Genomic DNA, 288,358 nt, shown 5'->3' on the forward strand with positions numbered 1-288,358 from the left:
GATATTGAGGGAGCCTTGAGGTCAGCATGGGCTTTGATACACTGGTAAGTGCCTCACGCCCCTCTGCTAGAGGGAAGGGAAATGACTCCTTTGGGCAGATGGGAATGTGTTTCACAAATTCCTGAGGAACACTGGCTTTTATCTAACCTCTAACCCCCAGAAATTAGCCTATGGTCCAGCTTGATCCATAGCTGTATATATGGACTGCGTGTGAGACTTAACGGTTTCATGTAGCTCAGGCTGGCCTTTAATTCTATTGTAGCCAAAGCCAACATTGAACTTCTGATCCTCCTGCTTCCACCTCCTAAGTGCTAGTATTATAATATGCTCCACCACATCTGGTTTATGTGGTGGATGGATTCAGGGCTCTATTTGTTGGGGCAAGCACTCCACCAAATACCCTCCAGGCCCAAACGTATCATTATTGTTAGTTTTGATGTCAGATCCCATTCTACAACATAGGCTGGCTTAACCTCGCTAAACTGTCCAGGAGGCAATTCTCTTGTCTGGGCTTCCCAAATGCTGAGATTACAGATGTGTACCGCCACACGTGGTTCTAAATCATTCAACTACATGTAGAATGATGAGATAATTAACGAGACAGTTATGGAGCCAAAACCTGTTAACCAATTCAAGAGTGAGAAATTAAAAATACAAGTCATTGGTGACCTTGAGTAGGTGTAAGGCTAAAGTTTGGAAGAGAATGTTTAAGTATGTGAAAAGCCACGGCAGTGCCAGTCCATAGGAAACTCTAGTTCCTCAGGCTCCAAAAGGCAGTCCAAAGACTTCCACCTGGACGACAGGAGGATTTCCGGCAGTTAAACAGAATTCTTCAGAAACTTATGAAACTGGTTCCCATCTTCCAAATGGAGTCATTTCTGACAGAAGGGACACATGACTGTCTCTGGTGTCTGTTAGCATAGCAAAGTTCGTGCTGGTCCCAGGCCCCTTCAGGATCACAAGCAGGTGTTACACATTTCACAGTCCATGCTAACCTGTAAGTCCCCTCACCTCCTCCCCTACCCTAAACTCCTTCCAGCTCATGGCTTCCCTCCCCTGCAGTTACTCATTCTCCTTATAACATTGCTATTCTCGCAATACTCTCTCCTCTCTCTCTCTCTCTCTCTCTCTCTCCCTCCCTCCCTCCCTCCCCCCACCTCTCTCTGCTCTGCTCCTGCTTCTTTTGCTATGTTTTCTCTATTCTCTATGCCCTGATATTCTCCCCTTTCTCACAGACACCTCTGGCTGTGTCCGATCTGCTGAACATGTTCAGTCTAATTTTATTTTCTCAGCTCTGAACTCTTCCAATGCCTCTAGTTGTTCTCCCTCCCTCTCAACCTCTCTTCCTCCTTCCTCCCCTCTCAATCTTTCTCCACCCTCTCTCATATTTATTATAAAATCCTCCCTCTTAACCATACCGTGGAGTTATCATATGTTATACAGGTAGAATAGTGAATTTCTGTTTCTTTTTGTTTTTGTTTTTCTCTACAGGATTTCTTCATGTAGCTCTGCTTGGCTTCAAACTCATAGAGATCCATCTTCTTCTGCCTCCTCAGTGCTGAGATTAAGGTGTGTGGTACCACCACCTTGCTCATGATACTGAAATTTTAGATGAATGCTTTTCTTTAAACTTGTTTACAATTACATATAAAGGAAAACGAGAGGCCTAGAGTCGTTTCTGTTGTCAGAGTCATTGTGATAGCAAAGGAGGCAAACAGATCTACCTTTTGAACTAAAAGAAAAAAGATTAAATTACCCCAAACCTCATCAGCTCCATCTAGTAACTCAGTGATACCACCTGAAAAATCAATAGTAAGAGAAATCTACATCTTTCCAGACAAATGGACATGAGAATCTTGCTTCTGGCATTTTCGCAGAGAAAGTTACTCAAAGTTTCATGTACGAGTCCTTATTTGTCAAATGAGGAGAGCAGGTAGAGCTACGTCAATGTTTTGTCTTACTTTGTTTAATTTTATGCTTACTTTGCATTAATTAGGGTACCTAGCTGCTCCTCTATTCTTGTTGATTTGGTTTGAAATGTTGTTCAAACCCTGGAACAGAATCCCTTTCTCCTACCTCGGTACTTTCAGGGAATTAAACCTAGGGCCCAAGGCTCGATAGATAAACACTCTACCAACTCTACCACCAAGAGAACTAACTAAATCTCTAGTGCTGTCCTCTCCCCTGCCCACTTTAGCTACTTATTTTGGGTTGTTAACCTAGCCTTTAATGACTAAGCCATTTCTCCATCCTTTACTTAAGTAAATTATATATATATATATATATATATATATATATATATATATATGCTGTCTGCATGTATGTCTGTGAAACACATGTGTGCCTGATGTTCACAAATGTAGAATCCACTGGAACTGGAGGTACAGACAACTGCAAACCACCCTATGGGTACTGGGAATCAAATTCAGCACTTCTGAAAAGACCTCATCTTTACTCTTTATTTTTGAGACAGAATCTCATTATAGATTTAAGTTATGGTCTTCCTGCCTCAGCCTCCCGAGGCTGAGATTTGAAACCTATACCACAAAGGTATGGCTGGAGCAGACTTCTTGAATGTGTGGTTGTGACCTTGAATTTTCTCCTAAAGAGACCGTAACAAGCACGTCACATACCACTTCACAAACTTGGAGAAGCAGAGCACCTGTCCACCACCAGTGCCCTTAAGTGATTCCTTCACGGAAGGTGAACACAAATGAGAGAACAAACAAGCAACACTGAACCCATGTTTTTTTTTTCTCCATCCCTTCAATCTTGAGGACTAAATGTCACATACAAAGAACCAAATGTTTCACCAGTATCAAGACCCTGATCCCCAGTCCAAGCGAAAGACAAAGGAGTTCTAATACTAGCAATAAGATCTGTTTATAAATTCATTTCATTAACACGTATTGAACCACCTGAGATATATGCATCCTACTGAGTCCAGTGTCCCAAAAAGTCAGCCCCCAAAAAGTAACCTCCCCAAAAGGAAGGAACTGCTGATTTGTTTTTTGAGGCTTCTACTTAGATTCCCTGTGTCAAGTGTAACAAAAGCTTCATAGAGGAGATTCCCCTTCTGTGTGTCCTGCCTTCTGAAACTTCCAGCAGAAATTGTCCATCCCCACAGGGAAAGTGATGGTAAGGTAATTATTACACAACACTGGACCGTCAGTCGAATTGAGCTGTTCTCCATCTCCTGGAACTGATGTTCCAGCCTCAGGATGACTCACTGAATGTCTCTTGAGAGTCGCTCCTCCTGTCCCACCTAGCTGTGGTCTTCCAGCCCCACCCAGCTTTGCGCCCACTCTCTGAGTTTCCCATCTCCCAAGTGTTTGTCACACTGAGTTGCAGCACCCGGATCCACTTTCACTCTCTTGAATGGCTTTGTGGGGATTACTCATGTTGCAGGCTACTGTGAAATCTGTCTGTCATGTTTTTGTCTGAGCTGTCACATGTTATAGTACGTCTCCTTGAAATTCTGGATTCTAAGAGATGTGGAGTTGCATGATCACAAAGCTTTAAGATTATATTAGAAAACAGAGTCAAGACAGTGAAGTATCTATTGGAAGCAAGGGGCCTTAGTATAACAGAAAAAGCCACAATATTATGGAGAAGCTGCACAAGCTTTGAAAAAAACTAGAAAGTGAACAAGAGATAATCATTTTAAAACCTGGGGCTGAAGAGAGGGTTTAGCGGTTAGCAGTACGTGCTGCTTTTCCCGTGGACAAGAGTCTGATGACCAGCATCAAATCAAGCAGCTCATAACCTCCTGAAATTCTAGCTCCAGAGCATCTAATGCCCTCTTCTGACTTCCTTGTATTATAGTGGGAAAGATGGACAATGAGAAATGAGGGACCACTGAAAAGATACAAAGACAGATGGGTAGGAGCATGAAGAAGATAGGGATCAAATGTCACAGCTGAAGGGTATTAAAATGGTTAGGATCAAGAGCTTTGGAGTCAGACAGGTCTGAGTTAAAAAAATATTCACTATTTTATGATCTGAGGATCACAGCAGGAACCCTGCAAGACCAGTCTGCGCTACATGGTTGCTTAGGTCAGCGTCGACTATAGATTGATATCTATTCTAACAAAAGTAAACCACGAGGTAGGTAGAGAGATGGTTCAGTGATTAGGAGTATTCGCTGCTCCTGCCTACCTCGTGGTATGTCTGCAGGCCAGAAGAGGGCACCAGACCTCATTACAGATGGTTGTAAGCCACCATGTGGTTGCCAGGAATTGAACTCAGGACCTTTGGAAGAGTAGGCAATGCTCTTAACCACTGAGCCATCTCTCCAGCCCCCAAGCCTTTCATTCTTTTGCATAATATAAATCTAATCTTTATAAACACTGGGAATTTATGACTTCTGTGTTGGAATATTTTAGAAGGACCTTCAATTAAATTTCTTTAAACAAGGTGGATTTTGTAGTAACTTATATAGCATGTAAGTCTCACATAGACTACCGCTGCCCTCCTCCCTTTTTTTCGCATGGCCATGGCTGTTCTCTGGTTGTTCTCTGCCATCCAGTGTACAAGAAAGGAGAAAAAGAGGAGACTGGGCAGGCAATGTCTTGTTAGGAAACAGATGGTAAGTTTGCAAATCATTCCTATTGGTATTTCATCAAAGTAAATACAGCTATGAGGTCACACCTACCTGAACGGGAAACTGGGGTGTAATCTCTAGAGGTACAGCTAGAAAAGATGGATCTCCAAAACAAATTTGGAAACACTGAGCTAATGGTTAGACTTTTGATCAAGCATCCAGGAAAATACACATGCTTGTATGTATGTGCATACATGCGCGTGCACACACAATCCTTTCTAGTGTGTGTTGATGCCTTGAGCAGATTAGACAGAAGAGTCCCAAGCTGTGGATCTCTATTCCATCTGAGAGGGACGAGTTATTTCACCTCAAGGAGACACTGATCACACGCAGACCGTGGCAGTGAAGAACAAGTGAGCATCTGTAGTCCCCCCTGGCATGCTTCACTTTTTCCTGGGCTGCTGCTAGAAGAAAGAGCATCCAAGTTGTGGAAAGGTGGAGGGAAGCCATAAGGCACAGACAGGCTGGCTGCAGGACAAGGTGACAGCTAGCAGCAGGGCTGGCGACATGAGAGTGAACAGAAGAGCAGCTTAGGAGACAATCAGGCACAGAGAAGACACCCTGAGCGTTCTCGGAAGGTGTCACTGTGCTCCTTTGTGCCAGTATCAAGTGTAGAAAATGATGCTCAGGAGGGTTCTCGTGTGGAAAGCAGCCCTTGGGAAAGGGCCACGATGCAGCATCATATACGTCCTCTCCATTGTTCTTGACTCCCGTCTTCCCTGCGTTCCACATCAAAAACCAATTCCGGAATAACTTGTATTCCAGTTAAGTGAGATTGAAATGAACAGTAGCAAAATGCTTTTAATGAGGAATGAAATCTCAAAGGGAAAACTTATAAAGAATCAGGACAATTGCTGTGTAAGAAAGACGTATAAGTGTGCCAAAGCTTGCAGAATATAACAAGAGTTGATGGATAAACATGTTTCTCTACTCCAAGAGTGAACTTAACCCAGAGAGCCTCAATATCCAATAAAATTAGCTGAATCAAAGGTAAATAGAGCTAGGTAAATATAATCTTGGCATTTAATAGTTTTTCACCTTTGACACATATGAAAAATTTCATTGGTAATAATAATACATTAATGGATATGTTTAAAGTTATAGTTTACACTGGTTATGAATATGTGTGTATACGTGTTTTCTTTGTCAGTTTGGGAAGCTTAGAACTTGAGCTTAAGAACAAGTATATATTATTCAATTAATTTTAAAATATCATTTGCTGGGGCTAGAGAGATAGCTCTATGAGTAAGAACATATGTCTATGCCATATAAACATAAGCTCAATGGGTAAAAATGTTTGTCATATAAACATAAGAACTCAAGTTCAAATTGCCAGAGGCCCTCTCCCCTTCCCAAAGCTGGGCTTGATCATTTATAAGCCGGTAGCCCTGGTTCTGTAAGTACCAGAAACAGAAGAATCTTTGGGGTTTGTTGGCCTACAGTTAAGCACCAGGTTCAGTGGGAGACCTGTCTAAAGGGAATAAGGCAGAGGAACTGAGCAGAACACGTGATGTCTTTCTCTAGCCTTCTTGTGTGTGCACAGACACAAAAACCACACACCGCTAAAATGTGATTTATCATCACTACCAGATTCATATAAAGGAGGATGATATACAGAGAGTTTAAAAGGCACAAATCAGAGCATAATCGAGATCTTAATCTTGACTTCGGAAAGTATAAGAAGCAAAATATTTCAGTTCAATTCCACCCAACAGGAGCTTTTATGTATAAAATATGAATTTATTAATGATTTAAAGTAGGAAGCTTGTTTGGTAGCTTATCTCCAGAGGAGAAATTTACCATAAATACAGAACAAGATTTTGAGTTTGAGGAACACGATCTATCCAGGACCTAGAAGGTTTCCGGAAATCTTCCCCTTGTAGTAGCTTCGTTCATTTACATCAATTTTTGTCTGAAGAACTTTCTTTAGAACATGAGCAAAAATTCACACATCACAGATCTCTCTTGGCATAAAGACTTGTAATCTCTGTATTCGAACTCCAAGTCTCCATGAGGAGGAAACACTGATCCTACACAGTTCAATCCCCCCCCCCACTCAGCCATTTCAGCTGTGATTGATGCAGCCAGCCTATCTAACGGGACTCATGCTGTGCACTGTGAGGTGGTGCCAGTGGGAGAGCCCCAAGAGTTGGGCAGACAGCCTCTCTATTGTCTTCACATAGTCACCTGAGAAATAGGCATATGTAAGTATGAAGGATTAAAATATAATACAGTTACTCCATACTGAAGGGATGGGTTTACTCAAGGGTGGGATATAACAGAAACAAGATGGAACTTGAACGCCAAGTCCTGGGTTCTGAGGATGGTCACACATCCCTCATTCATCATTTTATCTTCTTATGTATAAAATGTAGCACCTGCTAAATATACAATACATGGCAGAATTCGGACAAGAACAGTATGCTTCACCAAACATGTTTTGTACACGCCATCTTGGTGAAGCATTACATTGTATGTTGGCAGTAGAATTAAGATATATTCTTAAGAAAGTCCATGTCTGTCGGTGTTAAAATACAGCACATCTATTGACTATAATCCTAGATGTGACTTGAGTTGTTGGCATGAACAAGTTTTTAGAAGGTGTTGAGGCATAGATGAGAACTTAGGGGAGATCTGAACAAGAACTTTTCGTATGAAAGTGGGGTAAAACTTCCAGCTGAACAGGAAGGCTGGTGGTTTATATTTACTGTGGCAGGGAAACTACACTGGGAACATAAAAGACATCTTCTAAACACTGCGGGTTTCAAATAAAAGGGCCATGGTAAATACCAATACAGTTTCCAGTTTATGTTTGTTTATCTGTTTATTTATTTTTGAGCCAGAGTCCAACTGTGATGTTCAGTCTGGTCTCCAATGCCTACGCTTGTGATCCTCTTTCTTTGGCTTCCCAGGACATGGGACTACAGGCAGATGAAGACATACTTAATTTGTGCCAGATTCTCAGTAGTGTTTTTAATGCAAGCTTTTTCATGGCACTGAAACCTGAAAATCCACACTGTGGGTATTTTACCTTAAGGTGAACTGACAGCATATTTTCTGTGCCCCACAAAAATAGGAATTCAAAAAGGAAGAAGATGATGCTACATTATTGGAATAAGGTCATGATCTTTTCATCCCAAGCTTACATTACAAATATATCCAAAGCAACTTTTCTGGTTTTAACTGGCAAGAAAAGAAGAAATGGTACAAGCCTGGGCATTTCAGAATTGCTGCTTTGCACTCTAGTCAAAGGCTTCCAAAGTGATTTACCATCTCGGAACAGTTTGTCCACTTCACTTAGAAATTAGAAATGTGTTTTGGCCAATAAATCTAACTTTATTTTGTAGTAGTCATTTTTCTTAATGGGAGTGTTTTCCAGATGTTGCCTAAGTCTAGTCGTCTGGGCCCCCGGCCAACAAATGAGGAAAGCTTGATTTCATAGGTTGTCACTGTTGATTTTGCTTAACCTTTGGACTAATTGGTTCATCCCAATCCATTTGCACCGGTATATAAGACTTCCAGCAACAGTGGAGAAATTCATCTCTCCTTTTTCAGGTAAGTGTCAAGGTTAACCTGCTTTTTGTAGTGTTAAGTATGTCTTCACTAAATGTGTTTGAAAAGGGACAGTAGTTAGACAGTTTAGAAAAGAACCGTAACTATGCGAGGTACTTGTTGGAAGCCTATGAATTTATATTGAATTAAGTGGAAGTTGGAAGATCTATTGCTCTTGTTAATCTCAATTTTATTGAAGCTGGTCATTTTATCTCCAGGACATGATTTAAGCCTTGCGCTGTAAGTACAGACGACTCCTCCAACAGAGTTATAAAATAAGTCTATTTTTCTGCTATTATTCTGGGGTGTTATAGTGGTTAGTAATTTAATTGAGTTGTCTTGTTCTGTGTCATATTAAACAAGATGATCAACTACTTTCTTAGGAATTCAAGCTGATTTCTCAGAAGTTCTGTTTTAAGGATGGAGTGGATTATTATTGACTTATGTTTGGAAAGTTTCTGGATGCTGTGCACGCCGCACACATTATGCAGTAGTGAGATGAAAGAGCAGGTTTCTGACGCTTTTCTTTTTATTTCAGGCAAGGGTGTCGCATTGGAGACCTGCCATGGGGTGGAAAATACTTCCCATCTGCTTGTCGCTGCTGCTCCCTGCCTTCTTGATTCATCAAGTTTCATCTCAAGGTAACATCACCATCACAAAATGCTTCTGTCCAGCCATTGTTGCTAAGCCCCCAGTGGGGCTTTGTGACAACAGCAAGAAAATATATTCAGAAACATATATATTTGCTTGAGTCGAACAATTTGCAACCCTAAAGTTGAAACACACACAGTGTATTTGTGTGTTTTGGAATTCTCACCTCTTCCTCTGGCACTGTAAGAGCTTTGAGGGAGTTCTAAATTTTGATAGAATAGCATCCTTATTCTGTTTATTCAGGTTTCCTCCAAAATTAAAGAAAAATCAGACAATTATGTAGCAAAACCATGCCAGAGCTACAAAAGACCATCAAAAGAAATAAAAATATAACATTTAAATAACATTTGCTGGCATGTTGACAGATTTAACCAATCTTTCACACCAAATGAATCATTATAAATAACTTACTTTATCATCATGTCAGCATAGATAGCATATTATAAGGTACATTTACAGTGTTTCTAGTGGAATTTTATGAGCCTTAAATACTCTCTTCCTTTCAAGGGCAATCCACCCCATCATGGGCTTGTACAGAGCTGAGTGCTATTTCTTATAACATTGTTCAGTTCTTCAGAGTCTGTCCTAGGCAAATAGTAGGTTATTCCTATAGAAGCCCTTGGTGTACACTCAGCATAGTCATAGTCCAGAGTCCACTGCATGAGACTAAAGCTGTTTAGCCATAACAATATGTAACTTCAGCTTTTCCCTTCAACATATACAGCATGAGAGAAGAAAATCAATATCCATGATTATTACAGTGAAGTTTTATTTTTAAAATAGACCTTTCTAGTGAAATGTCTAACATTTTTCATTGAGTCTGAACACGAGAGATGACTGCTTGCTTGCTCAGGCATGTTTTCAGAGTCACCCAGATAAGACAAGGAGGACAAACCCCGAAATCAAACCTAAATGCTGAGTGAGGAGTGGTGGCCACACTCCCTGTCTCAGGCCCTTCAGTTTCCTCATTTGGTATTAAGACTCAACACTGGGTGCCTCCTAAGCCATCCCTTTTCTTTCTGAAACAATGCTTATCTATTGAAAGTTCTTTTTAAATAAATAAACTTGTAAGTATAATTATAATCAGTGGAACAGGGAGATGATGGCTTGGTGGCAAACTGTCTGATGCACAACATGAGAACGGAACTTCAGATCCTCAGCACCTGCGTGGAAAGCTAGGCACAGCAGTAGGCGTCTGCAACCCTAGCTCTGGGAGTCAAGACAGGCTGACCCTGGAACTCACTAGCCAAGCAGACTAGCCCCGCAAGCTCCAGGCTCAATGAGAGATCCTAGCCAAGAAAATAAGGCGGAAAGTGATGGAGAAAGTCTGGCATCAACCTCTGGCCTCCACATGTGCACACACACATGCATGTACCACACACCACTCATGCGCGCACACACACACACACACACACACACACACACACGGTTTAAATAAATAGCAATTAACATGAGGCTATAATAGACCATCTATAAAAAATAAGTGCATTTGTTCTAGAAATCTAAGTGTATAAAAATAATCTTTTGATGTTGTTTTGTCTGCTTTTCTTGCCTTCTCAACCTCTTCTCATTCTTTTCCCTTTATATATAATATATGTATTTATATACATACACTATATATGCATTTTTGTGTGTATTGTGCACATATGTATGTAAGCAACCATTCTATAAGTTATCCTACTCTTTATTGTTTCTTATATATATGTGTATTAAGACTTAACTTTCCTGGATTCTCTTGAGATTTTTTTTTTTCAGTGTATTTCGATATCCCCCTACAGATTAGGACATTCCAGAAGTGGATTCCTTTGTTACATTCATGCTGTTATCTCCTGGGGAGGATTTCACAGTGTTATCTCTCAAATGGTGCTTAGAAATATTTGAAGCTAATTATTCCATCCCATCACAAACACTCAGTTCATGACCTTTATACCCACACCCAGATCTTATTTCGTTCTTGCTTATTCCTGTTGACAGAGAGCACTTGGAAGAGTCTGCGCTCGCCTGTTCTAGGCTCACCACTGAGAGTGAGAGGCAGTGCAATTAGTGGAGAAGGCTCATGCTTCAAATTCACATATATGAGTGTGAGCTTGAAATGGACTATCTGTTTAGGATGACTATATAATTGATTATCCCAAATCAGGGCATTTATAAAAGTAAAGGGTTTATGCAAATAAGGGATATATATTAGTATATATATTATATACACACATATATTTGCATACACATGTAGTAACTAGCTGTGCGTCACTGGGCAAGTTATTAAAATTTGTCTTTTTTGGATTTCTCTGTGTAGCCCTGGCTGTCCTAGGACTCGCTGTAGACCAGGCTGGCCTTGAACTCACAGAGATTTCCCTGCCTCTGTCTCCCAAGTGCTGAGATTAAAAGCGTGCACCACCACCTATGTCAGTCACCCTTTTTTATTTTAGACAGGGCTACTTTCTTGGAAACATTTTCCTAAGCTTTGGATAGAATGTATGGCTCGGTTTCTGCCATAGAGCTGCTCAAAAAATGGCCACCGATCTCTGGGAGTTCGAGGCCAGCCTGGTCTACAAGAGCTAGTTCTGGGACAGGCACCAAAGCTACAGAGAAACCCTGTCTTGAAAAACAAAACAAACAAACAAACAAACAAAAATGGCCACCAGTAATCATAATAGAAGCATTCTGCAGCTGTAATGGCCACCTTCCCCCCAGGATTATTGCTCCTCGTGGAAGTATTACTTAGCTTCCATGGTACATTTATCACCCCAGTCTCGTGACAAATAAAATGATATGACTAAGGCCACACAAAGGCTCACCCTGGTATCAGCTAGGCCCATCACTGAGCACGATTCCCAGCATTGACCAGTGGGTAAGGCTCTCCCTCTTGGATGACTTTGTCCTCCTGAGTAGACCTCCCCTTTTCTAAGTGGTTTGGCCGTGTTTACCCTAGTATTGTGTACTTTTAGACTTGCCAAGCTGTGCAGGGAGATGTGGGGAAGGGTATTCTAGAGATGCCACCTGCAACTGTGATTTTAACTGCCAACACTACATGGAGTGCTGCCCTGATTTCAAGAGAGTCTGCACTACAGGTACGTTCTGAGAGCTGGGCGTCGTCTGTCAAGCCCGTTGTTTGTTCCTTTACCTGCTTTGGCACCCTCTGCAACTCTGTTCCTCCTCCCTCCACCTCTGTTCAAGTGCCTGTTCCTTCACTTGCATAAACGTTTAAGTGCACCGTACCTAAGGATGGTCCCAAAGCTTCTGATTTCTGGGGTTGGGTCATGGACAGAAGCCTGGGCACTTGTCACTTGCACATATGTATCAATTGCTTGCATGTAAAATGTCTTAATTGGGCCTTAATAGTGTGACTTGGTAGGCATCGAGTAAAAAGGAAGGCATACTTCTTCGCCAACAGTTGACTTTTGATGGCTTAGAGATTGAGCCTTTCAGATAGTCTCAGGAAAGGACCAGTAGGCATAGAATACTTACATATGCTATTTGAACTTTGGGTATTAAATGTGTTTTTAAAGAGGATATTTTAAAGATCAAACAAATAGCAGGGTTAACTAATGAATTTCAAAGCCCAAAAGTTCTGAATCATGAGTTACCACATGTTTCAATTGAACACTAGTTGGGTGATTTCTTATAATAGATGCAGACCAATTTAATATTCAGTTTATAAAAACTATAAAGTTTATGAAAGTTAATATGTGCATTAAAATTTGCATGTGGCAATGGTATTGATAGTGCTGTAAGGCTGAGCGTTGGGTGAAGTAGTTCAAGCAGGCCTTGGTTAAATCATCGTACCTTCCACCGAGTTTTCTCAGAACAGCAGGCCATGCGTCACAGTCTACACCGTGGCATTAACTGAAACCTTTCAGTCTTATTCTCTGCCCAGTTTTTCATCTCAAGAGTGTCTGCATTGTAAGCAATTTGGGGCCTGAACAGTGGCCTGCTCAACTAGTTTCCTGGGCTATATTGTTATAAGATGGAGAGATTCAATGACTACAAATCTATTACAAAGACTTGTAGGTGTGAGGAGAGGATGAAGGACCTCGTAAGAAGGGCAGTCTGCTCTAACGATAGCTCCCAGTTTTCTATTGTGTCTACACACGTACAGGACTCAGGCAGCATCAGGATGTCTCCTGCTAGTTTACAAGGGAAAGAACGATGCCCCAACTTGTCAGATTTCTTCCCTGACTTAGGCTGTCTCTATTTGGACATCATCCTTTTAAGTTCAATTTTTAAGACTAGATGATGTGCGCACTCTGAACTCCAAATAAGAGACATAGAAGTGCACCCTTGGGACTCAGGTCAGTTGTCGGAAGAGAAATGCTACAAGATGCGTCAGTGTGGCTTTGTGACTAATAATCCACGTTGCCTGTTTTGCTCTGGGCAGAGCTCTCCTGCAAAGGCCGCTGCTTCGAGTCCTTCCAGCGAGGGAGGGAGTGTGACTGCGACTCCCAGTGTAAAGAGTTTGGCAAGTGCTGTGACGATTATGCGAGTTTCTGTGAAGAAGGTAAGGACCATGGCGCCAGCCAGTGCTGCTCAGCATAGCCTGCCTAGGACACACGTTGGCCTCAGTGGTGTCTAACACACATCTAAGGTCTTGATTTTTACTAATGTATAAGTTGCTTCCTAATAGTTTGGTTTTACAAAGACAAAGAAAAGCACCGTCCGCCAGGAACCTCGCAATGACCTCTAGTTCACCAGCAAGGGGGATGTGGGCTAAGTGGACAGGCTTTCATCTCCTAAGATGCGTCTTTCCCACTTTAAATCTTGTCCCCACCTAAAGGATCGCCTGCACAGAACCAGTTGTCCTTAGAGCTTTTTGTGCTGCGAGCCTAAATGTACTGGGTATATGTTTTTAAAGGCAGAACGCTTCCAGTTTCTTGTATAAACAACTCGTTGCTAAATCTACGTCAAATCTGCTAAAAAAGTTGGTACCTCAATTAATTATTTGTGCCTGCCCATCCCTACAGTCCTCTCAGTGGTCTTTACACAAAGCTGGTGCAGGACAAATTCAATAAAAAGGGACGGTCTCACTTGAAAACCTTCTCTGGCCATCAAACCTGAAGGACTCCTCTCAGAGCATAACAGCAGCCCATCCTTATTTCTCTTACAAGATAAAATAATAGAACACTTTCTTCTCCAATATTTGTTCTTAACCATTCTTTGTCAAAATGTGAGTATCAGTGGAGGTAAAATTGAGATAAGCATTGCTTGCATTAGATCATATTTTTCTTTGGCTGTGCCTCTTCTATGTTTAGAATGGCGGTAACTCAATCAGAGTTGAGGGCTGTTTCTTAAGTCTTCAATATTTTTACAGGAAGTATTCTAAAAGCACTGGAGACACCACCCTTATTTCAAAACCCCCGAGGTCAGCAATCCCGCAGCTTTCAGAAGGCAGCGGGATGGGGATATAGATATCTACTCACCACTTTGATAATTATTTTGGCTAAGAGACAAGCCAAAACCAAACAAAGAAAACAAACCAACACCCTACCTCCCCAATACACCAAGCAGTTGTTTTCGCAGAGGATGGGTAGGGAGATTGAGTGAAGACACGGACAGATCATTTGAACTGCACATAGGACTCTGTGCTTCCGAAGTAGATCTGAGGTTAGGCAGGAAGAGGAAAGAATGGAGGCAACGCACAGAAAGTCCATTCACAGACTTCAGGAAGCCAGTCAGGCTCCCAGCTGAAAATGCAAGGCCCACCCAGAGCTTCGGAACCTCACTAAAGCAGGATGGAAACTGCGAGGTCGCTTCAGGGTTGCCATAGACACGGGTTATTGGGGTCTACCGAAAAACTGCAACATTTTGAGAGCTGACAGGAGTCATATCAGCCCGGTTGCCTCCCACCATGGGTAGAGAAGCTGGAAAGGTTGTTATCTGTTTTGGCCACGCTCACTAACTAGTACCCGCCAGAACTATTTCTCAATTTGGCATCTTGCTAGGGGGGAGGAGAAAGAGGGCGAGGTACAGTGCCCAGTTCCTGGAAGCCAGAAGAGGAGCTCTGAGGAGACGGTGGGAATAGCGGTGGATGGAACTCTTGTCTTCCCCTCTGAGGAGGTGGTGGGAATAGCAGGTGGATGGAATTCTTGTCTTCCCAATCTCCACGGCTGTTTCTTCTCTCTATCCCTCTCTTTCCTTCTGATCCCCAGTATTGCCCCATGCCCCCCTTTTTAGATGTTAAGGAGTGGGAGGAGGGAGTAAAAGGCAAAGGAGACACACACCAAACCATTAGTGTGTGTTAGCTTGGGAAGGGCAACTCATTTGTGGAAAAGTGTAACGTGGAGGTATGAAATCTTCAAAATATACCTGCACAACGTTTATAATAAAACCCAGGGCAAACTGGCCCTATTTGACTTAAATGCATATGAAAACAGGAAAGATATACTAGAGTTGACATGATTTTTCCCATTATCCATGTGCATTATTACTTCTGTAATTGTGGGATGACGGCAAGGTGGGCGAAACTCATAGAATGACAACTTGTTTTAGGTGGTCATTTCTCTTCAGCAACGCTGCATACACATTTCACCTCACAGATGGGAAAATGTTCCATAGTCTGGCCTATATTCCAAAGCCAAAAAGGTAGACACCCGGAGAAGCGTACGACCAGCTTTTAGGATGGTGACTCCTGAGACTGCTTTCTAGCATAATTTCCCACGGTTTGAGAATCCTATTTTATAGCAATGTGTCCTCAGAATTACTGGAGTTCTTTGTGCTGGGCTACAGCTGTTCTGTCCTGACATTTAGCAGCGTACCCTCCTGAAGCCACATGCATCCGTGCTTTTCAGTTAGCACTGCTGAGGAGTCTAAACTGATGTTAACCGACCTGTCTTGCTTGGCTCAGTGCATAATCCCACATCACCACCTCCAAAGACTGCACCTCCGCCTCCAGGAGCATCTCCCATCATCAAATCAACCACCAAACGCTCACCCAAATCACCAAAAAAGAAGACTAAGAAAGTTGTAGAATCAGAGGAAATAACAGAAGGTAGGAAGATGACAGACATCACTACAGGACATTTCTGAACTGAAATACCTGTAGGTGGACTATTCATATGAATAGCCTCAGAGGGTGACCTTTTGAGCCATGGAGGGCTCATGGTTTTTTGTTTACTTACTTGATTTATACTAAAATTTCAGCTAAAATATAAACCGTTGGATATTTTTAGCCCTTGGATATTTTTAGCATGGGTGGTCTTTATCAGAAGAGGCAAATCTCACTGTAAAAAATGAAAACATTTTTTCTGTATATTTTTTATAGAATTAGATTGTCTAACTTTTAGTAGGTGTGGGAAAATAGGGAGAAAGTTACATTGTTAGTATATGCAATCAGTTCCGGTGACTTGCTTTTGATTGACAACTTTACAAGCGAGTAGTTGCATTACCCATAAAATGACAGCAGACTACAACTCTCGAAGGCCAGTTAGCAGCATTTCTTGTTGTGGATGGACCGGCAGTTCTTTTTTGCTTTGTTCTAAATCACAGTTGGTGTGATCAAATTTTTTATTTGATTTATAGAACATTCTGTTTCTGAAAATCAAGAGTCCTCCTCCTCCTCCTCTTCTTCCTCTTCAACTATTCGGAAAATCAAGTCTTCCAAAAATTCAGCTAATAGAGAATTACAGAAGAACCCAAAAGGTTTGAGCATTGATAAAGATCAAAGACTCTATCAATGCCATGCTAAACAATTATTTTTAAAAAGTCATGTGTGTTGATAGAATGGTTTGAGATCTTGCTATCTGGGGAGTGTGTAACTATGGAAACACTCAGTTTAGAAAGTAGGAAATGAAGACACCTTACAGAGACTCAGTGGTATGCAGTTAAGCCAGCCTGTTCAGCCAGGAATCCGAAGATGCTGGAGTAGTGACTGGATGCAGAGTCTGGTAGTAGTGACAACAGTTTGTTGCAGTCTGTTAGAATTCCTGTCTAGCTGATCACCGTGTTTTTCTATTCTACCTCTAGCTTTTGTTTTCTCTTCTATGGTTTTCTTTAACAAAAACTCAGTGTTTCCCCAACATTAGTCCTTGACATTCTCCTAAACTCCAGGGAAAGGCAAGATTATCATTCCTGCTATATAGATCTTTGTTATTTTTCTAACTTTTAAAGTCGTGAGTCTCACTTCTCTCTGCAAGTTAAATAGGCTATTATTTCCAGGGAAGGGATTCCACTTGATCTTTATATTTCCTGAAATTCTAAAATATATTCTTTCTTATATAGTAAGTACTGGAATTTTGAGGAACATCTCCCTGGGTGGCCACAGTTTCTTATAACCTTCCTTATACCCTAATAGCCAGATAGTCTCACTTCAATTCCTTCAAAGAATCCTGCTCACAATGGAAGTGCAATACAAGTTTGCTAAACAGAGTTTGTATCAGTGAAATGCATTTTGCTTAGCTCCCCTAAGGGGCAGCTGCTGTGGGGAATCTTAAGTACAGTCTATTGCCCTGGCACCCTAATTGTCTACATCTTCTGGGACTACCGAGCTCAGGTGTGCATTTGAAAAGAATCAGTCAACAGCCCTACGCTCGGCAACTAGGTTCATCAGAAACCTTTGGGAAGATTGGAGCCAAATCCTCAGTCAGCAGTAGAGGCCTTTGTAGGAGTTAGTGCAAAGAAGCTACAAGAGTTTGCACTCAAGTTTCCAGGAAGAAGGGACAACATTGAACACTATGGAATGAGAGTGGGTGGCATGGTGGACCAAGTGAGGTAAGGAAATGAACACAGACATGGATTTATGCCACTGATCACTTTGCTGGCTGCAATGGCTGCAAGCTGCTACTGTCTTCCATGTATTTATATTTAGGGCTTCATTTGTGGTTTCATCTGTTTGCCACATTTACTCAATAAGTCTCCAAAGATAGAAAATTTACCATACATTAACAGACGCATTAAAGGTTAGCAATTTGCCTACTGACACGTACCTAGTCAATGATCTAGAAAGAGAAAAAGTATTCAAAATAACAACTTTTATTTTCTTCTCTAGAGAAAGATAACAAGAAACCTCCCCCTAAAAAGGAACCTAATCCAGAACCTCCAGTCGTAGATGAAGCTGGAAGTGGACAGGATAATGGTGAACCCAAGCTCACCCCAGCTCCTGACAGTCCTACCACTCCGTCTCCCAAGACTACAGCAGCAAAACCTGCAAGTCCCAAACCCAGTCTTGCTCCTAATTCAGAGACATCCAAAGAAGCATCTTCAACTTCCAACAAAGAGACAGTAGTGGAAACGAAGGAGACTACTGCAACAAATAAACAGACTTCCGCCAGCAAAAAAGAGAAAACTACTTCAGCGAAAGAAATACGGAGTGCAGAGAATAAAGATGTTGCACCCACATCTCCTACACCTACCACCTCCAAGAACCCAGCTCCCACAACCACCAAGGAGCCAGTACCCACTACTACAAAGGAACCAGCTCCCACTACCACCAAGAAGCCAGTACCCACTACTACAAAGGAACCAGCTCCCACTACCACCAAGATGCCTGTAACTACAACCAAGGAACCTACTCCTACCACTCCCCAAAAGCCTGAACCCACCCCCAAGGAACCGGCGTCCACGACCCCTAAGGAGCCTGAGCCCACAACCCCGAAGGAGCCTGAACCCACGATCCCCAAGGAACTGGCTCCCACGACCCCTAAGGAGCCCGAACCCAAGACCCCCAAGGAACAGGCTCCCACGACCACTAAAAAGCCCGAGCCCACGACCCCCAAGGAACCAGCTCCCACGACTCCTAAGGAGCCTGAGCCCACCACCCCCAAGGAGCCAGCTCCCACCACCCCCAAGGAGCCTGAACCCACGACCCCTAAGGAGCCTGAACCCACGACCCCCAAGGAACCAGCTCCCACCACCCCTAAGGAATCGGCACCCACAACCCCTAAGGAGCCTGAACCCACCACCCCCAAGGAACCAGCACCCACGACCCCTAAGGAGCCTGAACCCACCACCCCTAAGGAACCAGCACCCATAACCCCTAAGGAGCCTGAACCCACCACCCCCAAGGAACCAGCACCCACGACCCCTAAAGAGCCCGAACCCACTTCCCCCAAGGAACCAGTACCCACGACCCCTAAAGAGCCTGAACCCACAGTCCCCAAGGAACCAGCTCCCACGGTCCCTAAGGAGCCTGAACCCACAACCCCCAAGAAACCAGCTTCCACGACCCCCAAGGAGCCTGAGCCCACCACCCCCAAGGAACCAGCTCCTACCACTTCTAAAGAGCCTGCACCCACAACTCCCAAGACTCCTGCTGAAGTAACTCCTGAGTTTCCTGAAGCACCCACACCAAAGGCTCTTGAAGACAGTCCTAAGGAACCCACTGTGTCACCAACTAAGACTCCCGAGGTAAGCAAACCTGAAATGACTACAGCAGCTAAAGAGAAGGCAACAGAAAAAGACCCACCCAAAACTACAACTGTTGCCCCTAAGAAGACAACAATTAAACCAGAAGAGACTACTGAGTCAGAAGCAAGCGCCAGCACACAAGGAAAACCTACAACTCAAGACACCACATCATCCCAAATTACCACTCTGAAAACAACAACTCTCGCACCCAAAGTAACTGCTCCAGCTGAAGAGACTCCGGACAAACCTGAAGAAACAACCCCTGCATCAGAAGATCCTGACGCTCCTAAGACAACTCTGAAACCCCAGAAACCAACCAAAGCACCCAAGAAGCCCAGCTCTACCAAAAAGCCAAGCAAAGCACCTAAGAAGCCCGCCTCTACCAAAAAGCCAAAGACAAAAAAAGAGAAAAAACCAAAAACGACACCATCTCCTCTGAAGACGACTTCGGCAGTGCCTGAATTGAACACCTCTCCTTTAGAAGTCGTGCTGCCAACCACGGCTAGCCCTGAGCAAACTCCAGACTTAGAAACAGCTGAAGTAGATCCAGACCATCAAGATGCGGACCAAGGCGAAGAAGAAAAACCTCTCATGATTCCCAGGCTTCCTGTGCTCTCCCCCATCCTGATTCCAGGCACTGATCACTTGGCCGGTGCACTCAACCATGGCATTAGCACCAATCCCATGCTCTCAGGTACTAAGAATCAGTTACTTTCCTGTTGTTGAGATCCATGGTCTGGAACTCTAACTGGGGATCTTATCAAGTTTGATGACAGCTTCCTACAGGTGTGCAGGGGAAGAACAAGCACAGTACACTTAGTCTGCAGGACACTGAGTGGTAATTAGCGTCAGAAACGTAGTGTTGGTGAAGTCTGGACAGGTCTGTTGTAAGCGGAAATGGGGTGTAGAATGTCAAAATAATTTAGTTAGCTAGGACTTTATCCTTCAGAGAGCATAATGCAAAGAAGAAAAAAAAAACCATTTCATTTTCTATCTCAACCCCAGGGAAGTAACTGAAAACAGTTCAAATGTGCAATAAATAGCTCATGTACATGAAGACCAGGACAACCCGGCCTCTTATACCTCACTATTATTGTTATGTAATACTCCTGAATCATGCTAGGGAAGAGGAATTACGGAACCATATCACTTCCTTTTCACCTTACTAGATTTTAGAAGGGCAAACAGGAAACAGAATCCTGTTAAGGATTTGAAAACAACCAACTGCGTTTCCCATCTGTTCTATATTAACTTTTCCCGATTTGTTTTAGATGAGACCAATTTGTGCAATGGTAAGCCAGTGGATGGACTGACAACTCTGCGCAATGGGACGTTAGTTGCATTTCGAGGTGAGCTATCAGTACATGAATGTGTTTCCTCTTGTTCTGTACTGGCATTCCTGAACACAAAGTCAGCAGTGAGCTAATCTGAGTTGTGCTTTTAAATGGAAACTGACTCATGATCCTACACTAAATGAGAATATTGGATGGGTTAATTTAGACACAAATACAAAAATACTAGAATTGTATACTCAAGGTTTGTGTGATAGGATTTCAAAGTGTTGATTTCAAACTAAAAGGAATGACAGAGATTTGCATTCCGTGACCTATTTTCTTAGAAGAGTATGCCTCCATTGTGAGGTAAGAAAAGCTGTACTTTTTGTTGGAGAGTAACAGCAAATTAAGTAGATTTTAGCCCTCTTAGAACACAGGTTAAGTATGAACAAAAACAAACCATACATAGTAAATGTTTAAGAGATTTTAGTAGTCATTAAGTTATACTCTAATTCTAGAAAGTAAAAACACTGAAACCCAGAGAGCTATTCGTCACAAAGGCAAAAAGATCTTTTCTAGAGAAAGTAGGCAAATGAGCGGGTGCGATGGCTCAGTGGATGAAGGTACCCACTGTCAAGGCTGATGATCGGTACTGACCTCTGGGACCTACATGGTGGGAGGAGATCACAAGTTGTTTTGTGATCTCCACATACACCCACAAGTGTCCCTACATACAAAGAAACCAACCTAACCCAAATCAAATGAAAATCAAGGTGGGTGCAGGAGTACGCTAATTCCAGCGCACAGGAGCTGGAGGAAGGTAGAATCTCTGAGTTTAAGTCAGCCTGGTGTGCACAGATGGTCTCAAAACCCTCCAAATTAACTATCTGAATAAATTTTCTCTTTTTCACTTGGCTCTACTTCCAGGCACTTAACATGTTGGATTTATTTTTTCTTTATAATCACATACTTTACTGTTGAGACGTATTTTAGTGTTCAGACTATAGGCTGACATGTCTCTTTAATTTTTAGGTCATTATTTCTGGATGCTAAATCCATTCAGACCACCATCCCCCCCACGCCTGATTACAGAAGTCTGGGGTATTCCTTCCCCTATTGACACTGTTTTCACTAGATGCAACTGCGAAGGGAAAACTTTCTTCTTTAAGGTAACAGAAATATTGCTTGGAAAAAAAGATGCAGTTGCACCTTGTCCTAACTCATCTTAACCTTCAATTTGGAAACAATGAATCTCTCAAAAGTAATTTCATACTATTTATCATCTGCTTATTCAAATTCAACCAAGTTAGTGTGCTCCCCTATACTGAAATCAGAATGAATTCCAGAACCATGCCTACAAATCCTTTGACATCATCTTCTCTTTTTAACAACCAGGATTCTCAGTACTGGCGCTTCACTAATGATGTACAAGATGCGGGGTATCCTAAACAAATCGTCAAAGGCTTCGGAGGACTAACAGGGAAGATAGTGGCAGCTCTTTCAATTGCCAGGCACAAGGACAGGCCTGAATCCGTGTACTTTTTCAAGAGAGGTCTGTATCACACGGCTGGCAACGTGACACTGCTTTTTAAAAACTGATGCTGGTATTTTATTGCTAAAAATAAGAATTTAGGTCTCCTGCAATGTGAAACATAGAACATCTTGGTCTGACAAAAAGAATGCTATCATTGACTGTGTGAGGTCATGTGTTGGATTCATTTGTTCTTCAAGTCTTAGTAATTGCTGTATTTCAAGAATATTTTTCAATTAACTATTCAATTAACAATAGCCATTATTAAAAATCTCTCTCTATATATTTATGAGAATAACCAAAAAATGTAAAGGCAATCCTAAGCCATTCCTTTGTTTTTGTTTGCTATGTAACTTTCCCAATGTAACAGGTGGCAATGTTCAGCAGTACACCTATAAACACGAGCCTGCGAGGAAGTGCACTGGACGAAGGCCTGCTATCAACTACTCAGTGTATGGGCAGGCAGCGCAGGTCAGGAGGCGCCGCTTTGAGCGTGCTGTTGGACCTTTCCAGACACACACCGTCAGAGTCCATTACTCGCTGCCCATGAGAGTTGTTTATCAAGACAAGGGTAATGTTTTCATCATATCAAGAATTCTGATCACGATGGAGATTATTGGTCAAAAAGTACTAACAATTTAAACTTACTGATGTAAAACAAACCCCTTTGCCTTACTGAGTAATAACCAAAGATTAATTCTTTGTTTTTCCTTTGTGGGTAAAGGAAGTAGTTTATTCAAGCACCGTATACAAATCTCTAACCCTCAAGACAGTCCTAACAGTGAAGTGCTAATGCCATAGCAGAGAGCCAATTCAGAACCTGGGCTCATGCAGCGATAAGGCTGTAAACTATCTCACACACCTTATTAACAATTCTGTCTGCAGGTTTCCTCCATAACGAAGTCAAAGTGAGCACGATGTGGAGAGGGTTTCCAAACGTTGTTACCTCAGCAATAACACTGCCTAACATTAGAAAACCCGACGGCTATGATTACTATGCCTTTTCTAAAGGTAAGCAGGATGCGGACAGTTTCGGGAACTTCCCAAGTGGAGACGGCAAGTGTACAGTCGTGACTGTAAGGAAGAAACTCCACGTCAGTGCTCACTCACTGTGAGGGGAGAGACAGCGGCACGAACTTCCTCTAACAGACAGCAGCGCACAGCTAAGAGCTGAGGAGAAACCTGGCACAGAGAAACAGTACTTGTTTCTATCACCAGCAGTACTGAGGATTCTACATAGCAATACAGTCTAGAGGTGTAGAAGACAGTCATGGAGCGGAGTTTTATTAACTAAAGTATTTTAACTAGGACACTTATCTTTCAAAAGATGAGTAATTAAATTATTCCACCCATGATTCCATAATATGAATGTCTAAAAAGTGTATTTTAAAAATGATAAAAGTCAAATGAATCATCTTTTAAATCTTTTAAATTAATTGGTTCTTTAAATACTTCTTCTATAAAGGAGCATTGACCCTAATAGTACTGAAGGGTGCTGAAAGATCACTCCATCACACACCAGAAAATTAGTGAAATCACTTTTGATACTGAAATGATACTGCTTTGAATATAATAATCAACATAAACAAGTGTTTTACCTTCTTTTTAATTAAAAAGATGATTTCTCTTTCCCATTTAGATCAATACTATAACATCGATGTGCCAACTAGAACAGCAAGAGCAATTACTACTCGTTCTGGGCAGACTCTCTCCAAAGTCTGGTACAACTGTCCTTAGATTGATGGGCAAAGAAGAGTCACCAAAATGAAATGAAGAAAACAATGATCAATTTTGACATTGAAATACATTTTATTAATAAAGAATGTTGAAATGAGCATACCTATTTATACAAAACACTTCTCATCTTGACAATCATTATATTAAAACAGATTTGCCAATCTTATTCACAGGTGTCAATAGTTTACAGGTCACTTAATTAATATTCCCTCTATTTATTCCTCCTCTTCCTCCCACTGCATGGCTTACACCTGGAGAAGGAAATAATAAAAGGCAATCACTCATGGTCAACAGAAATACCTAAGATATTATAAATATTAAAAGGTATTCCCCATGTTGATTAACAGTTATTATAAATGGGTCACTAGTACTGATGTAAATGCAGACTAACGAGTTACATTAGAAAACATGGAAATACTAAAATCTTGTATTTCTTTACTAGCTACAACAGCCACAAAACTTTCATTGCACAAAAAGCACTTCACAACATAAGAACACAGGTAGAGCTAGCACAATGAATACACAGCATGATAACACTTTAGATTTTCCAAATCTTTCTTTGGATCCAATAAAATAAGATACCAATTGTATGTAAAAAACACATTCATTTTGTACCTATGACAAATAAACTGCTTTAAAGAAGCTCTCTGGTTGTTAAGCATCACATTATAACACGTAATTATGAATCAATCCTTACAATTTACATAAGAAACTTGTCGCACATGTTATTATCCCACACATCAACTAATCTGTATGTTGGAACTCACCTCTCTGTCTGTTAAATTGACGACCACGAACGCCTTGTCTCAATGTTGTCTGAAGTCTTACTCTTCTGAAAGGCTTCGGCTGACTGCTGCTAGTATCTAAAGAAAGCATTAAGATACAATTTTAACAACAAAGCTGCTACAATTAATTACTAATCAGTACACAAATTCAGATGTGCCCATTGTTTTCAATATTCAAGTTTGCTTCTTCAGAGGGAAGGAAACTAAAGAATCACACAAACACACACAAAAACTGATACAATTAAAAAGTAAAAACAAGGCTATTGGTGGTGGCGCATGCCTTTAGTCCCAGTACTTGGGAGGCAGAGGCAGCTGGATCTCTGTTAAGTTTGAGGCCAGCCTGGTCTACAAGAGCTAGTTCCAGGGTAGGCACCAAGGTTACAGAGAAACCCTGTCTCAAAACAAACAAACAAACAAACGAAACCAGAAACAAACAGTAAAACCAAAACAAAACCAAAACACAATATCAAAACAATCTACTTTGAGAAAAAAAAACATAAGAGTTTATTTGTTCAACCACTCAACTAACTCAGGAGGTTATTTAAGACAACTTTCTGGTATACATAGGATGCCAGGGGCAGGCGAATATTATGGTAACAAAGAATCAGATTCCAGAGAAGCCAAAAATATCCTATCATCTCTGACTTGTAGTTCTGTCTACATTAAATCATTAGCAAATCAAATCATTCGTAAATCCTGTCAGCTCAAATTTAAACAAACTCACCCGAACCACACAGCTATATCTTGTTCATGTCACATACTCTGCATTTCAACAGCTTCCAAATTTGGCTGTTTCTGCTCATTACTAAATTTTAGTCTCTTTATACACCATGGCCAAACTGCCTACAGCATCATATCATTAATCTATGTGAAGAATTCCAACTGTGTTCCATCTCTACAAGACTCAAAACAATGATGAAGATCTACTTGCTTTTCCTTCAGCACAACCTTCCCAGTCTCAGTCCTCTGCTCCAGCCATGATGACCTCCTTGCTGAATTTGAACGTCTCTCAGAGGAAAACTTGCATCCTGGCTTACAGCTTATTAGCTACATGACCTTGTGAAGTAATTTAACTTTCCTCTGCTTTAGTCTTCATACCTAAAATACGGGAATGGACCCTACCAAACTGGCTTGTTGTGAGAACCAAATAATACGTGTAAAAGGCTTGACAATAGCCTGACACACAGTTAATACTCAAAAGATGCCTATTTATATAGAAAGCCCACAGAAGTATCTTTTATTATAAGAAAGACATAATCTTTCCAAAGTTAAATTTAAGAACTTGAAGAGAACTCTTTAAATTAGTAAGTTTCAAGCATGGTTTTGAAGTAAATGCCTCCAAGCCTCCAGTTCACAGCTGCTCTGGCACAAATAGGAGAGCTAGGGAAACACTCCTTTGATTCCTTCCCAATACAACCACCCCTCCAATTCAAGAGCACCTTTAGACAGGTGAATAAGTCACAGGATCTGAGAAAAAAACAGAACAGTAAAAAAAACCACAGTTAGGAGACGCAAACACCTTTCAGGACCTGTGCTGACACCGTTTATCTGGATGAAATGTAAGTAAACTACTCTTCTGGTGGGGATCTACCATCTTCGTGCTTCTATTAACATCAGAACATCCGAATATCGCAGTAATAAGCTCCTTTTAATGATAAAAATTAAGGAATGTGTTTTACAAGTCAGGAGTGTGGACATGAAAGCTGTGTCTCTGGTAAGCATCTCTGCAGACAAGGGGGATAAATGCAGGCTGCATGTGCACAGTCCTTACCCACAGAAGAGCTGGACGGAGGGTCCTGGCTGGTTGAGGGGAGATCGGACTCATCAGATGCCTGCACAGGCTCCTCTTCCTGTTGGCTATCAATTTCTAGGCCTGCCTCTGAACTAATACTAAGAAAATAAATGTTGATTAGAAAACGTAAAATGGAATCTAGAAAGTAACCCAAATGTTCCAGAGTTCTAGTTTTAAGTAAAAATTAGACACTGATAAAGATTGTCATTTTTTTTTTTTAATAAAGAAAGCAGAGCAGGGGTTGGGAGTGAGGACTCCAGTTGTCTTCGTTTTACCTCCTTTCTTACTAGGATGTCCTGCAATTTTGCTTTTTGTTTTCCCACTGATTCAGCAGCCCTTCTTCACCATTTGACAAAAATGTTTACATTCTTGACACTCACAGGGAATATATTAGACTTTGATAAACTCTCAAACAAAAGGCAAAAGTTATTCACAATGGCCTCAACTAGTAACAGCAGATCAGTAAGTCACCATGAGTAACAAGTTATGGGTATGAGAGTACCTGATTCAGTGGCTATATTTTCTCTTTCTCCCTTTAAGAAGCACATGATGGTAGCTAGTAAAAACCTGATTCTGGTCTAATCTTTCCTCCTTTATCACCTGAAAACATCTGTACAGTTGCTGGTAACAACTTACCCAAGAGGTTGTAAGATGGGGAGGTATAAACAGCACGGGGTGGAAGTTAAGGTTTCAAGTCTCACCCGAGCTGGCTACGAGTAGAACAGTCTAAGCAAATTACTGTTAACATGCTCTGAACTTAATTTCTATGATGGAAAGTGATACATTTTAGTAATACGGTGTAGGACAAATATAAAGTGACCCGAAAACATGTAGAGAATTAGTAGCAGCTAGTATTCTCAGTGGGACTTACTGCCCTCGAAAAGTACCAATGTTAAAGAATACAAACACACCTGCTCTTTACCTTATAGTACCCAGTAGACCTGGCTTATGAAACATCGTCAAAGAGTCCTTGAGCTCTAAGCAGAAAACCCATGTTCTACCAGCAATGTTTCTGACCATTAAACAATAAATTTTCCATTTTATAAGAATTAGATTCCAGTTTGAAACTTAACTCTCCATGGGCTCCTTTTAGCAAATTATTTGTTTCCTTAGAATGAAAAAAACTTTTCAATAATGCTTTTTAAAATTGTCTCTCATAGTAACCCTAAATTCTGAAGCTGCTTTGATTTTGAACACAAGGCAGCTTTTTCAAACATAGGCTTTGGCTTAGCCACAGAGTAGGGCAACACTGAGAACACACTCTGATGTATTTGCTTGCTCAAGAGAACAATTATTGACAACATACAAAAATTACACAACAAATCATACCCTTCAGACTCTGCCTCCACAAACACTTCATCTCCATCATCACCAGCGGCTGTTTCGTTTGTCGTGGATAAAGTGCCCGTGGATGTTGTCACCATTGGAACAGACTGAGAGGCATGCTCTGAAGCATCAGACATGGTACTCTCAGTAAACACAGTCACTTAAAAAGAAAGAAAATAAATACATTTACCTTTGTGGTTCATTAATTATAAGCCAGAATAGGTCCAATGTCCCCATTTGTCTGGCACCAACCTGGGGCTGCTACTTGGAGAGGTGTAGTGGGAACACTGCGGCCACCAGACTCTTCCTCATGAGCCAGAAAGAGGGGTGTTTCATACATTCCCAAACCTAGAGACAATTGTGAGCATCAGTGAATGACTAAAAAAACACAAAGAAAAGAATTAGCACAAAGTGAACATTTTTAAGCTCATAATTTAGTTGCTCCATAAAGGAAAAAAAAAAAATCAAGCTCAATATATACTCTATACTTCTTTTAAACGCAAGCAATTAGCAAAAATGTCTTTTTTATTCTTATTTGAATATATTAATTGTACACACACAAAAAGTGGTTTTGTTAACAGTTTAAAACAAGCTAATTTTATGGTGTATCCAACTATCAACAAGTACTCTGTTGAAATCCATTCCTCACATAACTGCTAAGGTTTTTACTTCTTTGTAATTCAGCAATCCCTTTCTTAAGCAGAGGATGACAAGGATGGCTATCTTGAATTTTATTTTCTATAGAAATAGCATTTATCCTGATGCCACCGTTCTGCAGCACCCTGTGAGCAGCACCCTAGAGTCACAGTCTCCACCTGCGAGAGGGAACCTTGTTTATAAGCAGTTCCGCCCACCTTGGTGGCATTCTGCTTTCTAGGCAAAAATATGCCTGTTGTACTGTATCGCCTTTCAGATGCACCCCAGGAATGAGACTCTTTTTAAGAAATGCAGTCTGTTTCTGTGGCTCTGGAAAGTGCTGGGGGGAGAAAAAACATCCCTGCCTACTCATCATGTCCGAGGGATCGACAGAACAGCTTTTCTCCTTCCTGGATTAGGCTGAATAAGCAGCAATGTATCTTTACTGTGTTCAAAATAAATACATCGTATCAGTTTCTCTACTGCTAGTGAAACTTAATTAAACATCCCCATGGTTTCAAAGCGAGTTAGCAGTAGGTATTAGCCTTCTCTACTCACTTGCAACATGTCAGTTTTCCAGAAGCAGGCCGAACTTCACTAGTGGACTAAATGGTAATTAATTCCACAAACAGTATAATTCAAATGCAGGTATCATCAACTCTACTTAATTTTGGGGTCATTTTATTTTATATCTCATGCTTTATTTTTAAAACAAAGGTTAATAAGGATAGTTTAATTAGCCATATACTTAATTAGGTATGCCACAACTCAAGTGTAAACAAAATTACAGTACACTCCTAAATTTAGAACAGCTGGTAATTCTTAGAATATTTATTGGATCACCATATCCTTGAAGATACATGGGGTTTGAATGAGAATGGCTCCCAGAGGCTCATGTCTGAATGCGCGGTCCCTAGTTAGCTGAGCTGTCTGAGAATGATTAGGAGGTGTAGTCTTGATGGAGGAGGAACGGCCTTGTGAGGAGGTGTGTCACTGAGGGGGCCTCTGAGATTTCAAAAGCCCATTCCAAGCCCAGTGTTTCTCTCTCCCTGCTTGCAGACCAGGATGTAAAGCTTTCAGTTTTCCAGCACCATGCTCCCTGCCATGATGATAATGAACAAATCCTCTGAAACTATAAGCCCTCAATTAAGTCCTTCTTTTTATAAGTGTCTTGGTCATGGTGTTTCATTATAGCAACAGAACAGTAATGAAGATAATATACAAATACAAAAACCGTCTTTAGGCTAAAGGAACTACAATTGTGCTCATGAGATTTGAAAAGACAATGCCACACTGGTGGCTCTATAAATTAGGACAGGGATAATATTATAGCAAGTTAAAGGAACTCACAGCATACTAACTTCTACCAATACATACAGTTAAGAAATCTCAGGCTTTTTTGGCAATTATACCTCCTTGAGAAGCAAGTTGGCCAAGATCAGAGTGACTGGAACTTGTCTGTGGCATGTCTTCAGGTGGCCCAAACCGGAATCTAGGAACACCGGCAACCTGTGGGGAACTAAGTGGACAAAAACTAGTTTAATGGGAAATTTAATGCTGCCTGTTTAAACCATGAAAGGAAAAAGAAAAAAAAAATCAATAAGCAGGGAATGAAAATGATATCAATAAAGGGTTTCTTCCAACAATATCGTCACTGAATTTAGCAATATAAATAATTTGTGAGCCGGGCGGTGGTGGCGCACGCCTTTAATCCCAGCAGAGGCAGGCGGATCTCTGTGAGTTCGAGACCAGCCTGGTCTAAAGAGCTAGTTCCAGGACAGGCTCCAAAGCCACAGAGAAACCCTGTCTCGAAAAACCAAAAATAAATAAATAAACAAACAAACAAAAAATAAATAAATAAATAATTTGTGATTTAATTTTTAGCTTCTTTGAACTATGCTGATTTTTTTTTTGAACTTGTCTGAAACACATGGAACAAGAAGCAAACAGTTTTTTTTTTTAGCTTCAGTTTTCACTGTTTTGTAGTATAAGTTACTTCCTGGCCTATTGTACACAAAATCTAGCTCTAAGATTTAGAAAGGCCCTAGCATTACATGACTAGGTTACTTTCTCCCTGTATCCTAACAATATCATCTATCCCATTGCCTATTCAAAACACAAAACCCAGTCTCATTTCTTTCCCACTCTTTTTTTTAGCTACCCATAATTATACATGTTTATGGATTATACCTCTGTAATTATGAGTTAAATTTTAATTTTACTCAAAAGCATACTTTTAGCAAAAATCTTTCCTTCAGGTTAGTTTTCAAATCTATCTCTATACAGCTGCTCTAACAATAATTTTTAAAAGATTTAACCACCAGTGCTCTTAACCACTGAGCCATCTTTCTAGTCCTGCTCTAAGAATGTTGAGAACTCCTATACTATGCTTCTAATTTTCAGCCTGTTTATTTGGCCCCAAATCTCAAAAGGCTGACTGCTATTTAAACTCCAAATTTCTTTCTTCAAAAGGCTCACACTGGAACTGGTGCATAAATTGAGCACTAGGGTGTGTGGCGTGGAATGTATTAAGGTCTCACAGGCAACAATACCATCTATCCTTATACCTATAAGGTTTCAATAATGCGCAAAAATGCTAATTATTAGAAACTATAAGGTTCAATTAATGTCCTCCCTTATTAATTTTTGGATTACTTCATTTGTATTAACAAACATCACTCACCCTGTCACTGTCCTAGACAGACAGGTGACAGCTGGTTACTCATACCCTAAACTTTTACAATACACCTCCACCAGCACTACACAGCATTTACTGTGTGTCAGGGAGATTCTAAACCTGTAAGCACAAACTGAAGTATCAGAAGAAGGGACAGCAAAGAATCTCCTCTTGTGAGGAAGCCCTAAAGGGAGGTTTTAAACACAGCATTCTGAAGTAGAAACCACATGATTTTTGTTGTTGTTTGAGTCAGGGTTTCTTTGCGTAGCTTTGGCGCCTGTCCTGGAACTAGCTGTGTAGACCAGGGTGTCCTCGAACTCAGAGATCTGCCTGCCTCTGCCTCCTAAATGCTGGGATTAAAGGCATGCGCCACCACCTGGCTCAAAGACCACACTCTTACGCACTGTCATGCTCTCTTACTAGAAGATGTATTTTATTCACCCTATATAAACTTCCTCACGATCCTCCTACTCCATGTGCAGACTAGCGGACAGTAGGGTAGGACTCTACAAATAGCATATCCAAAAAAACCAATCAATTTATGAGGTAAACAGAAAGCAGATGATGAGTCACCAACATCCCCATTTCATCAACTTACTGAATAGCTTCAGCAAAGCCATCAGTGCGATGCGGCACCACAAGAGTTGGGGTACTCGGAACTGTTCTGTCTTCATCATCAAAAAAGTGTTGTTGCTGAAACAAAGACAGAATGCAGGACTTAATGGGCCTAACCATGTACATGTGGATTAATGCAAACATGATGACTAGATACTAACCATACCACCTATTCCTGGAGTCAGTTGAAGTCCACGTCCTACAGACTGCCTCCGGGTCATCTGAATTCTCTGTGTTAGAGAAGGAATCACATTTGTTTTAAAGAATTAGGCAATAAAAAACAAAAACAAAACAAAGACATAGTTTATTAATCTGGCAATGAAGTAACTATAGAAGACTTATAATTAAACAAGACATTTCTAAGTTGTTACTATTTATCTATTACAAATATCAGTGACACATTTTAAATTATATTAACAAAGATATGAAATAAAAGGCACGCCAGCATTTAATTTGCACACACACTTAGCCCCTATCTTCTTGAATACGTATTAACAAGTGATGTTTTTCCATCAAAGCTTATACAGCAACTGGCTTATTACTCCACAGCTAGACAATCTTGAATTGACAGACTGAATGCTTTGTGACAATCACAAATGATCCCTTTAGGCTTTGTATTTTCAAATATGAGGTAATTTTCACTACTTTTTCTTTTTTTGAGACAGGATTTTTCAGTATAGCCCTGATGGTCCCGCAATTGGCTTTGTAGACCAGGCTTACCTTGAGCTCAGAGATCTGCCTTCCTCTGCCTCCTGAGTGTGGATTAAAGTCATACACCTGATTTCCACTACACTTTTTTCTACAAAGTTTTTTTTTTTAAAATAAAGATTTATTATTTATTTGTATACAGTGTTCTGCCTGTATGTATACCTGCATGCCAGAAGAGGGCACCAGATCTCATTATGAATGGTTATGAGTCACCATGTGGTTGCTGGGAATTAAATTCAGGACCTTTGGAAGAGCAGGCAGAGCTCTTAACCACTGAACCATCTCTCCAGTTCCTCCACTACTCTTATTTATATGTAATTTACATAGCCTGATTTATAATATAATAGTTCTCACTATATTCCCCATGTCAGGAGTAAACCCAGGCTCACTTGATGGAACCTTTGTGTATTTATTCCCTGCTGAGCTTCTAAGATATGGCCAAACCTATTCCATGTTCAATATAACAGGATTATCAATCAACTAAGTGGAAATATTTAATTATAAATGTGAAAAAAGGTGGAACACTAATTAAAAAAAAAATCTGTGCACCACACACACTTACATGTTTTAGCAAGCCATGTTTCCAAATGTCAATTCATTTGTGAATGTAAACTGTTACATTTTAAAGAAAGTAGTGATTAGTTCTATGTTACAGCATGCCAAAGCATTAAAAGTACATGTAACATCTGGAAGGAGGGAATGAAGGAAGAAAGGACAGACGGAATCTGTCTAATGGAAAAGACCATTTCAAAAGGCGCCATTTTTGCCAGATGGTACTGGTGCATGCCTTTGTGAGTTTGAGACCAGCTTGGTCTACGAGAGCTAGTTCCAGACAAGCCCCAAAGCTACAGAGAAACCCTGTCTCAAAAAACCAAAAGTGCCTTTTTTTAGAAGTTGTTTTCTGTCAATACCTGAACTGGTGGCCCCAACTCCTGAGGTGGAGCATGTATAGTCAGGCGTGGGGGAAGAGGATGTGGTGGGCGTCTTGGTGACTGGGGTGCTCGCGGGGTCTGCCTCTCAGATGCCGACGTGGGCTGCTGCTCCCGAGCAGCCTCCTGAGAGAAAGAGGACTCTGCTGCACTTGTGCTTCCCTCACCTACGGAAGAAAGAGCTCTGCTTAGAAACCAGGCTTAATCTGTCCTTTGCTGTTCTTGAAGGATTTGAGACAGAGTCTCCAGAGTCCGGACTGACTTCAAACTTGCTATGTAGGAGGCTGGCCATTAACTCCTGGTCTCCCTTCCTTCACGTGCTGGGATTATAGACATGTACCTCTATGCCTCACTCAGGGTCAGTAACAGAGCAAACAACACCCAAGTAAGTACACTCTCCTCAAAATTCAAAGATGGACTTAAGCACTATCCCAATATATGACAACGCAAATACTTACTAAATTTTGGCTTATGCTGTTTTTTTCTTAATGTTTAAGTGTGCATATGTATGTTTGTGTATGTTCGTGTACGTGCTTATGGAAGCTAGAAGAGAACACTGGATCCTTTGAGAATGAGTTACAGGTGGCTCTATGCCACCTAATATGGGGACCAAACTCATGTCCACCGGAAGAGCAGTATGTACACTTAACCACAGGATCATTTCTCCAGTCCAATATTATTCTTTTTTTAAAATTTTTTAATCCCCTCCCAATATTATTCTTAATAAGTGTACACATTACTTAACTCTTTCTAGAGAAACAGCATGTCAGCTAAGGAAAAGCCTCACCTAGTGTGGTGTGCTTATACTTTGTTTCTCCTGAACTGCAAATTTCAACTGTTACTCACTCAGGTGTCTAGATCTTCTGATGTCTCCCACTATGGAAAGCAGGATACCAGAGAATTAATAGTTTATATCTAATCTAGAATCAGAACCTTGTCTTGACATTTGGCATCTATGAGGTATTTAAATCATTTCACGTTTTTGTGATTCAGATTATTAACTCAAACTTAGTTTATTTTAAGAATTCAGGACAAGTAAAGACAGTCACAAGAGTAGTAACTTAAGAGAAATTATTTTTATTCTGTATGTGTGAGTTTTTTTGCCCGCATGTATGTCTGTTCACCACATGCTCTCCTGGTGTCCATGGAGGCTGGAGAGAGTGGCTAGAGCTGCTGTGAGCCTCCACGTGAGTGCTGAGATCTGAATTTCCTGTCTCTTCAAGGGCAGTGAGTGCTCTTAATCACTGAGCCATTTCTCCAGGCCCATAAATAACCTGAAATGGGTCAAATTCAACTATACCCTTAATTTTACTCAGACTACTAGACTTAATTTTCCTTGATTACAAAAAGAGCTCCTCCTTACAAAAGAAGTTTTATGGAACATATATGTGGGAAAAATGGCTAAGAATATCTCTTCCTAAAAAAAGTTAATTTTTTCTTAGTGATAATAATTAAACACATGCATCTACACACACACGGCCCTGTGCTACATCAGAGATTTCAGGATGTCTGACTCTTATGGGCATACAGTAATGTCATAAATAATGACATCTAATAGGACACGTCATGAGGGCAGAAACTTGGTAGAAATTATTACCAGAAACAACCTATTAAAAACCAATGATCTTACCACTGTTTTGAGAGTCAGCAGCTCTCTGATTGCTTTCAGCTCCGCCCATACTCTCTTCTGTTTCTGTGCCTGGGTCAGTCCCATCACCACCCTAAGAACAAAATGTAATGACTGAAGCAAATCAAATGAACAGCTTAAAAAGAAAGCCACACCAAATGATTACAAGCAAACAAACCAGAGGAAAACCAAACCAAGCAAGCCAAACAAACAGAACTCCAACGGTATAAAGACTTTTATTATCCTGGTGACACAGGCTTTTCTCTATCACAGGAAAACAGCAAGCCTTCTAAGCACAGCTTTTAAGGAAACAGTCACAACTCTAACCAGTTACCTCAGCATCATCAGCTTCATATCCATCATTACCATCTGCACTACCAGTTCCTTCATTACTATCTTCACCCTCATCTCCCATCCCCGTGTCATCTTCATCATCATCCTCATCATCCTCATCTTCTTCATAATCCTAGAAGAAAAAGCCCAAGTGTGAATAAAGTGTAGGCCTACTCATTTTCCACATCTGAATATCTACTTTAAATGACTTATCATTGATTAGGATATAGAAGTGCTTCAAGAGTTGTATGGGTTTAGCTTCACAGTAAGGAAGAAAAAAACTAAAACAGTTTACAGAATTAATTAAATAGTAATCAACTTTGAATGCTGTTTCCATGAGATTGGCTATAGCAAGAGTCTACCAAGTGTCAAATGGTTCACTTTATTTATATGCAAACAAGAGTAGAATTAAAGAATAAAATCAAACTATAATAATTTTAAAAACATGCTTTATTAACAAACAAGACTAAAGTAAGAAAACCACCAATACAGAACTCAATTTCAATGGGAAAAAATACCAAATTCTACCTACGACTCACCTCATATGGGTGACGACCTACTTACTTTGGAAATGGGTACGGGGTACCAAGAGGAAAAACAAAGCAACTACCAACTCCTATTTTTTTCCTTTTTATCTCCAGAAACAGTATGTGTCATTAGACCCACAGTCATTAATTTACTAAGACTGAAGATGAAATTTGAAACAAATTCTAAATGGCACAGCAACTGTTTACAAACAAACAAGCTGCGGAGGCCATACCTTTCTATAATCCCAGCACTCAGGAGACAAGCAGGAGAATTTTGGGGAGTTCCTAGCAGGTCTGGGCTATACACCAAAATCCTACCTCCAGAAAGTAACAAAATAATTCCCTTAAACAAGGTAAACAAAACAATTAAAAATGGATTATCCATCGCTGGCTCTGTGATTTTTTTTTAATACACATCACACTTCTGAATTAACCAATATAAATGGAAAACCTGATAACCAACTGAAACAGACTGGGAATGAGAACTCACAAGCTGATGTATTAGAAGCACCAAAGACTTGAAGCCCTGTGACTGACCCAGCACAGACGGAAGAAGATATAGAGCTCAAGGCCCAGGCGCACAATGCACTGGGGGAGTTTAAAGAATGAGAGCAGAAGGAAGTTGATAAACACTGAAGCTTTTCCATACTAAACTCACTTCATGTTCTCCATCATTTTCTTCATCATCATCTTCATCATCACTGTCAATTACAATTACATCATCTCCTTTGCCTTGACCATCCTGGGAAGAAGTAGTTTGCTGATCTGACTGAAGTGGTCCAAGATCGATTTGCAGAGATTGTGACGTTTCTTCACTGTCTTCCATAGGTGTATAATCTCCTTGGGTGACTCCCTTTAAAAGTTAGAAAGGTGTTTTAGCCAAACTAGAAATAATCTAGGTACACACTGAATAAAATATTTCTGTTTTTTTAAAAACAGCAGCAGCAGCAGCAGCAACAACAACAATGAAACAAAAAAACCAACTTTTACCCCAACCACACTGATTATTCCTTGAAACACTGAAATACACATAGAAATTGACTATCCCAACCTGAAGTTTTCTGAGCTCTGGCATAACATTTGAAAGAAGTGGGGTTAAAGTGGGAGAGAGTTAGGAAACAGGCATATATAGTAATAAATAAGTATACCCCCCCCCCCAAAACGGGACTCAGGTTGTATTTAGGTATTTATACATGCATGCCTCCATACATACATCCATATGTATAATAATGGAAACTGGGGAAGCGGAGGCTATCAATTTGAGAGTAGAGGAGGCACATGGAAGGAGTTAGAGGGAAGAGACTTGGGAGGGGCTAAAGAAAGGAAAGGAATGGGGCAAGTAAATGCAATTATATTTTAATTAAAATGAAAACTGAAAAATAATTATAGACGGTTATACCTATTAGTCTCAATGTTACTAAGATCAGCACAGAACAAAGTTCTGCACTCTAAAGAGCATCCTCTAGAAACGAGCAGGACAACAACTGAGGAGGCTGGGGAGGGTTCTGCTCAGTAAGTCAGTCAAGGCACCCAAAGTGCTTAGCACAGGAATTCCTTCTAAGAATTACAGATGCACTCTACACATGAAGAAACGACAGGACAGTGGTCCAAAGTGAGACTCTCAGCTGGTCTCTAGACGATTACTCCAAAGTCTGTTTGAAATGCCGTGGAACTAAGTAAGTATTTTGGGTAAGGGACACTCAGTATATGCTAGATACTAAAACAATTTTTTGCTTAATTATTTTCCACATTTTGTTCCCTATCAAAATAAACTTGTGTTAACAAAAATTTGTGACATTAAAAATGTACCCTTTGGCTTAAGCGCTCACCAAAAATCTATTTTTCATATACGCCAATAGCATCTACAACTAAAGAAATTCATGAAAAATTACATATACCATATTAGGGAAAAACTGAGTAAGTTGTAGTGTAATTAAGTGTTCCCAAAGTGACTTGCTTATGTAAGAAAAAGCAGTATTTAAGAAGTTAATGGTACATTTGAGTCATAACAATTTGACATTTTTAAGAAACAGCTTCATAGAAGATCTGAGGTTGATTTAACCAAGGATGGTAATAAAAGAGAAACTCACACTTCATGTCATGTTTCTAGTTTCATTAAATGTGACAGTCCAAAATACATGAGATGCCATTTACAGTATTCTACAGTACATATAACATGGACTTGCTTTTACATTTGTAAATCAGAGAAAAATGGCAAAATTAACTTAAAACATTAATGTTTCACAGTAACATGAACCTGAAAGTTTATTCAGAGAGAAAGTACTCTTGCAAGCTTAACAGAACAGGAGGGAACTACAGCGTGGGTTCAATTCCCAAGTCCAAAGTTGTATGAACCTGGCTCTACAACTTACCTTGGCATTATGTTAGCTAATAATCATAAATTTGTTTGTATACATAACACTATAGTAACAGCTAAAAGATTATTCTGTGTTAATATTAATGACATGGACACTCCTCTTGAATATGAGAGAGTTTAGACACCCTACAGTCCTTAAAATGTATTAATTTTCTCATGTAGAGCAATTAAGAGTTAAAAACACACTCAGGCACACAGCTTCTAACAGGTGGAGCTAGGCAGAACCTAGTGATAGAGTTTATTGGAAATAATACCTTGCCTGGAAAAATCTTTACTTCTATGAACAGAAACATTCTTAAATGTTACTTTGTGCAAAGCATACTTACAGAAACAAAACAATAAAAAAACGGTACTGTTTCTAGCGGTTCTAGCATATCTCATTAAAAACAGAAAACTAGTTTTACTGGACTTGGTGGCACTTCTTTAGTCCCAACACTCGGGAGCCAATGGCAGGCAGATCTCTGAGTTTGAGGCCAGCCAAGTCTGCAGAGCTAGTTCCAGGACAGCTGGAGAGCTAGAGAAAGCCTGTCTCCAACAATAACAAAAAACACAAACAAAAATAAAGACCAGTTTTGAAGTACAAGTTGCAAGATAAGGCAACATGTGCCTGTAATTCCAGCACTAGGAGGGCTGAGGACTGTCTGAGTTTGAGGCTAGCCATAGTGAAAGCCTGCCTCAAAAAACAGAACAAATTTAAAAATCCAAAGAGTTTCAGAAGGTCAAAGTCAACTTTATTAATTTAAGTATGTTTTTACTCACTTCTCCAACAGAATCTTGAGAATCCTGATTATAAACTTGAGTTTCTACCTCTCCGTCAGTACTCTCTTCTGCAATAACTTCTTCCTAAATCATAATAGATGATTTTTTATTGTATCAGTAAGCTAGATCAATTGTCACCCATTCAACCAGTTTTTCTATAAAAAGTTAAATCTACAATCTTATGAAGTCATGCCAGAAATGTCATTTATATAAAAATATACTCAAAACAACATACTTCTTTAAGAGCATTAATACTTACAAGTAACAATCAGTACTGTTAATGTTTGGCATACAACTTAAATTCATCACAGTCTATCACTGAAAAGAAACATAATTTTGGCTAAACTTAATCTTAGAAAAACATGGCAAGTAAGAGTGCAGAATGTCAATGAGTAAACTTCTTCATAAAAACAGAATTCAATTTCTTTCTGATTTTTGTTAAAATGGGAAGAAATTCATGAAAAGATATATATGCAAAGACTATAAAACAACTGGCAATGGCAAAATACCTTAGTTGTCAGTAAAAACTTCACAGACAATGCATTATGACCCCAAAAGTCATTGATTAGGACTGACAGCTAACCCTCAGCTCCACTGGTGCAATGATGATACACAGAAAGAATGTCACAGACCTCAGTTCCCACTGGCGTGACTGTCTTCAGCTTCTTTGGGAGAGGCATTTCCACTGTGTCATCAGAGACCTGGTCTGCTGTTTCTATGGTGCTGTCCTCCTCCTCCTCCCGAGTGCGTTTTGGCAAGGAGGAACTTGGGGTTGCTGAAACTTTCAGATTATACAATTTAAACCTCAAATCAGAGCATGGCAACTTCATTTAGACAAAAATAACATTAGAAATAGTCCTAAAATTATCAAACTTGTGTAACACATCCGATTCACTGTGTGACTGTACTGATAATTAACTGCTGTTTACAAGGCTTACACAAGTTCTACCAAACCCAGAACTCATTAAAAGATTATACCATGTGTAAAATGAACAACTTCAGTTTTCAGGATTCATGTTAAGTTACGTATAATATGTTGGCTAATTGTTTTTATCACTAAACACAGCCCAAAAAATCTGGGAGATAAGAAAAACTTTTACATAATGACAAAAACTAACTGAACTGTAACAGTAAATATGAATGTTAAAAGTATTTCTTAGATATAATACATATTGTGACTATTTTCTAATAATTTAAATTATTACAATAGATGTAACAAGTTTTTAACTAAATCAAATGCATATTTGAAAATGTTCTTGTTTCTATTGGTCCAATGATTAAAACCACATAAAAATTCTGCTTTCTTCACAATAACACTAGATAGAAAACAAACAGTTATAGAAAATAATCAAGGCATGTGTTGTGTCTAAGTACATAGATCTATTCCAGCTTCATTTTTAAAATGAATCATACCAGTCTGGAAGATGGCTTAGCAGTTAAGAACCCAAACACTCACATGGGAGCTCACAAGTGTCTGTCACTCCAGGTCAGGGGGATAAGATGCCCCCCCTTTGACCTTTGTGGACATCAGGCACACAGAACATACACAGACAAAAAACAAACAAACAAACCCCTAAACAAAACAAAAACCCAAAACCAAAAAGACAAACCCCCCAAAAACAAAAACATAAAAAAAAAAAAGTTAAAACTAAATCTTACCAGTGCCAAATACAGCTGTGGAGGTAGACGGCCGCTCGACTGGTGAACTTTGTACCACCTCAACTATGTTTGGCGACAACTCTTGATTTGCAGGCTCAATCTGAGGGTGACTCTGTTGAGTGGGTTGCACAAAAGCTGTAGCCTGTGTTTGCTGCTGTACAGTTAAGATGGGCTGAGAAATGGAGGGCTGAACATTAGGACTAGTAGAACGAACAGATCCACTTGCACTTCCAAATACTGGAACATGTTCCACTGGCCCTTCTGACTGCATAGCTGAAAAAACAATTATAATATTTAGTAAGTAAGCCTTCTACCCTTAACAAAGCTGAGTCATTATCTTACCCTATTCTTTTGTATACATTGTACTCTCTACTTTTTGTATATGTCTTAACCACTTACTGCGTAAAAATATTGTGGGAAAAAGTATTTTGTACTGTACTGCCCATGAGACTAACACAGTAGCATGTAATAATTGATGGCGAAATTAAATGTATATTTGAAACTTTTCTTGTATCTGTTGATCCAATAAAAGTATACCCAGATGACATTAATATTAAGAAGATAAAAATGGTCAGTAAGTTTAAGCATCACTTTGTTCTTAAATGATATCATGATACCAGCATGAAGACTGGGGATAGGAAAAGAGCTGAATGGTACAGTACTTGTACAACATGTGTAAGGGCTTGGGTTTGATCCTAAGCATCACATGAAAAACCAAACAAAACAAGGTTCCTATCTCTAAAAAGGCAAAGTTTAATTGGAATCTATTGTTTACTGGAAGGAACTAAATGGATACACTCTTTATTTTCGGAGTGTTTATTTACATCGTATACTGTTTGGGCACATGGTCCCACTCTAGAACTTTGGTTTGGTCTTGAACTCAAGATGTCTGCCTTCCTCTATTTCTGAATGGTGATATTTCCAGGTATTTGGAAAAATTGACTCAATTCTAACATGTCAAGGCAGCTTAGATTTTGCAAATCTTTTATTGAACATCTAATTTTGGACCAAGGAATGAGATTAAACAATAAAAAAAACTGTCTACTTTGAGACTCTCAATCTAGTAGATTAAAAAATCATGTGTAAAATCAAATCAAAGACAATAATTTAATTATTATAACTGCAATGGGAACAGAGTGGAGAGAGCATCTAAAGGGCAGGTAATTTTAGCAAGAGTGACACTTGGTCTGAAATGCAATTCTAGACTATGGTTTTTCAGAGTGAGTTTCTTAGCCTTAAGAAGGGAACATCTAGTTCCAGAAAGCCAAGTAAGTATCTATAGGAATATATTTTCCCTCTTTGCCAGCTTAAAAACAAAGCAAAGCAGAAGAGTGGAAAGAAATTTACTGGATTTATAATAAGTATCTTGGGCAGCCATGATGGCACATTATTGTAATCCCAGCTACTTGAGATGATGAGGTAAAAGGATCATGAGTTGGAGACCAGACTGTACTCAAAAATAAACAAACAATAGGTCTGATAATCAAGCACAAATATCCTGGAAAGTATAAACTTCAAACAAAACTACTTTTATTATGACGTCTGACTCAATATTTATATGCTTCATTTATCCTTACAGCTACTCTTATGCTCTCAAAAAAAAAAAAAAAAATCAACGCAAGAAGCCAATCCCCATCAGATGTGTCATTTCACTCACCTTCCTGTGATTCCACCTGTGTGGTGGGCATTACGGTTGCGGTTGGGGTAGTGGTTGGGTTTGTGACAGTTGCAGGAGTAACCATTGGGCGGATACTTGCCCTGGGTGTTGACTTATTCCCAGCCATAGCTGCTGCTGTCACTTTACTTGGAGTAGAAACAACAGGAGTTGGCTTGATATTGGCTGTTGGTGGGTCTGATGTGCTGGCACTTAATGGGGAAAAAAAATATACAAGAATGTCACAAAACTCAGGTAGAAGATCCCTTATAAAATACACACACACACACACACACACACACACACACACACACAGACACTATATATGTATATATTCTGTAAAGTCAAGGCACAAACTTTACAATGAGTGTTCAGTAGGTATTACCTTAACACAGTTCAAATCTTACTATTCTTCTGAACGTTGTTTTGAATAAACTTGATAGGTTTAAAATTAGTAGTTTAAAGATTGAATATTGTTTTCTATTTGTCAGCCATAAAATCTGAAAACTTTCAGTAAAAAGGTTTTGAATTTAAGTTTTAAAAGTTATAGAGACTATTTCACAGTAGTATAAGCTGGCAATAAACAACAACAACAAAACCAAATGTTGAGTTACTGACTCTAAGTCTCAGCCTAGATCTTGCCTGGGTAAATGTCTATATACCACGTTGTGTGCCTGGTGTCCAGAGGCTAGAAGTATTGGAGCCCCTGGAACTAGAGTTCTGGGTGGTTGTGAGATGATACGCAAGTCTGGATCCTCTCAAAGAGCAGCCAGTGCTCTACACCGCTGAGCCATCCACCTCTCCAGCCCCAGCCTAGACTTTTATGCTTTTCACGAGACATCACAGGCAGTGAGTAGGAGCTTATAAGCCAGCAGCAGACTAAGCCGCAAGGTGATTCTGGTCACTGCAGCTCTACACTCAGGAATGAAAGTAATGAAAACAAGAGTTGACAAGAACATGACAACTGCTTCTGCACTTGGAAGACAGACTACAGAAGAAGTAAGACTCACATTCCTCTTTCACCGGAAGCTGGAGTAGTTTTCAGTGTGATCTGTCTCTGCTGTTCTGGAGGCTGTAAGAAAAAAAAAAGAATTGACATCTGTGCTTCCTGTACCCTCAAATTCACCGAACAAAGATACCAGACTCACTATTATCAACTGACTGTATACAGTGCTTTTAGTCCAGATTCCCTCTAACAAAGACTCCTGAATAACCAGTACTTCCAAATAAAATTTTAAGAAGTGGCTTGTCATGCATGCAGAACTAGGTGGTCACCTTATTAGTGGGTTCCTGAGGTTCATCTCTCTGCTCAAGGTGTCTCTCTTGATGCTCTCTGAGCTCTCTTTCTAAGCGACTAATCCGACCTTCATACTGGGACTTAAGAGCAGTCATTCGGACATCCAGTTCATCCTTCTGTTGATCTAAAGCTCCATTCCTCTGTTTAAGCTCTTCATTTTCTTTAGTTAACTGATCTTTTACACCTAAAATAAGCACATAATTATAATTAATTATCAGAAACTTTACGCATTTACACCGCGTGTAGTTAGTATTAGAATCTGTATTATACTATGTATTAATTTTGATACAACTTATTTCAATGAGCAAACTTTTAAACATATCCATGTTTATTATTAATATAGACTTATTTCACAATAATTAGGTAAATTATCCTAAAACATCAAAAAAATGTAGATTAATATAAATTAACTTTAGCAAGTTTACTTATATATATTATTTATTATTAGAAATTATAAAGTATTCACATCACAGTCTATAGTATACATAAAAAAACAGATAGTGAAGCCACGTGTAGTGGAGCACACCTTTAATCCCAGCATGAGGGAGGCAGAGGCAGGCAGATCCCTGTGTGTTTGAGGCCGGCCTGGTCTACAGAGCAAGTTCTAGAACAGCTCTTACACAAAGGCTGTTACACAAAGAAACCCTGTCTCAAGACCTAAAAAGATCATTAAGTTTTTTATGAAGTTGCTGTGAAATAATCTTAGATACTGTCTTGGAAAAAAAAAAGGAGCAGTACTCCAAGCTAATTACTGCTTCATATACACAATAAACATATCATATACACAATAAACATATCATATACACAATAAACATATCGTTTGAAAATTAAATTTCTGCTGCTGGAAAGATGGTTCAGTTAAGAGCATTGGCTGTTCTTGTAGGAAAGCTATGTTTGTTCCCAACACCTACTGGTAGCTTACAACCAAACTCCAGTACCAGTATATCTAACACCTCCTTTGGCCTCTGTGGGTACAAGACACACAGGCGGTACACACGTGCATGCACACAAGCAAACAACTATACATATAAATTAAAAACTTAGTCTTAAAAAGTTAAAGTTAAGTAAATCTAATAAATTTACAATATTGGCTTCCCTTTTACATTTAATCTTACGCCTGTCCTGAATGGGTTTAGTGTGCAATTCAAATCGTAGCATATACATGAAATTACCAGCTAAGTGTGCAATTTTTGATTTTGCTGCTACAATTGCCTTCCTTGTCTTTTCATCCTTTTCAGTTATTTGCTGTCGGAGCTGCTCCTCCTGTGTAGTTCTATCCTGAAGGTCCTGACGAAGGCGCGACAGTTCAGATTGAAGTTGCACAGTTTGTTCCTGGAGATTTCTTGCTTCTGTTTCTTTTTCAGATAATGTCTTTTCAAGGAAAAAGAAATATCATGTAACTCAATCACATCAGTACATACGAGGTATGTACCTTATAAAGTACCAGGACACTTCTAAAGGTCCCACATGGGAAGGAGCAGCGGTGTTTAAGCATATTATTAAGGCTTACGGAGAGAATTAGGAACACTGGCATTCCACTGCCTCCACAATCATACCTTCTGCAGATTCTCTACTTGACCCTCGAGTGACTTTGTCTTTGTTTCGGATTGGCAGAGGTTATCTTTGAGCTCCTGCATTTCCTGGATGGAGATGTGCTGCTCCTGATGGTCTCCAGAGGACTGCGTGGAAGTCTCCATGGCCTAAGATGATGAGTAGTAAGAAAGCATTGCCACTTAGTGATTCTGCTGCTATAAGTTTAAAGAGACAATCCCAACTGTACAAGATAACTTATAAGAGCACTCAAAGGTGAGTTTCTACAGAGCAATTTTAATGTTCAAAACGAGAAAATTTGTTATGGTCCTTCCATAGGTAAATGTTAGAGACGATGACCTGTAGACAGACTTCAGGTATCCAACATAGCCCCCTGATGATGAGTCAAATGGAAAAGAGCAACACAGACACAAGAGCATGGGCAAATGATGCACTTTCTTTGGAAACTTATCTTCCACATCAAGAAAAGCACACTAAAGTGCTAACAAATAGAAAAAAGAATTAAAACCTTTTAAACAACTTGTTTAAAATAATATAAAACCATATTAGTTGTAAAAACTATCACTTTGTTCATTCATAACTTAACAATGAGCTACTATGATGGTTAATTTTGGACTATTGACTTGATTATGATACCAAACACCTAAGACTTTGATGTGTCCACCTTTGGGTGAATCTGTAAGGGTTTTTTTTCCAGAAAGAATTAACTGTAGGGGGAAGACACAGCCTGTTCTATGGTTGCCACTCTGGATTAAATAGAAAAGGAAAAAGGAGGAAAGCCATGTGAGCAGGAACTCACTCCCCCTTCTCTGCTTCATGCAGCAGGCAGCACTTTCCAGTCATAGTCATGCCTCCTAGCAGTGGTGGACTGCATTCCCTAAATATGACACTACAGGGTAACAAGAACGAGAAAAGGTAACTACCACGGTTCTAAAATCAGTTTTGCAAAGAAATAGTACCAGACATATGAAAAATAAGGCTGGATATGGTAGTGCATGCTTTTAATCCCAGCACTTGGGAGGCAGCAGCAGGTGGATCTCTGGGAGTTAGAAGCCAGCCTGGTCTATAAAGAGTTACAAGAGCTACATGGAAGAGATTCTGTCAACAAACAAACAAAACAACAAAAATCACTCAGCACCTATAATTTTGTTTGTTTTCACTTTATAATGTACTTTATAATGATCGCCATATTATGTAACTAATCTTTCGGCCAGGTGTGGTAGTGAACACCTGGAACTCCGATACTCAAGGAGCAGTGACAGGAGGTTCAGTAGTTCTAGGCTAGCTTGGGATACAAAGTGAGAAGGTAAATAATAAATGTATCACTGTAAGCTTCTATGAGATTAGACTCTAAAACACTGTAACTGTCAGGGGGAGGGAGGGAATCACATTTACTCAAAATACCTTTTCCTGCTGCGCTTTAAGTTCTTCATACTGAGTCTTGTACCTGCGTCCAATTTTCTTGACTTGAGTGATTGTTTTGACTTTTTCCTGTATATCAATTATTTTGGCATCTAAATCTTTCTGAATGTTTTCCTTTTCATTTCGTACTTTGTTTAAATCTTCCTTCAGACTCTGGATTAAGTTTTGGTTGTTAGTCAACGATGCATTTGATCTTTGAAAAAAATAGCAGGAGAAGAGAATTCTTAGATGAACTAAATATATAAAATGTTTTGTAAATTTTAAAGGATTTCAACTTAAAAGTTTCTACTATACTGCTTTAATAATAGCTTTCTAATTAAAAACTACCCTCACTTCAAAGATAATTACTTCATGAATGTAGCCCTTTAAGAGACCTTATTTCACAGGTCTAATACCTGTTTTGAAGTTAAGACACTACACTAAGTAGTCAAGTAACATGATTTCAACGTCATCAAGTGATGCCACGAGGCTTCACTAGAGCTGCGTGACTGAGGACTCTATAGGCCAGATGTTATCCAAGCTTCCTGCAAGGTTGGTCTTAAAGCCTACACAATTTTTGTCACATGTTCTTCTCGATACACATTTGGCAATGCTCTAAGTAGTTGCCCTCCTGTATATGATGTCAGAAGTTGAACTTTCTAATAAGAGCAGCAGCTAATACTAACTCTCTATAAGTATACAATCAAGTTTTCTAAATTTTTGTTTTCTTAAAGAAATACTATCTCTTATATTAAACATGAATATTGGTTGGAATAAAGAAAACATAAAAAATTGAAATAAACTTGAATTTTCACTAGATCCAGTTGTAGTGGTAGACACTTGTAATTCCGGCTCACGCTGGGTTATACACGAAAAATGCCTCCATTACATATATTTTAAAACTTGTATTACTAATACCTTGCAATTTCAGCCTTAAGTCTTCCAACTTCTTCATTTAGCTGCTGAATTCTCTTAGTATGAATTTCCTTTTCAGAAAGAAGCTTTCGATATTCTTCTGTATCTGGATCTTTCTGCTGATTTACCAGATGCTATAATAACAGACATGCATAATTTGCTTTGTCAGGTTTTACAAACAAAAAGTGCTATAATAAAATGGCGAAATATCTAATTATCTCCATTAACCACATCACATACAGAGTAATCAAGTACCAAACAGTCAGTTCAAAGCTTTAGTTAGGACAGCAAAATCTAGACAAGACAGAAGGGTAAGAAAACATTGAATGTTATTAACTGTTCATCATTTTTTCAGAGCTGTAAATGAATGTCAATGAGTCTTAAATGTTTCTTTTTTCTTTTAACATTTTCATTCTTTTACTGTGTATGCACGCGTGTGTATGTACATGCAATGACACACATGTGGAAGCCAGAAGTCAACTTATGAAAGTTACTTCTCGCCATCTGCCACATAGGTTCTGAGGATCAAATTCAGGTCTTTAGGCCTTATAGTAATTAATTCACCACCTCACTGGCCTATCTATAAAAGCTTTTAATATTATATACCTAATTTCACTAAAGTAATATTTATGAAGAAAAACATGTTTTATAGTCTAAACATTCTAAATGTAACTTATCCCACTAACCATGAAAGTCAGGCAAACCTAACAAAAATGATCCTAGGTCTGGTTAGCTCAACTTCCTTTCATGACTTTTCTCATTGTCTGTCTGGTAAGAGCAAAATGAGGAATAGTGCTCTGAAATTATAAAACATTCTTTCTGTATTACTAAATGTTTACTATTCTACACCATATTCTGGGTACCAGAGAAACTGCAGTTACTATTTAATTTTTGTCACCAGATTGATGTTTTAATATTCACATTTTGCAAATGAGGAAAACTATAGTCCAGAGTGGTTAAGTGGTTAAGTCACAAGCCACATAACAAGGATTTGCAAGGCTGACTTCTCACTGAACATAATATACTGTATGGTCTGATTCTCAAAGGTCTACTGAACAAGTTTTTTACATGTGCCTCAATAAAATATACATGTATGTTCACAATAAAGTATCTTAGAAATAAAGTTAAAGCTTGGCTACTTAAGACTGACAAGAGATTAAATAATGAGCAAAGCATAAGTGAATTTTTAAAGACGTGAGCCCTAATATGCCACGTACTTGCGTGTATTAGGTTTCTAATAAATACAATTTTCACCAGTATTTTTACATCTCTAAATTTTACTGTATTATGTAAAATCATTTCTATGACAGTAAATGACTAACTGTACTTACCTGGTTCCGAGCCTTCCAACGCTTGATATCCTCTTCTAGGAGCTTCTTCTCTGCCTGCAGCATACCGCTTTTCTCACTTAGCTCAGCGTTGGCTTCTTGTAAAGGCAAAATATCTAGCTCCAGTTTCCTCACCTGAAAATAGCTCCAAGTTAGTCTTTTTTTTTTTTAAATAACCAATGTTAATTCATTTATATTAAAAATAATAATAATAGCTTCTGCTCTTGACTGGGAAGACAAACCTTCGCTTGCATTTGTTGCAGGTTCTGTTCAAGCCTTTCCTTTTCTTCTCTTAGCATCTTATTGGTCTCCATGACTACATTCATGGTTTCAGTTTTCTTCATCAATTCTTCATGTTGAGCCATTGTTTTTGCAGTTACCTAAAACAGACACACAGGTCAACAACCACATCCAAAGAGCCATCTTTTTCCTACCAGTTCCAATTCTTCCCAAATAACCAAGTACAGAGGATTTCAATTTCAACCTTAACCAAATCTTTAAAAGCATGCAGGTTTACTTTTCTAAGACACGCGTTAATTTCAAACCAGTTTAAATGAATGTAATAGATTTACAGACAGACTACAACGACATTGCAAACGCTGCCAACAGAGAAGCACAGGAAAAACACTGCTTTATCTTTCTGCATTTTTCTTGTACTTTGGTATGAGCTCTTAAGTAATGTTATTTAGATTTTGGCTTTCCCCCTTCTCCTCTGTTGCTCAGAAGTCTCTAATCATTTGGTTATTTTATTCTAGTAGCTTTCAACAATGTGAAGTGTTTTCTTCCACTGCATGTAATCTGTAAAGGTTATTATTTTATGGTTGGACATATTCATGTGTTTGTGTAGGTGCACTTAGAGGAGAGAGGCTGACTTACGTCTTCCTCCACTATTCTCTACTTTATGGTTAGAAACAAGGTCTCTCACTGAACCTGCATCTCATCTAGGCTGGCCAGCCAATGAACTCCAGAATCCACCTGTCTCTGCCTCCACCTTAGCACTTGGGTTTTGGTCATGCTTGTGTATTACTTTTGACATAATGTGTGTTAACTTCTTGTTTCTTCTTACTATATCTCAGAGTTGGCTTTCCCTGTGAACATGTTCACAAGCTGAGCTTTCAGTGAATGCTCACTAGCACAGAAAACAGAGAAGGCTTAGATTAAACAAATCTTAATAGATAACCCATCTACTCTTTCTTCTCAGGGTTAAACTCCTTGAAACAAAGGATCTAATATTTCCATGGTAGGACAGCAATTAAATCTGAATTGTATTTTCAAGTCAGATGCAATTCTTTTTCTTTCAACTTCTGCTAGAGACTTAAGTCTTATAAATCTAATTACCCATTTTCCCCTAGTCAATGGGTTCTTCTTAGAAGCCATGTTAACTACTTACATGGGTTTTGTTTTTTATTTCCCCAGGAAAGAGCATGGAACAGTTAGTTTCTTTCCTTCTAGATATGGGGTGCATTAGTAGATCTCCTCGCAATGAGCAAACTCAGCAGTAAGGTGCTGGGAGGTATCATGAGTTAAAACGGAGAGCTTGCTCCTACCAGACATCTGACTGCAACACTTTCTTTCCCATTCTCTGGTTCTTACTTTTTCAGTTTTTCTTTTTCTTATTTGCTGAAAAAAATATCCTATAGTAGTTTCAATCTATACTAGAAGGACTCTCAAGGTATTGATACATAGCAGCTGCAATAGAATAGAAAGTTGGAATTTACACACCATACACTATAGTTTAAAGGCTTTGTGCACATCATCTCAGTCCTTATAGTTGTCGCTTACATGTTACAGATAAGGCGACAAAGTCCAGGGAAGCTGAGCAATGAACAGCACACAGCTAATCCTATGGAAGTGGTCAGACAGCGGGCACACAGCCTCTAACTACCACACACTAGGCATAACAAATGAGTACATGTTAAATGAATTTGCAAGGTTAAGCCAAATGCTGACATTGAATTAAATTTCTGCAACATGGTGGAAATAAAAAAATGAGCTTATTTCAAGCTTAGCCCATGTACATACCTGCACCTTCTCCCTTTCTGCATTCAAGCTATCCTGAAGTTCTTGCAACTCCCGTTCTAAAAGTTCAACTCTTTGTCGATAGCGCAGACTCTCAACCTGAGCCACCTCAAACTTAGTTTCAGCAATTTCTTTTTCTCGCCGTATAAACCTATAAGAATACAAATATTAAAATTTTAGACTGCTAAATATTTAGTATTGTAAAACCTGGGCAATTCTTAAGATGACAAAAAGCATTCACTTTAATAGTTATTTTCATATTTCAAAGATAGATTAGTTTTTAGTTATGGGGCTAGACAGGAGCATTAGAAAAAATATTATTCTGGGCCTGCAAAATAGCTCAGAAAGTAAAAGCACTTATGCTAATCTCAGAACTCTGGAACTCTACGAAGGAGAAGACCAGCTCAGAAAAGTAACTCTCTATTTCAACATGAATACCGTGTGGTGAAAGCATGCATACAAACAAATGTACAATCAATAATATGACAAAACCAAAATACACTGTTGTTAGGTTATGCACAATGGCACACATTTGTAATCATTTCCAACACTTGAGAGGAAGAAGGAGCTGGGGTTAGCGAGACAAAGAATATCTCTTTAAAATGACATGAGACATCTAACTGTCCTTTCTTCTATTTTTTCTTTGCTTTTGGTTTTTCAAGACAGTCTTAGCTGTCCTACAACTCACTCTGTAGACCAGGCGGGCCCCAAACTCACAGAGATCCCCCTGCCTCTGCCTCCTGAGTGTTGGGATTAAGGGAATATACCACCACCACCCTAGGGACCACTAGGCTACTTGGCCAATTAAGGCAGAATGACTTTTACAATGTTGCATTTATTGTCTTACTATGGAACCACATTAAGAATGTACTTGACTTACCTAAGAATTTCTAAAATCTGTTCTTGAGATTTTCCTTCTTCATTGAGAGAGACATTTAATGGTGCTTGCCCAACCTCCTTCATAGAGGCAACCACCTTATTACTTAATTTTTCGATTTGATCATGAAGTAGTCTGTTTTGTTTCTCTAGATCTTCACAGCGAGACACACTCTTAGAAACTTCATCCTACAAGCCAAGAGTCCATGACTATGGTTTCCCAAGTGTATAGAAAAACAAAAGCCAAAAAACCAAAAATCAACAGAAACTTTCATTTCTCCCAAGCATTCCACTGTAATCTGCAACAGTACCTTCACTACTCTCTCTCGTTCTTCCCAAGATGCTTTACATGCCAACAGCTGTGATTCTGCTTTCTGAGCTGTTTCTTCCAAATGCTGACGGACTGATGCCATTTTTGAAACTTGTTCCTTGGCAGCTTGCAGAGCTTCAACGTCAGCAGCATGTAGCATCAATTCCCTCTCATACTTATTCTGCGCTTCCACGGCTATTTTAGCCTGTAATTAACAATCCCCCATCAACACAGATTAAAATCCACCAAGTTAAAACTTTCACACACAGTATTTTTCTGTGTATGCACACTTGTGAAAGCCAGAGGACTTGGTTGTCCTGCTCTACAACTCTCCTCCACCTTAGCTCTCCCAGGCGGGGTCTTTCACTGCACCGTCTGCTGGTCAGCATTCCTCCACCTCCCGCAGCACTGGGATTTCATGTGTCTGGCATTTTACATAGAAGCTGGAATCCAAACAGAGGCTGAAGCTCACTGCTCAGAAGCGTTAGGAGAACACTCACTTGTTCCTGACAGTCACGCCTGGCTTGCTGTTCATTACTTAAAGCCGTGCTTGCTCGTTGCAGAGCTTCTTGTACTTCATTCTGAACACTAGACAGTGTCTTCTTCAATTCAGATAACTAAACAAACGAGAGCAAGTCAGAGTTAACAACAAACTTGGAAATACTTAAGAAAAATGTCCAACTATCCAATTAAATAAATTGAACACAGCTATAATCTGACATACTCTAGTTTTTACTAATCCATATTACTGCTCTGCCTACCAGTATAAAAAATCTGCGGCAGAGCTTCTTAAAAGGTAGCACTGATAAGCAACTGTAAAGTCTAAAATTTTCAAAAGGAAGTTTATCCAGATACACAGAACAGGAATATAAAATTAAAATTGATGGGTATGCATTCAACCAATTTTCTACTGAAATAAGCCAAAGTATAATTTATGCACTAGTAAAGAGAATTCAAACTTTTAGGCAAGAAAGTTACTATAGATCCTAGTGAACTCACTTGCTGCTCCATGCTTTCGATGGCTTTTCTTTTGTCATCCTGAAGCTCTTGTTTCTCCTTCTCTACTTCCATCAACTTTTTCTCCAACTGATTCTGAAACTCTGCTGATTCTTTTAAACGAACTTCAATGTTTTTATGTACTTCCTCAGTCACCTTCATCATATAAGCAGTAAGAAACAAAAGGGATTAAAAATCATTTGTAATTTTTTTCAACCTAACTGGAACCAAACTAAAGTTATAATTTGTTTTACACTAACAGAACCCGTAAAATGCCAATTAGCTAAGCAGATATGCCATATAAATTTAGAAGCATAACTTCTCTTTCAACCTATTCTTTTTAGTATTGAAATCCAAATCTCTTATTTTCCTGTCCAGCTTCATATACATTTGCCCAAATCTACTTGGTCTCTCATTAAAAGATATTGTTCTTACACAGTGATATCCATTGTTGCCAATTACAAAAGAACTTTCTAAAATGGTGACCTTATTGTTATAGCCTCCACAGCAATAAAGCCTCAATCTACTACATTAACCTTTGAAGAAAAATTTCTAACTATGACACATTACGAACCAATGATCCTACCTAAGCTCACAGACATAATTTAACGTATTTACCTGAAGACTCTCTCTGAGCCTCTCAAGCCTCTCTTTGATGCTTGACACCTATTTCCTGCCTTTGAGTATTTACATGCCTCTCTACTCACAGGTGCCCACCTGTCACCTGTCATGAGATTACCCACATGCCTCTACTCACAGGTGCCCACCTGTCACCTGAAGCATGTACACGCAGCAGGCAACTTATATTCATTCTCCTCCATGTCTGATCTGTACCTATTCCTTGCTTTCTAAGTTTTGTGGGTTTTTATTATATTAGAACCAAGTACTTTCTAGCAGTAAGAAGAATAATGCCAGTTTAATCCACACCATGCTGCTTTACACATAGTAAGTTCTTAATTTAACACAATATACATACCTGCTTCTCCTTGTTGAGAGAATCCTCCAGACTAGTCACCATTGCCCGATACTGCTCCACATTGCTAGCACTGGTCTTGAGTCTCTCCTTCAAGTCATTGACCTGCTCTTCAGCCTGCCTTAGCTGACTCATAAGATCATCGACATCATCTTTGTCACTCGGCTGACCTGGAAGATATAAAAAGCTCTAATAAAATACATATTTTCAATTAATGCTTTAAGTGGAATTATGTATTGATGGCTACTATCAAGAGTACATGAAATCAGGATTAAGGCTAAAATTATCTATAAAGTGTGTTTGAATCCGAGTTAAATATCATAATAAAAATTAAGCAAGGCATAGTAGCAAATGCCTGTAATACTAGCACACAGTAGGTATATCGCTGATTCATGGTCAGCATGATCTATATAGTTAAGTTCTAGGCCACCCAGAGCCAAGACAGCCAGGGTCTAAAAAAGGAAGGAAAAGCTAAAAGTATTCTATTATCTCACTGATTCCAAAAATTCAAATGACTGAAGTCTCATCACAAAAATTAAAAATATTTGAGATTATCAAACAAGATCTTAATTTATTCCAATTTTTGTTTTGTCTAAAATACATAGACAAGAAAACTGCAGGTTGAAAATAATGCTGTTATAAAAATATCAGTAAGGAGGCAGTGTACCTGTTCTAATGGAAGCTCACCAAATCCAGCTGGACCGGGTCTGAATGAGCATGTGATCAAACCGGTCTCTCTGATTGTGGTTGACAATGGGGGCTGACTGAGAAGCCATTGATAAAGGCACTGGGACTTGTTTTTATGGCATGTTCTGGCTTTTTGGGACGCTAGCCTATATGGATGCACAGCTCCCTAGGCCTGGATGTTGGGGGGAGGGCCTTGGACTTCCCACAGGGCAGGATTCCCAGCCCTCTCTCAAGCAGGGCAGGAGAGGGAGGAGGGGGTGTGGGGGAGTGGGAGGGAATTGTTTGGAGGGAAGCAAGTGTAAATAACTGAATGGAAAAATAAAAATTAAAAAAATATCAGTAAGAAGGGATTATTAGATAGTAATATATCTCTTAAACAAGTACCAGACATCTGTATCTAAATATGTAGGTATTATACACCAGCAACTACGTTTTCCTACTATTTATCAAACTATATAGACTGTATGAAAACAAAAGTTTTAAATTTGAAACAGCAGATCTGTGCATGACAGCAGAATCTAATGAAATATTTGAGGACACTAACAAACACAAATTAGGAATTCTTTGACAGTACCTTATCATAGAGTTAGTAAAAACCCCTGCAGTGGTTTAAATGAAACTAACACGCCCCTCCTAAGCTCATATACTTAAATGCATGGTTCCCAGTTGGTGGACTACTGAGAGGGATTAAAGATGTGGCCTTGTTAGAGAAAATGTGTCATTGGGGGTGGGATTTGAGAGCTTTCAAAAGCCAACGCCAGGCCCATGGCCCCTCTCTCTAATCACAGATCTGGAGATCAGGATGTAGAACTTTCAGGGACTGACTGTTCCTAGCATCAGGACTTTCTGCCTGCCACCAAGATGAAAATGAACTGACCCTCTGGAAATGTAAGCATTTCTCTAAATGCTTCCTTTTGAAAGAGTTTTCCTTGGTCATGGTGCTTCTTCATGGCAGTAACAACCCTAATTAAGACAAGCGCATATTTAAAAAATAAAATTTAAGTATCAATAAACGGTTTTAGTGTTGGAGAGAATTTGTTTTATATATGTAATGTTCTCGGTTTGAGTCACAGAAAAATATACCACTCCATACCCAGAGCCAGCAGCTTCAAAGGCTGGAACTCAAAACATATCTTAGCCTGGTGTCAAACAACTATTTGAATTCCCAAGTCTTCTAAAATAATTATAAGCCCCAAACTGAGCTTTTCTATTTGGAAAGTAAAATGTGTTTCTTCAGCCTTCATTAGTGTACACAAAGAGGGGATTTATTTACAAGACAAGGCATAAGCTTACAGAAGCTTCCTTTGTCCTTAGTACTATACCAAGCTCCTCTCTTTACCTTTACCAGTTCTCTGTGAGGACTGAGAAGCAAGCTGGACTTCCATATTGCTAAGGTGCTGTTTCAGTGTAGCATTTTCCTTTTGAGCATTTTTTAACAGTTCTTTTGTGTTCAGGTGAAGATTTATCTCTGTATCTAGCTGTCTCTTCGTATCTAACAGTTGAACCTGTAAGAAACAAATGCATTAACAGTATAAAGATGATCTGTAAGTTCCTATGTATCTAGAGGTTAAAAGAAATTTCCTAAGGATCCTTAGAACCCCTACTCAGTAGCAAGTGTAGACTCCCTGAAATTCTTTAAAGAGACAAAGCTCATGTTACTGTCATGATTTCTAGTGTAAGAAGAATAGCCTAGCTTACTGAAATAGACTCTGTAATTTATCACAAGAAAGAAAATGATGAGACTTTGGCAGTCTAATTGAGAACATAGAACTTGAAAGTTTCTGGAGATCAAAACACATCTCTAGTTCATGCTACAGAGTAGCAGAGATAAACTGTGCAGAGAAAGAGACCCCTGCAGCAGAGGGCAACTCTTCAATGTCCAGAACACTGGAGATGTGCATGTTTGTGAAATTATCACAAGTCAGAATGAAGAGGGCCTAATACTGAAAGTTAAGAGTAGCCAAATGGGGAAAAAAAAAATATCCATTGCACCAGAGCTAGTACTTTACAAAGGGCTTGCATTAGTGGTGAGGAATAACTAAATCTAAACCAAGCACCACTCTGGATCTACGTAATACATCATGAAAAGCAACACTGGGAAGAAACAACTATTTTTAACTTTACTGCCTTTCAGAATAGAGCTCAGGAAAACTCCAAACAAAACATTCAGTATCTAATTCCTACGGTCAGAAATTCCCAGGACTATTGCTGTCAAAAACGTTTATCACAAGCTAGTGTGGGTCATGAAACAATTACAGCTTATGGCGATTGATAATTCAGATGTCAACCCTCCAGAAAAATTATTCTCAGATGGAGCGACCCTGCCAGGTAGGGCCTAAGGGTCACTGATTCTAAAATCTCTTCTCCTTACAGGAACCTTGAAGTAATATAAAGATTATAAGAGCTGATTGGTAAAAAGTATATTTCTATGGTGTATGATAAGGTACTGAGCCACTGCCATGGTAAACAAGGTTCCAAGAGTTATAGACTGTAATCACATTAGGGAACGGGAGTGGGTAGCATAGTGCCGAGTGACAAACTTTGAGACATAGGTCTATTATCAGCAGACTGGCAAGTGAAGAATTGGCATGCTTTTCTTAAGGTGCTCTGTGTAGCAACCTTAGCTGGGTATCTGCGACTATGACCTTGTGCATAGCTGTAAAGTTTTAAACTTATGATCTATTCACAAAAAGCGTTTAGTCTAGTTTGAACTTGCTGTGAGGTGAAAGTGAGCTAATTGGGTGCTATTAGTCTGAGAAAAAGGAGCAAGCAGGCTATTAAGTGTTTATAGTCGTTGGGGGACAAATATATCTAGCTATGAAGCATGCCCTAGTATATTTTCTATATCAAAACTATATAAGCCGGGCGGTGGTGGCGCACGCCTTTAATCCCAGCACTTGGGAGGCAGAGGCAGGCGGATCTCTGTGAGTTCGAGACCAGCCTGGTCTACAAGAACTAGTTCCAGGACAGGCTCCAAAACCACAGAGAAACCCTGTCTCGAAAAACCAAAAACCAACCAACCAACCAAACAAAAAAAAAACCTATATAGCTAAATCAAGTCATCTTCCTGACTACCCACAGATATATGTACCCATAAGACTGAGATGTAATCATGAGATTACATGTACATATCACATGAAAATGTATCACATCTGTTATGCACAGATATCATAGCCGCTATTGTTCAAGCTGTTATTGTTCAAGTTACAGATGAAAACAATACTTTTCAGAGCCAGTGCCCCTGAGGCCCTGCCTGGCAGGGTTCCTCAATCTAAGAATAATTTCTCTGGTGGGCTGACATCTGAATTAACAATTGCTATAAGCTATATAAGCATAATGGCCCACAACAATTCGTTATAAAGGCTCTTGACATTCCTGACAAAATGCTCTCGATTGTCCATCCTAAGTAAGACAGTTAAGATCCTATAGCTGATGACGCCACTCATTTTAGCTGCAGGACAGAGAAATCAACCTTAAGCTGATCAGGAAACTGTTTACCTGGAGGACAGCTTACACTGTACACCAGATGGTGCTATGTGGGCTGGTGAGAAGGACATTAATGTTCTTTCTTACCCAGTACTAGACATGTTGTAACACTAACCTTTGGCAAGAAGTGCCCATCAGTGCAACAATGGCATGATGGTTATGGGGTAATAAAACTGCTTTTGGATGTTCTACAGGAGAAATTCCATTCCTGGCACTGTAAGGCTGGTCAAAAGCCCTGGGGACTGGGAACTTTTTGTTGTTGTTTAATTAAATGGTCATGTTTATATTTATACCCATTGCTTTGTGCTACTTTCAACTTTGGTCAGAGAAGCTTATTTTTTGCAGTGCACAGTGAGTAATGCAGACCCTTGAGTGTTCAGCTTTGGACAGGTCATCTATACCAACTTTCCACCATCCAAGGCTCAGAGAACATCTTGGACACCGACCAACAGGTGATGGTAGGCAAACTGTGAAATGCTGACTCTGGTCACGACATGGCTATTGCATACATTACCTTCAAACATGAGGTTACCTACGTACACAATATGTACCCAAGTCAAGCCAGGCAAATGCAGCAAAGATGAGATGAGGAAGGGGTTACTGGCAGCTGATAACTGCTAAAGGAGGGACAACCATTCTCCTTTGGGGATGTGGCTACAGGTATGTTGCAGAAATGGGCTTATGGGGACCACTAATGAAGTAGGGATTATTAATAACAATTTAAGAAAACGAGGACAGGAAGTTGGGAGGGAGATGATATGGGGAAAACAGTAGAGTTGGAAGGAGGACGTGAACAGTTACGATTATATGTATTACATAAATGTAATAAGATTTCAAAGAATAAAAATTACTAGGAATACTTAAGAGTCTGTAAGAACTTTTATAAAATCATGTTTCAACTTAAATAATGTTTTTGCACATAACAGTACCTAAAAACTACACACCCAGAAGCTGATACTCACATCGAGATTCCTGGTAAGTGTATGTCTTTGTTCCACCTCATTCTCCAACTTCTTCTTCAGGTGGGAGATCTCGTGCTCCAGTTTTTCTATCTGGCTACTCAGCCTTTGTTTGGTCTCTGTCTCAGATCGCTCTAGTATTCCCTGAGGTGAAAAGAAGTGAAGATGCTTATCAAATAAAGAAATAAAGTAAAACAAACAACAGTAGAGGATATACAGAATTATGAGATTATAGTTCATGTTGGAAGTTAGAATTGAAAAGATTTTCTTTGTAGATTTCCAAAGAAGTATTGTCAACTTCTCATATTAAAATATTCATTTATTTAATGGTGTGGGAGTAGAGGCAAGAAACACTACAGTAGTGATATATATAGTAAGTAGTTGTAAGGCTCTGACATGCCAATTACATTGTTTCAATCAATTCTCCTTCTGAATTTTCTTTAAAAAATTCCTTTTATCACACCTCCAATTTAAATGATCATAATAATGGATGGAAAAAAGAACCTAAATTTTCTATTTAGGAAATTTAAGAAAGTATAAATAATACTACTACTTCAGGTGTTTTTCATTTGGTTACCTGGATTGTTTGTAGATTAGTCAGCAATAAGTTCTGTCCTCTCTGTTCTGCTAATAAAGACTCTCTTTGCTGAGACAGACGGACTTCTGACAATTTAAGCATTTCCTTTTCCTTCTTCAAATTTTCTGCTCTTACCTAAAATGAATACAAGAGAAAAAAAAAACGTTGGGAAATATTGTGTCAAATGTAATATACTTACAAAATTAAAATCAACTTTTCTTTACTATGTATTTCTTAATGTACGTTGGACTACATCTCTTGATCAAGGAAATATAATTTCCAGTTTCATGTATAAAATATAAACAAAAATGATTGGGAATATCAACAAACCAAAGGAAAATGTTTATGACTTAACACTAATAGTAGCAATTCCTTTGCTCTAACAAGTTATTCTTTAAAAATAGTATAATGCTTGCTAGAGACAGCTAAATGGCTAAGAGCATTTGTTGCTCACCAAGATGGCTCAGCACCCACACCAACTGCTCACAGCCCTCTCTAAATCCAGCAGAGGGGATCCAACACTTCTGGTCTCCTCAATCACTTGCATTTACATGCATATATCCACATACAGATAGATACACATCTACACATAATTTAAAAAAAAATAACAAAAATAAAATGATGCAAAACCCCACACCCAAAACACCAGAACAAATATTTATGTGTGTAACTATGTCATTATCAAATTAACATAATTTAAGTTCTGTAATCCAAATTCATTTCCAAGGACTTCTTTCCTAGCAATAACTAATCTAGTCAGAATTCCTTCCTTCCTGAAAGAGTGCATTCTGTCTCAAGAGAGATGTAAGAGTGACTTGAAATTCAGTATTTTCAAAGTATTTGGACTTAGTCCTGAGTAATATTAACTGCCAATCATAAAACTTAAAACTATCAGTTTGAAAAAAAAGTTCCTATTTCCTATCATGAAGTGGAGCAAGATCTATTAAAGTGCAATGTAGCAGGCAAATTCAAATAGTGACTACAAGTCCCACTAATTATTTCAAGAGGCAAATTACTTATTAGGTTCTTGAACACATTTCTCCTAACAGAGATGACAAATAGCACCTAGCTTATGAAGTAAAAACCAAAAACTGATGGTATGTTACTTTTATCAAAATCCAATTTTATATTTATCTGGGAGTATTACTTTTTTTAATGTTCAACTAAAATTTTATATGAAGTGTTGTATAGATATAGATAGACTATTCGGAAAATATGTATTGTAGCCCACACAATGCAGTGCCATCAAATGTCACTAATAATACAAGCCAGTTAGGGGTGGGTACTAGTCTCACTTCTGCAACAGCAAGCTTCTCATTGGCTCCTCTCAAGTCTTGTGTCATTGTGTTGATGATCTGTTCCTGCTTCTGAGTTGTTGCAGTGAGTTTCTGATTTCTCTCCTGTAGAGATGTTATTTCTCGGCGATATCCTTCAACATTATCTTGCAGCATTTCATAACTGGTAAAAAAGACAAATAATTCTTAGGTCTTTGAATTGTGTAATAACGTCGAACCTCCCATACTCCCCTCACTTAGAGGTTAAAATTGCAGTTGTAAATAAGGCAGTATTTCATACTGAATAACTTATTAAAAGTCGTACTGAAGCTGGGCGGTGGTGGCGCAAGCCTTTAATCCCAGCACTTGGGAGGCAGAGGCAGGTGGATCTCTGTGAGTTCGAGACCAGCCTGGTCTATAAGAGCTAGTTCCAGGACAGGCTCCAAAACCACAGAGAAACCCTGTCTCGAAAAACCAAAGTCGGACTGAAAACAATGTCAGTGTAATTTGAATACATAACCACAATGAAGGAAAAGCTCCAAAAATGACAGCCATTGTGGCACACACTCATAATACTAGCTAGCATTGGACTGCCTCAAGTTTGAGACTAACTTGGTTACTGATTGATTACAGGTTACCCGGGCTATACAGTGTGAGAGGCACACACTCACAATACCAGCACTGGGAGGCCAAGGCGGGACGATGACCAGCTTGAAGCCAGCATGGTTCACTGACTGAGTATTATGCTACCTAGGGCTATACAGTGAGACTCTGTCTCAAAAAGTTCACAATCTTCACCTCCCCCAGAAAGAGCTCCAGAAACAATATGAGGAATGGAAACCAGCAGCACTCATTACATGAACCTCAACTTACTAAATTCACTCCTGGTCTTACCCAGGAGAATTTGCAGTCAATGCTAATGAATGAAGTATGATATGACAGTGTCTTAAACTGAGCCATGTTCCATAGAAAGGTAACACTATTGTACATTAATTCTGGAACCTGACTGATATGTATAATGAAATGTCTATTAATTCTCAAAGAAAAGAAAATTTACCGTTTAGAAGCAAAATCTAGCTGAGTAGAAATTTTGGTGTTTTGGGAGCGCAGGTCTGTGACTTGCTCCTGAAGTTTTTCTAGCTGCTCATTCTGAAATTTTTCACTGTCTATTTTTTCTTTTTTATAGTTCTCAAAGATTTCCTGCAACTAAATATGGTAGATCATTAGGGGATGATATTATTTTCCTTAAAAACTCAGTTTGAAACTAACCTTTGACCTTAACCAGGTATCACAGCCCCTACCTGTTTCAGGGCAGCCCTGGCTTCTATGGCATCTGTGGATTCAATGACAGGTACTGGAGCTGGAGTAGAAACAGTCGGTGCTGTACTCGAACGTTTTGGAGTTGATAGAAGAGAAATATCATCTAAACTTGAAGCTTCAGAAAAATAGAAAAGACCAATAAAATGTTTAGCTTGCATTCATAATCAATTTTAAGATTTATTTGCAAAAGCATCATCACTAAGTCAAGAAGTGAAAAGCAATTACTGGAGTTTTCAGAGAATAACACTATTAAAAACTATTAAAGATTGATGGCTCAGTGGGAAAAGCTGCCTGATGACCTGTGTCTGATCCCTGGAACCCATACACTGTGAGGAGAAAACCAATTCCCACTAATTATTTTGACCTCACACACACAGTAGCCTTTATGTGTGAGTGCATGTGCGCATGCCTGCGCACACCCACCACAGATCACTCCTGGTTTTGTATTGTTATTTAATTACAAATTAAAATAAAACAAGAAAAAAAAAACCCTGCATCTCACTAATTCTAGGAAATATATTTTCAACAGTATTCATCGATTTCTTATTTCTTAGCATTATGTCAAAATGACACTTAAAAATTGGTGACCTTATAATCAATCACACAAGTAGATGAAATCAATCTATTAGAATAGCTATTGTCTTTGTTACAGAACCTATTCACCAGTATATTTCTAAAATATTTTCCTGAAATAATAATAAAGCCTACCTTGTAATGGAATGGCCATTCCTGTTGTTTGTGACAATAAAATTCGATACATGTCACGCTGACGAACTATGGAATCAACAAGCTGCATTTGATGCTGTCGTGACTCACGGAGCTGTTCCAGTTCAGTGAGAGAGCTCTCAAGTTTGTGTTGAAGCTCAGCAATTCTGCAGAAAATGGATACTCATGGTTCCATGTTCAGAGGTGAGTACAGTTTCTATTATATATCATCTAGATACTTTCTACTTTCACATTTACTATTTTCCTATCCTTTCCCTTTTCTTCTGCCGATAATCACTTTTCACAGTTCCTACTGTATAGGACCTATCTATCAACAGCATCAGAAAAAGCTTTGTCAATATTAAACCAACTTAAACTTCAATGTTCTTGCTTTTAAGTCCATTCTTCCTTAACACATTATATATCTTTATAAAAGTTCAGTACGCTACTTGAGTAAAGCCCACATACCTTTTCCACGAAGACTTGTTTCTCAAAACTTCACTATTGATAGGCTTTTACCTATTTTAGCACTACTCACATTAAACTGAAGTCTACCTCCCTATTAAAAATAATTTCACAGTACTTAGCATTATTTTCCTAAGTCACTATATCCTCAGTATCCAATGAGTATTGCTCAGCATACTGACGTGCTTGCTGCTTACTTAGAGGAAGTTGTCTCTTGTTCTTCTCTTTCCCGTGTTTCCCCAAGTTCTCGAAGAGCAAATAACAGACGCTGGTTCTGCTGCTGAAGCTCTTCGATATTCCTATAAGATACTAAATGCTGCGATATTACTTCAGATGAACTACTTATGTCTGCAGAGCTGACTTCCTCATCACGAATTACGTGATTGCCCCGCGCTTCTTCAAGTTCCATCAGGAGAACTCTAATCTACAAATGAAAATTTAATGTTATAAAATAGTTACTATTATAAGCTTAGGTTCAGAAACATCTAAAAGAAATGAAAAATTTCAAATGATAGCATTATTTATAAAAAGATTGAAAAAATTTTAAACAAAAAAGCAACTAATGCTAACATATATCTTAAGAAAAATCAAAATTTGTCACTTTAGATTTTAAAAATCTAAGAAAATTTCAAACGAAAGTTATTTATAATGTAAAGAAAACTTACTAAAAAGTAGAAAATTATAATTCCAGAAACCTGGTTATTCTAAAACAAAATTATGAGTAACTATTTTGTGTTTATTTTATAGGGTAAGGTAAAGAGAGCAGACAAGGTAATATGCATCTGACATCCCAGTACTCAGTACTTAGATGAGGAAGGACTGATGGTTAGAGTTCAACTTGAAGTATCAGCAAACAAACAAAACAGAATAATGAGTAATGCAGAGTATATTTCTGTTTATTGTTTTGGTTTGGTTTTGAGACAAAGTTTCTCTGGATAACAGTTCTGGCTCTCCTGGAACTCACAGAGATCCATCTGCCTCTGTCTCCCAAGTGCTGGGATTAAAGGTGCGCGCCATCACCACCTGGCCCAGTATAATTAAATTTAGCAAAACACACACTTACATGTTCAGACATGCACTGATACATGGATGGCATGAAACAAGCAAGCACCAGCTTGCTAACGCAGCCTGGGAAGATGGGAGATGGAAAACAACAAAGGAAAATTCCTCCTATTTCAACAGTTTGTGGACTCATTGTAAATGTCACAATTTGAAAATTAATTGAACAGCTCTAAGACAACAATGACAAGACTATACTACACCTGCTAGAACACTCTGACTAATCGAGTAGAATACCTTACACCTTTCTCAGGTTTGCCTTAGATACTAGGACACAGCCTCAAGCACTACAGAGCAGTCAGTATTACAAAGAAACCTGGAAAACATACAAAATATTCTAACCTGTTGTGAAAGATCTTTGATTTGAACTTCCATTCTCTGATTGTCCCTTTCGAGTACTGATGAATGTTTGTTGGCTTTATCAGTTTCCTCCTGCAATCGCTGGATCTCCTTTAAAATGTAAAAATAAGTGGAAAGTCAGGATCACCTTCAAGGATTTGTGTGTGTGTGTGTGTAAGACCACCAAACGTTTTGTTCCCTTATCAAGTTTACTGTCAAGTAGAACGTTGCAAATAGTATCACATTCAGTATACTACTAAATGACTCCCAAATCTTCATGACCAGAAGATCAACAGTAGTAATCATGGTTAGACTGATCAACTTGAAAATGTCAAAATTAAATATGCTGGGCAAGACACAGAAGACCTGGTTAAAAGCATCAGCAGCACATTTACAAAGAAATAGCAACTACACAGTGGCCACGGGGACGGTGCACAGGGCTCTGCGGTTGCACATCACAGCATCAGAGGTTTAGAAGCCACAAGAACAAAACCAGATGGATTTAAATATCTGTTGTATCTCCATATTTAGGCTCATATCGTTATTTTCACATAATTTAAAATATAATCCTGGTGGTCCATGCACCTTTAAGAAGTTATGAATAAGTTAACTGCAAGAGGAAAAGAAAGTGACAAAAAAAGGACACAAACACTCATGAAAGACAGCATTCCTAAACCTACCAAGTCCAAAACAAGAGGCATTAAGTACACCATAGATGCAGTTAGGTTACACTTAGAATCTCACAAAAAAAGCACTGAAGATTTACACTAGAGAACACATGATACATTTGGACAGAACATTCCAGTTATGAAAATATACAAAAATGACCTTTAACCCCTTCTGTTATTATTATGAAAGTGAAGAAACAAATTGTTTTCTAAAGGGAAAGCTGCTATTCTAATTGTTAAGTGTTTCTGCCCTTTAATTACCCCCCACTTCAGACGCCAGAAAAACTTAAAAGATCTAATTGGTCCTAAGAAACCTCTTTGAAAACAGCACTAGCAAGTAATTTGTCAGACTGCCAACAGTCCCTTGGGACTTCATGAGCTACGTCTGCATTTTCCTGGTTTCTAAATTATAACAGAAGAAAAGATTTAATTCTGAATTAAGCGCACAATTTACTCCTATTTTCCAAGAAGAAAATAAATTAAGTTAATAATAGCAGAATAAATTCATTTATCTACATTTTCTCAATAAAGTTCTTGCACAAATCTTAAAGACTTCTCTCTGTAATAAGTATTTAGAGAATAAACTAGCTTCAATCATTAAGTAAAACATAACCTTCAATAGCAAAGAGTATTCATGAACTTCTAGGAACTCTTAACATGGCATAGGAACTATTATAAAATAATGCACAGTAAGAGGCTAAATTTGAAAAGGATATAAAAAAATCTGTGCCCTAATGTCAAACATAATAGCCATTTCTGGACAGGCTATCAAAACCATCTAAGAAAAAATGGTTACGTTAAATTTGCAAAGTTCTATTGCTCTATTAAAACATTTGAAGACTGGTCCATGAAGGTTTACCTCTCAACTGCCTTAAAATATGCAGAAGGCTCTTACAATTGAGCTGAGTGAAAGGGACACTGTCACGGTGGGGGTGTAATGCAAAGAAAGCTTCAAGCTTTGCGGGCACAAAGACCTCTAGGAAAAACTACGCAGTAAAAGATGTTCTGTTAGCAGCTGTACATAGCTCAAGTTCAAAAATGGAACCAACCTTCATAGCTTGTTCAAGCTTTGCAGATAAACTCGCCACAGCTTTCTGCGCACGCTCATACTCTTCACGCTGGCGTTTCAAAATCGGTGCTTTGGCTTCCACTTCTTTTACTATCTCATCCAGGTACTTATTGATTCTTTTATTTTCTAGTTTCTCCAAAAGCAATTGATCCTGAGTTTCCACATAAGCATTGTATAACTGAAAGCAGAACAGGTGGTCATTTCACTTGGCTGAAGGGTGACAATAGCAGTATAGTATAGTCTACGGAGGCTCACAGCAAACATCCCTCACCAGTTACAAAACACAAGTATTTGTTACATGCCACATATAAAGAACTAAACATAGTTTAAAAATTCATTTGTTTAGACTTATTTCTTACTTTTAATTATATGTATATGCGTGTATGGGGGGCAAGGAGAGCTATGTGCCTAAGGGTGAAGGGGCGTGAGGAGGTCAGAAGATGGTAGGTCCCCTGGAACTGAGGCAGGCTGCTGTGAACTGACTGACATGGGTACTGGGAATTGCACTTGGGTCTTCTGCAACAGTAGTAGGCACTTTTAACTACTGAGGCACCTCTTTAGCCCCCAACATCCCAGTTTATTTTTGAAACATTATTGTATGAGTGTGCGTGATGCATCTATGTGTGCAGATCATGCTATAGTGTGTATGTGGAAGTCGAATGACAACTTTGTGAGCTACTTCTCTCACCACAGATTTTGAGGACAGAACCAAGTTTCATATAACTGACCAAAGAATACCTCTTAAGAAACATCTGCTTTCTGATATCTGTGAGTTCAAGGCCCACTGACAAGCACCATAGCCACACAAAGAAACTCTTGTCTCAAAAACAAAAAAAAACAAAACAAACAAACAAACAAAAGATCTACTAGTCACCAGATAAAATTTAAGAATAAAGTGGGGTGAGTGAGATAAGCATCATCAGAGACATCTGAGTACTTCTGTAATAATGAAACAAAATCTACTATAGTTCTTACCTCAGTTAATTTCATGCCAGGTTTTACAATTTTAGCTACAGCTGCTGCAGTGGGAGACATGGCTGCAAGCTCTTCTTCAGACAATATAGCCCCTGTGCAAACAGAGAAAATTTTTTCCCTTTTTGAAAAATAAAACTCACTAATGAATATTTAAAGTGAAAGATAAATGACATTAAATATAACACAAATATGAAGACCACAGGATTATAATTAACTGTTGTAGGAATTAATCAGATGTGATCAAATGGCACTTTTATCTGATTATGCTGAAGACATATGGTGTTATTTTTCAGATAATCACTTAAGTTTTCTATATTTCAGCATGAAAAAGAAATGCTGTCATTTTAATTTAAGCTGCCATGTTCAGATAGGTTCTAGCAGCTCAAGGAATTAACCAGTATGTGTTAGTCATACCTTTACGTTTGGTGGCAGAAAGCAGGTCATTTGCATTCTCTAACTCCTTTTCCAATTTCCCTATTTTCTCAAGCATTTCTTTTTCCATTTGATCTTTAGATTCTTCAGCTTGAAGAAGATGCTCTTGTATTGTTTTGTTGGCTAAACACATTTTTAAAGAGAGAATACTGAAATACATCATTAAAAATCTTGCAGTTTACTAACCATAACAGTAAGAATCGTTCCCTCTGGAGACAACATTAAATTATAAAGAAACCACACTTGATGGGTATTATCCATTGGAAGTCCTAGATCTCCTTATCAGCCTTGAAATGCTTTAATCTGACAGGTCTGGTCTCTTTTCAACACCTCTTACCAATGAAAACACAAGAGACTTTGAAAATGAATGGCAGAAAAAGGGGTACTAGACACATCTTTGGAAACAATTTTGGCCTTTAGTTCAAAACATAAGAAATGAATAGAAATGATAACTAATGATAAAGACAAAGATCATAAACACTGTCGGCTTTCCATTTCCCTGAATTCCATATTATAGATTTAACTGTGGCTTAAAAATAACCAGAAAAAAAAAACCCGTACCTGTACTGAATATGTAGACTATTTTGTCACCATCTGGTAAACAATGAAGCAGAACTACTTACATTGTATTAGGTATTGTGATGTGTGTAGATTACAAGCAAGTACTATACCACTTTAAGTAAGAGAACTGAATATCCTTAAGTATCCTGGATGGGTCCTAGCACCAATTCTTGAGATACAAGTTTATATACATGTGGTTAAAATTATCTTTCATTGGGAGTTTTTTTCAGGTTTGACATAATTTAAATGTGAAACTTTATAGTTTTTGCTAGTTTGAAATTTTAATAAGGAATCTATGAATCTAAAAGCCTACCACCTAAATAAAGGTGCATGTAATTTGAATGGGCAATCACTTAAGATTATCTGAGGTTTATCATTTGGTGAACTAGAATCTCTAAGAGCACATAAGAATTTATATCCACTATGGGGTCTCTGTCTCTGTCTCTCTCTCTCTCTGTCACACACACACACACACACACACACACACACACACACACACACACAGTGAAGAAAACGCTCAAGGTTTAATAACTGACAACTTGAAAAGGAAGGCAAACTTACAGAGTAAGACGAGTACCCAAACTGTTCTAAGATGAAAGAGGAAAACAAGCCACCATCTTATCATCTCTATTTTAAAATATACTATTTACTTTAAAATAAATCTTCTGAACCTACGTTTTTTTATTCCATACCAAATTTTGTCCCTAATAAAGCCTTACTTTTAAATTAAACCAACTAAACAGAAATGTACTTTTTACCTGCAAATGAAATCATCTTATCATAGCCTAAATCGTACCTTCTCCGGCTTCTTTCAGAAGTTTGTGCAGCTCATCCACGGCCCGAGTCAGCTCAGTGCTCTTTGCCTCTGAGTCATCGGCAGCACTCTAGAAGTTAATCATAAAGTCACCACCAGCCAAGTATCAACACCAGAATGCTGATGTGTATGGTGGAGTACTTACCTTGTACAGATTAGAGAGCTTTATGTGAGCATTTAACTCATTATGGAATTTCTCCTCCATACTGGCCTGCTGTTCTTTGGCCTAAAAAAAGAAAATAAAAACCCAAACGTATCAAATCTGCACATTATAAGGTACAGCTTGAACTATTTAGATATTTATGAAACATCAAGATAGAAAGTCCATTTTGTAAATATAACAATTGAAACAGATTTCTGATAGTAAGCATTTGAAGACATTCTGGTTGTTTTAAGGTTCCTGGAGAAAGATGAAACCATGCCATTAGTGGTAGTCACAGAAGATAATCTTATTACTCAGGAACTGAGGAGGATTATGAATTTGAAGTCACTTTGAACTATAAATGGGGGTCCAGATTATCCTGGAAAACATAGTAAGATCTTATCCAAAAATATTTGACAATATTTTATCAAACATCACCAGCATACATGTTTTAATATTTTTGTAAATGAAACTTATTACAGGGATTGGTATGTAGCGCCATTGGCGGTGTCCAAGAATCCAGGAATAATCTACCAGAAAGATTGGGTGAATCCCGACTAGAGTGCTGATTCCCAGCACTGTATAAAAGCAGATGCGACAGGAGTGCACCTGTAATCCAAAAACTAAATCCAGGTGGTGCCGCCTTAATTCCAGTATTTGGGAAGCAAAGGTGGAGAGGTCTCTGTGAGTTCAAGGACAGCCTGGTCTACAGGGCAAATTCCAGGACAGGCTCCAAAGAAACTCTGTCTCCAAAAAAACAAAACAAAGCCCAAGACTCTCCTGGGTTACATAGCCTAGGCTTCATGGTGACTCTGAAATCAAACTAAATCAAACCACAACAAAATAAAAAATCAAAACAGAAAGTATTTTCATGCTGTCATACGTACCTCTTTTAATTTTGTCAACAAATCCTCCACATGTTTTTGAAGATGTTCATTTGATGTTTTTAAGCTATTCATTTGTTCTTCCAGTCTCAAAACCTAAAAACAGATGGGGGAAGGTGTCATAACAACTAAGATCAATTTAATATGAAATCTGCACTATCAAAAGCAAAATAAACCCCCCCCCCAAAAGGTAATTTATAAGTATGCATGACTAAGAAAGTAAGATCTTATTTCTGTCATCTGCCCATAATGTGGTAAAATTCCTTTAGTACACACTCCAGTCTCCATGGTGTTCCTGCTCAAGCCCATCCGCCAAGCAACCATAAACTTTATGAGCCCAGCGCAAGCTGAAGTCTACCTACAAGTCTCTAAAAGAACACCGAGGGGCCAGGGAAAGGCCTTGAGTAGATCATCCTGCCCTTCTACCCTTTGCTATTTTACAACTGAAGGACAACACTCTAGCTTCACACAGGAAATACCACTGAGTGCACTTCATCCCCAGGAGAAAGATCATCTCTAGTTCAGACAGTGGATATAACTAAAGACTGATTACTTTTGAAGAAATCCTCTGAAAAGATTCTCATAAAAGTACAAGGTTCAGATAATTTTAAGATCAGGCTACTGGATTTAGTGAAAGACGCCAATATGACCCATCAACTCATGATGGCAGTCAGTCCTTTCATGATGACCTGGACACTGTATCTCTTGGCAACCATCCAGCAAAAGACTCTTGAACCTTGTTGGAGATTCACACCAAACTTTAACCACCTACACTGTGAAAACTGCAGGTCTTCTCTCCAGAGTTCCGGAACTGTATACCCACTCTATGCCCTTAATGGAAATCTCACCAGGAGTAATGCTCCTCAGAAGTAACAACACGTTTGGCTTCAGAGATTATGCAACAAGACTTCTTTGCCACAAATTTGTTCTTCTTCCTCTTTTACACAGGCTACACCTCTGCTCACCCATAAGATTTCATAATTGAAATCATCTTCAGGAGACGTAGTAGAACACTGGACATTCTATACTAAATATAAATCCTATGTGATCTTAGAGATACTCTAGTCAACCTAATGACAAACCTTAGATAATCCAACTGATTACCCATTCATTCAAATCATACACCTGGATCCTTATGTAGGTTTTAGCTGCTTGGGATTCACAGATATGTTCCTTTGCTAAAATTTCAAATTAGCAAAAACTATAAACAAAGTTTCACAGAAAAATTATTCCAAAGACCAAAGAAAATCCAAGCAAAAAATAATTTTAACCATATGTAGATAAACTTATAACCCTAATTCTATCGTCATTAGCATACAACCACACAATCATTTATTATTAGAGCACAGGGTGGATACTAATAAAGTTTCCATAGTAATAACTCCTAATGCGCTGGGCAGTGGTGGCTCACGCCTTTAATCCCAGCACTCGGGAGGCAGAGGCAGGCAGATCTCTGTAAGTTTGAAGCCAGCCTGGTCTACAAGAGCTAGTTCCAGGACAGGCTCCAAAGCTACAGAGAAACCCTGTCTCAAAAATCAAAAACAAAAAACAAAACAAAACAAAAATAACTCTGAATGCATCAGCATTCCACAGGGAATTGTCTGATTTGGGTCCTGAGGATTTTTTTATTTTATTTTATTTTTTAAGGGCTGGAATTAAAGGTGTGCGTCACCACTGCCTGCTGAGGATGTATTTTTAATCTAAGGAGGATTAATTAACAATCATCACCCACATTCAAGTAACTCAATGTCTCAATGACTGGAAAGGAAGGTTAATGCTACCACTGTTGCTCTAATCACAAACTGGACATAGTTAGAGGAGTTTGCCAGCAGGCATACATGCTTTTAAATGGTCTTTGTCAAAGAATACTTCACTTGCCATAATTATAAGTGAAGCTACAATAAGAAATCTTTTGAACATTAACTACTGCACCTGAGTCTACTACAAAGCTTAGTATTGACCCGAAAACCTTTCCCAAATTTCTTATGAAAGTTGTTTTAGATGATGAACGTGAACTCTGTGAACTACAGTGAGGAGAGTGCTTAACAACAGCACCTGCCACCCAAGTGCAATACGGGAAGAAATGAACAGTGAGAGCATGGAGCCTCTTCTTACAGGTCAGTCTCTACTTGATGCTCATTTCTTTATTTGACTTGGCACGAAACATATTTTAGTCTCTTGGAATTACTTTCATGATAGGAATCACAGTAATCTCTCTATGTTTGTGTGTAGCCATTCAGTGCACCAAATGTCTCACTTCAGTAAGATTAACAAGAAAACAGACATTCAACTGAACCTACATCACTATAGTAACCAAGTGGGGCAAAGGCTCTAGGGTGACATGACTGACTAAAGAGGAAAACTGCCAAATTACAGAAACAGGAGTTCATTAGTCTGATGCTGTCTTTGTGTTTTACTTCCACTGTCATGCAATGCAAACTAGCCTAGTTTATTGTAAGTCAAAGACCTTAAAATAGAGTAAAGAAGAAAAGGAATTGATGGAATAACTTGTTTGAATATGATTCACAAGAAATTAGGGCTACTTCATAATATCTCTGGAAAGAAAGGTATAACATTAGAAAATAGGTGTTATAAAATGGTATTAAATCCCGGGAATTCTTTATTTCCCTAGTTTAAGGTGAGTTCTGCTGTTCACATTTAGTACAAGTTTTGTAACTAACCATGCAGGACACCGTCACTTAATGAATTTACAAATGCCACGCATGCCCAATATAAAGAAATTGTACTACTCACCTCTTCTTTCTTGTTTTCAAGATTACATTTAAGTTCCAGAATTTCATTTCCTTTTTCTCTTCCTAAAGCCAATAGCTCATCAGTTTTGGTTTTCAACTCTGTATTGAGCCATGAATTCTGATTGAGTAGCAACTCCTTTTCTTGTTCTAAGCGTTTTTCTCGATACTAAAAAAATTTTTTTTTAAAGAAACATTAAGTATAACTATTAAAAGAAAAACCTTTCATTTGTAGCTCAGGGACACATGAATTTCATTTCAGAATATAGATTATTAAGAGAACAAAAATTACAGTAACAAATAGATCCTTAGCATATGAATCTGCATTCATTGGGAATCAATTATTACTTGCCTTCACAGCCACATCAGAAGCTTGAAGTTCATCCAACTTTAGCTGAAGTTCACCCTTTGTTGTATTGCTTTCCTTAAGCTTTTCACTTAAACGTTTAACGTCCTCTAGAAAGGATGACAGTGAGCATTTAAGAATAACGACTAGTTAATACTCGCATGAACGAAGATCAAAATATATTACTAGAATTATAAACCTACAAACTAAGTGATTCTAAATTCCCCTATTTTAGCTTGGTTTTGTTATAGTTAATTACAAACTAAATTTCTATTCAAAACATTTGGATTTTATTGTTTATGTGTGTGTGTGTGTGTACTGTGTGTTATATGAATCTGCTAGAACTGGAGTTACAGGTTATTGATTCGGGAACCAAATACCAGTGTATTACACAGCAGAAAATGTTCTTAACTACTGAGTCAGTTTTCTAATCCATAAATGTAATTGCAAGCACCAGGTAGAATCAAAGTTTGTACACCCACCCAAGTGAATTAATTAAATGGTTACTTAACTGTATAAATACTACAATTAACTTTAACTTTCTAGCTAGATTCCTAAAGAGGTAAAAGTTTTAAAGATAACCATTTAAAAAGCAGACTTATAAAAAATCTACAAAAATGCATATTTAATACTTCTTGTTCTTTAATAACCATGTTTTCATGAAAATAATTTATTTAATCATTGCAAATGCCAGCAGTTAGATAATCAACACAATTAACAAATACTCTGAAGTCATTCTCTGATTGGAAAGTAGGTACCAAACTGAGTATTACCTCAGTATCACAATACAGGTAGATGAGCAGTTTTTTCTTACTTATAGAAATTAAAAAAAGCAGTCCAAGGGAAAGTATAATTCACTGTTTAAAATTCATTTTTGAGTTTTAAATAATTATTTTGAGTTTTAAATATATAAAACATAGCATGTTGATACATTTTATATTCCTATATCCTAAATTGGTTTTTTTTCTATTTTAGAAATTCTTTGACAGTTTCATACAAGTCGAATGAATTTAGTAGTTTTGTTCACTATTTCCCCTATCTCCTTCCTTTCCTGCTGATGGACTTCTTCACCAGAAGTCCATTTCTATCCTGTCATCTCTCCAGCCTGGCCATGGCTTCTTGACATGGTCCATCGAGTTTAATTATAGTACCTGAAACTCATGCATGACCTCACTGTAGATACGGTTACCTGTACAACACTTGCAGGAGATTGGTGCCTATTAACACTTCATCACAGAAGGGACTGGGGCCCATGAGGCTTCATCCCCTCCCCTTTCTGAAGTACTGGCAGTTAATGGTTGCTGAAGGAGGGGGTTTTCTGCAGTGGCACAGTCACTGGCAAGCTCCCCATGTTCCAGCTTGTTTGAAAACACTAGCTTTCTTTTAGGTTCTAAGATAGTGTTTATGGATAATAAAGGTATCTACATAAAATGAATGGAAGTTCAGCATTTATAACTCTAAAATCAAACAGTTTTCAACTTGGTATTATAAATAGCATTGTAGGAACCAGGCATGGTGGCATATGCTTGTAATCCTAGGACTTGGGAGAATAAATCTGAAGTCAGCTTTATTATGAAGTGAAGAAGGTCTGGGAAGTTTAACATGACTAAATAAATAAATAGTATTGTACTACAGAGTTGTACATGTAAAACTTAGCTCAAATTACAACTACACTCAGTTTTCATGGTAAACTTCCCAGCCATTTAAAACTCTTGATTTATGTATTTAAAGACAGGTCTCTCTCTCTCTATGTAGTCCTGGTAGTTCTGCAATTCACTCTGCAAACTGAGCTAGGCTGGCTGAGCTCAAACTCAGATCTGCCTGCCTCTGCATCCTGAGTGCTAGAATTTAAAGGCAGGTGATATGATGTCAGGCCAATTTTTTGATAATGACTCAAAGATAAGAAAATGGAAAAAACAACAGAATTATTACACTGAACTCTTCCACACTAAAGGAAAATAACCAAGAAATATCAGCAACAGAAGTAACTCCTTGCACCACCAGTAACAAAGAATACAGTTAAAGGCACAAACATTTCTTCATACCTGTTAAATATTCAACTTCCTGAGATAGTCTCTCATTGGTTCTGATTAGGTCTCTTTTTTCAGCTTCTAATTCTTCCTTTGTTCTTGTAAACTGGCTCTATCATATCAAGAAACAGCATGTTTCAAGAACATCAGTTGAAAAATCAAAACAAGTGCTTGAATCATCATTTCGATTCACATTAGCAGTTACTTAAAATGTTTTCTTTCCTACAACTTAGGTACCAACAAGTTAAGAAACACTCATAACCCCAACACGTCTATGTATATTTCTGACTTTTGAAATAATTTTTCCTAGGCTTATGAATGTGTCATTCATCAAATGGAAGTAACTTAATTACTTATATAGTTTTTATATTTAGGTATTTAATAGACTTCTAAACTGTCTTCAAAAATAAATGGTGGAAACTATCACTGCACTTGTACTTTAGTCCAAATTATTTCTCAAGGGAGGTCAATGATCACTTAGACGCTTTTAGAGTTATACACAACAATAGCAATCACTTACCCAGCGTATTCAAACAGGAGGAGGGGTGAAAAGTATGCCAACACTTACATAAAACATAATCATCTTTAACCTGCACTTTTCTGTTACTACAAACATTTTGTACTCTCATTCATTTATTTAACATACTTCCTTTGCATGTTTTCTCTTTAACAATATCCCTATCATCTGAAAGTAGTCATATTAAAAACAGACTTAATGGCTTATTTGCAACTTTCATATAGAGAACGTTAAACTTTAAATGGAAACAAATTACATTTTGCTATAAGTTGAGAAACAATTCACCATTTACACATATTTGCTTTGTCTCTATTTCCCTTTAACATTTTAAAAACAGATTTATTTATTTAGAAAGAGACCCTGACTCAAAATGATGAATGCTCCCCTCCCCCCAAAAAAACAAGGGCCAGAGTGGTAGGTGGCTCACAAAATACAGGTGCCTACTGTAAATCCTTGATTGCTCTCTACTTTATCCATTGAGGCAATGCCTCAATAGAAACCAAGAGAATGTATACTGTTTTATCAGTCTAGTTCAGGGGATCAATTACTCCTTCCTGCCCTGAAATTATAAAACAGCAGCCACAGCCACCCAACATTTATGTGGGTGCTAGGGATTCAAACTCTGGTCTTAACTGTAGTAAAACATGCTGAATGCTGGGCTACGGTTGCCAGTCAAAAGATAACACACCAAATATCAATTTAGAGAAATTGTATGAACATTTCTACATACATATATGCTGGCAGCTTCTATCTAATACATAAAAACAGATCAGAAAACCTTTAAATATCATAATTGCAATCAGCTTCATTATGGACAGCGTTTTACCTGAATGCCTAGATTACGATCTTGAGCAGTTTCAAGTTCTTTGTTTTTCTCAGTTAACACTTTTACTTGGTTATCTAGAGAGAAGGAATGTAATGCACACAGATGTGTTAACTTCAATTTGGAATTTTTACCCAACAGCCATCATTATACATTTTCAAAATGAAGAATTGGAGTCCATAAAGATTGATCTATAACCACATTCCAAATTTGTGAATACACTCTGTTCTTACTGTATTCCAGATCAAAAGTTTAAATATGCTTCAATCAAACTTAATAATTCTACTCCCAATCTGTAGAAAATTTCTTTCATGAAAACATCTAAAGCCAGGTGTACTGGTACACACTTATAATCTTAGCATTTGGGAGGCAGTGGTAGGAGGATAGCTCCAAGTTCAAAGCCAGTGTAGCCTACAAGGTGAGACAACCTTACCTCAAAGAGGAAACAAGCAGCGAACGCTACATTATGGAGAGTAATTTACAAAGATTTATCTTTATGTGTGTGCCAGAGTTAAGTGGATGCCATGTGTGTGCATGTGCCCAAGAAGGGGAGAGGTTATCATGTACCCTGGGGCTAGAATTTTAGAAGGTTATGGGCGCTGGGAACTGAACAGTTAAGTGTTCTTAATCACTTGAACCATCTCCCCATTTAACATTGTTCTTTTAAAACTGTATCCTTAGAAAAAGGAAAACAAAAAACTGTTTCTAAATTTTCTATTTTGTTTTATTTAATACCTTCCAGATGTAAACATGTGTAATTGTATACACACTTTAAATACAGTTGTCCACACCAAGAAAGAACTCATCTCTATGTTCATCCCTGCCTTTCTAAGCACTTCATAAAAGAAGCTGAAATCAGTCATTTTCCTAAAACCCTTCAGTACCATTTTTTTTGGGCAGGCTTTATTATGCTTTGTTGATGAAAAGTAACATGTGGGGGCTGGAGAGATGGCTCAGTGGTTAAGAGCACTGGTTGCTCTTCCAAAGGTCCTGAGTTCAATTCCCAGCAACCACATGGTGGCTCACAACCATCTGTAATGGGGTCTGGTGCCCTCTTCTGGCCTGCAGGCATGCATGCAGACAGAATATTGTATATTCTACATAATATACAATATTGTACATAATATACAATATTGTACATAATATACAATATTGTACATAATAAATATTTTAAAAAAGTAACGTGTGCATGCGTGTGCACACAAGTGTGTGTTTGTAACGCACATCTTTAAGTGTTAGTTTATCAAAAGTTGCTGAAGAAGTCAAAAACCAAACTGCCAGAGAAAACTCGAAATCTATTTAATCACTTGATTATAAGATTCTTGTGTTCTTTGTCTATGAAGTCAAATCAAATCAAACTATATTTAAAGGCCTTTATAAGGCTTTTCCTCAAGTTTTCTTCTGTCATAAGCAAAGTACACACTGCAGCATCCTCTATAGACTCTAAGATCACTCTCAATAACTAGGCATCACAAGAGAAATATGATGGGACTTGCAGTTTGGAATGTTCTAACAGTACACAATGCAGCATCCTCTATAACCTGTAACTAAGGTCACTCTCAATAACTCAGCACTGCAGAAGAAATACATTGGAAGTAGTAGTTATAAATGTTGTAACAGTATAATGAAATCAAGATTTGAATTTTCAACAGGAAAGCAAATCACTATTTTAACCTTTAGGTATATATTTTAGCTACTTCAAACACTATCAAAAGTACCTCTGATGCAAAACTATGGAAATAGACACACATGTGGTAATTTTCATCCTTTTAAAAAAGACTGCATGATAGTGTGTGTGGTGAAACCACTTTTAATATCAAAGTCAGAATTAGAAATCAGCGCTCTTGGCTGGAACAACCTATGTCTGTCAGGTCTATGAATACAAACTGCAATGCCTACAGAGCATTTTCTCATATTGTTAGCCAACGCCCACAAAGAACGTGTTAGTTTTAGGGAGAGAAGGAGAAGGAGCTAGAAAGATACAGAGTTGAAAGTCTTCAGTACTCCTCGGGTATGAAGCAAAGCTGCAGCTCTCTCAGAGACAGTAGTAGGTCTTCATAAGATTCTTTGTGAGGGAGTACTGGGAGAGGTGTGAGCTCAAGGTCTCTTATCATCAAATTATTCTAAAAACACTTGTGTTTGCGGTCTGGATGGAGGCAGATGTTTGGAAGGTCCCACGGACATTTAGAATGAGGAGAATAATACAGGACTTACGAGATGTGGCAGTGGTCAGTCTGCCTTTGGAAGTCAGGGGAGCTGGGTGTGTCTTTACCTTGTTTGTAACCCTGTTTTGGGCTTTGCTGCCGGCAAAACCTGTTTCCAGGTGGGGCAGGCTCCCTGCCTATGTGATGCTATACAAACTGAACATCCAAGAACAGTTATAAAGATATAATTTAATACTTACTTAACTTCTCAAGCTCCAGTCGCAAGTTCTGACACTCACGGGTTTCATTCACAAGCCTCTCCTGACTCTGGGACAACCTCTTCTCTATCTCAAAGTACTGTTGTTCTACAAAAGACAAGTCCAAACACTAAGAGTAAGGTCAAGCACACATGCCGCCCAAAGCAGTAGTTTTAATACCACCACTATTTGTTTCTTAGAATACTGATGGCAAAACTTAAGATGCAACATGGGAAAAATCTAACCTCAATAAGTAAATTTAGCACTGAAAAGGACTTTCCCAAAATTTTCAACTGGCATATAACAAAAGACAATAATGCCTAAAAGGAGATTCATAAATTAATTTCTTTGAAGCGGGCAACAATGTTGTATCCTGATATTTTCTCCAGACCTCCAGAGACTGCTAAGCATTTAAAAATAAGTACTTATTAAGTTGAATTTTTTAATTAAAAACTGAAGTTTTAAAAGGTTTCATGCAACATAATTAAAATACCACTTGATAAAATTTCAGTAAAAATAAACCTGCAGACTTCCCACAATATGAAATTGTGTTTACTTCGTCTCAGTATTGGAACATATAAACCACTCAATATTTACTGTGTAAATTAATAAACAATACAGTGTATTATGTAAATCATTTATATTCGCCAATTATCTGTATAATTTCAATTAGCAACTTTGCCTGATAACTACATGTGAAAATTAATTCAGATGAAAATTTCTACCAAAATACAATAGCAACTTCCTATATTAACGGTGAACCAAAACACGTGACAAGAAAAATCCTATTTTATTATGAGTAATTATTATTACCTTTAAATCAAGGCTCTTCAAATCACAATTCACAACTTTCTAAATCGAAAATCCACAACTTATATGAAAGCGACTACAAGGATGTATAAATAGATCTGTATATATTTTCTATCAATCTCCATCTTTCTGAGGTAAACACAATATATATACAACTCATTTAGTGCAATTTCACTGCTTTTTCTAGGGATGTCTTTGGCATCCAAATTCCCTTTTGTGACTATCTACTTCTTTATGGGACCACAGGGTGATACATACACTAAGAACAAGGCATTGAAGAGGTGAAGTTGGCAATGGTCTATAAATCCAGGCGTGTAGAAAATAGGAATTACTGTCATTTTAAGAACAACAAAACAAAATCAGATTAGGGTTGCATAGACCTAGAGATATTGGGTAAATTGTCCAAAATTCTCCCCAGTCTGTCTTTGAGCCCAAGTTAAGAGTTCCTACAAAAGACGAGAAGGTGGATTTAGATCTGGGAGGAGGGATCGCTCCTTTGCGTTCTTCTTTCTTTTTTCTTTTTAACTAGAGCGAGGAGAAAAGAGGAGGCCTACATTGCATATGGAGCCTGCGTGATGCTACCTGCACACCTCGCAGAGTGCAAGCGGGTAAAGAGTAAGGTCGAGCCACAGCTCCGACACCAGAGCTCTAAGAGCTCAGCACTTACCGCTCTCCACCTTAAATCTCTCATGCCGCCCCTTCAGGCCGTCGATCTCGGACTGCTGATCAGCCAGGAACTTCTCAAGTTTGTTCTGGGTCGACTTAGGCAGCTTGTTCAGCTCCGAGCGCTCCAGCACTTGCTGCAGCACCGCCGCCATGTCGGCAGCAGGGGCCGAAGGAGAAACGAAGGAGCAAGGCGAAGCGCGGAAGCCCGGAGTCTGAGCCCCGCCGTCTCCAGCCTCGCTCGCCGCCTCCCTCGCGCCTGCCCTCCGGAGACTCCCGCGGCGGGACCCTGGGAAATAGAGTCCCGCGTTAGACGCAGCACGGGCCGCACAGCCGCGCCCTCGCTGCGCACGCAGACGCCGGAAGCTAGGCACGCTGGGAATGCGAGTTCACAGCGGGCTTCCGACCCGGCCTTTGCTTTCACTGGCTCCCAGACTCAAGGGCTCCAAGGGAGATGTAGTATTTCTCTCCCTCGCTTCGGGGAGCTCAGTCCCGCGCCTCCCGTTCCGCTTCCTTCTTTCTCCCCGCCCCCGGCTCTCCTCGTTCGGCTGTGGCGAGTGTCCGCGCGGTGGCGCTACAGACGTGCTCAGCCACCCTCATCCTTCCCCGAGGAGCAAGGCGACCTTACCGTCAAAACCCCGGGATGCCATAGGTACTCCTCGGTGGCCGCTTCTAGAAACCGGGGCACTAGAGGGTCACGGCAAGGCAGATCCACAGGCTCCGGGCCACCACCACGCTCTCTGGGGTGCCCCGGAGGGGGCGGGGTGCAGACCACGCTCGCTTTGGGGTAGAAGAGCGCGGATATGGGTGCGAGCGGTCTGCGTCATCAAGCTGCGCCCGCCGCTACCCTAGTTTGGAAAGGGAAGTGGCGCGTCTGCAGTCGCTCTCTGATGAGTTCATTGGCTGTAGAAGCGGGACGTGGTGGCATCTGACCCTTGAAGGCAGCTACTTGTACTCTCACCCGAATTCTCTTGCTGGCAGAAGGTTCGAGGGATTTGTTGGCCACGTGTGCACATTCTGAGAACAAGTGAGTCGGCCTACGAATGTGTGTGCACTGGGGCACCAACAACTTCCTCTTCAAGGGGCGAAAGGAAAGGCTATGTGGATATGTATAATAGCCATAATGTAGGAAACATATGGACAGCCACTCTGGTGCACATCGACGGCCAGTTCTGCGGAGTTTAGCTACTGACAAACCTCGTACAAACCTGCTTTTGGGGGTTGCAGGCACTAATCAGTGCGAATTTAAGTTGTACTCCAGCTAATATTTTAGACAAAAAGAAATCAGGAAGAGTTTGAATGTAGTTTATGTATTAAGATGACATTGCAGAAAAAATGTGTGATGTTGGTATTTTTATACGAAAATGTTTTAAAACAACTGCCACACTCTCTTCTTGCCACAATAACAGAAACGTATTTGTTTCCAGGTCATGTTTCAGCACTTTGAGTATATACTTTGTTTCATACCTGGTTACATTTCTAGAAGAATTTATTGACTCTTGATTGAAAATAGGGCCTAGCACATGTCTGTGATCTCAGCAGCCTGGAGTAAGAGGCCGGAGAGTGTTAATTCCCGTGCCGCCTGGGTAGTCAGACCCTGTTTCAATGATGGGGGTGGGAGGGACTAAGTTAGTACGGATATTATATTAGTTTTCATTCACAAACTGACGGAGCGAACAGGAGCTCTCCTTTGCAGTGATTTAATTGAAGGACAGTATGCGTTGTTGGTGTGAGCAAAACAGAGTGTCAGACCCTGACTCCTGCCTTTCCCACGCGCCAGTTTTGTCATTTGGAGGAGTTATTTAACATTTTCTTCTTTTGATTTCTTTATGTATAAAGTGGAGACCACTATAATAATACTTGGCCTGGCGGGGTTATGTATTAAGTGTCAGTGCCGGTAAAATACTTAGAATAATGGAAGCTGTATAGATAGCTGCCATTGCTGCATTACTTTCTACTTAAGTGGCTATTCAGTGAATCTCTCTACCTCTTAGTGAAGTAATCAGAAATTCATCGTTCATATTCTAGAAATTCCAGCCTCCAGAGGCTGAGGCAGATCTGAAGCAGGAGTTGAGGAGGCCAGCCAAGGTTATAAAGTGAGTTCCAAGTCAATCGGATCGAAATAGTGAAACCCTGCCTTAAAAGAAGCACAGAAAGCCTCTGGAGTCTGTCCTTTTTTAATTTATTATTATGATTTTTATTTGGTATGCATATCTGTGTGAGTATGCTACACATGTGCAGACTCCAGAGGAAGGACTCAGATTTCCTGGAGCTGGAGCTATGGGCATTTGTGCTCCACTGGACTTGGGTACTAGGAGCTGAACTCGGGCCCTCTGGAAAAGCAGCAAGCAGTGAGCCATCTCTTCAGCCCCCAGGGAGTTGTTTCTTACAGCACTGTCCTCAGAATTCCAAAGGTTCATTTCAATTGTATAAAAAAGATTATTTAGAAAATAATCACTACAAGACATAGGGCAATTGTCAGGATTGTACTTTTGTTTTTTTTTTTGCTTTATTACCCATCTGCCCATGCTAAAACTCAAAAATTAATTTTTTTCCCCAAAATACAAACTTTATTTCTTTTATTTTAGGCTACTGAATTGGCTGCCAATAATGGGAAGAACCTACATTGTAGAAGAGAGTGTTGGCCAATATATTTCAAGCATCAGTCTCCAGGGAAAATCTTTTGTCTCTGGTCTTTTGATAGGACAGGTATGTATGTGTCTGTTACTCTGCATATTGATGAAAATAAATTACTCATTAATTAAAATTAAGTACGGCATTTAATAGTAAATTCAAGGTTGTATATGGAAGGAACTGAAGAAGGTAGCCCAAAATGGATCTTTGAGATAGTATTTGAAAGGAGGAAACCTGGCTGGTGTTTGAATAAGTATGATCATATTCCCTTTGGAACACTGAAAGTAACTTATAATTTCCAAATGGCACAATTTAACTCTTCACTGACCAGATTATTCACATTTTGCTTATATTTATTTGTGTTTTGGACTGGATACATAGCTCAGTTGGTACTTGCCCAACATACATAAATAAGGTCCCGGGTTTCAGCCCCAGTGTTCCTGGTGGTTGTCAGCACGGTCAAAGTCAGGATCGGTTCTTTCTAGGTTCTTGGCCTCTTATCCAAATAATTGAAAATAAAGACTCACCGATTTGCAAATGTGGCAAGGTAACTTCATAAGGAACAAAGTGGAAGTCCAGATTCACTGCAGGCCACATGAGTGAGCGTACTTAAGTGTCCGAAATACTATTTGTGGCTTAGTTTTATGGGGTTCAAAAGAAGGAGATGCTGGCTTCTAAGAATATAGTTTGATTGATTGTCTATTTTAATTGCTAGGTTACATACATAATAATAATAACATACTTAATTTCCCTAATATACATGCCCCCTCACCATAATTAAAACCTGATTTAATTAAATTTAAATTAATTCATAGGCATACGATTTTTTTTTTCCATAAGAGTTCACTTGACAGGCAGTTTGTTTAACTGCACATGCACCTAAAATCATTTTAGGCTGATCAGACATTTTCTCTTACCAGATATGTTGGGAATACACTTGTATACTGAAACTGTCTAATGAGATTACTACCAAGGACAGGGAGGTCTGTACTGTTCCTTGGAGATGGAAGAAGTGTGTCCCAGAACAGGTAGAGCCTTGGGGTGAGGCTACTAGCAGAGAGGTGTTTGTACATGGTTCCTACAGGTGAAGGAACCAGGCTACCAAGTATAAGAGGGGCAGGTGAGCGATTACTCAAATGACATAGGGTCCCAGGCCAAATCTCCCTCACTCAGCACCTCTTAAACAGGCCATTTGACTATGAAACCCAAACTAACCTTGAACTTACCAGTCTCACTATACACAGGAACCACTATATCCAGCTCCATACTGCCGTTATTTCTTCATTTGTGGCATTCTTTCTCTTCCTTTGATTTCAGAGCTCACTTTTGTTCTCTTCTGTCTTCTCAAGCTTGCCTTTTTCCTACTCTAAATCACAGTTTCTCTTTCTTTTCAAAGTTCAACATCTTATGAAAGAAGCAATGCCTCTGTGTCAGGCTTGGAAGGTGGAGGCTGAAGGATCAGTCTTGGCTACATAGTGAGTTTGAGGCCAGCCTGGGCTGCGTAAAACCCAATTCCAAAACAAAATGAGAAAAGGGGTGGGGCATAGCATACTTAGAAAGATACAGATAGATATTTTTACATTTTATTTTGTGATTTTTTTCAGTGTGTGTGTGCATATACGCACATGCTTACGTGAGTGCGGATGCCTGAGGGACCCAGAGGGGTTGGAGTCCCTCAAGCTGGAGTTATAGGCTGTTGCAAATCACCAGATGTGGTTGCTGGGAACTCAGTCTGGTCTTCTGCAAGAGAATACTCATTCTGACCACTGAGCCATCTCTCCAGCCCTAAGAGACATGTCTTAACCATGCCATAATACTTATATCATGGTGATGCTAATGATCTCTACGGAGTTTTAGGTCATATTTGGAGATAATATGCCACTTCAGCTCCATAATGAGCCTTATTAGCTCACTTAGGAACCATGCTGCAGTGAAGCTGAGATCTCTTCTAGTCCTTAAATTTATTTTTAGATTTTTCTCTTTTGGTTACCATTTAAATACTGTTAAAAATGAAGAACCTGGAGTTTGGAACCCTTTGAATTTTGTTTCAAATCCCCTCTGTTGTTCTCTTGATACATCTATGTCAATTTATTTATTTACTTTGAACTATGAACTTTTATATCTGTTAAACATCCAATCCATTGAAATTACAGAGACAATAGATAAAATAATTGGAGTAGTGACTAAGCATATTACATTTTAATTATGTCAGTTCATTTACATGTTCAGCAACAACAAAGATGCCCTTGAACTTGTGGTTCTCCCCCACTTCCTGAGTGTGCTGGATTGCGTGTGTATGCCATCATCCTGGTTTATCTGGCACTGGTAATTGATACTAGGCCCTTCTGCATGCCAGGCAGTCACTGTCCCAACTGAGCTACATCCACAGTTCCGAAATCATCTATAGTAATGTATAGGAATCCACCCTATTACTTATATTGAGGATCTTCAAGTAAATAATAAGTTGCTATTACATACATTAAAGATTAACAGCATATGAGAGATATATTGCACTAGTATAGCTTCCATAATAATATGAGTATTAACAGTTTAAATTTCTGAAATACTGTTTAATTTTTGCATTAGATATCTAGTTCTTCAATCAGATATAACTATAATAAGCTTTTACAATTTGTTTTTAAAGTGTTCTTCACAAAAGGATTATGTGATTCTTGCCACTAGAACACCACCCAAAGAGGAACACAATGAGAATCTCAAGCATCCCAAAGCTAAGTTGGATACCTTGGATGAAGAATGGGCCACAGAACATGCCAGCCAGGTAAAATTGTCTCACCACATAGATGTTTGTATTCAATTGAGTAACAAGAGAAACAAATACTTCCTGGGTTGCTAGACTGGATTTTACAGTATTCTTTCTTAAATGCATGCCAATAGTTGCATTCAAAACAATTTTACAGGAGGCTTTAAACATTATGACTCTTTAGACCTTTGTTAATCGAACAAGTCAAAGAACACATTCAATAAGGCAGAAGAGTGTGAGTGTGGGTGAGAGACACAAAGACACAATACTAGGAAAATAGCAAGCAGTTGGGCAATTGAGTATAGCTGAAACACAGTGCGTGTAAGAAAATGTAATTAAATACAAGGCTTGTTTATGGGTGGCTTTGGAATACAATTCAAAAAAGTATATTTGGTAAACAAAAGTCCAGTGGTATGGATAGGGAGAGTCATGGTCCTTTTTAAAGGATGTGGCCTTAAAAATGTATGTGGCCACCAGTAGATCAATCAGGCTCCACTGGATGGCCCCACATCTGTGAGTATATGAGTAGCTCAAGTTGGACTCATGGGGTTATTAAAAAAAAGAAAAGACACGAAGTTGAAAGGAAAAGCATAGGATGTGGGCTGGATCTTGGAAGAGTGGTGATAAATATGATCAAAGTACATTGTGTAAAATCTCATAGTACTAATAAAAGTATTATATTGAAAAATCCTTTATACCCCCGTATTTTAAAAGAGGTAAAGTGACTTATTTGCCAGTAATTTATAAGATAACATTAGTATTGGCACAGTATTGGTGGAATGTAGAACCTGGAGACAGAAGAGAAACTAGAGCAAAAGCAGTAGTCCAGCCCAGTGAAGGTCTGAGCCCAAACAAGGTTCTGAGCTTTGCAAGGGTACGAGTTGTTTCTTGTGTTTATGGCTGTAATCTAAGAGCTTGCAGCATTTCCATGGTTAATAATATGAGTTGTAAAATACTAGATAAAATAATGCATGGATAAATTGGCTTAACCTTCATTACAACTTCAAAGAAAGAGCTAGACTCATGACCATTAAGTGACCAAGTGGATTGAGAATAAAGAAATTTAGAAGAGAAAATGCCAGAGATGGCTGAGATTTTGACCTTGAGCGTTTGTGAGGACAATTTTACTATTATGAGAGAAGGAAATAGCTTTAGGGTTGTTGAAAAAGCAATAAATATGCTAATTCACTTAAAATATTTCTTGAATGAGTTGTGGTATAGTTGTGGTATATAAAAATTAATGAAGATGATTAGGGTAAGATAAAAGTTGAATTATTATATTTCTTTTTCAATTTATAAGCCTCTAAGATAAATAAATGTGTTTATATTTGTGTTAGAAGAGTAGTATAAACAATTCTAAGAAGTAAGATTTTTAAAGAAGGTATTACTTTAGTTCTATTATAATTCTATTATATGTGTTACTTTAATTCTATATATAAATGACTTGCAATTCTATATTTGGTTTTGATTTTTTTATAATTTTTTTCTTTCATGTGTTTGTAGTGTGCATGCATGCTGTGGCTGTGTGTGCATATGTGTATAATAGTGGGGGCTTGAGGCTTGTATCAGTAACTTTTCTCAATCACTCTGCCACGTTAGTCTGTGAGTCAGAGTCTCAGTCAAGCTTGGAGCCCACTAATACAGCTTGTCTTGCTGGCCAGGTTACTCTAGGAAATCCCTTGTCTTCACTCTCAGAGGATGGAATTGCATCATACCCAGCATTTACATGGGGTCTTGGGATTTGAACGCTATCGTTTTGCTTGTGCAGCAAGTGCTTTAACCACTGAGCTACCCCCATTTTCCCTATCAAGTTTTCTGTGTTCTATATAATTTATATACAAATACATATGGAGAGAATATGCGTGAATTTATAATAGTAAATTACTATTTTTACTTCTAGAGTTAACTGTATAATTTTTAAAACCGCATGGGTTCCCCATGATAAATATGAAAACTTCATCACATTTGTCATCCTGATTAAATCAGATTTATGAATCAGAGGGAATCATGAGTTGAAATAATACAGATGTAGTAGAAATGATGCTTTAATATCTAATTTTCTAACCTTTAACTTTGTGATTGTTTGCTTATACCATAGTCTATGAAAGCTAGCAAAAGCAATCTTGTAGCTGGGAACTTGGCTGGCAGAGAAAAGCACATGCAGTTTTAAAAACTAGCCCCATCAAGTGAAGGGAAGATACAAACAGAGGGCAGATCAGCCGGCGTGGTTCTCAGGGGTATGGTTCTCAGGGAAGCTGGGTGTACAGCGAAGACAGCAGTGCTCTCGAGAGTAGAACAGTCAGTTTAGGCTTAGGAAACAGCCTGAGGAAAGGATAGGAGTTAGAAAGCCAATGTGTGGTCAATGGGAAGTAGTTTTGACCGATGCTTGACTATTTCAGAGAAACTAGATCAGCTGTGTCTCTGAACATCAGATGGGCCAGATTCTGGAAAGATTAAAATGGAAGTCTACGGTAAAATATTTATTTTGTAGATAGTCGGAAGACCATTGAAAAAAATTCACTTTACAAGTCTTAGGAGAAAAGGTCTGTCTATATGTTGATGCACCTAAACAGGTTATTAAAGTGACTTAAGATACAAAGTTGAGGGGGCTCTGGGAAGGGTTATGTATATAGTAACACTCTAGTTTTTCAGTGGCCTCTACCTAGAGTCTATATGGCTAATTGGTCCTGGATAAATATTTGCTGATTTAATGTTTACCATATCAATTAGAAAAGACTGGCATGCTTATGATAGCTGATACTGTATTTTTATATTTAGGTATCCAGAATGCTCCCTGGAGGACTTGTGGTTCTTGGAATATTTATTATTACAACTTTAGAACTATCAGATGATTTTCAAAATGCCCTGCGCAGAGTAAGTCCAGTGTAACATACACTCTTAATGAGATAAAAGTTACATATTATTTAATCATATGCATGTATATTGATCTTGAGCATGCATGTATTAGTGTTCCATTAATTCTTTATGCTGCAATTTGTGGAAATGGCATTTTCTATTCGTTTATTTGCAGATCTTGTGTGTAATGAATCTAAATATTTTTCCAATCAAAGCTATATATTTTAAAATATTTTTTAAGGTTTGTTTATTAAACATGTGTATATGGTGGTGGTGGTGGTGGGGTCATGCACCCACCTTGCTGAACTTGTGGAGGTCAGAGAACAATGACAACTTTGTAGACTCAGTTCTTCTTTCCGTCCGTCTTTTCATGGCTCCCAGGGCTTGAATTCAGGCTGTCAGGCTTCCACATCAAATGCCTTTACCTGCTGAGCCATCTAATTGGCCCTCAAAATAATTTTTCAAAAGATGATATCTTAATGTTATACAACAAGTTAAAATGGTTTAACTGGTTTTCTTGTGTAATAGCAGTTTTCTTATAGACCCCCGACTTAGGAGGAAGCGATTGTAGCAGTATCAAGTTATGCTAGTCAGATCTTTTGAAGTTCTGAGGCTAATATATAAATATTAATCATATGTTTATTCTTTATTCCTGGAAGGGGTGCATATCCTGCTTCTCATATTTTTTGTTTAGGTAGTGTAATCAATCCAAAACTAAATGTAAAAGTCCCAAGCTGTTTTCTCTTAAACTCAAACCTAAAGTAGTCTTCAGGAAGCTTTCATATCTTTACATATGTAGTTTCATGAGCGTATCTCACCTTGCAAGCAAGAGGAACCTTATACCATTCAGAAGAACAAAACTGGTAGCTGGGGGCAATTTAAAAAACAATCTATAAGCACTGTAGACACCTCCATTGTTGTAACCTCCACTTCAGACAGTTCACATGGGTGATATGTTGTGCATAGGAAAAGAGAATATATTCCTCCAGGCATGTCTTCCAGTCTTTTTCACTGATGCTCATCATTTTTGACAATTTGGAATACATTTTGAATCTCTGTGCATGTGCTAGTTAGTTTTCACTCTGAACCTAGAATCACCAGGGAAGCGGTCTTAATGAGGAGTCCTCAGGACCAGACTGGCCCGTGAGCATGTCTGTGGGAGATTATCTGGATTGCTGTGTAAAGCCTCAGCCCATTGTGGACGGCACGGTTCCCTAGGAGGGTTTCCTGTGTGTGTTCTCTGTGCTCTCTTCACAGACAGCCTTGCCTATACAATGAGACACAATTTCAATCTCAGATTGAAAATAAACATCGGAAAGAAATGGTGTCTCAAGAGATACTACAAGAAATAATTTTGTAAAATGTGTTGTTTATTGCCAATAATTTTGGTCATTATATCATATTGTATTTTGTGGAGTAGTTTCTTTTGATATTGTCAGGAAGGGCAAGTACCTTCTGACCAGTTGTTTCCAGCTTATAGGTGATAAGAATTAGGTGACAAATTAGATCTCTCTACACATTGTTGGAAGAAAGCTTAGAGCCACATTCATGACCCTCTAAACTAATCCCAAATCCAAGTTTTATAGTTAACATTTCTGATACAAATTTCTGTCACTGTTCTGATTTTTTTCTCCTATTTTTTTACTGCTTTTATTTTTTTTTTGTGAAGTTTAAATAAGAAATGCTAACCAGGCAACATGTTTCATTTTTATGGTTAGAAAAATCACTTACAACAAAAAATAAAGCTTATGTTCTATATTTTATATAAATGCTAGTTGCCTAAAATTTATTTATCATGTCCAGTTAATTATTAATTATAGGGAATTATGTTTTTTCTTAAAACTCAATTTTTATGTGAGTCCTTTTGTGAAATCACAAATGGTTAGTGTATCATGATATAGTCCATGAAATTCTGAAGATTAGGAATTGTCATTGCCTTTTTCCACATTTTTCATTTTGTGATGAATTCATGTATATTTCTCTGTCTTTCAGCTAATATTTTCTGTGGAAAAATCTATGAGTAGAAAAAGACTATGGAATGTCACAGAGGAAGAGGTCTCAGAACGAGTGATACTTCACATATGTTCTTCTACAAAAAAGTATCTTTTATTTGGGTGTTTATGGTTAATGTCTATGGCTAGCCCACACCACCCACATGCACACTACAGTGGCCATGCTTTTTCCTCCTCTCCCTGATATGCCATGCAAATCACAGCCTACAGTTCTTTCCTTAAACGTTTGTTTAAATTATCCTTTTGGGAAAAGACTATTAAATTTGTAAAGAACACATTGTTATGATTAGGGCTGCCAGTAATAATGTTAATAATAATAATAATGGCTACTGGTCCTGTGCTGAATTATAGAGTTTGATAGAGAGAAAGGACTTAGGATTCTGAATATTTTTGCCAGCTTATACCATGTATATTTTTGTACTGTAGGTTCCTTTCAGAGATAAATTTAGGCATATAATGTTTTTGCTATGTTAGTATAATTTTAGCCCGACACTGGTGGTGTATGCCTTTAATCCCAGCACTCAGAAGGTCCAGGCAGGTGGATCTCTGTGAGTTGAAGGCCAGCCTGGTTAGTCTATAGAGCAAGTTCCAGGACTGACTCAAGAGAAACCTTGTCATGAAAAGCAAAACCAAACCAAACCAAACAAATATAATTTTCATCTTTGATTTTTATAGTTAAAATGTGCAATTTGAAGTATCCATAATTGAGCTGGACAGTGTAGAAATTCTTAAGCCTTTGCCATGGACAAGTGACCTCCTTAGACTCTTCCTCTATCACTCCCCAGGATAGATGGTCACTAAAGAAGAGACACAATCCAAGAACCCACTAAATGAAGACTTGGAAAAGGCAAGATTAAAAATAGACTTTTCCTGTGGAAGATGTTTAACATATTTGTCACTTGCCTGGGAAGTATCACAACCCAGTCAATGTTCCTGGGCTGGATCCCATCTGAAATAGCAATCCTTTATGCTGGCTGTGTAGAGTTTGTGTGAATGAGAACTCATAGGCGCTTCCTTGCCATTTATTATGATTAGCAATATTTGCAAACAGATGGGAATTTGTGTTTGTTTGCTTTTTTAAGTACCAGGCATACTACAGTCAGCAATTCATACATATACATAATATATATAATAAACATTCAAACATTTATATAAGTGCATAGCTATATATGTGTGTAGCATGAATAATAAAGACCCAGAGTTAAAGCTGAAGATCAGAGAAGCAGAGCAGCCAGCCACTATGGAGACCTTTTACCTCTACCGAAGCTCACACTGAAGGGGTGATCCTCAGACTGCCTAGACTACACTGTGTTTCCACCAAACCTCAGACTCCACACTCCACTGAGTTCCTGTCTCTTCCCTTATTTATTCTTCTCTCCACCCAGCCATATCACTTCTGTCTCCACCTCCCAAGTGCTGGGATTAAAGGTGTGTGACTCCCAAACACTGGGATTAAAGATGAGTCACCACCGCCTTGATCTGTTTCTGAATCAGTTTTGTGTAGTCCAGAGTAGCCTTGAACTCACAGAGATTTGTCTGCCTCTTTCTCCAAAGTCCTGGGATTAAAAGTGTGTGCCACCATTCCCTGGCCTCTAGTGACTTTACTTTGCCATCTGATCTTTAGCAAGCTTTATTTATTAAAATACAAATAAAATATCACTGCATATCTGTATATGTCTTTTAAACATCTGAAGTATTTTAACTTGTAAGCACTCATATGTACCATTTTGGCTTGGGGATTACATTTTGTTATCAAGAATTCTTTTGGAGTCATTTATGACCTTAATTAGTGAAGATTATCTTGTCGAACTTATGATGTCCATGATCCAAAGGTAAGAAAAACTACTCCTTAAAGATTTTTTCTGTTTTACAGGCTATTTTTAAAAGTCAAAATTCATCTTTATTTAAATGTAGTTATATTTAGTTCTAGTAATTTCCAGTGTCATCAGTCCTTTTTAATGTATATGACCACATGTAGTTTTTTTGTGTTTGTTTGTTGTTGTTCTTAGTCTCCCGGCTTACATTTGAGACACTGATGGTAAAAGTGACTAAGGATTTGTGTCACTGCAGTGCCTAGTCAAGTGGCGCCCTGTGTGGTACAGAAACCAGACCGGCATTTGCCTGAAAGCAATGTGAAAATGACTCTGCAGTGTAGGAAGCAAGGAGAGCACAGCCATACTGAGGGGCAGCTCGGTGGGCATTCGCGGCACGCAGTCTTTAGGATGGGCTGTGGAGGCCATGGCTGAAAGCTGGTGCCCAGGCACCTTTTAGAGTTCTCAGCACTCTCTGACCCGTCAGCCTACTCCCAGGAGGTTGTCAGGATTGTCTAGCTTGTATGAAAGACTATTAAAATTAACACATGATCATTTCTTTATTTCTTTTTCTCTTAAATCAGGGAATTTAGTCAACAGTCCAAAATGTTAGCCTGTTCAAGTTATATATAGATTTTATACCTTAGTTTATTAATGCATATTATTTTACCTAAACCGTATCTTGATTTGTTTTTCCACCTTCTCCCTGTTAAAGAGTTCAGCAAGACCTGCAGATTGGAAGTGTCAAAATCGAGTCTCTACCTCCTGGCTGTCTCTAGAGTGTACTGTTCACATTAATATCCACATCCCACTGTCGGCTACTTCTGTCAGTTATTCTCTGGAAAAAAATACGAAGGTATCCAAGTAAAATATATTTTCTTCATTGATTACTGAATGGACTCTCTGCTGTTAATCTGATTGTGATATTTATAATCCTTAAAACTTGTACTCTACTAAAATGGTTGTTGTTATGTGTATAATGAGCTTGTTACTCTAGCCGGATTAGGAATTTTTTTTAGCATGAACAATGTCATAATACTAGTATATTTAGTATAGTGGGTACTTAATAAATATGTATTAATGTAGAGTTTAGTTATGTCCATTGATTTACTAATGACCTTGTCTTGACCCTGATTAGTTTTGCCTTTCTTTTTCTATTCCTTTGTATTTCATCATTTTTTGTTTCTGTGTATTTTTTCTTCTTTAATACTGCTTTATGCTACTCAAGTCTCATTTTTCTACTTGTGAAAAGATAATAGACGCTATTGGATGTTATTACTATGCCCATGTTGTTAATAAGACTTTGGAGTTTGTGATATAAACTTTAGGAAAAGATCAGAAAACTCATTACATATGTATAAGAAGTTAAAAGATTAGGACTTTTTAATCTGTGATACTGGATTTAAACACCGTGTTATTGACATTCTCAAGATTCAGTGTAGTAGGTGGAGAATAGTAAAATAGGCTTGACTAAGATAACTTTCCATCTGAAAGATTTCATATTGTTTTTAAGAGTGGACTTGTACGCTGGGCCAAGCAAATAGAAAATGGTGTTTATTTGATTAATGGACAAGTTAAAGATGAAGATTGTGACCTATTAGAAGGACAGGTGAGTTCAGAGAGCATCATCTTATTTATGAAATAAGTTTCTAAGGAAAAACAACCTTATCTTTAGTCCTTGTCTTCATTAAAACAGGTTTCATTTACTCATTTATGGAATCTTTTATTTTTCATTTATTTATTTTGATGTAGGGTTTCTATGTAGCTTTGGCTGTCCTAGATCTCACTATATAGACCAAACTGACCTCAAACGCACAAAGATCCGCCTGCCTCTGTCCCCCAAGTGCTGGGAATGAAGGTGAGCACTACCATTCTGGGCTCCAGGGGCTTATAAAGTAAAAGGCAAATGTTTTTCTCAGAAAGTGATAGGTAGAGGCTATTCTGGTGTAACTGAGGTACTGAATCCTGGAATTAGGAATGTCATCTGCATCTAAAGCCTACCTACTCTCCAAATTGTAAAAGCTTATTCAAAACTATCTTGTGTTCTGCCATCTGTAGCTCTATGTGGAAGGCTCCATAAGGGTTTCTCAAATACCTTTGACCTGAATAAAGAGAAGCTTAGGTCATCTCTCTTGTAAAGCAGAGATCTGCAAACTGGAAAAAAACCACGTAGTAAATGCTTTAGGTTTTAGAAGACATGTTGTAGTTCAACTGTTCATCTCTCCTGTTGTCCCACTAAAGTCATCACAGATGGTTGCTGTGGGACGATAGTCTGTACCCTGTCACTTATATTGTGTTGTTCTAGTAAAACACTGATTGGCCAGTAGTCAGAACGGAAGTATAGGCAGGACGACCAGGCAGGAAGTAGAGGTGGAGTGACAAGGATAGGAGAATTCTGGGAAGAGAAAAGAGTCAGTTTGTAGTTGTCACAGATAAAGCTACATACAGAGCAAGCAAGATGAGAATGCCTCACTGATAAAAGGTACCAAACCATGTTACTAATATAGACAAGAATGATAGGCTAATTTAAGATGTAAAAATTAGTTAATAAGAGGCCTGAGCTAATAGGCCAACCAGTTTATAATTAATGTAAGCCTCTGTATGTTTCTTTGGGACTGAACAACTGTGGGACCAGGCAGAACAGAAACCTCAGGCAATAGATGGTAATATAAATGAATGATCTTGATGGTTCCAGAAAATGCTCATTTACAGAGTAAGGTGACAATGTAAATTTGACCTACAGAAAATAATTTACTGATCTCAAATCTGAAGGAATTAAAGTAGGGAATAATTTTAAGAGACTAATTGGTTAATTTGGAGTATATAATGCAGTGTGACTTTACAAAAGCAAAATTAAAGTAGTTAAGATTGTATTTTCTTCTTGGTATTTAGAAAAAGTAAAATAATTCCTAAATTATCCTTTATTTTTTGTATATAACCTTAACAGTCTGGCTTTTATATTTTTTTAGAAAAAATCTAGAGGAAATACTCAAGCAACTGCTCATTCTTTTGATGTTCGAGTGCTAACACAGTTGGTAAATATTTTTAAATCCACTTATTTAAAAATAGGTAATTTCAGCTAACATAATGAAAAATTAGGAATATAATTGTACTAATTAAAAAATATAGCAAGATTTGAAACTATATAAAGCATTCAGTTATAAGAAGGTTACTCCCAAGAAGCATTGCTCTGATTTAACCATTTTGAGCCTTTTGTCTCAAGGCTATTAAAGTATTTCCATGTAAATAACAGTTTTAAAAGCATGTGTACATATGTATTTAAATATTTTAAGCTGTTGATTTCATTATTAAACTTAGAATTCTTAGAAACTTTTAAAAGAAGATGTGTGTTGATATACGGAGAATTGTCATGTACTTAATTTGAGGTATGTATTCATCTTATACTCTAATTTCATTAAAAAAAAAAATCTCCAGAGGGGTCTGGTGTAATGGCTCGGTGTTTCAGAGCATTTATTGTCCTTGCCGAGATTATGGGTTTGATTCCCAGCACCCACATTGTGGCTCACAACCATCCATAACTCCAGTTCCAGAAAATCCAGTTACCTCCTCTGACCTCTAAGTACACTATATAAACACATGGTGCACAGACATACATGTAGGCAAAACATTCATACACATAAAATAAATCTAAAAATTCTCCAGAGTATTAATTAGCAAGTTTCATTTTTTTCTTTATATTTTAAAATTATACATCTATATGGAAATTCAATATTTTTTAAAATGGGGTCTATTGAAGAAACCAATCAAATAAAAAATCACTTAAATTAAAACTACTAATTACTTCTAAATGCTGTCCATTTTAATATTGCCTCATGCTATCCCAAAGAACAGACCATGATTATAGGAAGTATAAGAAATTTCATTTCAATATTATTCTAGAGTTTGAAACTCAGAAATAGTACCAGAATTTTCAGTTTTTTAACTAAGAGGGAGTGGAGGTAATTTGGTTCATAAAGATGCTTTCCCATTTTTCTCTGTGTTTAACTATAAAGCATTGCTAAGTTTGGCATTGGATTTAAGCTTCTCACCCTAGTTTCCAGTGTTTTTTCATAGTACTTAGCAGTACATTTTTTTTTTGTCTTGTATTTTTAGTGGACTTACCTTTTAGGGGTGTGGGATTCGAGATGGGGTTTCTCTGTTTAGCCCTGACTGTTGTGGAACTCGTTCTATAGACCAGGCCAGCCACAAACTCACTGAGATCTGCCTGCCCCTGTCTCCAAAACGCTGGGATTAAAGGCGTGTGCCACCACCGCCCAACATAAATTACATTTTTAGAACTGGTTTTTGATGTTACTGGTGCTATTTTTTTAAATTTGTTTTTTATGTATTCTTTGAGAATTTCATGCAGTGTATTTTGATCATGTTCTTTCCCTACCCCAACACTTTCCAAATCTGTTCCCTCACAAATTCACAATTTTTCTCTCTCCTAAAAGTTTAAAATAGCCAGGTACGGTGGCACATGCATTTAGTCCCAAAGCTCAGGAGGCAGAGGCAGGCAGGTCTATGAGTTCAAGGCCAGCCTCATCTACAAAGTGAGTTCTAGGACAGCCAGAACTACACAAAGAAATCTTCTCTCAAGAAACCAAAAAAGTGTAAAGTTGCAAGCAAACAAGCATATAAACAAAATCCGTGGAGTCTCAGACGGGAGAGGTGGCTCAGGAGTTAGGAGCACTGACTGCTCTTACAGCAGATCAAGATCAAGACAGTTCAATTCCCAGCACCAATGTGGAGGTTCACAACTATCTGGTAACTCTAGTTCTAGGGAATTCAACACCCTCTCCAAGGGCACCAGGCTCCCATGTGGTGCACAAACATACATGCAAGCAAAACACCCCCACACATATAATTAAATAACTCCTCATGGTGTCGGCCATCTGAGCATAGACCCTATCGTGGAGTGTGTTTGATATACCCAGTGTTGTTCCACTGAATAAAACTGATTTTTCATCTTCCGGCACCTATCAATTGCAAATAGCTTTTTGGCTAGAGGTGGGACTTGTGCTCACTTCCTCTGACTATACTGGTGTTTTGTTCGACCTGAGTGTGTTCAGATTATATGCATGCGATCACAGCCTCTTTGAATTCATATGTGCTTCTGCCTTGTGCTATTTATGCTACTGGAGGAGAAAAATAATCATAAATCTTGTGCTGTAAATCCCATGCTCTGCAATAATGACTTGCTTACAAGATGTGCTCACTTGTTCAGCCACTTTTTTAGAAAATTGGTTTTAAGACTTCCTTCATGATATGTAACCATACCTATTATCATTAATGAGGCCAGGAACCTGAGACTAGATAGGTCATTGGCCCTAGGGGACAACCTACTACAGTTATTCTGCTAAGTCAGCACAGCAACAAAATGACTCCTAATAACTTATGTCTATACCCTCATTAGAAGAGCTTCTCCCAGTAGATGGCATTTAACTCAGAGACCTGCAGTTGTACAGTGTTGAGAGAGCAAGAGACTTTGGAGCACTCAGCCCTTAAATAAGGTGTCTTTGTCACACCCTCACAAGGCTCAGATCTCCACAGAGGAGGATGTGCAAAGACTGTAAGAGCCACAGGTAGATGACTTCAAGGATAGATTTGAATTCAAGAGACTGGGACTGATGGACTGATAGTGATGTTTTAATCCTGATTTTTTTCTTTCCATCATGATCATAGGCCTTCAGAAGTACTTTCAGTGTTATCATGCTGTCCTTGTTTTGGCAGTTAAGCCAATCAGATTTAAACTGTCTGAACTGGGGTGGGTTGATGGCACTCGATGTTCTCGCAGAGGACCTAGGGTTAGTTCCCAGCATCCACATGGCAGTTCACAACCATCCATCTATAAGTAGTTCCAGAGGATCTGACACCCACTCCTGGCTTCTTCAGTATTGCACACACATGTACACAGGTATATGTTCTAGGCAGAACATTTATTTGCATAAAATAATAATAAACATTGAAATGAGTGGAGCATCTGAAAAACAAGTATTGAGTACTGTGTACCCTGGAGACAATGGGGCATGAAATGAAAGCAGCCATGTCATCCCTTTGAAACATAATAGCATTTTCTGGTGACACTCTAGATGATGTTAGGGTCTTACCTGAGGAAAGCGTGGCAATAAATGTGTCTATGCGTTGGTTAGAATTTACCATGTTTATGTGTCCTAGTTTGTTACTTTTGTGGCTTTCTTGTATTCCATGCCTTGTATCTCCTACTGCAGCATGCCTTCTTTTTGCATCTTTTTATCTTCATAATACTTTCCTACAGAACCTACAAATAATGTCTTTTAGGGGATATATTAAGTACTAGTATTTTAAATATTCATGTTAGTGAGAAAACATTAAGATGTAGTTGGTTTTCTTTCTATGTTAAGAATGCCCAGAAAATGTGTCATTTATAAAGAGACATATGAAGAACTTCTTTTAATCACTTATGGAGAATATTTTCAAGTGCTTAGACAAGAAATCCTTCCTCTTCTATAAAATGCCCACATACTGGTTAAATGTTTCCTGTAATGAATCATGTTAGGACTGTTAGGACTAATAATGGACTACAATTTTGTCTTTCAGCCCCTGAGTTCAGACCACAGATCCACAGCCACGGTCCAGATCTGTAGTGGCTCTGTAAACCTCCGGGGAGATGTGAAATGCCGAGCTTTCATCCACAGCAACAGACCCAAGGTTAAAGATGCCGTGCAGGTAAGAGGAGCTGGCGTGGAAAAAATGGAAACAACTTAACACAATATCAAATCTTAGAAGTTCGCTTTCTTTTTATCTTAATTTTATGATTATTAATTTGGTTTCAATTAATGAAGTTCTAATCGCTTTCAAAATTTTTATGTGTAGACTGTCTATATGGATTTAATAAGTATTCCACTCTTATATCAGTACCTTTGAAATAATTTCTTTTGAGGGGAGTTCAATTTCTTAATAGAAGTACTCACACAAAGACTTCTTAGGTAGTGTTCAGAGTCAAAAAAAAAAATGGTGACCAGCATTTATATCATAATACATTTTCTGATTTAGAATATTGGAAAATTTTGTTTAGATGCAAACTTTAATTTACTATTTAAATGTGGTTACATAGCTGTATAATTAAGCTACATCTGTGTTATAGTAACAGTTATACAGTTATGCTGAGTGTGTGAGAAGAATGAGCAGAATGGTATGCCAGTTATTGAGTGGACATTGTTGTCCCCGAAAGCAAATTATGAGGATTTGTTTTGTAATGAAATAATTCAACTTTGATGTATTTTATTTCTTACTGTGTCTTTTTTCCCATAGGCAGTGAAGAGAGATATTTTGAACACAGTTGCTGATCGCTGTGAAATACTTTTTGAGGACCTGCTTTTGAATGAAACTCCAGAAAAAAAAAGTATGACTCTAAGCACTTTTTTTTGTGTTTTTTTCTGTTTCATACAGTAAGATAATCAAGATTTAACATGTATGTCATCTTCTATAGCATGTTTTATAATAGTAAGTTATTTTTTTACTTTTATTGCTGAGTAAAATCTTTTCAGTTCTCCCTCCTCCACCATTGTTTTGAACATTTCTGTTAGCACAGCTATCAACATTTAGCAGTTCCAAGGAAGACTGTTTTAATGTTCTGCATTCTTTCCTCCTCCTTTTAAAAATGAGTCCTTTGAGCATCTCTTACAATGTGTTTTCACTGTGTTCACTCTCTCTGTCACCCCTCCCGGTCGTTTTTGTTTTTTTTTTTTTTTTTTTAAAATACACCAGGCATTGTTTGTGCTGCCCACGTATTTTTGGATGTCTTTTCTTACACTGGAGCATGCATAATCCTCTAGGGGCCACACCTTTGAGAAGACTGACTTTGCTCTCAGCAGCTATTCAATTGCAACAGCCCTTTAACTCGCTTCCCTTCTCTGTGCTGCAGTTGCATGGCTTGAGTTTGTGCTGATCTTGTGCATGCTGTCACAGTTGCTCTGTGTTCATCTGTGCAGTTGCCCTGCAGTGTCCGGAAAGCACTGTTTCTTAATAGTCATCTACCATCTCTGCTCTTACAGTCTTTCTGCCCCTCTTCTGCAATAATCCCAGAGCCTTGGGCAGGGTTGTGTGTGATACAGATGCCTCACTTAGGCCTGAGCGCTCTGCAATCTCTCATCTCTGTACCACAACTGGTTGTGGGTCTCTGTGTTAATTGCCATTTACTACAAAAGAGACTTCTCTGGTGAGGGTTGAGAGATACACTAATCTATGGGTATAACAGTAAGTCAGTAGGGGTTGGTTTAATGTGATGCCCATTCAACAGCATAGAGAGTAGTCATCTAGGGCCTGTGTCCTAGCCAGCTAGAGGTTCTTGGCCCTGCCAACAGTGCCAGGTGTGAGTTCCAAACTGGAGTAAGCTTGAAATCCTGTCTGAAACGGGTTGGTTTCCCACATGACTTCAGTGCCTTTGGCACTAGTCAACGTTTCTTACCAAGCCAGTTGTCACTGTAGCTAGCAGGGTTCACAGCAGACCAATAGTGATTTCTTTTTCATCGAGTAGCATGCAAAGCACCTTCTAGTACTCTTATCTGGCCTGTAAGAATGCAGCTATCAGATGAGCACCTGCTTGATTTCTTCATGTTCTAGCTCTCAGTAGTAGGGTCTGACAGTGAGGTCGTGGTGAGCAAACAAGAACACTGGCAAAAGCCTATATTGTTTAGGGATTTCTGGAATGTTCCTCGCCATTAACTCCAAAAGACGCAACCCATTCTCAGCACCAGACTTTTTATTTGTAGAGGCACTGTTGCCCAAACTTTTTTTTTTAAATATTTATTTATTTATTTATTTATTTATTATGTATACAATATTCTGTCTGTCTGTATGCCTGAAGGCCAGAAGAGGGCACCAAACCTCTTTACAGATGGTTGTGAGTCACCATGTAGTTGCTGGGAATTGAACTCAGGACGTTTGGAAGAGCAGGCAATGCTCTTAACCAATGAGCCATCTCTCCAGCCCCTGCCCAAACTTTTTATATATGAGCATGTAAATACTTTAGGAAGCATCTGCAGTATTGGGTTTTCATATGTCTTTTGTATTAGTTATCCCTTCCAATATTCCCTTCTCTTCCCCCTTCCATTCCTGCCCCATATAACACTTTCTATTCCATTATTCACCTTTGATTCTTTATATAGCTGCATTCTGTTTCCACTCTCAGAGAGGATTTTTTAAATATTTGCCTCTGATTGAGCTATTTTTGCCAGAGTGGACAGTGTCAGCAGTTTGACTTTAAGATTTCGTTGGTGTTGTAGGTTTCAAGTCACCGTAGGTGTACTCAAATATTAACTTATTAGTGTTTGCTGTATGGTGGATTTTCTGAGGTACTGTTTATACGCTGTTATGTTTTGTATTTCTTAGCTATTTCTCTAGCCGACTTGATTAGGCTCCAGATGGCTGAATTCCATCTCTGGGGAAATATAAGCAGTTTATGTTTTGCATCTTAGTGATTTGTATTAAAATAGTTTTGTACTCAAAACATATATTAAGTATGCTTTTGAAACTATACCTTTTTGTCTCCATTCCTTCTTTTCTGCTAGTGGATGAATTTCTGATTCTAAATGTTTTGTTTTGATTTTCTTCTTTAATGAGTACTTATATGCATTGCAATTCGTTCTTTGACACTCAGTTTTTGTAACATTCTTTAATTGGGCAAACATAGACTCCAAATTTGATGTGTGTTTAAGATTTTACTGTCGGTTATCCATGAATATTATAACCATTTTCAAATTTTTGACTTTAAAGTATGTTTGGTTCAAAAAAATACCATCATCCTAATTTTGCATGCTGTGGTACAAACTGCAGTTATGTAATTCTAACAGTAGGAGGCAGTGTGGTCAAAGAGTAAAATTATTCTTCCAGTTCTACACAAATGAGATCATACACTGAAAGTGGAAGAATCATGTAGTTTATGTCACCGAATTTCCCATGACACATAAGGAATACTTTAGCATCTTCTGTTTGTAATTATATAAAGTAATCCTAGTTTCTTGAAGAGGAAATGTAGGTTGCAAATAGAATGACCCCAATTTTCTGCTTGATCTTTACATTGATAACTTTTTAATCATATCTGATGCAGACAACATGATTACTAATTACAAAAGTGTCTACTTCTGTGTTAGTTTGTTAGAGCCACAGTTATATTTATGTAGCTAGTAACTTTTTTTAGGGGTGTATAGTCTAGTTTGCAAGTATCCAAAGAAATGTGAAACATGGTTTCTGGGGAGATGGCTCGCCGAGTAAAGTGCTTGCTCCCAAGCACGAGGATCTGAGTTCAATCCCAAGAACAAAGCCAGTTGTTGTGGCATGGGCTTCTATTCAGTGTCGGGGCGGCAAAGTCGGGGAAGGCTCTTGCATTGACCTCAAACATTCATAAATGAAGAAAAAGTTAGCAATTTAATTCACAATACTTGCAAGGCTAAAACAAGAAAGGCAGCAATCTATAGGAGAGTTACAAAATTGACTGAGTGTTCCATCGTAGTACACACTGGGTCTTATGATGACATGTGATTAGCAACATCTCTACGTTAAAGGCAAGGAGGGTTGTATGTTTCGTAGGTATATTATCGAGGTCAATAAGCAAGGGAAATTGAGGAAAGAAAGAACTCAATAAAAGCAGTTTCATCAACTAGAAAGTTCAAAATCATTGTCATTTCAAACAGATGTTTTTATGTTTTTTGAAGTAAATATTTATTAATACCAATAGCCGATATCTAAATATTGATATGTAATATTCCTTTTAGATTATGAACTTCCTCACCGAGTTTTTGTTCCCATTCCTGGATCCGCTATAAGGTTATGTGATTATAAATTTGGTGATGAATCGGCTGAAGAAATCAGAGACCATTTTTCAGAGATGTTAGATCATGAGATTCAAGTAGAAGACTTGGAAATTGCAGAGGAAGTAAACATGGGTAATTAAAATCTGCTTAGACCTCATCTAAATTCACCATGCCTTCCTGTTTTCTTAAAGCTAATTCTGTTTGATACTTCAAATAATTTGTTTGTTTGTTTTTTGAGACAGGGTTTCTCTGTAGCTTTGGAACCTGTCCTGGAACTCACTCTATACTCCAGTCTGGCCTTGCCTCTATACTCCTGCCTCTGCCTCTGCCTCTGCCTCTGCCTCTGCCTCCCAGTGGTGGAATTAAAGGCCTGTGCCACCACCGCCTGGCAATACTTCAAATTATTAACTGAGTGTGTACAAACACACACATATGACAGATCTCTACACATAAAAACATACAATGAGTATTTTCTTTGGAAACTACCCAAACACATCAGGTGTTATTTGAGTCTAGCAAGTGAATCTTCATGAGACAAACTCAGCTTTAAATGTGTGGAAATATGTAGCTTTCAGGAATTAATTTCAACATGAGAAAAGTTTGTTTTAAGCTGTTTTAGAAAATTTTCCCTGTTTAATTTGTCATTTTTTTTTTATGTCCTTGTTGTATAAGGGGGACACTAAAGTACGGTGGGCAGCTGAAGAAATCATATAAAGATGGCTTGGCTAGAGCATAGACTTGATACTCTCCAATTGTGTAGCCCAGGGATTCCGCTAGCCTGTGCTCATTTGACCTGACCTTTGGGAGGTTTTATTTGATTTGCCTTTTAGTTTTATTTTCAATAAGTATAAGATATAAAAATGTGTATGTAAAGAAATGTCCAAATAGATGTTTCTAAATATTATGTAATAAAATTATTTGTAAACAGTAGGTACTGAGTTAAAAACAGCTTATTTTAGAAGTTTGTGGTTTGGTAGAAAGTGTCTGTGTTGCTTTTGAATATGGATGTTTATTAAATATGAATAATAATTTTAAAAATTCCTTTTCTAACTTCTTATTCAGTTCTGTTTCATTAATTCCCAGTCCCCATCAGGGGAGAGTATAGAGTTCATTTTGTTAAAGCCATGTGGCGTTTAAGAAGGCAAAAAATAAAGAAGTCTTTTAAAAAGTAAAATTTTTAAAACAGAAAGTATATTGGAGTCAGAGGACTCCATGCTATTACAGCTACCCAAGAGGCTAAAATGTGAAATGATAGGCTCTCTTGAGCCTAGGAATTTGGGGCTACCTAGTCTGTGTAAATTTTCCAGAGAGAGAGAGACATTTTTTTCCCCCAAGAAATGATCTGGTAAAAATGAGAATGTCGAATGTTTAGTGTTCATCAAAATCCCTTTACTTCCAATGATGATGTTTTACTTCATCTCTGTTGCTGCAATTAAATACTCTGACAAAAAACAACTTAGCAGTAAGGGGAGTTTATATTAGCTTATAGTTTATAGTTTGTCATCATGACAGGAGTTGGTCCTGTCACCTCCATAGGCAAGAGCAGAGTAATGTTTGCATGTGTGCTTAGTGTCAACTAGCCTTCTCTACTTTGTCATTCAAGGCTCCATACAAGGAGAGGGCACCGTCAGCCTGGTCTTCCCACATCAGCTCAGGCAGTCTAGACAGTCACAGACATGCCTACAGACCCACTTGATCCAAATAGTCCCTTACTGTAACTCTCTTCCCTTGTGAGGCTACATTGTGTCACATTGAAAGCAGAACTCTCATGGGGAGAAGGAAGATTTTGTTGTGTTCACTTCCTGGTTTCTAGTGCCTAATGATGTTTCTTGAGCCATTCTGTTAACCGTAACCTAGATTAGTGGTCCCCAACCTTTCTAGTGCTGTGACCTTTAATACAGTCCTCTTGTTGTGGTGACCCCAACCGTAACATTATTTTGTTGCTACTTCATAACTATAGTTTTGCTACTGTTATAAATTGTAACTATTTGATATGCAGGGTGTCTGATATGCACCCACAGGGTGAGAATTGCTGGGTCCTAAATGAATCTAGGAAATGTTAGGGTATCCATAGAGTTTCTGTAATTCATCTCTTTTCTTTTAATATATAGATCTATATCCCAAGAAGATGAGTACACAGATTCTATTCTTCTTTATTTTTGGTAGCAGTCAGTCTTCCTGTAACTAAACTTTGTTCAAAAATATGGATCCATAAAACACATACATTGCTTCTTGGCTGTATTCATGCTTCAAATTTCTAAATTTAATGTTCTAAATATTTTAGAGCCAAATAGTCCCACACGCTTTATTCTCTTTGGTATAGTTTCTGAACAATATTTTTTTTGTTTTGTTTTGTTTTCCTTTCTACCTATTTTCCTTCTTCTAGATTAGGAATTTCTAACCTGTAATGACTAAAACTGTTAAAGTCTAAATTGACTCAGAAGGCCTGTAAACCTCTTGAAAATATTTGTGTATTTGCTAGGAAACATCTTGTATCTTTCAACAGGTGAGTGATTTAAAGAAATAAAATTTCTTTATTTATCATAATACAAATTACATTTGTTTATTACCATTACCAAATAGTATCTACTAGATCATCGTAAGAATTAATTACCAGAATGAGTAGAATTGTATACCCATCATCACCAATATATTGATTAATGCTTTAACTTCAAGTTCTTTAGATTATGACTGTATTTGGGGATATTTAAAAGGTGATTTTGTTAAATGATATCATTAGCATAGGCCCTAATCAAATTGTGCCAGCATCCTTAGGACAAGAGGACATTGACACATATAAAGGGGTACAAGAAAAGAGTATACAGCAAGTAAGGGCCGGCGAGGACAAAGGAAAACAGCAGCTCTCTGCGAGCCGAGGAGGGTGTATTCAGAAGAAATCAAAAGTACTCATACCCTGATATTCAGCTTCTAGCACCAGGATGAGAAAACAAGATTTCTGTTGTCCAAACCAAACCAAACAAAACAATATCCTCTACTCTGATTTAAAAGATAGACTGATGTCAGAGAATATAGTAAGATCCTCAGAGTACCTAGGGACTACTTAAGAATAATGATCAGAATGCTAGGGTCTACAGTTACTTGATTGGTGATTCAATAAGAAAAAAAAAATTTTCCCCAGGCATGGTGGAAGATTTAAGTGCTAGTCCCTAAGTCCTAGCACGCAGGAGGCTGAGGCAGGGAATTGCCAGCCTGAACTAGGCAGAGAGTTCCAGACCAGCCTGGACGTCTCAGGTAGAACAGTAAGAACAATTGCAAACATAGGCAATACGTATTGTAGGTCGTGATCTACAAGGCTTTTCTTTTTCTATCTTTAAACTGTATTTTCTTTCCTGAGAGTCAGTACTCTGAGTAGACAGTGAATTCGGTTCCTAAAGTTCTGTCTTCCTTCTTCTCTTTAGCAAGTGTATTGTATAACAGGGGTCAGTACAGTCAGTGGTCATCTATCCTTCCTGTCAGATGGTCAGTCTCGACTCGAGGGTGCTGGTATTTTTCTCCTTACCATGCCCTCCATGGGTGAGGGTGTGCAAACACCAAGGCCACTGAGTCTTGTCTTCCTCCTGAGCCTGCCAGTCTAGATGACAAAAATAAGACCTTGGTTTAAGTTCCTACTCCTTCAAGGTGGGAAGAGACATCCGGTTTCAGTGTTCTCATATTCTCCCCCATTATTGCCTTTAGTTTTCACTTCTCAGGTACACATCTGTCTTACAGATTGCCATGTAATACAGTAGATAATACCAACTTTATTAAAAGCCCTATAATTTTGACTACATCTCATTTTTGCAAATAAATGACTGTTAGACTTGGCATTGGTGGCGCATGCTTTTAATCAGCAGGTACAGGTAGGTGGATCTCTATAAGTTCAAGGCCAGCCTTGTCTACAGAGCTAGTTGCAGGACAGCCACAGTGACTACACAGAGAAACCCTGTTTTGAGAAAAAAAAAAAGAAAAAAAAAAGAAATGAGATAACTTTTAGACTTCAAAACAATACACTTTATCATCAGAATTAAGTGCTTGTCCCGTGGGCCATATTTTATCTTTTGTTTTAGCATTGCTTATATCATGTTAAATATTAATATCATAATCCAAGGAATATAAAGTATCTTAAATATTCATGATAAAATTGTGCGTAATCTCTCTTTAAAAATCGAGTAGTCCTAGGTAGCATGTAAATAGTAATTCATATATCTCCTTTTGTAGGCTTTAACTTTTATAAGTGTAGTTTGGGAATTTAGAGTTTGTTTTTTTGTTGCTGTTGTTGTTGTTGTAGGTTTTTTTTTTTTTTTTTTGGTTTTGTTTTTGCTTCTTTTCTGTTTTTGGTTTTTCGAGACAGGGTTTCTCTGTGTAGCTCTGGCTGGCCTGGGAGTCACTTTGTAGACCAGGCTGGAGACACACCCACCTCTGCCTCCCGAGTGCTGAGATAAAGGCGTTAGCCACCGGTCCCATCTGGGAATGTAGTTTTATACCTCACTGCATTTTGATTTTCTTCCTGTTTCCTTTTTCTTACTCTGGCAGTGTAAGGTGAAGACGATGTCTTGGTTGCTTTTCTGTGGTTGTGATAAAATGCCTGGCAAGCAAGTAAAGGGAGCCAGGACTTCCTGTGCTCACCGTTCAGGAATGCAGTCTGTCCTGGAGGGAGTCACAGTGGTGGGAGTTTGAGAGAGCTGGTCACATGGTGTCTGCAGTCCGGAAGCAGAGAACAATGAATTCTGACGCTCTGCTAGCTCTCTACTTCTCCTGCAGTCCAGGATACAAGCTCAGGGGATAGCGCCACCCACATTTATAGTAGGTCTTTCCATCCTAGGTAACCGAATTGAGGTCATTCCTCATGTGTGCTTGGAGGCTTGTCTCCTAGCGTTTTAGATACTGTCAGGTGGACCAGCAATGCTTACCATCCCAGATGGGTTACCTGAATGTTATTTATTACAATAACAAAGGGAACACAAGAGGAGTTTGAAAGTTGGGTGTGGATACTCAGATATAGAATATGTACTGTAGAAACTACACTGATAGGAAACAATGACTTTCTAGATATGCATATTTTTCTGTGTAATGAGTAATAAGTAATGCACTGGCAGTATTCCCATTCAATGTAAAACCCTTTGAGACATAAATTATAATCAGGCTAAGAATTTATTATTATGCATTGATTGCCTATAGTATATTGAACATTAGGATTCTAAAGATAGAATAGAGTAGTACTTCTCAAGAATCTTGCAGCACAGCAGAATGTACAAACACCTAGACTGTGGTGAAGATGATTAGGTCTGTAGTAGAAAAGTGGACAGATTGGCGGGTACACAGCAGATGCGCCCTCTCTGTGTGGGACTCAGGGACATTTCTTGACTTTAAGCTGATATTGAATGAAGAGTGAAATAGAAGTGATCAGGTGTTTTAGGAGCTGAACACTGGTCTGAGGTAGCCAAGAATAAAAATTATTATCTAGAATTACGTCAGCTTTGCCTCACTGAGATTTGTTGAATTGGAAGGGCTAATTTAGTAACTGTATAGTTTTAATAGAAAATATGTTCTTTACTGTTTGGGGATAGGGTAACAAAACTACAAGTTTCATGCATATATTAAGGGTTTTAAGCTAACCTTCCTATTTGTTTGGGGCTATATTCAATTTCTCATTCTTTTATTTTATTTACCTGAAGACATTGAGTGTGTAGTTTTAGCTTATCTTCTAGATGCATAATGCAAGCTATGGTGTGATTTGACTTGAGTCTAGTCCTGCCACTTACAGACCTGTCTAAGGCCTTCCTAGACCCAGATTCCTTTGGGAATATTTTCTAAAAAGTAATACATATAAATGGAGGGTGGTAGGATACTTTATCAAATAATTTCCTCTGCATATTAATAAAAACATGAATATTAAATTGTGAACATAATATTTTATAATATACTTGGGTTTCCAGAAGTACCTGAAATCAGGGTTTCTATAAACAATAAACCCCAGAAAATAGGTTCACATTCAGAAGTGGAACTGAGTTATGTATTTAGGGATATTAAGCTTTCTAAATATCTGGTGTTATTTCTAAGTTTTGGAAATTATATGTTTGACTGTTACTGTATGGTCTATAGTGTAGTTGTCAAGTAGTTGCTATGTTTAAAAATAGATGTTTTGCCAAGTAAGTGTCTTCAGGTAACATACTTTTAAATGACCTAAGGGGTAAAAGACAAATTGTTTGTCAGAATGACTCACTAATGTTGAAGGATAACCATGGTTTTAGAATTTCTTGGATGTGTTAGTCACATCATAGACATTAACTTAATAATTCAGATGTACTTTGTCTATTATCAGATAAAAATAAGTTGAAGACACACCTTTAAAATTTGCTGAAACTCTTCTTTGTCAGTTCTGTCCTGGCACTGGAGCCAGTTTTTCTTTGTTACTAAATATCCATTACTTATTATTTTCCATGGCTGAATCCAGGCCCTTGTGCATGGTAGGCAAGTTTCCGACTACATACTTGGTCTTTGGAGACATGACTTGTTATGTGGTTTAAGCCTTGAAATCCTTCTTACTCCCATGCATACTCACATGCCTGAGAAGCATTAATAATTTAAAGGAAAAATAAATAATCCTGGTTACTTATTGTGATGCTAATAATGAAATTCAGGGCCTTTTGCATGGCAGAAAGTCACACTGCCGTTTAGCTGTATCTCAAATGCCTGGCCCTCCCTTTTAAAGCGTGATGTTTTCTTCAAATTTGCTATCTTTCTGTCTCAGCCTCCTGAGTACTGAAATATCAGGTGTGTGGCAGCACCACACCCTACTAATGGTGTGTATTTATGGATAAATTGTTGACTGTAGGGAGCTCATCTATTGAAACAGTTCCGTTACTGGGTGGCTGGCAAGATGGATCAACTGGTAATGGCACTTGCTGTTGATTCTGATAGGAAAATAATGAAGTACATAAAAGCCCCCCCCCCCAAGTTTTTCTTTCCATTTTGATACCACAGATCCCTATTAAATACATTTATGTGCCATCCTTATGTGTCTATGCTTGTATATGGAATATATACATAAAGACCTTTTTTAATTGACACAGGGTATTTAAAAAATATAAACAGATACTTCAATATGTCCTATTTTATGTTTCTTCTCTCTCTTTCACACACACACACACACACACACACACACACACACACACTGCTGTACTCTGTTGTTGGTAATGAAGGGATCGACTTGTGATAGTTCTTTTGAGCATAGTTCTAGAATTCTGTAGCACTGTACTGCACCACCACTTCTGGGGGATGGTGTGAGTCTGGCTAGGCTCCTTCAGGACTCTCCGTTCCTGCCACAGCCTGCACAATGCTGCTTTCTTTTGATTTATATATGGTGATTTTACTATCAGATTTTGTTTTCATAGTATTCTTTAGCACCTTGGAAGGAGAAACAAAAGCCACTAGCCTGTATGATCTCTAAAGATGTTACAAGGTCAAACAATTTCAGTTGGTGTTAAGTAAATTTAGATAGGCAAATGTATATAAATAATTGCCAGCATAATGAAGGGAAAACTTATATTTGGGCTGGGAAGATGGCTCAGTAAAAGTCTGACTATCAGAGGTCCATTCAGGAACCCTAGGCTAAGGGAGGACAAACTTCTAAAAGTTGTCCTCAGACCCCACATGTCTACCTTGGCACGTGTGCACCTCCACCCATGCCCACAACATATCTCTCTCTCTCTCTCTCTCTCTCTCTCTCTCTCTCTCTCTCTCTCTCACACACACACACACACACACACACACGTACACACACACACACACGTACACACACACGAATACAACTTTTAAAAATTATTTTCTGCCATTTAAAAAACAAGATGAAAGACAATTTACAAACCTTAGGTCAACTACCTAGAATCCTCAGCTTCACACTTTCCCTACTAGGGTTTGTAAAATGTGATGCAGTACTTGCCTTCCTTAACTTTCAGAGGTTTGTAAGGTAGAATTTCTAGTCATATTTGCCTGGTGTATGTCAAATTTCAGAGATTAAAAGTCAATAATCTCTTTCTGCATTAGGCCAAATAGCAAACCTTTTACATAATATAGTCCAACTAGGTTCTTACTTTCTTTCTGTAATCCAATTTTAGTTTGAGAACTGAGTAGATACAGGAGTCATTCACTTCAGTGTAGGTCACGTGTTCTGGTGATCTCTATCCCGTGAAATTTAGCCCACCTACATTCAGTAAAGAACAGATTCATGTTATGTAAAAGATGAACAGGGATCAGGAAAGATGACGCTGGTTAAGAGCACTTGCTGCTCTTATGAAGGATCTCGATTCAGTTCTAGAGCACAGACCTCCATGTGGGCAAACACCAATGCACATAACAATAAAATGAAACAGTTTTTACAGTGAAAATCCAGATCTTTAAAAAAATAGGCGAGTGGAAGGAAAATGCTGTTGATTGTGTATTTTCTTTATTATATTACTTAAAATAGCGGTTCTGGATTCATGTAGGCTTCATGCTGATTTCTTGCAGCTTGTGTGACTTCATCTGTGAGGAGCGAAGCGTCACTGCCTGACACAGAAGAGGAACAGCCACAGCAGCCAAATGAAACTCCAATTGCATCGAAGATTCAGCAAAACATAGGTATTTGCTTTTTTTTTTTTTTTTTTGTGGGTTTTCGAGACAGGGTTTCTCTGTGGTTTTGGAGCCTGTCCCAGAACTAGCTCTTGTAGACCAGGCTGATCTCGAACTCACAGAGATCCGCCTGCCTCTGCCTCCCGAGTGCTGGGATTAAAGGCGTGCATCACCACCGCCCGGCCTAGGTATTTGCTTTTTTATAACTTTGAAAAATGAATTGATTTTGAGTTTTCTTTTTATCCTAAAATTAATTTCATTTAGTATGATGGAAGTGACCATAGCTACACCATACATGTGCATTATAATGACGGAGAAGCACGACAACCGGATCTGTGTTTCGGTGTAACCTGAGTGTGACACAGCTGACGAATTGGGACGTGTGTATAAGTGTATGTCTCTGCACTTATGTGTGTGCGTATGTCCATACATACGCACACAGATTTACAGAAGCTTTCTAAAGTATGTGTTCTGTTTTCTTTTAGTGTGCATGTGTCAGAGATACTTTGTCCAGTCCTTATGAACTAGTTTTTCAGCTTACTACCATATTTTCCTCTAAGAATTCTCTAAATTTTCGTATGTACATATTGGTACATGTTTGCAGTATGTGCATATATGTGTACGTCTGTTGTGTGTAAGTGTCTGTAGGTCCACCTGTTACCCGCATTGCAGAGCCTGAGGATCAGCTGAGCCGTTCTTTCGCTCATTCCACTTGAATTGTTTTGTGTTTGTTTCACTTCTAGGTGCGATTGCAGCAATTGCAGTTGCAGTCCTTGCTGCGGGCATCTCCTTCCATTACTTCAGTGATTAGGGTGAGGCACCCGGAACACACTGATCAACAGCTATGAAAACTAAAGATGCAAATGCCCCACCTGCATTTAAGCTCTGCTATGAGAATGTCTATTAGATGTGTTTCTGACTTACATGACATCACCAGCTGCCTCGTTTCCCCTGCTTTTATTATTAGGCCCAGGTTTTCAAAAGTAAACTATGCATCTAATTGGAGTTGCATGTAACAAATCACTATTATTTATCTTCAGAAGAGTCAAAATGTGAGCTATTTTAGAATTTAGTCCTACTGAAGGACATCACACATTGATCAAAATATGTAAACTATGAGCAGTCAGTATCGACCGCAGTTGATATATCATCAGGAATTGTCTCTAAGTTCATCCTAGAGGACATTTCCAACATGCACTCAGGTGCAACAGCTTATGGACATGGTTTAAGTTTGAGGCCATGAATACTATTTTAAGCATACAGATGGACAGTGGTTTCCTGGATGTCAGGCACTAGTAGCAGCATGGCAGTATGCTGCTTGCCTCACACCAAAAATAGAGAAATGTGAATCGGAGATGCTGTCCTAGGTAGGGCAGTTAATGTTCTGTAGCTCTCACCCTGCAGTTCAGTGCAGATCCTGGCAGAAACAATCTAGTAGCACTCCTAACTTAGACCCGAGACGCCCATAAATTATGATCAAGCAGTATTTTATTAGTTCATGATTGTAAGTCATGAGGTACAAGATACACTGAATCAGAATGAGAATTAACTATAGGAAAAAACAGTCATTGAAGTCATTTCTCCCAAGTGCACAACAACAATGCAGAGAATAAAGGATAGAGCCATAGATATGGATGAGAGCCCGGTAGTGCTCCTTCGGATAAACTAAAGGAAAAAAAAAACACACACACTCATTAAAGTCGTTTCTCCCAAGTCCACAACAGTGCTGTAGAGAATAAAGGATGAGAGCCAGGCAGTGCTCCTCAGAGTGAGGACCACATTCTTTTAAGGAGGAGGACAAACTGCAGGCGGGTCAGGAGTAGCAGACACAGCGGAAGAGATCAGTGGAGTGGAAGGGAGAGCAGCAGGAGGGAGGTGAGAAGGAAGGGGTGATGGTCTAGGAGAACCAGGTGGGGAGAATGAAAGAGAGGAGCACTTGAGATGGCAGGGTTCCCCACACGTGTTAGCAAAACACTTATAAATTCAAGAAACAATATAGCTTAAACACATTTAAAAAAAAAATCAAATCCGTGATTTGATCCAAGTAGTGAACCACAAGATACAAAGCAAGGTTTTTAAGAAACCAAAGGGACATAAAGCTCCTCAGCAGAGGCAAGTCAGTCTCATACAGAGTAGACCCCCAGTAGCAGCAGTGTACATAAGAAAGCAGGAGCCGGGCGGTGGTGGTGCACGCCTTTAATCCCAGCACTTGGGAGGCAGAGGCAGGCGGATCTCTGTGAGTTCGAGACCAGCCTGGTCTACAAGAGCTAGTTCCAGGACAGGCTCCAAAACCACAGAGAAACCCTGCCTCGAAAAACCAAAAAAAAAAAAAAAAAAAAAAAAAAAAAAAAAAAAGAAAGCAGGAAATGCCTTCAGACTTGAGTGGAACTCTAAAAACCAGTGCAAAGCAAAACTCAGAACCAACAGACCTTTATTAAAGAAACTGAAACGGGATGGTCTTCAATGAGAAAAATTACCCCAAAAGCAAGGTCTGAAATGAAGTGTTGATTAACAAAGTGATCAATATTGTAAATTTAAAGTGTTGTTTATATAAAGCAATCATAATGAAGTATTTATAGACATTGTAAACTTGTAAAACTGAATAAATATTGTTATGCAATCTTGTTGTGGAATTTTCAAATAAGGATATAACTGGGGAAATATGGTTCAGAAGAAAGGAGGGTGGTTAGAAGCAAAGTGTTCTGAGTGCCTGGTGCCAAGTTAGTGTTAAGGTAGATTATTTCACTGTGTGTTTCTCTCAAGGGTACCTTCTCAAAAAAGAGGCAGGCGGTGAAACAGCCCAATGAAAAGGAGATTAGGAGGAACACAGTACAAATAAAGGAAGAGATTAGAGGGCGATGAGTATGGTAAGTAATAATAGCTCTGCATGTTTCACACACACCAGGCCCTGGGCTGTTTCCCATCACAAAACAAAGACAAGTGAGACCCTGGTTCAAAATAAACAAACTAAGTGGACAAAGTATTTAGATCAAATAGACAAAATTATATTCGTTAAATGCAGATGCTAAATAAATCTGTCCAGTAGTGGTGAATAGTAAACAAATTATGATGTCTTGTCAACACCTGCCTCAGTTTTTTACCCCTCTTTTAAAGGCAGTACTACTATTCAGAATCTTAACCACACGTTGAAAGCATATGTGGTGAGGGAAGACTTCCTAGCTTATTGTATGGGACTCATATAGCTTACTAAACGAGGATAGCCAGAGAAAAGAAAACCACAGGCTAATAACACGTGAAAGTGAGAGGCACCATTCGAGTTAACTCAGCACTATGTTAAGAAGATACATTAAATACCAAGAGCATGAAGATGCTTATTAACTTTCTGTTCGTCATCCTTTAGAAAAGTGAGATAAAGACATAAAGAAACCCCAAGGCATTTAAAGAACATTTGGCTAGATAAATGAAAAGATTTATCTGCCTAAGAGACTAAGGCCATAACCAGTACCATTTTATGTCCACTAGGTTGTGAAACTAAGACATCTCCATGTCTAATGAAAATGGTGTGATGAGAGACACTTCACACTATAGGTGTTCAGGAAGCCATTCGGCCTTGTAGAGTTAAGTAATTGCATTCTCTACATACATTCCTTAGGTAAACTCTTGCATAGATACATCTGTAAGAAACTGTGCAATGTTTATGACCGTGATCCAAATGTTAATGAAGAGTAAATTATAGAGGATGTGATTTTATTTAGCAGGGAGAATGACCTCCATGCAAACACAAAGGTAGAACTGAAAAGCCCGCCTTCATGGCTCATACTGTAATTTCAGCACTGGAGATTGAGTCAGGAAGGAAGATTTCGAGTTCAACGACAGTCTGGGCTGTAGAGTGAGACTTTGTCTCAAATAAATAAAATTAATTTTATCTAGAAATGATTAGGCAAATGCTAAGTCTACCTGTAGTGTCAAACTATTTGTAAAGTTAAGCAAATTTAAACTGTATTATGTGTATTTGTGGTGAAATTCTTTTCAAGCTACAAAAGTTGAGGGTGATGGCAGAACAGGAAAACAAGGTGTAACAAATACATTGGAAAGAGTATTGCCATGTTTGCTTCCTAAGTAAGGTGTCCAGATGCTCATTTTATTTACTTTATGGCCTGCAAGACATTACTTTTTGTTTTCTGTTGCTAACAGACTGTCTCCACTTACGTCATAGCTGTTTTTCTCACAGTTCTCTGAATGGACAGAAGTCACTTGAGTTCTCTACCTGGTGGTGTGATAAGTTCCGTTATCTAGAGGCTAGACAGGGCTCGAAACATATATAAGATAGTTCTTGCATGTGGTTGACAGTTGATGGTAGCTCTCAACTGGAAATCCAGCAATCACATCTCAGTTCTGTGTGTGGTTTGCATCTGGCTTTGAGTTCTCCCATCATAAGGACTGAGTTTCTTCATATAATGATGGTTAGGGTGACTTCGAGTTCTCCCATCATAATGGCTGAGGGTCTTTATTGAGGCTTAGGATCAAAGAAGTAATACAAACATGAACATTTCAGCAAGAGAAAAATAGAGACTGAGTCCTCAAACCCTGGCTTGGAAATTCCTAAAGATGATTTCTGCTACATGTGCTGGTCAACCTAACTTTCAGGATAAGCCTAAATCAAAAGATAAGGGAAGAAAAAGAATCTCTATTCAGAAGGGGAATATGATGTATACAGTTATCACAGTTTGCCTTTTAACCTCTTGTTTGCTTTCCTCTGCTGTGCTCCTTCTGTAGACCATAAAATGCCTCTTCCCTTTACCTAAGCCCTAAGGTCCCCTAGCTATCAGTAGTTCATCACATTCTGACCAACACAGTGGGGATTAACTCAAGCTCTATGACAAGCTCATAAGCTTGGTCGATTCTTAGTTTAGGGATTTGTCTAAATATAGATTAGCTTCTGCACAACATATGCCCAGGAAATTGTTCTTGACCTCTGATTTTAGTCCAACGAGCAAATATATTGGGAAAAATCGATAAGCTATTAAAGGTATATTAATGTTAATAGGTTATGATTTATGTGTTGTTAAGGATAAGCAATAAAAGAGAAGTGACTGGTTTGTCTTTGCTTTCACCATTTTGAAAGCACTTTTGCATTCATTGTCTCAATGATTTTTAAATAATACTAATAAGTGGGGGAAAGGCTTACTGATAGGACCCTAACCTGATGAGTGTAATTGAAGCATTGCTCATATTTAGGAAGAGGAAACATTTGAGTAATGTGCTAGATAGTTTCTGTGTCAACTTGACACATGTTAGGGTCATCTGAGAAGTTGACCATCAACCTTAGTTGGAAAAAATGCCTCCATATGATTGACCTGTAGGCACGCCTACAGACCATTTGCTTCACAACTGTGTGTGGTGCTATCATCGGGCACATGGTCCTGGGAGTGTATAAGGAAGCATACTGAGCAAGAAGGTAAGCAGCAGTCCTCCATGGCCTCAGCATCAGTTTCGACCTGCAGGTTCCTGCCTTAAGTTTCTGCCCCCACTTCTTGGTTATGGACTACAAGCTGTAAGATGAAATAAACTCTTTTCTCCCCCAAGTTGCTTTTGGTCATGGTGTTTTATCACAGCAATAAAAACTCTAAGACAGGTAACTAGTCGTTTTGTCTTAATGATCAGAACTAGAATGTTCCTGGTTTTTATCTTTGTACAATGTTTTTAAATGATTTACATACTTAGCATCATCCGGTGAAGCTAGATTTTTCTATTGTGCTATGGAACTTCTGAAATGGTGATCCCCAAAGAGCCCTGCTTAAAAATTCTTAATTAAACATGACATTTTAGAAATGAACCCTCATCTAACTTGTTCACTTTGTTAAGGCGTTTTGTTTATGGAATTGGGAAAGGAATTTACTGGTCAGGATGAAAGTAGTTCAATCAGGTCTCAGATTCTATTTTAGTCAAATCCATTCTGGTTGTAGGTATACCAGATGCCTAATCCTATGATTAGAATATAGAATATCAGTTAGCCGAGGACGATGGTAGCTCATGCCTTTAATCCTAGCACTCGGGAGAGTGTCTGTGAGTTTGAGGTCAGCCTGGTCAACAAGAGCTAGTTCTAGTACAGCCAGGGCTGTTACACAGAGAAACCCTGTGTCGATAAACAAAACAAGAAAGAAAAGAAAAGAAAAAGAAAATAAAGATTCATCATTTAGCTGAGATACTAGGTTACTGTATCTGTCTAAGTAGAAATAAAATGGATTTTTAAATAAATTTTTTCTGTGCTTTCAAGTTAGTATTATTGAAACTGTATACTACTGTTAAATAGCTAATAATAAATTAGTATAAGTAGCTAATAACTAGAAAATTGAGTTGTACTGCCACATCTGACAGGAACAGAATCTTATTAAGGCAGTTAATTCCTTTGGCTTTGGGGCAAACTAACAGCACCAGCACTCATTAAATAGTTCTTCTCAATTTACAAAATGTTTTTCATCTCAATCTATCTCTGATAGTTTAGAAACATTAACCTACTGGTTAATGTTTGGGTAACTGGGTATTATATTCTAAGAAGAGAGACACTGATGAAAAGGAATGATTGAGAATATGGAATCGAGACAGGACAACTCTATAAAACAGAAAATATGGATCTAAGCTTCCTCTGAAAGTGAGGAAGGTCAACTTTAAAGGAATAAACACTGGCTTTTAGAGAAGGAATGCTTCTAACCCAACAGTTTATTCAGAGTAAGGAGAAAGTTGGTGCTGACCTTTATGGTGTGTTAGGCTTGGAGATACCTGATACCTTCAGATTTTTATGAAGTTTACAGAGTCATCTGAGAATGAAAAAATGTGAGAAAAAGGACATTTGCAAAACTTGTTACAAAGAATGGGCCATCAAGCTGACCAAATAAACAGTGGGCTTGCCAGATGGCCTATTTACCATTGAGGCTACTGATTAGAAATGAATGAAATTGTGTGCTTTCCACCAAGACTCTGTCTCCTCAGATTCAAATACAGAAATTTGAACTAGCATTGTTCAAGATGTTGGTTGTTATACTGTAAATTCACGGTATCTAAAACAATGAAATAATAGAAGTATTTAGGAGCCTTGTTTAATAAATAAGTTAAAAACAGACAAGTGCTTAGAAATTCAGGGCAGTGATGATCTTAACTCAAACAAAGCTGAATAAGAAAAGTGAAGAGGAAAAAAGCAGAAATTGGAAATGTACTATGAAGAGAGAAACGTGGAGGCCTAGAAGAAATACAAGGACTGTATTTTTTAGTACCCCACATGTAAATATATAATTACAACAATGTTGTGGGGAAGAAACAGTATACATGTGATAGCAAAGGAAGTCAATGGCTGAGGTGAAATAGGTCATTTCCAAGGGATGATGAGGTCAAGGAACAGCATGCCGTTTGCAGGTGATGACTGTCTTTTGGAATGATGACACCCAGCATAGTAATAGGACTTGAAGTATAAAGGAAGACTCTAAAAACAAGTGTCCAGTTTCTCGTATGTGAGGGAAATGATTAGTGAGCCGATAGTCGAGTTACAAGGATAGGACAAGAGTGCCACACACTAGTTACTTATGCCTAAAAGATAAAGATGGGATGATGAGTGTGAGGTAAGGGGAAGTACCAAATGATGATCATTAAATAATAGATAACACTTCAACATGATAAAGAAAAGGATACCCTGAAGAATGGGTATCCATTATGCCAAATATGAGAAGGAAGTGTTTAAAGAAAAAGTTAGTTAGAAATAAAAGGAAAGTAAGGCTGGGTGGTGGTGGCACATGCTTTTAATCCCAGCACTTGGGAGGCAGAGGCAGGTGGATCTCTGTGAGTTCGAGGCCAGCCTGGTCTACAAGAGCTAGTTCCAGGACAGGCCCAAAGCTACAGGGAAACCCTGTCTCGAAAAAGAAAAGAAAGGGAAGTGTATTGATTTTAAAGAGCAAGAAAGCACAGATTGCAAGCATGATGGTACAGAAGAGGATTTTGATGGAGAATCTCTGGGCAGTGAGCAGCAGTTAGTGAATGCTAATTTTAGATTTTGACTAATGTGTGAATGCTTGGAATTATGGTAAATTTAGCTTTAGGGTTTTTTGTTTTGTTTGCTTGCTTGTTTTTTGAGTAGGTTGCATTCTGGGATTAATGGTAAGAAAGATCTAGTTAACATGACTGACGTGAGCAGCCACTGTAATACAACAAGCTTTGGTACAGTTCAGAGACAGAAAAGGTGTCATCAGGCCACGGGAGGATCATCAACTATAGCTATGACCCTCATATAGCTTAGCACATTCCAGGGATAAACACAATTTGTTCATATTTTATCTTTTACATACACTGTTAGAGTTGATGATATTTTATTCAGTTTTGTATCTACACTGATAAGTATTAAAGGATGAGAATAATACTCTTTAATTTTTCATTATCTCACTGTCTATCTGGTTTGGGTATTAATATTTTATTAATTTTTCACAATTATGACAAATACCTGTAATCTCAGCATTTAGAAGGAAGAATCAGGAAGACTGGGAATTTTTAGACCAGCCTGAACTATAAAGCAAATTCCTGGCCAGTCTGAACTACTTAAACCTTAGGCTATCCTGGGTCACACATTTAGAGACTCAGTATCAAAAATGCCAAGAAGAAAGAGCAGGAGAAAGCAGGGAAGAAAAAAAAGAAAAATAAGAGAAGGAGGATAAAGAAGAATATTAATATTAGTTATATTTTCATGAATTTGTACATAATTAATTTAAAAATTGATTATTTTTTCTATGTTTAGGGTGCATGTGTGTCTGTGCATCACATGAGTGCAGTACCTGTGGAGACCAGAAGAGGGCCCTGGGACTGGAGTTATAGACATTTGTGAACTGCCATATGGTCTTCTGGAAGAAGAGCCAGTGCTTTTTAACCATTGAGCCGTTTCTCTGGCCCATCGCTATGCTTTATTGCTTAGCTCTGTACATTTTCAAAGATTTCTCTTGTCTGCTTATGCTTCTTCCACATGCTATTCTAATATCCTGTCAGTCTTTTTAAAGGACCAGCTTCTCATATTTTGGGTTCTTTAAAATAATTTGTTAGTTCTCTGAGAGTTCGTACAATGTATTTCATATTCACCCCCCACTGTCCCCACTCTTACTAGATCCATACCCCTTCTCTACTCACCAAACTTTGTGGGTTTTTTTTTTTTGTTTGTTTTTTCTAAAAACCTATCAAGTCCAATTTGAGCTGCCCCAATATTCTAGTATGTGTGGCCTTCCACTCACTCACACATGATAACTTACCAGAGGCTGTGCTCTTAAAGAAAGCTGCTTCTCCTCCTAGCAGCTAACAATTGCCATGAGCCCCAGCTAGGGATGGTATTGTGTGTCTAATTCCCACCATCATGCTGGGATTTTTTGTCTTGGGCTAGCATAGGTTTTGTGGCTGTTGTTGCAACCACTGAGTTCACATATGAGGCTGCCCTGCTGTGTCCTAAAGACACTGTTTTATGTTACACTCTTCCTGCTCCCTCTTTTGCAAGCATCCCTCAGTCTTTAGTGGAGATGATGCAGTATATACATTCTACTTAGGGCTGAGCATTCTGCAGTATTTATTCTCTTCATCTTGGCCAGTTGTGAATCTCTGTGTTGATAACCATCTATTGTAAATGGAAACTTTATAAAGAGAATTTATATTCCATTGATTTCCAATCTTACTTGCTTTCTCATTATTCTACCTTAAGCTTTACCATGTTTCTTAACTTCTGGGTTAGATACTCATATAATTTATTGTCCTTTGATTTTATAATTTGTTTGTTGTGTTGATGGGCTCTACCACTGATCTATTTCTCTATGCCTTTTAATTTAGGTTTCTATTAGTACAGTTTTTCATGTCTGGTGTTTCGTTACAAAGAATCTCATTATATTTTAGTTTTAAGAGTTTGGTATTCCTATAAAAAGCCATTATTTAAGGGAGTCTGTGGATTGGATATTAAAAGTAAAATTGTTGGTACTTATTGTATTATAGTTCTAAAATTTGTTCCTACAGTTTCCTAATTTGTCTTTGAGAATTTTCCTTGTATATTGTGGGAAGAAACTGCTTACTTCATGAACTGCTTGTTACAGGATTATATATAAACAACAATCTTAGATGAACCTTGTTATACAATTATCATTTGTGTGGGACACATGATGTGCAAAAGTAGGTTGTGTTCTGAGCCTGATTTTTGGTATTTTTTCTAGTAAATATTGAAAAAATGTAAAAAATGTACTAAAATCTCTGATGATGGATTATCACTTATATCAATTATTTTTATAAGAAACAAGGAGTGTTTTGCATGTTTATTAGATTCTTGTTTCATATACTATCCTACTTACTTTCTTCATTGCTGTGACAAACTAACTGACAAACTGTAATTTCCAGAAGGAAAGATTTATTCTGGCTTACAGTTTGAGGAGGTACAGTCTATCATGGCAGGAAAGACACAGCAGAAGTAGGAGACCAGCTGGCTCATTGTATCTTCAGTCACAAAGCAGAGTGACCAGGACACAGGTCAAGCTATAAAGTCACAAGCCCAGTTACAGATCCACATCCTAAGGGTTCTATGGCTTTCTCCCATGGTGCCATCAACCTGAGCAAGTGTTCAAACATGAGCATGTGACAGACATTTCACATTCAATCTATAACATTTCACCCATAGCTCCCATTGGTTCATGGCCATTTTGTGATGTGAAATGCATTCATCCCAACTTTCCAAGTTTTTTTTTTAATAAATAGCATTCCCCAAACTATTTAAATGCCTAAAGTCTCTTCCAAGGACCAAATCAATCTCTTAACTGCGAGCTTTTATAGAATCAAGGGAAAACTACTTATTTCCAATATAAAATGCCCAAAGTAAGCATTCCTGTTCTAAATGGGAGAATGGGAGCAAAAAGATTGAGCCAAAGCAAGACAGAAATCCAGAAGAAACAGTAAATCTTCTAGCTCCATATCTGGCATTTTGGACTCCTGATAAAAGCATCTTAGCTCCAAAGGACCCAGGTAGCCCTTGCTTCCCCACCTCCAGCATAACTCTTTCTCCATTCCGTGTATGCAGCTTTCTGTGGTGGATGTCCATTTGTCTGACCTCTCAAATATCCTGGGCCCTTTCCAATTGATGCTTTACCTTCACTCTAAGGGTCTCTTACGCTATTTCTAAACCTTTCATGTGTTGCTTGACCTCATAGACTTCCTGGAACCATAGAGCCAGAGTACATGCAATATTTTTCATGCTTACAAAACCAGTACCATGTAGACAACACTATGAAATTCTGTTACCAGCTCAAAATAGACAATGGCCCACTTGGACCATAGCTATAGCTGCTCTTGTGTGCTGATCCTGGGGAAACTCTTGCCTAGAAAATCTTTTCCTAAGAGTAAGGAACCCCTTTGGTGTTCTGAGGTTAGTCTCTCTTCTTTCAAATGAGTTTGCATTTGACAAAGTGGAGCCTTTGATGGATGGGGTCCTGCTCTCCAGCACTTTCCCTGTGTACCTGTAGAGCAGGAGGCTTCTCTTTAAAAACTGCAGCTTCTTTTTAGTCATAACTTTAAATTTGCCTGTGGCCTCTTTGAGACAAAGTGCTTTTCCCCATTCTGCAACACTCAGTGATCTTTTTCACCTGGATAAGAGTGGTAATCAATAACCATGCCACATCCTGGATGCTTCCTGCCTTGAAATTTCATCCACTAAACACATTACTCTATCACATTCAGTCTCGCTTCAGTTCTCAGGACACAGGCCGAATGCAGCTAGATTCTTTGCCAGAATGTAACCTAGATGACCGCTACCCTAGTTCCCAAGAGAGTCTTCTTCCTCTCAGAAGCCAGACGTCCAAGCCCACATTTATTCCAGTTTCTAGAATTCCAAAAGTTCTACCAGAATAGCTCACTAAGCTTTGTGCACTGGATAGTTTCTATTGTCTAGTTGATAAAGCCTAGAATCATCTGGGAAGAGGAAGCATTAAGTGAAAAATTGCCTCCATCAGATTGGCCTGAATTGTCCTGATTGTTGATTGATGTGGGAGGGCCCATTCCACTGTGGCACTGGTGCCTAGGTGTAACTGGAAGTTTCTCTCCTGCCCACCAGTTCCCAAATATCTACCCAGAGACTTAATATTAATTACAAATTGTTTGGCCAATGACTCAGGCTTATTACTAGCTAGCTCTTACACCTTAAATTAACCCGTTTCTATTAATCTATGTATTGCCCTATGGCCATGGTGTTACCTTATGTCTTGCTTCTCTGGCAGCTGCTGGTGTTTCCCTGACTCTGTCTTCTTTCCCCTGTTGCTGCTTGATTTTCCTGCCTAGCTATATTCTGCCTGGCTATTGACCAAATCTGCTTCTTTATTAACCAATGGTAATAAGACATTTTCACAGCATACAGAGGGCATCCCACATCACCAAGGCAAATGGGTATGAATTGCATAAGAAAGTTGGATGCTTGAGAGCCAGAGGGAGCAAGTCAATAAACTACCCCTTTGGTTTCTGCTTGAGTTTCTGTTAGAGTTCCTATTGTAACATTTCTGAATGATGGATTTTGATCTGGAAGTGTAAGTCAAATAACCCTCTTTCTTCCAAGTTGCTTTTCATCATGGTATTTATCACAGCAAGCAAAATGGAATGCCTTCTTGCAGCATTCAAGGACTTTTATAATCCAAAGTTCCAAACTCTTTTATGTTGCTCTTGTTAACCAGTTGCAAAGGCCCAAGTGACATGCAGTTGGGTTTATCACAGCAGTAGCTCCACTTAACAGCACTGAATTTATGTTAGCTGCTTTCCCCATTACTGTGATAAAATACCTAGCAACAAGCAATTTAAGGAAGGAAGAACTTGTTAGGATGTGTACTTTGAGGGAAGGTGTGGTTGCAGAATGGAGAGCCAGCTGGCTTCAGTGCATCAGCAGTCAATACTTAAAGCTCAGTTAATGTTCACTGTGTAAATTCTATGACATTTCATTAAGTATATGCATGTATAAAATTGTTGTAGTCCTAGGTTTCTTGTGCCATTTTATCATTATTTCTAATAACCATCATTGAAATGGTCTTTTCTATATCCAATAATACTTTTTCTCTTTAAGGTTGTTTATCTTAGCATAGTGATAATTGCTTTTAAAAGCTGTTACTTGCTTTATATACACTTTGCATTATTTTATGTTCTACTTTAAGCATTAAGTTAATTTCTTTTGAAATTAACCTGGAATTTTTGTGAAATCCAATTAGACATTATGGGCCTTTAATGTAGTAAATTTAAATCATTCGTGTTTTGTCACTGTTCCTATGTTTAGGATTATTTCTGCTTAAAGCTTTCACTGTGGAAGTGATCATAATAGTAAATAACTCTGGTTTCAAATAGACGACAATGCACATTGCTCTTCCTTCAGCAAGAGCCAAAGAGAGTTTAAAAGTTCCCCTGATTTTGTGCCAGCACCACCCCCAACAACAACAACAACAACCACAACTTAAAACTTTACAAAGCTCCTTTCTCTTGAAATGCTTGAAGAAAGAAAGAAATTGAAGAAGAATGTATTAATAAACTTGATATCTGCAGTACGTATGTCTGTATGCGAGTGCAGGTGTCCAAGGAGACCAGGTGTCAGTGGGTATGGATCCCTTGAAGCGGAAGTTAGAGGTATGGGTGCTGGGAACTGAACTCAGATCCTATGCAAGAGCAGCCTACTCACTTACCTGCTGCGCTGTGCCTTTCCAGCCCCTTTTAAGGGAAGCTAGAGCGGGAGTTTTTGACTTGTGTATCCAAGGAACTGAAGTCATATCCTGTAGAAAAGCTGAGCCTTTAGTGGCTGACTGTCTCTGCAGCCCAACATGCACAAGTATAATTTTAAAAAAAGATTTAAAATTTTTATTTTATGTGCTTGTTTGACAGCATGCATGTGTGTGCACTCTGTGTGCTTCTGCAGAGACCTGAATGGGGTACCATTAATGGAGTTAGAATTTAGGATAGTTGTGAGTCACTAAGTGGGTGCTGGAAACCAAACGCAAAGGCCTTTGCCATAGCAACAAGGGCTCTTAATTGGTGAAGCATCTCTCCAAAACCTGCAATTGTTGTTTGATAAAAGTGAAATATAATATAGAGCCGTAGCTTATTCTTTGTAACTTCTATGAGGACTCACACAGTTTCTTTTATAAGTCTTTGTTATTCAAGTTATTCAGCATATTTAATTTCACTTGTGATTATCATTAACTACTAAACATAAATCTAGTTTGCTTCAGCAGGAACCCTGTAGGAGAGCTAATTATGTGTTGTCAATGCTGAATAAACAACCTTTCAATTAATTATTATTTTTCAATAAACTTGCTTAAATGTAAGCTTCTATGAATTCAAGAATTGAGACTAAAGAATGGGTACTGTGAGAAATAATATAGCCTGATTAAACATACCTGATTTTTATGAAAAACTCACTTTTGGAGCATTTTCTTACATAGTATGGCAGAACAGACTAACAAAGAAAAAACCCAAATAAAGCCTGAAAGGCAAACAGGATTTTATAGTTTATACAGCCACAAGTCTCAAGGATTCATAAAAGCTGTTTACTTAATGCTCTGGCTAGAATAATGAAAACAGGTAACTAAAACCCTAGGTCACCATTTTCTTCACTGTTTTCTCTTTCAGAACGGTACCCACTACAGTAGTTACTAGAGTTTTGGGCTGAAGCATTCTCTGATTCCAGGACTCCTCCTCTTCCTTCTATTTTTCTTCAGAACTGATGTACAGACCTGAACAATATCAAGACATATTTTATGGAAATATGAATTTGGTTTGTAACGTGTTGGTAACTTTCAGGTAAATAATATTGTCTAATGGAAAAAGTATGGGAGCTAAGACTAATAAACTCAAGGCTAAGATTAGGCTTTATATCTTGTTAGCTATATGAATGTAAGAAAGATAGTAAAATCTAACTCTTCCATGTCCTCATTCCTGAGCAGAATATATTATAAACAGCATTCTACTCCATATGTTCTTGCAAGTCTTTAAATACCATGATGCATGTGAAGCTGTGTAGCCTTCCTACTTCCTAATAGTTTGACATTTGTTTTGTTTTGTACTTTGGCTTATAATGGTGCAGAGGTGATATAAATTCACTACAAGTCTGGCTTTGAATTTTTAGTTTTGAATTTTTTCAGCCTTGGCTAGCACGCCGCAGCAGCATACTGACTTGAATTTCAGCTGTATTACATTCAGCCATTTAATCTCACTATATTGTGTTCCTAAGCTATGGGCTTTATCACATTAGATGTAATCAGTGCATTTTCAACATGGTGATTTGTCTGGGGATTTATCTGAGAATCTGCTCCATAGTTGTGGATATTTGAACACTTGCTCTCCAATAGATGGCGCTGTTTAGGTAGGTTTAGCAGGTGTGGCCTCGATGGAAATTTGAAGAATGTCACTGGGGACAGGCCTTAGGTTTCAAAGTCTCCTCCACTCCCAATTTAATCTCTCAACTTTAGGCTTTCTGATGAAGATGTAAGCAATCAGCTTCTAGTCCAGGCTGCCACTCCTATGCTCTGCCATCATGGACTCCTCTCCCACTGGAACTGAAAGCTCAGATAAGCTCTTTCTTCTGTAAGTTGCCTTGGTCTCTGTGTTTTATCACAGCAACAAAAAGGTCATTAGTGCAGGATGAGTTTTGATGTGTTTATGGAGAGTTACAACATCGTGTGTTCAGGAGCATCTTTCTATGGTGACATACTACAAAGTTAGCTATGCTAACTTTGGGGCTTCCAAAGAGACCACTGTTTCACAGCACAAATGGTATTGTAACTTCCACAGGAATTATGAATTTATATAATAGTTAACAATTATGTTACAGGAATTTAATATTTTACTTTTCACAGAATGCTTTATTTTCATAACAGGGAAAACAATTGCTTGTGACAAATTTGTCTACTCTTAAATTCAGGTTTTTTTCTTCTTTAAAGACACAAGAGCTGTTGAAATAGCAGAAAACTTGAAAACTAAAATGATTATTGCATTTGTATGTCTATGGAAATATTTTATATGTATTTAAAATTTGATAATATCAGTTTTTCAAGTTCAATGCTATAAAATAACAAATTTTGCATTTTACAGTTATTATTTGAGTATCTCCTATGTCAGCTACTCAAGTTCTGGGCTTACAGGCACAAATACCATACCATCTTTTTATAAAACCTGCATATCTTTATCCAAATATTGTGCTTAAAATTTTTTTATTCATTTCTATTTACTTACTTAGCATGCGTGTGCATGCGTGCACATACATGTGCATACACACATGCACATGTATACGTATCTTGGCATATGAATGCATACGGAGGTCAGAGGTCAACTTTCAGTTGTTGGGGGAGGCTGCTTGTTTGTTCCCAGACACCCCAACTGGAAATAACCACACAGAAACTGTATTAATTAAATCACTGCTTGGTCTATTAGTTCTAGCTTTTCATTGGCTAGCTCTTACATCCTAAACTAGCTCATCTCCATTAATCTGTGTATAGCCTTGTGGCTGTGGCTTACCAGGTCAAGTTCCAAGTTCTGTCCCCAGCATCTGTCTCTGGCAGTGCTACATGGCTTCTCATTGACTCTGCCTACTCTCTCTCTATATATCTCTTCCAGCCAGGCTATATTCTGTTAAGCCATTGTCCAAAAAGCAGCTTCTTTATTCATTAACCAATAAAAGCAGCACATATACAGAAGGACTTCCCACACCATTCAGTAGTTGGTTCTCTCCTTTCATCTTGTTGAGGAAGGGTTTCTCCTGTCAGTTCTGCTATGTGTTCTGCAGTTCTAGGATTATATATGTGTACCACAGTGTTAGGCTTTTCATTGTGGATTCTGGACACCACAAAGCTTCCATGGTAAGAGAGTAAAAACTCACTGACTTATTTTGCTGCTTCCTCTAACCCCAAATGTGCCTCTAATTCTCTTTCCAGATTTGAAACTTTTAGTTAAAAATAACGCTCTTAAAAATCGCCTAGAGATCACTAATTATAGGCTCAATGTCCTTGGTTTATGGCTAGAAACCAAATATGAATGAGTACATCCCATGTTCCTCTTTTTGGGTCTGGCTTACCTCACTCAGGATAGTGTTTTCTATTTCCATCCATTTGTATGCAAAATTCAAGAAGTCCTTGTTTCTTACTGCTGAGTAGTACTCTAATATGTATATATTCCATACTTTCTTCATCCATTCTTCCATTGAAGGGCATCTAGGTTGTTTCCAGGTTCTGGCTATCACAAACAATGCTGCTATGAACATCGTAGAGCATATACTTTTGTTGTATGATAAGGCCTCTCTTGGGTATATTCCCAAGAGTGGTATTGCTGGGTCGAGGGGTAAGTTGATCCCGAATTTCCTGAGAAACCGCCATACTGCTTTCCAAAGTGGTTGCACAAGTTTGCATTCCCACCAGCAATGGTTGTCAGCATCCAGTATGCCCCAAAGCGTGGAAGATGAGCTGTAGAATTCAATGTGTACAGTGGTTGGCCATTTTGTTGGAGTCACTTACCTGCCTTTCACTACCCTGGAAATCTAAAGGACTTTTCTCTTTTGATTTAAATATTGTATGTAAGCTGTTCAGTAGGTTCATTTGTACAAGAATGTGAGTGGCGTGTTTGATATGGATTCACTGCCTCTAACATCTTTATGAATTAGCTTATGTGTGTGCATGTGTGTACAATTTTATGCTTGTAAATCTGTGTAGTATATGAATCATTTTACTTGCTGTTTATTTATTAATAAGTAACATTTTAGTAATATTTGTATATTGGGCACTCCTAATTAATTTACATGATTTAATCGTTTTTATATCATAGTAACTCTATGAATAACTACTGTCAAGATCTGTGTTTGACAGATCTTAAGAGAGATTAATTAGTGTGTTCAAACTCACAAAATGAGCAAGAGGATTCAGACCAAGAAGTTTGCTATGTTGCCCAATGGAGTCACCACCACAGCAGAGACATGGAGATACAATGCTATAAACAGTTACCCACTGTTTCTTGTGTAATGCTTGTTTTCCTTACCTTGCATTTCTTGCTCTCAAGGACCCAGAGTGGACATTGCAGAGTATCAGTAATGTTTTATGAACAAATGAATAAATAAGCTTTTCAATTTATAATTCAAATTTTCTATTCCTTATAAATTTGTCTATCCTTAGAGAAAAAGCAAGTTCTCCCTCGAGTTTATTTGAGTAGTTAAGTGACATGGTAGAACATTTTAAACCTTGTAACTTAAAACTCTTTCTTTACTGAGTCAAAAGTGATCTCTGGGGTGGATCTGAGAGGGCTTAAGGAGGAGGTGGGAGCAAATATGATCAAAACACAGTGTTGAAATTCTCAAAGAAAAAAAATGAATCTATTTTTACATGATCTCTTCTCCTACGGAGTTGAACAGCAGATAAAATGTTCGCATAAAGGCGCTGGTATGGCAGCATTTCTGCAACAGCAGACTTCAAGCGTTCTAGTCAAATCCTGCCTTTTGTGTGACTCCCCAATGAGTGTTATATGATCAAAGCCTCACCTGGCACCCATTAGTCACCTGGTCTTATTTTGAGAGTGGTTGCTATCATCACTCAGTCTCTCTGTCGGTACCACCTAGTTACTTCACTTTTGGCAATGATGGGTTAAAGACGTTCCCTGGGCTTAGTCCTGCTTAAGCTTGCTATCTGTTTATTTTAAATTAGAGCATGGTAGTTTGCTTCTAACAGGAGTAGAGCTTTCTCTGGATAGGAAAAGTAGTCATTTTTACTGTTTTTTTTTTCCCTTGTAGGTAGGTGTTTTCTTTCACTGGTTAGCCTTTCTTTCGTCCTCTGGCCTGCAAACTTGCTTCTTCTGCCGCTAAGAGTGGCTACTAATTGAGCAGAGTTTACATCTTGTTCTTAAACTACTGTCTTTTGGGCAATTTGACTGTCCTCCCTCACCATCTCGCCACCATTCTTTAAGACATTCTTCCAGTTCATGGAATTAATGCCACTCTATAGCTGTTCCATTGAGGTTTTAGGTTTTTAAATATATCACATGAAGACCCTGGTTTTTTTCATATTTTTTGCTTTGCTTTTGTTTTTGCTTTGTAGACAGACTGCCCTTGAACACCCAGGCCCCTGCCTCAGCCTCCTGAGGGCTAGGTGCGGCACCGCACCTGACTTTCTAGTTTTAGATACTTCCTTTGGGAGTCGTGATTTTACCGGAGATAGGAGTGGTAGGTTAAAACTTTAAGCTGTAGGTGGACACACTTTGAAGAGTGGGTAGTTTAAAAATGCATCAAAGCCAAACTTAAGAAAAAAGCAGCAGGTAATGCAGAGGGGAGGGGAGTAATCCCAGAATAGAACTTCTGCAACTGTGGTAATGAGTGGGGGTACTGGACAGTCGTGCATCGGCTGACTGGAGAGGCCATGTGGACTCTTGACAACTGTGGTAATGAGTGGGGGTACTGGACAGCCGCCTCTGCTGACAGGAGACACCCACGTGGACTCTTTGCGACTGTAGGAATGAGTGGGGGTACTGTACAGCCATGTGTCGGCTGACTAGAGATGCCCATGTGTGTTGGAGGAGCCGCTTGTTAGTGTCCCAGCTGCATAGAACCGAAATAACCACACAGAAACTGTATTAATTAAATTACTGCTTGGCCCATTAGCTCTAGCTTCTTATTAGCTAAGTCTTACATATTAACTTAACCCATTTCTATTAATCTGTATATCACCACGAGGTCATGGCCTACCAGCAAAGTTTCAGCACGTCTATCTCCGGCAGCGGCTCCATGGTGTCCCTCTGACAGCCCCCCCTTCTACCTCCCATATTATAGGTCAAGCCAGTTCTTTACTCATTAACCAATAAAAGCAACACATAGACAGAAGGAACTCTCACACCACATGAGGACTCTTCTTCCATGACATCAGTCAACAGGTTTATTTGTAGTTGCCTTCTCAGTTCTGGTGGTAAAAAGATGAGGCAGTTCACATAGGATAACGCCTGTTTTCTCGTGAGAAATGAACGAGGTGAAATGTTTAGAGTCAGGGGTGGAGGTGGGAAAGTTAAGGGGAAAAAGAAAAGCTATCAGCTAGTTACTTAAAAGATTAGAGACCAAAGCTTCGAGCCTTTGTGCGCTTCGGCATGGGCTGCCAGGGAGGACTGTTGAACCTGCTCTGAACACACATCTTCACCATTTCTTCCGTTGTCAGCCATGTTGCTTCAGTTTTCACTCATCATTAGCTTTTGCCTCTGGATTAGATACTTTTCACCTTCCTCCTCAGCTAACTTAAGTATTTATACTTTCAATGTTGTGTTTCACTTTGTACTTTTTGTGGGAGAACAAACTTTCAAATATTTTCTTTTCTACCTTTTTTTTTTCTTGGTGAGGGGTGAGATAGGGTTTCTCTGTGTAGCCCTGACTATACTGGAACTCACTCTGTAGACCAGGCTGGCCTTGAACTCAGAGATTTGCCTGCTTCTTCCTCCTCTGCTGGAAATAAAGACATGTGCCATCAGTGTCTGGCTTTTTTGGACAAACTTCCAAATGTTTTCAAAAGAACTAAAAGTTGAAATTCTACTTCTCTCATCTTGTTGTATTGTTTTACAAACGAAAACAATACTTTTTTAATGCAGATTTAAGGTTATTAGAAACAAATATGAAACCATTTTTGTATTTTGAGCTTTATGAAGTTTTTAGGTTCTTAAGAATATAATACTTGACTCACAGTAGACTTTACACAGAATATTTGTTTCTTCATATGATTTTATTCTTATCATACAAGTCAGTTCACATAAGTAGTATTCAGTTTCTAAAGCCCAAATAAAAATGCCAAGGGAAAAAGTAAGGAGTAAAAAAGCTAACACGTATCTTGAAAGGGATTTTTAAAGTGAAATAACATTGACATTATCCACCTCCTCTGTTTGCTCAGTATTTGTTAAGAACTATATTTTTTGCAGCAAAATATCATCTCAACTTGGATATCTAATACTTAAAATGCTATTAACATAATTTTAATATCTTTCCCCCAAATTTGGATAGCCATGGCCGTATTTAGTGTTTGCTAAAGGAATATAGATACTACCAAAAACAAGTGTTCACTGTGTAAAGGACAGATATGAGATATTGACACAGAGAACGCTTATTCAGCATCTTCATCTTCCATATTGGTCTGCTCTAGGTGATGCATCTCTCTTTCTGGTAGTAATCCATATTCATTTAGGAAAGACTCCACATCTCCAGCAAAAAATTCTTCGGCGAACTGTTCGGCAATGCTAATAAAATTGCTGATGAGTTCCCCACCTTTGTATACAAGCAGGGTGGGGAGAACATCTGGGGAAAAGCGGTCCCCAGCACCGGTCTTAGAAGCTTTTATCTTACAGAACTTGACCATTGGGTACTCCCCCGCAAGGCAGGCTAAACTGCTGTTGAGTGCATCACAGCCCTTCACGCCATCTTCATAAATGGTCACCACGATGGTGGTGACCTTCTGCTCCTTTTCAATGGTCTCCAGGAACTGCTCCCCTGTTTCCAGCTCATACACAAACCCATATCTAGGCCCAAAACTCAGCTTCTGATGCATATCCTGCATGCACTGTCTACGGTATTTGCGCAGGCAGTTTTCATCTTCTTTGTCTTGGTGAATTAGTTCATATTCTTGAATGCTCATCTGAGGGTGCATGAAAGAAATAATGGAGGTAGTTCAATTGGAAATGTTTCACGCTTGGATGCACCAAACTTATTCTCAAGCCTAGGAGTTTTGACTTGTTGTCCTCTCTGCTTAGACCACTTTTCTACTTAAAAAAACCTTCTTATTTAAGCATCGCCTCAAAGGTCATTGACTTTTGTTACTTGGTTGATCAGTTGAAAAAGGGCCCTTAGTCTATCCTCCTCTTTCTCTATCCTGCTTTTATTTTCATAGCAACAAGTACTGTTAGGGCTTGTATTACATATTTGGTCAACTAGTGTCAGTTTTCTAATTAATGTGTTCAATGTCTGCAATTGTTTTTTTCTGATTATGGGTGCCACTCAGAACTGCTGAATCAGAACCTGTCAGGGTGAGGCTGAGTTGTCTATGTTTTAACAAGCCCTCTGGGTTATTCTTAACCACTGGGTTTAGTCAAAAGTCAGAGAACTATACATCTTCTAAAACAGCTACATTTTCTTGTGATTAGAACATCCAATTACCTTAATACCCTTTTATAACGTTGACTCCATTATTAATATAGTCGATAGACAATTAATCACCTCTTCCCCTCAACCAAGAAGAAAAAATAGACACAAAGGAGTGACGCAGCCTATTGTCATACAGTTCACTGAAAGATGTGAAGAGGCCCAGAAACTTGGAAGCTGGAAGCTGGGGGGTCCCAAGAGGATGTCTTCATCATGTAACCCTTGAACCGCAGCTGCTATCCATTTTTTATTACTTTCTTCTGCCTTGTGCGTTTGTTTTCCTAATATCCCCAATTCTTTCTCCCCAACAGCCTACCCCTCTCCACCTTCCTTTCTCTCCTTTCTTTCTTTTGGTACGGTAGGAAATCAAGGTCTTCCTACCGCAACCTCCCAAGTGCTGGTATTATACACCTATGCCACCACGGCCAAACCACTTTTCTAGCCTAACGATTTTTCTCTGTCAGTTTTATGGACTCAATTTAATTTTTTAATCCTAAAATTATTAAATGTTTTGTATAATTCTTAAGTTGCCATCATAGTTCTGCTAGTTCGGGCAACCAAGCCTCACAAATATTGATTTAAAGATATATTTGAGCATTCATACTCGACGTTGTTCTGTTCCTACGTGAGACATAGACATTTAGTCTTACAGGCACATTTCTGAAGTTTAACCAGAACAAAACCTTTAATAATAGCATCTCAGATTTGACAGTATTTTTAAAAGTGTTTTTATTTGTTTTCCCTTCATGATCTGTTTGAAACAAATGAGGACATTCTTACAGTTTCTCAGTTTCAAAATGTGGGTGTCTCATCTACACTGCATAATAACCCTGAGAGAGAACCAATTTCTGCCTTCTGCCTCTCCCAGTGTCAGACTGGAGATCCCTACCATGGCCTGAAGCCAAGGGCCAAGGCATATCTCTGTTCATGGTCTCTTCACTCAGTATACCATCAGTATAAACTGCTTAGGTGATGTGCTAGAGTGACTTCTCTCACAAATGAAGATCTCTTTATGACTTTTTTATTATTACCATTAATCTTGTTATATATATATATATATATATATATATATATATACTTTTAGCAATTTTTAAATCATATATATATGTTATTTATGGAGATTTAAAAATTGCCAAAAGTTTTAAAAAGGAAGTAAAAATACTGATGTTCTACCAATTTAATATTCACATAATCGCCACTGACATTTTAGAGGTCTTTGACTCTATCTCTATGACACAGGTGTACACATGCATAACTAGACTCCTGCAATGCTGTCTTTAAACAATTATGCTCCTGCTTCTCTCCTTGCTTTATCTTCCCGAGGAATCTCACTCTTCCTAACTATAATTGTTCTCTACCAAGATAGAGTCTCTTTACTTCTCTGCAGACTCGGGTGCTTAGAAACACCCAAGAGTGAAAGCCCACACGGTGCCTTGGTTGCCTTAAAATGTAGCAGCTTATATGGTTTAAAGCTCTATATATTTTTTCTCATACTGCGAAGTTTCCTCTACAATAGCTCATATATTTATCATTTATTCTCTGACTCCCACATGTATTTCATAGTACGGAATACCTTGTTACAGTATTCACTGTGTACTGCATTGAAAGCATTTCACAATATTCTAAAGTGATTCTTTTGAGTGAATTAGACTAGGAAATATATAACTTATAATTACACGTCCTTGCTTCTCTTACCTTTCTGCCGACTCTCTCTTTTGAGTCTTTGTCATCTCTGCTCTGAGGAGAAGACATTTGCCTGAGGATCTCTTTCTTATTGGGTGGAATTGAATCACTATCTTCACTTTCTAATTTAAACTTTCTCCAGTCGTTGATTACTCCTTTGGGTCCTGAAATAAAAATTTTAAGCATTTTTTCTCTTTATTATCAAAAGACTGTACAATTAAAAGTTGCCTTGAGAAAATGTGTCATCTCCTGCATCAGAAGCATTTTCTGACTTGTTCATAAAAATAATGTCCAAGATTAACTTTACTAAATGGCAAAGACCATGGCACAGAATCTCTCTAAAACATCCATAATAACAATATAAATTATATGATCCTACTATTTACAGAAGTTTACAGGTAAGAATATTTAAAAATTGGAATATATAAAAGCAAGCAGAATTTCAGAAAAGCAGCACTCACTACATAAGAAAGACACGTTTGGAATAAGTGAGCTTTTGTACTATACTGTTAAGGGAAACTGGAGTTATTGGAGGAACAACAATAACAGTGGCACCTAAACTCAACACGTGGAAAACAGCATCTGACTTCGGTTAAGGAAACTAAAGCAACAACTATCATTACATAACCAGCCAATTCCTTCTCAGAGCTGAAGAATCACAGGAAGGACCCATTCCTTGCAAAGGGTTTTAAGTAGAGAGCCAGGGATATCATCCAACTGTATAGGGCTTTCATTATATGTGTGAGGGTCTGCCACATCACACAGAAAAATGTGTGCAATGTCAGCAATTAATTTTTCTAATGATGGGCACTACTGCCCCTCATCTGCTGAATCAGCACCTGTAAGGGTGAGGCTCAGTTGCCTGTTTTAACAACACAGACAAAATTCAGCTATTTAACAACACAGATGAATTTCCTATTTGGAATTAATATTTGGTTCTTGAGAGATAATGCTTTGAAGATCATAAATTCTTCAACGCATGCAATATTAAATGAGCTATACATACATATTTTGTATATATACAAACATACTTTGTATATATATATATATATACAAAACTTAGTTTTGCTTCTTATTAATATTATATTCTACATTTGGGTATATTCTTTCTCCCTTGCATTATATATCATATTGTATATTATAGTACTTAAGACTAAGGTCTTGCTAGTGGTATATGAATAGCCACATATAATTGAACAAGTTAAGAAAAGCCCCTGATGAAATAATGTTCTGGGTTATCTGGAGGTAGGTTGAAATCCACTTGATTCAAGCATGCGTGTTATCTTCTTACTCCTTTTTTTCACATTTGAAAAGCTAAAATCAAGCATTACTTACTTTTGATCACACATATGTATATATGTACATATGTACACACATATAGTATAATAAGGAAAGTCTGTAGTGGTTACACAAGGAGGAGTGGGAGAATACAAAGGACTTTTTTTAAACTGTAGATAGAGGAGTCTTAGATAACTGGGTAGCAGGAAATGATCAATAATTTGTGTTCTCTCTAACTCTTTGATACTGAAATAGCAAATAACTAATCTTGGATCATTTCACTTTAGGTCAATTTATTTAGTCAAATGTTTTTGGATTATTCTCCCGAGTAGAGGAAGATATTACTTAATTTCAACCATATTCTCTATAAGAACAGCAGATATTACTAGAATTAATTTTACTTTAATAATTATGCTTTCTCTGCACTTTAGTTACCTGTGTGTGTAGCCTGTCCTTCAAAGTCTTCCTCTATGCTTTGGCTTGTGGCTTCTTCCATGTTATGGGTTGGGTTGGGTGTAATCTGTATGATGAACAAAGAGCAATGAGACAGATAAATTCTAGGAGACCTATGCAAGCATGTACATCCTTAAATACAGGTGCATGTATTATAAGCCCCTGATGTCACCCAGGTGGATTAAAGGTTATCACTGTGAGAAAGAGTGTTTTGAATGTTTCTGTCTGCATTGTAAGATGACACTGATTTAGCATATGCTGCTAATGATGTTTTTATAATTTATGGTTTGTCTCTTAAAGGTTTATGTTTTCATTTTGGGTTTAGGTACTCCAGGAACACTACTGATTAATGAAATCCTAATTTTATTACTACGTGTTAAAATATTTCTTAAAACTATACACCAATATTTCATCAAATGAAAAATTCTAATTAATGACATGCTTACTTTCTTAGTGTTTGTTCTATTGTTGTGAAGAGACACCATGACCAAGGCAACTCTTAAAATGGAAAGCGTAATGGAGGGCTCCCTTATATTTTCAGATGTTCAGTCCATTATCATTGTGGTTGGGAGCATGTCAGCACACAGGCAGTTGTTGGAACAGTAGCTGAGAGCTGCACCCTGCTCTGTAGACAGAGAAATAAAGAACCTGGGCCTGGCATGGGTGTTTGAAACCTCAAAACCCACTCCTGGTGACACACTACTTCCAACAAAGCCACACCTACTCCAACAAGGCCACACCTCCTAATTGTTCTAATCTTTCTCGAATAGTGCCACCCATTCCCTGATGACTACACACTCAAATATATGAGCATATGGGGACATTTTTATTTAAACCACCACACTATGAGCACTTACTACAGGACACGAATTTACTTTATGTGACAAACTCATTTAGTGCTCTCAGAGCCAAATGTGGTAGGACAATTATTAATCCAATCTTACTGTAAAAGCTGAAAGATGCCTAATTTTGATTATTCGTCATGCATGGTTAGTAAAGGATATTAACCTAAGCAATTAGACTTTGGAGCCTACTGTTATCAATTACACAATTTATTAAAATAACTATGATTTTTCCCCATTGATTTGAAAAAACACACTGTATGATTTAGCATTTGAAAAAAGGTGACCCAATCAATACTTAATATTGAAACATCTTCAGTGCTAAAGACCAAGTTTTGATGAAATGATTGCCCACAAAACAAATGAGAATAGATAGTGACTAAGCCTATAGTATGAATTTTTTCTCCCCCAACACTCTTTTGTAATTTTGAGAAGGTAAAATACTATGGGAAGTAAATCATGGCTATTTACTTCTTTATGTTTAGTTTACAGTAAAATCAATTTATTTGCTTATTTATATTTCAATTATCTGTAAATTTTGGTTAATTATACATGCTAGTGTATTTCTTAAAGGATTCATATAGTTATAATTTCTCTGAAACTTCTATGAAGGGGGTCTATATAGCAGTGGATATATCAAGTGTCTTTACCTTTTCTCTTTGCCCCTTTCAAAGTCAATTTTATTTTTTAGTTCTCTGTGTAGCCTTCGCTTTCCTGGAACTCACTCTGTAGACCAGGGTGGCCTTTAACTCACAAAAATTCACCTGCCTCTCCAGTGCTGGAATTAAAGGTGTGTGCTACCACCACCCAACCCTCTAAGTCAGTTTTAAATACCATTATAATCCAGTCTGTATTTTTAATTACTTCTCAGCTTTTGCTGATCTATGCTTCCATTTTACAGTTGGTTTAGGGTTGCTTGTCTTGACCCCTCTTGTGCCTTGACTTGTGGTGACAATATTTGGACTGATCCTAGAATTCTGTTTCCTTTATTACAGTCCTTAATAGAATCACCTGAGATTAAAAAGATCACAGTCTTTCCCTGCTTGGTTTTCCCATTTGAACAAGAAAAGCTTTTAAATAAGCTATTAAAGGAAAACCAACCCATTCTAGAATATTTTTGTAATTATAAATATAATTAAGAATATGAGTTTGAATGTATTTATTAAATATAAAGAATAGCAGAAAAAGAAAAATGAAAGGGAAATAAGTAAATACTGTTGGATTAAAAACTAAACGCAATGACTTCAGTTATTTAAAAGCACTTTATCTTTCTAAAGGAAAATGGACTTTTTGCTTCAGAGTAAAACCAAAGAACAAAGAACTCGAAGCACAGTTATTATTTATTATTATAATATATATGAAGCACCTGATTATTTCTAGCTGCTTCATTTCTAAGAAAATTGTAACTTAATTAGCCTTTCCTCTTACAAGAGTAGATTATTAATCTTGCTAGTTGCAATTCTGAATAAGTATGTATAAAGTTAAGAACATTTAATATAATTGTATTTCAAATTTTGAAGAGACGGAACTGTAGCTCCCTTCTGGGTTTATTTTTTGACACCTTAGCTGTCAATCCAGTAGAGAAAAAAGTTTTATTCATTTTTAGGCTAGCACATAAGCCAATTTCAACAAATTCCTTCATTGAAGAGATAATACAGTTAATTAGGTCATACCTCATCCATTGGTTGGATTAGTGCATACCTAAAATTGTTTGTGTCTCACATTTCCCTGGGTTCTGAATTACATTTAAAAACAAAACAATTTTAATAAGGTTCTTACTAATGCTAACATATATGCCAACCGGGCTGCCTTCCTTTGAGTTAGAGTATAAAAATTAACAAAATTTGATACTGTGTTCTTCCAGGAGAAGGAGTAAACAAAAAATTACTGAGAGATGGAAACATTTGTTTCTACTGTTCATGGCCTCTGGGGTAGATGGCACGAAGAGGATATTACTCACTATTGATAGGTTTTATCTATATTCATAATAATTCTCCTTCTAACCACTTCTCTAGAACTTACAGGTTATCACAAATAATTTAATATCTTAAATTTTACATTAGCGTCATATAAGCAATTGCATTGATATTACAAAAGAATGTAGATCTTGGCATAGAGAAAATGAGTATTTTCTTTTCTTCTTTTTTTCTTGTGTTTTTTTTGAGACAGGGTTTCTCTGTGTAACAGCCTTGACTGTCCTGGAACTTGATTTGTAGACCAGACTGGCAGCCTTGCACGCATAGAGATCTGCCTGCCTCTACCTTGAGTGTTGAGATTAAAGGTGTGTGCCACCATACCCAACTGTTGTCTTCATTAAGATTCACTGTCTGAAAGAATTACTGAGTTTTTCATTTTTGCCAGGTATAAAAATCTGTGACCTTGCTTCTTTTTAATATTATGATGTTATGATACTGTCTGTTTGTTTGTTTTGAGACAGGATCTTATGCATCCTTGGTTGGCCTGGAAGTTGTCATGGAGCTGAGAATTACCTGCCTCTATCTCCCTCGAGTTTTGTGATTACAAGCTAGGGCTACTACAGCTGGCTTGTGGGTTGAGAACAGGACTTCCTGCATACAGGCAAACCTTTTATTCACTAAACTATTATAGTTTTCAATTAATAAAAACTTTCAAGTTTATTAACTAACTGCTGTAGAACCAAAGAACTGCTTCTGTCTGCTCATCTGTTTGTTTATTTATCTTCATGTGTGTGGTATGTGTATGCACATCGGAGGGAGTACACTCGCCTGTGCAGATGGAGGCACAAGCTGACAACACACTGTCTTCCTGAATTGCTTCAGTTGCTTAGTGAGCCGTGGGTTTGGCCTGTCTCTGCTCTCCTTCCCCACTGCTGGCATTATAGACACCCGCTACCACAGCTAGCTTTATGATAAAGTGTGTGCTAGGGCTCCAAACTCATGTCTTTATACTTGTTCAGCAAGCACTTCACCCATGGATTTCTCTCTCCAGCCTTCAAGGAACTATTATTTTTGTAGGATGGCTGAAACTAGTAAAAGTACTAGGTGGATATAATCCATAACTTCCCTTTTCCTCTTGACTGTTGTTAGAAGTATGGGTTCATGCCTTCTCTGTCTTCTAGGGGGTCACATTGCATTCTGCTGGTCATCCTGGTCTGCCCTTTTCCATCTTTGTTCATATATCTCCTATGTGTCTGCTCTGCTGTTCCAAGGTGACTGTGAGCTAATCTGATCAACTAAGCCTGGCTAATGTTCTCACCAACAATAATGTGTTCATTGAGATATTTAACCCCTGCCACAGATGACTTCTCAAAGTCATACTGGGCTCCTTTAGAAAGCATTTTGTATCGCTTCTTAGGGGAAGGAGTTATTGGTTAATTTCCTGTGAGATAGGCCTAACAATACTATGTCATACTGCATGAGATCAACTGGGTCTGTAGAGATCTCTTCTTTCAGATGGTAAAGATGGAGGGGATTAGTCCCTAAAGTCATATTTTCCTCTTTTTACCATTCCACCCCACTATTTATGACCAGAGACTTAAGGAAAGAGATAGGGCTAGCTGAGAGTGTATGCTTAGGTTGGTATCATAACAGAGGGGATTTTATGCCTCATATCTGTGAATTTCTTAAAATTACCCTCATGTTTACTTGTATGTATTTTTCCCTCAAAAGGGGAACTTGACTTCCTGTGGACCATACAATTAAACGCTTTGAATGACAGCATACATAGTGAGTAGCGCTTGGGCACTTGGACTTAAGTCTAGCTCTGCCGGCTCTTAGGCAGATCACTAAAATTCTATTTGTTTTAGCTTTTCATTCACAAAACTGAGAGTAGTAATTGTATCTGCTTCAAAAAGTGTATGACGATTAAATGCAAGAAATTATGCGTATATAATATTTAATATTGAGCAAAAACTAATTTGATCATTAGTGAATAATCAAAAATGAACCCTAAAGATTTAAATTTAACAATTTATATGGTCAAATAAATATAAATTTTATGAGTCAACACATATATGTACTACTTATATCTAATTATCTCTTCCATGAAAGCTCATGTATGTATGCATACATATACATATCATACATTATATCCCTCAACTATTTTATATGCTCCTATTTCAGTACTGAGTTTGTGCTTTGTAAGAGTACCTTGATTCATATTTCATAAGGAATATTGGCTGTAAGTCATCTGAGAATACACAAAATAAGGAGATTAATCTTCAATTGAGTAATAGAACATAACAAAATGTACATGAAATTGCAAAGAGGAAATGGGGATATTGATTTGGGAGGATGTGACAGCTATTCTCTAATGACTTGACTTCCTTCCTTATGATTTTGCTAACTGTTGAGTGATTGATGTTTTTCTCTGTGCTTGTGTTATAATGCCTCATATACCTGCCATTTATACTCTTTTCTGCATTTCTGTTCACTAATGAAATAGGACTTTGCTTAGAAAGTAAAGACACTTGGGATTTCTGTTGCTTCAATTAGTTATCCTGGTTATGAACTTGGAGGTGCATCAAGTTTTTAAGCTTCATGGTTATTGTTGTGAGAGTTATCTTTAAATATAATTACAAGAAGCTTGAGTGGAATATAAATCACTGTAAGGAATTAAAAATACTGAGCTGAGCAAGTGGTGAAAACTCAAAAATTTTTAATGTCCTCTTCTCTGCATATGAAGTGCACCCCTAGTCTGTGTACTGCCTACAGAATCTAGAACCAGTGCATGACAACAGCTGGAGAGTTGATGGAAACGTTGACCCAAGGTGCGGCACAGCAGATGTAACATGGTCTTAGCTTCTTCCCTACTCTGTAAATAGTATTACCTTTTCAGCACATGAACCTGAGCATGTGGAAGGAGTAATATGCCTTTTATACATACAACTTGCATGCTGGGAACACATGGCAAATAGCAATTTTATATTTGTCAGCCTGTATTAATGGCAAAAGAAATCTCTAGAAATATGAACTTTCAGAATTAAAGCTGAATTCTTGTGGTGCTTAATGAAAAGTTATCAGCTCTGCTTTTAAAATCTAAGGACATTCTCTTACTTGTTCTGGACAGAGGTGCCACAGTCATCCAAGAAATTCAGAGCAGCTATCTTCCTTAGTTATACATGTTTGTAGAAAACTTATTTATTCCAAGTACATATTGTTTAATCCTATTATGAGTATCGTGAATGATTCATCAGATACTTTGATAATATAACATAAAATTCAGTTTTTGTAAAAATTGGCATGATGAATTAGATGATCTGCAGTTAATTATACATGAATGTGATTTCAAGAATCATATTAAATGGATATATATATATTTATGCATCTATATATTTTATTTATTTATTTATTTATTTAGATGTATTGCATTCTTTTATTTATTTATTGGTTTTTCGAGACAGGCTTTCTCTGTGGTTTGCATCTATATATTTTAAATGAACACTGTAGTTAAAAACTGTTTTGTAGTTAATAAAATAACTATTTTAAAGCAATGGGAAAGCCATACTACACTCATTTTCATGACACAAATAATAAAATTTATTAGTAATGACATTGTTCATTCTAGGCAAAGTGGAAGGAGAATGAAATCAACCAAAAGAAAAACTTCACATAATTTAATAAATCTTATCAAGTTCTCGATATTTGTTTAAAGAACCATTAGTTCTATTTCTTCAAGGTATTAGACATCTGGAGTAGATATTTTTATCTCCACTTTAAAGTTTAAAAAAGAAACAACAACCCTAAATTTATACTAGTACTAAAAAGCCTTGGCACACACTACTGAGAGTTTTATTTAGAGGACCGAAAGCTTTCGGGTTGAGTGATAACGCTTTAGTATTGAGTGAAAGGCTGCTTTTTAGGGGCCTAGAGCCAAAGTCTCAAACACAAACGGAAAGGTAACATCATTTCTTCCCTTCAGTTTTTGCACTCAAAGGAGAACTAAAGAATTTAAAGTTCAGAATTAATTCTCTCTCTGAGGATTTATATTAAATATATAAAATATCAGACACCCAGTTGTGTGTTTAATCTGAATTTTGATTAGTAGAGATGACAATATAAAGATCTTTAAGAGGGAAAGGCATATAGTACATAATTGTCTTTAAGTATAATTGATGTTAGTTGAAAATACTATAAAAGAACACAATAGCATATAAACACTTAAATCATAATTCTTTCCCCCAAGGCAAATTAAAAAAAACATTATCAAGTTTACTCGTAGACTCACAGTTTGGACCTCTGTGCCTGGTGTCCTAGATAATGCCCCGTAGGTGATAATCACTGTCCACTGAACTCCTTGGAAGCTGGACCAGTTTAAGCTCCGATTTAAGATGCCTAGATACTGATGACTCTTGCAGAAATAGCTCTGAACATGTAATAGGATTGCCATAAGAGAATTAACAAAGCATATTTGCTAATGGCAGGTCAAAACAAACTAAAATATAAAGAACTGCAAGCTCTGTGTTTATTACACTCTTTGTTCACCTTTTTGTTTTCTGTCATTTGAGAAAATGCCTTTCTAACATCTGATATCTACTTCAAGAATTTCTTGCCATTTTCTAAAAAGCAAAAAATACCCTTAATACTAAATTTCCCTTAAATGTATTTTAAGTACCCTCAATATTATCTGCCATGGTATATTTTTTCCTTTTGAGTTTACTAACCGGCTAATTTCTTTCTTTTTTGTTCCTTAAAATGTTTTCTATTCTGAAATCATTGTTGTCTTCACGTTTGCAACAAAATTCCAAAAAGCTTGATCCCTTTCCAGTAACACTAATACTGCTCTCGGATTGTGTCTTTCCTATATTTTATCTCGCTTTCTGAGTTCTTTCTTTGTTTCACTGTTGACCATTTCAGTATTCCTTCATATGCCAATTTAAAAAAGAAACTGAACATTTATTAAATGGCAAATAATTCGCTGCTTGTCTTTTGCAAGAGAAACCCTACCAGAAAAACATATTGCCTTCGGAATAGAGATCTGTTCCAAGAGTCAGCAGTTTCTAGTTTCCAGGGTGCACTGGATATGCAGGAGACAGCAGCCACCCTTCTTTTTATTAATACTTTTGTGCATATACAGCCATTATCTGTCCAGTAGGCACATTCAGGGGATCTTACTTGGTGCAAGCAAGCAATTGTTCAGCACTAGAAACATAAAGAAATCTATTGCTAATGTCCTGGTCTAGTGCTCTGGTGGTGAAGAAGACAATAAAAAGGATAATCACTATAGATACCCGTAATTACTTCAAAATTGTGTGTATGTAAGAGCGATTACATGAGATAGGATTGCGTTTCATCTGATTGTAAGCTAATTTTATTGTTTGTTTGGGGGGGATTATAATTACCTCATTTTCTCATTCCCCTATCTACCTCCAAACCTCTCTGCATCATTGGAATTTTTAAATCTTTATTTATTTACTTATTTTAATTTAATTTTAAAAATGTATGGATTTTTGCCTGCATGTGAGTGTTTTCTGGATATTATACTATAAATACCTATACATAGTAGGTATGTTTGTGTGTGTGTGTGTATGCCATGTATGAGCAGTACCAGAAAATGAGAGTTTCACATCCCCTAGAACCGGAGTTACAGACAGTTGTGAGTCCCCATGTGGGTGCTCTCAATCAAACCCCGGTCCTCCCGAAGAGCAGCCGGTATGCTCTTAATCACTGAGCCGTCTCTCCAGAACCCACGGTGGAATTTTTAACTGGCTTGATCCCGAGTGAGTCTTTTTTAGGTAACACTGGTGCTGTGTGTTCTTGTGTGTTGTCCAGTGCGGAGGACAACAGTTCACAGCACTCTTCCCCGTCCTCTGCATCTTACATCACTTCTGCCCCCTCTGCCATCATGCTCCCTGAGCCTTGTTGGGAGGGGACTCATAAAGACTTCTCAGCTGTGGTTCACAGCTCCTAATGGAGTCTTGTCAGACTGGTAAGCAGTCTTTGGGCTTATTTGCTTCCCAGCTATTAGAGTTTACTTGATGTTTTCTCCTTTCCATTCTTTCTCATTGTAGCTGGTTTTACTTTTATTTTTTAATTACTAAAATTTCCACTCCTGCTGTTTTTTAAATGACGTTTAGGAATTTAGGGAAAGTTTATGAATTTTTGCCATCTTTTCTTAATATCTGTAGTCCTCATAGTCAAGGTCTCACACAAGTTTGCTAAAACAGAAATTTCAATTTTTCTAAGCTTAAAGTTAAAAATGTTTAGATTTCCACAGAAAAAAATTTACAATACACATGGTAATTGATATGAAGACATAATTTTTATAATCATGCCCACGCTCTGTCTGTATTGAATATTTGTCTTTTACCTGCCATGGGACCTACTAAAGGTCCCACGTCGCGCCATATTTACATTTGGTGCGGTGAAATGCATCAGGCTCTCCTGGCAGTTCCTCCTGTCTGCTGGCTGTTTGAGGACCTCCAGTCGCTTTTCCAATTGAGGATCGCTGGAATTCTACACCCAACACGGGCAGAATCAGCAGTAACGGTCGGTGCCTTCACTCCTCTGCCTTTCTCCAAGTTTCTATGACTGAGGATTCATCTCAGCTGTGGTTTCTCACATTGCAGTTTCCCTCAAAAGACCCAGTCTTGGGCTTGGAATCCTGGCCCCTGACTCCATTGGGCTTGATAGACCACCAAGGCATCCTGTGCCAATCATATCCGGTCCTCCCTTAGTCCCTACCCTCCTCCATAAACTAAACCACATAGCTGCTTATCAGCACCCTACATTGCGCCAATGATCCAGTAGTTGGAAGGGTGGCCTCTGCTTTTCCCCCCTTTCTCTTCACTTGCCTGTCTGCCTCTTGTTCCCAACATGCTAAAACTCTCTCTTCTGCCTGTGTGTGCATCTTGCTTCTCCCAGCCTCCCACCACGGCTAAGCTTGTCTGGGGCGGGATCCTCCCTCCACCTGGAAACGTTATATTTTGCTCTCCTGTTCAAAATGTCTCACTCTTCTGTTTTAACTGTCTACGCCACCGCCACTGCCACCATGCCATCCAGCCCAGGATGGTGAGTCTCTTTCTTGCCTGGCTCTAGGAAGGCTTGAGACAGTCTATTCTCTGGATGTTTCCTGTCTGATCCATATGTATGAAAGATATGTGTGAATGTGTGGCTACATGCATGTTTATGAGTGTTCTGTATGTCTGTTTTGTTAATTGGGTTTGTTTACAATTTGCCCGACTGCAGCACCCTAGTTTTCTCAGGTTCCCCCAAAGATGGTTGACCCCCCCATATCTGCAGGAAGCAATCTTAACAGTTTGATGCCTTCATTCCCTTAACCTGCCTCACCTAACTCCTTGCCTTTTTAATAAAAAAGAAGGGATTAATGTTAGCATCCAGTCATTCCTTGGCCTTGCCTCTTGGGAACCCAGCACAGTGCAGTCACCCCTTTGCACACGACAAGCAGTACCCTGACTCTGTATGCAGATGCAAAAGTCCCTTTAAGAGACAAGCCCTGCCCACTCCCACTCTCTTCCTGCTGCTCTTCTGAAGAAGTTTGCAGCTCTCTCTCTCTCTCTCTCTCTCTCTCTCTCTCTCTCTCTCTCTCTCTGTCTCTCTCCCCTTCTCCCAATAAACTCTGCACTCAAGTTTTGTCTGTATGGTATATTTGCCTTTGACCTGCCATGGGACCCACTAAAGGTCCCACCTCATGCCATAGTTATAACACTTATGCTTTCCTCTTAACGCGCGCGCACACACACACACACACACACACACCTATGATTTGTTTTATTTTATGCTTCCTCTGGACTTTTCTCTACGTTTATTTTATGTGTATCAGTGTTTGGTTGCATGCATGCATGTGCACCATGTGCATGTCGGGTGCCTGTGGGGGTTAGATGAGGGTATCTGATCCCTTGGAATTGGTATTATTGATGATTATAAGCTACCATGTGGATCCTGGGAACAAATCGTCAGTCTTCTTCAAGATGAGCAAGTGCCTTTAACCACTAAACTATCTCTCCTCTCTTTCTAATGGGTCTTGTTTACTGGAGAGATTTGCAGAACAGGTATGAAACACTTGTCGCTAATTTTGACATGCTTGATTCAGTGTCTCTCACAATGGACTGAACAAATATCTGTACATAATAAAAACCTATCAATAAAGAATCCAACTCAAAGAGGGGGTCACAAGCGGGTAATCCCAACAACTCAGGAAGAAGAGGCATGGGGATTCCAAATTATAGTTGAGTCTTGGGTTCATGTTATTATTGAGAACCTGTCTCCAAAAAGGAGGAAGAAAGAAAGAAAGGAAGAAAAAGGAAGAAAAAAAAATGAAAGAAAGAAAAGAATAAGAGGACAACATTATTTTGCCCATGCTTTCCCTTCTGTGAAACAGGCATCATATTCAACAAAAAAGTAATTGGTTACCCCTTGTGTTGACTTTTGCAGAATTGTCCAGATTTGCCTGTGAAGTTACTTTCTAAACAACTGTTTATGTCCACAGATTAGTGCTTCTGCTTACTTTTGTCTTTTAGCAGTGTCCAGTGGTGACTTCAGAGATTCATTAGAGCAGTTCTTTTGAAAACTATGTGAAGTTCTTTCCCCCATGTTTTTGGTTGAATTGATGGTTTCCTTGTCATTTAGATTTTTGAGGGTTTTTATATGTGCTAAGTATTAGTCCTCTGTTAAATTTATAGCTGGCAAAGATTTTCCCCCACTGTATAGACTGTCACTTCACTTTAATAGCTGGTTCATTTGATGGACAGAAACCTTTTAATTTGAGGTTCCATTTGTCATTGGTTGACCTTCTGTTTTAAGCAATTCAAGCATATCCAGAAAGCCCTTATCTTTCAGTGTTTTCGTTACTTTTTCCTCTAGGAGTTTCAGAATTCTTTGTCCTATGTTACGGTTTTGATATACTTTGAGTTTGTTTGTGCAGGGTAAGAGATAAGGACCCAGTTTCATTATTCTACTTGTAGATATCATTTCCCCACCAATATTTGCTTAGAGGTTATCTTTTCTAATTTTTTCATGTGAAAGACCCTCAGAGTGGTCCTTCCCTCAGGAGGAGACCCCTACCTAACCCACGGAACAGTCGAGACCACTGGCTGCACCGGCAAGAGATTATTTATTGAGTGATGCACAGGTACCTGCGGGCGTCAGAGTCTCTTTGGAAGACTTGCACGCCCAGGCGGGCGGAGCAGGCATACAGAAGTAGAAGCATGGTTACAGGAATCCCATTGGTCAGTTCAGATGGGGTGATGGGTTCACTTGGGGACAAGCTCCTTGGGGACATGAAGATATGATAATAGCTGACTTGACTCTATCTAGAGCACATGTAGTTTTCCCCAGAACTGTCTGTTCCCCTCCTAGGCCTGGTGTCTGACCACAGATATCCTGTTTTGGCTGCCTAGGAGTACCGACTTTATCTTGAACTTACATTTGTTTGTGTGAAAGCTTTGCAAAATGGCGTTACAGCAGCCAAGCTGGGGTCTTTCACATGTTTGTCAAAAACAATATGACTGTGTTTGTGTGGATTAATATCTTAGTTTTCCATTCTATTCTATTCATTTACATATCTTTTTTGTGCCAATACTGTGCTGTTTTTATTACCATGACTCTGTAGTATAACTTGAAATCAGGCAGAATGATACTTCCAGTATGATTGTCATGCTAAGGATTGCTTTGGTTACCTCAGGTCTTCTGTGCTTCCATAGGAACTTTAACATTTTTTTAAAAAAATTCTTTCAAGGCTGGAGAGATGACTCAGAGGTTAGGAGCATGAACTGCTCTTTCGCAGATCCCGAGTTCAAGTCCCAGCAATCATATGGTCTCTCACAGCCGTCTGTAATGAGATCTGGTGCCCTCTTTTGGCATGTAGACATACATGCAGGCAGGACACTGTATACATAGTAAATAAAAAATCTTAAAAAAACATCTTTAAAAGAGATCACATGGTTCACATGCAGGGATTAAGAGGCTACAGAGATGCTCATCTCTAGATAGGACATCTATGTTGTGGCTCTCTCCTCGAGGCTTGGGAATCTTCCCAGAAGAGAGGTAAGGAAAACTGTGAGATCTAGAAGCAGATAGCTGTAATGAAACTGTTTTCTGGACACAAGAAGACACTTGCACATATGATGTCGCAGCATACACAATACCTTTGTGAATTCAAGCCGGACAAAAATCCCAGCATGGAAGTTCTAGCCTTTAAGACTTCCATTCAGGGTTCAATTAAAAATGGCAGGATGAGCTAAATGGGAGTTAAAAATCTGAGGATAAAGATCTGAGAGGTAAGAAATCTGTCTACTCACAACAATAATCATCTATTCATGTTTTTATTCTTCTCTCTTCAACCCACCATTTCTCATTGTTCCCTTTTCTCCCTTGTTCTCTCCTGTTCTACTCGTCATAAACATTCCCAGTCATATATGCCCTTAAAACCAGCAGTTCCCCAGCCCTAGCAGGTTCCAGGGCAGGAATTCTTTTGTTTCATAAAAATAAGATAAGGGTTTTCACACACAGACACCCACATCACACACATGCACGGGTGCGTGCGCGCGCGCGCGCACACACACACACACACACACACACACACACACACACACACAGATCCATGGAAGCGGCTAGTACACATCTGGTGGACTCCTTAATGGGGAAAGTTAGTTAAGAAAGAAATTAAATCATCAGGGAATTCTAGAGGGGAAGGTTAGTATGCTACGCTACATTTTTAAGTGGTTAGAAAAATTTATTTTCAGTAAAATTATGAAAAAGACATGGATTGTTTAAATCAGCATACCACTTCTTTTCTCCCAGTATGCATAGAGGTTACCAGGTAACCAGGCAGCCTGTGTAAACGAAGCTGAGGCTTTTGCGTTTGATAGCACGTACACCAGCCACTGCAGTTTCTGCTAGCCTAGGTCTTTTTTTGCTCCAGGCAGTAGAAGAAGGGACCCAGGCCTCTAAATGATCAGTTCTGAGCTAGGCTGTTATCTGCTGTTCTGACGTGGGTGTTGTGGGGGTAAAACCAGAAGAGCAGCTTGGGCGCCATAGTAATTCTACGTCCTTGGAGATCTGTGCACATCTTAGATTGGATTTGATCTTTGCCTGGACCCTAAGCACTCACCAAACACCTGCTGATAAAGATAATTGCAGGAAGGCAGATCTCCACACTTCCCTAGAGGAGAGGAACGGAGGCCTGGCAGTGGGAAACTGTTCTGATCAAGGGAATTCATTCCCAAATATGTAACAGAAAGAGAGTCAGCTACGGAGAAAAGGGAAGCTACAGCAAAGGACAATCATTTTAGTTATTTTATTCACTAAACAAGAATGCAAGAATGCCAAAAAGCCTTGCTTTTTGGTTTAGCCTTTACCAGCTCCCTTGGTTCTGATAAGTCACTTGTAGAAAGATGGCTGAGCAATTGCTATATATGGTTGCAGCTTGTACCAGAAGGTAAACAAGTTCCCACCTCTAGTTGAGACACCATTAGCATTTTCCGGGGAGGTGGGGGAGAATCGGTTTTCTCTAAAGGTGTGACTCCTGGTAGGCGGCCCACACTCCAGTAGCAGGTGGGAAACCTTCTCCGACTTCTGTAGACTCCAGCCACACATATAGGATGTAGATATGCACGCATGCAAAAATATCCATACACAGAAAATAAAACAAAATTAAAACTAGAAAAATAATTAAAGCTACATCAACTTAATGATGCTAAAGTATTATTTAAAAAGTAAATTGCATTGCTATACATCAAATAAAGTATGCTTTAACATTTGCTAACAATAGATTTTTCTTTCTTTTTTTAAAAAGTTTTTTTTTATGAATTCTTTGGGAATTTCGCATCAAATATGCCAAATCCCACTCAATTCCCAATCCTTCCATGTCTGCCCTCCACCCTTGTAACTCCCCTCAAAAAAACAAAAATAAATAAAAACTAAAATTTAACATCTAAACAAACAAAACAACAAAACATCTCGCCTACTCCCCTGGGCAGTGGCCGACCCCTCTATTAACTGCAGCCTTCCTTTACACCCATGGAGCTGTCTTGTCTCCAGTTCCTCTGTGGATATGCCACTTTGTTCCTTCTTTTTTACCGCTCCATATTAGTTCATCATAGTGGCAGTGGGAGCGGCAGTGTTCATGCAGTATGCTCTCTTGCCCAAACAGCTTTGCTTACAAATGTTCATTGCTATGATTTGTTGCTCTGGTTTAGGGCCCCTGGCTTCTGCTACACCATCAGTACTGAACCCTCACCAAGAGACTCCTCTCTGATATCCTGATGTTGCCTCGAGTAATGGAGATCTCGCGGCTATGGCTCTCCCACACCACCAGGGCTAGCTCGCCTATGCCCAGGTCATCGCCAGTATGGCAGCCAGGGAGGGGTAGGGTCACCTCTTCAGAGTGATGTGGCTCACACGCACAGGACCAGCTCTCCCATGCTCACACTGTGTAGCAGCCTGGGAGAGATGGGGCCAACTCAACCAAGGCAGGAGAAGGGGGAGGGGCCAGTTCAGCACGGCCTCACATATCAGCATGGCTTCAGATGGCAGCTCAGATCACAGGCATCTGCATGACTTTTGGTGGCAACACGGACGACGACAACACCGGCCTCATCTTCAGTAGAGCTATGGACAGACACACACAGGGCCCTCCGCAGCAGTACAGACCCAGCCGTCACCAAAGCCCTAGGTGACAGAGCAGGTCACTCACATCATCCTGCTCCTCACCATTGTTTGTCTCCAGTTCCAACCCTTTCCATAGCACAGGAACCACTCTGTGCCTCCCTCTCTCCCTTCTCTCTACCACACACTTGCCTCCACAGTGAGGAGCCCATCTGGCCAGCCTAGCATGGCTTCCAACCAGGCCTGTGACCTCTGGCTGTCTTCTGCCCACTGAAATGAAATTTTCAATTTAGAGGAATATAAGTTTTTACTGTATGTCTTTATGATTTTCTCAGCTTTATTATCTATTTTAATGACTCACCTTAATCTCTATGTTTATTAGTATATGCTATCTCTTTCTTCTGGTTACATAGGCTATGGGTTTTTCAGTATTGTTTCTCTCAGTAAGAACCAATTTACCATTTCATTGATTCTTTGTAGTGTTCTTACATTTCTATGTCACTAATTTCTTCTCCAGTTACAATTATTTCTTTATATCATGACTTTTGGGTCTAAATTTTTTTCAAAGCTCTAGGTGTATCATTAAGTTATTTTTGGAGACATCTTATGTAGTTAGGCTATGCACTTACAGCTATGAGCCTCCCTCTTAGAACTGCTTTTATTTTACTCCTAGGTTTTAACACGCTGTGTCCTCATTTTTATTCACTTCTACAAATTGTTGGAGATCCTCAGTTAGTCACTCATCACTCAGTAATGTATTGCTTAATCTCCACGAGACTGTAAAATTTCTGTGGTTTCTCTTGCCTTTTGTTTCCAGCTTTATTCCATTTTGGCTAGAATAAACATAAGAAAATATTTCAGCTTTCCTTTACTTGTTGAAATGCTCTTTTGTATTAAGAAATGATCAATTTTAGAGAGTATACTAGTAGAAATTAATGTGTATTGTGAATTTTTTGGATAGAATGTCCTGTAATTGTTAAGTACATCAACCTACTATGCCATCTAACTCTAATGTTCTTTTGCTTATTTTTTTCCAACATGGCCTGTGAATTGACCAGAGGTTATTAAAGTTTCCCTCTATTACTGTGTTGGCAATCTGTACCTTTTCATTAAGCAGTACAGCATGAAACTAAGTGCATCTGTGTCTGATGCACACATATTTAAAATCGTGACATTATCTTAATGAATTGTCACCTTAACCATCATAATCTGACCTACTTTATCTCTTCTAACTTTTTCAAAGCCTATTTTTGTCAGGTAGTTGAAGACCACCACCTGCTTGTTTCCCAGTTCCATTTTCTTGCTACATTTTTCTACGCCTTCACTCTAAGCATGTGTCTGTCTTACCTGATAAGGTGAATTTCTTTGGGACAACCAATGGTGGAATCCTATCTTTGTAATCTGTCTAACTCCAGATTTTTATTGAACTGAGAATCATTCATGTGTGCATTAATTCCTATTGTTTTGTTGATTTTGTAATGTGTGCCTTTTTCTCTTCTCTTGTTTAACTATTATTCTAGCATGATTTATCCTTCCTGTGGTCTCACAGATGGATTGTTCTCTTTTCAAAGGATTCTTTCAAATAACTTCTACAGTGCTGGCTTAGGAGCCACAAGGTCCTGTAGCATGTTTTTTTTTTCTATTGTTGTTTTAGTTTTTATCATAGAAAGTTTTGTTTCTCTTTCAATTATGACAATAGTTTTGCTGAGTTTTGTAGTGTAGGTTGGTAGTTTTTTTCTTTCAGAATTTGAAGTATATCTTTCCAGGCCTTCCAGGTTTTTAAGGTTTCCATTGGTACATCTGATGTTATTCTTATAGTCCTGCCTTTGTATGCAATTTGGTGTGTCTCTCTTCTCATTTTCAATATCCATTCTTTTTTTTCTGTATATTTAGTGGTTTAATTATAAAATAATGAAGGGAGCTTGCTTTTTGGTGTTGTCTGTTTGGTGTTCTCAAAGGCTACTGTACCTGTATGGACATCTCTTCCTAGATTTGGGCCACTCTCTGCTATGATATTCTTGATAATATTTCCTTGACCTTTAAGTATGAAATTCTTCTTTTGTGGCAAAAATTTGCAGATTTGGTCAAGTTATGGTGTCCCGAAAGCTGTGAATGTCCTGTTTGTACCATCTTATTAGCTTATGTCTGTCGTAACTGAATGTTTTCATTCCTCCACTTTACTATCAAGCCTTGATATTTTGTTCTTCCTTGGTCCATTCTGTTGGTAAGGATTTTACCATATTGAAATTTTCATTTTAGTTTTATTTTTCGTATTTCAACGTCTTTGTGTCAGGAGTCATTTTCCCAAAGATTATAGCAGGGACTATTGTCTTAAGGATGTTTGTGGGGAACCCCACACCCAACTATCTTGAGAGCTATTTGTTAGCGGAACTTGCCCCGCATTCCAACTATCTGGAGAATTGTTTGTGGTTGGAATCACAAAAGGAACGATTCTGCTTGCATAGAGAACACTAGGTGTGTCGACTTGTGACCATTGCTGCCCTGGCAAGATCTCTTCCTGCCCTTACAATGCCCCTGCCCCCATTCCAAGCCAAATTCCTCATTCAAGGGCTATATAAACTACAACCATTTCACTAATAAAGTGAGACCTTGACAACAGAATCTTGCTTGGTCTCCTTCCTGTCTCCTGCCCATGTTCTTTCAGATAGCACCTGTTCAGACCCTGGAATAACTGACCCGCTGGGCGGGTTACAGTGGCGCCCCAACAGGGACCTGAAAAAAAATACGCGTGGTCCCGGGAAGTCAACGATAAGGAAGAGAAGGTTCTGCCAGCTGTAGAGCTCGGACATCTCTGCAGGACAAGGTAGGCGCAGGTTGACTGTCGTCCAATAGAAGTCAATTTCAAAGGAAGAGAAATTTATCAGGGAGAGAGGAGTAAAAGTCAAAAAGAAAGATGTGTTTGCTTGCGGACTCTAAAGGGAGTCCCTCAAGATATGAGAAGTAAGGGTACAATGCACACAGCTATGCCTGCCAAGCAAGCTGGCTGCTAGGGCTAGAGAGCCTATGTCTTAAGCCCCTGCCATACGGAGCAGAAGCTGCCAGGCAGGCCTGCTATAAAGGAAACTAGAGTCAAAAAGCTACAGCTTCAGGACAGTAAAAGGAGATGCTTCTTTTCCATTTTAGAATTTTACAAGAGAAACTAGCACTGATAGTATAGTGTGCACTAACATGTTAGTTGCTGTGAGTAGGAGAGGAAAGGAAAAATAAAAGTAAGACTAGGGGTTAGTATTTAGCTGATGATAAAAGCTAGAGATGGGAGAAGTAAAGAGTAGAGAGAAGAATAAGGTTAAGGGGGAATGATGCAGCTTTGGCTAAAGATAAAATAAAGACAAAAGTAAAGACATTTGATTAGATAACCCAAAGGAGTCTCAGGTCTCAGGAGGCAGAGATATGGGGATCCCATATATCAGGTCAGACTATGTTGTCTGGGAAACCTTCTTTGATTATCATTAAAAAGGAAAATGAAATGGAAAGAACAGAGTGTGAAAAAAAGGAAATGAAAAGGGTAGGCAGAGAAATCCTGGGCAGAAATGGTCCCTGCTGATACTGGATATTAAGTAAAAGAATCTTGGTGTGAAGAGCAGAGAAGTGGAAGTGTAGAGGCTGGATACAGTCATGCTACTTGCTGCTTGCACCTTCGAGTTTCTTGGTGTTCATTCTCAGGTTCCTAGATACCTTTCAGACTCCTGTAGTCAGGACACAGTTGCTGGTCTTGTCAGTGGGTGGTCCTTTATGGATCAGGATCACAGATGTTGGTTATACCTCTAAGGATCACAGATCCTGGTTACACCCCTAAGCAGTTCCTTCGGGGTTGGTTTAAAATGCTATTCTTGCATATGGACACTCCTTTGCAAGGTCAAGATTGGCTCACATATATTGGTCTTGTCAATGGATTGCCTTTTATAGTGTAGGTCATGCATGCTGGTAACATCTCTGAGTGTTGCTTCTGGAATTTGGTTGTGGATTCTGTGTGATTCTTCCTGATGTCTAACTTATTGCTTGTAGCCTGAGTTTTTCTGAAGACTATGGCTCTGCCCAGGTTTCTACCACACAGAATACATCATGGTTCTGATGCAGAGTGACTTCCTCACAGTCGAGGTGTATCCCGCTGACCTGTTTTCAGTGTGTAAATTCTCTAACATTTGTTCTGAGTTCCCCAACAGTATAGTTCACCGAGGATCTGAACTGCTGAGCTGACTGAAAACAAGTCTCTTTGGAATAGCACCACACAACTGTTCTAATCTTCCCATGACAATGTCTAGCTGCTGCTCTGGTTCCAGGAGGAAATGTTTTCCCAGCAGCATCTCCCATCTGTGCTGATTTTAGCTCCCTTGCTCTCTCCCCTTAGTTTTTCTTCTGGCTCTTGTATGCCTCCTCTTCCCTTCCATCTGCTCCTCCATCACCTCCTCATCCTCTTCTTGTCCCTCCTCACTCCCTAATGTAAGAGAGAACTCCTCAGAACTACCAATCCTTAAAGATGGCCACTGTTTCTCCTGTTTTTCTTTGTGAAGTTCCCTGTTTTACTTTGTGATTAAATCAGAGATGTTTTCAGCTGTCACTCACCTCCTATGATAGCTGTTCCCCAACTTTTTTTTGTTAAACCAGTTCATTCCCTAGAAAATCTAGCTGGTGCCTGAATGTCATCTGCCATCTTGGGTCTTTTCTCTTGTTACTTCTTGACTGCCCAAAATTTTTAATTAAACTGACGTTTGATTCTAATAGCCAGAAAGATACACACACACACACACACACACACACACACACACACACACACACAGCTTTTGATGTTTGATTAAGAGAAGCTTTTGTGGTTGGAGAGAAGGCTCAGGGGTTAAGAGCACTGATTGCTCTTCCAGAGGACCTGTGTTCAATTCCCAGCACCGACATGGCAGTTCACAACTGTTTGTAACTCCAGTTACAGGGGACCCAATACCCATGGCAAACCACCAATGTACATCAAATACAAATTTTTTAAAAAGAGAGGGAGAGAGGAAGAGAGGGAGAGAGAGAGAGAGAGAGAGAGAGAGAGAGGGAGAAAGAGAGAGAGGGGGGGGCTTTTGTTTCTTAGCTGGTTAAAAAAGCACCTGGGTATATAAGCAAACCTCAACATGCCTGTTTTTAATATGAGGACTACCCCCTCGTTCCCACATATAGTTTAATAGAATATAGTATCATTTTGCAATGTTCTAATTGACATTCATTTAAACATATTTTCCCGAATATTTTAGGGTGGAATGTGTGACAAGAACAAATAGAATGATTTACTTGAGATCCTAACTCCTTAGAACAGCTGGACTTTTCAGTCATATCTGTCCAAAGAATCAGAAACACAGCAATGAAAAAGACGGAAGGACAGTGACCCGAAACCCACCATACATCAAAGCATGGAGAAAGACATCTTTAGTGAGCGTCCCTAAAGTGCGAAGACACTAATCACTGAAGAAACAGCATTCGAGGTGTTTGACACGGCAGTGAAACTAACTTCAAGTTTTATGAATAGTTGAAAGTTAGTTATGAGTAAAAGCTTGTTTCACCTTCAAAATACTAAATTTGGTACCAAGTCTACAATTACATATCACCAATGCTGGGCCATTTAAACCACCATCATATTAAATTAAATCTCTGCTTTCTGTTTCATGTTTCTGGCACAGAAAAGGGGTTTCCAAGCTACTGGTTATTGTTAAACCTAAATGCTTCCCTTGACTGTATACATTCTTTGTTCAGTGCGCATGTCCAACATAAATATTTAAATTGTAAATTCTCCGAAGGGGGGGTGAGGTTTTCAAGTGACCCCTTGTTTATAGGGATTTATTTTCCTAAACTGAGAATGTAGACTTTAAATGAGGCAGCAATGACAAATTAGAAGATGAGAACCAGTGCAAATATGTAGGTGGTTGTGAGACCAGACAGTATGGCTCATCTGAATTCTCAAAAAAGAACTCGTTTGATGCATTGCCCTTATGACCTTTTCGTAAAGCAAGAGAGAAAACATACTCAGAACACGTCACAATACAGTCATATGGTATGAAGTTTGTCTACCCCAATGATGCCATTGCTGGTTTCAGACCATTAGAGGCAAAGACTATGTGGATAGATAAATGAAGACCGTGCCTTCTGGTTTTATGGTATTGACATCCAGACTACATCAATTATAATTTGTTTATGTCTGCTGTTTTGTTAAAATAAGCTGGATTGCCTGGACAATGAGTGTTTTACTTGAATGAGATTTTTTTTTTTAAAGCTAGTGTTTATAATGAATCACACACACACAAAAATCCCCCTTGTAAAAGAAAAATGCAAAGCAGCAGGCCATTACAGACCCAGTGAAGGCAGCGCAAGTATTTGAGAGGTGGGATTCCAAAGTTTGACAGAGGAACAGTTAAGTTCTGCGTGTGTCCCTTAGAGCTGCATGATTTAGACAAGTTAGATAATGGCTTCATATGCCAATCTTCTCATTTTTAATAATAATAATAATAAAACCTCAAAATCGACATGTTTAGTGAGGATGTGGTGGTGCACACGAACGCTACTGCATTATCCAGTGTCTAACACATACTTGCTCAATGAATAGTAGCTATTGTGGTTATTGTTGCTGGACCAACTTCCTGGCCCTGATTCTACAGAACCTAGTACTCTATTCCTGGCAAAGTGTAGGAGAAATGCCTTAAGGAAGTCTTGCCATCTGTCTTAAAAAAAGTAAGGGAATCTCTTGGTCATGCCATTAAGGAAGCCATCATTCATAAGTGTTAATTCTCAGCCCCTGGGGCAAATGGCTGAGGTGCCTATTTAACATATCAAAGTGGACCTGGCTACCAGGTTCTCCCAGCATCCCTCAGCCCCTACCTGTTACAGCCTGTATGGCTGGCATACCTGGCCCTTTATCCTGAACTCTCCATATAGGGGCAGGGCTGCCCTTTCCCCAAATGTTCTTCCCTATACAATTCAGCCATTTTGGTTACTCCCCCCCCCCACACCTTCTTAAATCTTTTTCCCTCTTGGCTGCTACACTTGGTTCCCCTTTCTCTCCTGTTTCTACTCCTTCCTCCTTCTTCACATGGCTCAGTGTCATGTCCACTCTAGACTCTCCAAGATGTCTCTGCTTTTGACTGTGCTCTCCTTTTTGTCTACAAGAAACTTTCTTCTCCACCATACCTAAGAGCAATCATTTTTCTCATTCAACAACTTTTCTCAATTAAGTGACAATCTCCTTACATTTTCTGTGCACAATAGGTATACCAACAAATGCTTTATATGTTTATTAAACTTATACCTAAATTTTAAGACAACATTTCTTTTATGGAACATCGAATAACCATGAAGTTAAAGGCTATCTACTTGCCCTCAGGTTTTATGACTGGAGGTAAGTCTGATTACAGCTTCTATACTATTCTGAAATTTAAAATGCAAACGTAGTTAAGCCCTTACTCTACTTCATGCATTGTGGTAAGCATTTCATGCATTTTATTTCATTGAATCTTGAAAACAGACCCATGAGGTATGCACTATTAGTCCTTAAGCGTATGCATTTGTACGACATTACTCTTTAGGCACCAGTATCTAAAGCATCCCATGGTTTACGGTCAGCTTTCGTGTGGCAGCCTTTTAGCAGGTAGCCTTTACTTGCTTGCCCCTTTGTTTTTGTGTATGAATGTTTGAGTATTAGCATGAACATTAAAGACTGTCTAGTGACTTGGTGGAGGACAGAAGCTATGAATGGTGAAAGGATCAGCACTGACTTCAGGGTAAGAGGCTCACCTTCTTAGAGCATTCATTACTCCATTTGTAAAATGTAGCCAATCTTATCCACATCATAGATTTGTTTTGGAAATTGATTCAACATATTATAAAGTATTCATGATAGAGTGTATGATAAGCACTCGTTTAATGATAGCATTTATTTTTGATAAACATGAGCTACAAATGGGTAACACACGCACATACCACTAGAGGCTTGTGGGAAGATCAAGCTGAAAATAAAACAGTATTTGGACTTAGAATTTTGTGAGGAAACAAATATTTTTGTGTGGAAGAAGTGCTCTTTCAGAGATGCAAATATAAAGGGATTGGATGCGGTGATATACTTTTTAATTTGGAGTAGAACTCAATGAAAACAGGTGGAGGAAAGAGTATCCAAGCCAGGTTTTAGGAACTAGCGTGCTGCTGTCTAGAGACAGTGGAGAACATGGTACCTGAATTGGGTTAAAAGCTACTATACAGAGAAGAGAAAAAGGATGGTCCAGACCTGGGAAACTTATAAGTAGAAGCTGGTCCTCTTGGGTACAGCATCCAGAGAATTCACATGCTGGACATGCAGTGTGGCCAGGGAATGCACTTTGCAGATGTATCTATTGAAAGAGAAGACTGAAAGGATTGAGAGGTGGCTTATCAGGAAAAGGCACGGCTGCCAAGCCTAATGATCTGAATTTGGTCCCTCCGACCCATGTGGTCAAAGGAGAGAACTAACTCCTGCAACATCTATATTCATGGCATGGCATGAGTGCACCCAAATGTGTGTGTACGCGTGTGCGTGCACACGCGTACACACATACACACCCCTTAAAAAAGACTGAAAGATACAAATGATCTAGTTTTTCTTTGTCTTGCTAACTTTTGTTATTTAGAAAAATATCACAAGAATATGGAAAGTGAGCCAAGCGTGGGTGGCACACACTTTTCCTCCCAGCACTCAGGAGGCAGAAGCAGGCAGATCTCTGTAAGTTCAAGGCCAGACTGGTCTACAGAGTGAGTTCCAGGGCAACCATGGCTACATAGAAAAACCCTGTCTTGAAAGAAAAAAAAGAAGAAAGAAAGAAAACCTGATTATCTCATTAGATGCTAAAATAAGCCTTTAACAAAATCCAACACCCCTTCATGATAAAAAACTTGGAAAGATTAGGGAGTCAAAAGACATACCTAATCATAATAAAGGCAATTTACAGCACACATGCATCCAACATTAAATTAAATGTAGAGAAACTCAAAGCAATTCCACTAAAATCAGGAACAATACAAGACTGCCTACTCTTTCTATATCTATGCAATACAGTACTTGAAGTTCTAGCTAGAGCAATAAGACAACTAAAGGAGATCATGGGTGATGTGGGAGTGATTTCTTATTAATAAAGAAACTGCCTAGGCCCATTTGATAGGCCAACCCATAGGTAGGCGGAGGAAACAGAACAGAATGCTGGGAGAAATAAGCTGAATGAGAGAGTCGCCATGATTCTCCCTCTCCAGACAGACGCAGGTTAAGATCTTCCCTGGTAAGCCACCTCATGGGCTACACAGATTATTAAAAATGGGTTAGATTAATATGTAAGAGCTAGCCAATAAGAGGATGGAACTAATGGGCCAGGCAGTGTTTAAAAGAACACAGTTTCCATGTAATTATTTCGGGGTAAAGCTAGCCAGGTGGAGGAATGTAGCCCGCTGCCCCTATTACAACACATGGGAATACAAATCGCAAAGAAAGAAGTCAAAGTATCACTATTTGCAGATGACGGGATAGTATACATAAGCAAACCCAAAAATTCTACCAGGGAACTCTTACAGTTGATAAATAAATATCTTCAGTGAAGTGGCTGGATACAAGGTTAACAAAAACAAAAATTAGTAGACCTTTTAAACAACAAACGGGCTGAGAAAGAAATCAGGGAAACAACACCCTTCTTAATAGCTTCAAATAATATATAATATCTTGTGACAACTCTAACCAAGCAAGTGAGAGACTTATATGATAAAAACTTAAAGTCTTTGGACAAAGAAATCGAAAAAGATATCAGAAAATGGAAAGATCTCTCATGCTCATGGATTCATAGGATTAATATAGTAAAAAATGGTCATCTTACCAAGAGCAATCTACAGATTTAAGCAATCCCCTTCAAAATTCAAACACATGTTTTTTTTTACAGACTTTGAAATAACAATACTCAGCTTCAAATGGGGAAAAACTAACAAACAAAAAAACCAGTTAGCTAAAACAATCCTGTATAGTAAACGAATATCACCACCCCTGATTTTAACTACACAGCTATAGTAAACAACATGGTATTGGCATAAAAATAGACAGACAGGTGGATCAATGGAATAAAAAATCCAGGCATAAATCCATATACCTATTGACACCTGATTTTTGATAAAGAAGTCAGAATTATGCAATGGAAAAAAGAAAACATCTTCAACAAATGGTGATGGCCTAACTGGATATGGTCAAGTAGTAGAATGCAAATAGATCCATATCTATCACCCTGCACAAAGCTCTACTCCAAATTGAACGAAGGCCTCAGTATAAAGCCAAATACACCAAAGCAGATAGAATAAGAAATGGGAAATAGCCTTAAACTCATTGGCACAGGAAAGAACTTTCTGCATAGGATGGTGAGCACGGGCACTAAGAGCAACAATTAATAAATGGAACCTCATGAAACTGAAAAACTTCTGTAAGTCAAAGTGTGGGGGCTAGCCATGATAAGCTAAGTATGGGCAGGTCACCTAAAGGAAGTTCTTTACTTCCAACCATTATCATCTGCCAGAGTAGAACTCAGGCATGGATAAATTTAATAAGAGGCCTGAGTCTCAGTAGTTCACCCTGAAGCAGGGTTGCAGGAAGAACCACAAGCTGAGATTACCCCACCTCCACCCAAGAACAGACCATTCAAAGGAAATGCCTAACATTTCAACTGCTGTAGATAGGAGGCCTGCCAGAACACATTCAGCAGAACACCCCTAGGCAAATGTCAGCCAATCAGGGATCCTAAAACCTCAGAAAACCCCTCACCCCCACTTTTACTACTATAAAACCCTATTCTAATTGAGCTTGAGGCTAGTTTGCAAACTTGATTAAAATAAAGGCTCTTTGCTTTTACATATGGGACTCGGTCTCCTAGTTGGCTTATGTGGGGACTTTACAGATTTGGGCATAACAAAAGGACACTGTCAATAGGACAAAATGGCAACCTACAGAATGGGAAATGATTTTCAGCAACTCCACATCTGACAGAGGGCTAATTTCCAAAATATATAAAGAACTCAAGAAACTAGACATCAAACCAAATCATCCAATTAAAAAAATGGAGCAGTGCATTTAGAAACTTGAGAATTGGTGAGAACAGTTAAAACAACTATTGAAAAACCAAAGTTCCTTCATTTTGTCTTTCACCTCCATCTTGCATCTTGTGTAAACTATTTTTCATAAAACATTCTAGTCCTCAGAAATGGATAGGGGCAAAAGTAACAGGGTAGCCACCTGGAAAGTATAAATAACTGCCGAATGTCCCCACCCAAAGGTCAGTTGATAAGAATACTTGACAAGTAACAGGCAAGGTTCGAAAATAAAATTTCCGAAAAGTCCTTAGACACAAACCAATCAGGACTGAACCTCTCACCCCACACCCTGCTAGTGTAACTTTTCTGGGCTTTGCCTTGAAACAATGCCCTCTAAAAGGGCAGGGTACGTCCTCTTGCTGTTGTGCCGTCGCCAGTTGCTTTGACAAGGTCCCTGCTGGCTTGTATTGTGCACACAATAAACCTTGCTTTTACATTTTGGTGAGTCGGTCTCCCTGCTGGTCTTTTGGGGTCCCCACACACTGGGCACCACATTGCATGAATTATTTAGGAGGGCAACCCCTTTAGCAAGGGCAAAGGCAAGGGGTAGAGCAAGAATGAGTGAATCCTAGAGACAGAGGCCAAAAGTCTTGTAAGAGTGAAGGCAAGAGAAAGAGAGGTGATGAAAACTTCTGGCAGGTGGCCAACAAGACAGTGACAGTATTCACTGGGCTCAAACCTTTGTGAGGGAGGCTAGGGACATGATGCTTCTGCATGTAATGTGTATAAAATACAATGCCTTAGATCAGATGTCCCAAATACAGATGGAAAGGTAGAATGGAGTGTAAGTAAATAATCTACTCTTGGATGTGGAAGAGGAGAGGATGGGATTGGGACGTGGGGTGGGAGTGGTAGTGGTGGAGAGGCTGAGGGTGGGGAGAGGCTGTGGTTGGGATGTAAAATAAACTGATTAATTAAAAAAGCAAGTTGTTACTGTTGTTCCTTTTGGAGACGGAAAGACCGCACAGGCGCAGAAGGATCACTGGACTACAATTCCCAATTTGACAAAAAGCCACGCATGCGCAGGACATTTTTTCCCAGACTCACCTGGATTCCCCTTAAAAACAGGGAACGCCATAACTCGCCCCTTTTCGTCTCTTCATCCCCGTCCCTCACCTGTCGTCACCCCCCCCCCCATTAAAGTTTACCCACGTGGGACCGCCGTGCATCTAGTGTTTTCTCTCCAACCCCGCAGAAAGACAAACAGTAACAGTTACAAATGTAATTTACTTTAGACACATATGGAAACACCATGCAGCTAAAATCGAGGTGCACAAAGCACATCTACTTCCTGCATGTTCTGCGAAGCATTTCAGGTGCAATGCATTTACTTAGCAGCAGGCTCATACTTTCTGTCCTAATGTGGAGAAAGAGGACACCATTTCCTTTCTTCCTTCCCTCCTTTGTAATAAAGAACAGGGCATGGGAGATGGAGAGACTTTAGAAGTCACTTCTTCAAGTGCTTTGCCAGAACGTGTTTTTATCAGTGCACACAAACCCCTTTGCTTGATTGGCAGCTGGTAATCCTCTTGTAAGAATTTACCAAGCAGCTTTATCTATAAATACCTTGCATTTGCAGGTGTGAGGGACAAAGGTGCAGTCACAGGAAGGAGAGACTGTCTTCCCACCTGCCTTTTTAATCCGAGGTTAGTCCCTAAAGCATTTGTTAAGCTTTCACATTCTTGTCACATTCCTAACATCCTAAGGAAACCAAAGAAAGCAACTTTTCTTAGAGGAATAAAGAAGTTGTGCTGGGATTTAGTTTAGGATTACTATTTTAATGCTTTGTTAGGCGACACTTGAGTCATTCCTAATAACAATCACAGCTGGAACTCAAACTTTCAACAGCAAAAGTTTTGCATTTATTTATTTACCTTTTAATAGTTGTTCGAAAATTTTATATATGTGTAGTATTGCTTTAAGAAAGTCCATTCCATCCCCCCTCCTTTCTGTCCAGTCCCTCTCATATCCCCAAATCCCTTTCCCCTCACTCTTTCCTGTATTCTTTTTAAAGCCAGGGAGTCTACTTAAGGTTGACAGTATATACTTAGTGCCATCCACTGGAGCATGAGCAACCATCCTATCAGAGATCACGTCCCTGAAGCATACTGATGCCTTGGTCCCCACCAGAAGCCATCAGTTTCCTGTAGCTCTTCAGCTAGGGGTGGGAGTTTGGTTGGCTTGTTCTTTTTTGTTGTTGTTTTTTGAGGCAAAGTTTCTTTGGTGCCTGTCCTGAAACTAGCTCTTATAGACCAGGCTGGCATCAAACTCACAGAGATTCACCGTCCCCTGCTTCCCGAGTGCTGGGATTAAAGGTGCGTGCCACCACTGCCAGGGAGTTGGCTTGTTCTTATGCAGATCCTGTGGATATAAGTCGCTGCCCCTGTGAGTTCACGCATCCAACAGTCTGGTCAAGTGCCATAGATGACCCCTGTAAGGCTGAGCACTCTTGGTATCTTTCTTTTTTTAAATATTTATTTATTATGTATACAATATTCTGTCTGTGTATATGCCTGCAGGCCAGAAGACGGCACCAGTCCTCATTACAGATGGTTGTGAGCCACCATGTGGTTGCTGGGACTTGAACTCAGGGCCTTTGGAAGAGCAGGCAATGCTCTTAACCGCTGAGCCATCTCTCCAGCCCTCTTGGTATTTTTCAATATGCTAAAGTGCTATTCATATATGATGGGCACCTTGGGAGGGAAATTGGTGTATCGGATCATGTTGATAGGGTCACAGTTGTGGATTGTTTGACTTTCTTTTTAAAACACTTTATATCACTGCTGCATGATGATGTAATCTTTAAAATTACTAAAATGAACTCTTTGTCCTGTTGTGCTGAGGCACCCCTATAGTCTGAGTATCCAGGAAGCTGAGGTAGGAAGGTGGTGAATTCAAAGTTGGTGTGGGCTTCATGGCAAGACCCCAATACCATGAAACAAAATCAAAGAAACAAATGGAAGATCTTTGGCTTTCTTTGCAAAACAAAGGTAATTTTAAGTGGTGGAATTTAAATTCTATGAATTTAGAAAACTCAGCTGAGTGAAAATCGGGCCTGAGATGGAAAAGACTGAAGAAGCAATGCTATTGTACACATCTGAAGCTTGCAATGATTAGTCCTATGCCACCTTGAAATGGTTAGCTGGATGCCACCTTGTAACAGTTACCTAGTATGCCACCTTGCCTTTGCAGAAGATAATAGTTTGAATATTATTTCTTTTTGCTTGTTGATTGTTTATTTGCTTTTGTTTTTTCAGGACAGGATTTCTCTGTATAGCCTTGGCTGTCCTGGAGCACTCTCTGTAGACCAGGCTGGACTTCAACTCACAGAGATCTGCCTGCCTGTGCCTCCTGAGTCCTGTGATTAAAGGCCTGTGCCACCACTTTCTGGCCTGAATATTATTTCTGAAAATTAGAAAAAAACACTTGATTCCTTCTATACAGGATGGTGCCTTCTGAGTGAGAAAAAAGCTGGTCAGTATCTCACACCATTTCTCCGTGTCTGTTAATTCTCTGACTGTTCCCTAGACTCTTTTTCTAGTTGTGAAAGACCTGGATAAATCCAGACCCCCCCCCCCAGCAGGAAAAAATAGAGCCAAAAATCTAAGAAGGGAGCAAAAAATCAGAAATCTAGGATTAGCCGGTTCAGTGGCTCTGTTTCAGGATCTAGCTGAAGATAAAGTTAGATTGTAATCTTGAGAATAATCTTGAGAAACAGGGAATTGCCCCTTTGTGACTATCACTGGTATTTTTGGAATACTCTGTTTCAGGAACTAGCTGATTATAATCTTGAGAAACAGGGAATTGCCCCCTTGTGATCATCACTGGTATTTTTGGAATTTTCTATGACGTCCTCCCTTTGGTTTACTGGGCTGTGGTTTCTTCCCTTAAAAACCCCTTCTCCCAGTTACTCGGGGTCGAACAACTCCCCTGCGTGGGTTATGAGTCTCGGCCCCAGTGCACTGGTTCTCGTCTTGTCAATAAACCTCGTGTGAGTTATCCCAAGACTTAAGTGAGAGTCTTCCCACACTGGGAGTCTTTCAGTTGCAAATGCAAGAATTGAGGCAGGAGACTTCTAAAATGAGATCTCAAAATGTTTGATTTATAGGTTAAAGAGACTTATAACCATGGAAATAGTTGGCTCATCAGGCAAAGAATACGGTACTCTATTGATGTTCTCAATTGTGCTGCAGGTAAACATGTAACCTAAAAAGCATGTGCCTGTTCCAGAGGATTGCTGCCTGACAATTCATTATCAGATAGACATATGCAGGAGATTCAAGTACTTGGGTAACTTTCACATGCTCAGTTTGGTGAGTGATGGTGTTAGACCTCAAGAACTGAGACAGTTCCTATTCCTAACCCGCAGTGCATCATTTTAGTCTTTTCTGGGGTTATTTGCTCCATTCTAAACACGTCAAGAAAAAAAAAAAACAGTGGGAACTTGAAAAACAGAATACGCCTTTTTCTCTCTTTGGCCAGGAAGAGATGGATCATCTGTTAAACTATTAGTAGTTCACATTTCAAAGCCACTGGTATTTCTACATGCAGAGGTTTTGTTTTCCTGAATTGAGAATTTGTGGTGAAGTAATCAATTTTCAAGTTCCCTGAAAACAAATTAGGCAATTTTGACCTTTGCTGTGTAACCCTGGGCTGTCCTGCAACTTCTATGTAGAACAGGATGGTCTCATAACTCACAGAGATCCATCTGCCTCTGCCTCCTGTGTTGTCATTAAAGGCATGTATCATCAGGTTTAACTCTGTTTTCACTTTCTAACTCCAAAGTCAATGAAATTATCATGAAGATCTATTTGTTAGTATCCAGGCCCACCCTGCACCCCGAGTCATGCCTGCCTGCATAGCAGATAGTACCCTGTCCCGTTAAGAGACAAGCTCTGCCCACCCCCTTTTCTCTTCCTTTCTGCCCTTTTCTCTTTTGCGTGCTCTCTCTCTTTTTCTCTCTCTCCTCCCTTCATCCCCTCCCTTTCTGCTTTCTACCCTCTTCTCAGTAAACTCCACACTCATGCTCTGTCTGCATGGTATTTTGTCACCCACCATGTTTCTCATTGCCGTGGGACCTACCAAGGTCCCAAATTAGGCCATATCATACATAATACTATGGCCAAGAAGGACTTTAGCCACCTTATTTTCTTTGCAAGTACTATAAATGTCTCTTGTTTATAATTGCCTGGTGTTATGCCCAAATCCACGAAGTTCCCCAAAAGCCAACAAGGAGATTGAGTCCCATATGTAAAAACAAAGAGCCTTTATTTTATGCAAGCTTGCAAACTCGGTCTCTCCACATGTCCAACATATTGGAATAAGCAGAGAGCCCGAGCTCAGTTAGAATTGGGTTTTTATAGTAGTAAAGGTGGGGGTGAGGATTTTTTGAGGTTCAGGATCCTGACTGGCTGACATTTGTCTAGGGGTGCCCTGGTGAGTGTGTGCTGGCAGGTGATCCTATCTACAGCAGTTGGAATGTTAAGCATTTCCTTTGGATGGTCTATTTTTTGGTGGTGCTTGGGCAATCTCAGTTTGTGGCCCTTCCTGTAACCAGGTATTGCTTCAGGGTAAACTACTGAGACTCAGGCCTCTATTAAATTTATCGATGCCTGAGTCCTACTCTGGCAGATGATAATGGTTGGAAGTAAAAAACTTTCTTTTGATGACTTGTTCATATTTAGCTTATCATGGCTGGCTCCTTCACTTGGCATGTTTTATCTAAGCAACAAAGGCTATTTATACACTCATAATTATAAATATAGGACTGTTTGTTTGCCATCATAAATTCACATTTTCAAGAGTCATATTAAGACTATTTAATATTAAAATGAATTACTATTCGAGTTTAATATTTATCTTATTAAAAAGATAGCATGTAGCTATATATCCAACAGAAGATTGATATCTAGCATATAGAAATGCTTAAAAAGAGAAAACAGCCTGATAAAAAACTGGACTATGGATTTGAGCAGTGAATTCTCCAAAGGAGAAGCAGTGACAACTGAATGCTGTTGTTTAGCTAGACCGACATTGAAGTATTTACGTTTATACCCATAGACAAGTGCCACTCCCAGCCTTATTCTGAGAGGCCAGACGGGTCTGAAAGCAGAATCTCATGGCTACACCAGCTGCTGAGAATAAATGGCAGACGAGAGCTCGGTCTTAAACAACACATTTTTTTTCCAGCAGATTATTTTTTATTACTTTATAAATAATATCAATCAAAATTTCCACTTCCTCCCCTTCTCTCACTTCCCTCCCACTCCCCCACTCCCCCATTCACCCTCTCCCCCTTCAGTCCTAAGAGAGGGCAGGGTACCTTGCCCTGTGGGAAGTCCAAGGCCCTCCCCCCCATGCAGGCTTAGGAAGGTTTGCATCCAAATAGACTAGAGTCCCAAAAAGCCAGTACATGCAGTAGAGACAAATCCCAGTGCCATTATCATTGGCTTCTCAGTCTGCCCCAAATGTCAGCCACATTCAGAGAGTCCAGTTGATCCCATGCTTGTTCAGTCCCAGTCCAGCTGGATTTGGTGAGCTCTCATTAGCTCAAGCACACTGTCTCAGTAGGTGGACCAACCTCTTGTGGTCCTGACTTCCTTGCAGAGCTACAGTAATGAAAATAGCTTGGTAGTGGCATAAAAACAGAGATGTTGACCAATGGAATCTAATTGAAGACTCGAATATTAATCTACAAACCTATGAACATCTGATATTTGACAAAGAAGCTAAAATCATACAATGGAAGAAAGAAAACATCCTTAACAAATGGTGCTGGCATAACTGGATGTCAACCTGTGGAAGAATGGAATAGATCCATATCTATCACCATGCACAAAACTCAAGCCCAAATGGATTAAAGATCTCAATATAAATCTGACCACACTGAACCTGATAGAAGAGAAAGTAGGAAGTAGCCTGCAATATATGGGCACAGGAGATCACTTCCTATGTATAACCCCAGTCGCACAGACAATAAGAGCAACAATGAATAAATGGGACCTCCTGAAACTGAGAATCTCCTGTAAAGCAAAGGACACAGTAATGAAGACAAAAACAGAGAAGATCTTCACCAATCCCACATCAGACAAAATATATAAAGAACTCAAGAAACTAGACATTAAAATTCTAAATAACCCAATTAAAAAATGGGGTACTGAACTAAACAGAGAATTCTCAACAGAAGAATTTCAAATGGCTAAAAGATTCTTAAGGACATGTTCAACTTCCTTAATTATCAGGGAAATGTAAATCAAAACAACTTTGAGATATCATCTTACACCTGTCAGAATGGCTAAAATAAAAAACACCCATGATAGCCTATGCTGGAGAGGATGTTGAGTAAGGGGAACACTCATCCATTGCTGGTGGAAATGCAAACTTGTGCAAAAACTTTGGAAATCATTGTGGCAGTTTCCAAGAAAATTGGGAATCAACCTATCTCAGGATCCAGCAATACCACTCTTGGGAATATATCCAAGAGATGCCCAGTCATACTACAAAAGCATTTGTTCAACTATGTTCATAGCAGCATTATTTTTAATAGCCAGAATGAAACAACCTAGTTGCCCCTCAATGGAAGAATGGATAAAGAAAGTGTGGTACATTTACACATTAGAGTACTACTCAGCAGTAAAAAACAATGACATCTTGAATTTTGCATGCAAATGGATGGAAATAGAAAACACTATCCTGAGTGAGATAACACAGACCCAAAAAGATGAATATGGTATGTACCCACTCATTAGTGGATTCTAGCCATAAACAAAGGACATTGAGCCTATAGTTGGAGATCTTAGAGAAGCTAAGTAATAAGGTGAATCCAAAGAAAAACATATATAGATGCTCTTGGAAGAAATTGGAAGCAGACAAGATTGCCAGGCAAATTTGGATACATAGGGGGTGGGGGTAGAGTGGGAGGAAGGGGAGAGGGGGAGATAGAAGGGAGAAGGGGAGGGTTGGGAGAGCTTGGGGGAGTGGGATGGTTGAGATGGAAGAAGGATGGATATGGGAGCAGGGAAGGAGATATATTAATTAAGGGAGCCATTTTGGGGGTGGCAAGAGGCTTGGCTCTAGAGGGGTTCTCAGGTGTCCATGGGGATGTCCCCAGGTAGGACCCTGGACAGTGGAGGAGAGGGTGCCTGAACTGGCCTTGTCCCGTAGTCTGACTGATGACTATCTTGAATAGAACCTTCATCTGGCGACAGATAGAGACAGAGACCCACATCAGAGCACTAGACTGAGCTCTTAAGGTCCAGTTGAAGAGCAGAAGGAGGGAGAATAAACAACACATTTATATAAACTCTTCTAAGGCTCAGAGAATACCATGGGTGAGAAGGCAGCAAACAATGTAAGACCTGGAAGACAGGGGAAAGGGATGTAAAGCACCATCTTCTAGGCAAGATGCAGATTTTTCATTTCTTGATGCTACCCTGAATCTGTACAATAATAGTGTAATCCGCCTGCGGGTCAGTTATTCCTGGGTTGTAACCCGCCTGGCAGGTCAGTTATTCCAGGGTCCCGAAGAGGCACTATCTGAAAATACATGGGCAGGTAAGAGGAACGAGGCCAAGCAAGATCTGTTGTCAAAGCCTCCGTTTATTAGCGTAATGGTTGTGGCTTACATAGCCCCTGGATGAGGAATTTGGCTTGAGATGGGGGCAGGGGCATGGCAAGGGCAGGAAGGGACCTTGCCGGGTCAGGCAATGGTCACAAGTTGGTCAGGAGTCGACACACCAAGTGTTCTCTATGCAAGCAAAATCGTTCCTTTTGTGATTCCAACCACAAACAATTCTCCAGATAGTTGGAATGTGGGGTGGGTTCCGCTAACAGATAGCTCTCAAGATAGTTGGGTGTGGGGTGGGCTCCACCAACAAACAGTTCTCAATACAGTTGGGGTGTGGGGCTCTCTGCAAACATCCCCAGGACAATGGTCCCCACTATACTTTTTGGGAAAATGGCTCCTGACAGAATAGGTCCATCAACAGTCAAGCATGAATGAAGGAAGCCTTAGTGAATCCTACCCCACACTGCTGAATGATTTGTTACTGATAGATTCAGGGAGAGGGACTGTTGTTGCTATCTAGTGTGTACTCACTAGTGACCCCACCAAGCTCCAGTGGATAGTTCCAAATTTAATTAATAAAAAAGATGACAGGGGTGTTATGGGAATTCATTCAGCCTATAGACTTTAAGATACCAGCCCATTAGTGTGTGGTCTGAGGTACTATAAGCACAGACAGGAAACATCCTCGCCCCCCTTTTTCCTTTTGCTTGGTTAGTGGTCAGAGTTTGGTTCACAACCCCAGTGTCCACAGAACAGAGGAAGGCAGCGGCTTTCTTTTGTGAGTGATCCCCAAAAAACATTTATTATCTTTTACTACAGGCTCTTGTGGACCTCTTTTAATTGCACAACACAGGGCTTGTGAGGTCATATGTCCACACAGGTAAATTATGCGTGCCCTGAGTTATCTTAAAATATTTTAATGTATTAGCATCCATCATGGCTGAGAATCATAGCAGAAAGCAGATACAGCAGCAGGAAAACTGAGAGCTCACATCTTGAATCATCACAAGGAAGCCAAGAGAGCATGCTGGGAATAGTGTGAGGCTTTACAACCTCAAAGCCGGCCCTCAGTGACGTATGTCCTCCAATAAAGCCACACCTCCTAAACCTACTCAAATAGGGCCACCAACTGTGGGTCAAGTATTCAAACATCTGAGCCTATGGGAGCCATTCTCATTTAAACTACCACATTCTGTTCCCTGGCTCCCAGAGGCTCATGGACATATCATGATGCAAAATGTATTTAGTCCCAACTCTAACATCTCCTAGAGTTCTTCATTCTCAATACTACTTGAAAACCCAAAGTTGCTTCTGAGATCCAAGGCAGACTATTAATTATAATCTCCCCTAAAATAAAAAAGACACTTATTTCCAAACAGATAATGGTTTAGAATATACATTATCATTCCAAAGTGGAGAAACAAGAGCATAGTGAGGAAATACTGGACCAAGGCAAGACTAAAACCACAAATACCTAATTATCTAGCTCCATGTCTGATATCAAAGGGCTTAGATAACTCTAGGCTTCCTGTTTTCTTGTTTGTGACTTCTCTCTCTTTCTTCTGGTTGGTTCCACTCCCTCTGTGGAACTCTTCTTCTTGGCAGATACCTCATGGTATCTCCACCATCTTGGGGTCTCCACTGCAGCTCAGGTTTCACATTCATAGTCTCTCAGGACCCTCATGCAAGGACATCCCTGCCACCCATTGCCTGGCTTTAGTGACACTCTGAAATCATGGAGGAAGATTTTAAAACCTGTTTACTCTTGCATTCTTACCTCACGGACAGCACTGTCAAGTTGACTGTCAGCTTGGGTTGGACTCTTGCCCCCTTGAGTGTTATTTTTGGTTGCTTTTGTCATTTTCTTATGGAGCAGAAAGTGTGCTATGGTTTTACACAAGTAGGATGGCTGGGTGGGGTCTTGTCCTGAGTACTCTCTCTATTTGATTGCAGACGAAGCCTCTCTTTAGCCTCTTTATGTCTTTCATGACCCTTTTTCTATTTAAAATGCACATTTTATATTTTTCTATCACCTTTTCTCCTTTTCTTTGTAAACCTGCAATTAATGACCATGAAACAGAGTCAATACTAGGCTGTCCTGAAATATCTTCCACCAAATAAATTTTAGTCCATTGCTTTTAAATTTTGCCTTAGGAGAGTTCTTAGGGAATGGTCAGAAAACAGCCACAATATATTTTCACTTGAAATTGTGTATATATGTGTGTTTTCACCAATCCTAAAAGCAACTTTGCATATAGTTGGAGAGGGTTGTATTCCTCAGCTCCCAAGCTGGATTTGATGTTTTTTTAATGCTAATGTAATGCTGTTCACAGTTTCTGCCACATGAGGGCAGCATAACCACACAAAGACCTGATGTCTGCCTTGCCCTTAAAGAACCCATTCCAAAGGAAACTCAGAATTAAAACACAGATGAAAATATTGTAACAAATACACCAATAAAAATACTCTTCCAGTCAAATACCTTATTAAGTGGATATGTAATTTGCATTAGAAAAGAGGTCACAATTAGAAATTAAGAGTATGGGGTGGGCAAGATGGCTCAGTGGGTAAAGGCACTTGCTGTTAAGACTGATGACGTGAGTTCAAGTTCTGGAACACATATGATGGAAGGAGAGAACTGATTCCCACAAACTGTCCTCTGGTCTCTGCCACAAGCAGTGGTGTCTGTGTGTGTGTGTGTGTGTGTGTGTGTACGCGCATACACATATGTGTGCGTATATACACACACTAAATAAATAGCCATTTTTTTAAAATTAAGGGATTAAAAGAAAAACAAAAGAGTTCAAAAATTAGGAAGTTCTTTGTCATTGACAGGTGGAACCTTACATAACCTTTGACCCCTAGTGTTAGGCAACCCAACATGACGTCTTGGGCCAGTTACTTAGTATTACTGTTTCTTACCTATAAGATCAGAGTAATCATGCTATGATTTCATAACATTGTCAGGGATTAAATCAGATAATCCAGGTAGATGAGCTTGCTCTATTCTACATATTAATAATCAATTTGCATTAGTGATTTTAATTTAATCAATGCATTAATTAATTCCATCAATGATTGATCTGCATTAATTATACTCACTAAATACTGACTCTCTTTTTCTTTTGTTCATTTTGAGGTGCCTGAGTAGCCCAGTTTGACCTTAAACTTTCTACATAGCTGAAGCTAGCCTTGAACACCTGATTCTGCTTCCACCTTCCAAAGGCTGAGAATTTTCAGATATGGATGGAGTTCAACGTACAGGAAAGAATTTGAAGGAGCCACTTAGCCTGTATTTTACTTGCTCATAACAGTTCCGGATATAATACAGTGGAGGGAACTGTTTGCGAGGAGGAGGGAATGGCATGAAGACGTAGTGTGGATCACAACGCTCCCACCTGTGCTGATACGGAAGAAAGTTGCTTTTCAAAGACTTGAATGGTTGCATTTTGATTATTTGGTAATAGGGTGATGACTCCTTCTTAGGAACTAACCTGTGTTCTATGATAACAATGCCATATTGAATACGATCCTGAAAGGAATTTAAGAACACAGAGAGACGCGATTCAGAGGCAGGAAACATAATACTTTCTCAGTTTGTTCAGCCCTTCTGTTGTTAGTCTAGAGCAATGTCTTCAAGCATCTTATTTGATGGACCTGAGACAGCATGGATTTTCAATCCATGCATAGTGATCACTTAGTAAAAACCTAGGAAACTTAAAAAGTGGCTTAGACTTTCTGGGGATAAATTTTTAGCCAGGAAAGAGAAAATAAAAAATTGACACAGTAATGAAAGAGTGGCAAGTCAAGCTAGAATAATTAGGAAGGACTGGGTGGATGCAGGTTTTGGATATATATAGATATTGAATATATATATATATATGCCTATATATCAATGTATCTATATAACCATATAACCATATATCTAGATAGATAGATAGATAGATAGATGGATTTTGTTTTTGTTTTTTGTTTTTTTCTAGACAGGATTTCTCTGTATAGCCCTGGCTGTCCTGGAACTCACTCTGTAAACCAGGATGGCCTTGAACTCAGGGATCAGTCTGCATTTGCCTCTTGAGTGCCAGGATTAAAGGCTCATTTCACCACCACCTGACCTTGAGCGTGGTCTTAAATGTTAATTAGGAATTGGAGAACAGGAGGAAGAAAAAAAGGTAGGTAGGTGTAATTAGCACCATTATAAAACTCGTGTGTTGAAGTCCTAATTATAAACACATGCAGAGGAAAGACCTTGCGAAGACACAGGCTTTAGAAAGCCATCTTCAGGCCAAGGAAGGAGACGTGAAAACAGTCTAACGGTGTCAACATGCCAATCTCAGTCTCCTGGCCTCCAGTGTTGTGAGAGAATAAATTCCTACTTTTTAAGTTGTAGTTTTGCAATGCTTTGTTAAGGCAGTTTCACCAATGCAGGGGAAAGTGGCGAGCAGGGCTGTGGTCCCCAACAGTCACATCCTTAGAGGGCCAGAAAAAAATCAGTGGTTTGGAGCTGGAGAGATGAATTAGCTGTGAAGGGCACTGTTGGTCCTGCAGAGAATCCAGGCAGTTTCACCAATGCAGGGGAAAGTGGCGAGCAGGGCTGTGGTCCCCAACAGTCACATCCTTAGAGGGCCAGAAAAAAATCAGTGGTTTGGAGCTGGAGAGATGAATTAGCTGTGAAGGGCACTGTTGGTCCTGCAGAGAATCCAGGCAGTTTCACCAATGCAGGGGAAAGTGGCGAGCAGGGCTGTGGTCCCCAACAGTCACATCCTTAGAGGGCCAGAAAAAAATCAGTGGTTTGGAGCTGGAGAGATGAATTAGCTGTGAAGGGCACTGTTGGTCCTGCAGAGAATCCAGGCAGTTTCACCAATGCAGGGGAAAGTGGCGAGCAGGGCTGTGGTCCCCAACAGTCACATCCTTAGAGGGCCAGAAAAAAATCAGTGGTTTGGAGCTGGAGAGATGAATTAGCTGTGAAGGGCACTGTTGGTCCTGCAGAGAATCCAGGCAGTTTCACCAATGCAGGGGAAAGTGGCGAGCAGGGCTGTGGTCCCCAACAGTCACATCCTTAGAGGGCCAGAAAAAAATCAGTGGTTTGGAGCTGGAGAGATGAATTAGCTGTGAAGGGCACTGTTGGTCCTGCAGAGAATCCAGGTTGGGTTTCTAGCACCCACACAATAGTGGGGATCTCATACCCACTTCTGACTTCCCCAGGTATGTGGTGTACATACTTGTATGCAGGCAAATGCTTATACGATTCAATAAAGTAAATAATTCTAACAATAAAAAGTAAAACAACAATCATCTGGCGTTAAAGAAACTTTAGCTTCTTCAGCAAGCACACTTATGTGACATTGTTCTGGAAGAGGTGGGAATTAGCCCGGTGGGGTCTAATCACAAGTTTGGAACAGAGATGGAGCTGCACACATCCTGCTTCTAGAACTGAAGCTAGCAGTGGCCTGAAGGGTCCTGTCGGAGACTACAGATGACAGCAGGGTCTGCGGCTGCAGCTCAATTGGTGGAGTGTTTGTCTAACATATAAGAGCCCACAGCTTCAAATCCCAGCACCACCTAAGTCAGGCAAGGGTGCCACATACTTGTAATCCTAGCACACAAGAGGTGGAGACAGGAGGATCAGACTTTCAAAGTTCTCCTTAACTTGCTATAGCTAAGGGTAGCCTGGATTACGTAAAATTCTGTCTCAAAGAAGGAAGGGTGAAGAGAGAGAACAAAAACCATCCCTGCTGTGAAAAACAGAAACAGAGGGAGTGCAGACATGAATTAGTTATTTAAAGTCAGAAGAGAGCATCTTTGCCAGCAAAGGCACTTTCTGAATCCACTGAACGGATTTCAGGGCCATAGAGGTACCACTGGTAACACAAGTGTCTGAAAACAGAGCTTGTCCCCAAAGGAGGTACGTGAGGGAACAGGCTGCATTCAAGGTTAAGAATGTTGATGCTAGAATTAAGATAAGCCACGACATCTGTGAGAGAGTGACGAAGGGTGCAGGGACAAGCCAGTGTGTGTAGGAGGTTTGGGAACAAGAGTATCTACCTACCGCATCATTTACAGCGCTGGCTGAAGTGGTGCATTCCGTCACTGCCATCACCTTCTCTTGTTCTAGAGATGTGGCAGACTCTGATAGAAGCACCATGCTCGTGTGATCAGTTTAAGGAAAGTACAGAGCAAGCCATCACGTTTCATGTTTGGGTTAATATTGAAGAAATGAGGAAAAAGTGAATATCCATAGAAAGAGAACCTGTTAAGACTAACAGTTCGCTGGAGACAGGCTCCGAGCTACAACCAAGGAAGCTGAGCTTCTGGCTGGCTTTCATTTTCTGTTGCTAATAATAATCACAGTATCACAGGCAGGTATTAAAAAAAATTTTTTTTTTTTTCTCATGGTGCTGGTCCAAAGACTGGTAAAGGTTTTCTTCTTGGCAGGGTCCTGACATGGCACAGGGAGTTACTTCGTGAGAGACAGGAAAACGTGTGTGTGTGTGTGTGTGTGTGTGTGTGTGTGTATGCTCTGGTTTCATTCCTTCTTATAAAGCCACAAGTATTCAATCATGGGAATTTGGCCTCATGTAACCCTAGTTACCTTCTAGGGGCCCCACTTATGAACACCATGGCAGGATAAAGTTTCCACCCTCTTAACACTTTATGATGGGGATTATATTTCAACATGAGTTTCCAGGTAGGAGTTTTGGAGGAGACAACTATGTTTGAGCTGAAGCAGCAAGTCACATGGGAATACTTACCCTGAGCCTTAATACCACTGCATTCAATTCATGTCCTTGATGAACTCTCCCATACTGATTTGGAGAATCTTTGCACGTGACAAATACATTAAAAGATTGCCTAGAGCTGGAGAAATAAAAGTCAACCAATATAGCGATGACCTAGCAAAGCACACTGCCCCACCCCCACCCAGGACAACCGCTTGGATGAGAGCATGGCTAATGAACTCAAATTCAGGGCTTTTCTTTGTTTTCATTTTCTCTTCTCATAGCTGCCATTGCTATGATGATGAGTGAGTTACAGGTGTATGAAAAACCAGAGCAAAGTTTTCAACTCTATTTAGAGGCAGAGTGTTAGTGGATTGGTCAGAGGCAAAATTTAGAGGTTTTTAATTTGTTTTTATTCTTACTGAAGTGACCCAGGTATTGACACTGGCGCTATGACTTCCTGTGACCATCCAAACTTTTTATCTAGGAAGACAAAAACACGCTTAGCTGTTGCTTTTTCTTTGTAGCTGTTTTCTATGATACCACCATTATAGGAGACGAAACTTAGAGAAGTTTAAAATGGCAGGCCCTCGGGAAGCAGAGGCAGGGGGATCTCTGTGAATCTGAGGCTAGTCTGGTCTGCAGAACAAGTTCCAGGACAGGCTCCAAAAGCTACAGAGAAATCCTGTCTCTAAAAGCCAAAAACTGAAACATACAAATGGAATGATAGAGTAGAAAGAAAAGACATTATATAGCAAAGTTATTGAAATGTAAATCTATTAAATAGTTTTATAATAGAACTCAAATTATAAGCAGGGAAAAGCTAGTGTCAACAACAAGTATGAACTTTTGATTTCTCCATAGTTTGTCCTAAATAGTTTGTTAAGATAAGTTGGCCACAAATCAAATCTATATTAGATGTAGGAAGTCTAGTCTATGAAGACAGCATTGTAAATTGGTTTAGGGAAAGCTTCATGTGAGGTTATAGATTTAGGTGGACCTCCAAAGATGCTGCGGGTCCTCTGAGAACCTATGTCAGGCATCCAGGTTCTCAACTTTGATGCTACTGATGTTTTTGGACTGGGTGATTCCTTGTTGTGGGGGGACTGCCCTGGTATGTGACATTTTTCAACATTTCCAAACTGTATTCACCAGATGTCCATAGGAGCCCTGTTTCCACTTTAGTTATAATGACCAAAAATGTCTCTGAATATTATTAATGTCATTCATGTAAGACTCCTCAACTGCCCCTGGTTGAGAACCACTGATTTAATAAATAAAGGCAATATAATATAATTAGAGAAATTGTCTTAGTTTTAATATCTTCACAAGCAAACCAAGTCAAAGTGTTGCAATCTGGGCATAAAGGAAGTTGTTTCAAGGAGATGCCTTGATTCATCCTCCAAGAGATGTTGACTAGCCCTAGAGAAATAAACCCAGATAATGCTGGCAGTTGGTACTTTGACTATTGTAAGACAGATAGCATAAAACCCATACCTGTTTCACCCAGGCCTCAGTGGTGACTGTACTTTTTCTGAGAATCCCTGAATAACACAGACACAATAATTTCTGATGAGTCACTAAAATTACAGTTTAGGAAACACGAAGCATATTAAAAATACAGTTCAAAGTCGACTCATGTTTTACTTTCCCACTTCAAATACCCAGTGAATTTATATTTCTTCCACTCGCACTGATTTCTGTAAGCCTGCTAGACTGACTTTTAGTCATCTGCGGGGCTAAACAGCAGGGGGTCTGTCTGGTTAGGACTGACGAGGCAGCCTCGAGTCGTTTTAAAATTTATGCTCAAAGAAGGAACAATTATAGAAACTCGGACCACTGAAAACATTTGCCTTATGAAAACAGGAAACAAAAGAAAAAAAGAGGCAGGCCAGCATAAAGGTTTATGTATATGCAGAATGTACATAACATATGCACTTACTACTATACAAATCTGGATCCTCTGTTCCTAACAGATGAGCTATCTCTTCAACCCCAGAATTTATGCTTTCTATGTCCTCCTTTTCCTTAAGGTTACCATTTCCACCTCACTATTTTCTTATAGCACCCAGTGTCACCAGCCTAGATGTGGCACTACCCACCTTGAACTGATTCCTCTGACACCTATCACCAATCAATACATCGTGCTGCTCACTGACTTTCCCCTCGGCCAATCTGATTGGGGCATTTTCTCAAGTGAGTTTTTCCTCTAAAACAACTGTAGCTTGTGTCAATTTGACCTGTGTCAACTAGCCAGCATATATAGTAAAGGGTAACATGTACTGAAGACTTCATAGCTCTATCTACAGAGTTATATCGCTAAATGCACCACAACTGTTATTTCAATAAGCCTCTAATAATAAGTCTACAGAGTAGATATCATTTATTTTCATTTACAAAGTAAGACGAGGCTTTAAAAGGTTATGCAACTTGCTCAAGGAGATACTGTTGTCAGAGCAACATTACAAACAAGAGCTGTCTGCCTCGGGTTATGTATCTTGTCTTCAGTGACTGATTCTACCTCCTGGGTAACTCAGTTCTATCAGTGCTGCAGTTATCAGGGCGGCTGGATCACTTTCTTTTCTCTCTTGTTTTTGTTTTTTGGTGCCCAGAATCCAGCCTAGGGACTGACATACATCAAGTGAGCACTCGGTTCACAACCCCAACTGAATCAAGTTTTATAGCTAAAGAAGCAGCAGTTACTGATTCAGGGTAAATCCTAGCACTGCTCACAGGATGCACACACTTTTCACGAGGTTCTTGTCTTGTGTGCTCTTTGTGAGGGGAGCCCTTAAACTTTCCAAAGGTGGTGTCTATCTTACCTCAGCTGTTCTCAAACTCGTGACCCCAAGTTATTCTCCTGCCTCAGTCTCCCTTGTAATTGGAGCTACAAGCATGCACTGGTGTACCCTGTTCTGATTTTGCTTGGTCTCACAAACTCAAACTTCCTTTTTATATTTAGTGAAGCCTGACAATCAGTCAAAATTTAGAATTTGTAAATTTTAAGAGGAATAAATTTTAAATTCTGACCAAACGTGTTTTATAAATACAAATGATCTTTTCAAATGTGTCTCATGATAGATTTTTCAAATCTTCTAAGGTTAACTGGAGTCTTTGCCATTGTTGTTTCGAGACAGGATCTTGCTATGTAGACAAGGATGGCCTTAAACCCATTTCGTATCTCATGTTTGTCTTATGATCCTCCTGCTTTGACCTCCTGAATCCTGAAATTACAATTATAAACCATCAAATTGGGTTTAAACTGAACATTTTACTTATTTTACTTGCTATTTTATGGAAATTATTTTAAGAATAGAAGTGGTGTGCGTGTACGTACACATGTGTGCTTGTGTTTGTGCATATGTGTGTGTGTGTGTATGTGTACAAATGTGTATAGCGACCAGAGGTCAATGTTGGCTGTCTTCCAAATTGCTCTCCACCTCATATTTTGAGACAGTGTGTCTCACTGAACCTGGAGTTCATCCATTCTATGAGAGTGACTGACCAATCCACCTGTCTCAGCGCTGGGGGTTAGTCACTCCCATCATAGCACCCAGCTTTTATGAGAATTCTGGGGAGTCAGATTCAGATGCTCATGCTTGCAGATCAGGAACTTTACAGGCCAAGCCATCTTCCAGCCCTGTGAAAGTATGGTTTTTGCATAGAGTGTTATTATTCTTATTCAAATAAAAAATGTTTTAGAAGATAAATTAATAAATAGAAGGAAGACATGAAACATTGGTTTGTATGTGAGTGCCTGTGGAGGCCAGAAGAGACTGTCAGATCTGGAGCTTGCATTATTACAGGCAGCTGTGAGCTGCCTGATTGGGGAGGGACAAACTCTGGTTTTCTACAAGAACATCAGGAAATCAAACACAGAGCTATCTATCCAAGTCCCTGAAAACTTAACTGATCAATCTTTTACCTATTTCAACTACATCTTCCTCCAATAGCTTAATTTGGCCTGACTTCTACTCTTAAATCTACATTTTTTTTCATGTGTTCTGACTCCATCCTTTTGGGTACTTTTAAAGAAAATGGTAATGGAAAAAGTATGAGCTGAAATTTTCATATCTTCCCTTCTGTATGCCAGTGGGAAGTATAGGACAGAGGGCACAGAAGTTATGGTTGGTGGTTTGGGAATGCTCCTGGATAGTTATAATTTGTAAAGCACAATGGAGATAAATGAATGAGGCTCTGGGATTTCTCAACCCGTGCCCTGTAGTTTTGTTACAAACACGATCTGAATACTATGTTCTTTTCTAACATCAGATAGAGACAAAAGCAGCTAAGATATCTGGGGACTTGCATCCTGACCACACAGGATAATAACAGATGCTGATAACTGTGGCTTTGCTCACTGGACGTTCCTTGAGGCACAAAAGTTACGGAAAGATTACTGTTCAAAATCGTAATGCCCAGGAAAAGAGAAAGCCACTTCTTGTAAGGAAAAGATCAAGGGAGGTTTTACATGCGGGAATGTTTACTCTTCAGAGGTGCCCAGAGAATGGCTTGAGCACTGTTGGAGATGCCTGTGAGCTGAACTCACTCCTCAAGGAACAGATGACTGTTAAAAAACGGTCGTAACCTCACGTAATCCTTTCTCACCCGCCTTTTAGCGGGAATGCCAAGGATCAGAGCAGCGGCTCACAGGTGGCTGTGTGTGTGTCTGTAATTTAAATCTTGTTAAACACATAGGTTCCTATAAAAGTTCTCCTTAACAGGTCTGAGGTGGGACCAGGAATCTGTTTAGAGTATTCCAGAGACAGTGGTACAGAGACCACCAGAGCCGCATTTTGTGAAAGTCTATGCAGGTCATAAAATCCTGATAGAGATCTGGGCAAGCTCATAGTTAGATACCTCTGCTGGGAGAAAGTGGAATTTGAATTTCGTTTTGACATTCTTATACAGATATCTAAAGTACCTTGCTCATAGGCCCCGCCCCATGACCTATCTTCTTCTCCTCTACTACTAAACAAAAGGAGCTCCTCATACACAAAACACATAGCTAGCATCATGGAGTCCTGAAATCAAAATTAGAAGAGACCGTAGAAAGTGACCTCACATTACTAAACTGTTAGACTGATAATTTCTAAAATAATTTCATAATGGGGATTCAGTGAGTCCTGTGGTATCTAGTCTGGTTTGCCCTTAGTCATTACAGTGCTCACCCACATACTGAGAAGAAATTTATGGATCTCATCATTTCTTGTTTAGTGCAGTATACATGTTTTCTAGATTTTTTTTAATACTCAATCTTAGCTAAAAGCCTAGAGGGGGTGCTTCACAGATTTTTTTTTAAAGATTTATTTATTATGTATACAGCTTTCTGCCTCCACACGCCAGAGGAGGGTGCCAGATCTCTTTACATATGGTTTGGAGCCACCATGTGGTTGCTGGGAATTGAACTCAGGATCTCTGGAAGAGCAGACAGTGCTCTTAACCACTGAGCCATCTCTCCAGCCCCTTCACAGATTTTTTTTAAGAAGGAGAATTAATCATGCTACAAAAGTATTTGTTCAATTATGCTCATAGCAGCATTATTTGTAATAGACAGAACCTGGAAACAACCTAGATGCCCTCAACTGAAAAATGGATAAAGAAAATGTGGCACATTTACACATTAGAGTACTACTCAGTGGTAAAAAACAATGACATTTTCAATTTTGTATGCAAATTGATGGAATTATAAAACACTATCCTGAGTAAGGTTGACCCAGACCCAAAAAGATGAAGATGGTAAGTACTCACTCATAAGTGGATACTAGCCATAAACAAAGGACATTGAGCCTATAGTTCATGATCCTAGAGAAGCTAAGTAATAAGGGGAACCCAAAGAAAAACATATATAGATCCACCTGGAAATTGGAAACAGACAAAATTTCCTGACAAAATTGGGAGCCTGGGGGTTAGAGGGAGAAGGGAGGGTAAGGGGAACAAGAGGGGAGAAGGGGAGGGTTGAGGAGAACTTGAGAGAATGGGATAGTTGAGATGGAGGAAGACACAGATGAGAGCAAGGAAAGAGATATCTTAATTTAGGGAGCCAATATAGGGTTAGCAGAAACCACAAGGATAACCCCAACTAAGACCCTAGGCAATAGAAGAGAGGGGCCCTGAACTTAACTTGCCCTGTAGTCAGACTGATGATTATATTAAATATGACCATAGAACCTTCATCCAGAAACTGATGGAAACAGAGGCAGAGATCTACATCAGAGCACTGGACTGAGGTCCCAAAGTCCAGTTGAAGAGTGGAAGGAATGAGAACATGAACAGAGGTCAAGACCATGATGGGTTCACCCACTGAAACAGTCTATCTGAGCTAATGGGAGCTTACCAACTCCAGCCGGACTGGGAAGGAACAAGAATAGGACCAAACTAGTCCATTTGAATGTGGTTGACAGTTGCATGGCTGGGGCAGACTGAGGGCCCACTGGCAAGGGCACCAGGATTTATCCCTGTTGCATATACTGGCTTTTTGGAATCCTATTCTCTTTGGATATATACCTTGCTCAGCCTAGATATAGTAGGGAGGTCCTTGGACCTTCCACAAAGCAATGTGCCTTACCCTTTCTGAAGATTGAATGGGGGTAGGGTGGGAGGGTGTGTGGAGGGAATGGGAGGAGGGGAAGGAGTGGGAACTTGGATTGGTATTTTTTAAAAATCTAATAAATAGAAAAAAGAAAAAGAAAAAAGGAGACTCAGTGAAATATTACTCCAAAGTCAAAAAAGGGAAATTCCAATCATTCCTCCAAAATGAAGTTTGTCCTGATACTATGTGTTTACAAGATATTAATGTGAGTTCAGAATTACACATTTCAAATCAATCTCATTCACAATCTAGATTTCACAGCCAGAACTGCCACTAAGAATCAGAATTCTTGGCTGTATGCAGTCTTCCTATCTTTCTTTCTCAAATTAAAGTGAGTGTAAATAAATGTTCTTCAACATGATTTGCTCCTCTCCAAGACAGCAATATGCTTTAGAAAATGTGAAGATTAGCATTGCCTAAAAGTAAGTGTCTTCTTGTGTGTTCCAGTGAGCTCTCCTTCCTTTGGAAAGCCTTCTCACACTTTTGGCATTTGACTGCTGTTTTCTTAGCACAGGGCATTTTACTCAACAAAATGTTTGATTCCTTATTTTCTAATCACCTGAGTTATTCTATAGGTGCGCTTCTTCTTTGTGTATAGGATCCCCAAGAATGCAAGACAAGTGTTTGATTTCATTCGTTCTCTTTATTCAGTTGGTATGTGCGTGAAACTGGATCTCTAGATAGGCTGGTCTAGACTCAGACTTGTAAGCCTTCGGCTATAGTTCCCCAAATGCTAAAATTATAGGCAAGTGCTACCATGCCTGGCTTTACAGAAAACTGTTGGGCGGGGGTGGGCTGTTTCCATTTCTATACCTCCAGTGTCAAATCTTCAACAGTACATTACCATTTGAGTAGAAGAAGCAAGAGCTGTGAAGTCACAGGGGAAAGATACACCAAATGACTCATGATTTTCTGAAACTCGAAAGTAGTAGAATCAGTGAGTGTTAGCCTCATTATGGCAAAGAGGACTGAGTTCCAGGAGGCACCGTGGCTGGGTGATTTAGATGCAGCGTCTGCGTGCCCAGAGCAAGGCAAAGCTGTGAGAACAAGTTAGAATGTCTGCTTGTTGAGCTGTACTGGTTCAGAGGATACTTATTTCCGTCCTCCCTGCTCCCAAGATCCGGGCTTATTTTTCCCCAGTATTTACAGGACTTGCAGGGGTCCACAAGGTTTCTTTGGTGACTACTTCCTTTGTTACTTTTGGAGGTGTGCTCATATTCTTGGCATAGGTATTTTTAAAGCAGCCTCAAAACCCATGATTTAAGTGTGCTGGAATGTCTAGCTTTGGTGGAACTTTGTGAACCACGGCTTTGTAGACTTGCTACCAAAATTGGAATTTTCACTTCCCAGAAAGCATCTTAAGCTACTTAAAGCTTTACTATAGAATAATTTTTTTCCATAGCGAGATATAGTTGCTAAGTTCTAAAAGTACTTTAATTAGATGTAATTTGATTAAATAAAAGTACGTATCTTTTAAATTTGTAAGCCTTTGAACAAATTAAGCTTCATTTCTGTAGCTTATCCCCTAGTGGCATTGTGTGAAAGGGACCTGTGTGGCTGTAATAGATTAATGACCTGAACATCATACTCCGCCTGCAATATTAGGTGTTTTTCTTTGAACTCTTTAGAATATTGCAGTGTTTTGAGATTGAGGAGGTTTTCTCAGATTTGAGGCAGTCTTTTCTTCCCTAATCCTGGCCTTCTGGGTTTTGAGAGATATTTTCACAACTGAGGAGACCTTTGTGCAATAGCAGGCCTAGCTGGTAAGCGCTGTGGGGAGAGAGGATGCCATTTTAAAGAACTCCTGAGAGTCAAGCCCTTAGACCAATGATGGTTCTTACCCTGTGGGTTGGGACTTTCTCGGGGGGGATGCCAAGTGACCCTTTCACAGAGATCACCTAAGACCATTGGAGAACACAGATATTTACATTATGATTCATAGCAGTAGCAAAATTACAGTTATGAAATAATTTTATGGTTGGGGTCATCACAACATGAGGAATTGTCTTAAAGGGTCGCAGCATTAGGAAGGTTGAGTTCCACTGCCTTAGACTTTGTGGAGAATTAATTATTCTTTTCTCTGGTTGGTGGCTAAGGAAAACTTACACATTAAGTCTCCTTACTTAAAAGGAAACGTCAAAGCTGCTTGGCAAAGCAATCACACCAGCTCTGGGAACCAAGAAAAACCAGACTCCAGTTTTTAGAAAGAGAAGTGGCTAAGGGACAGTGTGAGAAAGCCATTAGCTGATGAGCAGGGCAGCCACACAGGGAGAGGTTGCCTGTTCCCACGCTTCTGGACAGGAGATGAGGAAAATAGAGAGTGAACAACTGCCATGGAGGTGGAGGGAGGGAGATGGGTTTGGCTCATCTGAGTTGATTTCCCATCTATAAGGGAGAAACTTTGTTCTGCGAATGCCTCTCTGTCCACTGGAGAGCTTGACGAATATCTAGACCTGTGGTAATGAGGTGACAGGCACAAGGCTTCTTTTATTTGGAACATTATTTATGGGACAACTGGGAAAAAATGACCACACACGCATGTAGCCCCCAGACAGCCAGCAATAAAGTGGTGAGGCATAAGTCTTTTCTTTGTAATCTTGTGCACATAGTGACTGGAAAATATTACTACACCAACATGCACATGCTCATAAAGCATACACACACACACACGCACACACACACACACACACACACACACACACACCACACACACACATATACATACACTCCTATCTGCCACACATCCCCCACACACATGCATATATATACATACACACACTCCACACATATGCCACACGTACATACACACATACATCACACATATACCCAGTAACTCACACACCCCAATACTTTTTTACACACACACACACACACACCCCACATACATTCCCCTACCACACATACTACAGACACCTAATATTGTACCTCCCATATCTATGTGCATAGGGCATGAACATATACACACATATACACGACTTATACACTACATATACACTACATACACACTCTGGTCTCCTCCCAACACTTCCCAATCTGAGCCCTAGAGAATCTTCTTACTTAACCAGACTACTTCTCTTGCTTAGCAGAGAATTCTTTTGAATGAGTGTGTGTTTGTGTGTGTGTGTGTGTGTGTGTGTGTGTGGTGTTTACATTTTCTCCACATAAAGTCTTGGCTTTGGGGGAGGTTCATCTATAATTGATGAGTAATTAAGTATAGATCAGAGAACAGAAGCTTTATTTTCTTTGAGATTTGCAGGGCTCCTCACGGCACCAATGCCATCAACACAGTCACACTATAGTAAACTGCAACTGTAGTCTGGTTTCATGAGCCTGTAGTTTTTTTTTTTTTGAGCACTTAGGCGTCTCTCAATATGTCAGTGATACATATGGGCACTGTTCTTGGATTCAATATGGCTTTTGAAAAATATGAAAAGTACTGGAAGAGTTCTTCTGTTTCTTTTATTCTTGCCACTCTCATGCATTTGAACATCGGCATTAAACATTCTACAGATGTTTACTGCCTAAGGGACTAGTCCAGCCTGTTCTGGTAGTGGACTGTTGTAAGCTTAAAGATAATAAGCTCATGTTTGGCCAGATTTCCATTGATAAGACAGATGTCGGTGGCAACATTACCATTGTTTTCAGGTCCTTACTGCGCCAGAGAACTCCTAGGCAGCGAGCCTTTCTAAACCTGAGGACCCCTGGCGCCTGTTGTTTTGTGCCTCACTCTTGCCCACTTTGTCCCCTCTAGAAGCCCAACCTCAGGTCCCTGTTCCCCCTTCTGATTTTAATAGACATTAAAAGTGCCTTACCAGAGTCAGACAAAGGATCATTTTCCCTGAATGATTAACACTATTAAGGTGAGAAGCTACTTACATAAATTCATTTGTCTGAGCTCAGTGCGTACATGTGTTATGAGTATTTGTTGGGACCATTTGGAGTCCTGGCCTCCAGCTGCTCTTCCCTGCTAGAGATCTTTACTTTCCTTCTGATCTGAGTTACTGAAAGCTGTGACAAAGTTGTTTACCAGCTCTGCTTCACGAGCACCTGTTGCCTTGGCCTTGAGGATCAGAGGATAAGGTTTTCACCTGTTGCCCCCCCTGACTGTTGGGTATATAAGCCTCTATGGTGCTATTGAATAAAGGGCTTCTTACCAGTGACTAGAGGTCCATGTCTCTGTCTTTCTGTCTGTTTCAACCTCCAGCCCCTTGCCCGAAGCTCGGAAGCTCGCGAACTGTATGGTAGTGCATAGAACGCAAATAGGCATTGTGCGCTGCAAGTATTTGGGGTGACATTTACATTTAAGTTGGTGGACTTTGACCAAGGATGATTGTCCCATAATACTGGTGGGTCTTATACAACCAATTAATGACCTAAATAGGATAAAAGTCTGACTTTAGGCTGTCTGTGCATTTGAACTTTAAAGTTTGTTGTTCTCTAGTTCTTGAGATTGGTGGCCTTGGACTTAAACTACAACATTGGCTCCTCTCTGAATATCCACCTTGAAGATTTGGGACTTCCTAGCCCCTATTACCAAGTGAGATAATTCCTTTAAAATATATCAGTTTTGAGACAAATATGCTGGCACACTCTCTGTAATCCTAGTACTCAGGAGGCTGAGTTATCAGGACTACACATCTGAGTCCAGTCTGGGCCTTAATCTTCCAAACTGCATGGGCATAGTGATGACTTTCTCTCTCTGTATATGTCCTACCAGTCCTGATTCCCTGGAGAACCATGACTAATATGCAGGGCATGAGTACCAATGTTTACTCAGTGCAGGATGTGTGCCAGGCATTCTACACACATTAACTCAGAATCTACAGGCAAATTAGAAGTAACCGAGTTCCAGAAAAGTTAAGGAAGATGCCCTTAACCAACTGGATATTTTCCTGTTGTTCTGTCTTCCTGTCCCCATCTTACAAGGAAAGTAACTGAAATTATGAATCCATTTTTTTTTCTGGGGCGGGGCAGGGGGTTGTTTCTACTTTCTTCAAATTCGTCTTAAAGCCAATGTCTAATTAGACCATCAAAATGCTTTCTAGGCCAGTTTATAGCTCTGTGGTAGAACATTTATCTAGCATGTGTAAGGTTCGAGTTCAGCCCTCAGCACTGAAAACAATTCTGTTTTCATGGACTGAAATCTTGTCTAATTCTAGAATAAGAGTAAATCAAGCCAATTATGAGCTCTAAGTGAAGTTGTAATTTCATGCTTTGATATCCCAACCCCATTGCTAAAATTCTTCTGCATTTAATATTTAGCTCCAGTTGACTCATCCCCATTCCTGTACAGTGTTTCAGAGAATAACAATAGCATAGCTCATTTACCTGTACTACTACTACTAGAGAGTACCAAGACTAAATGATACTGCTAAGAACATTATTGCATCTGGAGGCTGACGTGCCGCTTGGTTACCTACTGTCCAAGAGTGAGATTAGTGTGCCCAAAGTCAGGCGCACTTCCGTCAGATAATGCCAAACAGAACTTCAAATTACTTGATTCACTTTATGCTTGCCTAGCACGTATAAGAGCTCTGGTGACCCCGCATCTCCATGAGATTTTTAGTTCTTTGAAACTTTGGCCAACCTTGCATTTTGTAGTAGAATTTCACTGTAGTTTTAAAACACCTTCCCCTGAGTGCTATTAAGAGCGCATTTCAAATGGACGGAAATAGAAAACACTATCCTGAGTGAGGTAAGCCAGACCCAAAAAGAGGAACATGGGATGTACTCACTCATATTTGGTTTCTAGCCATAAATAAAGGACATTGAGCCTATAATTAGTGATCCTAGAGAAGCTAAATAAGAAGGAGAACCCAAAGAAAAACATATAGGCATCCTCCTGAATATTAACCTTCATCAGGCGATGAAAGGAGACAGAGACAGAGACCCACATTGGAGCACTGGACATAAATCTCAAGGTCCAAATCAGGAGCAGAAGGAGAGAGAGCACGAGCAAGGAACTCTGGACCGCGATGAGTGCACCCACACACTGAGACAATGGGGATGTTCTATTGGGAACTCACCAAGGCCAGCTGACCTGGGTCTGAAAAAGCCTGGGATAAAACCGGACTCGCTGAACATAGCGGACAATGAGGACTACTGAGAACTCAAGAACAATGGCACTGGGTTTTTGATCCTACTGCATGTAATGGCTTTGTGGGAGCCTAGGCAGTTTGGATGCTCACCTTACTAGACCTGGATGGAGGTGGGTGGTCCTTGGACTTCCCACAGGGCGGGGAACCCTGATTGCTCTTTGGGCTGACGAGGGAGGGGGAGTTGATTGGGGGAGGGGGAGGGAAATGGGAGGCGATGGCAGGGAAGAGACAGAAATCTTTAATAAATAATTTTTTTTTAAAAGAAGCTTCATCAGAAACAGGATTTGGGTGCCTTAGGACCCAGGAGTTTGTTATGGTTTTCCTAACTCTATAGACATTTACAATTAGACGTATTTTTCAAGAGGGCCTCCAAGATTGCATAAACGTAAGCCTCTATAGATCCGAAAAAAAAAGTGCATTTCTACACACTTGTTTGCCTTGAGAATCTTCTCTTTAGTTAAGTGGTTGTTCCATTCTTTGTCTTCATTATTGGATTGTTAATTTTTTTTTTTTTTTTGCTAATCAGTAGGAGCTGTTTCATATACATTTAAAAAAATCTAAGTTTTTGATGGATAAATACTTTATGGTGATATAGCTTTAATTTTTAAATTCTCTAATAGTTGGTTCCTGCCACATAATACTCAATAGAATGTTTTAAATATAGATTTTTTTTTCAGTAGCACTGCTATATTCTATCAATGGGTCTAATTTTTCCCATGAATTCTTTTGTATTTTCTATGTGAGCACCATATTATTCATGACTACTAATAATTTTTCCTTACCACTTCTTATATATTTAATTCATTTTTATGTCTACCATGCTTATTATAACTTCTAGTAGTTTGTTGGAATAGAAGTTGCATACATAGTTATTGTTGTTTTAAATCACAAGAATAAATCTATCTATCTACATAATCTAATCTACCTATTAATCTAATGTAATTAATCTTATATTCCTATCTAATCTAATCTATCTCACCTTTTTATCTAATCTATCATCTATCTATCTATCTATCTACCTACCTACCTGTCTATTATTTTATTATTCTCAACATCAAATTCAAGGTTTCATGCATACTAGGCAAGGGCTGAATCACCTAGATACATATCCATCTAAAATAACAGCTTTTAAAACCTGGTTACAGATCATTTTCATGATTTCTTTGTCTGATAATAACAGTACTTAGTAAGACAATAGACAGTTAAGCTCTAAGGCAGCAGAATGAAGAAAAATAGACATCAAGAAAAAATAATAAACAAGAAAACAGATGTGCAATTATTATTAACCAAACTATAGTTAGTTCCTTGAAACTCCAATGAAATTGGTAAATACTTCTCAGGATGGGTTTTAAAAAGCACACACACACACACGCATACACAAAAAAAGGAATTCTCAGAAATGAGAAAGATAGCATAGCTATAGATACTGTCCTGTAGATAGTAAGAGGCATTATGGAGATGGGGATCACCAGTTAAAACCCTTGATACAACAACTCCATCTCCAGTTGTGTTATTTGATTTCTATTTCTACCAAATATTTGAAAAGGAAATAGTACCCATCTCAAACAAACTTTCAGAAACCAGAAAATAAATGACTCTACTCTCTAACTCTGCGGCACCAGGCTGCCTAAACAACCAAAGGAGACTACTACAAATTCTAGATTTATTTCTTAATCAAGAAATATTTTACTTTCATAGTTGAATATTTATAATGTTTATGAACATGCTATGATTATCCTTCATGTGTATTTTAGAATTTCTACCATTTGTAAAGGAACAGTAAGGCATAATAAATGGGTGGGCAAGAATCAAATAAGGAAAAAGTGGTTTGTAAGGCTCACTGAAAAACTTCTATTTACAGCAGATGGAGACCATTACCTAAAGCCACAACTAGCCAAAACCAGAAAACCACCAACAGAGGGGTGCCCATGTACAGCATGACCTCTACACCTGAGGGCTGGGGACCTTTTCAGAAGACAAGGCAGAGAGGACCAGAACGTCTGCTGGAAGATGGTGTCTTCTAAAAAGAGCAGGGAAGCTGCACCTATGAAATTTCAACAACATGATTATCTAAACAAGACCTGAAAAATCCCAAGTGACATGCCAACACGGAGAGTGGAATTCTCACAAAGCTTTACTTCCCGAAGAAGAGCCATGGGCAATTAAAGATTGCTGAGAAAGGGGCAATCAGTCTATTCCAGTCTCAGGATGTTAGCCCTAAACACAAAGGAACAACACCAAACAATTTCTGCAGATTGTGTTTATAAAACTTATCTATACACATATATGAAACAATTATAACTAAAGAATAAGAGGCCAGGAATTCGAGGAGGAGGGGGAAAGACATGGGAGGAACTGGAAAGAGGGAAAGAGTGATATAAATGCAGTAGTCATATATATTAAATTCGCAGAGAATAATAATTATAAAAGCTAATGTAGGAGAACGGAAGTACTGAAGAGCATTAGTGGGGTGGGGGCAGTGTGAATGCATCATCTACCCTTGCTAATCGTTGCTGGTACAAACGGGGCTCCTAGCTCCATACTGCGAGATAGGGAGACTATTTTCTCTTGATTAGTAAGTTTCAAGGGCATGACGTTCAGGTTCTAAAAAAAGGGGGGATATTCTTGCATAGTAAATTTGTATCTCGAAGGCACAGAGAAAAAATTTATAACTGTAGGTTTTTTTTTTTTTAAAAAAATGAAGATGAGAAGATACAATGATCTACTGAAAGGAGGTTAGAGGCCTGCTTACAGTTTTGCCAAACGGAGAGGAACAGAATGTTAAGGTCATTTGGATCAGTGCTTGATGTAACACTGGATTTAAATGCTGTCAGAAACATACAAGAATGGAAGGGGAAATTACAGGCTAGTTCTGCTCCTAAATATGGAGGTAAGAATTTTATACAAAACTTCAGTATGACAAAATAAGCAAACAGAAAAGATCACATATTGTGACCAGATATCACAGATGCAATACTAGGAAACAAATTCTTTTAGTTTACAGCAGGAACAGATTAAAGGAAGAGTATATGACCCTCCCAATGTATGCAAGTAAAGAGAACTTGTCAGAATTCAGCATCCAGTCTGATGGAAACAGTTAAAGCTGGAAATCGATGAGAAGTGCTCTGAGTTAAAAAAAGGGGCCTTTATAAAAATACGTTAGCTTCACATCAACGTTTGCTCTTTTACAGAGCATGGATGTTTTAATGAACATCATTTTGCAATTAAGACATGGGATACTTAAAAACAATTGCATCATCACTTACAAATGTTTCGGAGGTGAAATATATGTATGTTGACCAATGCATTAAGAAAAATCAACCATGGCAACACAAAGCAGTTCCACAGAGCATTTATAACGTCCATGGTTTTCCCTCCAAAACAACTTGTTTTCACAGATTTAAGTAACAAATGAGCACAGTCTTCAGATTCCAAAACACACACAGAACCTTTGAAGGCAGACACTGGTGCTCAGGGTTGAGGAAAACAACTGTTGTTTTGTCTAACAACAAATCTCAGGAGATTTTGTTCCAACAGATGATTTTAGTTGTCATTCAATTTCCTTTCCTTATTGACTGAAACGCAGGATACTTCAGCACACGTCAGTGTTCCGATTGCCAAACACTCCGTTTAATGAGACCCCGTGCAGCTGATAAGGCCACTTCTTCTTAGCAATGCACATAGGCCTGCACACATTTATGTGCATGGATGCTCTGTCCCCAGTCATAAAACCAAAGACAAGGACATTGTGGCCATGGCAGCAGTGGGATGAGGTCTTGCTAGATGATGAAAGTTAAGTCACACTCTGCTCCCGAGAACCCTGTGAGCACTGTTGGGTCCTTTCCCCTGGAGAAAATGAGTAAACAACCTCATTTCTGGAGTCAGGGACCAGTCCCTCTCTTAGTGAGAGGTGAGCAGCTATTTGTCAGTGATGGCCACCATGCTGACTAGAACGAAATGACCATCATCAATAAGATGATTTTATTGTTTTTATGGAGTTATACATTTCTCTCTGCTCCCATCCCTGCCTCCCCTTTCCCCTTCTGCCCTCTCCTGAGACTCCCTTGCTTCCAATTTACTCAGGAGACTTTTTCTTTTTCTTCTTCCTATGTAGATCCATGTATGTTTGTCTTAGGGTCCTCTTTGTTCTAGGTTTTATCTAGGTTCTCTGGGGTTGTGGACTGTAGGCTGATTTTTCTTTGCTTTATGCCACTTATGAGTGAGTACGTATTATATTTGTTTTTCTGAGTGTTAGTGAGTATTAGTTAGTGAGTAATCAATAAGATTTTAAAAAGCTTCCTTTTTTGTTTGGCAAAATCTAGTTCTAAAGTTTGAGTTAGCTATTTATATACATTTTTCAATGTTTGTATGATTCTAAGAAAATTATCTAAACCTTCAAGTTAAAATACTAGAATTGTAGGACATGATTTATGCAGCTTATCATTAAATCTCATGCATGCTAGCAGCTTTGCACATGTATTTAAGGAATGTATGCCAATAATTTCTTGCTGTAGGATAAAATTAATACACAAGTTTCATATTGTACTCCACCATCATCATGGTGACATTTCCAAGGCTTGTGTTTGACAAGCTTAGTCAAACATAAGATATATGACTACCTCCTTCATAAAACACTCAATTGGATATCATAGTATATATAAGAACTAAAACTAAGCCAAAGGGTATAATGATTTAAAAAGAAAAACAGAAGTATTTTTATTTATAGATTATTAATTTTGAGACCAAAATATTATTTACTTGCAAAATCGTGCAACAAAGATTTTATCAGTTTGAGTTTATTTCTCATTAATGCTTTTAACAAAGATGATTTTGTTTATGTTGTTATTCTTGCTTTCTTTTTAGACTTTGCTTGGTGAATCTTTTCCAAATATGTAACTTTTAACCTGTCTGTAACTTTGCACTCTAGTTATTTTTGCATATGATGGGCATTATTTATTTTTGCCACTTTATGTCGTACTTTTTCTTTGTACCATCTGTGTGGATTCCCTTTCCTTACATAAATTTTAATTTTCAAAATTGATTTTACTCCGTTAGTTTATAAATGGCTGATATAGGAGTTGGGACTCTTACTTAGCAATGAAATGGCATTTAGCACCTGTGCCTCCTCTTTGTGGATTACTGTCTGGAGTTTTAATGTATTTTTTTCAACAGTAAGATACCGTCACTTTTTATACAGAGGACTTTTAAATTTACTCATGCATTTGCTAATTTCTGTGTTTTTCCATTTTGGGGGGGGGGCTGCAAAAAATATGCATTCATTTGTGAAAATGTGCTCTGTGACTAAACTGTGTCCACTACAACTTCCTGTTTTTGCAAACCTGTGGTGAGGACTCTCACCTTTGCTCTTCTAAAAGTCCTGTTGACGACTTCCTGCATCACCCTGAAGACAGTCTTGTCTATGCTGCTACTCTAAAGAAGTTTGCATCAGAGTAATTGTTGCTCCTTGAACAATAGGTCCTTACTAGTGTTGAAATATCATGGGTTTTGGCTTTTTGTATTTCACTATGACATATCTGAGTGAGACAAACAACCTGTTTCCTGGGATGTCTTCAATCTCTGGAATTTATGCCGAATACTCCTTTCTAAGTTTGTGACAGTCCCAGCCTGTAGCTGCTCTAGCCCTGAGCTGTGTACTCATTTGCTTTCCTTTTTGGCGACTCTCCAGTCAGACACAGTGTAAGTTGTCACTGCCTCCTCCACAGCTGTCCTGTGGGCCTATTCTAAGCATTGTCTCTCTGTGTGGTCTTTTGGATAACTTGTTTTGCAGTCTTCTAATTTACCAGTGTTTTTCTCCCCCCGCTGTGTCTATGAGTACCTTCTCTGTCCATTGAGCTTAAAGTTTCTTTTATTGAATTTTCTTTCATAGATGGAGCACTGACTGGCTTTGTGTGTCAACTTGACACAAGCTAGAGTCATTAGAGAGGAAAGAATCTCAGTTGAGGAAATGCCTCCATGAGATCCAGCTGTAAGGCATTTTCTCAATGAGCGATCAATAGGGAAGGCCTCATGGTGGGTGGGGCTATCCCTGGGCTGGTGGTCCTAGGTTCCACAAGAAGACAGACTGAGCAAGCCAGGGGATTCAAGCCAGTAAGTAGTACCCTTCCATGGTCTCTCTATCAGCTCCTGATCCAGGATCCTGCTCTATTTGAGGTCCTGTGCTGGTTTCCTTCTGGGATGAACAGTAATGCTGTATAAGCCAAATAAACCCTTTCCTCCCCAGCTTGCCCTTTGGTCACGGTGTTTGGTCGCAGCAATAGAAACCCTGACTAAGACAGATGGTCTGTTTGGTTTGTCCTCACATCTGTGCCCTACTTTTCAGGAGTTTCTGTTTTCATGAACATGAGTTCTTTCCTTAAACAAGGTTGAGTAGAGTTTCAAAGCCTATGATTGATTGATTATTGTGATGTCTGTTTGGTTTCATTCCTGCAACTCTTAAACAGTGTAGGCCTTCTAAAGCTGTGTCTCCTCATAGTAGATTTATAGTAAACACTTAGTGCATGAGTAAACACAATTCCATTTCTCGCTGTTTCCATGGGTTTTCTTGTCTTTGTTACTTAGTACATGTTTACTTCATGCTTCTTCCAGCTCCTGCAGATTTGGTGCTATAACTTTCTTAATCTCTCTGGTCTGAAACTTCCTTCTAAAAACTTCTGTGAGGGCTGGAGAGATGGCTCAGAGGTTAAGAGCATTGCTTGCTCTTTCAAAGGTCCTGAGTTCAATTCCCAGCAACCACATGGTGGCTCACAACCATCTGTAATGGGGTCTGGTGCCCTCTTCTGGCCTGCAGGCATACATATAGACAGAATATTGTATATATAATAAATAAATATTTAAAAAAAAATAAAAACTCGGTGAGTTTGCAAGCATTTACAAAGACACTTGGTATTTGAAGAATAGTTTTACTAGAGATAGCTCAGTGTGTATGAGTGCTTTTGCTTTGAAAGCTTGAAGGTCTGAAGACCTAAGTTCAGCTCTCCAGCACCCATGGTAAGAGCTGGACATGGCTGCAGATGTCTATAACTCCAGCATTGGGGGAAAAGACAGGCAGATAGGAGAGCTCACTGGGCAGAAAGTCTGTTCAAAACAAAGACCTTTCGGTTCGGTGAGAGACCCTGCCTCCAGGCGATAAACTGGAGTAATAGAAGACACCTGAGGACTCTTTCTGGGCTCTGCATACGTACCTATGGGCATGCAAATCACATGTATATCACACACACATTCACTTACCATACATACCATACACATCTTACAGACACACCTACACATACAGTTTTACTTATAATTTGTGTGACATTTTTTCTCTCTTTCTAGTAGAATGTTATCTGAATAGCATAGAAGACCATTACCAGACATCAAAATTAATATTTTTATCTTTTCTGAGAAAAAATTCAAATTCTACAATACCTTATCTATAATAACCAATAAACTTACATTCTACTTTGGTCTGGTTTTTAATCATATTCTTTCTTTAGCTCCAATGTCAACACTGCTATTTTCATGCTATTGTATCATCAGGTTTGCCTGCTTTACACACACCTGCCAGATTTACTTGCTCACCACTCTTCTTGTATCTCAGACTGTTTCTGGGCTAATATTGTATCTCTCTGTCTGTCTTCCTGCCTGTCTACCTGTCCCTTTAGTGTTCTCTTCAACTATGTGAAGAGATTACAGGATTCTCTTCCAATGTAACTGCAGCTGTTACTATCATTCTGGTTTTCTTTTGTGTATAACTTCATGTTTCCAGACTTGGACTAATGTGTCTCTAATTTTGCGTGATTGAAATACATCGCGATGTCTAAATCTGTGTACTTTCATGCTTTTGGAGTTTCATAAATTGTAGTGTTTGGTCTGGGAAGATGGTTTTGCAGGTAAAGTGCTTGCCGTGCAAGCACGGGGATCCGAGTTCGGATCCCTGCACACATGTAAAACTGGGAGCAGCAGCACTTGCGTGTAATCCCTATCCTGGGAGGGGGGCACAAACAGAGACAGGTGGACTTGCTGACCAGTGATGCTACCCAAAACAGGAAACTTTGGATTCAGTGAGAGACCTTAAATAAATAAATACAATGGAGAGAGAAAGAGAAAGAAAGATACCCTTCAATCTGTGACCCACACGTGTCTATCTCTGGGTGCATGCACCTGCATGCATGTGGCTGTATCATTAGTACAAATTGTAGTACTCCAGCCATTTAAAAAATCCTCTTATTCCTCTTATGACTTTTTTTTAATTCTCTCATTCTGGAAATCTAAGTCTTTCATTTGTTGGTCTTTTCCTCTATACTTCCTTCATTTTTTTTTTCATCTTTGGCTCTTTGCCTATACAGTCTTTATAATTCCTAAAATATCTCAAGATATATGGTCACTAATTTTCTCTTTGGTTGTGTTTACTACTTAGCTAATTAATGAGTTTTTATTTCAAGTTGTATTTTCTTTTGTAGATGTTTCACCCCACTCCACTTGAGCTGGAATTTTGTGCAGAGCTTGAGATTTCAGTACTAGTCTCAAACTCAATATCACCCAAACAGTGCCTTGACAATGTTTGCCTCAGGACTACCCAACTCCGCTGGCTTCTGTACTGCTCCTAGCTCCCCACTCAGCACAGTGGGCTCTACCTAGAGACCTCTCAGAAAGACACCAGTATAATTTCCAAGCCGTTTATAAGACTACCAGTGCTTCAGAGACTACTCTGTGTATCTGAAATTCACTAGCAAAAGATTGCACAATTTTTTTTCCTACCAGTGTGCTAGAAATCATCAAACAAAAGCAAATATTTAATTTCAATTCTGCCAGACGGAAGTATCTGCATTTTTAGCAGGGACACCGCACTCAGCCTACTTTGAAGAGCTTTTGTCATTCATCAGAAAAATCAGTCCAGATTTTAGGAGTCCAGCGAAGTTCAAGGTACTTGGTATTTAAGCACTCAATACATACAAAGTCCTTTGTGAACACTATATAAAGTAACATATCATTTTCCCACTGCGCCTCCCTCTCCCTTCTCTACCGATACCATAGTTTTGCTCTTTATTTCTGCTTGATTGAATATAAAGTAGAAGAAATAGTTCATGTAGAGGAAAGGAAGAGATGATTGTGTAAAAAAATGCATTTCACATCTGAATAAATAACTAAATAAGCAAATCGGACCAAATTCTTAAATTATTAACCAACTATTCAGGAACTTAATTTGAAAGTTTTTCTATCAGATAGACCCGTGGGAAGTTTTTGAACTCATCATGTGTCAACTTTAGTGTGCTCATTCATTCAACAAATGGTTACTAAGTGCCTATTATTTTCCAGGCACTATAATGGCTGCTAGGGATACAATAGTGATCAAAACAAAGGAGTTTCTGTTCCCAAGCAGCTTACACTTTAGCCAGAGATACAAGCTGCATAAGCAATAATAATTAGAACCCAGCCGTCTGTGAAAGCAATGGGGAAAGGCTGGGCTGAAAGGAAGCACACGAAATACAGAGGGGGCCACCCTACAAAGGAGAAGCGATAGTGGGGTGTGTCAGAAAAAAGAGGGGAAAACACCAGTAAGGAAGAACAAAGGTAGCATTACCTTGGTGAATCAAAGAGCTTCTGAGTGTTTGGATGGAAGAGAGTGAAGGGCCATGTCCTAGTTACTGTTTATTGCTGTGACGAGACACCGTGACCAAGGCAACTAATACAAGGAAACATTTAACCGGGGGCTTGCTTACAGTTCAGAGGGTGAGTCCGTGGCCATCATAGCAAGGAATATAGCAACACGTAGGCAGGCGTGTGTGGTTCTGGAGAAGTAGCTGAGAACATGTATATTGAGATAACAACCATGAGACAGAGAGAGAAATCTTGAATCCTATCTCCAATGCATCTCTCTCAGCAAGGCCATACCTCTAATCTTTCATCAACCACATCTTCAAACATATGAGCCTATTGGGGGTTAATCTCATTCAAACCGCTGCAGACCGCTTTTGGGAAAGAGTGTGAAAGATGTGTTTTGAAAGTTATCAGGGCTAAAGAACTGATAGGATGTTGAAATGTTGTACTTGAGATCAGTGGAGAGTCTTGAAAGGTATATATATATATATATATATATATATATATATATATATATATATGTATAACTGGCAGAGACTTGCATTTTGTAGATTATTTGGGACAGAATATGAGGACTAAAATGTAAGTGATGGAGCTGGATATCTGTGAAACCAGGTGGGACATGTTTTGCTGACTCAAGTGAGAGATGATGGTGTCTTTTACAAGACTGCAGGTGATGGCTGTGGAGGCAAATGGATATATCCAATACTTTTCAGAGAAGATGCGCGGCCCATACAGAAGTGAAAGAGTTCCCGGGGATAGTTCAAGAGAAGATCCTGTGATTTGGGGTTGGCAAACTGTCCCCAGATGAAAATAGATCTGGAACAGTGGCTGGAGAATTTGAATTGTGCTAATGTGTGGTCCTGGCGTTCAGCCTAGCATCCATTTATAACTTGAGTAGAAAAGAGGACTTCCTTCCATTATTGTTACCGACTCAATGAAGAGAGATATTTCCTTATTGGTTCTTGGCTCTAACTTATTCTTAGCGGAGGAAAATATTCTCCATGATACCGGTATTATTAGGCAAAGCAGAGTTAAGTCATCAGTTGGACTCCGTAAAACTACAGCAAGAGCAAGGAAGAACTTTGGGCTTGCTGTCGTCACCAGTTGGGAAATGTAGAGACCAGTTTTAGCTTAGCCTGGGGTTATCGCTCTTATGCTGGGATCTGCTGTGTCTATTAGGAGCTGATTTTCATGCCAGACTAGAAATCTAGAAAAATGTCTAGTGAGCAAAGCCATAAGTTGCACCAAAAAAAAAAAAAATGAAGCCAAGAAGGTTTGTAGTACAATGCTTAAAACTGTAGGCTTTAGAACTATTGTGTGATGGTCAGTGGCAAGAGTTCAAATCGGAACCTCACCATTGACTAGCTCTAGTGTGGCTTTATCAAGCTATGGTATTGTTTCTTTTCTGTGTAAAAGGTATCTTCCTTAAGTATCTAATTGGATTCTTATAAAGATTGTATAAATTCACATATGATGAATTTATAATGTCAGCTACTGTCATTACCTCATCTCAGGTCTTCAAGGGCTTTATATCTGAGCTGTAAGGAGGAGATGAACACAACACAGGCTAAAGGTAGGACTATCTTGGTGAAACAAAGGTCTTGACTGAAACCTTGCTGATGTCTTAAGGCGCAGGAACCATAAAGCAAGAACGTGTTGTGCTGGGCCGTGGTAGCTACTGAAGCTTGTTGGGCATGGATGACTGTGACTCACCCTGCGCCCTAGGGCAAGCCTACACAGATCTCAGGCAGTGGGCCTCATCGAAGGAGCCCAGGTCCCCCAAAGGCAGGTCAAGGTAATGCCTCACTAATGTCCCTTTGATGTTTGCAATTAACTTTCACTCTTTGTCATGGCATTTAGGCTTTGGCCTCTTCCTGATTTTTAAAAGGAAGGGTGACATTTTTGAGAAGCGAATAAGATAATTGGGGGCAATCTGAGCAAAACTTTCGATTGTGTGCCCGCTGCAGTACGTGAAGTACATGCCGCTTTCTCAATAGGAAAAGACTCCTGGCAGCTTGACATGAGTGAGTCATTGCTGAATTGTATTCAAACAGAGTTATAGAGCAGAACAACAGCGAGGGGGGATCTAACAGGAAATAAACCCTGTGGGTCATTCTGAGGTGTGACCTCTTAGGAAGTCTGTTTCAGTTTATTTGAATAATACTAGGATGTTAAACATAGGGCAAGAGAAAGACTTTTCTGTAACATGCGGGGAATTTTTTTTGTCAGATTTCTCACTTGGTTTTCCACTTTTTACGAAAGATTAATTTCCTTTTTATGTTAGAATTTTGCTTTCAAGATATGACTAAGTTAAATTATTTTTTTTAAAGACTCAGAGTCACTGAGTTTGGTGGTACACGCCTTTAATCTAGCACTTGATTAGCACAGGCAGTCAGATTTCTGTGAGCTGGAGGTCAGTCTGTTTGATAGAGCCAAGTCCAGATCAGTAAGGGCTATATAGTGAGACCCAGTATCAGAAACTAAATAAATTTATTAACCTAAACAATAAAATATTATAGCCATAAAGTCTTATTTTCATCAAATAGAGTAAATTCTGTATGGAGTTTAAACAACTAATTTTCATCTAACCCCTAACAATCTAAGTTAAATTGCCATATTTTCAATCTTCAGTTTCCCAAGTTCTTTCTGCAACCCACTTTCCATAGTGTGTGCAGAAAAGTATTTTTAAAATTTCCAATAATCATTTTCCTGTTTAAGCTTCCTTCATGTACCATTGACCTAAGGCTGATGAAGCCCACCACGACATTTAGCACCATGGTATTGTGGAATACGTATTTGGTCTGTATCTTCATTCCCTATAGACAATTCTGAAAACCCTTCTACCTCATATGGAGTAAACGTGCTTAATTCACTGATAAGATGCTCTAACTAGAGCTCCTGCATAGCCTGGAGGTGTGTGTACAGGGCAGTGTATTTTCCAGGGGAAACGGTTTCATGAACTGTCAGTTCCCATCTTTTGACTTTTAGTTGGGGTGATCAGCAGTGATGGATGGTTGAATTAGTTATATCATCTATCCAATGAAGAACCCCAAAGATTGGGCTTAGGGCATGTCTGGACACTGAAACATAGAGGAGCCTGGGGCCTGTGTAGAAGAAGCTCCATGCCTTATACTCCGTTTCTTTCTTATCTAGATGTTCATCTGTATTCTTTGTAATAACCTTTATATTAAAAGTCTGAGAGAATTCTTCATTCTTCAAGCGGCTCAAGCAAATTAAATGAGACCAAGGAAGAGACTTTGTGAACTCGAGTTAGCAGAAGGTGAAGTCACCGACCCAGGACTGGCCACTGGCCTCTTAAGTGAGGTACTGAGCAGGGTAAATGATCTTTGATGTATGGAATCCGATCATGTCTCTAGATAATGTCAGAATCAAAGTGACTTTGGAGCACTGAACTGGTATGTATTGGGGTGGGGGAAAATGCCACCCCACAGTCACAGAAAATGGCTGCTGCCCTGAGACAGCTACCCCCCATTCCAGCTTCAGCTCCTGGTGTGACTTCCCTGTTTCCGCACAGCAGTCCCACAGGACCTTCCATTTCTCAGTGCACAGGCTTCTTTCTGGACCAGACACAGCAGACCCAGATCCAGATAAAGGCAGAGCATAGCAAAGTGCGCCAGGCTGGGTGTGTGGCACTCAGAGCAGTGTTTCCTCTCTGAGTCTCAGAGTACTGAAGGCTTTCATCTTCATTTGTGATATCCTCCTGCTATATCATAATTTAGAAAGCCATTTATTTGTCTATTTTAGAACTGTGTATTTCTTCAGGGAAGTTGACTCGGAATGGCATTGTTGAGCTGAAGGCTAAGCACTTTTCATGGTCTTGAACCATAGCCCAAATGGCCATCTTGACAATCTTGGCACCTTATTGAACCTAAAAATAACCAATAATTACTCATATTGTTTTAATAACTCATTCACAAACGCAGCCCTGTACTCAGTTGTGTTTCCTGCTTTTTTCCTGTATTTGATTTTTTTCCCTCCTGTCTTTCATCTTTCCATTTCATTGATAGGTCTCAGCAATACCACCAGTACATTATTTTTTTTTTTAAAAAACCCTTTCCTAATCATACATTTCACATTTTCCTACAGCACAGCTTCATCTGTCCTCCCCTTTTCATTCTGCTTTTAATGCTACTCTCCAGGCAGACTGGAGGAGAAGCGTTGGAAATAAAGCAGACCCAGTGCTGTTTAAAAAAAAAAAAATTGTAGGTCAGAGAGAGCTGAGTGTGGGGGTGTACTTCTTTAATCGCAGCCCTTGGGGGGGGTGGAGCCAGGAGGAGCAGGAGGTTCAAGACCAGCCTGGGATGCATAAGCCCTTCTGGGGGGTAGGGTGATAGGTCAGAGAATATAAGAGTATTCCTAGAGTCACGCATCTCAGGTGCTTCTATTTCATCCCTATTTCCATGTTTATGTTACACCCTGCTATATAAGTAAGTCATAGGAGAGTATGTCAGCTTCCTACTGGTGCTTCTTCATCTCTTGGATGCACATGTGGGTTTTTACAAGTAAAAATATGTTTTGGGAGAATTCTTTTAAAGATGACTTTGAAACAGGCTCTCTGAATTTAGATAGTCTGTCATACATGATTTTATATAAAGAGATGCTATAATTTGGATACAGTTTGTCCTCTGGAGATTTATGTGTAGAAGACTTGGTCCCCAGTGTGCTGGTGTTTGAGTAGTGGAACCGTAAAAGGGTAAGGCCTCATCAGGCATCTCGAAGGCTCCACCTTCTGTCTCCCAGGAGTGAGTCAAGTCTCACATGGCTGGATTAATTAATGAAAGAATGGGTTTTGACAGCCAAGCAAGGCATCTCCCTACAATCCACCTTCTACACAGGCTACTCACGCATTACTCCAAGGCACTGTGACACTGTCACGCCATTCACCACGAGGCTCTCATCAGAGCCAAGCAGATATTGGTGTCCTCTATTGGTGAACAAGGTACTGATGGTCTTACGCCATAGGAATATCATGGTTTCTTTCAAGCTCTGTGGCTTGGCGAAGGAACTATTCTTTTTCTCTTGTTAGAGGAAGATCAATTGAGTGGTGTAATGCAAGCAGACTTAGAATTTTATAAGAGCCTCGTTAGTGGTTGTTGATCACATAAAAAGGTAGAGAAGAATAATTCCAAATAAATTAATATAGGAGGTCATATTAGATTAATGAGAAATTGTCTCACTGTGTAGCCTTGGCTGCCCTAAAACTCAATATATAGACCAGACTGACCTTGAATTTACAGAGATAAGACTACACCTGCCTTCTGAGTGCTCAGATTAAAGGCATATGTCACTAAGCCCAGTTTATATCTTAACATTTTGAACCTACTTTTTTTAAAAAACAGTATATATAACTAAGATGATAAACACATTGTAGAGCAGGTATCTCTCTCTGTAGTATTATGATTTATAATACATGTTGTTTTTTATCCTCACCTTCCAGTAGTCAATGCCTATAACTCTTAGAGCCTCTGGTAAGTGCCCTTTATACTAAAAAGATGACCGATGGAGGGCGTTTGCTGGATGAGTCCTGCATGCCACTGAAGCACCTCTGGGATTAGAAAGTTAGACCCCTTGACCCTGCTATCTTGCCGCTGGGGAAAAAAAAGGCTGAGAGTTGGGTTGATCACCAGTGGCCAGTGGCTCAGAGTAATCCAGCCAATAAGGCCTCCATAATGAGGATAACATAAACTTCCTGGAAGACTGGGTTTGGAGAGCTCCTAAAATGCCAAACACCTGGGGATACCTGAAAGAGGACCTGCTCCTTCCCTGACACCCTGTCATATGCTGTTCTTCCAACTAGCTCTGAATTTGGATACTTTTGTAATATGTAGGAACATTAACAAAAGGGGGCAGGGGAGATGACTCAACAGGTAACGTCATTGCTGCCAGGCCTGATAATCTGAGCTCCACACATGGCAGAAGGAGAGAACCAGCTCCTGTAAATTGTCCTCTGACCTCCGCATGTGCTTTGGCACATACACACCTCCCTCCTTTCCCACAGACAAAATCGATGAATAAATATAGGAAAAAGATATTTTTCTGGCCTCTATTCTAGTAAATCAAAGGCTATGAGAACATTTGATTGAAATCTGGAGGAAACAAGCTTGAAGGCTTGAGTAGGATCTGAAGAGAGTGATGCTCTAATGGGGCTGAGTGTCTTTTCTGTAGAATGTCAGAACTGAATCCAATCAATAGGCTATTGTTGCAGGCTATTTGATTATACTGTGATCCCTGCGATTGCATTATTTAAATAAAATCAACCATAGGTCAAGAGGCAGAGCAAGCGACCAGGTGACTGTAAGTAATGAGAAGGGAAGTAAGGAAGGGGGAGGGAGGGAGAGGCACAGGAAATGGAAGGGAAGGGACATACAGTTGGAGAAGCTTTATTTCAGACAGGGTAGGAGAAAACTTTTTCTGAGGTGATGGTGGAGGAGGAAGGTCAGTCGGCTGTTTTTTCTGCGTCTCTCAGCTAGCTGCTTCTGGCCCCGAGACTTTTTTGGTGAAATAAGAAGATAGAAACTTAGTTAAAACAACATTTGCCTCCCTTCTTGGGAGTGGCAGAGGCTGCAGAGGTGGGATGCGGAGGCTCTCCTCAGCTGCAGCTTCAGCAGTGAGGCGGCAGTAAGTTCAGGCACAGCCACTGTGCCGCAGATAAAAATCAACAGCCCATGCCTCTGGCGCCAGAGAATTAGCCAGCATGACCCCATCACTCCACACACACCTTGTCACAGAGGAGTCACTGCTGAGAATATTATATCTATTTTTACCTCTTACACTGACCACTGAGGCAATTCTGAAGATTATTGTCTTCCATAGACCAAAGTAATGAAAAATGACCACTGAAGACTTTTGTCACAGGTATAAGAGAATTACAACCATAATTTAACTTTTAAATGAAAATCTTTTGTTTGTGTGTGCAAGATATGTGGAGATTCCACCCATAGCTAGATCTATTAGTTGCCACCAACTTACATTCTTTCCTAGAGTGTCTGAAGAAATTCCACTGGCATTGGGAATCACATTAATAATATTAATTAGTACATCATGTAGTGGTGTGGACCCCACTTATTCCTTTATACTCAAAATCAATGTTTAAAACTACATCTAGAGTCTGTTGAGATGACTGAAAGCACTCTCTGCTCTTTCAGAGTCTACAACTCCAGTCCCACTGGATCTTATCCTTTCTTCTGTTTTTGAATGCACCAAGCACACATCTGATGCATAGACATACATGAAGATAAGCCACTCTCATATATATATATATGTATGTATATATGTATACATATATATACAAAATAAAAATAATGAAAACCTACACACTGATTAAAGACAAACACTTTGTAACTTTTAACCTGAAAGAGAGGAAAATAAAGTTAAAAATGAATGTTTAGGAGGCTGAAGTAGGAGTATCATGAGTTTGAGACCAGCCTAGGCTACATCTGAGAACCTTTATACACCCCTCCCACTGCCACCCCCAAAATATTATAATTTGTATTTTCACCCATTTACCATGGTTTGTACCCAAGCGGAAAGGACCACCTTACATCAGTCATGGTGATGTGCGGGTGTCTGCACAGTTTCTCTGAGCTCATTATAACTTAGAAAATGTAGCCATCCAAACAAGTCTTTTGGCTTGGTTCTCTCTGTTCCAAGCTTCCGTTTCCAGCATCCTGTCTGTTAGAGGAACATGTAGGGCAGAAGTGTTTGCCCTGAGGCCAAGGAGATTGTGTGGGCACAAGTGTCTGCATGTTCACTGGATACCTCTCCTCTGAAGTTTATAATTAGTAATTGTTTGAAAGATCTCACTCTGAGGGGGCACAAACCATCTGGGAATAAGATGCAGATGTATTTGAAATGGGTAGGTATAAAAAAAGTTGGAAGCAAATTCTTTCATTACAGGCTCCTAGATACTATTCCAGCTAAACAATGCATACTCTCCTCTTTTTTTTTTTATCTTTTCTTTTGCAGTGATGAAATGGTATAAAATATTGGATGGGAAGTTACTGGAAAGGGACAGGCTACTAAGGGAAGCAGGTTTGATGTATGAGATCACATCCTCTACCCAGGAAGGGTGGAGTTCACCCGAGCACACCTTCGTTACATACCAAGCCAATAGTCTCACCTGAAGCGGATATAATTTACCGTTTGTGGAATCCTTAGTGTGCTGGCTAGTGTTATGTGAACTTGACACAAGCTAGAGTTATCTTACAGGAGGGAGCCTCAATTGAGAGAATGCCTCCATAAGATTCAGCTGGGAGGCATTTTCTTAAGTGATTGATGTGGGAGGCACAATCCTTGACGGGTAGGGAAATCCCTGGCCTGGTGGTCCTGGGTTCTCTAAGAAAGCAGGCCAAGCAAGTCATGGGAACAAACCTATAAGCAGTATTCTACTGTGGCCTCTGCATCAGCTCCTGCCTCCAGGATCCTGCCCTAAGTGAGTTCCTGTCCTGACTTCCTTCAGTGATGAGTAGTGATGTGGAAGTGTAAGCCAAATAAACCCTTCCCTTGCCAAATTTCTTTGGCCATAGTGTTTCATCACAGCAATAATAGATATAACTAAGACACTTAGCTTTTCCTGTTTATATTCAGGTTGTATATAATACGATCCTCTAAGATTTAACTCTACAAAAGACCAATTGCAAGAGAAGATGTTTGTAAAAATCTCAGAACTCTTAGTGGGTAATCAACTCTCAAATGTACATTTTATTTTTCCCAATGGACATTTATCAATTCTTGGAGACATTAAAAGATTTTTTAAAAAAATAGCCGGGCAGTGGTTGTGCACACCTTTAATCCCAGCACTTGGGAGACATAGGCAGGTGATGGAGGAAGGTCATTGGCTAATAAAGGCACTGCCCTGGCCCATTTTATTGGTTAGAGGATAGGTGGGAGGAGAAAACAGGACAGAACGCTGGGAGGAAGAGGAAGTGAGGTCAGAGTCTCTACCGCTCTGTTCTCGGGAGCAGACGCCTGAGAGAGACGCCATGCCCCGCTCCCGGGATGAAGCTCCGACCCAGGATGGACTAGGCTAGAATCTCCCCGGTAAGCGCACCTTGGGGTGCTACACACAGATGATTAAAAATGGGCTAAATTAATATGTGAGAATTAGCCTAGAAGAGAATGGGCCAAGCAGTGCTTAAAAGAATACAGTGTCTGTGTAATTATTTTGGGGCATAAGCTAGCTGGGCAGGCGGCTGGGGTGTTGGGGACGCAGCCCCGCCGCCCTTATTACTTCAGGCAGGTGTTTCTCTGTGAACTTGAGACCAGCCTGGTCTACAAGAGCTAGTTTCAGGACAGGCCCCAAAGCTACAGAGAAATCCTGTTTCAGAAAATCAAAACAAAACAAAACAACATTTTTTAAATACATTTTTTAGGATTTATTTTTATTTTAAAATTTTTAAATATTTATTTTGTTTTACAGGTGTGAGTGTTTTGCCTACATGTATGTATGTGTGCCATGTGCAAATGTGGTGCCTATGGAGGTCAGAAGAGGAACCCCTAGTTCCCTAGAACTGGAGTTACACCATGTTAGTGCTGAGAACCCAATCCAGGTCCTTTGCAAGAGCAGCAAGTGCTCTTAACTGTGGAGCCATCTCTCTAGTTCCTTATTTTTATTTTTTGTATGTTTGTATGTCTCTGTGTTGATTTGTGCATGTGTGTGCAGTGTGTGCAGGAGCAAGAAAGGGTGTTGGATCCTATGGAGCTGGAGTTAGAGGCTGTTGTGAGCTGAGGATGCTAGAACTGGGGACCAGACTGGGGTCTTTTACAAGAACAGTGAACACTTTAACGGGGGTGAACTCTCCAACCCTGGGGCAGGTTTTAGTTTCTCACTGTGGAGGAGGTGGTGTTACTGGCCATCGCTAAACAGAGACCAGAGATGATATAAAGACCCTGTGCAGGATGCTCCACAGCAGAGTCCCCTGGCCCGGAATCCCAGTGCTCGGTGACTGAGAGACTCCACATGGGCATTGTTTTACAGAGTTTCATAAATACACGGCATTGTAGGCTGTTACTGAACACATTTGGTTTTATAAATCTCAGAGTAGCAAAGTGACCCAGCCTCATTTCCTTTAAGGTGTCTGTCTCCCTTGGAAAGCAGATTAAAGGTTGGAGCTTTATGGTATGGGTTTTGATTCAGAAAGAGTTTTTTTTTTGTTTTGTTTGTTTGTTTGTTTTTTTTTTTTTTGGTTTTTCGAGACAGGGTTTCTCTGTGGTTTTTGGAGCCTGTCCTGGAACTAGCTCTTGTAGACCAGGCTGGTCTCGAACTCACAGAGATCCGCCTGCCTCTGCCTCCCGAGTGCTGGGATTAAAGGCGTGCGCCACCACCGCCCGGCTCAGAAAGAGTTTTTAAGATCACACAAGGGAAATGAATCTGTAACCTTGAAAGAATAAGGAAGATCTACTGTTGGTAGAAATCAATCAGATGATAAAACGCTGCCTGTAAATTCTGGGGGCTGCAAGGATCTGCCAGTATTAGTCCGGACCGTGTCACTGCCGAGGTCTGGACTGGGGTGAGCTTCAGTGCCGGTTTGTTTTAGCTGCGCAGCCTGTCTTCCTTCTCAGAGCCTTCCTAAACGTCAAGCTTCATCTCCAGATTCATGTTTTCATCACCCATAAGCGAGCCTCTAACTACTCACCAGGGACAAGAGACCGTCAGTTCCAGAGAGTCCTCAAGTACAGCCATCGATGTCCCCCTTTAACCTTCATGGACTGTCACACTGGCTCTATAACCGGTTTATCTGAACCAAGAACAGAAAACAGGAGGTACAATCATCTGATTAACTGTAGCTGAGCTGAGTTCAAAGCAGGGGACCAGGAAACTCTGGATATTTAAACAAAAATAGGAGTAGCTAGTGAAAAAATAAACATAGATGGTAGCAAGGTAACCATGCCAACACTGTATGGGCATCCATTCAAGGCAAGAGAAATCGCTTAGAAAAAGACAAGGAGGACCAAAAGGCATATCCTGTTCAAACTTGACCTTGAAAGTGATGGATATGGCTGGTGTCTAGGAGACGCCATTAACAGGAGCAAATGGCATTATGGTAGATACTTAGCAGATTATAAGGACATGACAAGGATCTTATTCGTTTTAATATTTTAATTTCAGGTGGTTCATCTCTGGGGAAGACTAATTAATCTTCTCGCAGTACCTTAGCTGCCTTTTGTTCTTTATCTAGATATGGTGCCCCATGATATTTCTCCATTGTTCGGTCTTGTTTAGGCAGCTCATGGGTGAAGCATCCCTGTCATTTCTAGCAGACACAGTCTCACAACAGACTTCCAGGTCCTCTGAATTTTATAATCCTCCTCTTCCCTCCTCTGAGATGTTCCCTGAAACTCAGCTGTATGGGTTGAAGTGGAAATGTAGCCTTTGAGGCTGGGCACCCCAGGATGAGTAGTTCTCAGCATTCTGACCAGTTGTGGTTTTTCATAATTGTCTCTGTTGCAAAGAGAAACCTCTTTGATGAAGGATGTGAGCTACACGTATCTGTTGGTCTAAGAATAAATATTAAATGCAGTTAAAAATTGTGCTGGTTTAGGAAGGTGTTGGTAGTAGACTCTCTTAGAGGAGCCATGACTTCACTAGGCCCAGGTTCTGGGCTAGATTTCCAGGATCTAGCATGATTTCCTTCCTGTCAAGTAAACTTTATGTCCAATTAGACAGCCACTGTTACTGTCAAGATACAAATACCACTACTGTAACTCTAGGGATATCTCGGCATGCTGGTGAGTGTGGTTCATAGACTTCATGCTAGGTAAGAAGGACTACTGGCTGCTTCTTTTCCTTGACAAGGTGCACAGCACCTTTCAAAACTGTGAAAAGTGGTCCTCAGGGACTTTCAGGCCAGATCCAGCTTAGATCCCTCTAATCCTAAATCTAAAGGGTGTCTTCAGCGTTACAAGCGTACCTTCAACCTTTGAGAAGCAACCAAGGGTAACAGCAACAGCCTATATTGTTTTGGGAGTCTCCAGACCAACAACTCACAAGGAGCTACTCATGCCCCGTACTACACTTTTTATTAGAAAGTCCATGACCCTTGTGGGGAGTATTGTTAACCTAAATGGCACAATTTCATTTAAAATATATGTTTGCACTTGCGCTTATATTTATTATAGGCAATTTTGGGTAAATAAAAATATGATTCTTTATGGCTTTTTCAAATATATTTAATGCGATTCTTCCTTTCTTACTCCTCTTGTATTGGCCTCCTTCCCTTTGTTTTGTTTCCACTTTCATATTCCTTGCATACTACTATTCCCTTGTAGAACTTCATTCTTTAGACAAGTCTGAACTCTTAAAGGATGGATTTTGCGCAAAGGACTGCTACGATGAGAGCGGTGATTTCTTAGGCAGAACAATGGCTGACTTGTCAAAATGTTGGCCATGGTGCCCAGAAGTAGAGCACTTTCTAGTATATGCAAAGCCTGGGGTTTGATTCTCAGTGCAGTAAGAAGTCGGTGAAGAATCCTGGTTTCACAAATGCTATAATGACATTGAAAAGACTAGAAAGGAAGTTTGGACTACATAAAGAGAACACTGGGATTTAGAACAACTAAATTATCCAGAAGCATGCTTTGTGATAAGAATAGAGTATATTTTCTGGTTACAAGGCTTAAATTAAGCATGAGAATGTCTAGCACATGGCACATCAAATATTGTCCTTTGTTCACAAGCCAGTAAATACTGGTTTGCAATTTCATCCACACTGCTTATTGTGCAAACTCATCAAACTTTGTTCAATAAGATTCCGTTTCCTTGCTATGCCTTAGTACAGAAATGTAAGAACTAAATGAGGTCATGCTTATATAAATCAGTTGCTGAAACACACTATAATGAAACAAGTCACTATAACTGATATTCATAATACACTGAGAGCAGTAGAGAGGGTGAAGACCCAGTTTAGGGTTTAACAAGGAACTCCTGTCATACAATAACAACAGAAACCTATTATGTTCCATATTAGGTCCTACTGTCTTAACAACCCACCACCACAAACTTTCTTTCCTTTGTTGTAGAATTTATTTGCTTATTATTATTATGTTGTTGTTGTTGTTGCTGTTGTTTTGTTGTTGTTGTTGCTGTTGCTGCTACTGCTGTTGTTGAGACAGATCTTCACTCTTGTGACTAGGCTGGCCTGGCACTCACTATGCAGCTCAGACTTAGGATGTTTTCTTAAGTAAGAAACACTCTTTACCTGCAATAGGGCATGTGTTGAATTGTCTGGTAGTATTTCCTGCATTGTGTCAGTCTGCTGTGTGCTTCAGTTCAATCTAACTTTGATTATTATTAAGTCTTTTGCTGTGATACTAGATGGGTGATGATTTCATATATGAGATAGAGGACCTTTGAAGGAGAGTGAGGCTGAGATTTCAGTTCATGTTTTGGACATTTTACTCTTGAATTTTTAATAAAATATGCAAACCAAGATATCAGAGAAGCAATTGAACTGTGTGAGTCTTGAACTTAAAAAATAAAATTCTGGGACTGGAGAGATAGCTCACTGGTTAAGAATCCATAAGGACCTGTGCTTGGATCTAGCTTCCAGGTAAGAATCTCAACATCTTCAGTATCTACAACCCCAGTTCTGTAGGGTTGCTGGGGCTGGCTACCTACCTGCCCATGCAGAAAACCATCAGCTTCCAAGTCCAGGAAGAGGTACTGACTCATAGAAGAAAGGCGGAAAGTGACAGAGGAGAACATCCAATGCCCTCATCTAAACGATATGTGCATGAAATGTGCAAAACACACACACACACACACACACACACACACACACACACACACACAAACACACGTCTGCACCAGAAATATAGATGTGGTAACCATAGTATTTATAGCAAATGGACACTAAGAACAACTGAGGCTAAAAGACAGTGTCTAAGAGAACTCAATGTTTAAGCAGTCAACTGCTGACAGCCTTAGTGAAAGAGGAATGAGTAAATGGGAAAGAAGACAGAGAAGACAGTAGTGGAACAATGAAAACAGACAGGAACATGGCAGTGTCTGAGGATGAAGGAGTGATGATCAAGGTGATCATCAGCCTTTTGAGTCCAGTGTTTATGGACCACTGGGGGCTCAAACGCTCAGGTGTGGGTGACAGGTGAAGGGGACTGGAGGGACACCTCTAGACAATTGTTTGTATATTTCTTTTAAGCAAATGCCTTACTGCAGGGAAAGATGGTTTATTACTCAAGAAAACATTCAACCTGAGCTGCATAGTGAGTTTCAGGCCAGAGTAGGCTCAAGAGTGAAGATCTGTATGAAGAGCAACAACAGAATAAATAAATTCCACAGCAAAGGGAAGTTTGCGGCAGGGATTGGTTGTTGAGACAGCAGGATCTAACGTGGAATGCTATAGGTTTCTGATGTTGCTCTTGTAAGAATGGTGCTGCTGGAGGCAAAGGAGCAAACTGAAAGAAGAAACACCTTGAGCAGACGGAGATGGGTTGCATATCCAAGGCACACGTGGGAAATGAGCTTTGGAGAGTAGGATCTCCTCTGTGACTGGAGGCATGGAGGAGAGAATGTAGCACAGGTGAACCTTCAGGCTCGGAGAAGGCCAGGGACTTCTCTGAGTCAGACTGACCGTGTCTTTCTTCATTCGCCTTGATAGGTAGGCACCTCTGTTTTTTGTGACATACAAACTCAAGGGCTCTTGTTTCTTTTCCTTTTTCTTTTTCTGTTTTAATTTTCTTCCTCCTTATCCTTCTGCTCCTCTTCATCCCCAGCTTCCCAGATGCTGGTGTTATAGGTGTGCTCCTCATTTGGCCTTCTTAATTCTAACTGTTCCAATCTCATTGTTGGTTTAGTCTACCTTCTGAAATATTGCCTTGTGTGCTTGATGAATAATCTCATTTTCATGCATGTTAATTTTATTAATTTTGTTTTTCATTGTGAAAGCTTACTTTTTAACTGTTTTTTTTCTTTACAACATTCTTCTTATTTCATGAACACTCTCAACTTCTTCCAGTACAACTAAAGATTTAACTTTTTTTGTTCTTTGCATTACTTATTTCTCTTGGATGAACAGTTCTGTTTGTTCGTCTTAGTCTTCTTTATTTTCTTTCAATGTCTGGTGACCTCAAGTCTAGCTAAGCAGATCTGTTAACAAAAGCCCATGTTGATGATTACAGTTAGCTGGCTGGGGTAAGTTTCCTTTACTATTGATAGTATTGCTTAAACAAATAACCTTTTCAACAGAAGTCAGAAGAGGACTCCGAGTAAACAAACCTATAGACATTTATTTTCACGGTGGATAAGTATATTAGTTTAATTCTAAGGAATGTTTACCATGACCTGCTCAGTATCAGGAGCACACACACATGCACACACACATTCACACACTTACACACACACACACACACTTGCATGCACAGATCGGGGAATATGAGAGTATGTGACTGAGGTTTTCAGCTGCTTACTTTAATCCATAGAGAGTCAATCTTGTCTCCTATTTTATATTCAATTTTTCCTGTCTCTGTACTCCAGAGCAAAGTATCCTTCGGTTCTTAAAACTCTGGGTCGACTCATTTCCAACCCTCCGTTCCCTCTTCTGTGCAGTCTGTGGTATCTCCTTTCTTTCCTTTTCTGTATGATGCAAATCTCTCAGACTTTAAAATCGGTTAACATTCTAACACTCTCAAACCAGTTTCCTGATTTAAGAAACCACAGGGCAGGGAACCCTGACTGCTCTTCAGACTGGAGAGGGAGGGGGAGAGGAGTGGGGGAAGGGGGAGAGAAGTGGGGGAAGGGAGAGGGAAATGGGAGGCTGGGAGGAGGCAGAAATTTTTTTTTCAATAAAAAAAAAGAAATAAACCACTAGCTATTCAAATTTTTTTTTGGCAATTTCTAATCAGAACTATTCAAACTTTGAGCCCTAAAACCTCTCTCTTTCTCTCTTGCCATGATCCCCCTCTTCATCTCCTTCTGTGGTTACAGGCAGAAGTGACAGGAGCTGCCACCCATTTTGATGAGAGGGAACTATCAAAGTGTCAAGGTCATTGTTAATTCTCATTTTCATGCTATTTGTTGCAGAAATGAAAATAAGTGAGATGATTTCTTCTTTCACAGATGATTTCTAAAAGGTGAAGGTAAAACATCGCAATTTATTATCATGATTATAAACAGATTCTCCAACTATGTTGCCTATATATCATTTTACTAGAGGAGGGCAGAGTTTTAAATGCTTCTTTCTTTCTTTCTTTCTTTCTTTCTTTCTTTCTATATGTATTTCCGTTTATTCTCTTGCCTAGAACAAAGTAGAAGATACTGCTCAGGTTGGGGATGTGAGGTTTGCAATTCTCTATTTTCAATAGGTTCTAAATAGACATAACAACATTATAAATTTAATGTCATTTATTCTAAACTTTTTCTAAAGACACAAATAATAAAAACATACCTGGATTTAAATACATGATTTTAATTATTGTTTTTGCTTCCCAGGTGAAAAAAAATATCATTTTTATTTGTGTTGAGTGTGTCTGTCTGTCTGAGTGCACATCACATGCGTGCAAGTTCCAAGGGTTTTAGAAAAGGATGTCAGATCACCTGGAGCAGGAGTAATAGGCAGCTATAAGCTGCCTGACATGATGTTTGGAAACTGAACTCAGGTTCTCTGCCAAGAGCAACATGTGGTCCCACCCACAGAGGCATCACTCCACCCCAACATAGACATTTTTCAAGAGAGACACCTGCTATTTTGGAATGGATGTGATCCAAGTTGCCAAGAAACCCAGTATTCTACTGTAACATGTTTCTGCTGCACTGCAGTATGAATTCTGTCCATTCTGGCTCAATGACTTCTGCAGTGAAAAATACGATGGAGTATTTACTTAGTGTTTTTTTGTTATATCTAGAAAATATTCCCCATTATCTAGGGAACTACTGGAAGTAAGTATGCTTTCTTTATTTTTCTTTTTATTGAAAATAAATTCTTCCATAATATATTCTGTTTCTAGTCAATTCCACCTCTACTCTTTACTGGTCCTCCCCACCTTCCTTTCCATCTGGATCCACTTCCTTTCTGTTTTTTCTTTGAAGAGAACAGCTTTCTAAGACATAATATTAAAATATAATCAAATAAAATATAGTTAGCAAAAACTAACACATCAGAGTTGGACAAGGCAAACAAATAGAAGGAGAAGAGCCTAAGAGAAGGCTTAAGAATCAGAGACCACTCATTTGCACACTCAGGAATCCCTTAAAAACACTAAACTGGAAGCCATAATAGAAGCATGGTGACCTGGTACAGAGCCATGCAGGCCCTGTGCTTGCTGCTTCAGTCTCTGAGTTCATATGAGCTTGGCCCATGTTGATTTAGAGGACCTTGTTTTCTTGGTGTCCTCCACCCACTTTGGTTGCTTCTGCCTCCACTTTCTGTCTCCTCTTTTGTGGGTTCCCTGAGCACTGAAGGGAGGGATGTGATGGAGACATCCCATTTAGGGGTGAGTGTTCCAGGGTCTCTTACTCTCTGTGTAATGTCTGGCTGTGGGCCTCTCTATTTGTTCCCGTCTTCTGTTGTAGGAAGCTTCTGGTGCCTGAGCAAGACACTGTTCTGTGAATATAGCAGAATATCAGTAGGAGTCATTTTATCATTATGGTATTGTTGGGGAAGGCCTCTTGTTCATTTCCCGGCCACCCAGATTCCCGAAATGATCACACAGAAATCTCTATTAATTACAATACTGTTTGGCCAATAGCTTAAGTATATTCCCAGCTAGCTCCTACATCTCAAACTAATCCATCTCCATTAATCTGTGTGTCACCACGAGGTCATGGCCTACCAGTTCCGGTGGGCTCCAGTGCAGGTGTCTGTCTCCAGCAGCTACATGGCTTCTCACTGACTCTGCCTTCTTTCTCCCAGCATTCAGTTTAGTTTTCCCACCTACCTCTATTTTGCTAAGCCACTGGCTGAAACAGATTTATTCATTAACCAATAAAAGCAAAACATAGGCAGAAGGACTTCCCACACCAGGTATTTTTATTTTTATTTAGGTCAGTAGTATTTGTTTTTACCCTAGATCCCTGAGCTATCTAATGTCTGGTTCCTGGTCAGCCAGTGTCGAATATGGATTCCATCTTGTAGAGTGAGCCTCAAATCAAACCAGATATTGGTTGGTTACTTCCACAAGTTTTGTACTTCCGTTGCCCTAGCATATCTTGCAATCAGGACTCTGAATGAGAAAAAGAAATGAAGAGTAAAGGATATGACTGATCCTGGATTTTGGCACCAGATGAATTGAAAAAAATAAAATAGTAAAGGAACATGACTAGTCCTAGGTATGGTGGAGGAGAAAGTTTATTGTGGGTAAAAGGAAGAGCATAGCCAGATGCAGGGACATGTGGGACAGTCCAGAGTGGACATGACCCTGAGCCATGTGAGGAGAGGAGGGAGGGGAACAGAGGCATGGAGAGGGGGAAATCAGGTGCAGCAGCCAGGAGGCCCAAAAGAGAGCAGACAAAAAGACCACGTGAACAAAATGGTTGGATTATATAGGGAAGGGCATCCCAGCCCTGGGCTGAGAAGTTTAGGGTAAGAGCAGGGCATGCAAACCAGGAGAACCCTGTAACAAGTAGGCACTGAGGCATGCTGGGAGAACCTGGCCACCAGGCCTGCTTTGATATGTTAAGTAGGCATCTCTACAGGTTGTCCCAGGTTTGAAAGTTAACAGCCACCAGGGTAGATTAGAGGTTTTGTGGCTGGTTTGGTGTTTATATTTCTCTTTTGGTAGCACAAAGAGTACTTCCTATACCAAAGACACTGAACCATAGGGGTGAAGGCTCTGTGTAGGCACCACCTGAATTTCTCCACTTCCAATCACTGAACCATAGGGTGAAGGCTCTGTGTAGGCACCAGCTGAATTTCTCCACTTCCAATCACTGAACCATAGGGGAGAAGGCTCTGTGTAGGCACCGGCTGAATTTCTCCACTTCCAATGAGTTGTGTAGGTGTTGTCTTCAGCAATGGGTCTTATGTCAGTTTGCAGAGAGCAGCCTATTGTCTTATAAACAGCCTGGGTTCTTTGGGGATTTCCATGGGGCCCCTTTGGCCAACAACTCAATTATATGTAACTCAATGCCAGTAATAGAATATGGTGACAAGAGATGTTCAGGTGGGGCTCTGTCTCCCCCATTATTTGGAGATTTCATTTAGATCTCCCTCATATATGTACACATTTTAGGAAATTTCTTACTGTATTAGGTTCCCAACCTCTCAAATGCCCCTTAATTATAGTTATCTCTCCCCCATGTGACTCTACACTAAAAACAGAGAGAAGCAACTTTTAAAAAATATTTCACCCTAATTTTCAGGACTTCTGTATAGTCCTGTGAACTAGCTGGTATAAATACTGTTGAAATACATTGTAATTTGGGTGTGGAGGCCTCTCCTTGAAACTGATACTTTGGAAGGAACGGAGGTAGAACTCTTAAACTTCAAGGTCAACCTGGTCTACGTGGAAAGTTCCACACCAGGCAAGGCTAGAAACTGTTTGAACTAACAAACTGCTAGCCATGGTAGCAGACACCTTTAATCCTAACACTCGGTAGGCAGAAGCAGGCAGAGCTCTGAGAGTTTGAGGTCACCTGGTCTACATAATGAGTTCCAGAACAGCCCAGGGATAAGGAGAGAAACCCTGTCTCAAAAGAAAAACAACAACAAAAGAAATACATTGTAACAATTAGGTTTAATCTGTCTCCTGTATTTATTTTATGAGAATTTAAATTCAAACTCTATTCTTTTGGTAACTAAAAATAATTTAGTTGAATTTAGAAATTATTAAATTTCCTGTGCATATGAACCCACTGTGGAGTTGGAGACCACGGGAAAGAGCACCTGGACTCTATCAAGATTTTAATCAACTGAGTTTTATTTCAGCTGCAGCAGCTGACCACAACCCCCTTGGCTGAATTTGGGACTGAGACACAGTTAAAGGGGTGGGCATTTAAAGGGGGGAAAAAAACCCCATAATTTATTCCTGCCATGTGCTTTTCAGGTGTGAGTGAGATAACATTCCTGTCTTTTGCATTTCTAGAAAAGTTTATGCTCCAGGCATTGTTTTAGCATCCTGGTGTTGCTGACAGGGCTGGCCTCAAGCCTCTAAGATGTTTGTTTCAGTCAAAATGGAGTCCTCAGTTGGCTCCTATGAATCAAATCTTCTATTCACATTCATGTAAGGCTTACGGTTGATATCTTACCTGTGTTGACTCTTCTTTTTGTATATGTGAGTAGCCAATTTATGATACAAGACCTGTGGTAACACCCAGAAGCAACAGGGATGGATTTTAGTTGGTAAGCAATATTCTCTCCCCTCTTTCATATATTTATGTACATATATATATATATATATATGTGGGATTTTCAGATGATTATGATTTGATTTGGTTTAATTGAGCTGTACTAATTCATTTAATAAGGAAATGATAGTGTAAGCAAATATAAATAAAATGAGTCAAGCATAATGCGTTATTATATGGTTTATTATCAATATAGCATATTTATAATCATATATAACTATACAAAACAGAAAATAAATTCTATATAAAATAATGTATTCAACATAAACTAGAAAGATTTAAATTCTGAAAAATAAAATAAAAGAGAGACATAAGTGTAGTAAAGGGTAAGTACTTTAAGGACCAATAAAAAACATGAAATTGGACTGGAGGAATGGCTCAGCCATTAAAGGCTAAGCTCACAACAACAAAAAAGCATGAAATATGTCATTTTCAGGAAAATGGATGCAACTAAAATAATCATAGTAAGTGACTAATACATAATAATACAGTCTCAGAAAGAGAAGAGTTATGAGTGACTTGTCATTTTTAGTTCAACGTACAATGAAGCTACACAATGAATTTTTTGAATGTATAAGTGAATAAAACCTAAAAATGGAACTGTATGATGGCTTAGTGGGTAAGAGAATTTTCTCTGCAAGCCTGACAACCCAGGTTCAAACTGCAGAACCCATGCACAAAAGATGTTGCCAGCATGCTAAGTTTATGGACTCTGTAAGTTTCTTTCCACTATTAAAGCTAACACTTTATTCTATACTTAACCTTATCTTTGAAGATAGGAGGACATCTTAGTGATGAAGTAAGCTGTTTTTATTGTTATTTAAAGATTATTACTTGGTGACACTCTGTGTGGCCTGCATTGTCACCAGTGACCATGGCATCAACCTGACCCAAGATGCTGCCAGGGGCCAAGTCTGGGTCAGTGACCCTACTGTGTCTAGGATCTGCATCAATGTCAGTGACTCCAGATGCCTGGGGTTCAGACACCAGCATGGGGAAACTGTCCCTGCCCCTAATAGGAGAGCTCCCACACCACCACCATTTGAGAGAACTCACCCAACCCCTCATCACTGGTCTGAGAGGAGTAGTCCCGGAGGCCTGAACCAACCAACTCAGCTGCCAGCCGGGCACACGTCCAAGGAGTGGAGTTGGCACATCTCAACATCTATCCCATCTATGATCTGATGGAGTGTGCAAAGAACTGGTACTTTGGAACCATAGCTTTCTTGGAGGGACACTACAAGAGTGAGGGGAAGATATGGAGGGGCTGGGAAATGAGCAGGGTTAAGGTGCATTATATAAAATTCTCAAAGAATTTATTTTTAAAAAAGGAAAAAAAATTATTGTTTAGAAACTGAAGAGTTTATATTTTGAAATAATTTTCCTATAAATGATGGGGTGAGCAGTAAGAAGGTCTGAGAGTTTAATTGTTCTGTTTGGACTCAACTGAAGGCTTTTCTAAGCAGGACTAAATGACTATTCCTTGTTGGAGTAAAACTTCAGTAGATTCTTCAGAATCTTCAGTGCTAGAGTTAATGGACTGTGATCACAAGGAGGAAGACAATGGTTGCTCATGGCAACATTCACCAATGTGTTTTGCAAAACTAATTTTATAAACATAGTTTTCATCTAATATTGTGATTTGATAACTTTTCCTTCATGGTCATGTATTAGTAGCACCCTATGATGTTAGCATTTTTATAGTTAGAGTGTGATTAATTTGATTGGCTAATCTTGTTTTGTCCTTTTTTTGGTCTCTTGAACCTAGAAGAGATTCATGAAAGGTGAGAGAGACTTTTTATTTCAGACCAAAGGGGACAAAATCCTGTCTCCGTGAATCCCCAAACTGAATGGGGTATCCTGTCTCTAAAAGGCCTCAAGAGTGAATGCTTTGAGTTCCTGTCTCCTCCTGCCTTATATTCCTCTCTCTTCCCAGACATTTCCTTTCCTGTCTCCATCTTCCTAGGGTTGGAATTAAAGGCATGTGATTCCTGAGTACTGCGATTCAAGGTGTAAACCACCACCACCTGGCTCTGTTTCTCTTTTACGTTGGATCAATCTAGTGTAGCCCAGAGTTGCCTTGAACTAGCAGAGGTTCGTCTGCCTCTGACTCCCGAGTGCTGGGATTAAAGGTGTGTGTTATCACTGCCTGGCATCTATGGCTAACTAGTGGCTCTCTCCAAACTCTGATCCTCAGGCAAACTTTATTTGTTATACTACAAGCAAAATATCATCATACAGGATAGCTAAAACAGTCCTCAATAATGAAACAACCGCTGGAGGTATCACCATTCAGTTTCAAGTTTCAAGTTGTACTCTAAAGCTGTATATGAAAAACAGCCTGGCTTTGGCATATAAACAGACACACTGATGGATGGACTCTAACTAAAGACCCAGATGTAAATCCACACACCTTTGGACACCTGAATTTTTATAAAAAAGCAGAAATACACACTGGAAAAAACATCTTCAACAAATGTTGCTGGTCAAATTGGATGATTGCACATAGAAGTATCTAAATTGTTGCATACTTAACACCCTGAACAACATTCAACTCCTAATAGATCAAAGACCTCAACATAAAACCAGATACACTGGCTTGGGGGTCATGGGAGAGGGAAGAAGGGAAGTGGGAAGAGAAGTGGAGAAAAATACATAGCTCAATGAAAACATAAATAAATAAAAAAAAAGATGCACTGAGCCTGATAGAAGAGAAAGTGGACCTATTGGTACAGGGGATGACCTTCTGTCTTGGGCAAGGCTGCTTGTTCATTCCCTGGCTGCCCAGAATCCCTAAAGAATCACACAGAAATCTGTATTAATTACACCACTGCTTGGCCTATGACTTAAGCGTATTGCTAGCTAGCTTCTTATATCTTTGGTTAACCCATTTCTATTAATTTGTGTATCATTGTGAGGTCATGGCCTACTGGCAAAGTTTCGGCTGGCTCCAGTGGAGGCATTTTTCCCTCAGCGGCAGCTACATGACTTCTCCCTGACTCCGCCTACTCTCTCTATATATCTCTTTCAGCTTGGCTTTACTGTGTTAAGCCACTGGCTGAAAGCAGCTTCTTTATTAACCAATGGCAATAAGACACATTGACAACATAATCACCTCCCACACTGCTAAAGAGAACATCTATAGTGTAGGCACTAAGATCAACAATTAATAAATGGGACCCCATGAGATAATATTTTTACCAACTACACATGTAGTAGAGGGGTAACATCAAAAATATAAAGAAAAATTTAAAAACTAGATATCAAGAAAACAAATAACCCAATTTAAAAATAGGGCAGAGATCTAAACAGAGAATTCTCTACAGAAGAAACTCAAATAACTGAGAAACCCTTGAAGAAATGTTCAACATCCTTATCCATCAGGGAAATGCAAATCAAAACTATTTTAAGATTTCATCTTACACCTGTTAGAATGGCTAAGACCAATGAAACAAGTGACAGCTCATGCTGATGAGCATGTGGAGTAAGGGGAATGAGGGGATCACCCATCCACTGCTTGTGGGTTTGCAAAGTTGTACAGCAACTATGGAAATCAGTATGATGAAGCTTCAAGAAGATGGGAATCAACCTGTCTCCAGACCCAGTTATACCACTCTTGGGCATACACCCAAAGGATGCTTCATTCCTGCCACAAAGATTCTTACTCAGTCTTGTTTATTGCTGCTCTATTCATAATAGTCAGAAACTGGAAACAACCTAGATGTACCACAACAGAAGAATGGATAAAGATAAAGGATACATTTGCACAATGTAGTATTACTCAGCTGTTTAAAAAATGACATCATGAAATTTGCAGGTAAATAAATGGAACTAGGAAAAAACCATCATGAGTGAGGTATCTCAGACCCAGAAAGATGAATATGGTACATATTCACTTATATGTGCTTAGTAGATGTGAAGTCAATTATAGCCAAGCTACAATCCATAGAATCACAGAAAGTATGTATAAAGTAAGGGACTAGAGAATACAGATAAAACTTGTTAGGAAAGTGAAATAGAACAAACCATTATGGATAGATGGGCACACTGAAGAGGAAGGATTAAGTGGGGGGAGAAGGGGAGAATGGATTGAAAAAGCAAATATGGGAAGAGCCAGTTAAAAATTAAGGGGCATTTGAGGAGTAGTATGGAAACCTAATACAGCAGAAATTTCCTACAATATATGTGTGTGTATGAGAGAGATCTAAATAAAATCCCCAAATAATGGAGGGAGACAAAGCCCAACCTCGATGTCTCTTGTCACCAAATGAAACTTCCAGTACTGGGATTGGGTTACATATAATTGAGTTGTTGGCCAAAGGGGTCCCATGGAAATCCCCAAAGAACCCAGGCTGTTTCCAAGACAATAGGTCGTTCTCTACACACTGACAGAAGGCCCCGTTGCTGAAGACAACACCTACACAACTCACCGGAAGTGGAGAAGTTGAACTGTTACCTACATGAGTCTTCACTCCTATGTTCCAGTGTCTTTAGGATAGGAAGGTACTATGCTAGCAAAAAAGAAACATAAACACTAAGCCAGTCACAAAGCTTTTGATCCGCAATGATGTCCTGCCTGCAAGATATGCTAGGGCAATGGAAGTTCAATGTTACTGGAAGTAACCAACCAATATCTGATTTGACTCAAGGCCTACACCACAAGATGGAATCCATACTCGACACTGCTTGGGTTACCAAGAACCAGAGACTAGATAGCCCAGAGGCCTAGGGTAAAATCAAATAGTACTGGTCTAAATAAAAATAATAAAAAACTACAAGTAAACATAATCATTAAACGATTCCTAGTGATATTCTGCTAGATTCACAGAACAGTGTCTTGCTCAGCCACCAGAAGCTTCCTACTGCAGCAGATGGGAACAAATAGAGAGGCCCACAGCCAGACATTACACAGAGAGTAAGAGACCCTGGAACACTCACCCCTAAATGGGATGTCTCCATCACATCCCTCCCTTCAGTGCTCAGGGAACCCACAAAAGAGGAGACAGAAAGTGGAGGCAGAAGGAACCAAAGTGGGTGGAGGACACCAAGAAAACAAGGTCCTCTAAATCAACATGGGCCAAGCTCATAAGAACTCAGAGACTGAAGCAGCAAGCACAGGGCCTGCATGGCTCTGTACCAGGTCACCATGCTTCTATTATGGCTTCCAGTTTAGTGTTTTTAAGGGATTCCTGAGTGTGCAAATGAGTGGTCTCTAAACTTTTCCTTCCTTCCTTTTTTTGGTCTTGTCCAACTCATTTTTATTCTATATTTTATTTTGTTATATATTAATATTGTATCTCAGAAGTTGTTATTTTCTAATGAGAGACAGAAAGGGAGTGGGGGGAAAGTAGAGAGGACCTGGGAGAAGTAGAGAGAAGGAAAACTATGATCAGGATGTGTTATATGAGAAAAGAATCTATTTTCAAGGAAAGAAAAGAAGAAAAAGGATTATAAGGAAAGCTTCCCTCTTCATAATCATCTGCAAGTGTGCACCTGTGCAGAACTGATTACCTCTTTCCTCCTCCCACATTGCAATAATTATATGGGCATGATTTATGCATATGTCCCAGACTTATTTGTAAGTTCTATTTGAATAAATCCTTTATTTATTTTATCAACTGCATGGATTTTATTTTTCATTGCAAAGGAAGGCGTAGGGATTTTCCAAACTTTAGTCTTCAAAAACTTCCCTTTAAATTTCTCATCATACATAGTTGCAATGTGGGGTAGCCCCATGGCCCTTTGATGTAAATGATGCCCTAAAAATAACCTAGCAAGGTGAGTTCCCACAGTCACTAAGATATTTCTCTATTCTTGGTGACTCACAGTGACAATTTGCTCAAACACTCGTGAAGGAGAAGCTAGCACCACTAGCCCAGTATCCCTTTAAACCACTGTAAAATGGCCTTGTAACTCCAGCGGTCATGTCAAAATTCTCTTCCCCTTTCTTTATAAAACACATCATTTCTTAGTTTGCCATGAAAGTACAGACTTTGTTTCAATATGCTTTTTTTACTTTTTAAAAATTTATTATTATTTTATTTTTTAAAAACTATCTTTTTTTATTTTACATACCAATCCCAGTCCCCCCTCCCTCCTCTCCTCCCACTGGGAGTCAGAAAAGTCTGTCAGGAGGTGGGGACCAAGGACCTCCTCCCCTGTATCTGGGCTGAGCAAAGTATCCCTCCATAGGGTATGGGTTCCAAAAAGTCAGTTCATGCACTAGGGACAAATCTTTATCCCACTGCCAGTGGCCCCACAAACTGCCCAAGCCACACAACTGTTACCCACATTCAGAGCCTAGTTCAGTCCTATGCAGATTCCCCAGCTGTCAGTCTGGTGTCAGTGAGCTCTCACTAGCTCAGATCAGCTGTTTCTGTGGGTTTCCCTATCATGGTCTTGACCCTGTTGCTCATATTATTGCTCCTCCCCCTCTTCGACTGGACTTCAAGAACTTGGCTCAGTGCTTTGCTGTGAATCTCTGCATCTGCTTCCATCAGTTACTGGATGCAGGTTTTATGATGACAATTAAGGTAGTTATCTATCTGATTACAGGGGAAAGGCAGTCAAGGCACTATCTCCATAATTGCTTTGAGTCTTAACTGGGGTCAACTTGTGGATTCCTGGGAATTTCCCTAGTGCCAGGTTTCTCACTAATCCTATAATGGCTCCTTCTATCAAGGTATCTCTTTCCTGGTTCCTTCTCTATGTCCTTTCCCCAACTTAATCATCCAGTTCCTTCCTGTTCTCCTCGCCCTACTTATTTTCCCCTTCCCCTCCCCTTGTACCCTCACCCTTTCCCACTCACTCCCAAATTACGCAGGAGATCTTATTTACTTCCTCTTCCCAGGGGGATCCATGTATGTCTCTCTTAGGGTTCTCCTTGTTACCTAACTTCTCTGGGTTGTGGACTATAGGCTGATTATCCTTTGCTTTATATCTAATATCCAATTATGAGTGAGTACATACTGTGTTTGTCTTTCTGAATGTGAGTTACCTCACTCAGTTTAGTTTTTTTCTAGTTCCATCCACAAGTCCAAATGGATCAAAGATCTCAACATAAATCCAGCCACACTGAACATCATAGAAGAGAAAGTAGCCTTGAATGCATAGGCACAGAAGACCACTTCATCAATATAGCGCCAGTAGCACAGACACTGAGTGCAACAATCATTAAATGGGATCTTCTGAAGCTGAAAAACTTCTGTAAACCAAAGGATATGCTCAACAAGACAAAATGGAAGCCTACATAAACGGAAAATATCTTCACCAGCCCCATATCTGACAGAGGACTGATCTCCAAAATATACAAAGAACTCAAGAAACTGGTCATCAAAATACCAAACAATCCAATTAAAATGGGATAATATCTAAACAGAGAATTTTCAACAGAGGAAGCTCAAATGGCTGAAAGACATTTAAGGAATTGTTCAACATCCTTAGCCATCAGGGAAATGCAAATCAATACAACTCTGAGATACCATTTTACACCAGGCAGAGTGACTAAGATCAAAAATACTGATGACGACTTATGCTGGAGAGGATGCGGAGTAAGGGAAACACTCCTACATCGTTGGTGGAATTGCAAACTTGAACAGCCCCTTTGGAAATCAGTATGGCGGTTTCTCAGAAAATTGGGAATCCATCTACCTCATGACCCAGCAGTACCATTCTTTGGCATATACCCCAAAAATACACACTCATACCACAAGGACATTTGCTCAACTGTGTTTATTGCAGCATTATTTGTAATAACCAGTACCTGGAAACAACCTAGATGCCCGTCAACCAGAGAATGGATAAAGAAAACACGGAACATTTACACAATGGAGTACTACTCAGTGGCAAAAAACAATGACATCAACATGTTTTCTATAAGATGCCTTGCTCCATGTGGGAAGCTTGACTCTGTAGATGCCACTTTCCATGTTAAAGATTTTTTAAGTGTTTAAGAAATAAACTTTTGGAGAAGATGAATTTGGAATTTAATCAAAATTTTGATTTGTATGATTGCATTAGTACTGAACTGACCTGTGATTTACTACTTACTAGATAGTATTGGATACTACTTATTAGGTATCATGATTTATTATTCATTAGAAGAGATGAATATAATAAAGATTTAACAAAGTTCCATGTTGGCATTACAAAATCTTTGTGAACCCAAGAAAAACATTTACTTACCACAGAAAACCACCTAGGTACACTTTAGCTCTTACCTCAAGTGGTTTAATACTCTTTTAATAAGTTGCATCAAATTTCTCCAAATTCCTAGCTGCTCTAGAAACGAAATGAGGCGGAAAAGTTTTCAAACCATGGAAAAAGGTAGGGTTTGCTAGTGTCTAGGCTGGGGATGACTCTTAAAGCTGTAGATGTCTTCCTACAACACTGACGTTTAGGTTCCCAGGCCTACCCTCTACTCTGGAAAGTGCCCAGTACTCTGACAAAAGTAACCTACATTTAAGCAACACTGGAGATTTAGATGTGTTGAAAACTCGTAGAGTTAACATAGATTGATGCCCAGAAAAGAATAAGTTCAAAACCATTAGAAGAGAAGAGGCACAGAACACGAACAGTTTCCTGTTGTTTAAAGAAAATATTATCTTAAAAATTAGAATTCAAGAGTATTTCATGATTCTCCAGGAGAGGGCTGTAGTATGCTGGTTTTTTTTTTTTTCCCAAATAGTATTGTCCTGGGTCATTTAATATTTTTTTTAGTGCTTCAATGAATTTTTTTAATAAAATTAATGTCAGTGTTTGCATATTTAGCATTAAATTATCCATAATTCAGGTTGTCCTGTCTCTTGGCTCATCATCTGTTCCATATCCCTTAGCATGCCAACGGGTCATTTTAACTAAATCACAGGAAAAGGAAAAGATAATAAAAATCAGTTTATTTCCCTATTTATTTGTAGCTCCTGTTTCTGAGCTTTTCGTTTTGTTTGAACTTGGAAAATAAATCCTTTATGTGCTTGGATGGCCAATAATTCCCTTTGTCCTTTTCTAGAACATTTCTACTTTCCCCAAAGCTGTCTCTGTCATGTACTGTCACACGGGAGCAATGCTGTTTCTATGGTCAATTACAGCCTACTGGTAGGCTGGTAGGTTCTAGGTGCTCATCTGACTTAATTTGGGTCAACAGGAACATGACATTAGAATGAAAAGAAAGATTGAAAAAAGGAAAGGAGGGATGAAGCATGATGAAAGAGAGAGAGAAAGAAAGAAAAGAGAAGTAAAACAAAAAGTTACTTATTGTTTAAAGCTCAATCTTGGGCTCTGTCAACATCTCTAAATTTATAAATGTAACACCAAGTTTTCTAGGGAGGAAGGATCACAAAGAAATTCAAGAAACAACAAAGAGGAAGGATTTCTGGAGTTGGGCAATATTGTGGTTTTTAATAAAAGGGAAAATACATATCTCCAAACACATCAGCTTATAAATATGAAGTATAAACAGTTTTTAAAAGTTCATATAAAAAATTAAGTGAACAATACACTCTTTGCCAGTGGTTAATTTAATTTACCTATGATTAAAACAAACCCCATTCCTATTCCAAGATATGTAAATTCCTAGGCTCTAAAGTATATAAAATTGCATTGAGCTATGATTGTAGTAATGTGCTGTGGAGAATACCTTTCAATAGCTCGAATGTTTTTTTAAGAAGTTTGTAGAGAAAACAAAAATGCAATATGTATACAAATGGATTATTCACTTTTAGTGAAAAAACAATTACATGTTTTATTAGCTTTTACAAAGTTGAAATAAAGTTCACCAGAAAACATTGAAGTATAAAAGGCAAATATTATAACTTTTCTTGATACTTTTACATATTTATATAATTTTAAGTCAGTGTACAGAGTAATGATTTCTCTGTGGCGTTTTCACGGTATTTTGTTTTTATCTGTTTCCCTCTGTCACCAGCCATCTGCCTCCTCCTGCTTATCTCTGGCTAGTCCCCTTGCTCCCTTTTGTTACCTTCTCCTTCTCCACACCCAAACTCTCCCTTAGAGCTCTTCCTCCCTTCTGGAGGTCTCCTCTTTAGTTTCATTACACACACAGAAATTTAAATGTAGGTCCCACACAGGAGACAAAGTATGGTGTTTGTCTTCTTAAGCCTGGCTTATTTTGCTTAACAGAACTGAGTTTTCATTCCATTCATTTTCCTGCTGGTGTTGTATTTTCATTTTATTTTGAAGCCACATATAAAATGCCATTGTGTACGTGTGTGTGCATGTATGACAGAGAGAGGAAGAAAGAGAAAGAGAGAGAGACTTCCTTTTTTATAGGTCTTGAAATTTTATTCTTATATTAGTCCCATTATATATAGAATTTATTAATTTTTTATTAATTAAAATTTTCACCTATTTTACATCCTGATCGCAGTCTCCCCTCCTTCCTCTCCTCCTGTTTTCTCCATCCCTTCTACTCCTCCCATTCACTCTTTCTGTGGAGAATCTATCCATTTCTCCATGGTGGGACATGTGGGCTGGTTCCCTTTCGTAACTGTGGCGTGAATAGAGAAGCAACACAAAGGTGTGCAAGTGTCTCTTTGGCAGAAATTGGAATCCTTTTGGTATTCACCCAGGAGTGGCATAGCTGGATCGTCTGGTAGCTCTAGTTTTAATTCATGAGAAATATCCATACTGAATTCCATACCAGTTGCATTACTTTGCATTCCCTCCAGTAGGGAATAAGGGTCCCATTTTCTTCTCCATGCTCAGTTGTTTTGATGATTGCTATTATGTCTAAAAAGAGATGGGATCTCAGTGTAATTTTGTTTGGCATTTTTTTTCAAATATTTCCTCTTCATTTGTAGCTATTATTTTCAGAATGGTCCATTTATTTCATCGGCTCACTTTTATTTTTTAATAATTTAAAGACTTATTATTTATATATATTATATTTGCATGCAGGTGTATGCTTGGTACCCATGGAGGTCAGAGGAAGATGTGGGAGCTAGAAATCAAACCGGAGTCTTCTGGAAGAGCAATAAGTGCTCTTATCCACTGAACCATCTCTCTTGGCCACTTTAGCTCATTTAGTGATTTTATAATTTGGATTTTGTTGCTTAGATCTTGCAGATCTTTACACATCTAGATATTAACCCATCTGATATAGTTTTCCTCCAGTCTGTAGATCGTCTCTTTTGATTGGTTCTTTTGTTGTGCAGAAGGTTAAATATTTGAGAAGTATTGGTGTTAGCTCTTCTCTAATGTTTTGGTAGGATTCTGGAGTGAATTTGTCACATCTCGCACTAGTCTGTGTCTAGAGTCTTTTTTTTTATTAATGCTTCTTCACCTAATTTTGATAAGACATGTTCTTAGAAATTTATTGATTGCTTTTGTAGATTTTATTTATTTAAATAAAAGTTGAACTAGCTACTAAGTCACCACGTTTGAAGGTTGCTGTGATGGTGTGAATGAGCCTGGCCCCTCTAGGCTCATGTATTCAAATACTTGGTGACCAGTTGGTGGGACTGTTTGGGGGTGGCTTAGGAGCTACGGCCTTGTTGGAGAAGGTGCGTCACTGGGAGTGGGTTTTGAGCTTTCAACAGACTTGTGACATTCCCAGTTTGCTCTCTCTGCGTTCTGCTTCCGGGTCAAGCTGTGAGCTCTCAGCTGTTCCTGCCACCATGCCTTTGCTTCGCCATCATGGACTCTCATCCTCTAAAATGGTAAGCCATTTAAATGCTCTCTTTTATAAGTTTCCTGAGTTACGGCATTTTTGCCATAGTAGTAGAAAATAGCTAAGACAGTAGCTTATTATTGAAACGGACATCAGTCACTTCGTGAGTCAAAATGAGTTCTGTGTTCTACTTCCTTTGTTTGGCCTCCAATTTACCTCAGGTCTTGAATTAGGTGACTCTCGAGGTCTGTAGGAATCTCTATATTACATTATCATTTTTTATTTTCTCTTATGGTTTTCAAAAATCTCTTTATTGCTGGAAAATACTAGGCTGATTTCTTAACAATAACTTCCTTATTACTTTCATTCTTTCCATAACAATCTCCCATTCGTTGTCTCTGGCATTGTTTAAAAGAATATACTTTCATAACTGTCTGAGTTCTCACTGTGTTTCAGTGTATTTGCACATAAGAAGGTTCATAGATAACAAAATCCTTTTCAATCCTTATGGGAAAATAGAACAGACATATTCTAAAATGCCTTTCTATTTTTTTTTTCTTGCATTAGATCAGTTTTAAAGGTTTGGCGTTCTTGCTGGTGGACTCCTTTAATCCCAGCACTCGGGAGGTAAAGGCAGGCAGATTTCTGTGAGTTGGAGGTCAACCTGATCTACAAAGCAAATTCCAGGACAGCCAGTGCTACACAGAGAAACTCTGTCTCAAAATGAAAAAAGAAAAATGTTTGCTGTTCTCTGTATTGATCAAAACTTGGGAGGACAAAGGTTCAGGACTTCCCACTTTTTGAACAAGCAATTTAACCTTTTGTAAGTGAGGGGTTTACCTAATGTGAAATTTAAAAAGTTGTTTTTTTCCATATTTTTTCATGTGTTTGATTTCTTCATTGTGTTTGGCAGTATTTCTTCTATAATCAGCTTTTACTTTTTATTTATTTAATCAATAGAAAATGATTTTGTCTAATTAATAATATAGATAGCCAAAATAGGCTTCAAATGTATTGACTGAGTAGCTATTTCAGTTTCTATTTCAATAAAGCAAAATCTCAAAGAATCAAAGAATTCCTTATAACTTATCAAAATTAAATCAAGAAACAGTAATTTAAAAGCCCCTAGACAAAGACCAGTGCAGGATGTGGGCAAATTCACTCCAGAATTCTACCAAAACGTTGAGGAAGAGCTGACACCAATACTTCTAAAATGTTTGACAGAAAGGGAAGAGACACTGCCAGACTCATTCAATGAAGCTAAAATCTTATAGCTTCACAGTGTTTTTACTTTTCAAGCCTTTTAAAAAAACATTGTAAGTTAATTATGACAAGATCTGAGAGGTCATACTTGAAATGATAGATGGTAGAGTATACAATTCCATCACTGTTAGCGCTGGACTTTGTCAACTTATCAGAATCTAGATGCATTTAGGGGGTAAACCTATGGGAGTATCTTTGAAGGAGTTTCTGGATTAAGTTAGGTGGGAAGGGAAGACATTCTTTAAGTATGGGCAATACTATTCCATTCACAGCAGTCTTAGACTGAATAAGAAGGAAAAAGGAATACTAAAATTGATCTCTTTCTGATTTCTGAATACAGATAAAGTGTGATCATCTGTCTCAGCTCCCATTGCCATGACTTTTCGACTTTAGACTACCAGCAGAAATAAACCCTTATTTCCTAAAATTGTTTTTGTTAGAAATTTTGTCATAGCAATAAGAAAACTAATACAAGTAAACATAATTTTAAGAAATTAAAACTATTTATGCTTTTAGTTGAAGTTTTACCACAATTAACAATGTCAGAATATTTTCATATGGACAGAGTATTCAATTTTATGAGAATGAGGAGAAATATATTACAATAAGAAAATTCCTTAACCTCAAAACCTCAAAATTGGCTATTTGTGTTCTTAGATCATAATGAGGTTTTGGGTATATCAAGCTTTCTGTGTTAACAGGATATGATTGTTCACTATATTGCCATTTTAATTTCCATTCCTAATTAGATTCATATTCTTAACATTTATATTCTCTGCTTAATTTTAATTAAATCAAAATAAAAATTATGATAAGCAAGCCAGGCAGTAGAGGCACATGCCTTTAACCCCAGCACGTGGAAGGCAGAGGCAGGCGGATCCCTGAGTTCGAGGCCAGCCTGGTCTACAAGAGCTAGTTCCAGGACAGGCTCCAAAGCTACAGAGAAACACTGTCTTGAAAAACCAAAAAAAAAAAAAAAAAGATGATAAACTAATTAATAAGCTAGATTAAAAGACTATATATCACCTATTATTCAATGAGAAAACTTAAGTGAAAAGGGCAAGAAAAGGGAGAAAGTATAATTATACAGATAACAACTTTTGTGACTATTTTGGCTGTTTCATGTTTTTCCTGTGAGACTCAAGCTTTATATGTGACATAGTTAGAGCTACATCTCAAGGACCTGGCAGGGCATGGAGTGTTATAGGCGGTCACTTGTGATCATCGAATGGCCTCTTGCTTTTAATATGACCTTAAGAAAATCACTTTGAATAGGATCATAGACTCATTAGTAACCTGTTTGGTGTTTACAGTTTTGTTCTAGTTCATCAGAAGGACATATTCTACAAGTCATCCTTCTAAATCTGTGGGATGCAAATGAACTTCTTATAAATATATGAATATAGGGAAAACGCTACCCTCCAGTTGTGGGCGGGCTCTCTTCTGAGTAGTAATATTTACATTTTCATGACTTCGTGGTTTCCTTTCTGAAGAATACAATTGGACACTGAAGTTTCAGTTTTTTTGATTAAGCCTTCTGTCTTTACATCCAGATTAGGAAACCATCCTTTGTAGCTGAGGATTATAACATGGAGCTGACTAATGTTTAAAAAGAAAATAAAGGCCGGATTAGGAAATCATCAACCACAAAAAATGTATGGGGTTTTCCCCAATATCACATCATGCTGACTTAATTGGTGCTCAGAGTTTTAAGGAGTTAAGGTGTGAGGTCACTTCATGAAGTAATGGTTTATTATGAATTTGCCTGCAAGAGTACACAAGTTTGGAAGTCATACAAAGGATTCTTTTTTGAAGGATGATGGATGAAGGATGATGATGGCATCTGGCTTTAATGCTTGCAAATGCTAGTTAGTCATCTGTATGGGTGGTTTATCATGATGCTGGAACTGATATGGCGATACAGGAAGCATGTGTGTGTGTAAGCATGTTTTATTGCCCTACATATATTTGTGTGCTCAGGAAAGTACCATTTGTCGTTTTCTCACCGAATATCTACTCAGTATTGTGGTTTTAGATTGAAAATTTTGGCTTACACAATATTCTGGTGGAGAAAGTAAGTCCCAGATGGTATTTTTATAGGCTAGCCCTTGGGAAGTGATATATTAAAAAACTATGAGCTTTGGGGATGTAGTTCAGTTGGGAGGGGACTCACCTGGCGTGCACAAAGTCCTTGACTTAATCCCCAGGACAGCAGAAAGCCTGATATAGTAGCACACACCTGGAATCCTAGAGGTCAAATGATCAGAAACTCAGTGTCATCACTTAAGCTATGTAAGACTTTGTCCAAAAGCAAAACAAAATACAAAACACCAATTTGTTGTAGAATATTACTTTAACCTGTATTTCATTTGTTTCTACTGCTTTTCTTAATGATGGAAAGACATGTTACATTTGTTTGAGTAAATAAGATTAATCTGGGGTCAGGAGGCTGCGTCAGCAAGTAGTTCAGAGTGGTAGAGAGGAACTGAGTTTAGTGAGGGTTCATAAATTGGGGCTGAACACAAGGACACTCCTTTTTCAGGAGTTGCTACCCAGGAGAGGTTAGGTACTTGCTATTCAGCTTCCCTGAGTGAGCAGAATTTCACTGCAGTCTTTGAATCTTGAATTCCATAGAAGGACTGAGACTTAGATAGTTTCCTTTAACAGCCATAATAGAGCAGGTGCCTGAGGGAACAGAATTCTAGCCTGGTTGCTTTACTGCTACTGGTAGTTGCAATTGCCAATTGGGACAGCAGATGCTTAAGGTGCAGACACTGTATCGAATGAAAAACAATCTCCCAAACACACTAAAAAAAAACTACAAGACCTAAGAAAGGGCCATCACAGTCTAGACTGGAAACCCTTCATTAACAATGTAGGGTTGAGAAACTCATTAAAATATGAGAGAGACAAGTGACTTTTATTGTGACAGTATGTCCATATTGCAGATTCTAATTGGGTGTGGTGTGATATGCCTTTAATCTCAACATTTGGAGGCATTTGGATTGGAGAGGCAAGAGTTCAAGGTCAATCTGAGCTATGAGATCTTATTTCAAAAAACAAAAAGAAATAAAAAAAATCATAAAAGAGAATACCCTTGTCAAGTTGTGATGATGTATCAAAGGATACCCATGAATATCTACAAAATAATTCTCTCCCTTCAAAATATCTATCTAAGACAAGATCTTCATGTATCACACCTACAACAATGGTTTACACAGTGGATTGAATGAAGAAAAAGATTTGGTAATCCAGCTGTCTTTTGTGAAGCCAGACAAGGCACAGTGTAAAACAGCGTCTTTCTAAGCGGGGCAGTATGCACACCTTAGAACCCCAGCACTGCTGAGGCAGAGGCAGGCAGATCTCTGTGAGTTTGAGGTCAGCCTGGTCTATATAGAGAGAGTTCCAGGACAGGTTCCAAAGCTACAGAGAAACCCTATCTCGAAAAACCAACAAAACAAAACAAAACAACAAACAATAACAACAACAAAAACAATGTCTTTCTTCTTACTAAACCTTTCTTGCTTAGGGAATACTAAATAAATACTGTAATTTTAACAAAGCATGGTACTTATGCCAACACATACTGAATTTATTATTTTTATTTTAAATGAAATAGAATATACGTACTTTAAATTCTTGTGTAGTTTCTTATATAGTAAACACATGTGTTTGGTTTGTGGATGAAGAGATATACAATAAAGATATCTTATACAGCATAAACCATTATAAAATTTGTTGCTTGTTTTATTTTTACAGTGCCAGGATTGAACTGAGAACTCTTTCTAAACCATGCTCACACTCTCCCCACTGAATTACACTTCCTAATGTTTACCACATCTTATCTAAAATATTTTAAATTAATATACAAAGTAGATGGGCTTTGAGCTGGCCTCTCCATGCATCATTCTATGTGATTGTCATTTCTCACCTTAGTTCCCATTTCAAAATACATGTTTTCCAGTCCCTGTCTCTTTTTCCTTAAGACGTCTTGCTTCTCTCTCATGATTATTTCTCATCTCATGATCTACAACCTCAAATGTAAAACTATGCTTACCCATGTAATGAAAGCTAGGTTCTGCATACGAGAGAAGGCAATTGTGTTTGACTTCCCTTAACATGATAGTTATAGTTACACCTATTTTCCTGCAAGTGTCATGATTATATTTTTCCTAATGGCTGCATTCAGTCATGGTATAGATGTAGTACTACATTTCCTTTTGTTCTCTTTAAAATAGTTTAGAGTTTTTAAAATTATTTCTTTTATTTTTGAGATTATAATATAATTACATTGTTTCCCTACTCTGTCCTCCCTCCAAAGCCTCTTTTAGTTGCTCTTTTTCAAATTCATGACCTCTTTCTTCCTTAATTATTGTTACATACATATATGTATATATTTAAGTTAAAAACATTTATTTTTGACAATTCTAGAAAGAATGAAAGATATAGGCCTGTTTTCTTTCATTTCCATGTAGAAATTTGGTTTCTTAAATAACAGCTTTTAAAAAAGATTATCTCCTAGTGATTTTGACCATTTTGTCAAAATGCAGCAATTGTGCAAGTTTGTTTCTGAATCCTCATTCTTTACATTTTTGTGTGTCTGCATTTATGTGAGATCCATGCTAGATTTGTTCTAGTCACTCTGTAGTGTAATTTGAGATCAGGTATTGTGGTATGCTAGCATTTCTCTTTCTAAAAGGGTTGCTTTGGCTTCCTGGAGCCTTTTACTTCCTTATAAATTTTAGGTTTTGTCTAGTTCTATGAAGAATGCCTTTTGTATTTTGATGGGCATTGCAGTGAATCTGTAGACTGCTTTTGGGAATATAGCCATTTCTTTCTTTTTTTTTTTTTTTTTTTTTTTTTTTTTTTTTTTTTGGTTTTTTTGAGACAGGGTTTCTCTGTGGTTTTGGAGCCTGTCCTGGAACTAGCTCTTGTAGACCAGGTTGGTCTCAAACTCACAGAGATCCGCCTGCCTCTGCCTCCCGAGTGCTGGGATTAAAGGCGTGCGCCACCACCGCCCGGCAATATAGCCATTTCTACAATATTAATTCTTTCAATCTATGAGCACAGGAGATATTTCTATTTTTTAATCTTCCATTTCTGGAGGAGGTGTTTGTTGTGGAATAGAATATTTGGAAATTATGTAAAGATGTGTTGTATTTTTAAGTATGTAAAGGTATGTTGATTTTAATTTTGCTGCATTTGTTTAATTATGTAAAGATGTGGGACTGTTTTATTTTGCCTGCCTAAGGCATCTGATTGGTCTAATAAAAAGCTGAACAGCCAATAGCTAGGCGGAGGAGGGATAGGCAGGGCTGGAAGGCAGAGAAAAAAGGGGAGTCAGCCAGCCACCTGGGGTTCAACCAGACACAAAGGAAGCAGGAAAGCAGGACGGGAAGTATGCAGATGAGGTACAGTGAACCTTGGGGGCAGCACACAGATGAATAGACACGGGATAATTAAGTTTAAAAGGAGCTAGTGAGGAACAAGCCTAAACCAAGGCTGAGCATTAATGATAATATGTCTCTGCTACAGGGGGCATTTACATTTTGTAATAGAAGTCTTTCACCCCCTTGCTTAGGCTTATTTTAAGATATTTTTTTCTTGAAACTGTTACGAACGTTTCCCCATACTAGCTCATTTCTCTGTAATTTCATTGTTATTATAAAAAAGTTATTGATTTAAAAAAGTTTTATTGTTTGAGCAACCTCCACAGGATCAGGCCTGAGGCAGTGACCTTCGCAGGAGCAGGCCTGAGCCAGGGACAGCTGTGAGAGCAGGTCCTAGCCAATGATCCTCAATGGAAGCAGGCCCTTATGACCTCCGCCATTGCAGAGCGAACCCTAGGAGTGCCAAGTGACCTCTGAAAATGCTGACTAACCTCCGGGGTGACTGGAACTGTAGCTCCCACTCCACCATGAAGAGCAACCATCTGAGCCTTGGATCCACTGGCACCTGGAAGAGTGTTTAACGGAGATATGGCCCCAACTACACCAATCAGAGAAAAAGATGGGTAGACAAGGTAAGAACATGCTCACCACCACGAAGAGCAGCATGACACCAACAAAAACTGATGGCTCTGAAACAGCAAGACTTGAACACATTAATACAGATGAAGCAGAAGAAAAGGACCTAAAAAATAACTTTAGGAGAATGTTTGAGGCCCTTAAAGAGAAAAATAAAAATTTCTCTCAAAGAAATGGAGGAAAAGACAAACAAAAAAATTAGAAGAAATCAACAAATCCCTTAAAGAAAACCAAGAAAAAACAATCAAACAGGTGAAAGAAATTATTCAAGACTTGAAAACCAAAATAGAGACAATAAAGAAAACACAAACTGAGAGAATTCTGGAAATGGAAAATTATCAGGAACCACAAATACAAGTATAAACAGCAGAATACAAGAAATGGAAGAGAGAATCTCAAGTGTTGAAGATATGAGAGAGGAAATAGAATCATCAATCCAAGAAAATATTAAATCTAACAGAAGCTTAACACAAAATATCCAGGAAATATGGGACACTATGAAAAGACCAAACCTAAGACAATAGAGCTTGAAGAAGGAGAAGTCCAACTCAAAAGCACAGAAAATATATTCAGCAAAATCGTAGGAAAAAATGTTCGCATGTACGTATGTTGATTATGTGACTGCCTAGTGCCCACAGAAGTCAGAAAAGAGTATTGGAACCATGGGAACTGGAATAATGGATGTGAGCCACTAAGTGGGTGATGAGAACTGACCCTGTGACTTCTACAAGAGCAGCAAGGGTTCTTAGCCTCTGAGACATCTGTCCAGCCTCAAGTACTTATATCCTTTATGTTCTGACATAGACTTACTAGTTTGTAAACCCTTACAATTTTTTCTATCTACCTGGTTTAATTTTGATAAGTAATTACATTTTAATGTGGTCTCCAATTATTCTCTGTATTTCAATGACATCTGTAGCACCCCTCCTCTCGTAATGACTAGTTTTATTAATTTATGGTTTATCTGTCATTTAATTTCTTTGTTTATAAGCTTGTCCATCTTGCACATTGATATTTTTTCAAGAAGAACTACTTTTGCATCAGTTCAAAGCACAGTCCTTTTAGTCTCTATTTCACCATCTATGTCCTGATTTTTGCTGTTCATTGCCATGTTCTGCTTTTGATTTTGGATTGTTTTCATTTTCCTAGAATCTTGTTAGGTTATTGATTTGAGATTTTCTTTATTTTATTTCTTTTTTTAAATTAAGAACACTCACAACTATAAACTCTTTTCTTAGAAATGTCTCAAATTTTCTGGTGGGTTCTGTCTTCTTTTTCATTTGATTCTGGGAACTTTTAAATTTTCTTCCTGATTTTGTCAAGAACACGGTATTCATTTAAAAGTGTTTTGTTGCTTGTTTGTTTCTGAGTTTTGTATAGCTTTTTTTTGTTACTGATATCTAGTATAAATTCACTATGATTTTATAAGCTGAGAGGTGATTTTGATTGGTTTTTATTTGCTAAAACTTGATTCATGACCAAGATTGTGATATATTTTAGAGGACAGTTTAGAGTTCCATTGATTGCGGGGAAAAATATGTATTTTGTCTTTTTGTATGTAATATTTTGTATGTATCTGTGAAGTCTATTTGATTTATGGGGTAATTTAACTCTTTGGGTTTTTGTTGTTGTTGTTGTTGGTGGTGGTGATGGTGGTGATAATGATAATAATTTTGGCTTGGATGACCTAACTAGAGATGAATGAGGGGGTTTTACTAAAACTACCCATTGTAATGCTAAGCACAATCCTAATCAGTCTTAATTTGTCCTAATTAGTCTTAATAATAAAAACCCAGAGTCAAATATGAGGTAAAACCTGAAATATTAGAGAAGTTAAGGAACAGCCACAGTCACCTCTCACCTCTCCAATTTCTCTGACCTAAAGGAGCATAGCTCCTGTCTGTGCCCCACCTTATCACTTCCTCTCCCCACCCAGCCTCATCACTTCCTGTCTCTCTGTACAGACCTCCAGACCTCGATGGTTAACTAGTGGCTAGCTCTATCCTCTTATCTCCAGGCAATCTTTATTTGTCAGAACACAAACAAAAATATCAGAACATTATGCATTAGGACATATCTGATCTTTTATGTCCATTAGTATCTGTTTTATGAAATTGGGAGCCCCAATGAAGATTAAACATAAAAGCTAAAGAAGATGGGGAGTAAGTATATTATGGATGGAGGGAAAAAAAAGAGAAATCATTAGAGAAAAAGAAGAAGAAAATGAAATAGATTTTCCCAATAGTGAAAAATTAGATTAATGTAAGAAGGAGAACAAAAAGTAATACTATAAGAACATTAAAATGTCAGTGAGGTAATATCAAAATACTTTTAAAATGTCAATATTTTGGAAAAAGAAGAAAACTCAATGACAAAATGGAAAAAAGAAGCTAGGGAAAATCAAGAGAAAGGAAAAAAGAAAGAAAAAAGGAGAAAAGAAGAAAAAAGAAAAAGGGTTAAGTTGGCGCAGCTCCTTGCTGAGTCTTCAAAAATTCGATAATGGGGATTGGAGAGATGGCTGAGCATATCAGAGCACTTGCTGGCATTTCAGAAGACCCAGGGGTAGTTCCTAGCACACGCACGGTAACTTATAATCATCCACAACTCTGGTTTCCTCTCCTGGCCTCCATGGGCACCAGATGCTCACGTGGTACACATACACACATGCAGGCAAAACATTTATTCATATAAAATAAAGTAGATCTAAAAAAAAACTCTTTACAATTGGAGAATGGAGAATGTTAAATACATGTATGGAGAGGAGGGGTCAGTTTAGCGTAAGGACTTAACCTCCACTGTTTTATGCTGTTCCTGTGCTGTATTGAATAAGTGCCTAATATTTTCTGGAATTGTCATGACAATGCATATCAGGAGCCAGTCTCTGCTGGCCACACTTGACTTTGCCTTCTCTTGTTTGGGCAGATTTGTGTCTCACTTTTCCGAGAGTCCCTAATTCTTACTCCTTGGGTGGCTGTTGCAGCTCAGGGATGTCTCCCAAGTGTGTTGGGTGTGTGGGAAGCTCCACAGCAGTGAGATCAGTACAGACAGAGACGTTATCTTCACACATTAAAGGCTGCCTTGGTATTAATCATGCTGCCGTTGGGAGAGAGCTGTGGGTACCAGATGCTCCGTTGGAACTTCAGAGTTCTCAGGCTCTACAGCGATGAAAGACAGGTTGCTAGAGAATTTGATCCCCTGGCTGACCTTGGGTTTAGAATTTTGAGTAATTCTCAGTTAATGAGATCCAGCCGCCTAGGACAGGATTCCCTCTTTATGCACACCCCAACCTGTTCTATCCTCCCAGTGCATGTTCTCTTAGTTCCCTCAGGTCCTGGCGCTACTGCGCCTCTCCCAGCCTTCCCTTTCCCAGATGCTGTGGCCGGCTAAACTGTGGTTCCCTGATCTGTGGTTATTTACAGTTTTCAGGCCTACAGAAGCAGGTGTTTAATAATGATTTCTTTCTAAAGATGGTGTCAGGTCTCTGTCCTCTGAGTCACAGTGTGACACAACGGGATTCTCTCCACCGCTGGTTCTTCTGTGGAAGCATCAGTACATTTCAAAGCCCACCACTAGCTTTGAACATCCTGCTTACTGCGGCTTGTCCAGAGCGCAGGCCTGCCTTGCTTCTCTTGGACTTACCTCATGGAAGAGGCTTCTGAATCCTTTTTCCCTTTAGAAACTCAAGGCTGAGACTGCATGGTGCTGACTTCCCTGCTCAATGCTGCTCCTTGTCTCTGCTCTTCCCCACTGTCCTTTTAGCTCCTTTATGGGGTTCTGAAGCTTTAGTCTATTTCTGTCTCTGGCCTAAAGTCCATTTTGCTTTTCCGACTGTTTCCTTCACTGGTTCCCAAGAGCAGCCTCTTCTCTACAAGTCTTACCCATAACATTTCCATTCAATACTTTTAAAAACAATAAAGGAATCTTCAACCCCCAAAGTCTGAGAAGTACTGATATAATGCTTACCAATTTTCTCAGCCACCCTTTAATTTAATTTTAATTTCAAAGACAACATTATAAAATAAACAGGTTTAATGTCACATTTCCCTTTATACTGTATATTATAACCCCTCAATGCGGTGGACTTCTCGACCAGCGAGAAAGAACAACCACCACACGAGGATTCTTCTCAGATCATGCTTTATTGGAGTGCCCTTGGTTGAGAGAGAGCATGATGCGAAGGGGGGCCCCGAGAGCACTAAGGCAGCTGCTTATATATGGAAATGGCACACGGGTCGCCCTGTGATTGGCTGCCACCAACAGCTGACACCAGACTGCATCGGGATAGGCCCAGGGACCCTTATCCACCGCACAGGCGGGAAGCGGGGACACTCAGCTCTCACAGGCTTAGCCAAATATGGAGTTGTTTATTTCCAACAAGACAGGATGTCGGTGCCATCTTGTAATGGCGATCCTGTCCGGCTCACTACACCTCAATATTCTTTGAATGAAGAGGATGGAAGGAAAAAGAGTCAGAAAAGACAAATGAAAGAGAACAAAGTTAATGCTACTATATGCCAAGTCATTACTACACAGCAAGAGGGAAACCACACTTGGTACTGGAGATCTAGCCAACTACTTCCAGCTAGTAAAGCCACAGGTTTTGGAGAAGACCCTACAACCACCACTTTACTAAACCACCATAATCTATAACTACATTCCAAATGTTTGTCCACAGATACGGGAAATTCTCACTCCTCATTAAAGAAACTCTATTTGCAACAGACAGCAACGATTACAAACACCACAGCCAATCAAACTGCAGAGGAGGGGACAAAAAGATTATAAAAGTCAGAGGACAGGGGAGTGTGCTGAGAGGTTGTGTTTACTAGGATTGACAGAAGGTGCACCCATAGAGTCTCACTAACATAACATGTCCAAACATGACAACAACAAAAACCTGACATGGAAAGTAGATGGAGGAAAGTCCATATAAGACCTCAGCTCTGCACGAAGAACCACAGGGAAGTGAAGAATGCTAACGCTAACGGTGGAAGGAATAGTCTTCCCTAAGGATGAGAATATCAATGGGCTATCCAATACCAAACAGTAAAGCAACACTACACAGACTGAGTATGGAATACTCGGTAGTATATATGTATCTATGTATACACACATGCATATAACAATAATTAATGAAAAATGAGTATGGATCTTAAGTGCAATGAAAGAACTGTTGGTTACTGCCAAAATGTGCATGCCACTACTGCACCTTTAGGGTTATGGTGCCATACTGGTTGTTCTTGTGTTTCTACTGTACAATGTGTAAAGTATTCTTCTTTTAAAGGTTTATTTATTTTTATTATTTATGATTTTCTGTATGTACATCATATCATGTCATACAGGTTCCCTGGGAAGCCAGAAGAGGGTATCACAGCTCCTCTAGAACTAGAGGTGGGAATTGCAGTTAGAGCTACCAGATATGGGTACTGGAAATTGAACCCAGGTCTCCGGCAAGGGCAACAGATACTCTTACCCACTGGGCCTGCTCTCCAAATGCCGAAGTATTGAACTCCCCTACAGCTGTTTACTTGTTACTCACGGGTGTTTTTGCACAACAGCAGTTGAGCAGTTGTGATAGAGATCTTAAGTACCTGTCAGGCTCTAAAACATTTACTCTTTGGTTCTTTACAGAAAACTTGTGCTAATTCCCTCCCTCATACCTTGTTTCTTTACATGGCTTAATTTAGTTGAAATCAACTTGGAGAAAGTTCATTGTGAACTATGTTCCCACCTTTCTCTGCATGAATTTATTTACCACATTCACCAAGGGAATAAAATTTTGAGTAAGTAAAGGTTTTTATAGTTCACTTTTCATTTAGGGTAGATGGCTATTAAAATTACCCATAAGACAAAATTCAGATTAACCAAAGTGCTGATGTTATGCCTGGCTCTTGTAGAGATATGGCTGTTCCTGCGGAAGCACGCTGTGCCTTTCCACAGCTTCTTTTCTGGGACTTTTCTCTGACAAAAGTTTTTGGCTCCTTTGTGGACATTTCTGTTATTGTCAGCACTATCAACTAACACTTGACACCTTACCCAACAGATCAGCCTCAAGTCAAGTCAAGCTAGTCAGTGTCTCTAGAGAACTTGAGATGAGATCTCTGAGACAGGTGGCTGCCAGAGGTTGTAGATTTGCCTGATGATAATGCTTTTAGCTATGAATGTGATTTGCTAGTTTCAAATTAAATGATTCTCTTCACTTACTTTCTGCATTTATTCTTTCTACCTGGGTCCCGAAAGCATATATGACTTTTTCATTAAAAAAAAAAAACTTAAACAAGAAATAAAAAAATAGTGTTGAAATTTCTCATAAACTGCTTTCAGACTTATAATGTTACATTGAAAATAACCTTTTACACAAACTAGGGTTGTACAACACTGTATGTTCTTTATATATGTTCTTTCATACCATAGTATATATGGCCCAGAACTATCCAATAATTAAGCTAAAAAAATTGGAGGAATACATTCTTCACCAATCACTGTTACTGAAAATGGCATTTGTTTTTTATGGTACTTGACCTGGTAAGATTTTGGTGTGAATTACCAATGTCTGTGGCTTTGGCTTTTATGTGGGGAAATTGGGAAAGGACGATTGGACATAGACAGAAGGGAGATGGAGAGGAGGGGAAGCTGCAGCTTTGGTTCTCCAGTCTGAAACCCTCACCTCACCACATCTTTGAGTTTATTTTAGCTATTTCTACCTTTGGGAAAACAAGGACTTTTCTGGAAATGTCCTGATAACTATCATATTTACAAATATTCAAGTAAGATGGTTCGCTGGTAAAGGCATTTGCCAACAAGCCTGGTGACTTGAGTTTAATCCCTGAAACCCTCGTGGTGGGAGGAAAGAAATGATTCCTGCAAATTGCCTTCTGATCTCGGTACATGCATGATGGCATACATGCACCCACCCATTCATATTTTTGCCCAAAATAAAGAAATATATGTAAAAATAAAAATATTATTCAGAACTCGGTGTAGCTCATCCTTGCACCTGAGGGGAGATAGATAAATGTAGGAGAGTTGGAATTCAAGACCATTCTTGGCTACATAGAAAGTTTGAAGCCAGGCTAGGCTCCATGAGACCCTGTCTAAACCAAACCAAACAAACATACTTGGATTAGGAGCTGTTATTCACCCCTGAATATATAGTGCTGAGGTCATGGCATTTATTTCAGGGAGGATAGTGTATGCTATGACAGTATTTAATATGGTAAGTAAGTTTGAAAAGTCCATAAATCATAAGGCTATTTATTGTACCTTTCTAAAACACCAGTAAATTGCCTGTTTAAAATGTAATGTAATAATTTGAACTGTTTTGCCATTTTTCTTTAATGTGCTACTCTCCTTCCCTTGCTATGTTTTCTTTTGTTTTTACTTGATTTGTGCAGCTTTCTGCCCCACAATTTTCTAAACTTCTAGAAATAGAGTTTTCAACAAACACTTTGAAAAAAAATCACAAAACTCAGTTATTTAAAATTCTCCAACCAGAGGCTGGAGAGATAGCTGAGCGATTATCGCAATGTTTGCTCTTCCAGATGACCCAGGTTGAGTTCCCAGCACCTACACAACAGTTTATGATCATCTGTACTTCCAGTTACAGGGATGCAGTTGCCTCTTCTGGCCTCCATGGGCTTCACACATGTCATGTAGTGCCCAGACATATATGCAAGCAAAACACCCATAAACATAGAAAACAGAAGAAAATTGACCAATCATGAAAACAAAAGCTTCGAGGGAACTGTTTTCCTCATAACGAAAATAACAGACATGTAGCTGTGTACGCAGAAGCATAAGGGTTTTGATGTGGTCCTCTCCTGCCTTGCCCAAATCCGTTCATAGGTTGTGCTGAGGTATGGCTACTGCTGCATTCTGCCTCACTCATGTCCCCTGCTAAACTGTCAAATTAGCCACCGCTTTTAGAACATTTTTCCTGAACCCCATATTTCTGATAGGGTGTTGGCAAAGTCCTGCCAACGTTTGACAGTGAATTGTTTTGGCCCATGGAACCAAATCTTTAGAATTTCTTTGTCAAAAAAAAAAAAAAAAAAAAAAAGGACATGTGGAAGGTGGAGTCAGGAGAGTCGGGGTCATTTGCTTAAGGATAATCAAAGCTATACAATGATATTCTGTTTCGGGAAAATATGTTTACTTGTTGTTATTTGAGTTGCTGGTGATTTTGGTTTCCAAGTAGCCATATTTTCTAGGTCCCATTTTACCTCTCTTTTTCTTTCTCCAGTTCTGGCTCTTCAGCTCTTCCCTCCAGGATCCAGTTCTTGGCACATTGCCTCATGATTCTAACCAATCCTGTTGACTTTTTCCAACTGCAGATTGAATCTTACCCCAGAGTTCTAGGCCCAAGAATAAATTTCTGATCTATTTCTCAGAAGTCAAGACTAAATTTTCTCATCTCTATGTCTGTGTCTATCTGTCTGTCTGTCTGTCTCTCTCTCTCTGTTTTTGAGGCAGGATCTCACTATGTAACTCTGGTTGTCCTGGAACTCACTTTGTAGACCAGGATGGACTTGATGTCACAGAGATATGCCTGCCTCTGTCACCTGGTATAGGAGTTCCTTCTGTTTGTGTATTGCTTTCATTGGTTATTGAATAAAGAAACTGCCTTGGCCTAGTTGATAGGGTGGAACTTAGGTAGGCAGAGAAAACAGAACTGAATGCTGGGAGGAAGAAGGACAGAATTAGGGGTAAGCCATGGATCCTCTGCCTGGTTAGAATCTTTCCCAGTAAGCCACAGCCATGTGGTGATATACCGATTAATAGAAATGGGTTAAATCAAGATGTGAGAGTTAACCAATAAGAAGGGGAGATAATGGGCCAAGCAGTGATTTAATTAATACAATTTCTGTGTAGTTATTTCAGGTGTAAGCAGGCCGGGTGGCCGGGACAAACAAACAGCCCCGTCCTCTACCACAGTCACCCAAGTGCTGAAATTAAAGACATGCATCATTATACCCATCTGACTCTGCTTGCTTTCTTGTTTCCATGAGTACGGGAAATTTTCAAGCCAAAGTTACCATGTCACATGGATTTCTGGATTGTGCTACCTTCTATTCTTGCTCCTTTTGAATCATCTCCATTTCAGAGACATCATAATGTGGAACTATTTCCTAAGGCTCCAGCCTGGAACCTAGTTCTCGTGGCTTTCTTCTTTTTCTTTAACATATGACCAACCTTTATAATATTTTTATAAATCCAAGTGAGGCAGCTCAAACATAAAGTTCCAGCACTTGGAAGGTTGAGGTGGGAGGACTGTTGTGAATTTGATTCAAGATCAACCTGAAATATGTATTGACTTCCATACTAGCCTAGGCTATAATGAGAGACCTTGTCTCAAATGTATTAGTGTGTGTGTGAGGTAAGACATATTTAAATTCTAACTTATGTCTGTCTTCTACTGTTGCTCAAAGCATATATTGTCTAAGTCAACGGTACCTCTCTTGAAGATACTTAAAATATTTTAAGAACTTGGGACTTTTCATGACAATGAGACACATCTGCTTCTGGCAGCACCAATAACTTCAACAGGAAGATGGGCACCAAAAAGGCTCCTTATGGAGTTGGTTAGATATTTGGGCAAGAACTGCTCTTGCCTGGACTGCTTGATGAACTAGACATACAAGACCCGCAGAGAAATGACTGCTAAACTTGAAAGAGTTCTGCTTCATGAAAGTGTCTGCCAGACATTCTACAGGGCACAGAGGAAAGTGACTGACAAAATGCCAAAATAGGTGGAACTCTCTTTGAAATTTCCTGCTTCATGGAAAAGTATGCTGGATACTATGTGCGTGTAGGCTGAAGATGGATGTCCGAATGGTACAGAAGAACTTTGGGTGACTGTCCAGGCAGCAAGATGTCTCTGTCATTTCTAGAGTTTTAGAAATTGCTTACAATGCACTTCCTGTTTACTTAGGTAATATTATATCCTTCTGGAATCTTTGATGGAGTTGAAGAATGCCTATCTATCTTAAATACATCTCTGTCAATCTAGAAAATCTAACCAACATGACTACAAGCTTGACTATTATAGATGATTATCTATTAAGCTATATTTCTTAATTATATATTACACTTTTAAATGAGCTGCACAAACACAATACCTTAATCAAAAGCAGAAACATACATATAACAAAATTGACCTTAAATTTGTGTCAATAAACCAAGATTCATACCAATGCAAATCTCTAAGCAGAAGATGGTGGTAATGTCTCCTTGCTTGAATGGCTATTTTCATTCTTGACCCCAGAGAATCTGTTGTTAATACAGTAAGGAATATGGTCTGTTGTGGAGTATTATTTTAAGATGTGTTACATTTGTTGATGCTGTGGATATTTGTTTAACGGTACAAAAATGTGTTGCATTCTTTTATGTTGCATTTGTTTAACTCTGTGACGCTGTGTTACTTTGCTTGCCTAAAACACCTGATTGGTCTAATAAAAAGCTGATTGGCCAATAGCTAGGCAGAAGAGGGAGAGGCAAGGCTGCTAGGTAGAGAATAAATAGAAAGAAAGAATGAGAAGGTCGAGGATTGAGAAAGGGAAGAGAGGAGGATGCTGAGGGCCAGGCATGCAGTCACATAATCAGCTACAGAAGAAGAAGAAGGAAAGAAAAGATATACAGAAATAGAGAAAGGTAAAAGCCCAGAGACAAAAGTTAGATGGTATAGTGTAGGTTAAGAAAAGCTGGCTGGAAATAAGGCAAGCTAAGGCTGGATGTTTGTAAGAAAGAATAAGTCTCCATGTATTTATTTGGGAGCCGCAAAAAAATTTATTGAGGATGTTACAATGACATCCTGTTGTTGGGGGATGGAGAAATGGAGAGAGACACTTTTATAGTCTATTCTATGTCCATATGTGTGTGGATGTATGTGTATACAGGCATGTGAATGGATATTGGTCCCCAGGAGCAGTCCCACACTGTTTTTGTTTGGGGGGGGGGGCAGATTCTCTCACTGGAACCTGGCTGGGCAGTGAGCTGCAGAGATCCATCTCTCTCTGCCTCTCCAGTGCAGGTACTGTAAGTGTCTAGCAATCTGCCTTTTTTATAAAACAGGGACTGGTGATCAAATTCAGGCCATTATGTTTGTATGGCAAGCACTTTCATCAACTGAACTATTGCCCCAGTCTTATATTATATAAGGACACACACATATTTACTCTGTATTGTGTAAAGGAATCTGCATATGCACTTAAAAAAATACCCAGTTAACATTCTGCTTGTTCTGAGTTAACCCCTAACCCTGGGACAGGGAGTGGTACTCGCGGTGAGACAAAGAGACTCTGCCAGAGAGTGTCTGAATCCAGCTCTGTAGAGAGACAATGGCAGGAGAATTTCGGGAAATGATGAGAGAGGCATCAACACTGGGAATCTCTGGGAGGGGCCTGACCACCTCACCAGGTCAGCAGTACTGAAGTCTGGAATGCCTGGCAGGCTGGAGATGAGGTATACTACAGTTTTTTCTGACACCATCTTTGGTCATGGCTCTCAGAACAAAATGCAAGTTAAAGACAGAATATCTGTGTCCGATCAGGTGTTTTTGCGGCAACAGCCAAGACTGCCAGTGTTCTAGTCACTTTGTTACCCTTCAAGCAACACCAAGACTTCCGCGATGTTCTCTGCACTGTGTAACCCGCTGATCTCCGAGCTCTGCCGTACCATTTTACTACGCTGTGCTCCAGTCACAGCGGGCCTTCACTTCCTTTACGTCACCAGTGGTTTCCTATAATTCAGATCCCTGACCACGTCACCTCCACAGTCAAGGCCTCATTGTCTTGCTCAATGATCCCTCACTGAGAGGACACATTTATTTTTATATACCGGGCCCTTAAATATTTATTTTTTCCCCACAGAGTTTCCCGTCTTCATTTTTATCTCTTCTTTGTCTATTTTTGTCACCAGAATCTAAGCTTTAAACTGTAAACTCCATAAATCTTGTTTGTCTTGCTCACTAGGATATTCCCCTCCACAATGATAACATGTAGCACCTAAATAGCTTTTCAATCAGTATTTGTTAGGTTATAAAAGGAAATATTTGAAATATAAAAACAAAACTGTGAACCATTAGTTGAGACATGTTTTAATTAAGCAATGGTACAACTATCTATGTTGGCATCTAGTCAGAAAAAGAATAAACCACAGTAGTAATTTGAACAGAAAAGGTTTGATATTGCACAAAATGGTGTCAGCAATATGAAGATTTATTGCTTCCCAATGCCTTTTGATTTTACCTTTATTTACATATTTATTATTGCACACACATGCACACACCCAGAGGTTCCAAGACCTGTGTATGGAGGTCAAAGGTCAAAGGTCAAGATTCCAGAGCCTGTTCCCTTCTTTGTCCATGTGGGACCTGAGGTCCTGAGGATGGAACTCAGGTCATCAGACTTGGCAGCACTGGCCTCAGATTTGCAATATTGATCTTTCTGGTTCCCATGACCAAGATAACAGTGTAAAGTTCATTTCAATGAAGAGCTGATATCCATGTAGTAAACAAAGGTGATGATTTAGAGAAGAACTTTCATTTGCTCTTTCTTGGGATACATAGACAAAATACAGTTTACTCTGAAGCCTCAATAATCAGGTTATCTAATCATTGTGACCAAAGTGATCATTGAGTAACACAGACATTTGGCCACAGCTAGGCTAATAGGAAGTTGTGCTAGAACTTTGAGTGGAATTTTCAGGAAATCACCTGGTAGCCCCCAAGACCACCATGTGGTGCCAGCTCTTTCAACACAACAACAGAAATGGAGAAACCAGACTCCTGAAGCTGTTCCAGCCATCCCTATACCCCTCTGTCGTGGGAAATTCGCTCCCTAGACTTCCCACTAATGTCTCCTTTCCTTATTTTTAAAGATTTCATGAATTATTCTCATAACCTTTAAACAAGTGTGGGCTGCTGTGAAGAAAAAGCCAATGACACTATTTATTGTGTTTCTGAGTGTCGGAGTCACAAAGGCTCAGATGACGTACTTCTTGATAGAAATAAGAAGGACATTTTTTTGTTTTATTTCGCTTTGCTTTTGGTTTTTTTGAGACCTTGTCTCACTCCACAACCTAAACTGGCCTTGAACTTACGGCATTTTTCTGCCTCCGCCTCTGAAGTGCTGAGATTATAGGTATGAGCCACTATCTCCAGATGACACACTCACAAAGAAAATTAGTAATTAGTCTGAGAAGAGAGAAAATATTGGGAAGGCATAGAAAATAATACGGTATGCTCCTCAAAAGACAGGTTGGACACAGACCTTGGAGCTCTCATGAAGAGTATATGGAAGATACATATGAAATATGACAAGATGTTGTCAGGGACCAGGTGTTCTAAGAGTTTTACCTGGAATTTGTTAGTGATTAACTGATTTATATATTGGAAGGAAATACAGGAAGACATGAAACTAATGGCAGGGTTTCAGATAAGCTATAAAAGGACTAGAGAGAAGAAATAAAACCCATCCCCAAACCAATATTTGTGGAACTTAATGAATAGAATTCATTGATAGGACTTGAGTGGGCGTGATGGTACTTGTCTTTAATCCCAGCGCTGGAGAGGCAGAGGCAGGTGGATCTCTGAGTCTGAGACAGCTTGGTCTACATGTGGGGTTCTAGAACAGACAAGGCTAAATAGTAAGACCCTGACTCAAAAAAAAAAAAAAAAAAAAAAAAAAGCTCATTGAAGTTGAGAATGAGGGAGAGAGAAATTCTAAGCAGACCCTGCATTTCTGACTTGAACATCTTGGGGTGCCATTTGACAAAGATAGACACAGAGGACAAGATCCTTGGAGTTACATAAGCTCAGACTGGCGCTCCACAAACAGTTCTGAGCCCGGACTCAAAGTTTAGCTGTCATGAAGTGGGAGGAGTAATTGGTGCCTTGAACAGGAACAGATGATCAAAAAGTACAGATTCTGACAAAAAGAGGTTGTGGGTGGGGCATCAAGTTTTAAACATTAAAAAAAAAAGAGTTGGAGGTGGAAAAGCAACTAGAGTGTAGTTTAACAGAAGTCTCGATGAGGCTTCGAGAAGGACATGGCGAAGATAGCGGGAAGACACGCTGCCGAGGTTTCTGGTAAGGTGTCCGGGAACTTCCCACTGGATTTGGAAAGTGGCCTGGTCATTAGTAAGATCGCTAACAACATTTTGATCAAATGTGGATTGAGATAATTATGTGCTTGGCTAAACTAAGGGACGACAGATAAATACTTCTCTATGTGTATACATGCATAGGAAACCACATGCGCGCGCACGCGCGCGCGCACATGCAAAAAACAACTATAATAAAATACATGGGGAGAAAAAGAAATTCAGATAAGCAAACAGACTTCTTAAATTTTTTTTTCCATTATTTTGATACAGCGTTTTTTTTTTTTGTTTGTTTGTTTGTTTTTGTTTTGTTTTTGTTTTTTTCTCTGTGGAGCCCTGGCTGTCCTGGAACTCTTTCTATAGACCAGGCTGGTCTCATACTCACAGAGTGCCTGCTTCTGCCTCCGAGTGCTGTGATTAAAGGCGTGCACCACCAGAATGAATTAGAACCAAGTGTAATAACACATAATACGGAGATGCCATGGTGAAATATGTTGCTTGTAAAAATGAAAAAAAGCTTAACTTGGGTGTTCTGTCCCATCTATAATCCCAGCACTTGGAAGAGAGAACCAGGCAGAATCTCAGAGGTCAAGGCCAACGTGGCCTACATAGTTAGTTTCCGGCCTGCCAGGGCTACACAGTCAAACCTGTGTCAACAAACCCCACCCCCAAATTTTAAAAATTAAAAATAAATTTCTGACGTACCTATGGAACACAATTTGCGTACAAGTGTAACTTCTTATTTTGCTGAACTCTGTCAAAAGGCATTTGATAAAAATAATACAAATATCGAGAAAATGCTCCAACATTTGATGTGTTCTAGAATGGGGGCATTTCTACCATGACCCCACTGATAGGAAGGTCGTTGGTTGCATTAGTCTGCAAACTGCAAGTCCAGTTGGTGCTTGTTTCTCTGACGCTATGCACACTATTCCTGTCAAGTTTATCCCACAAAGCAGCATCAAGCTTATTCTTTGAAAATAGAATTTAGAAACCTCTTTGAGGCTCTGTATGCTTATCGTCTTTGGTGACTCCCATTGGATGGTTGCGTGATACTGAGATGTCCATGGTGTAGTTTGGAGTAAAAGGACCATCCCCAGCATTGGTCAGCAATCCTAGTCACCAACAGGGATGACAAGTGGCCATTGTCTGCTTAAACAAAATTGAAACATCCCCACATGAGACATCAGTATTGTCACTGGGGATATTCAAAACAATGCAATGCTCGATTAGGTGGCAATTACTAAACGGCTATATCAAAACAACTTGTTAAATCATCATTGCAATACATGTAAGTGCTTGGGAAAGTTCTCTTCCAGTGAACGCCGTGTAGACTTGGCTGACTGGATTGTTCTGGTATGCTTATTAATAGCAGCTTTTCTTTTACTAGTCAGTTTTCCTATTTGCTTACTGTTGTAAACTAAAGCTCGATTTGGTGGCCTATGTTTATAATCCCAGCACTTGAGAAAGTTAAATAGAAGGATCAGGAGGAGTACAAGACCAGCCTGGACTACGTGAGATTTTGTTTCAGAAAAGTGCAAACTATATAGATGTAAGAACACAGACTTTGCCAAATTTTCATGTCATCTGTGAGTGCATATGTAGTATGTGTAGACAGAGATTTGTTGAACTACAAAGGAAATAATGCATATTATATAATATTGATATATGTATATATACATAATATATAACATATATAATGTATATTGCATTTGTATATAAGTAAAATTTGATATTTTCTAATTAATACTCAGAGCTTTGGTGCTCACTGTGTTGCCTGGGCTGGCCATGACTTTGTAATCCTCCTCTCTCAGTGTCCCCAGTGTTAGGATCACAGGCGTACGCCAGTACCACACCAGGCTACGTCCACACTATTTTCAACGGATATGTAGAACTTTGTGGCAATGTGTGATAGCAATTTGTCTTTCTTCCAGATTGTCAAAACGTTTTGACTGTTTTGTTTGTTTGTTTGATTGTCAAAATTGTTTTTGATCTCAGGATTGTAAAGGTAAGGCAGGGGGATTGCTGTTAGTTTGAGATCACCCCGTGTTGCATTTTGACAAGAACGCCTGGCCAACCTGAGATCTTAGGTGCTAGATCTTATTTTGACTGTTATGCTTTGTTATGATTCTTATGAATACGTTTCAGGTGAAAAAGAACTAGATATTAGAAAAACCAGGGGGATTGATTAAGATCACACGGACGGAGGGAGATTCAGAATCAGAACCCAGGAGTTTAACTTTAGAAGAGGCAAGGACAGCATCCTCTCACTTCCTTTGTGTTAAGTGAAAAGTACTAAAAAGAATAAGAAATTGTTTTTGATCTCAGGATTGTAAAGGTAAGGCAGGGGGATTGCTGTTAGTTTGAGATCACCCCGTGCTGCATAGCTAGTTCCAGGCTTGCCTGGGCCAGAGTAAGACTTTGTCAAACATCAACCAGCCTACAAATAGAGCAAGATAAAAGGAGTCAAAAGCACACCGCTGCGTAGCTGTGAGAGGTAAACATTGTCTCCGCGGTGGCGTCTTTGTTTGAGTTTATTTGAACTGGTCCCCACAGCGCTGAGAGTGGAAGGAAATGTCTGGGGTCTGCTGGTGCTAGAAAAGCAGATGGCAGATGGCGGACAGCGCATGACTGTTATTTGGGTGTGGAGAAGATGAGAGGAAGCAGTTGGAAAAAGTTGGGGAAAGTTTCCTCGGAGCTCATTAGTGACAGTAAGGAGCACTAGAGGATTCCCAGCAGCGAGCCAGGCAGAAATCACCGGCTAGACCTGTGGTGGGCGTGGCCAGCATGACCCATTCCTCTGAATATACAGCAGAGCCAGGACAGGCAGGCGATCAGCAGATCGTCTTTCCAATTAGCTATTCTGTTGAAAAAAAAAAAAAAAACAAAAAAAAAACAACTGCATAAATGTAAAATTAAAATTAAGTTCAGAGTTTTAGTTTCAAATTTTCACACATATTTGCTGTCTGGGATTGAGCCTCTTGTGGGCAGAAGACAGACCGCTACTGACCTGTGTTGGTACCCGGTGCAAGCCTGGCAGCTTGGAGGTGACGCAGGCATTACAGAGCGATGCCTCTCCCAGCGTGCCAAGTGCGGCACACACAGGGGTCCTGGAAGAGGGAAGTGGTTACGTGATTGAAAGTGGCTCAGGACTTGCATAACACAGAATCCTTGCAGCAGAAATCTCCAAGTGCGTTTTTGTTTTCAAATGATGAATTACACATAGGATTTCACAACGATGGTCTCAGAAGGCTTCCAACCAGACGGCCTCCGTTCCCCCCTGGATTTGTCTCCAAGATCATGTTTGGACATTCTGAAAACCTGTCCCTCGAGACAAAGAGGAAGCTGGCTTTTCCTGAAGAGATGAGGAAAACTGCACGCACGTTGATGAGTGAGATACTGTCTAACAGATGTGCCTCTTTGAGAGGGTGGGAGCCCTTTTCCAAAACATTTCCTCATGGGCCTAATTGGTGATCCCTTGATTTATCGGGAATGAATTTGTTCCTGCTGTTATTCAGAAGTAATATGCTCTGACTAAGGGACCCTGGCTCCAGCACCCTTTCTGTTGTAAACAATCTAGTTTGCCCCAGTGGGGATACAACTTTACACAGTTTGAGAGAGCAATGTGGATTGTAATTATTTTTGTTATAAAACTGTTTATTCAAATGATGTAAATAGTGAGTTCATTAAGAGTTCTTTGTTCTTTTTTTAAATTAATACTTTGATACTTGTTATGGTATTTTTTTTTCCTGTTTAGAGACAGGCTATATAGCCCAGGCTAGCCTGGAACTCATGATATAGTTTACGCTAACCTTGAACTCATGATGGTCCTCCTACCTCAGCCTTCAGAGTAACAACATTATAGGCACAAGCCACCTGCCTGCTAAACAGACATTTGTTGTTCTTGTTTCGCCTTTGGAAATGGGGTTTTGCATGGTCCTGACTGGCCTTGAACTCTCTATGGAGCCAGGGTAGAAGATGGCCATGAAATTCTGATCCTCCTCTAACCCTCTCCCCAGAGCTAGGATTACAAGCACCACCATAACTGAGTTTTTATGGGGAATTTGAGCTCAGACCTAGGCCTCTGTAAACATTAGGCAAACACTCTGCTAACTGAACACATCCTAAGTCCCTGTTATTTGGGGGGCCTGGGGACCTGAAAAAAGTCTTTCACTTATGTGTAGCCTCCCAAGTGCTGGGATTAAAGCTATATTAAAATCTTGGATAGCTTTTATACAGCATTACTTTTTGTTTAAATCCATAAAAAGTAAATTCAAGCAAAACTGACTCAAGTGAGCAATAGAATGAATGTTCACAACTGTGGCCCAGGCTCTTTCACACTTCAGATACAGGTTTTTTTTTTTTTTTTCCAGTGTATCAGAGGGAGGTGACAATCTAGTATTTTGGGAAAGTGGCCCTCCAGCTGGTCCAAGTCCTTTGAATCCTGCCTCTGCTCCTTCTTACAGGTCATGTGAGGGTAGGTGAGTTGTCTTGAGATCCAGTGTATATATATATATAGTCTCAGTCTGTGCTAACTCAAGGAGTTCACGCCTGGAGAACATAGTGTGCAGAAAATCGTCTGTACAAAGTACAATGTAATTCTCACCATTATTTCTAAAGGTGTCCTGCCTTATTTTCCATTACTGAACCCTCAGATCCAATCAATCATAGATAAAAGTATTTAAAAACTTGAATTTGTGAACATGTACAGACTTTTTAACTCTTCATATCTACCGAAACAATATAATGTTGCCAATCCGTAATCCAGCGATAGTAAAGTTTAGGAAAAGATATGTATGGGCTACATAAAAATACTAGGTTACTTTCTAGAAAGCACAGAAACATCTCTGGGTTTTAGGATATGAGGCAGTTCCTGGAACCGATCTTTCAGTTGAGTGTTATTTTCTCGAAGAGGCGTAATGGCTGGCTTTTGGTGTGCTCCCAGAGCTCAGGCAGATCCAGGATTATGTCTTCTGTGTGTGTCTGCCTGGAGTGAGCTGCATCATCCACTTTTGTGTGATAGCTGAAGGGTAGAGATGATGCAGCAACTGTTCTGTAGCTCACACAGCCGTCACACACACACTTCCTCACAGTTTATGGGAGGCAGTGGCTGGGCTTCTAGTCTCTCTCACCTTTCACCTGAATCCTCTTAGGGCTTTCCTGTCTCCAGGGCCAGGTGTGTTTGTTTGACTCCATGGTGAAGCTTCTCTAGGACAGTCACATACATAAGGACAGAGGTTAATAAGAACTGACATAAGGCTCACTCCATCCTTGCAGGTGCCAACTTGTGCGTAGAGGTTCCTGTTCCTTCTGGTTTCCTTGTTTTTTTTTTCTTCCTGACTCTTTCCCTCATAGGTTTTAAGTTCTAACACAAGATGGAGACATCAGAATCTAGTACGTTGATAAGGTCAAGCCCTGAAAACCAAAACAAAACTCTTGATTGATACAGCTCTCTAGTGGTCCTGATTCTCTATTTAATGTAGCCTCAGCAATGAAAAAAGTCTCTCTTGGCAGCAATGTTGTGATGAAGACAAGTGAAGCAGATTATAGGCCAATGCCTATGATCCCAAGTATTGGAAAGGAAGATTCAGGCAGATTTCTGTGAGTTCCAGGTTAGGCTGGTCTATATAGCAACTTCCAGGGCAGGCAAGATCACATACTAAGACTGTGTCAAAAACCCAAACAGACAAAAATATAAACGAAAACATAAATAATAAAATTATATGTAATATTTGTTGTAAAATTATTTACATGATTAATAACAGGTTACTTTTAGATGATGATTCTTATGACATTTTAAGATCTGGAGCAATGGTTCAGTGGTTAAGACAACTATTGCTCTAGCTAGAGGGTGCAGCTTCAACTCCCAGCACACACATGTTAGCTTATGACCCTCCTTAACCCCAGACCCACAGGATCATGCCCTGGACTGGCCTCTGTGGTATCAGGTATTCGCTTAGTGCAAATGCAGGCAAAACATTCATACACATAAAATAAAAACAAGAAATAATTTAGAAATATAACATCACAGTTTAAAAATTCTTTGTAGCTATTTTAGATTATATTGAAAAATATTGCTAAAATTCATTCAAACTTATCTAATTCCATGGTTAGTTTGGGGGGCTTTGAAGAATTAACTTTATTAATTCTTAATTAACACTAATTAATTAATAATAATAATTAGTAATAAGACTATTATCATCACCCTTTTGTAGGAGACACGGGAACCTTGGAATTTCCTGGAAAAAAGAAAATGTACACAAGAGTCCTCAGCTCCCTCTGCTTCTGTCTCAAAACTTACTTCTGATTCAAAGGAGTCCAGCCATTAACTCACTAAGTCTTAACTCATTTATTCATTCTAAAGCACTTCTAATTACCTGTTACGTGCTGTGAATAAAACTGTTGCTAAGTGCATGCAAATAAACATTGCCACTTCCCTGACGTAGGTCAGTACCAAACAGGAGCAGGCTAGTGCAAGGAGCACATAGGGAAGAGCTGTGCACAGCACTTCTTCCTAAGTTGAGGCTGACAACTCAACAGGAGAGAGCGGGAGAGAACTTCTTAGAGAGAGCATACTTAAACCGGGCATTCAAAGCCTATTCGTAAGGTCTCATTAAAATATAATATAAAAGTATAATATAAAATCTTTTTAGTTTACTAAAATTACCATACCAAAATCTTTAGATTCTCTATTTCTTTCTGATTTTCTTACTCAATCCCCAAAAAATATTTTTCTGTAATTTGGAATTATCAGCCTTAATAAAATAGCTCTGAATGTTGTCCTTGCTTTCTCTGATGGATGCTTTTGACAGAGAGTTATCTTGAGATTTAAAGTTTAGTAGAATGTCGGGCCATCAAGCTTAGATGCGAGGACTGGTAATAGAGAGACACTTAAAATGACCCAACCCTCTCCTCAAGTATATTTGCTAAGTGTTAAATACCTAAAGCACTGTTAGCATCAATGGTCAACATTTCCTGTAAGCTCACTGTTGAATATTTACTTGTCTCTTAAATAAGCTAAGATGTGGGAACTGAACTAGCCTGACTCCGTAGCTGGTCATGATTAGATCCTGCCCGGGTAACTGGCTGCCTTGAAGGGAGGACTGGCAGTAGAGCAGACACTCACTGGTGTCCATCTGGTGCTCTGGATACCACACAGATGTCTGCAGAAGAGAAGGGGCAACCACAATGGGTGCTGGCTCTCTGAGCAACATCTCAGACAGGGCTATTTCAGACAGTTTGTGCCCGACTTTTTGCCATCACAAACTTCAGTGAACCTATATCCTTCCCGGCCAGAACACTGCCCTGATGGGTCAGCAGCACTGTGATAACTACAAACGCAGTCCTTCCTTTTCATGACGAGCTAGGCCACCACTGGCACAAACACCTTGTGCAAGGGGAACTTGCCACATACAAGTTCCTCTTCTGGCTTTATCCACAGTGTGTACTGCTCACTTTTTGAATCAGCTGGGAGACACCTTTCTGGGCTGTGCTAAGTGTTAACAACATGAGGTCCAGTAAAAAGCTTCTATCAAGAGGTTTTGTCTTGTGTGCTTTGTATCTTTATCACCGGCACTCTGGTAGATGTCGGAAGTAGTACCAGCTGCTGCCACCCTAATGGTGATGGTACAGCTGAGGAGTTCCGGAGAGTAGCTGGGGCATAGAGAACAGGAAACAGAGGCAGCACAGATGAGGGCTGGTGGCATTGAAAGGTCAAGGCTGAGGGCTGATGTGAACCAGGAAAATGACAATGTAGCCATGGTTACTAAACAAGTTCCAGAGACTTTCCAAGCTTCGAGGGTCTAGAACTCTAGGGCCCCCAGCGGAAAGATTAGCTTCTATAGGAACAGAGGGTTGCAACACTTGAATATCACCCACGAACTAAAGCCCTGGCAGGAACGGCCTGCCTCTGCTTCTTCCTGCTACTGGCTACTGCTCTGCTGCTGGAAGTCAAGGATTCCAATAGATATTAAATGCTTGGGTCATTGATGGTTAAAGTCTAGAATGAGATGCCTCCACATTAAGACCTATAACCACCAACTGGTTTCTATAACTTAGAGCAACAGACCTGCCCTGGCCTGTCAGGCCTTAGAGCTCTAAACCTTTGGCTAATTCAGCCCAAGGCCATTGGCATTCAAAGGCCCAAAGCTGCAGTGTTAGTTTTCTGTAAACTTCACACGAACTAGAGTCATCTGAAATTCCAAAGGAACCTCCATTGAGAAAATGTCTCCCTAAGATGTGGCTATAAGGCATTTTCTTAATTAGTGACTGATGGGGAAGGGCCCATTGCAGATGGTACTGGGTCTATAAGAAAGCAGATGAGCAAGCCATGAGGAGCAATCCAGTAAGCAGCACCCCTCCATGGCCTCTGCATCAGCTCCTGCCTCAGGTGCCTGCCCTGCTTGAGTTCCTGTCCTGACTTCCTTCAGTGAAGGACTATGGTGCACGAGCATAAGCCAAAGCAACCCTTCCCTCTCAGCTTGCTTTGGATCATGGTGTTCATCACAACAATAGTAACCTGACAAGACAGCTGCCAATGCTGGAAAGGTCCTTCCCTGTCACTGTGACTTCTATCTGGGTAGTGCAAAGATGCCACCACTAGCTGACCAGTAATGGTAATTTGGCTCAAATCATTAAGAATAAAGATATTTACCAATTTGCTTTATCACCAAATAAATGACATTGATTGTATCTAACTCATATCTGGATTTTATAGGATCAAAAGTAGGTCGACAGTTCAAGAAAACACTATTGTGTTCGTTTCATTATGATCCCACTTAAGTCTTCAGACCCTGGTCCTCGCCCTCTCCACTGCACCCTTTTCTCTTCTCTGCTGTCCTCTATAGCCGTCTTTGTGAAATTCTTAATGTTTGATTCTGTGCCTTTACTTCCAAATGAACTTCGGCAATTCTCTAATCTGCTTGCCCGGCTTGGTTTTGTGGCTTCTAAGCAGAACGATCTTTCTTAGTCTGTTTCGTAGTGACATGGAGATGTTCAAAGAGAAACACACGCTTCAGAGCACGTTAGGAGAATACCAGTCATGACCACCTCTGTTACTCCAGGTCTCCTGACTCAGATGCCGTTGTTTCAGTGCTGACTTCTGGTCATTTGCATTTCAGTGGTCTTCTTAAACGGCTTATACCATTGTTCTGGAATGACTCTCGCTGCTACGTCTGAATGTTATCTCCCTGATGAAAATGCTACTTCTTTCTAGTTATAATAGGGTTCTATTTTTAGTCGTACCCAGCTAGGGACATGGCACTGCCTGTCCTTTTGGGGATGCTCCATTAGGCTGGTGTGCTATTGCTATTTTAGGGCAACCTTGCCATCCGTCAGGCAGCCTGTTTACACTACTTCTCCGTGCCCTCAGTGACAGAATCCAGGCCTGCTCATGTTCTGCTACAGCAATACTCGAGGCCCTTCCCAGCTCTGCCTCTAAGCCCATGGTCAAAAAAGCCTGGACCTCTTCAGGGTAATTATTCTAACTCTTTGAATTTTAAAATTCTGTACTGTAATTCCCTATCTACATATACGATACGGAAACAAGTATTTGCTTCAGGGAATCAGGAGACTGTTTAAACAGGAAGTCTCATCTAAGTACAGCTATTACTTTATAAACTCAATTGATTATTTCAAACACTTTTAGGGGTCCTGATGACTGGTTTGCCATTGAATCTCAAACCCAGTGGTTCTAGCCTACCTGCTATGTAGTGTCAATCTGCAGAGTCAAGTCAAGCGTAAGTGTTTGTCGTTGAACTTTGGTGCCCAGAGTCCTTTTTTAAGGGGTGCACTATGACTGGGTGACCTACCATTGCCTAGCTGGTACCCAAGGGGGAGATGTGAGAATATGTTTATGTCCATGTGTTTGTGTGTGTGTGTGTGTCACAGGGTCTTATTACATAGAACTGGTTGGCCCCAAGCACAGTCTTCTTGGTGCAGCCTGCTTAGTGGTGTACTACAGAAATGTGCCACTTTTCCTGGAGACACATGTTAAAAAACTATTTCATAGATAGGAATAGAGGGTCCTTAAGTTGGATAGAGCATGACAAAGGAGAGATATTACTTGGGCAAGGCACAGTGTAATAGAAGACTTCATGTACTGCTGCCATATAATAACTAAGTTAGTGACTTAAACAAGTTGAGTTGAGTTGTCTCTTACATGGGTTCCAAAGTTGCAGTTCATAGCAAGTGAATTTGTTTGTACTGTGACATTACCAGAAACCCAGGTTCTACTGATGTGGCTTCCATATTATATCCCAAGATATCTGTTCTAAATATGATCAGGAAGAAACAGAAAAGCCGTAGGTTTCACACATTACTTTCTCACATTCCTTAGACTGACAGTGGTTACATGCTCACAGGTAATTAGAAGAAAATCTAAGAAGTATAATCTTTAGACCTGTGGCTATGTTCCTATCGTGTTCCACCTCTTTGTATATTTTGGAGATCAGACCTCTGTCTGATGTGGGGTTACTGAAAATCTTTTTCCATTCTCTAGGCTGTTGTTTTGTCTTGTTGACCAGGTCCTTTGCTTTAAAAAGCTTTTTAGTTTCAGGAGATACCATTTATTAATTGTTTCTCACAGTGTCTGTGCTGCCGGGGTTATATTTAGGAAGTGGTCTCCTGTGCCAATGCTTTCAAGTGTATTTCCCACTTTCTCTTTTATAAGGTTCAGTGTGGCTGGCTTTACGTTGAGGTCTTTGATCCATCTGGACTTGAGTTTTGAGCATGGTGTTAGATATGGGTCTATTTTCATTCTTCTACATGTTGATACCCAGTTATGCCAGCACCATTTTAAATATGCTTTCTTTATTTCATCAGATCTTTACAAAGTATACAAGGTTTAGAAGTTAGATCTCTTTATTTCTGAACAAAAACCAGGCTCTTCCTTTCTAAAGGAACCAGCTAGGGAAGTGTGTTTATGTGAGCCCACAAATAGTAAATCAGTCTTTAACTATTGAAGTAAAGACAATAACAGATTTATTAGTCATCATTGGCTTCATTTGTTGTGTACTTTAGGAAAGTTTTTGTATCTCCCTGAAATTTAGACACACCACATCTCTTCTTTGGTCAAACACATTTGGGTAGAAATGGCAGAAAGTGCAGTGTCTAAACATGACAAATCACATTTACTTCCACTTTGCCAATGGCTGTCATTATTTTTTGCTCCTAAATGAAAGGATCAAAATTGAACAATAAGTGAGATACAAACTTTGTGTATGTGTTAAGCTGTAGATTAGGCATCCTTAAATTCAGAAACCTAAAACATTTAAAAATTTGAAACCATAAATGGGACATTCCACACTAAATCTCATGGGATGGGACATAATGAAAATGCAGGCACTTAAAAATATGATGTAAAAAATGATGTGGTAGTTACTTTTCTATTGCTGTTATGAGTCTCTAAGGCCAAGGCAACTCATAAAAGAAAGAGTTTATTGGGAGTTTACAAGTGTCAGAGAATGATTTCATGACCATCATGACAGGGAACATGGCAGCAGCCATGGTGCTGGAGCAGTAGCTGAGAATTTACACCCTTATCTGCAACTAGGAGTCAGAGAGAGAGGGAGAGAGAGAGAGCGAGCGCCAATAGAATGGAACTGATTTTGGAACCTCAAAGACCTCCCTCAGTGATATACCTTTTCCAAAAAGGCCACTTTTCCTAATCCTACTCAAACAGTTCCATCAGCTGGGGCCCAAGCATTCAAATATTGGAACTTGTGGGAGAATATTCTCATTCAAGCCCACAGGGGTGGCTTTTCCCAGTGAGATGGGTAAAGGTGCTTGTTGTGATTATCCGAATGAGATCCCTCTATCCCACTGTGGCAAGAGAGATCCAGCTCCTGAATGATGTTATATATATCATATAACATATATATATATATTTCAATTCCCAGCACCCACAGGGCAGCTCCCAACTGTCTATAACTCTGGATCTATAGGATCCAAGGCCTTCTTCCACTCTCAGGGAGCAAGAGACACACATATGGGATACAGACACATATGAAGACAAAACACTGATATGTCAGAGACCAGCTTGACAAAAATATTACTTGCCAGGGTAGGGGCATGAGGATCAGAAAAATAGTAAAAAGGATGAAGATGTGAGTGAAAAAAATAAAACAGAAACATAGGATAGTGCAAAGAGGGAGATTCAATGAATACTGAAATCCCTAGGTTTAATTTTCCATACTCCTTTACATCTCAATACAAAAGGGGAAAGAAGGCAGAAAAAGATTTATTTAACATGATACAAAGGACAACTTGAACTGTTAATTGCTTCAATACTTGGAGATTGAAATCATTAGCTTTCTGTTGTTTAGGCAATGAACCTACCCTAGACCAAATATCCTGAAGGCAGTCACTCCCAAGGTCAATCCTCCTATTTCAAAAGGAGCAGAAGTATTCTTGCACATCCTGGCCACTTGTTAGGGTGGAGTGGATCTACCTATGTGGGCCATCTTAATGCTAAAAGAACCAAGTAACTGCATCCTGGGTCAGGATGTGTAGCCCTGGTTATTGTCAACAATTTTGAGCAACCACAAACTCTCTGACCTTCAGACAAGGTGGAAATGTGAAAAAGAAAACAAGAAAAGATAGACTTAAAAGCCGCGTGTGGGTAGTGTGGAGGAGATAAGGAAAGAGTGTATTGATTTGTCATGTCCCTTTAAGAGATAAGCTCTGCCCACTCCCTCCCCATCCACTACTAAGAAAGGCAGATCTTTATTCCTGCCTGCAGTCTAGGTCTTTTCTTTTCCATCTCTTTCCTGAAGAGGTAGCTGCTGCTGTGGCTCCTCTCCTCTTCTCTCTCTCTCTCTCTCTCTCTCTCTCTCTCTCTCTGTCTCTCTCTCTCTCTTTGTGTGTGCTCTTTTCACCTCCCTTTCCCCTCCATAACCCACTAAATAAATATTCAACTTCACTCCTCATGGTGTGCCTATCCATGTCTCTGTCTCTCACCTGCCAGATGGCTCCCAGCCTGGGACCAGACACTTTTGGAGACCTGCAGTATGGCCTCATGGTATGCCCATTCGTCTGTCTCTCCTCGTGGGACTGGCTGCACCATTGATGTTTCTCACTTGCCACATGGCTCCCTGCTGGGATTCACTGTCCCTCATGGCCCACCACAGCCACTTGGGGATTTGTACCATTCCTGCCTGGGACTGGCTGCTCTCGGCACCCGCTGCCCACTGCCTGGTGCCACTTTGGGGACCTGCATCATGGCCTCGGGATCTGCTGCTGCTGCAGCCAGTTGGGGACCTGCAGCATTTTATTTAAACCATTACAAAGAGACTAAAAGGAAAGGGAGCAGAAAGAATAACAAAGCTTCAGAAAAAAAATCTGTATGATCACTAAAGAAGCCAGTGGCTGCCTTTGTGGACAATTCTATCTTTTTATTTTATTTTATTTTTTTGTTTTTGTGGTGCTTGGAGAGACAAATGACTCCCCCAAAAGCAAAATTCCTTATTTTCATAATTATGCTTTAACCATTTGGAACCTAGTACATGCTGTCTCCCACAGACATCAGCTTGCCTGACCTGTAATTAGCCGTGGCATCTTACACAAATGATCATTCTCAAGAAATCAACTTACACTGTAAAATTTACTGCTCAGCAAGATAATGAGTGGGCCACCAGCCCCCTCAGATGGAGTCGACAGACAAATTCCACGGTGACAAGACCAAGAAAGCTCTCCCTCTCAACTGCCTCAGAGGAACTTCCACCATTACAGCAGCATAGCTCCCTCTCTGAGAACTCGTCTGTTCTCCAGAAGCATGCTACAATAAATTCCATTGGCCATTCATTCACTTAGTAGATTCTCTTGCTACCTGTGCCACTAAGCTTCCACACAGTGCTTCACCTAGCCAGAGCTGAGAACTGACTCCATGGCATCCAGCACGTGTCAGGCCAGCTCTCCACTGAGTGTTCTGTCCTTGAGCACCAAGCTCCCTACACTGCACCTTTTCAAGTCTCATCAGCAAGATGATTCAATTATTGTGCAATGGCATTGATTCACTTCATCAGCTTACATTTCTCGGGGATTCCTTTTCAAATTCTGTACCCAGACTGCCAAGTAAATGACAATGACTCAACATCTTTGCTTTACCCATTATCTCTTTTTTGGTCACTGGGGGGTCTTTTTCTTTTACCTAAGGACAATGGAATTGGCTCATCTTGTTCAAGTAGTATGTTAATATGTAAGATGTTGAGCTTCCCCCACAAATTTGATCTTTCCTAGGCCTCTATAGTTCAACCATTAATACTGTAGAAGGAATTCCATGTTCCTCCCCTTATGTCAGCCTCGATATATTATCTGCCCCTTCCATGCTGAGCTTTTTTTTCCTAACATTCCCTTCCCTTTGTTTTTATTGTCAAGGTTTGACAGCACATTGATTTTCAAAATAGCCCTTTTACTTATCTCATACCTGTTTCAAAATATACTCTTGGGTGTGGCCACACAAATGCCTATATCCCAAGCATTGTGTGGGACAGAGGCAGAGGGGTCACTGGGTCTTGATGGTCACTAGTCTACTCAGTGAGAGAGTTTGTTTCAGAAGAAAAAGGCGGAAAGTGATGGAGCAGGATGCCTTCTGTGACTTCCATAAGCATAAGTACACATACACCATCCCCATAACACACCACATACACACACACACATGCAGGCACACACAAAAATAAATTTTACATTCCAAATTAACTGCCACCAATGTTCCTTCAGAATCATTAGACAGTCAATTTCAAACTCCCTAATACGGCTTACATATACCACCACCTGACAACTGGGGATTTTGTAGATTTTGTTTTTAAATCTCAATCTCCTGCCAACTACCATTATCCAACTTCAAAGGTTTTCTTTTGTAATTTATATGCAAAAAGATCTGTCAGGTCTCCAACCCTGCCATTATCTGTTGTGTCTCCATGTATGTGTGGCTTTTCCTTCCTCCTGCCTCAAGTCATATACCCTGCTTGTTCACCTGGCTCTCTTAGTCATGTTCACAGACAACTTTTCCACCTTCCCACATCCCCCGCCCCTGATGACTGACTCTCTCCCCTTCTCTACTTCCATAATACATTCTCTGCATTGTGCTAATTATGTTATTGTATAACAATTATCTGCCTCTTTGATTGTATTTCTTAAGGATAAATGGCAGGAGCCTGAGTCAGTTTTATCTTCCATAGGTTATGAAGCTAGTTTAAAAATGTCTGAGCACCTGCATTGGTTGATTTTGATCATCAGGTAGATAAGATTTATAATCACTGTAGAGATAAATCTCAGGGCCAGTTTGTGAAGGAGTATCTGATTGAGGTTAATTGGCTGTAGATGGCACTGGTATATAAATTGGGGTCATGAACTGAATCAAAAGGAGACAGTGAACTGAGTATAACCTCCCCCTCCTCTCTGCTTCGGATGCACTGTAACCGATAGTTTCAAGTTTCTCCCCACGGTGGACTGTACTCTTAAACTGTGAGCCAACAAACACAAAGTCTTTCTTCCTTCAATTGTTCTGGTCATGTATTTTGTCCTAGCAGTAAGACAGGGAATGAAGGCAATTCTCAATAGATCTAAAATATCATTATGCCACAGGCATCTATTACAGCAGGATCTATATTCTGTATTGAGCATTCTGTACATTTGGAAAATTTTGTACTAGATATGTATGTGTATACTTTCAACAAATATACCCATTTTGTGGAGATGTTTGTGATGGTGGAGACTAGACAAAGTACCTATGGAAAATCTTTATAATTTTCTTCAATTGTGCTGCAAATCTAATAACACTTTTGTTTTTTGAGATAAGGTCTTATTGTAGTTCAGACTGACTGTGAACTCACTATGCAGTTGAAGATGACCTTAAACTTCTGATCCCCTTGTCTTTATCTCCTTAGTGTTGTGGTTACAAGATATTCCTGACCACACCCAATTATATGTGGTGCTGGAGATCCAATCCAGGCCTTCACATATGCAGGCAAGCATTATAGCAATTGTGTTACATGTCTAGTCAATGAAAACACTCTTAAAATAAAATCTGTGCAAAAGAAAATTATTGAAATATACCTGATACTACAAGAAATCTGCCCATTGTTCACAAACTAGGAGGCAGAGAAAAGGCTTAGCAGTTGAGAGCACTTACTTGATGATGTCACAAAACCATCCCACACCAGTTCAGAATTATGAATAATAAAAGAGTTATTTTTTATGGGAAAAACTTACAGATCACTGTCCTAGACAACAGTCCTCTGTGCAAACAGGAACAGAGTCTAACAGTCGGAACTAGGAGCTGGAAGCAAGAGAACAGGCACACGTTTACCACTGCTTTTACAGTATAAGAGATCATGCCCAAGTGGGCTGGTATCTTAAATGCTATTGGCTGAAGAAGCAGAATGTGCTTCCACAACACCTCCCCACTTTGTTAAAATAAGAGAGTTCCAAACCTAATACAAAACTATATACACTAGGAACAGATATCAAGTATAATTAGAATTACAAATAACATTAAAAATATTAAACAAGTAACACATGCTAAATGTTTTAATAAACATTCTATCTTATGGAATCTAAGTATAGGAAATGGCTTGGCTAGATCATAAGAGTACAGTAACTATGACTATCTAATCTTCAACCCCATTGAAGGCCTGAGAAGGAAGATAATATTATTTGAGCAGGAAGGAAGTACAATCAAGTAGCTTCCAAAGTGACCAATATATGACAGAGACAGTCCTCTATCTAAGTAATAATAAACAATGCCAAGCAGTGTTCCCAACCCTATGAAAAAACATTTTTGGAATAGGGAGTGCTGTCTTCTAGAATTGCTTCCCACTGTTATGGGAGCGATGTTCTCTTAATGGGATCATGCAAAAGTAAAGTGAGGGTTAAGTTTCAAAATTACTGTCTAGTATAGTTGCAAACAATTTCTGAGCAGCGATAGGGTTTTTTGTTTTTTGCTTTTTTTCAAAGTTCTTATTTGGAGTTCTGGACAGGATGTCATGAGAAGATGCACGTTTCAGCAGCTGGTACCCAAAAAAGTAGTCTTATAGTAGCACTGTCTGCATCATGATGTCATCTCAACTAGGTGGAGTTGTTGCTATGGGGCCCCATCTTCTTCTTGGAAACTTCAAAGATCACTGCAGGAAAAGGATCTGTAGGAAAACCTATTGTTCATCACGGAAAACTTAAACATCATTCATATAAACATACATTCAATGAAGAATATGATATAGATAAAATAGGCATGGAGAAAGTAAAATTTTTCCTAAAGTCTTCCTTCTGTCCATACTAGATGGCCCCCAATATGAGACAGAAACCCTGAATATTCCTTTTAACAATCCACGTGGATATAGAGAAGTACAGAGCCATTGTCCAACTCTAAAAGCAGCTGAATATATTAATATGTGCGTGTGTATAAATGTAAGTGTAACCAGTACCTGGATTCATAATCCATATTCTGTTTTCTAGATGCTTCTTAGTGGATAGCTATTTTTTCCTTCTGTCAGCATTCAAACATCCAGGGTCTCTTGAATTTTTGATGATGTGTGTTTTCCTGCAAAGATAAGAGCAGAACACTGCCCTAACCCTATGAGCTTTTCTTACCACCTGTATGATTGTCACCATTGTGGATTAGCTGTCATTTCTCTTTTTCAAGAGGTTTCTTCTTTTCAAAGTGAATCTTTATTAATTTTGATGGTATCCATAGTTTTTTTTTTCTCCTGTGGAAACAAGATCAAAACCCCTTACCCAGTGTAGTACATCTCCTGGTTTCCATTGTGAGATAAACACACCCTTGAAATATACTGGTTGATTCAATCAGAAGTTTTTTCCTTTATCCAATTTTTTCCTTTATCCAATGCCTCTCTGCTGCTGGTGTTCCTTTCTCATTAGCGTTTAGAAAATTCAAGGTTAATAAAGCATTATGCAATCTATTTCTGGGGGTATTTTCCATTACTTTCTGTTTGTTCAGCATATGCTTTATAGTACAATTTGATCTTTCTATAACTGCCTGACTTGCATGATTATTTAGTATACCTGTAATGTGCTTTACATTATAATAAGCAAAAACCCGCTTCATTTTCTTAAATACATATGCTAGACAATTTTCTGTCTTTACTTGAGCAGGTATAGCCATGATGGCCATAACTTCCAATAAATGTATAATTACTGAATCAGTCTTTTTTGAGCTCAAGGCAGTTGCCCATTGAAAACCTGAATATGTGTTTATGGTGTGGTGTACATAATTTAATTTACACAATTCCGTAAAATGGAACAAATCCATCTGCCAGATCTCATCCCTTTGAGTACCCTTTGGGTTACTCCCTGCAGGCAATGGTGTTTGATTATAGAAAGAGCAAGTAGGATACCTCTTTATAATCTCCTTGGCTTGTTGCCATGTAATAGAAAACTCTTTCTTTAAATGTTTGCTATTGACATGATGTTTTTTTTACGATACTCAGAGGCCTGAAAAACATTTCCAATCAATAATTGATCAATTTCTGCATTTCCTTGGGATCAGATGTGTGTTATGTATATAGGACAAAGCCTATTCCTTATTATGTCTTGAACCTGGATGAATAAAGAAGTCAATTCCATATCATCTTGTAGAAATTCAGACAACTCTTTCTGCATATTGTGAATCAGTAACTATATTGAGAGGTTCTTTAAAGTCCCTTAGTACCATAAGAATAACATATAATTCTGCCTTCAGGACAGAATTATAAGAGCTTTGTTCCACCTTACTCAATTCTTCTGATTTGTAACCTGCCTTCCCTGATTTATTTGAATCAGTATAAAATGTACAGGCTCCAGTTATTGGTGCATCACATATAATTTGGGGAAGAAGTCAAGAAGTTCTCTTTATAAGGTTAAGTCTATTGCTTTTGGGATAATTGCTATTAATTCTCCCACCCCCCAAAAAATAACACAAGTCCTTTGCCAGTGTTCATTGCCTTCCTATAACTTTTTTATTTCTTCAGCAGTAAAAGGCACTATAATCTTTGCTGGGTCTATGCCTGCTAATTGATGAACTCTCAATTTACCTTTTATGATTAATTCAGAGACAATTTCCATATAAGTTTTTAATTTTTTACTTGGTTTATGTGATAAAAAGATCCATTCTAAGATAATATCATCCCTCTGCATTAAAATTCTTTTTTTTTATTGAGAAAAAAAATTTCCACCTCCTCCCAGCCTCCCACTCCTCCTCCCCTCCCCCCACTCCTCTCCCCGTACCCCCACTCCTCTCTCCCTCACCCCACTCCTCTCCCCCTCCTTCTCAAGTCTGAAGAGCAGTCAGGGTTCCCTGCCCTGTGGAAAGTCCAAAGTCCTCCCCCCTCCATCCTGGTCTAGGAAGGTGAACATCCAAACTGGCTAGGCTCCCACAAAGCCAGAACATGAAGTAGGATCAAAACCCAGTGCCATTGTCCTTGGCTTCTCAGCAGCCCTCATTGTCCGCCATATTCAGAGAGTCCGGTTTTATCCCCTGCTTTTTCAGTCACAGTCCAGCTGGCCTTGGTGAGCTCCCAATAGATCAGCCCCACTGTCTCCGTCGGTGGGTGCACCCCTCTTGGTCCTGACTTCCTTGCTCATCTTCTCCCTCCTTCTGTTCCTCATTGGGACTTTGTGAGTTCAGTCCAGTGCTCCAGTGTGGGTCTCTGTCTCTATCTTCATCCATCACCAGATGAAGATTCTATGATGATATGCAAGATATTCGTCAGTATTGCTCTAGGATAGAGTCATTTCAGGTGGGCTGTTAAATCTCCAATATGTGCTTTCTCTGTTTTATTTACGTGGGTACTTAGTGCTATGAACTTTCCTCTTAGGACTGCTTTTATAGTGTCCCATAAGTTCGAGTATGTTGTTTCTTTATTTTCATTGAATTCAAGGAAGACTTTAATTTGTTTCTTTATTTCTTCCTTGATCCAGGTGTGGTTCAGAAGTTGACTGTTCAGTTTCCATGAGTTTGTAGGCTTTCTGGGGGTAGCATTGTTGTTGAATTCTAACTTTAATCCATGGTGATCTGATAAGACACAGGAGGTTACGAATATTTTTTTATAACTGTGGAAGTTTGCTTTGTTACCGAGTATGTGGTCGATTTTCGAGAAGGTTTCATGAGCTGCAGAGAAGAAGGTATATTCTTTCCTATTTGGGTGGAATAATCTATAGATGTCTGTTAAGTCCATTTGATTCATTACCTCCATTAATTCTCTTATTTCTCTATTAGGTTTCTGTCTGATTGACCTGTCCATTGGTGAGAGAGGAGTGTTGAAGTCTCCTACTATTAGTGTGTGCCGTTTGATGGCAGCCTTGAGTTTTAGTAATGTTTCTTTTACGTACGTTGGTGCTTTTATATTAGGGGCATAGATGTTCAGGATTGAGACTTCATCCTGATGAATTGTTCCTGTTATGAGTATAAAATGTTCCTCTCTATCTTTTCTGAGTGATTTAAGTTTGAAGTCAACTTTGTTAGAAATTAATATGGCCACACTTGCTTGTTTCTTGGGTCCATTTGCTTGATAAGCCTTTTCCCAGCCCTTTACTCTGAGTAGGTGCCTGTCTTTGTGGTTGAGGTGTGTTTCTTGTAAACAGCAGAATGTTGGATCCTGTTTTCTTATCCAATCTCTTAGCCTGTGCCTTTTTATAGGTGAGTTGAGTCCATTGACATTAAGAGATATTAATGACCAGTGGTTGTTAACTCTGGTCACTTTTTTAGTAGTAGAGTTTGTGTGTTTCCCTTCTTTGAGTTGTGCTGGTGAAGAGTCTCTAGATGTTTGAGTTATTGTGGTCATTGTTGGACTCCTTGGTTTGTGATTTTTTTTCTATTACTTTCTGTAAGGCTGGATTTGTGGCTACGTATTGTTTAAATTTGTTTTTATCCTGGAAGATTTTGTTTTCTCCATTTATAGTGAACGGAAGCTTGGCTGGGTATAGTAGTCTGGGCTTGCATCCATGGTCTCTTAGTTTCTGAAGTACATCTATCCAGGACCTTCTGGCTTTCATTGTTTCCATAGAGAAGTCAGGTGTAAGTCTGATAGGTTTACCCTTATAAGTAACTTGACCCTTTTCCTTTGCAGCTCTTAATATTCTTTCTTTATTCTGTATGTTTTGTGTTTTGATTATTATATGGCAAGGAGATTTTTTTTTTTTTTTTTTTTTTTGGTCCAGTCTATTCGGTGTTCTGTATGGTTCTTGAACCTTCAAAGGAATATCTTTCTTTAGGCTGGGAAAGTTTTCTTCTATAATTTTATTAAATATATTTTCTGGACCGTTGAGCTGTACTTCTTCTCCTTCTTCTATCCCAATTATTCTTAGGTTTGGTCTTTTTATTGTGTCCCAGATTTCCTGAATGTTTTGTGATGAGAATTTGTTGGTTTTGCTGTTTTCTTTCATCAGTGTGTTTATTTTCTCTATGGTATCTTCAGTGTCTGACATTCTTTCTTCTATCTCCTGTAATCTGTTGTTAGTACTTGTCTCTGTAGTTCCTGTTCGTTTACCCAGATTTTCCTTCTCCATCCTTCCCTCGGTTTGTGTTTTCTTCATTGCTTCCATTTCATTCTTCAAGTCTTGGACCACTTCCCTAACCTGTTTGATTGCTTTTTCTTGTTTCTCTTGGTTTTCTTGCATGTCTTTGAGCGATTTATTCATTTCCTCTACCTTTTTGTTTGTAATCTCTAATTGTTTATGGCAGTGTTTCACCTCCTGTTTAAGGTCCTCTATTATTTTCATATAGTTCACTTTTGAGTCGATTTCTTCTAATTCTTCTGGAGTAGGGTGTACAATTCTTCTTATTTCAGGATCCCTGGATTCTGGTGGTGTCATGTTGCCTTTCAGGTTGTTGGAGGAATTCTTGCATTGGCACCTTCCCATCTCCTCCTTCAAATGGAGCCAGGAGAGGCCTGGTGTCTTGGTCCAGTCTTTGCTGCGATTGACTCTCTGGGTGTATCTCTTCAGTGTAGAAGCAGGAACCGTTCCCGTCCAGATGAACTCCTCAGCACCAAAACATGGACGCCTGGTAGTCCAATGACCCGAGGACAAAAGGGGGAACTTGGGGGGCAGGGTGGCGATGAGTAGAACACAGGACACCCTGCCGCACAGGCTGAAGGTGCATGTGCTCCCTTATTGGGGGTCCTTGAGGCCTGCCCCTTAGGTAGGCTCTCACCGCTCTGGGTGGGTAGCCTTAGTGTAAAAGCAGAAAACTGTTCCTGAGCAAAGGACCTTGCAGAAAACGAAGACTTGGGGGGGGGGGGGTCGTGTGTAAGAAAGACAGCCCTGCAGAAGGAGCTGGGGGAGGGGGTTTGTGCTCTCTTCCAGGACAATCCGCCCCTGGATAGCACACATTCACCCATCCAGATGGGATTCCTCAGCAACTAAACAGGGCTGCCCGGTAGCCCAATGATCTGGGGACAAAAGGATGAATGGAGCAAGGGGGGGACGGTATCCAGAAGAGCACAGGAGAGCCTGGCGCATACACGAGCTGAAGGTGCCCGGGCTCCCTTACAGGGGACCCTGAGGCCTGCCCGGTAGGCAGGCACTCACCGCTCTGGGTGGGTAGCCTTAGTGTAGGAGCTGAAAACTGTTCTTGAGCACTGGTCTTAGCATACAGCAGGGCAGGTTTGGGGAGGGGTGCTGGGGTCTGGGTCGTGCAAAAGAAAGACAGCCCTGCAGAAGGAGCTGGGGGAGGGGGGTTTGTGCTCTCTTCCGGGACAATCCGCCCCTGGATAGCACACACTCACCCGTCCAGATGGGATTCCTCAGTAACTAAAAACCTGCATTAAAATTCTTGTAGGAGAAATTCTGGAAGGCAATATGACTAGAGTGGAATTAAGATTTGGATTTACCCTATCCACATGTGCCTCCTGTTATTTATCCTCAACTATCATCAATTACTTTTCTACTTCAGCTATTAATTCTCTGGGACTATTCAAATTTTTATCACCATCTAATGTTTTGTTCAAATGAATTATTAGATCAGGTGTTATCCTAACAGCCAGTCATAGACTGGAAATGCCTCCTAATAATCATTGAAAGTCATTAAGAGTCTGCAACCAGTCTCTCCTAATTTGTGCCTTTTGTGTTTTAATTTTCTGTAAACCTATTCTGTAACCTAGATAATTAACAGAATCTCCTTTTTGAATCTTTTCAGGAGCAATTTGTAATCCCCATTTAGGCAAGACTTTCTTTACCTCTTCAAACATCATTTTTAAAGTATCTGTATTTGAAAAAGATAACAAAATGTCATCCAAGTAATGGTAGATTATAGACTTAGGAAATTGTTTATGTATTATTTCCAATAGCTGGCTGGCAAAGTATTGGCACAAGGTGTGGCTATTGAGTATTCACTGTGGGAGGACAGTCCACTGGTATCTCCTAGTAGACTAAGAATTATTATAAGTAAGCACTATGAAGGCAAACATTTTTCTATCCTTTTCTTTTTTTTATTTATTTTTTTTTTAATTAAGAAAAGAAGAAAAAAAACATAAACAAAAAACAAGTTTCCACCTCCTCCCAGCCTCCCATTTCCCTCCCCCTCCTCCCACCCTTCTTCCCCTCCCCCCACTCCTCTCCCCCTCCCTCTCCAGTCCACAGAGCAGTCCGGGTTCCCTGCCCTGTGGTAAGTCCTAGGTCCTCCCCCCTCCGTCCATATGAAAGGTGGATAGGGGAGCATGGAACCACAATTCTTAGTTAAGGGAGCCACTTTAGGGTGGGCAAGAGATTTGACCCTAGAGGGGCTCCCAAGTGCCCAAGATGAGGTTCCCAGTTAGTTCCTTGGGCAGCTGAGGATTGGGAACCTGAAATGACCCTATCCTAGAGCAATACTGACGAATATCTTGCATATCATCATAGAACCTTCATCTGGTGATGGATAGAGATAGAGACAGAGACCCACACATGAGCACTGGACTGAACTCCCAAGGTCCCAATGAGGAGCAGAAGGAGGGAGAACATGAGCAAAGAAGTCGGGACCACAAGGCGTGCACCCACCAACTGAGACAGTGGAGCTGATCTACTGGGAGCTCACCAAGGCCAGCTGGACTGTGACTGAAAAAGCATGGGATAAAACTGGACTCTCTGAACATGGCGAACAATGAGGGCTGATGAGACGCCAAGGACAATGGCACGGGGTTTTGATCCTACTTAATGTGCTGGCTTTGTGGAAGTCTATCCTTTTCTTGTAAAGGTATAGTGAAGAACCAATCTTTTAACAGTAACTATTAGAGGCCATCCTTTTGGTAACAGAGACAGCAGAGGAATTACATATTGTAGAGGGCCTATAGGTTGAATAACCTTGTTGATAGCCCTTAGATCTGTCACTATTCTTTTTAACAACAAATACAGGAGAGTTTGAAGGCTGGTAGATTCTCTTATATGTTGAGCATTTAGTTGCTCTTGTACCAGTTGTTCTAAAGCCTGCAACTTTTCCTCAGCTAGGGGCCACTGCTTAACCCATATTGGTTTCTCAGTTAATTATTTTAAAGGTAGGGCTGTTGGTACTTCTGAAGGTTTATCAATTGCTTTGTGTTTTCGTACAGCCCGAATGGCTGGTGTCCATCTTCTATAATATCTTCTAATATTTTTCTCAGAAACATAAATTTTGGGGGCTGCAGTAATGTTAATTGCTGCAATAGGTCACAACCCCACAAATTCACTCCAATATTAGCTATATAATAGCCTTAGTCTTTCTATTTGCTCTTCTGGTCTTATTCATTCAACCCATCTCATGCTTTATTTTACCCAAGTTAGGGTTCCAATTCCCAGGAACTGAACACCTACCTCTTGAAGAAACCAATTCTAATGCCAAGATTCTGGAGTAATGATGCTTACATCCGCACCCACGTCTAGTAAACCTTCAATAAAAATGCCATTTATACACACTCTTAGCTTTGGTCTTTGATCATTTATAGAAGTCTTCCAGAATATACATTTCCTCTGTTCTACTGGAGTTTTTGACACATCCTCCACATTTAGCCAATCATTTAGACCAATATTGCTTTTTACAGCAGGCATTGGATTTTTAATATTCCTGGCAATACATGTTCTCCACAGTAACTGGGAATGACTGGACATCATTCATCATGGGGACCTGCAAGAGACCCCCCCCCCATGGCATTTTCCAATGGTATCGAGTTTCCTTATCTATCTTTCATCGACCTACATTCATTGGTCCAATATCAGCTTTTGCCACACCTCCTACATATACTTGAAGGCCGAGTCCTCCTATTTCTGCCATTTCTAGAGCAGACATTTTTCCTGAGAACATTGTCTATAATCCCATCACAGATGTCCTATTCTAACACAATTAAAATATTTGGTATTTTGATATCTTCTCTTACCATTGGAAATTGCTTTTCTCACCCAAGCTTCAGTACCATAGTCAAGTGTATCAACATTCATTGTATGCAAGACCCATTTATCCATGGGTGCTGATCTGATCTTTAAAGACCCAAGGATTGTTTTGCACTCTATGTTGGTATTATTATAAGCCAAAGATTCAATTATTATATGTCTAGATTCTGGGTCAGTTACTCCTATTTGTACAGCCCTAGTTAGTCTTTATAAAAAGTTACTAAAAGGTTCTCTCTGACCCTGTTTAACCCTAAGATATGATTCAACTCTATTTCCTAGTTTCCGAATCCTGTTCCAAGCCTTTAAAGCTGCTGTGCTACATAGGGACAAGGTGTGGTCATCATAAAGAACTTCATCCCGAGAATCAGAGTAACATCCTTTACCTAGAATTTGAGCTAGGGAAATCATGAGTCCTTTTGTTTTTTCTTGTTGCTCTAAAATTCTTGCCTCCTTGTTAAAAAAAGTACCTCCAAAGTAATTGCAGTCCACTTTCTAGGACTGCTGGGCTAACTGAGTCAATTCTTGAGGTGTTGCTTTGCTACTGAAAGCTCATGTTTTGATCATTTCCCTAACAAAAGACGAATGTAGTCTGTAAGCTACAATTGCTTGCTTAATTTCCTTCAGATTGATCATACATATAGGCTCCCATGTACATTTTTTGACAACCTTAGGGTACTTGGAGCCAGACACTTTTCTGATGGTATTACTGGAAAGGCTGGCCAAACTCTAGAGAAGCTATCCCAGAGATTTTTATGTACCGACAAGGTTAAATTTTGTCTCTTTACCTTTTGTTCCTCATTATCAAATTCTATAATTTTCTTAATCTTTTCAAATATCTTTGCCACTGCTTTTTGTAATGTCTGTACCTCCTGTCCAGTGTTCTTTTCTAATGCCCTCATTGAGCATTCCAAGGTATGAAGTCTGTCCAGTAGATAATGCCTCATCCTTTGACATATTTTTATAATATGCATATTACCTTCCTGGAGAGACATTCTATCAGTCAATCTGTCATACCCCTTTGACAGAGTCTGATTAATACATTTAACAGTGTGAATTCTCTCAAATAATGTTTCAGCACCCACTGTCATTGATTGGGTTTTATGTGCCAAATAGGCTGTTTTCTTCTCCAGAGTGACGAATCTTCCTTTAAATAAATTACTATTAGTCTGTATCATTTACAAAAGTACATCAGTTGACTTAGTTTTGTTAGTTAAATTGTTTGTATCCTCCTTTAGATTCTTGACCTCTTTTTCAAGAAGCTTGGTGCCAGGCTGTACCATTTCTAAAAGTACCTCAGTTGACTGAGTTTTTTTTTTTTTTGAAGTTCTTAAAACATTTTATTTTTTTTATTTTTTTTTCATTTTTTTATTGAGAAAAGGAGAAAAAAAACAAGTTTCCACCTCCTCTCAGCCTCCCATTTCCCTCCCCCTCCTCCCACCCTTCTTCCCCTCCCCCCACTCCTCTCCCCCTCCCTCTCTAGATAGTTAAAGTGGTCATTTTAATGACACTGAGAAATGTGGTATCCGTCTGTAAAAACTGTGCCATTTCTAAAAACACTTCATTCTTAGCCCTATAGTCAAACCAAATTTTAAGAAAAAAAATATTGAGGACAAGACTAATGCCCAGAATCAAACTAATCATATAAGTCTTATAAAACCTTGCACATGGTGTAAGTAAAGAGGCTACTAAAACCTTGGATTGTTAGTTTTAAACAGCAGCATATTTATATCAGAATTGCTGTGACAGATATTTTTTGCACAATGAAAAGTATTTTTAAGATTATAGAAGGCAACGTGAGAGAGAGATTTGATAACTTACATTTATCCTCACACCTTTATAACTTGCAGGTATACATTTTAATAACTTGCATTTGTATTTTAGTGAAATTTGTTTGGTGAGGCTGTCCTTTTAAATTACAAAACCTCTTAGCTGTCAAACTGCATTAGAGATTTTTGAGAAGGATAAAATTTTACTTGAGTTATTTATTTAAAAATGACAGAGAATTTACTTGGTTGTCACCTAGAGCTACTCCTCAGGGTCCTTCATGGTTGCTGAGGGTCATACTTGCCTTTTGTTCTTATTGCAGAGCCTGCCAGGCTCCATAAGATCCTGTGGTCTAAGAAATCTGTAGGAAGACAACCTACCTTGACCTGAGCATTCAGGCTGTCTATTCCAGTGATTTTGTTCACTGTCTGGTGATGTTCCATTTAGATGAAAGGCAATTTTGCCCAGTGGTCAGCACTTGGAAGTTGAAGCAAATTGCAGATGGACATTGTTTTGTGCCCATTTGTCTTCTGTCTTCTTTGGAGGAAACAGTGCTGCTGTTAGGAGCCAATCTGTCTCTTTTTGTTATAAAAAGTTTTTAATAATTAAGCATTTAAATGCCATATTCCCCAGGTCTCTGAGCAGTTGAGGCTGTTAACTACAGTATAGAATCTACCTGGAGAGCTGGGTCTGAGCTTGACTGTATTGACTTTCAACTTAGCAGGTAAGATTTACACTTGTAAAAAGACAAAGAAAAAATGCTTGCAATAGAAGGTTAACAGCAGATCTGACAATAGTAGAGAAAAGTTTAATATATTTTAAATCAGGGTTGAATTACATATATATTATTTTTTGTAAGAGACTTAAAAGTACATACCAATTTAAAACATGGAACTTATTGCTTTGTTAGTCTGGAATGAGATACAATGAACAGACAATTATAACATTTAACACCAAACATAGATGTATTTAAATTACACACACACATACACACGCACACAGTGAACAGAAATTAGGTGAAATGGATGCTCTTTGTGGGCCTTACCAAAGGCTTGCCATTGCATGGAACACACATGTAACAGAGTCAGCAAGAGGAATTTAAAGAAAAATATATAAGTAAACCAGGGTATCAGGCAGGGTATACTCAGTAAAGATGGTAGAACTTGGCTACCTGATGTGGTTCTTAGGTAATATGGTAGTGAAGTCACCTAACCTTAGTTAAGATGGCAGTAAGATCACCTGATCTCAGTCAAAATGGCGCCGGCCACATGTTCTATGGAAAAACCACATTTGCTAAGCCATAGGAGTTTTAGACATAATAACAAGAGAGACCTAGAGGTATGGTCTGCCCTGTTGTTGAGCTATCATACCACAAGCCACAGCCAAGAGCAAAGGCTAGAATTGAAAATAATTGCCTCATGGATCCAACCAATCTTGTTGGTAGTGGAGGCAGAGACAGTTTGAGGAAAAGCAGAGCCAGTGGGACCTTGGCAGAGCATAATTTGAGGGTTTATACCATAGATTAAAACATGAAAACCCACAAAAACAATGAACAAACATTGTAGGGCCTATAGAAGGATGTCTCCTCTTTACAGGTGGGGTGTTAATTTAATGCCTGACTGACTTCAGTCCAGGCAACTCAGAAGCCAGAGAGACTTGAAGCTACTCCAAGCAGTTTCCCATTGCAGGGGCCATGGATGAGTGGTCCAAAACAAAACAAAAGAAAAAGAAAAGGAAATAGGAGAAAGAAAAATCTGAGGGACCCTGGGCCCCCCAGTTAAATTTACCACACAGTGTGTGCAGTGCTAGCCTGGGAGCACTGACCCCGGGTTGTTAAGTCACATTTTTAGCTATGGAAAGCAATAGAGAGCTCAACCATAGCCATGAAGGCTTTGGTTGGGTCTGGAAGGGGAAAACTCACTACCAAAGCCACTGGTTTTTGTAGAGGTCAGTGTTCAGGCAAATGGAACACATGGTTGTTGTGTAAAAAAAAAACAAAAACAAAAACAAAAACCTGGTTTCGGATCATGACCCCAGGAGAGGGGCAGGAGAGCCTACTGAGTCTCAAGCACCAATGTTATGGTTTAAATAAAATGCTGCAGGTTACAAGGGGTGCAGCAGCAGAAATGCTTTAGGTCCCTGAATGGCAGCAGCGGGCCATGAGACCACACAGCAGGTCCCTGAACAATAGCAAGCAGTGAGTCCTGAGACCATGGTTGGCCAGGAAGGCAGCCAGTCACATGCAGGGAGCCCCCGAGTGGCCCATGGGCCATGAGGGCAGGCAGGTCCTAAGCAGGGAGCCATATAGCAGGTGAGAGCCGGGAAGCAGGAGCCCTGGTGAGTAAAAGACAGAGCCATGGGTAGGTACATCATGAAGAATGAGGTTGGTATTTAGTGGGTTGTGGAAGGAATGGGAGAAAGGAAGAAGGGGGACGAGGAAAGAAACAGAGAGGAGAGAAAGAGGGGGGAGGAGAGGAGCCACAGTAGTAGCTACCTCTTCAGGGGAGAGAGAAAAGGAAAAGACTCAGGCTAAAAGCTGAAGATCAGCTTGCCTTGGCAGACAGGGGAGAGAGTGGGCATGGCTTGTCTCTTAAAGGCACAGGACAGATCATTATACAGAGAACATAATTTGGGTTCCTAGAATCTGCACTGAGGGTAGTAACTACTTGTAACTTCAACTCCAAGTGAGTCAGATGTCTCTGGTCTCTTCAGACACCTGAATCCATGTAGCCATATTATCTGCCCTCACTCAATACACATAAAAAAAATAAAATAAGATAAATTTTTATGCACTGGACCATAGCAGAGCTATTTCTAATGATCATTTTCTTCAAATGAAAAATCAAGGGCTATGGATATAGCTCATGGTTGGTTTCTTGTTTAACATGCAGGAAAGCCCTGCACTCAATCTCCAGCACTAACTAAAACTGTTGGTTTATGCTGGTAAACCCAACACTAGGGAGATGTAGGCAGGAGGATCCATTCAGAGTCATTCAGAGCTATATAATATGCTAAAGAGCAGCCTAAACTAGATGAGACTCTGTCTTAAAAATATTTTAAAATGCTATTTTCAGCAAACTAGTGAATCTTCCAAAATGGAATAAGCTAGAATAGGATATACAATAAACTTTAAGTTATGGATTTCTAGTTCCTCATCTTAGACACTCACATGCTCCCATCCTTTCATGGCTAGTTACCACTACTCAGTGACTGTCTTTGTTCAATGATGTAATGGATCTATTACTGTTTTAATATATTATTGCCTGACATAACAAATGTGTGGGTGGAGAAATAATTGTGATGGATACTGGAAAATAAATAATTAGCCATGTCTGTTCACCATTATCATAAAAGTGTACTATTCTTAGAGTGGTCATCCCCTTTATTTTCTGATGAACAATGACAATGTTTGCATTTCTCAAGTCTCTGAAGTTCCTAAAGAAAACAAATTGGGTCTCCAATTCATACCGACTAAGAAGCAGATTGTCCTAAAACTAAATTTTACACTTAAAATATTCATTTTAATATAAGGATATTCATTTAATATATGGATATCTCAAACTGACCCTGAATTCTCTGTGTAGCCAAGGAAGATAACTGGTCCTCCTGCCTCTACTTTCTGCATGCTAGAGTTACAGCTTGGTCTATGCAGTGCATTGGACCAAACCCAGACATGATGGGCAAGTACCCTACCAGCTGAGTTACATAGCAGAGAGTATGATTTTCACAGCAATGGTTATGGTTTGATTATGTCAGTAAGTGTGCTTGTTTAATGCAAGTTACTCGGGCATCTTTGAAAACTAGAGAAGGAAAGGGCAGAAAAATAAGCAGATTTGTTCTTGCCAGGAGAAAAGAAAAATCAAAATGATATCCCATTAGTCCAAGACGCAGTGGACTTCACAAGTGGGTCGAAGCTGGGTGATAGTGGCACATGTCCTCAGTCCTATAATGGGTTCAGATCTCTGAGGCCAAAGCCTGCCTGGTCTACAGAGTGAATTCCAGGAAAGCCAGGACTACACAGAGAAACCACAACCTCACTTCGGACAGACATCATTTTAAGGGGCATGGGTGAAAAGAAGGATCCTATCTGGTTGACCAACTCTGACCAGCTCATCACTGGGCTGACAGGATAGAAACTTGGGTGCAGTGGGAAACACTCAGTGGCACAGTCAGGAGCTGTAGCATCATGAGAAGAAAAGGGTGCTGTATAGTCCATATTACCAGAAAATCAACAACAAAGATGTCCTTTGGTTGTTTGGGTGGGGGTTGACCTCTTCTAGGTCTTTTCCTTTATTCATTTGGACTGATTAATGTGTGTGTATGTTATTGTGCATTGGACACATTGCTTTGTCATGCATGTAGATGACAGAGGGCAATTTTGTCCTCCATCTTTGGTTTGGTCCTGGGGATTGAACCTATTGTGTAGCAAGCACTTTACCTGCTGAACCCTTTTACCAGCCCTCTTCCCTAGGTCTAATTTTGAAACCTCCGCACTTATCCCAATGTCCATAAATAAGTAAGGATTTCAGATTTGGAGTTAGTATTTGTGTAGTTACTCGCTTTTGATGGCAGTTAATATAACCACCTGCCAATGAAGATTTTGTTTGCATGCTTGTTTGGCTTTCGTTGTTTCTAGGCAGAGTCTCATCTTCAGTGGCAGGTTCCAGCATCACCCAGTTCTCCCAAAGGAATTCTTGGAGTCAGCCACATAGGATTTCCCTCCCTGTTTGCTAACATAATATTCCCTCACATTGTGTAATAGCAGCCACTTCTTGGTCTACAGGAATGATGTGTGAGTGTGAGTATTCTGTTTGCCTTGCCCGTGTAAATTCTGTGAATGGCTGGGAAGGGCAGGGCGCTATACCTTGCTGCCTTCAGGAGAGGAAGATCTTTTTCATTAGTTTTTTTCGTAATGAATTTATATATCTCTTTCCAAGTTGTACAAGTTGTTACAGGCAGTATTTTGGAAACAAGCACATAGGTACCGTTGACTACTAAGACACGCAAGTGAAGTGTGCTGGGAGTACCTTCTCCTGGGAAGAAGGGTTTAAAAGAAGGGAGACACCAAATCCCGTTGCCATGTGAGGCTGTACAACAGTAAACATCGTCTACACCCTGAGGGCTCTTCCTTAGTGGATCTGGCCTGGAATGGGCACAGCAGCTACTCTACCTGACTGCTGCCATGGGAGGCAGAGGAGCTGGCACAAGCCCTGAAGACTCGTGTGAGCAGGTAACTTGGCTGAAAGTTAAGGGAACCCAGCTGTAAGCAGTGATATCTATTAGGTAAATGATACCTCCTCCAGGCCAAAGTATATGAACCAGTTTGGCTTGAAATAACGTGATGTTTTCCCAATTTTTTTTCAAGGTGAGTTGTTTGGTGAATTAGAAAACTGTCCTTATTCCTGTGAAACTTTTCCTGCTTCTATAAACCACCCAGCAATGATTGAATAAATTACCATACTGCATGGAACGGAGTTTTAGAGGGCTTGGGGGAGTTATGTCTTCCCCAATTTCTTTCTTTCTTTTTTTTTTTTTTTTTTTTTGGTTTTTCGAGACAGGGTTTCTCTGTGGTTTTGGAGCCTGTCCTGGAACTAGCTCTAAGTAGACCAGGCTGGTCTCGAACTTACAGAGATCTCCCTGCCTCTGCTTCCAGAGTGCGCCACCACCGCCCAGCTTGTCTTCCCCAATTTCTTGTACAATAGTCCTCAGCCCCACTGCCTCAGAATCTGCCACTTTGGGAAATAATACCTTTAAAGATGCAACTAATGTAAACTAAGGCCACCAGGGTGGGTCCTAATCCAATACAAGTGGCCTCCTCCTAGGAAGAGATTGAGATACGCATGTGCTGTGAGCTCAGCAGAAGGGTCATGTGAGAACCTAAAGGAAAAGTCCTATAACAACCTAGCAAGAGGGCACCATTTGCAAGCCACAAACATTTACCAATACCTTAATCTTGGGATGCATACAGCACTACAAAAAGGCAAACACATTTCTCTTTTGCTCTTGTTGAATCTGCCAAGTTAATGGTATCTTGTTATGATAAGTCTACCAAATATAGGGCATGAGATTTAAAAAAAAAACACCCTCTAAGAATTATCTAAATTTCTAAGACTATGTCCAATATATCTACTTTGGAGTCTCATTTGTAGCTTTCTCTTTGTTGGCCAAAGTACCATAGCTCACAAGTTTATATCAGAAGGTTTTTCTATCTGACCACAGGTCCCCTCAGAAGAGGATCTGAAGGGTGTTGTCCGCTGTGTGTCCTATGGATAATAGCATGGTTCTGTCCTCATTAGGCCCCCAGTCTTTAACCCAATTTTTCATAAAGGAGAACAACA

The 288,358-nt window shown here is 39.3% G+C and overlaps 4 protein-coding genes across 10 annotated transcripts; 2 read left to right on the forward strand and 2 right to left on the reverse strand.

Moving 5' to 3' along the window:
* Window positions 1-8,139: 8,139 nt before the first annotated feature.
* On the forward strand, window positions 8,140-23,781 carry Prg4 (proteoglycan 4). Of its 4 annotated transcripts, XM_041662758.1 has the most exons (13): window positions 8,140-8,158; window positions 8,694-8,796; window positions 11,752-11,874; window positions 13,182-13,301; window positions 15,645-15,788; window positions 16,319-16,438; window positions 17,784-19,835; window positions 20,413-20,490; window positions 21,448-21,584; window positions 21,811-21,967; window positions 22,317-22,517; window positions 22,832-22,957; window positions 23,586-23,781. In XM_041662758.1, the coding sequence occupies exons 2-13, from the start codon at window positions 8,721-8,723 to the stop codon at window positions 23,681-23,683; spliced, it is 3,432 nt and encodes a 1,143-aa protein (XP_041518692.1). In that variant the 5' UTR covers window positions 8,140-8,158; window positions 8,694-8,720; the 3' UTR covers window positions 23,684-23,781. The 4 variants fall into 4 exon arrangements, with proteins under 4 accessions (XP_041518692.1, XP_041518693.1, XP_041518695.1 ...); XM_041662759.1 differs by lacking the exons at window positions 8,140-8,158; window positions 16,319-16,438; XM_041662760.1 differs by lacking the exons at window positions 8,140-8,158; window positions 11,752-11,874 and having other exon boundaries at window positions 8,706-8,796.
* Window positions 23,782-23,800: 19 nt separating this feature from the next.
* Tpr (translocated promoter region, nuclear basket protein) lies at window positions 23,801-81,274 on the reverse strand. Its single transcript, XM_041662757.1, has 52 exons — window positions 81,138-81,274; window positions 80,514-80,798; window positions 79,040-79,144; window positions 76,639-76,712; window positions 75,311-75,407; window positions 73,272-73,375; window positions 72,924-73,088; window positions 70,173-70,265; window positions 69,289-69,369; window positions 69,126-69,213; window positions 67,751-67,891; window positions 67,337-67,428; window positions 66,342-66,539; window positions 64,628-64,735; window positions 63,424-63,650; window positions 62,765-62,928; window positions 62,038-62,171; window positions 61,794-61,942; window positions 60,758-60,920; window positions 59,463-59,597; window positions 58,889-59,029; window positions 55,780-55,945; window positions 53,757-53,923; window positions 52,784-52,936; window positions 52,285-52,401; window positions 51,786-51,989; window positions 51,479-51,663; window positions 50,602-50,749; window positions 48,822-48,959; window positions 48,583-48,714; window positions 47,255-47,385; window positions 46,340-46,550; window positions 44,941-45,084; window positions 44,557-44,755; window positions 43,363-43,568; window positions 43,098-43,159; window positions 42,091-42,299; window positions 40,434-40,706; window positions 39,407-39,555; window positions 38,775-38,858; window positions 36,297-36,491; window positions 35,113-35,244; window positions 34,782-34,872; window positions 33,134-33,318; window positions 31,676-31,744; window positions 31,498-31,592; window positions 29,635-29,741; window positions 27,839-27,934; window positions 27,590-27,746; window positions 26,240-26,358; window positions 24,451-24,546; window positions 23,801-23,934 (listed from the first exon to the last, which is right to left on the reverse strand). Exons 1-52 carry the CDS (start codon window positions 81,157-81,159, stop codon window positions 23,879-23,881), a joined length of 7,242 nt encoding a protein of 2,413 aa, XP_041518691.1. The 5' UTR covers window positions 81,160-81,274; the 3' UTR covers window positions 23,801-23,878.
* On the forward strand, window positions 80,896-126,941 carry Odr4 (odr-4 GPCR localization factor homolog). 4 transcript variants are annotated; one of them, XM_041662763.1, is made up of 14 exons: window positions 80,896-81,161; window positions 83,098-83,218; window positions 85,788-85,922; window positions 88,683-88,778; window positions 90,753-90,859; window positions 92,568-92,604; window positions 93,299-93,439; window positions 94,097-94,192; window positions 95,553-95,618; window positions 99,163-99,291; window positions 99,877-99,967; window positions 103,338-103,508; window positions 111,885-111,995; window positions 112,730-114,155. In XM_041662763.1, exons 2-14 carry the CDS (start codon window positions 83,120-83,122, stop codon window positions 112,795-112,797), a joined length of 1,347 nt encoding a protein of 448 aa, XP_041518697.1. In that variant the 5' UTR covers window positions 80,896-81,161; window positions 83,098-83,119; the 3' UTR covers window positions 112,798-114,155. The 4 variants fall into 4 exon arrangements, with proteins under 4 accessions (XP_041518697.1, XP_041518698.1, XP_041518696.1 ...); XM_041662764.1 differs by lacking the exons at window positions 80,896-81,161; window positions 112,730-114,155 and adding exons at window positions 81,304-81,536; window positions 126,591-126,941; XM_041662762.1 differs by lacking the exon at window positions 80,896-81,161 and adding an exon at window positions 81,304-81,536.
* Window positions 126,942-133,066: 6,125 nt separating this feature from the next.
* Pdc (phosducin) lies at window positions 133,067-137,569 on the reverse strand. The gene is made up of 3 exons (XM_041662993.1): window positions 137,494-137,569; window positions 135,793-135,944; window positions 133,067-133,594 (listed from the first exon to the last, which is right to left on the reverse strand). The coding sequence occupies exons 1-3, from the start codon at window positions 137,552-137,554 to the stop codon at window positions 133,067-133,069; spliced, it is 741 nt and encodes a 246-aa protein (XP_041518927.1). The 5' UTR covers window positions 137,555-137,569.
* Window positions 137,570-288,358: the final 150,789 nt, after the last annotated feature.

Source organism: Microtus oregoni, unplaced genomic scaffold (genome assembly GCF_018167655.1).
Source record: "Microtus oregoni isolate MIOR12 unplaced genomic scaffold, Mior012 000013F_ref0000133, whole genome shotgun sequence".
Lineage (NCBI taxonomy): Eukaryota > Metazoa > Chordata > Mammalia > Rodentia > Cricetidae > Microtus > Microtus oregoni.

Coding starts and splice junctions, on each gene's coding strand:
- Prg4 (XM_041662758.1), top strand. CDS start 8,721: ATGGGGTGGAAAATACTTCCCATCTGCTTGTCGCTGCTGCTCCCTGCC. Junction 8,797..11,751: donor TCATCAAGTTTCATCTCAAG/GTAACATCACCA, acceptor GTGTACTTTTAG/ACTTGCCAAGCTGTGCAGGG. Junction 13,302..15,644: donor TGCGAGTTTCTGTGAAGAAG/GTAAGGACCATG, acceptor TGCTTGGCTCAG/TGCATAATCCCACATCACCA.
- Tpr (XM_041662757.1), bottom strand. CDS start 81,159: ATGGCATCCCGGGGTTTTGACG. Junction 44,756..44,940: donor AAGTAGAGAATCTGCAGAAG/GTATGATTGTGG, acceptor TTCCTTGAAAAG/ACATTATCTGAAAAAGAAAC. Junction 31,593..31,675: donor CTCCAGGAATAGGTGGTATG/GTTAGTATCTAG, acceptor TCTTTGTTTCAG/CAACAACACTTTTTTGATGA.
- Pdc (XM_041662993.1), bottom strand. CDS start 137,554: ATGGAAGAAGCCACAAGCCAAAGCATAGAGGAAGACTTTGAAGGACAG. Junction 135,945..137,493: donor AGGACAGGCTACACACACAG/GTAACTAAAGTG, acceptor TTTTTATTTCAG/GACCCAAAGGAGTAATCAAC. Junction 133,595..135,792: donor AAGAGAGAGTCGGCAGAAAG/GTAAGAGAAGCA, acceptor ATGCACCCTCAG/ATGAGCATTCAAGAATATGA.
- Odr4 (XM_041662763.1), top strand. CDS start 83,120: ATGGGAAGAACCTACATTGTAGAAGAGAGTGTTGGCCAATATATTTCA. Junction 88,779..90,752: donor TTCAAAATGCCCTGCGCAGA/GTAAGTCCAGTG, acceptor TCTGTCTTTCAG/CTAATATTTTCTGTGGAAAA. Junction 99,292..99,876: donor AGGTTAAAGATGCCGTGCAG/GTAAGAGGAGCT, acceptor TTTTTCCCATAG/GCAGTGAAGAGAGATATTTT.